The sequence below is a fragment of the Gouania willdenowi genome, chromosome 7, assembly GCF_900634775.1.
Source record: "Gouania willdenowi chromosome 7, fGouWil2.1, whole genome shotgun sequence".
Lineage (NCBI taxonomy): Eukaryota > Metazoa > Chordata > Actinopteri > Blenniiformes > Gobiesocidae > Gouania > Gouania willdenowi.
The window spans coordinates 6,259,815-6,505,944 of record NC_041050.1 but is presented as its reverse complement, the minus strand read 5'-3'; the positions used below and the strand labels follow the sequence as shown (position 1 = coordinate 6,505,944).

General features: G+C 37.9%; 5 protein-coding genes across 21 annotated transcripts; all 5 read left to right on the top strand.

Annotated features, from left to right (window-relative positions):
• The first annotated feature begins 10,553 nt into the window (after positions 1 to 10,553).
• fgd (faciogenital dysplasia) lies at positions 10,554 to 94,842 on the top strand. 2 transcript variants are annotated; one of them, XM_028454170.1, is made up of 19 exons: positions 10,554 to 10,961; positions 62,712 to 62,882; positions 67,029 to 67,233; positions 68,473 to 69,076; positions 74,854 to 74,943; positions 78,501 to 78,637; positions 80,172 to 80,328; positions 80,421 to 80,559; positions 81,375 to 81,433; positions 82,632 to 82,778; positions 82,866 to 82,958; positions 83,033 to 83,112; positions 83,778 to 83,808; positions 86,026 to 86,130; positions 87,510 to 87,560; positions 88,459 to 88,560; positions 88,637 to 88,762; positions 90,480 to 90,620; positions 94,423 to 94,842. In XM_028454170.1, the coding sequence occupies exons 1-19, from the start codon at positions 10,940 to 10,942 to the stop codon at positions 94,666 to 94,668; spliced, it is 2,706 nt and encodes a 901-aa protein (XP_028309971.1). In that variant the 5' UTR covers positions 10,554 to 10,939; the 3' UTR covers positions 94,669 to 94,842. The 2 variants fall into 2 exon arrangements, with proteins under 2 accessions (XP_028309971.1, XP_028309972.1); XM_028454171.1 differs by lacking the exon at positions 10,554 to 10,961 and adding an exon at positions 53,013 to 53,062 and having other exon boundaries at positions 94,423 to 94,668.
• A 17,506-nt stretch (positions 94,843 to 112,348) lies between these two features.
• Positions 112,349 to 120,754, top strand: susd3 (sushi domain containing 3). The gene is made up of 5 exons (XM_028454192.1): positions 112,349 to 112,524; positions 116,254 to 116,448; positions 118,757 to 118,904; positions 119,914 to 120,048; positions 120,124 to 120,754. The coding sequence occupies exons 1-5, from the start codon at positions 112,440 to 112,442 to the stop codon at positions 120,461 to 120,463; spliced, it is 903 nt and encodes a 300-aa protein (XP_028309993.1). The 5' UTR covers positions 112,349 to 112,439; the 3' UTR covers positions 120,464 to 120,754.
• Positions 120,755 to 142,194: 21,440 nt separating this feature from the next.
• On the top strand, positions 142,195 to 203,710 carry LOC114467685 (serine/threonine-protein kinase WNK2). 10 transcript variants are annotated; one of them, XM_028454154.1, is made up of 31 exons: positions 142,195 to 142,894; positions 143,764 to 144,606; positions 165,008 to 165,180; positions 165,727 to 165,947; positions 166,039 to 166,196; positions 168,984 to 169,072; positions 172,436 to 172,655; positions 173,868 to 174,147; positions 174,258 to 174,370; positions 177,388 to 178,245; positions 179,074 to 179,925; positions 180,902 to 181,036; positions 181,140 to 181,562; positions 182,655 to 182,999; positions 183,079 to 183,122; positions 183,418 to 183,577; positions 183,662 to 183,778; positions 185,363 to 185,533; positions 185,804 to 185,846; positions 186,006 to 186,086; positions 187,914 to 188,689; positions 189,584 to 189,641; positions 189,719 to 189,792; positions 190,355 to 191,019; positions 192,811 to 193,040; positions 193,203 to 193,421; positions 194,795 to 194,893; positions 198,515 to 198,559; positions 199,784 to 200,079; positions 201,171 to 201,518; positions 201,646 to 203,710. In XM_028454154.1, the coding sequence occupies exons 2-30, from the start codon at positions 143,959 to 143,961 to the stop codon at positions 201,513 to 201,515; spliced, it is 7,938 nt and encodes a 2,645-aa protein (XP_028309955.1). In that variant the 5' UTR covers positions 142,195 to 142,894; positions 143,764 to 143,958; the 3' UTR covers positions 201,516 to 201,518; positions 201,646 to 203,710. The 10 variants fall into 10 exon arrangements, with proteins under 10 accessions (XP_028309955.1, XP_028309954.1, XP_028309953.1 ...); XM_028454153.1 differs by having other exon boundaries at positions 174,255 to 174,370; positions 182,658 to 182,999; XM_028454152.1 differs by having other exon boundaries at positions 174,255 to 174,370.
• A 1,122-nt stretch (positions 203,711 to 204,832) lies between these two features.
• Positions 204,833 to 225,300, top strand: brpf1 (bromodomain and PHD finger containing, 1). Of its 5 annotated transcripts, none has more exons than XM_028454166.1 (17): positions 204,833 to 205,057; positions 205,888 to 205,947; positions 206,955 to 207,754; positions 209,680 to 209,869; positions 209,951 to 210,238; positions 211,552 to 212,069; positions 212,868 to 213,057; positions 213,132 to 213,263; positions 214,444 to 214,572; positions 215,874 to 216,276; positions 218,460 to 218,765; positions 219,694 to 219,972; positions 220,055 to 220,202; positions 220,302 to 220,435; positions 221,489 to 221,601; positions 221,703 to 221,857; positions 224,382 to 225,300. In XM_028454166.1, exons 3-17 carry the CDS (start codon positions 207,000 to 207,002, stop codon positions 224,563 to 224,565), a joined length of 3,924 nt encoding a protein of 1,307 aa, XP_028309967.1. In that variant the 5' UTR covers positions 204,833 to 205,057; positions 205,888 to 205,947; positions 206,955 to 206,999; the 3' UTR covers positions 224,566 to 225,300. The 5 variants fall into 5 exon arrangements, with proteins under 5 accessions (XP_028309967.1, XP_028309965.1, XP_028309966.1 ...); XM_028454164.1 differs by having other exon boundaries at positions 221,486 to 221,601; XM_028454165.1 differs by lacking the exon at positions 205,888 to 205,947 and having other exon boundaries at positions 221,486 to 221,601.
• Positions 225,301 to 228,271: 2,971 nt separating this feature from the next.
• Positions 228,272 to 243,257, top strand: LOC114467692 (uncharacterized). Of its 3 annotated transcripts, XM_028454177.1 has the most exons (18): positions 228,272 to 228,522; positions 228,614 to 228,635; positions 230,693 to 230,788; positions 230,872 to 230,945; positions 231,057 to 231,143; positions 231,226 to 231,328; positions 232,489 to 232,631; positions 233,408 to 233,476; positions 233,554 to 233,620; positions 238,029 to 238,207; positions 238,282 to 238,329; positions 238,410 to 238,455; positions 239,849 to 240,003; positions 240,099 to 240,167; positions 240,251 to 240,302; positions 240,429 to 240,536; positions 242,050 to 242,928; positions 242,966 to 243,257. In XM_028454177.1, the coding sequence occupies exons 1-17, from the start codon at positions 228,445 to 228,447 to the stop codon at positions 242,925 to 242,927; spliced, it is 2,274 nt and encodes a 757-aa protein (XP_028309978.1). In that variant the 5' UTR covers positions 228,272 to 228,444; the 3' UTR covers position 242,928; positions 242,966 to 243,257. The 3 variants fall into 3 exon arrangements, with proteins under 3 accessions (XP_028309978.1, XP_028309979.1, XP_028309977.1); XM_028454178.1 differs by having other exon boundaries at positions 240,429 to 240,530; positions 242,050 to 243,257; XM_028454176.1 differs by having other exon boundaries at positions 242,050 to 243,257.
• The last annotated feature ends 2,873 nt before the right edge of the window (positions 243,258 to 246,130 follow it).

The window sequence follows — 246,130 nt, the reverse complement described above, 5'->3', positions numbered from 1 at the left end:
GACCTTTGGAACCACCAGCATTTCCTCTGCAGGCTTCCTGAAGCTGCTCAGACTTCACTAAACAATGGAGCATGGATGCTGTTGGCCTTCTTTCTAATTCATTTTTACACTTGCATTCAAAAGAGAAATAACAAAACATCAGATCATCATTTATAGATATTGCATTGGTTTTCAGGATTTTAACCTTTTTTACTTTTCAGAAAAAAAGGGCGTAGCTGTAAATTTTTAGGGTTAAAATCTTTGCTTCAACCTTTCAACTCTACTGCAACTCAAACAATCCTGCTCTTCCAGGGATTCAAACCACTAACCCTCTGGTCATAAGCTTGTTAACTCCCCATTATATTCAATGAAATCCAATCCCATGTCTTCATTTAATTCAGAAATAATCAGAACAAACTATATAGACGATATAGTAGCACTAAGCAATATATCGGGAGTCAAGATATATCGCAATTTCTGTTTTGGCTTAAAACAATATATTTTTGAATTTATAGCTTATTATTAGAATACTTGTTTTAGGAGTCCAAATGAAATCTGAGGACAGTTCTGCATCCACTGAGAAAAGAATCACATTGAAAAGAAATCAATGACGAGCTAAAACACAATGAAGTTCATCTCAAGACTGAATGATTTTACATCTGGATGTGATTTACGGTCTGTATAAAGAAAATAAACCAGAGCACTGATGATAAAATCACATGCATTTTCTTTCAAATGAAAAGGTTGGGTTTTTCCTAAAAATGAGTTTGACATTTGCAATATTCCTGTGCCGTACGCCATATATGGCACGACTGCAGTCATTTATAATCACAGAGAACTAAAAAATATTCCAAACATTCTGCAATTTTTTTTTGCAAAAAATCACAAAATTGCATGAAAATTGTTCACACAGCTAAAATCTGCAGCCTGCTTAAGATCAAACTTTATTTGGCCCCTTTGCAGAAATGAGTTTGACACCAACATTACACGAAAGAGTTCAGTGTTACAGTTTGTGATTTTGTAAATTTGTAAGTAAAAGTAAACTTGTTGTATGTGTGAATGTTAAAGAAAAACATCCTGTTACACTTTCAAAAAAAAAATTAAAAGCCACATTTCAAAAACACAATATTTTCATCCAAAATTTCAAAAACACAATATTTTCAACCAAAATTTCAAAAAACACAATATTTTCATCCAAAATTTCAAAAGATGATCAGATTAAATAAACCTATTGTTATACATGTCAATTATTAACACTATTTGTACTATATTCCATAAAACAAGTTCCATTCTAAATAAAGATCATTCTATCTTTTTCTGCTAAAAAAAAAAAACCCAATACCCACATTTGGCTCCCGACCCAAGAGTTTAGAACCTCTGCTCTAAGGAGACGTAAACCTTGTTCTTAAATATCAATTCAAGTATAAAACTAGATTGTAATAAAAACTAACCCTACAAACTTAAACCATTTAAACATTTGCTTTGAGTGCCGCTGCCCGGGTGTGGATGTCAGTGTTAATGAGAGCCAGAGGGAAGAGGTCAAAGGTCAAATCCCTGACAACTCATGACATCACTGTGGACACAGTGGAACCATTGTTGGTTCCAGTTGTCTCTTATATCCTTCAGGAAATATGGGTCAGTAGCTTCATTCCACTGCTGCTCTATTAATATTCAGTGCTGTGATTGTACAGTGGATGGAGGGGGGGGGGGGGGGGTCTCATTCATGCTCCAGTGCAGCTGTTACTGGTGTACTATGAAGTCCCACCACTTGAGGTCCCTGTATGATCATCTTCAGGAGCTTCTCATGAAGTCAGTGCAGGGTTGATGTTGGGTCTCAGATTAGAGACGTAGAAGGTGCTCTGTCCACACAGAGTCCTCTTTATGTGTCATGTGATGAGTCCACGTGGAGCCTGAGGAAGTCACAGCTGAGATCAGATGGTCATGGATGATGAGCAAACCCTGATCATCCACATGGTTCATGCCTCTCATGGATTAAAACTCACATTTCTGAGCAGCTGTAGGGACAGAAGCAGCAGCAGCAGATGTTCACAGATGTTTTAGTGGAATCCAGATCAGGTTTTATCTTCACTGGATGAGTATGGAAAGATGTTTGAGCTTTAATCTGATATCAGTGACGTCATCAACCATAGATTCAAATCAACTGGTATTCAAATTTGAAGCACATGTTCTCCGTAATCCCAGCAAGTTTATTTTGTCTTCTTTTTGAATAACATGTTAAGGTTTCATCTTTTCAGGAAATTGACTTTGATCTCCTGACAGGTTTCAACTGTCAACTGCCAGTCTTCTTCAGAGGCGTCCGCCGTTCGCCTCGATGTCCTTCCACCTCTGCGTAACATGGCTCGAAAAAAAAAAAAACTGGCAGTGCCAGGAGACTAAAGCAAATCTCCCGAACAAATGAAACCCCAACACAACGGCCAAAAAAAAAGACAAAATGAAGACACTGGAACCACCACACGGAAGTCAGGAAAACATCAAAGCAACCAGCAGACACCCCTGAAGAAGATGGTTCTGACGGATTTGCTTTGGTCTCCTGACATGTTTCCACTGTCGACTGCCAGTCTTTTTCTGAACCATGCTGGAATTGTTGTAAATATCTGTATCATATTTGTACATTTTGTATAATTTTTTGTATCATATTTTTATAGAATTTTTATATTTGTATTATTATTAATCTTACTTTATTTTTTACTACTGTAATGTGTGTGTATCTGATCCATATTTTAACAGTATTTTGCTTAATTTTACACTTATTTAATGTTTATTCTTTCTTTCGTCTTTGTTAAACATTTTATTCTTTTATTTGTGATTTTTCTTCAGTGGCTGTAACGTAATAACAAAGGAATTCTGATTCTGATGCTGGAGTTTACAAAGGTTGACATGAGTGATATCAGATTAACGCTCAAACAGATTTCCAGAGATGCTGAGCGACTAAATAAAAGTGTGGATTCAATCTGTGTGTTCCCATTTGCACCTGAAAAAACAGTCCCAGGCGACAGACTCTCACTCACACCTCATTCATGTGCTACTCCAGACTCCACCTATAGTTGATTTCATTATGCATGTCTTCTGCCTTTGTCGCATTCATTCCCTCCCCCAGCTTTGCCTCCTTCCTCCTGTTTGCTGAGGGGTGTTGTTTTATTCGTCACGGTTGTATTTACAGGGGGGAACCCCAGGGAAGTGGGTCAGAGGATGCGTCCCATGGGGCTGTTTAAATGTTCTGCAGAGCAACATGCCTCATCCATGCACTTGGAGAGTTCAGTCATCCCCAAAACACCCTCAGTATGCTTTAGACCAGGGGGTTGGGCAACTTCTATCACAACGGGGGCCACAATAATGTGTTTGTTTGATCGAAGGGCCACTTTATCAACCTTCCTGTCAGCATTTAGAATAATGAGTGATCTGAGCGTTAACACAGGAAAGAACAAAGAGTTTTTATAGTAACTTTGTGTGTTTTTCTGTCATTCTGTGTATGTTCTGTTGTCCTTTTGTGCATTTTTCCTCTAAAATGTATGTTTTTTGGAATCATATTGTGCATTTCGGTTGTCATCTTGCTTTTTTTTGGAGTGATTTTTGGATATTTCCGTTGTTGTTTTGCTTGTTTGTTATAGTACTGTGGGTTTGCGGAGTCATTTCTGTGTCTTTCTGTGTAGTTTTGTTGTCATTTTCTGTAATTTTGTATTTTTTTGTCATTTTGTGTATTTTTGTTGTTGTTTTGTGTTATTCTGAGTCATTTTGTGTATTACTGTTGTTTTGGTCATTTCTGCAGTAGTTTTGAGTGCGTTTAGAGTATCCTGCAATGCTGTCTTTGTATTCTATTTTGTGTATTTTTCTGTCATTTTGTACATTTTTAATTTGTGGTCCGCATAAAATTAGACAGAGGGCCGCACGTGGCACCCGGACCGCCAGTTGCCTATGTCTGCTTTAGACTTTCATTCAAAACAGTTTCCTTGTCTCACCTTGTGTCGTCTGCTAAGAGGAATTCAGAGTTTTCCTAAAACTGGGGTCATGAGCCACTAGCGTAACATTTTATGCATTGTTCTAGTAAACTAAGGTGTTGTTAGTGATGGCCTGAGGCTGATGAAAAGAGTGGAGCAACATTTGGTACAAAAAGGTCGAATGATGTGTGACTGAAGAGACAAAAATGTCAAGGAGAAAGAAGGGAGGAGACACCAAAGACGATCCAGGGTTGATTATTTCTGGAAAATGATAAAAGAAAAACATCGTAGCTGTAGATCAGGGATGTCGAGCTCATTTTCATTTGTTTTTAAATGTATTTATCCATTTATCTTAGCATGTTTGCATATGTCATTGAAGGTTAATGCTACATTTAGTTGTTTTTTTTAAATGATTGGTTTATTCTTGCAAAAAGTCAAAAAATGCCTTTTTTAAAAAAACATTTTTCATAATTGTGAACATCTTATGCGTAAACAAATACATTTTTTCTACAATTTGTGATTAATTGTAATAAATGTTTTCCAATACAATTTTCTCTTTCTCCTGCGGGCTGAATAGGATGCTCTAAAAGGGTCGGTTTTGGCCCCCGGGCCTTGAGTTTGACACATTTGTGAAGAAGGAGAAGATATAGTAATAATAATAATAATAATAATAATAATAATAATAATAATAATAATAATAATAATATACAAATATAATATAGATATTTACAAAAAAAATACAAATGTACAAATATGATACAAATATTTACAACAATCAAGCTGTGAAGTAGGAGAAGAAGAAGAAGAAGAAGAAGAAGAAGATACATCTTTTCTTTGTTTAATGTGAGGAGTTTGACCTTTATTATTTATAAAGCATATTTCTCAGTATTTTGGCTTCCTGACTCATTTTATAGAAATTTGAACCTCCTTCACTATAATAAAAAACCTACCAATCTCCAATAACATCACTTCAATTCTACAAATGCTAACCCAAGGTTTTATTAACTAATGGGTTTAATATTTATAATATCCCTTGATTTCATGAAATTGCATTTAATAGAAAATACAAAATCCAGAGACCTGCCTCATGGTCATAAAACAATGACAAATCAGTGTTAAAAAAATAAAATAAGTGACCATCAGGGAATTATAAGCTTTGAATAAAACATTTACTAAAGCTTCTTCTGGAACTCCACACATGACCCACTGATTCTCAGAGGCAGCTGACATCAGCCTGAAGGCAGAGCCAGGATTCCTCTTTGCTGGATTGTTCTCCACAATAATAGTGGAATGTGAAGCTCACACAGCTGAGCTTTCCTTTGAGTTCAGCCTCATCCCTGTCATGACTTCACATGACATCCTTTATCGTGACCCTGTGGTGGTTAGCGATAAAAATAGAACAGACGAACAACTGAGGGAAACAAGGCTGTGGCTTCTGCTTTAGTGGAGACATTATGTGTGTTGCAAAAAAAAAAAAAAAAAAGCAATAAGGATTGTAGATAAAATGGGTTACAGAGACCACACCAATCGACTGCTCTTAAAGTCAAGAGCATTAACATTTATGGTCAAATTTAAAGCAGTGCAAGTCGTTTTCAAAGCCAGAAATAAATTATTATCTGATAACTTAAAGGTGCAGTCTGCAACTCTTATAAAAGTGACTTTTTGTCATATTTGCTAAACCTGTCACTATGTAAGGACAGCTTTACATCAAACTAGTTTGTGCAAAAAAAAAGGCTCATTGAGTCCCGCCCCCTGCTGCTCCTGCAGTCTTTGGCAAATTGCCAGAATGCACCGCAACCGAGCAAAAAAAACCAATCAGAGCCAGGATTGTGTTTGATGGGCTGTCTGACAGCTGTTGCTCATAGGCCCCGCCCCTTTCCAGGAACTAGAGCGCCGTCTTTTTTTTTACAGTGTATGGTCTGGAGGAGTAGAAGATGGAATTAACAACTTTTCTGCTTGAAAGGTAATTACTGCTGCTTGATTTACATTATGTTTGATTTGTAATTGTTACACTAGAACTCTGTAGTGCATGTGTTGTTTATGTGCGCGCAGCAGCCTCCGTGTGGGCTGCTGTGTTGTTGCTGCTGCTGCTGAGGTGTGTGCACATCGAGAGAGAGAAGCGCTGCAGTAATATGCTTTTAACAGAGCATGTTATATTACTGTGATGTTGCTGTCTGGCTAACATTAGCTTGTTAGCTCCTCTGAGGGAGGGACTTTGGAAGGCAGGGCAACAGAGCAACCGGGAGGGAGGGGGAGAGACCTTTAAATAAATTGTTTATGGTCAGAGAGGGAGAGCAAAATTTAAAACAACCCAGTGTAAGAACGACTCTCAAAAGTCTGTGGGGTGACTTTGTGGAACGGTTTACAAGAAAACATCAAAATGAGTAATGATGTCATAAAACTGAAGATGTGTTCTTAAAAAAAAGGCATTCTTGAGATGTATAGTACACAGAAAGAATGAAAATGTTCAGGATGAATGAATGAGTGAATGAATGAAAGGGGGTGAATGGATGATAAAATCATAATGGACAAAATATATTATATAGGGTGCATGGGAGTTTAGAGATTATTTTTGCATTATTGTATATTTTAGTTATTATGGTATTAAATTGTGTGTTATTCTATTGAAGGGTAAAACTAACCTGTTTTACGTTTCGTTCTCTGGAAATCTAATGGTCAAACTAACTTGATTATTAGCTACTATTTCTCCCAAGTTCAAATACGTGAGCTAACCTGGTTATTAATTTTAATTGTCATGTAATTTGTTCCCTTTTAGTGTAAATAGAAATGATACCTGGTGATTATTATTTAATTTACTATTGTAAATGTAACTGTGGTTCTGAAACCATGGCAATCTGTGATGAGCTACACCTGGGTGTGTTATACGGATTATTGTGTATATTCACGTTACAATTAGTTTTCTCTTTGTATACAGCAAATTTACCACGTCTTGTTCTGCACTACTGACCACTTTTATTTTCCTGTACAATATAATTATTGTTTTCAGCACTACAAGGAGTTGCTACTCAAATTCTAATAAACTTGTGTGTAATGACAATAAATCTATTTCTGTTTGTATTTGTACGGTAATTATTCAAAGTAACCTACCGGTACTTAGTACTTTTTTATACCATTGCAAATATGTTGTTATTATTAATGGACCTTAAAGCCTGAACATTACCCTTTTACTAGCATTTCTATTCTAACTAACATGGCTTTTAGGTTGTTGGGGTTTTTATGCTAATGCTAGGCTAATTGCTAAAAAGCTAAATAAAAAAATATCTGTGCTAGCTAATAAAACTAACCTGTTATTATATTTTAAAAGTGGTAATTGTTAGAGAGGAACTAGAAAGCATGTTAATATTTTTTTTAGATATTGAAACTTGAAACTATCTGCTTAGTATTAGTTTTTACTAGTATCTAGATAGATGAAGCTAGCTAGCTAGCTAACTTTATTGGTTTAAAACTAAGGTAGTCAGAGTTGTCTTTTTTTTTTTTTTTTTTACCATTTAAAAAAAAAACCTCAAACAAATGGAGTTAGTGTAGTTAGTGTATCCTTTATTTATTTATTTATTTATTTTTACCAGGTTAAACAATAAAACTAACATTGTTGGGGGTCATTTTTACTTGTAGCCTATAAATAGCAGAGCTAGCTTGGTGGCTACGTCTGTTATTATAAGGGGATGGGCATCCTCAGCTGCTGGGAACCTTTTGTTATCCTGCATTTTCTTGTTCTTCTTCCAAGGAAATCCTACTTCCAACGCACACAAATAATCAACACATTTTGCACAAAGGTCAGGTCCCATTAGAGACTGCCTCGGCTCCAAAACAGGACAACTGTCCTGTTGGTGGCGCTACAGTGAAAAAAAATAACTAAAAGGAGGAACAAATCAACCATATGTAACAATAATGGCACTGATTTACAAATTTATAAATTATTCATTCACAGCAGTCATTCACAGCAGTAATACAGGGGTGGTAAGCTACATTGTAGCCACAGTTACCAGTGGGCATACCAACATAAGCTTGGCTGCCATTTTGCACCTACGGCCCCACTATAAACATTTAAGGTCCCATGTCATGCTATTTTTCACCATCATCTCCATTTGTTCTAAGAACCCCAAAAACATAGTATTTGAGATTTATTTTCACAAACTCGTCTGTTTTCCAGAGTTTAAGCCTCTGAAAAGTCACTTTCTGAGTAACTCTACACAAACAGGCTGATTTGTGGCCTACTTATGCATATTCATGAGTGGGCGTGTCTATAGACAGGACACTGACTTCCTCCTCCTCGTAGGGCCAGAGGACGGCCCGCCCTCCTCCCACCCACTCCGTAGCCGAGCTCATGCTGCTTTATAAACACGAGACAGAGTGTGGGGGCGGGGCGTTCACCGGTACATACATAGACTGTAGAAAATACATACATAGCACTGCACGAACGATGCTGAAATGCTCACCTTCATGGGCGTGTCTGTTTACTTGTCAATCACAGCAGAGAGCTTCCTGGAGGCGTGGCTTCTCCAGCTCAGTGCCAAATTTGTCATCAAAGTGGGAACGCGTCATCAAATTTGAGCGAGGTGTTTGGGCTCACCCTGTAGTAAGAAACGATCAAATCACCCTCTAACTAACGATTGAGGGAATCAATGAAAAATACACTTTGGGCCTAATAACACCTTAATGATGTTTAAAACAGAAAAGCTGATTTAGCGTAACATGGGTCCTTTAATGCACAATTTATACCCATCCACAGGCAATGTGGGTAAAGGACACAACGACAATGTCTAGGATAGAGCAGGATTCGAACGCCAAGGCAAGGCAAATTTATTTGTATAGCGCATTTCATACTCAAGGCAACTCAATGTGCTTTACATGATAAAACATTCAATTGTTTAAAATCAATAAGAACATTTAAAATCATTTAATAACCCTTTGGTTATTAGACGACCCACTCTACCACTTATCCACATTTGCTCCGATATGTGCTACAGATGTGCAACTTTCACCAAAATGCTATAGCCCCAATACCAACAAAACCTTTGTACATTTAAATCTATTTCAAGTTATAAAGTCTATCACTCTGTTTTTCCAAAAACTGGCAAATTTATTAAACCTATCTTCTCTCACAAGTTTTGCTCAATTGACACCAAACCTGCTACAGCACATGTTCTGACTGTCCTACGCAAACAATTCACACAGAATTTTAATTTATTTGCTGTCTTGTTTGGCCTAAAATTGCCTGGCCCCAACCATTGCTGTGCAGCAACTATAATTCTTAACTAAACTGGTCACTGTTCATTTTACTGCATAAATTATCCTGGTTGGGTTTAATTTTACTACATGAAAACTAACCTGGTTTATAATCTTTTCTTTTCTTTAGTAAAAAGTAAGTTGTATTTTTTTTTTTTTTTTTACTGTTTGCTTAATTATCACCAAACTTGCTACAGCACATTTTCAGACTGACAATACACAAACGAGTCACACAGATTTTTTATTGAGGCATTTTTGTCTCATTAACTGAATTTTTGACAGCTGTTTGAAATCTGCCTTTAATCGCAAACAGCTGCTGTCTTGTTTTGGCTTCAATTGCCTGGCCCCAACCATTGCTGTGCAGCGGCTATAATGCTTAACTAAACTACTCGATGTTCATTATACGCTGTAAACCCAAATAAGTTACCAGAACTCAAAATAATTGAGGCAATCAATTGCATTGATTATTTATTTATTTATTTTTTTTTTTTTTAAAGTTGATTAACTTAAAAGTCAAAATTTTCCAGAACTTAAAAGGTTGGATGACTGACTACTTGTACTTTTTGATAAAAGGTAAATTAAAGTGCTAAATCTGTATCATATTTGTACATTTGTATTATTTTTGTAAATATCTGTATCATATTTGTATATTATTATTATTAATAATAATAATAATAATAATAATCTTACTTTATTTTAGTACTACTGTAATGTGTGTGTATATCTGATCCTTGTTTTTTATTAACAGTTTTTACTTAATTTTACACTTATTTAATGTTTATTCTTCCTTTCGTCTTTGTTAAACGTTTTATTTTTTTATTTGTGATTTTTTTTTCTTTTTAAGTGGCTGTAATGGCCCTGGGATTAATAAAGGATTTCTGATTCTGATTATATGAATTAAGTTTTTTTTTTTTTTATAATCCCCATTTTAAACAAAATAAATAACCTGACTTTCTTTATTAACATGTAATTACTGAATTAATTCTATTAAGTTGTACTTAAATTGTGTTTTTCAGTTATACTTACTTATAAACAAATATACAGTAGTTCCATTTACTCAAAATTATTAGTTAAAAGTTACTTGACATACTTTTTCTATAACTTTGAGCATAAACTATTAACTATTTCATTACTTTACAGGTTTTCAGTGATATACTGGTAAGTATTAATTATCCTGGCTGGATTTAATCTTACTACAATAAAACTAACCTGGTTACTGGTCGTTTTTTTGCACGTTAGTAAAAGTAAAATGGAGATTGTTTTAACTTATATTCAGCTTCAGTAGTTTCTGTGAATGAGGTTGTCGTGCTCGCGCCTCACAGCAGCGGGAGCGCGCATTTTCCCTTTTCCTCCAGCAGCGCTGAGCAGACACAGACACAGACAGACGCGCGTGCCGGAGAGAGGAGGGAGAAGGACGGCTCGGCCCTTCATTTAGTCTGTAGTCTGTAGTCTGTAGTCTACCTCCCTATAACACAGACCAGGACTGCTGCAGTCCACCACGGGACACCATGGAGCGGACACACAGCCTTTAGTCCGCCACAGGAGCGAAGAAGAAGAAGAAGACAAAAAAGAAGGAGAAGAAGAAGAAGAAGAAGAAGACAAAAAAAAAAAAGAAGGAGAAGAAGAAGAAGACAAAAAAAGAAGGAGAAGAAGAAGAAGAAGTGAGAGGAGGCGCTCCTTCGCTACACTGGAGCCACTTTCTCCCTCCGAGCCCAGGACGGTTCAGTGAAGGAAAACCAGAGGAACTTACAGCAAAAATGCAGGAGATTTCAGCCACCGGTGAGTAGCTTACATTGGTACCTAACGCTTTCCTGTTTTTTTTTTTTTTTTATTTGTTTTTTTTTAATTATTATTATTATTTTAATCAGAAACGGGTTTTTTTTTAACCTCCAAATTAGCCACGACGAGTCTTTACGCGCAGGCTTTGGATCCACAAATGTTTTTTCCAGCTGTCAGTGCAGCAGCTGTAGGGCCTGTATCAGCTTCCAAACATCACTGATATTGGGTTTATTTGTTTTCTTTGTTTGTTTGTCTCTTTACAGAGCATATATGATATAAGTTTGACTCTTTACTGTATATATATTTAAAAAAAAAAAGGAAAAAAAAAAGGTTTGAGCTGAAAAAGAGCAGGATTAGGTGCAGAAGAGGGAGCGCTGACCTCACTGTTGCCCCTATTTTACACACACACACACACACACACACACACACACACACACACACACACACACACACACACACACACACACACAGTAACTGCAGTGATTTTTTGCTCCATGGCATCAACACATTTATATTTCAAGGAATAACAACTCCTATCTTACACAAAACATGAGGGCAGACTTCAGAACACCAATCCAGTGAACTTAAACTAAAGCAGCAGGCCAAAGAGAAAAAAATATTTAAATAAAAAAGTTCAATACATTAAAAAATTATTACAAAATATACTCGTCACAGCAGAAAAAAGGAATACATCTGAAAAGTGACCCTGTCAGGGATGAGATTGAAAATTATTTGGACACGTCATCATGCGGTGATTTTTTTTTAATGATTAGAGCAGATTTCATTCATTATTCTTCTCTACTACTACTACTACTGGGTCTCTTTTAGTTCAGGGGCCACACAGGGCCCAGTTCAGTCTCAAAGGGGCCACACCAGGAAAATACACTTTATTATTTGTGACCCAACACTTCTATGTGTAAACTAGAGAAACTAGGGTCGATCCGATTAATCGACATCGGTTTATAACCTGGCCAATTAATTGGTCGGGCTCTAATATTATTATGTAACTGATATTTCACCTTTTTTACTGTGTGGAGAATCTGTGGCTCTGTGCTGACAACACTAAGAGAAGTCACTATTTCATTGTTTACAGTTACATTTAGCTTTTTTTTTGTTTTAAATGCATCTATGTTTACTATTTGTGGCTTTATTAGTGGCTTTACAGTCCTTATGTCGACAGTAGGGCTGGGCGATATATCAAGATTCAAGATATATCGAGTTTTCTATTTTAGCGATATTGAAAATTACAATATCGCCTATATCAATATATATATATATATATATATATATATATATATATATATATATATATATATATATATATATATATATATATATATATTTATAGCTTATTTTGTTTTAAAATACTTGTTTTAGGATTCACTGCTTTCACTACTTCTAAGAACAGCATTAAAAGCTCAGTTAGATGGATTACTGAGTGCATCCTGACAGTAGCTGGGTTTCCGTAACCCTTGGAAATGGGCAAAATCTAAATAGCGCAATAGAAACTAGTAATGGAAACACCCACATTTTAAAAAAAAACACTCAAATATTGCAAAATAGTTGTTACGCTCTCATGAGGAGGAATTTCAGACGTTTCGATTTTGAAGTGTGTTGCAAAAGCGCTATGGAAACACTTTTTCCACAAATACACGTCACAGGACGTGACGTACCTGGTCACATGACCACTTCTCCCATGGCGTGGTACATGTAGACAGAAGAGGGCACCGGGACATTTCTTAGTGCTATACTGTAAATTATTACTGCCACATTAGACGTGAAACAACAAAGGAATACAGAGTGTGCGTCCGTCTTTCTGCTGCGAAGTCTCGCGGAATGAGATTTTTCGGGTGCTGCGAGGCTCCTGCCCAAAACAGCCTTCAATGGAAACACGTTCAAAGCCAAATTATGCTTTGTCGACGTTTAGAAATATCACGAAAATCTGTAATGGAAACTTATTACTTACTTATTAAAGTTCCTTATTTTAATTCACTAGTGTTTTGCTTCTTTGTCTTAAAGGTGCAGTCCGCAACTCTTATAAAAGTGACTTTTTGTCATATTTGCTCAAGCTGTCACTATGTAAGGACAGCTTTACATGAAACTAGTATTTTGTGTGAAAAAAAGAGACTCATTGAGTCCCGCCCCCTGCTGCTCCTGCAGCCTTTGGCAGATTGCCAGAATGCACCGCGACCGAGCAAAAAGAACCAATCAGAGCCAGGATTGTGTTTGATGGACTGTATGACAGCTGTTGCTCACAGTCCCCACCCCCTTCCCAGGGCTGTTGCGCCGTCTTTTTTTTACAGTGTATGGTCTGGAGGAGTAGAAGATGGAATTAACAACTTTTCTGCTTGAAAGGTAATTACTGCTGCTTGATTTACATTATGTTTGATTTGTAAATGTTACACTGGAACTCTGTAGTGCATGTGTTGTTCGTGTGCGTGCAGCAGCCTCCGTGTGGGCTGCTGTAAGTGACGCTGCATTGTTGCTGCTGCTGCTGAGGTGTGTGCACATTGAGAGAGAGAAGCACTGGAGTAATATACTTTTAACGGAGCATGTCATATTACTGTGATGTTGCTTTTGGGCTAACGTTAGCTTGTTAGCTCGTCTGAGGGAGGTACTTTGGAAAGTTTGGAGGCAGGGCAAGAGAGCAGTGGGGAGGGAGGGGGAGAGAGGGATCTGCACCTTTAAATCAAATCTGGGGTATTATAAGAATTTGTGTTAATGCACAGTAACATCCTGTGTGTGTCAATATTCTTCTCCAATGCACACAGTTATAGATATTTGAAACTGAGCTGTGTGTTAATTGACCAAATGACTAATGCACACGTCAAAAATCAGGCCTGTGTTATATTTGTGACTCATCATTGCGTCTAAGTTTGAAGAAATTAGACCAATTATGAAGTCAAAGTCTGTATAGTAAAGTTTGTGCATCACTGTTGATTAAGTAGATGTTTACATTGTGGTAGAATTCTTGTTATTCCCTTTATAAAAATGTTTAGATTAATCTGGGAGGTCAAACTGGGTTGAATGTTGCCCCTGAGATAAAGTGAGTTTGACGTTTCAGGAATAATGTTTTTTGTTGTAATTTTCACTTTGAGCCAAGTCATTTTTGCTCGCCGGCGTGGGCCTGGAGTTTGACACCCGTGCTGTAATAATGTGTGAGTGAGTGTGAGTTAAAGAACTGTGTGGGACTGTGTTGTTGTTGTTTGTCCATCTGCCATTGTGATAGTAGAAGGATGACTGTGTTTGACAATGGCAGCATGCACGCTCTCTTCTCCACAGTTTTTGTTAGCCATCTTTACTTTTTAATGGTTAAATAAATACATTTTTATAGGAGCTTCTGCTGCTTTTCTTCTCCACCTCAAACCATTTTTTTCCCTTTCTGTCCTTCCTTCCTTTCACTGTATGGGTCTGAGTTTGTTTGACAGATCTGGGTCATTTAGTTTGATATTCCGTTTAAGATAATCCCATGATGAGTAGAGCTGGGCAACATATCAAGTTTTCTATTTCGGCAATATAAAAAATTACAATATAGTCTATATATATATATATATATATATATATATATAATGTTTATAGCATAGTTTCTATTAAAATACTCGTTTTAGGAGTCTCTGCTTTCACTACTTCCCAGAACAGCATGAAAAGCACAGTTAAATGTATTTCTGAGTGCGTCTTAACCCAGACCTTCCCCTAACCAAGACACACTACAGAACTCACTCACACATGCTGTCCGTCATAGAGGGTTTTCACTTACGTTACAATCAGGGCAGTAACCTGGATGCACGGCCACATTGGAGGTAAATACTGCAATGGATAAATGTCCGAAACCACAGAAAAGCTCCTCAAAATGCGTTATAGATGCAGAGGGATACAGGGAAGGACTTTGTCCACAGGAAAGGGCACGATATATGGAAAAGTTACTGTTTATTGGTGGTGCAGATCCATACGAGTCGGCTCCCTCGTCTTGGATCAGTGATGTCCCGGAGAGTCTTCCGTTTATTGCGTATCCTGATATCATCAACTACCTGGTTTTAACCCAAACCTTTTACCTCCACTATAATGAGAAATACAGCACATTTTAGCTCTACATTTTAAGAACTGTATTGCTACTGTAGCAGGCTAATAAATGTGATTATATTAAGTCAATAATGCCACACGCAGTAGCTTGATATGAATTATATTCTTATCATCACACTAGAAAATTAAGTAAGAGCAGCTGCTATCAACAATTTATTTACCAGACAAGAAAAGGGCAGAATAAATTTGGATGTTGTCCAGATTTTTGCCTCGTAGATCCTAGTTTAGTTTAACCACAAGCGCCTAATTTCCTCTGATAACTTTTGACATTGTTCTCCCTGATTTGTTATAACTTTTGGCGGTCTAAAAAACTCCAAATGTTTTTCATGCTCAGACCGATTGGTACAGCCAATCATGGTAATAACACCATTTCCTTTCATTCAACATTTGGGATCTGCTTTGTTTACCTCCTGAGTACCTCCAATATGGCGATTTCCAGTTTGATGACGCGTCGTGAAAACCCTCTATAGGAGAAAAAGCCAAAAGTGTAACGTATTGTGCAGGTGTTTGTTAATAAATCTGCCAGTGTGGCATTTTGCATCAGCAACATGAACCTCTAATTATCTTTCTGGTAAGACTTTATTGAGTTAAAAGTTTAGATTTATAATGTATATCGCCATTTAGAGAAAAAATATTGAGATATGAGTTTCAGTCCATATCGCCCAGCCCTAATGATGAGATACGTATAGATATTGTTTCAATAATGCATAGAAAACAGGGGGAAGGGTATCAAGAGAGTAAAAGAGTGATGGAGGGACGATATGGTGGTGCTGCAGAGGTGAGCTATGCAGAGGGGAAAGGCGAGTGTTTGTTGTGGGACTCTGGGGAGGAATTGATCCCTGCTCCTCCTGGCTGTCTTTCTTTCTTTTTCTGGCAGTCAGAATTTGTATCCTTTTTTTTTTAACTCCCACACACACATTCATTCCCAAGACCTTGCCCTGTTTTTTTCCCTTTTAGTTTCCCTGTTTCTCTCCCACACAGTCCCAGATCGATCTCTGCCCCCCCCTTTCGCCCCCTCCCTCCCTCCCTCCCTCCCTCCCTCCCTCCCTCCCTCCCTCCTACTGACTCCTATTTTTTTTCTTCATTTGGTGGAGATCCCTGGGCTATTCCTTCCACATGGGAACCAGCCTTGCCCGGCCGCGCTCTCTCCAATACTTAACTTTGTGTGAGTTTTTTTTTTTTTTTTTTTACGACGGGAGGTTCAAAAGGGTTTCTGCCCCCGCTTGGCTGCTTGCATCGAATCATTGGAGAATCTATTAAAGAAAACCACATCACAAATGCACTGCGGTGTCATAGATCATGTGCCTCAAGTTTGTGGTCCACCTCGGTTCTCAGAAAAAAAACTTTATAAATGTTGCAGTCAGTTTCACTAGTTTCAATCTATGCCACCAAGCATGTCATAAACTCCTCCATGTGGACAGATCCTGGCTGTCTGGTTCAGGGTATTTATTATTATGAACAATAATCTTCTGGGATGGTGTAAACATCTCCCTCCATTGTTAGATAAAGTCACACTGCACAGGAGAGCAGGATGGGATGAGTCTTATCTCTAGCAGACAAAGATGGGAACTATGTTTGGAATCTGCAACTTTTGGTCATTGTATGGTTAAGCAGCTAATGGATGTTAATAGCATGTAATGTAATGTTTATAGTAGACAAAGGTGGAAGAAGGCCAGAATAATCCAACCCTGGTGAATAGATACTTGATTGGAATGGCCTGGTATAGTCCATCTAACCGACTCACCTGCAGAATGTTTGTGTGCGCACCACAGGTGTTAGTGATGGTGTGTTTGTGTGTGCCCACAAGTGTTTGTGTGTGACTTGCGTGCGGGCGAGAGACACTTTTATTTGTTTAATCAGCTTAAGCAGAGTTTAAATGTGCTTTATAAACTGTTTTATTTTTAAATATCTGATTCATCATTTATTAACTGATGAATCGATTATGAAAATAATCGTTACCGTAGTTGCAGCTCGAGTTGTAGTCAATACAAAGAGAACCACAAAGCCATACAAACATTGTGTACATACATACACTGTGTCCTTGGAAAGGAGCAGAAGGAAATGGACTTGGCGCTCCTGTAAAGGAGCAAGTAAATGGATTCAGTTACGATCCGCCTTGAACACGTAGTATTTTATTTTGAAAATAAACCGGATGTTTTATTATGTGTCTGTGCACTACTTCCTGTCCCGCACTGGCTTATATTTGTTGAATTTATGCCGCACAGATTCGACGTCTGGCAAAAATAAAGGGCTGCGTATTTGTTGCAGTGGGCACGGGCATGGCAGATCAGTTACGCATGCGGTGGAAACTGGCACATTAACCTTAATGGACGCCTATCAGCGACATTGAGGTTCTGCAGCAGATACAGAGGTGTTACGGATCTGGATCTGGTCATATGGATTAATAGTGGCATCCAAATACATACAACTTCTTCACTTTTGATACAATACCGATATTGCTGACTTGAGTATTAACAGAAACCGATTTTTTGTTTTAAAATTTCCCATATAAAAATGCCATTTCATAGTTGATCCTTTTCCCCTTGACTTTGTGCTTTTTAGTTTCGTTTTTGTTTCATCATCTTTCCTTTCTACTAAACTTCTTGGAGTCATGGCTATCTTTGCAAGAGTGAAGTTAGCCAAGCTACTAGACCCTCAGACATTCGTTTGATGTGATAAATAATATATGTATTTTTTATTTTATTTATTTATTCAGTTTATTTCCGACATGGTTGCATTCACAGTTTTCTTTTTCTCTTTTTTTTTTTTTTTTTTGTACATGCCGAAAAAGGAGACGAGAGAAGCAGGTTGCTTATCCGAGTCCCGTCCCCTATTTTGAACACAGAAAATTTACATCAGAGCTCGTCTCTCTGGTCAAACATTCTTTCGTTCTGAACACAATTTCATTTTTTTTCATTTTTTTTTTTTTTTTTTTGTCCTTTTTTGTGTAGGATTTATTCTCATCTGTAGTCAGTGTTGTCTTCTTTTTTTTTTTAATTCTTCTTCTCCATCGTTGTTCGTGTCGTCCTTCTTCCCCGTAGATTTCATTCCCAAACGTTGTTTGTGTTCCTCCAGTTCAAAAGAAAAGTTCATCTTCTTTCTCATTGATGTGTTGATCTAGTATTCTTGCAAAAATGTCTTCCGAGTTTTTTCTTTATATCTAGCCAAGTTTGCAGCTTATTTTGTCTCTGCATCAAGGTTATTCCAGCTGGTAATAGCTCTGTTGGCAGTGCTGTATTTTCCAGTGTTAGATTTAACCCTTTCTTGTATAAACACATTATTATGTCTTAGTTCATAAGCAGTTTGTTTATATGTGAAACGTTTTTGTATTTGATATGGGAGTGTTTTTAGTGATGCCCTATATGCGAGAATTTGTGTGTTGTATTGTATTATTTCTTGCAGTATTTGGCCTTTTCAAATAGTTCATTTGTGTGTGCGTTGTGTGGTGCCTTATATAAAATCCTAATTGCTTTTTTTCGTAGTTTAAATAAAGGTTCACGATACATTTTGTAGGTGATTCCCCAGATTTCTGAGCAGTAATTTAAATGTGACCCAACAAGGGAAGAATAGATTGTCTTCAGTGATTTGGTATGTAGTACCGTATTTGTTGTAATTTCCTTAGGATGTAGGTGCTTTTAGCAACTTTGTTTTTAACTACTTGTATATATAATGAAAATGCGTGATTTGGTCCTAAAATTATTATTTGGAAAACCTTTAATTACAGCCAACCGGCCAATCACCCTCATGTTTTGCAAAAAATCCCCCACCGCCGTGTGATTGGAGGTGTTTCTGCTGTGATGTATCACCAGATAAACTCGTCAGTCTGGATTAGCCCTAAAGTATTTCCCACATTTGAAATCTGTCATTGTTGTTTAAATTATTGCTGCACACATGTTCCATATCAGTGTTTAGCTTTCTTGGTTTATGCTAATAATCAGTGTCAGTGTTAGTCACCCTCTCATCGCACAAATATTTCACTTCTTTTGTCAGTCGCTGGGTATTGGCTTTTGAATCATAATTATACTGTAACTCCCCGTGTCATCTTACCTATGTTCAATGTAGTTATGTACAGCCAATGAGGCCCATTTGAGGTCTCTATGTTTTCCTCCATCCTTATTGCCACATTAGTTAATTTTTAATCACTTGTTACATAATTTAATTTGCTAATCTATTTATTTCTAGTGGTTAATGTTCTTTAGCCGACAAGGGGGGAAAAGGCAATCGATCACTGTTCCTGCTTTTTGTCATGGACAATCCCACATTTTTACTTCTATTACACATTTTGAATCACCACTTAATCTGACATAGTGTACATTCTTTGGACTGTGGGAGAAAACCAGATCACCTGGAAAAACCATGCAAACAGACACATTCAAAAACTGTTTTTACTGTGGCTAACCTTCACACCGTTGTACGTCTGCCACAGCAAAAAACACTTTGTGATGTGTCCATTCAGCTTTTCTATGCCACAGAAATGTCGGAAGTTTCCTCAGTCAGCTTTAAAAACTGTGTTTTTTCTCTGCAGCTTACAGCTAACAGCTAACAGCACAGCAGACAGATGAATGCTTCATAGCTCAGTGCGTGAGGAATGAACGTTCAGCATCCTTTTGGTCATCGCTGATATTTCTTATCTCTCTGTTTGCATGGGTGAGAGATCAGACTGTGATTCAGGGCCGTTCCAAGCTGCAGGCTCTCTCTCTCACTCACTCAGGCCGGAAGGGAGGCCTGTTAAATCATTGATTTAATAAGGGTTGTCATGTGTGTGCCCGCCCGGCTGCTGAGAGGACTGGGTTTCAGTTTGTGTGTGTGTGGCAGTGAAGATGTCTCAATATGAACAGATCAATCTCTTCCTCTTCACACAGAATGATTTTCTTGATCTGAAGAGATTTTTTTATCTTACAGAGTAGACCCTGGGCATGAAGATTAAAAAAAATATAAAAAATCAGACATAGAACGTAGTTTTGATTATGACTGTCCCGCAGTCGATCTTTCTTCAAGACACAAATCTTGCAAGTGCAAACAAGATCCAACAACATGATCTAATGCTGCGTTCTGAGGAACTCAGAACTTTTACAACCTCCTACTTGAAAAAATGACTTGGAACATCACCTGAAGTCAGCGCCCCTTCTTGGTAAAGCCAGGGAACAAAAACTATTATTATTGGTCAGCCATGTTCAACAAGTTAATTGAGATTAATTAATTACAGAAAAACGCAGTTTCCGTTTGTTTCGAGGGTGTTAATTGAAGTTTAAAAAAAAATCCCGGGGGGAAAATAAAAGCCCAGATATGTGCAAATTGTGCAAGACAGAGTTTGCAGATCACCAGAACTTTGCAGCCTCCAGCCTTTCAGCAGAGTTCTTGCACCTTAATGCTAAACATGTAGCAGCTAGCACGAACAACGGTCCGAGTCCGAGCAGGCAGTGTCTCCAATTGTTGCGGAGCCGAGCAAACAGACCAGTCAAGTCAAAAATGTAACAGACTTTATTGAGACCAAAAATGAAGGTAGTCGCAGTCCAGGAGCCAACCGTGGAGGCAGCAGGGCAGAGTCTGGAGGTGAATCAATATCTGTGCAGATGAGAGGTAAGTATTAGCAGGTGAAACCCAAGGCTGAAACTTCAGGAGCCAGAAAGTACAAACACTAGGAACTGAGCCAAAAAACAAAGGTACCACGTGGGATAACTGACGATCTGGCGTTGAGTGGAGGAGAAGACCAGGTTATATACTGGAGCCTGTTGGTGGTGATGAGCTGCAGGTGAGTAATGAGCTCCAGCAGCAGTGCCGACTCCTCCCCACTCCACACCAACAAGGACAGACAGGAACAAGAGGGAGGGGAAAACAGAGGACACAGGAGGGAGGAGCCACCAAATCATGACACCAATCCACATCCGACAAAATGACAGGGTTCAGAGCCCAATTTAATAAGTCCATGAGTGAAAAAAGAACAAAGTCAGTGGATAAATGATTGTAGTGGACAGTCAACCACTCTCAGTGATAGAGCATGTGGGCGGTGCTAGAAGCGCTGCTACAGATAGCATCCAACTCATCAACTGCTATGTATAAAAACTATTTCAAACTGAATTCATCAACTTCATCAGTTGGTCTGTTTATTTCATGCCACAGATATTCTAAGTGTTTTGCATTGTTCAGTTTCCAATTCTCTGGAATGTTCTGGACTAAGTGTTGTTAACCTCTAATTTCAACGTGCTGCCGCTGAACTCTGTTGATCTTAGAAATCGGAAATGCAGTTCTGCGTTGCCTGAACACAGTATTACGTCAGCTGTTTCTTGATTGGCTACATTCCATTCTGCCTCACAAAACACGAAGTCATGAGTCGGGAGTTGTCTGCTTTCCTCAAACACATGAATATTTTCAGTTGAAAATATTGAACAACTTTAATATTTACAATTAAATGTTTTTTAAATTTTTTTGTGAAAAAACATGATAAACAAAATTGATTGGAAATTTTTTTGGAACAATACCATAATCATGTGGTGAAATATTGCAATATATTGCCAAATCAATATTTTTTACACCCTTAGTATCCGGTATTTTAATGCTGTATTCCAAGCAACTCGGAATTTAGGTTCATCCTACTGGAAAAAGTGACTTGGAATGCCACCTTAAGTCGGTGCTCCTACTTGGTAAAGCCAGGGGGAAAAATCTAAAATTATAGCAGTCAGCCATGTTTGATATATTTCAACGTGCTGCTGCTGAACTCTGTTGAACTTAGGGATCAGAATTTTCAACTCGGAAATGCAGAGTTCTCAGTTGCCTGTATGCAGCATTACGTGTTTCTCAGTCAGCTGCTTCTTGATTGGCCACAATCCATTCTGTGTCACAAAACAGAGTCGAGAGTCGTGGCTTTCCTCACGCACATGAAGATTTTTGGTCATAAATATTCCATCCATTTTCTGACCCGCTTCTTCCTGTTTTCAGGGTCGTGGGAGTTGTAAATATGAATATATATATATATATATAAAGTTTAATATTTACGATTGTGGGCCCTGACCCGTTTCAAAGCAGATTGTCTCGACAAAATTCACTCTTAGTGGTTACGAAAGCAGGCTTTTATTCGGAGGGTCACTGGTTCGAATCTCACCTGGGCCATGACTGTGGGATGTTGAGCAAGTCCCTTAACCCTAACTGCTCCCCAGGCACTACACTGTGGCAGCCCACTGCTACGCGTGGGTTGAATGCAGAGAAAGAGTTTCACTATGGTGATTAATGAAGGATACATTACATGATCTCATAGGACATGAAACAATCTAGCGTTTGATGTCCTTTGTCGGTAAGGGGGAAAATCTGGACAAAAACAGGTTGATTGTCTTTGTGTATACCTGAAATAATTTTCAACCCATGTACATTTGCACACACGTGTGACTTAGTTTCGTGTTAAATGGCCCTATTATATCCATCTGGTAGAAACCATGTGCTACTGAAGTATTTTTGCATATATTTGGTGTAGATTAGCATCCACGCTATATCCAGGCAAAGGTAATCAATAGTCAATACTCTGTGTCACCAGGTGGGAGCGTGGTGCATAATGCGGCTTCAGGGCCTGTGCACTTAGTAAACACCAGTTATACTCCTTCAATCTGTTATAGCAGCAATCACAATTCAATAAGTAATTTTCTAAAACAACATTGGTATCTTGTAAATTTCTCTGCTGTTTTTAAAGGATTTCACCTCTACTCTTGGGGCTTGTGCTTTTTGCTTTATTGGGTTTGCGGGTGTTACTGTTTTCTCTGATGTGGCTAAACACAGCCCATTAAAACCTGTTTTCTACCTTATTATGGCGAGACGACTCAGACCAGCAAAAAATCAGCTGGGAAGGATTAGAAACAGGTTTGTTTTTATGTTGCCTCTCGTTGCTACAGTCTCAGTGTATATTCGTACTTACATGCTGCTCAACAGGTTGTTGAGTCATTTGCAGGCATGTCGCTTAAAAGGTGTGTTTTGAAACATGTCACTACAACATGTAATTAATTGTTTAGTTGTGGAGCACTGGATACTTTGGATTTTTCTGTCCACACCTACTGTTTACTTCATGTAGAATACCAGACATTGCACATAGATTAATACATGATTGTTTATTAGAGATAGAGCTGATCTGCAAGTCATAGTTGACTGACAAATATTTGCTTTTAAGTGATGGATGTGGACAATATAGTAAAAGCATAAGGTCCCAAAACTGTGGAATGATCTCCCTCTGTACATTCGACAGACTGACTCCCTTCCTGTTCTTAATGCGCCCATGTTATGCTAAATCAACTTTTCTGTGCTTTAAACATCATAAAAGTGCTATTTGGATTTCAAACACATTGATTTCCTCAATCGTTAGTTAGAGGGTGATTTGCTCCTTTCTTACTGCAGGGTGAGCCCAAACACCTCGTTCCAATTTGATGACGCGTTCCCACTTTGATGACGAATTTGACGCGACACTGAGCTGGAGAAGCCGCGCCTCCAGGAAGCTCTCCGCCATGATTGACATGTAAACAGACACGCCCACGAAGGTGAGCATTTCAACGTCCTTAGTGCAGTGCTATGTATGTATTTTCTACAGTTTATGTATGTACCGGTGAACGCCCCGCCCCCACATTCTGTCTCGTGTTTCTAAAGCAGCATGAGCTCGGCTACGGAGTCGGTGGGAGGAGTCGGTGCGTGTCGCATGTTCTCTTTGGAGTTTAACCGGTGTTGAAGGTGACTTTTACTGTTCCAATTGTACTCTGTGTTTGCACTGTACTGTTGTATTTATAATTGTATTTTTATTGCCCTGTTGTACAGCACTTTGGTCAACTGAGTTGTTTTTAATAGTGCTTTATAAATAAATTGGATTGGGTATGAGTTTTATCAGTTTATTCAGAATTTTGTCCAAGCCAAACAAAACAGTGAGCATTCTTTAAAGATTAAACTACTGTATATACAGTAGATATTAGTGATAGACCGATACATCGGCCGATTTTTGTGTTTTCTACTTGTATCGACATTGGCCGATGCGGGCTGCTGCGTTTTCCAATCTGCATTATTTATAGAGAGCAGAAATATGCTAATATTTGCCTTGTGTATTGGATTGATCAGTGATCATGTTATCTTGTGATTCAAAATGCATGCATTTCGTCTGTAGTGTTTTTTTTTTTGATGTGATGTGATGAACAGTTTGTTTTTGTTTTGCAAAATAATTCCATTATAACTGTTACAGTATCATAACAATAAATCAATAAACACATGCAAAAAAAAAAAACACGTGGCCGTTATAGATGGTGTGTTCTAAGTTATACCCGCTGCCCATGTCCCAGTCGGAGACAATCTGTTTGTTGGGTGGGATGTGTGTGTGTGTGTGTGTGTGTGTGTGTGTGTGTGTGTGTGTGTGTGTGTGTGTGTGTGTGTGTGTGTGTGTGTGTGCGTGTGTGTGTGTGTGTGTGTGTGTGTGTGTGTGTGTGTGTGTGTGTGTGTGTGTGTGTGTGTGTCTGTGTGTGTGTGTGTGTGTGTCTGTGTGTGTGTGTGTGTGTGTCTGTGTGTGTGTGTGTGTGTGTGTGTGTGTCATAACTAAAATTAATAACAATAGTTGACTTTATTGACCATATTTAGTGTGTTTGGTACAATTTTGGGACTTGAAGTAGCCAGTAAAGTCATCTAAACAGGGAAAGATGATGAAACAGTAACAAATCGGAGCAGTGGAAATCGGAGCGGTTTTTCTGTGTCATGTGTTTAACATGACACAGAAATAGGTACACAAATTTTGAACTGGAAAATCGGGGGCCCAACCGTAGTTCGGTTCCAAACAGCAGAGAACATAGATGTAGGGCTGGGCCATATATCGATATCGTGATATACAGTATATCAAGATCTTTTCATACACAATATAGAATAGACAGACAATATTTTTATATTGATTTTGCTTTAATGAAAAGCGTATTTTGTGCTAAAATATTCGTTTTTTTTTTCCTATTTGTATTGATAAAAGTGCTTCTGTGACATTTCACATTAGTAATATTTCTATGGCCTAATAGATTGACCTTTCAGTGTAAGAATGTACATCTAATTAAACCTAAAGTTATCTCATTTCATCCAGTGAACGAACGTGACTCCATTAACTCCCACTTTATTTTGCTAGTGAGGACAGCAGTTGTGTCCACTTAAATGTTTGGTATGAGGATGTTTCTGTTTCTACACAATATGTTTATACCGGAGGTCTCTTGGCTTTGGGTCCGGCTGACACACACACACACACACACACACACACACACACACACACACACACACACACACACACACAGACGTACACACATGCAGATAAGCGGAAATGACCTAGTTTTCCTAAACACTCCCAACTGTTGAGACCTTGGAGAAACAAACTGAATTAGAGAGTGTCACCAAATAAATGAGTGGCCGGTTATATGTGGAGTCATTTCATCCTGTATCTCATCCAATGTAAACCAGACGCTAATGCATAATGGTGCAGATAAAGATGATTGAGTGGGTTTGTAAAGTTGCATTAGTATTTTTAGGCCGAGGCTATGTCTCACACCCTATAAACTCTGTCACATGCACGGAAGGTCAGTTTTGTGTCTGTATCACTGCCTGCGTCTCATGTCTGTCTGTCTGGAGCAAAGAGTGATGAGGGGGATTTTCCTGGGAAAGTCATATGGAAAAAAAAAATGGAGCCCTAATAGTAAAAACATGTTCCATTTGATTGCTATCTTTTTTTTTTATATATATATGTGCATGTGTGTGTGTGTGTGTGTGTGTGTGTGTGTGTGTGTGTGTGTGTGTGTGTGTGTGTGTGTGTGTGTGTACGTTTTATGAGTTCTTCTGTAGCACACTGAAGGCATTGTGTGTTTTTTTGTTGTTGTGATCATTTGAAATGCTGGGATCGGGGCTTCCTGTCCACACAGGGGTGAGTCAGGGCAGTCTAGAGAGGGAGGAAGGGAAGGAGGCGGGGGGAGGGTTGGGAAGGACAGCCATGTTAAGGTCACCTCTAGGAGGGATGAGGAGCATCAGCGTTTTGTAAAATAGCTGCAACGTCAGCCAGATGATCGGTCGCAAGATACTTGGCTCAGCATTATTTAATGCAGAGTTTTTTTTAGCCTTGGGGTCACTTGACATGTCTAGAAATTGATTTCACAAATTGACTGATTCAAATTATATTTTTGTGATTGAAATTTAAATTATTATTCCTTTTCAAATTAATACACCACGCACAATCTCAAACAATAGTATTATATACTTTCACTTCCTCAAATATGAATCTAGTTTAAAAAAAATACAGTATAAAAATTAAAATAATGAAATAATAATGAAAATGAAAATAATGTTTTTGTAAAGTAGTTTTATTATTATTCTGTTTCAAATTAAAACACCACACGCAATCTCAAACAACTGTATTGTATACTTTTACTTTGTCAAATATAGTTTAAAAAAATGCAGTATAAAAATTAAATCATTAAATAGTTAATTCAATAATAATGAAAATTTAAGTTATATTTTTGTAATTTTTAAAATATTATTCCTTTTCAAATTAAAACTCCACACACAATTTCAAACAACCATTTTCTATACTTTTACTTCCTCAAATATAAATCTAGTTTAAAAAAAAAATACAGTATAAAAATTAAATAATAAGAATAATAAGAATTTAATAATGAAATAATCATGAAAATTAAAATTATGTTTTTGTATTTTTTTAAAATTATCATTCCTTTCAAATTAAAACACCACACACCATGAACAAACAACGGTATTCTATACTTTCACTTCCTCAAATATAAATCTAGTAAAAAAATAAAAACAGTATAAAAATTAAATAATAAATTAATAATGAAAATTAAAATAACTTCTATTTTATTTAAAAAGATAAAAATAAATCCTTTTCAAATTAAAACACCACTGGCGCAAATCTCGTCACTATATAATGCTGCTCGTAACACTATATCACAAACATGATAAAAAACTAATAATAAAAAAAATGTCTCTCGGGTCACGACCCAAAAAAGGTTGGGAGCCACTGATTTAGTGTGTCAAACAATTTTCCACACAAATTCATCCTAGATTTCCAAAGAGAATATTTGCCATATTTAAATCTACTATTATTTAATCAATGGGTGCATCCTGATATCTTCCTGAGAACCAAAGAATAATCAGTAGCCTGCTGCAGCAGACAAAAAAAGTACCCATCATCTGATCTGAACACATGATTTGTTATTGGAAAGGCCAGGACGTTCTCTATAAAGCCCATTGGAAACAACTACGGTAGCACAAAGGAGTGAGAGACTGAGACCAAAAGCTGACGTCCTCTACAGAGGACAAAACAAGATGTTTCTCATCCATCACTGTCTACAAGCCTCAGTGTACCGCACCACACCGCAAAAATAGTCTCTTTTTTGGGCTCCTCAAAAGGTGAACCTACCCTTCTGCCATAGTGATGCAACATTATGACCTTCTGCTACGTTCAGACTGGAGGCAAATGTGGCCCAAATCGCATCATCTTGTCCATATGTTGCCTGTATGTGATCATAAAGACAGTTTGAACAGCACAAATCGTTTCATATGTGCTCCAGAATCTTAAATACGCATGTGATTTTGCAACGCGATTGAACGCCCAGGTCGCATTGATCCGACCTTTACATCATTGAAATGCGACAAACGTCAATATTCTGCATCCAAGAAGGAACTGCTGGGAAAAGAACTCTTTTTCTGTTTTGGTGCTGAGTGACTTCAGTTGGACATAAAATTGATCAGTGTCACATACACGCCGATACAAGATGCCTCCATATTTACTTCCATAAACTGCGTGGTCATGTGTTGCCTCAGGACCTTTTTTCTGCACGGGGGTCACTTCAGGGTCACATTTTTATTTTTTAGCATTTTTATTTTTCAAATTTTTGCTTCAAATATCAGCAAATACATGTTTGTTTGAAAGTTTGACACTTTCATCGATGTGGGTCACTGCCTGTTATTAAGGAACAATGGAGGGTCCCAAAGCCAGATCAGAGCAGAACCACTTATTAAAAGTACGACATCACATCAAAGTTATTAGTCCGATATCTATCCACCTATTTTGAATTTCAGTCTCTTATTTTTAAAGAGAGACCAATAAAGTCACAACAAGAAAATCACATGTAGAAAAGTAAAATAGAAACAAAAAAATTGGAAATACAGTGGGGGCCTCAAAAAATGGGTTTGTCTGATTATATATTATATTATATAGATCTTATATTATCAATATAGAATAATGATCAATCTGAGCATTATTACAAGGTTTCAAAAGGTTTTGTCTGTTTTGGGGTTTGTTTTCCTTTCATTTTTGAAGATAATTCTTGTTTGTTTTGTGCATTTTTTGAGTTATTTTGTCTATTTTTCTGACATTTTCTGTCTTTTTGTATATTGTTTGTCATTTTGTGTGTTTTTTGGAGTTGTTTCATGTGTTTTTGAAGTCATTTTGTGTGTTTGTGGATATATTTTGTGCATTTTCTTTGGTGGCCGCACAAACTTAGATAAAGAGCTGCATGTGGCCCCCGGCAAACAGTTGCCCATGTCTCGTCTATTAGTGGGGGAACAACCCAATGTGAATTCTGCTAATGAAAACCCCAAAAGTCAGAAGGATCGAGTGAAGTCTGTGTGAATTGGAAACAAACCACTTCTAAATAGAACATTCACATACATTTTTGTTATTTCAGGGATTTTAAAATGTTCAACAACTTTTCTAGTGAGGCAGTCACTTTATTGCTCTCTAATTTTTCATTTTTCTTTCTCGTCCAAGCTGTTTTTCATTTTTTTAATGTTTGAAGGGTGAGCACTTTGGTCCTTTTTTTGTAGAGTTTTATATGTTTTACCTGAACAAGTGGTTCCGATTATTATGACTGTATTCAAATGTGAAACGGCTCTCGTACAAAGACGGGTTTAGCTGACGGTGCATTAGTTGAACTGGTGGTCATTTTATCATGTGACACATCACGATAGAAGCATCTCCAACCACACACGGCTGTGCGTGGTTTCGCTGGTTGGTGGTAGTTAAAGGTTTCACAAATAATGTTTTGGGACCATATCACTGGGGCTAGGCGATATATCGATATTCAAGATATATCAAGTTTTCTGTTTTGACGATATGGAAAATTACAGTATCGCCTGTATGGATCTATTTTTCTTTTATTGCTTATTTTGTATCCAAACACTTGTTTTAGGAGTTGCTGCATTCGTGACTTCTCGGAACAGCATGAACAGCGCAGTTAGATGGATTTCTGAGTGCGTCTTAAACCAGATTTTTCCCTAAACAAGCCACACTACAGAACTCACTCACACGTGCTGTCTCATAGGAGAAAAAGCCCAAAGTGGCACATATTGTGCAGCTTTTTGTTAATAAATGTGCCTGTGTGTCATTTTGCATCAGCATATTTAACCCAGAATTCTCTTTCTGGTGAGACATTATTACGATTATTGAGATTTTTATCGTATATCGAGATATTAGTTCGCCCAGCCCAACATATCACATGTTTTAATGGTATTTCTCTCATTAAAAAGGTGGTTGAGAGTCTAACAATGTGGCTAAGCTTAAGTTCTCACTGAAAGTATTTATTTATTTAGTGCATTATTTTAAGAGCACTACGAGCTGGTCCGATGTTGGAGCGATCAAGGGACATTGATGGGAGTCATGTGAGTGCTGAGTGGACTACAGCAAACCTGTCAATATCCTGTGTTGGGTTCCATCTGGGATCAAACAGCTGCTGTCTGTCACTCACTGTAATGATCATCAGCAGAGTTCACACGTGATCTGAAACGGATCTCATTACCCGACTCAAATCTCCTCAAGTTGAATTCTATATCTCAGGGAAGTGAAAGCTGAAGGCTGCCTGGAAGGAAGGAAATCAATGGAAGCTTTGATATGAATACAGCAGAGAGCGGTCAGCAGACTGAGGCTGGATGTGGTTGGAGAACTGGGTAATGTTCCAACTGGATTTTTCCATCGGTGGTGTTACAGTATATGTGCGACCTTGTACTGAAGGATTCTCTCTCATTCCTCCACTCGTGTTCTTTCACCTGATGTTTCTGTAAACTATGTAGTTCTCTGTGTTTGCTATTCCTCGATGTCACTGAGCTGAAAGTGTAGTACTCATTGTAAGTGTCGTTGAAATTACTTTGCAGTTCTGGGATCCGACTTAGAGTTTCAAAAAGATCCTAGGCACTCAGAGAGACTGTAGTTCAAAAGCCTGATTGAAATGATTATTTTTGTTCTAAAATGATCAACTGACATTGTAAAACTACAAAAAATGAAATGACAAGACAACAATCAAAATGATCACATCATAGCCGACCAATCAGATTAAACGTAATGCACCGGAGCAAAACACCATTGAATGCAGGTTATTTTCTCCGTTTCAGAGTTAATAAATGTAGCTATACTTAGAGTTTCATTTTTAATTGAATTCCTTGGTGTTATTTTTTTGCTTTGTTTTTTTGCAACTTCCTTTTTAATTGTTTTTGAACAATCATAACATTAGAAGGAAAAACAAAAAAAAATCAATTTAAAACAAAATAAAAAATACAATAAGAATTGCACATTTTTGACAAATCTTTTAGTTTATACCTGATGCCTTTGTGGAAAATAAATAAAGTTCCAATTGTGCAAGAGTTGGTCTCTTCCTTTTTAAGTTTATACATCGTGGCAAGATTTATTACCAAAAATAAACGTGGGGGGTGAAAGTAACTAATAACTAGAGGTCGACCGATATGGGATTTTCAAAGGCTGATGCCGATATCGATTTAAAAAAAAATAAAAATAATCAGCCAATGGCCGATATTGGAAGCCGATATCTGAGGCTGATATACTTTTTTTAAAGCACATTGATTATGAAAGACAACTGAAACACTCATATGATATAAATGTATATATTAGAAATGAAATGAAATACACCAGTAGAACTCTTAATATTTATTGAACTTTAAATATACCCGTACACAACCAAGTAAAACAAAAAGTACAGGACGGGTAAGTAGCAGTAAAGCATGACACCAATATACAATATACAATGTGCAAGTAGTGGGTTTAAACTAAATACATGTTTTAGGTAGAACCACTCATTTCTTCTCTCCGTTCACAGAGCCTCACACTTGTCACCATATGCACAACTGCAACATCACATCTCACTCTCACTTTAAAATAATCAACTCTTCCCCACCCTAAACATTTCCTACCTTGAGTCTCTCCTCCCTGTTCCCTTCCCCCTCACTGAGGTGTAACACTGTCTTCTCTTTTTATATCCTCCCTATAATAAAGTGTTTCTTACCCTTCCTTAGGGAGGGCTGGTGATGGTAAAAATAAAATAAAAAATAAATAAAAATATGTATAAAAAAAAAATATATATATATATACAGTATATATATATATATATTTTTGGCCGATGGCCGATCTTGAAAAAAGTCCATATATTGACCTGATATATTGGTCGACCTCTACATAACTTTTACTTTGAGCTAATTTTTACTTGTTCAGTCACGTAACACTACTTGTACTTGAGTAGGATATATCAGTACTCTTTACACCTCCACCCTCCACAGCTTCTTCCACCCTGTGATTAACCATTGTCTTTCTCCCTCTTCACTTCCTTCCTTTAGGCTCGTGTATTTTTGTTTCCAAATAAATCCCATCAGAGCCTGAGCGATCTTGAAGTTGCCAACAAATATACAATAAAACAAACCTCCAAACATTTTCTTCCCTGGTTCTAACACTTAACACACTTCACACTTGGTGGGCCGTGCACATGCAGGCCCGAGGCTCCGTCACTCAGCAGGAAACTCTAAACATTTCCTCTCTCTCTATTCTTCTCACCATGAACTAAGTCTTAGCCTGTCACAGAGTTGCTCCCTTTTTTAAACGGTGAACAGGGCTCTCATTTAGTGCCATATAAAGCAACATCACTAGTTGAAAGAATTGAATTGTGTGAAGCTTTCTGTGCTGAATGAATGCATTTAACGACTGCGCGAGTTACTCATGTCGCCGTTTAACAGCTCTGTGGGCTCTGTGCACAGACATGTGGGTGTGTCAAGAGTTCATTTCTCTACAAATGTCTACCTTTGATTTGATATTTAGAAAATAAATGAATATAAAATAGTCCTTTTCATACTAGCCCTTCTTAGAAATCGATATATTTAACTTTGCTGCATACTGCATTTTCCCTGTAGTCAGATGCCTATGTACGACTGACATGTCACCACTAGATGTCGCTGTTATGTTATTCTTTTTCAAATATAAGTCCAAAAAAAAGATGAAGCAGTGATTTCATGTAAGAAAGACAGAGATGCAACATTTTATTATTGAATTAACTTAGCAAAGGAAGTTTATTTAGACATGGATGGATGGATGGATGGATGGATGGAATTCAGCTGCTCTCCTTCTTCTGTAAAATACTGACAAGTCATATAACTAGTCAATAGTAACCAATTCCAGCAAGTTCATTTTGTCTTCTTTTTTAAATAATATGTTAAATTTTCAACTTTTTTCAGGAAATTTACAAGTACATTTCCTGAAAAAATGTGTCTGAATAAATTGAACCTTAACATATTCACTCCTGTAACTAATGTACACAATTGTATGTTACAAGTTTGTTAGTGAAAGCTGAAATGCTCACTAGTTCAAGCCTTTTTATTGTCCTTACTATTAAACTAGGACCCAACATGTTTACTAATGAACTAGTAAAAGTAAAATATCTACTAGTTGATTAGTAAACCCAACATTGTTCTTTTTTCTTACGTTGTTCTTTATTCTTTTCTTTTTGTATTATTCTGTTTTTTAATGTGTTACACTTTTTTATCATTCTGTTTTAATTGTAACGTGTCCTTGGGTGGCCTTGCTTTTAAATAAAATGTATTATTATTATTTGCAGCTGCATTAGTGAACTAGTTGGGCTAAAAGTGTATACTAGCTTAAAAGTGTAAGAAAAAACAAGCACTACTAGTTAACTAGTTACAGAAACAAACAAGATCATGATATAAAAATAATAACAATAATAATAAGGTGGGAGGATCATGCACTGAAGCTTGCTATTGGCTGACCAGTCCAAAAGGAAACTTGACAACCAATGAAAACTCAGGATTTTGTTGTTGACCCACCCACATTTGCACTAGTTCACTAGTGAACGTGTTTCCTCAGGAAATGCAGCATGTTAATGTTAACATGTAACAGGAACAGTGTTTACTAGTTGTTAACTATGGTAGTTTGGGTCTATTGTGAGGAATTGCGTCACTAAATTGAGACAGTTATTTAAAGAGTGAGTCTTTATTATCCCCCGCCATAAAGTGTAAGGGAGATATAGGTTTGGGCTCCGTCCGTCTGTCCGTTCGAGTTAAAGGGGACAGCTTTTTTCAGAAAATGTTTAACATAGGATAACCAAATTTGGTGTGTGGCTTCAGGGTGTCAATACCTTGATGGAGTTCGAAAATGAGAAGTGGGCAATTATTTTTTCCGGAGTTATTACCCTTGTCCCGTTTTTCCTTACTCTGGGTGAGTTTGTGTGTTTTGACCTACCACTGTTGCCGTAGTAGTCGGAAGTCGCCATCTTGAAAGCCCATGGCCTACTGGTCTCTACTAACTAAGTACTTGTATTTTCGGCTTGAAAAAACATATGCTTGTGAGTATGTTTAAGTTTACTGTTTGATAACACTCCTAAGACTGTGTTTGTGAAAGTTAAGCATAAACGGGGTGTTGTATAAATCACTGCCCATCGCAGTAAATGTTAGCATGAGCATATACATGGGTTTTCCCATAGACGTTAGCATGAAGCTAGCTGACTTTTTTGTATAGTGGAATTTTTTTTCCCCCGCCACAAAGTGTAAGGAGGATATAGGTTTGGGCTCTGTCTGTGCGTCCGTCTGTCCAAGTTAAAGGGGATAGCTTTTCTCAGAAAATGTTTAAGATAGGATAACCAAATTCAGTGTGTGGCTTCAGGGTATCAATACCTTGATGGAGTTCGAAAATGAAAAGCACGCAATAATTTTTTCCGGAATTATTGCCCTTGTTCCATTTTTTTTTTTTTGTTTATGACTATATCTTCTTGTTTGGTTTAGATGTATCGGTTGGTCTAATGTGGCCGCCCAGCTTCAGCTCTCATCACAGGACAGTCATAACACCCTGAGCCTAATGAGGAGATGATAGCTACATCCACACAGATGGCTCCTCTTCCTGTGGCATCCTGCTGTGGATTATCTCCAGCAAACAGTTATTTCAGGTTTTTACATTTGCGTGTGTTGAGTTTTTTTTTTTTAGGCAAAGCCCTAATTCACTAAAACGCTCCATATTAGATTTACAACGACCCTGAAAGGTCAAAATGCAATAAAACGACAAACCTCCAGAGACTTCTTGGCATGTGCCTGTTATTGTGTCTGTGGGTGTGCAAACATATATGTCACTGTCAGCTTTTTCCCAAAACATCCTTGAAAATGGAATTGTATGAATAGTTTTTACGACCATCAATGATGTGGTTGCTATATCACAATAATTACTGAAATATGTTAAGGTTTCATTTATTCAGACAACTGTTTCTTAGGAAATCCACTTTGATCTCCTGACAGTTGTCTCAACAAAAGAAACCTTGACATATTATATTAAAAAAAAAAAAAAAACGACAAAAAGAACTTTGTTGGAATTTTAAGAGCGGCGTTAGCCACAATGCTAGACATTTAGTCACTCGTTTTCCAGAGAAAAATAGCACGTAAATACATGATATTGTCCCAAAACATGCATGTGAGGTAGAGCTGGGAGATATGGACCAAAACTCATATCTCAATATTTTTTTCTCAAAATGGCGATATACAATATAAATCTCAATAATTTCATTTCAAATGAATTCTGACCAGAAAGACAATTCTGGGATAAATTTGCTGATGCAAAATACCATACAGGCACATTTATTAACAAATGGTTGCAAAAAATGTGCCACTTTTGGCTTCTTCTCTTATATAGGACAGCATGTGTGAGTGAGTTCTGTACTGTGGCTTGTTTAGGGGAAGGTCTGTGTTAGGATGCACTCAGAAATCTATCTAACTGTGCTTTTCATACTGTTCTGAGAAGTAGTGACAGCAGCAACTCTTTTTTTTTTTTTTTTTTTTTTTCTTAAAACAACATTTTTTAAATCAAAATAAGCTATAATATATATATATATATATATATATATATATATATATATATATATATATATATATATATATATATATATATATACGATATTGTAATCTTCTACATCAGCAAAATAGAAAACTCGATATATATGGAATCTTGATATATCACCCAGTGACGCATTTCCTTGTCATGTTTGGGTCTGATTTTAAATAAAGAGTGAAAATGGTTCAAATTGCTTAATTTGTATCAGATTGAGTTTTCCATTTCAGGACGTAATTTTCTTTTTTTCCGTTCGATTCCCGTGATCACAGAACATCGGTGGCCCTACTTCTCTACCTCAGTGTCGCTGTAATTCCGTGTCTGCTCGGTTGTTTTTTAGCACCATGACACAATCACAGTGAATCTTCACTTCTTCTTCTTCCTCGTAAAGCCACACCAATAAACATGTCAACAGTTAAATAGTGTTGCCTCATTGGAGCGTCGATCATTTTTCACACCACTCCATCGGTGGGGGTGGGGGGGCATTACTGGGGCCCTTTAGTGTGATCCATCATGTCTCAACGCTACCAGTGACATACAACCCAGTGTGTATTTGACATTCCTGTTGGAACCAGACACACACGTGTATATGTTTATCTTACACACCAGGTTTAGGCATCGTGTGTAGGCCATAAGCAAAGAGGGAACAAAATGCTGGCATCTTTTATTTATTTATTGTTGTTTTTTTCCATTTCGTCTTTTTTTTTTTTTTTTTTTTTTTTAGCCGACGGCAATAGCTGCCCCACATTTTCCTGAAGTCTTTTTATTTTGTTGGTGGTGGTGTGGTGTTTTTCCTCATTTGAACTATTTATTTAAACTCTCTCTGTTTCTCTCTCTCTCTCCGAGCTTGTACGTTAATCTGTACTGAGCCATGTATAATCACAGGCCATCTGGGCTCAGTGGGATGAGATGAGCCCGCAGCGCGTCAGATGACCAAACCCAACGTGGGTGGACACACCGTGGAGCACTCATACACACATGAAAACACACACAATTGGACAATCACACCTTTAATTGCTACAAATCATTGAGGGGCCGATCACCTCCAAACTAATTTTAATTCACATTTAATGAATCCACCACTTTTCAGTGTATGTAATTTCCACACGCAGAGTGACACCAGGCTCCTGGACAGGAAATATAAACTAAAACATCATGAGCTGTTATTTGGTACAGACAATCTTTGCTATAGTTTATTTAAGAGAGGGGAAACTTCTATCACAGAAATGAGATTCTTTCATGTCACCATTTAGATTAATGACAAATTTAAGCATTAATACATGAAAGAGCAAATGGTTTCTATGTGTTTTTGTTGTCATTTTGTCCATTTTTCTGTCATTTTGTAAATATTTTTTTCCTCACATTTAGTGTGCTTTTGTTTTGTTTTTTTTATTCATCTTGTGTGTTTTTTGTGCTTTTGTTGTTTTTATTTTATTTGTATTTTTGTGTGTGTTTTTTGTAATTATGTATAATCTGTCATTTTGGGTTTGTTGTTGTTTCTGTCTTTTTGTTGTCAAATTGTGCATTTTTGTTCTTGTTTTGTATATTTTTCTGTAATTTTAAGTATTTTGTGTGTTTCGGTAGTCATTTTGTGCATTTTTGTTTTTATATTGATTCATTTAGAGTCAATCTTATGGATTTTGCAGTGGTTTTGTCTTGTCATTTTGTGTGCTTTTGTTGTTTTCTTGAATATAATTTGTGTATTTTATTTATGCTTGTGTGTGTGTGTTTTTTTGTTTTGCTTTTTTTAACACATTTTGCTTAATCTCTTATTTTGTGTTTGTTGTGGTTTTTGTGTACTTTTTGTAGTCAATTTGGGGATTTTTGTTGTTGTTGTTTTGTATATTTTTCTGTCATTTTGTGTATTTTGTATTCATTTGTTTTGAGAGTCATTTTGTGCATTTTTCTTTTCATATTGTTTTATATAGAGTCATTTACAGTTTATATTTATGCTGTGGTGTTGTGTATTTTGTGTGCCTACCTTTTTTTGGTCCTCAATTTCCTTCAAAGGAGCTCATGGAGATAATTAGTCCAATGTTTACTGTTCTTTACTTTCCCAACAACCACTTCTTTTTCAAATGCAGCTTTTTGGAAAATTGTGTAACCGAGTAGGATATTTATGGCTCCTCAAAATTTATCATCTCATCTTCACTGAGTTCTCTACAAATATCACATTGTCAAAGCAGGCACACCAAAGGAGGTAATGATGACAGTAAAAATAGCTGAGTAACACTAGACATCAACAGCACACCTCCATTGGTTTCAAATTGTCTCTCATGCTTTAGATAAGCCTTTAAACTGGTGTTTACAGTGTGGGTTGAACTGGTTTGAACAAAGGATTTTATTTTTTTTTATCTCTCAAGTGTTGAAATCTTATGTGTATATGTTTATAGATTTTAATCTTAACGAAAAGCAAATTAATCAGTTGCATAGAACGGTATATATGGAACAGCTGATCGTCTGTCATTTATAGTCTGTTGGTTTGTGTATTCCCTGTGTTTTTCCTGACTATATTTTTACTGCCCAGGGCTTACTGTTGCCACCTTTTCCCAGGGCCACACACCCTAGAAAAAGGAAACCACTGTAAAAATCGATTTTTCAGATCCCACTGCCTGCAGAGCTTAAACAGAGTACCACTTCAAATTACTTTATGCAGGCACGAACAAAGATACTGGGATTATCTGTGGTTCTTGCCTCTTTGTAATTCAGATAAGGCCCTTCAGCACCTAAAGCCAAGTTTAAATATTAATAATGATTTAAAAGACTCTACTTTGGGTGAAATATTAATGAGCCCTTTTTTTAAAGAGCGGTTTGAATCCTTAGAGAGGGCACATGATAACAGAAGGCCCATGAGAGTAGTTTAAAGCATTCCTTTTGACTTTTAGCTATTGAATGTTTGAAAGGTTAAGATGATGGTATTTTGATGGGTCATAATCATATGAGTTGATGTGCTGAAAAGTAATTTAACTCTCTTAAATCGTAGCCTGAAGCAGTCATAACAGAGGACTGAAGAGCCGTCCTTTCTTGCCCTCTGTCGTGTGCTGAGGTTTGTCTACTTGTTATGTCTTCCAGGCCCTCCGTGGCCTCACAAACACAGTTGTGTGGAGGTTCAGTCATCCCATCAGCTGACATTTGCGTGTATGTAAGAGGAAAGAATAAATCAGACCAATACATTTATTAGAAAACTGTTTGAGAAGCTGGTGACACATCAAAGGTCACATCGAGTGTACTGTATATCCTTTAATGGAGATTTAAGAAGCTTTTTGTTGAGAAAGGGAATGTGTCTCCCTTCTGAGAAAGACACTCAGGGGGGAGTTCTGTCTAGTTTACACACTCCAGTACAGTAGGTGACAATATGCACCTATTGAAGTTGGTTGCAACACGCCAATAACCTAGAAAACTGTTTCTAGAAAAACTCCTACAGTCCGTGTCACGGGTTCTGGAATGTGTTATGTCTGCATAACAACCACTTTGTGTCCTGGCTGCTTCCAGCTTTCAGTTACAAAGTGTTAAAACTACTTGGCAACAAGAGGCTGAATGATCTGAACTAAAGAAAGTCTTAAATGTTCACACTATGTTCTGCGCCAGGCCTCTTCTTACTGTTACTGGAACAAACAAATGAACTATCTAGAGAGGGACAATATTATCAGCTGATATTGGGCATAAAATGTAATAAGGGTCCACATCATCTACCTATTATTAAAACCTGATATGTCCTGTTCTTCTTAAAGCTTTTGTTACTGAATTTACTTTGTGGTGAAACAGTGTTACCTACTTGTGTAAATGAATATTGTTTGGGTTTCCCAGCCTGACCATACAATACCATTTATTTGGACAACCGTGGCTCAGGTGATAGATGGGTTGTCTTCTGATCAAGAGATTGTGGGTTTGAGCCCACGGTTCTACCTGTCTGTGTTGAAGACTCTGAACCCCGAAGTTGCTCCCAATGGTTGACTAGTGCCTCGAATGACAATATAAATCAAGTCCCTTTACCTTTTCCTGTCAGTACCAGAACATACGCCCTGCAATGTGGTCTGACTTTTTAAAAATGACTCGTTAATGTTCATTCTGTGTGCTAAAGCAATGCCTCAAAGTGTTTTTGGGAGGTCAACAGTGTTTATGATGGGTTTCAGTCCTTTTACATGGTGATATACATCGTTGTTCCTTTTTTCGTACATTTTTAACGACTGTAGCTCACGGGTTAACCGCTAAGGTAACGCTACCTTGTTAGCTATCTTAATCAATCTCCACCACATGTGCAAACTGTATGAGAAATATTACATGTTGTGTGATGTCTGTTGAACAATATTAAAAGGTAATTTTATTCTGCATTGTTAACATCAAGACTCCTTGTTTGTTGCAACCTTTTTATCTTATCTGCTTGGATAATTGGACGCACCCTGTCCAGGGTGCAGTACCGCCTTAAGCCTAATGAGAGCTGGAGATAGGCACCAGCAGACCCCCTTGTTCCTAAAAAAAAAAGGAGAAAGCGGGCCAGAAAATGGATGGATGGATAATTGGACGGTTACTAAGTTGAGAGAGCTGTTTATATTGAAAACTAACAAGGTAATTTTTCCAAGTTGAATAGTTTCTGTTGTTTTTAAATGTGGAATACATCCATTGGGCCATCACGTTCGACTTAGACTTAACGTGTTATTTCAATGAGGATGTATAAAATAAGACCTAAGATTAGTTTGGAGGGAGGTTCCATTTATATAACGGTATCAGTTAATGTCCGAAATTGGAAATTTTGTGGTGGACATATCGGATATTGTCAAAAAGCTTATATCAAACATATTTAGAGCTACTTTTTACAATCAGATGCATTGGATCAGGGTAGCATCTAAAACATGCAAGGTCTCTTTAGAACTGTCCTTGGCCACCCTGGGCTACATCATAGTACAATTTATTTAGGATTTTATACACAAAAAGAATTGTGTGTATTTGCACTTATGCATTTATGTCTGTTGTATGTTGGTGTTCCAGAATGGCAGATGTGGGACAGATGCCCCTCTCAGCTCACCAGAATGAAGAAGATTTATACTGTTGTTAGACGTCAATATCACGATGGGTTTGTGTTCATCACAGACTGTGAAAGCTCAAAGATTTGTCTTTGTGGACAGATGGTAAGGGATCACTGTTGTAATTAGAGAGGATTGATACTGAGTTATGGCGGCTTGCAAAATCTTTTCTTTCACTCGTGGTCACTAGAAACAAGTGTTCATCTTTTTTATACTTTCATAGTTTCATCTCGTCTGTTGAGAGGTAGTAGCAAGATGCAGAGGTTCAACATTCCATCCTAACCCAAAGCTCACATTCCTCTCTTTGGTGTGAAGAGAGGCACCATGGCTCATTAGATAACCCACAAAAGAAGAGCTAAAATGGTTTTTCGCCTTTTTGGGTCACCATTTCAGGATGACTGCAGTTTTTGCTCATGTGAGAAGATTTCTTCTGGTCTGATCTGCTTGGTTTGGAAAGCCAGCTTTATCACCATAAAGAGTTTCATCTCCCACATCTACCGCAATGTATAATTCACTACACTGAGAATTTCAATGGGTTTAGCGAAAGGTGGAGTAGAAAAAAAACCAGCAGGAGGTGAAGAGGATTCAGTTACTTTAAAAAAAAGAAACATAAGAAGCTCAATCAGGACCCACTTCCATACTCCTACAACTACTCTCTGATTTCCAAATCTTTGAGCTTTCTGAATCCAAATCGTACGCCACAACCAACCCATCCCCCTTCACACGCTCACTATCTCCTACGCTCTTCTACTCACACCCAGCTCCAAAAAGGCTTGTTATCAGTTTGGAAAAGAGGGGTATTCCAGCAGTGTTTCCATGGTTATCCACAGCATTCATCTGTTGGCTCAGAGTCAGCGGTGAGCAGTGTGTCACCCCATCTTTCAGGCTGATGTCATGTATTGAGTAGAGACACAGGGAGATACGGAGGCAGAGGGGGTGGTGGATGTAATTATATGTGCATATGAAGGGGTTTGGAGCAGCTTGGGCGCGTCATCCTAGCAGCTTTTGTCATCCACATGTGTTTGAGGGGAAAAATCACAACAGGACATGGATGTACTCCCTGGAGACGGCTGGAGAATTGGCCCATGGGAGATACAACATGTTTTATTTATCCACTAGAGGCACAAATTATTCCTAGGGCTGATTTGGTGCAAGGATGATCAGTTTTCTGGTCAAAGATGTTTGAGAAACCTTTGCAATGGTTGGAGACTTTCTACATGTGTCTGCTCTCAGAGGCCGAAAAATAATAGAATAGAATTTTATCTAAATGGGGACAATACAATTTTTCATAGTTTCAATTACAATGAATGCGACTGATTGTTCAAAGAATTTATAGCTGATTTTCAACTTGTGTCCCTAGTTGGGTTTTACATAATATATTATAATCAATGCTAAAACACCATACAACAGAACAAAGAATCAAAAACGCATATAATCATCACAACCAGTCAACAGTAAAACTGCATTACACAGTATACCAAAATATATAAACCAGCACTACATATCAATATTATCCATAACTCCCTGAAGTCTAAAAAGAGACATAAAGTTAATGGCAACAGTTTTGTATCTGGAGTTAATTTAATTTTAGTTGGAAATGTGTTCCACAGTTGACAGCCTTTGACAGAGAAAGCTAAATATCTCAAATGTGGTTTTACGATGTATTTTTTTTACAGTTACCATTTGCCATGGCCATGCCTCCGGTTTCTCTATTACTGTCATATTTTTGGAAGTGCCTGCCGGAAAAAGAGATTATGGGACTAGATTGTGTAAGCATTTCAAAATGAATTTGAGAAAACAAAAGATGTGTGAAGCTCTCAAAGTTGAGTTAATGATACGTTTTTTAGTATTCAACAGTGATGCCAATGGATGGGCTTCAAGTTCTTATCCATTGTTTTATAACCTGATGGAACCTGAAAACCTATGCTCAAATCTATTATTGTGATTATTATTTTGCTGCGATACTGCTCCTATCTCCTAGCGGTCTTATTTATATTGTTACATTTTGAAAGGGGACCACAGATGAAGAAAACGCGCACTTGTAAACAGACTTTTCCCATTTTTCATTAATTCCGAACAAGGTTGTGACAAAACAAGTCATGCATGTTATCTTATTTCCTCTTTGGTGAAGCAACGTGTGTCCATCAAACTCCAGCCAAAAGACTTTTCTCCCACAACCTTCAGCCCTTTTGACTTTACTCCCTTCGCCTCAATAACTGTGTTGCACACCCACCAATCCTCACGCACACACACACACACACACACACTTCCCCCATCTTTCATTCAACCACTTCTCTTCCTCTCTCCCTCCTCCACTCATCCCTTTCTCACTTAACTCTCCCCACCCTCTCCATCTAACCAGTTTCCCCTCTCTCCCTACCTCCTCCCGACCAGTCCGGGCCATCATTAGTTTCCATGGTGACAGTTGGGGAGGCATTATTGCCAGCTGAGAACTGCTCCTAGCTTCCTTTCAGAGCGGCAATGGCGAAAGCATTGTTTGGTCCACCGCTCTGAATGGTGTGGGGATCAGAACAGGGAGAGAGAGAGAGAGAGAGCGAGAGAGAGAGAGAGAGAGAGAGAGAGAGAGAGAGAGCGTAGAGCTGGAGGAACGCATCTCTCCTGGTTTTTTTGGGGCAGGGATGGTGTGTTTGTAGACGGTAAGGGGTAGGAGGGAAAAGAGGAGCAGGAGGAGGGAGAGGAAAGAGGAGGAGAGAGAGGGAAAAGGGAAGCGTGGTGGTTAGAGAGAGCTGATGAGCGAACAGCAGCAGTAGTAGTAGTAGAAGCACCAGCAGCAGCAGACTCACGCCGTCTCCCGGGAGAGCAACTAAAACATCCAGACCGCTGTGAAGATCTGGACTAAATCAGAGCCTCTTTTTCTCAAGTTCTTTTTCATGTTGCATGGAAGGAGGCAGGAACTACAAGGACTCCACGCAGAGTCAAAGCACAACCAACTGGGAGGTAGAGCCACTCAGCTGGTGAGTTGAAGATTTGCGTCTCAAGCGTGTGAAAAACGTGTTAAAGCTTTCTCTGATTTCTGGTGGACGTGAGTGAACATGCTGCAGGTGCTGAACCTAAAACCCTCAGTCTGGGTCATGTTTGGGTGTGTGTGGGCTCGTAGCCGTCTGCAGAATGTGGGCTTGCTCTCTCACTCTCGTCTGAAAAATACATGCTGGTCTGCATCTTTTATTGAAAACTTACATCGAGGCAATTTTCTGACTCTTTGAATCTTAAACTCCCTGCAGTGTTTTTTGAAGGGAATCTCTAGGAGAACGTTAGTCTCTCTTGGTTGTAAGTTGTTTGGTTTCATCTTGGAGGTAATTCGGAGTGAGAGCTGAGCCCTGTGGCATCTTGAAGACGTGTGATTCTGGGTGCAGTAGTAGTGAGAAACCAAGTGTGAAATTTGTTAGTTTTTAACCCAAAGCTCAGTGCTGCATCTCTGTATTGAGATATTATTTCCCTGACAATGTTACAACCGTCAGTCAATGCAATTGCTACAAAACCAGGCTTGAGTAACACACTGAAGGCCATCTTTATCTTCATGATGTCACTATGACAAAGCTTAACAGATTTTTAGGGTACTTACAGTAATTTACCATTCTTATCCGAGTGTTTTTTTTCCCACTTTCTCCGTTTTTCTTTTTTTTGGGCTGGTTGTAAATCAGCTGAACGGGGAGTTGTCTCAAGAAGCTGGGAGTCTGAGTGTTTCCATGACGACCAGCAGGAGCTGTGTGAACTAAGGCTGAGTGTATGGCAGACACTATGGCATCGCTTAGAGACGGCGAGACTCTGGTCTAATCAGCGACCTTGTGACCCAGATCAATGGGAGTGATGCTGAGCCAAGCAGCAACTCAGTCTGGCTAGCATACACACACACACACACTGTGCCACACAGCTGCTTTCGTTTCCTGGATAGTCACTGGCATCACTGGCCACAAAGTGGTCTAATCCTCTTATATTGAGTATTAGACGAGAAACAAGCTTCTCCTTGATAGCTAGGGGTTGGTGGAAATTAATGATGTCACAGTATAATCTATACATATATGACCTGAGAATATTTAGGTGTCTACTATAATCCGTATGTCTTTGTATAGGGTAACATCTGCATTACATTTTGTTGTTGAGTTTCTATGTATTCTGCTGCTTCGTGGGATCCGAACTATGACTCTAGCTGCATTTCCATTACCTTTGGAAATGCACAAAATCAAAATAGTGCAATCAAAACTGATAATGGAAACACCTGAATTAAAAAAAAAAACACTCAAATATCGCTAAAATGTTTTTAGGTATTTCAGGTGTTTCGATACATAAATGTATCGCAAAATCACTATGGAAATACTTTTCCGCTGTTGCATTTCACAGAACATGACGTACCTGGTCACATGACCATTTCTCTCTGAGAAAACATGGCGCGGTACGTGATATTTCTTAGCATTAGTCATTAAAATTATTACTGCCACATTAGACAGAAAACAACAAAGGAATGCAGAGTGTTATAAGGAGGTTTTGAGCGTCCATCTTCCTCTAACGAAGTCTCGCGGGATGAGATTTCACAGGATTTACGAGGCTCCAAAACAACCGTCAATGTAAACACATTCAAAGCGTGATTATACTTTGTCAACATTTCGAAATATTGCTTTTATTTTGCTAAAATTTGTGATGGAAACCCAGCCTCTCCAAGGTTTTTATCATCTTCTTTCATAGTAAAAAAGATTAACATTATACAGTAGCCAAAAATAAATGTTAATATTTAAAAGAAAAAACAAAGAGCGCAAACATCCGCCAAGCGCCAAAATATCCTCCTCTCCAGATGTTATCAAATGTTATCTGGATCAGTGACCCTAGTCATGGTAGCATGATCATTCACACTTTAAAGCATTTCTGTCCCCATGAATAAACATACATTAGGTCCTAATGTATGGACATCCCAATTTTTTACAAAGATTGCGATGAAATGCGTAATCTGGTGGGGGGATTGAGGAACCAAACTGACATGACTTAGTCAAAGTTTGTAAAGATCGGTCAACTACAAACCAAGAATTTGCCAATGATGAGAGAAGGATCTAACTGATTCAAAATCAGTATATTGATACATTTAAGGGAATATTCCATAGCTTAAAGGTCCATGTTTGGTTAAAATCCATCAAACGTACTTTTGACGTAAACCTGCTTGCAGACAAACAATTAAACACTGCTGAAAATATTAGACCTCATTATTTCCAACTCAGGGTTAGACAGACAAGGATGAGTTTGATTGCAAGGTTTTCAGTTTGAATCCAGAAATCAGCAAGGAAGGAAAAGACAATCTCATCCCAATCATCGCAAACATCACCAGATGTTGTTTGAAACGTACGTGTCACAAAAATGATTACTATTCTCACTCAAAGAATATTAGTTCATTAAAGGATGCAAATTACCATTTTACATGTGCTGCAATGGATGCTTAAGATGAGAGTTGAGCTAATGTTGTTTTAAACGTCTGGTATTGTATGTGTAAAAAGACTTCATCCATTTTGGAAAAAGCTTTAAATCCTGAGGGAGAATATGGTCAAAGATTCAAAGAAAATAACCTGAATCAGCACCTTTCTGACTAAAACTCACCTCTGGTAATATCGAGCTGTCAGACGAACCATAAACACCAGTGGCGGATATTTATGGGAGGGTGCCGTGGTGGGACCGCCCATCGTCAAGGCCGACTCACAAAGCCTCGCACTGTAACCTTGTGCGAAAGACAAAATCCCAGATCCCCTGGGCAGTGGAAAAACTGGTGAGTCATGTTTCATGTGCCTGCATGAGGGCAGGTTTACTTTTAGAAAAAAAAAAACCCAAAGGAAAGGACGTCTTTCGCCCTGTGGTTTCTACAAGTATATAATTAGGGGGTGGGTCTGTAACTCTCAGGGCAGCCATTCACTCAAAGTCATTGCTTTTGAAGTCTAATGTTGGTGCTTGTTTTTCAACCTCACTTTAGAATGAACCTGGGGTTTCCTACCATGTGCTAATTAAAACTTTGTGGTTTTATTTTCATTTTTGAGGGTAAATCTAGAAGTTGGAGGTCCTTGTTTTTGGTGGAGATGCCGGAGTACTTTTGCTAGCCTTGCAAAAACCATGTTTAATAGTCAGTGCTATTACACTGTCACACTGATGAACGTACACTAAACTTCCTCTTAGCAAAGGACACCTGGTTTTTTTCCCATTTAGATGAGTTTGAAGGTATTACAGTACCAGTGGGATTGGTCTAACACAGAGATGGGCAGCTTTGATTACAGAGGGGGCCACAAAAATGTGATTCGAGGGCCACATTATCAACATTTATGTCAGCAGTTAGAATAACAGTCAATCTAAGTATTTATACAGGAAAGAACAAAGTGGTTTGTCTTTGTTTGTGGTTGTTTTTTGTGCTTTCGTTATAGTTATTGTATAGAGTAATTCTGATGATTTTTTTTGTCAATTTGTCAGTTTTTGTAGTCAATTTGCACTTTTAATCTGTCATTTTGTCTATTTTTCCTGTCATTACATGTATTTTGTAGTAATTTTGTGTATTTATATTGTCATTTTGTCTATTTTTTTCTGTCATTTTGTCTATTTTTTTTCTGTCATTTTTGTGTTTTGTAGTAACGTTGTGCATTTATGTCAATTATTGTATTTTGTGCTTTTATATTTTCATTTTGTCAATTTTTCCTGTCATTTCTTTGTATTTTTCTGTCATTTTGTGTGTTTTTTTTAAATTTATTTTGTGCATTTACTTTCAGGGCTTCACAAACTTAGCTCAAGGTTTGCATGTGGCCCCCGGGCCACCATTGCCCATGTCTGATCTAGCCCTATAAAAGGAGTCAGCATAAAGGCATTTAGTGGTGTAAGGTGAGGTCTTAAACAGATGATTATGCCCTTAATCTCACATTATCTAAATAAAGCACAGTATGAATAAATACGTAACATTTCCCAACTTTGAAAGGACATCTGAGTGTTTTGCGAGTCTTTATGCAGGTCTTTGCGTGCACACGCCTGCGTGCGTCTATCTTTTACTTCTCTTTTTGGTCTGAGCAGTCAGTCGGAAAGTGTTAGGTGCTCTCTTGTCTCCACTGGAGCGTGTGTGTTGTCTTTGTACACGAAAGAGGAAGAAAAAAAAAGAAGAAAAAAACTCACACGCAAATACATGTTCACAAACAACATTCCAACTCTGCCAAACTCAATCAGGAACATTCAATATCTTTCATTCTGACCTCTTACTCGAGGAGAGGTTGTTTAGTACCAGATCTGGCCTCCCAAAGTGAATACTCACGGCGAACTTCAAAAGCGCAGGAGGTCTCGATGTTCAGGCTGCGGTTGTCTTTGTAGTTGTGTCCTGCTGCTGTGAAGAGGATAAGAGGCGGTTTCTGGTGCCAATAACAAGATGGTTATTTATTCCTTGCTTCAGGGCTCAGAGTGAGTGCTTGTACTGTACACCTTCATTTATGTGTCTGTATACATGAATGTGTATGGCCTACATAGTTTGTGTGTGTATATGTGTGTGTGTGCAGGTAGGTACAGTATGTGCCCTACTCTACAGTTGTTCCATCTTATTTTCATGAACGCTTTCCTGCAATATTCACATCAGGGGAGGACTTTAAAGTCTCCTTGTAAAAGAGGACCTCAGTATGTGGTGCTTGGAGTAACACAGAAGCTCAAGTTACCATAAATGGCAATTTTCTACAAAGCAAGCTGATTTTGGGATCCCGAGTTTGAAACATTACAACCTTCTGCTGTAGAAATTAGGCAAATAAAATCAATTTTATTCAAAGAAAATCCCTCCAGTGAGAAACACTTTGTACCCGGGTTATTCCATGTCATTTAAACAAATGGCCCACGCACTTTGGTCTAAAATAATTCTGAAACTAATATTTAGTGATTTGAACAGTTTATGAACATAGCTCAAAGCTGATGAAAATACAGGATGCTGAGGCATATGCAAAGTTGTTTACTGAAGGCCCAAACATGTTAGAGGAGCCCAAAACACTGACAGCATTTTTTCCAGGTTTGAGAGGCTGGCATGTCCACCAGATAGGATTTATAGCAGATATTTTTATATATTCTGAGAGAGTAGGTGGAGCTGTATTACTATACCACATTTCAGTTTCCTGTGTGATGTAGTTCTTGAGATAATGGAAGCTGAAAATGGAAGAAAAAATAGGATGCGCACAAAATTCGACACATACCCCCCTCGCTAAATTGGCCATATCTCAAAAAGTATTAATCCGATCAAACTAAAAAATATATACTGTGCCTATTGAATTACTACAGAACACGTGGTAACGTTTTTAAAATTTCTTGAGACTGAAGTGCGTGGGATTTCCTGAAAAGACTGACCCAAATATGATAGAAACTGCTCTACTTCCATAAATTCTGCATAAATTAAAACGTGAAATGTTGAGAATTTCGTCCAATTAGGGATTACGTGTTATTTCTCTGCTCAACTGTTAAACTCTCGAGCAACAAACCGATACATGTCACAAATACAGGTGACAGGTGGACAGTGGAATTCGCTGCAGGCAATTACAGTATATGTTGCTCTGCAGCTCATTCCAGAGAAGAATCACTATCATTTGTCAAGCAGTGGTTATTACAAGTCTGTCTGCCTTTAAAATAAATCAATAAATTATAGTGTGTGAGAAATTACCTTCATAGGAGATACTTATCATTAATTATATTTTTTTCAAACACTTTTTACTCGACAATACATGTCTGGATAAAGTAAAAAAATATGTTTGTTTAGTTTGGCTACCACAAACATTTAAAACTCTTCAATCTGAATTGAACATTAGTCACTATATGACCTAGGGGGTGTCCCAACTTTTTGCACTTCTGATGTGATGCCGATTCAACAATTGAGTGGAATAAATAAAATTAAAGGAGAAGACCCTGAAAAGTAACGTGAGTAAATCAAATGAAAATGATCCAGTGTCTCACCTCAGGTGCTGCGTGGCTGGCCTCTCTTCCTTTTCCCCTGTGGGTTCCAGGTCAGGGACTGTCGTGTGGTGTTGGATGATGGCTTCCTGAGGGTGTGTCCAATCTAACCCCATTTCCTGCACAGAATCTGTTTGGCTACTGACGGACTAAGTTAACAATAAATTCAAAATAGACTAAAAGTAAAAATCTAAATAAATTTAAAAGAACTAAAATAAAATAAATAAAACAGCGGTAATGAAAAGTCTGGATTGGGCTATAAAGGACAGATATTAATTTGAGTTGTTCTTTTTGTTTTGATGAATTAGAGCACACCCGTCAAACTCAAGGCCCGGGGGCCAAACATGGCCCTTTAGACCATTCAACTTAGCCTGCAGAAGAAAGGTAAAAAGACAGAAAATACATACAATATTGTCTACATTACCAAATAATTCAGTTGTAATAATGTTTTAATAATGTAACAAATGTATTGAAACTCCACAATATTTGGAGGATCATAGTTTTACCACGCTTTTATCACATGACAGTGAATTTGGTATCTCAAATTGTTCAAGGAACTCAATTTTTGTGAAATTATTTCACACAATTTCCCAAAATTAAATAGAAATTGATCACAAAATTAATACCATTTTAAAGAGAACTGATGGGACAGATATTTGTCACTCATTGCTTTGATATTGTCAGTAGGCAAGGCAAGGCAAGGCAAGGCAAATTTATTTATATAGCGCATTTCATACTCAAGGCAACTCAATGTGCTTTACATGATAAAACATTCAATTGTTTAAAATCAATAAGAACATTTAAAATCATCAGTAAAATCAGCAAAATCAATTAAAATCATCAACAAACACATTACATCAACAACATGACAAAAAGTCTCTCTCTCAATCATATGCAGTAGAGAAAAAAAGTGCCTTTAACTTTGATTTAAAAATGTTCACATTGGATGCTGACTTCAGCTCCGCTGGCAGTTTGTTCCACTTCTTTGCAGCATAACAACTAAAAGCAGCATCACCATGTTTACTGTGAACTCTGGGCTCCACTATCTGATCTGTGTCCATAGATCTGAGAGACCTGCTGGGTTCATACCTGACTAACATGTCACTGATGTGACATGCTTTATGTATAATTTATACGTCGTGTAAAGTGCAAACTTGAGGACATTAATGTTGAATTTGCTTGTTTTCCAGTTTAAACTCTGCGGTCCGCTTAAGATGAAACTACTTTGTATTTGCCCGGGAACTAAAATGAGTTTGATACCCCTGAATTATTATTAATAATAATAATAAAATAATAATAATATTATTATTATATGTTTTCATACAGTATGTGTTATATGGACATTTATTTTGTGGGTGGAGGAGCTAATAGCTGGTGGGTGAAAAAGTTGATTTGTCTGTATGAAACCAAGCATTCAGCAATACATATTCAGGGATTTTTTAATAGACTCCTTTATTATTATTATTATTTGCAAACATTGAGCAACATTTTAATTTCAGGCTTAGCTGAACATATTTATTTAAATCTTGTTCACTTCTGTGTCGTTTACCTACCTGAACACGTCCCCATGCTTCACTGTGCTGTAAGAGGAAATACCGAAGTCATTAGGGAGGAAACAGGAACCTTTATTAGTCTGTGTAGTGTACACCTGGCTTCTATAACAGAGTTATTAGTGGGGTGTTTCCTCGTGGCTTCTGGTTTCCTTTACTGTCTGAGCTCATTTTGCCCTCAGCCTGAGACACTTGGATTTATTCAGTTACTGAAATCAGCAGAAAATTAGGGATTTAAGATGGATAAAGATTACAATTAAAATAGTGTCTGTGTCCAGGGTTGCAAAGCTCTGTCTCACCTTTTACACACAATCAACTGTGATGAATCTTTTATCAAATAAATCCATAGCATACGCCTATTTTTATCAATTAATCGAAGATCATTTGATAGAAAAAACAGATGTCAAAGTAAAGGTTGAAATTTCCGCTTGAATGTTCATTTTATGATCCACCATAAATTTGTGCATTGCATTGTGGGATATGAAGTTTTACCTCATTCTGATATCATGGGGAATACCACCAACAAAATATGAACAAAAATGGTTTCAAGCAAATCGCTGTCCTGTTTGTCTGGTGAAAAACACAAGAATTCATAGAAAAAATAAAGTAAAAACACTTAAATACTTTTGTTTATGGGAATCCACATCCCACAATGCAATGTCAATGAGAGAGTGCTTCTAGTGGAGACAAAAACAGACTTTTGAGCAGCAATTTTCGACGTTTTCCCTTTAATTTTGAATAATTGATCTGTGAGTCATACACTTATTTTAATTAATGAAAAAATGATCGTGGGTTGCAGCTTTAAGCTTAAGCAAACTTTTCTGGTGTGATTTTAGAGTTTCTTCGAAAGCTTTTTGTACAGGAAATCATCAGCTGCAACCAAATCTGCTGATTCTGACATTTTGGATTAAACTGTGGTGTCACATAAGCACACAGTGTTGAGTTAATGGTGACCTTCTCATCTCTGCGTGTGTTTTGGTCAGTGTCCAGCAGACACTAGTCTATCTGCACACATGAACAGCAGCAGTAAGGAAGGAGACCCAGCCTTCACACGCTGGGCATCATGCATACCTGCACCAGGGAGGGCTTTAGTGCTTGGGGACCTTTTGCCTGTCAGCAGCTTAACGAACACTCCTCGCACTTGCTTACATCCATCCTGCCGAGAACAGATGTAGGGTGGTGCGATAGGGACTTAGTCACCTTACCTTAAAGCTGCAGTCCGCAACTCTCATCCCTCCCCGCTGTTCTCTTGCCCTGCCTCCAAACTTTCCAAAGTCCCTCCCTAAGAGGAGCTAACAAGCTAACGTTAGCCCGACAGCAACGTCACAGTAATATAACATCCACCGGTAAAAGCATATTACTGCAACGTTTCTCTCTCTCAATGTGCACACACCTCAGCAGCAGCAGCAACAACACATGCACTACAGAGTTGTAGTTTAACAGTTACACCTTTCAAGCAGAAAAGTCACCAATTCCATCTTCTACTCCTCCAGACCATACACTGTAAAAAAGACAGTGCTCTGGTTCTGGGAAAGGGGTGGGGCCTGTGAGCAGCAGCTGTCAGACAGTCCATCAAACACAGTCCTGACTCTGATTGGTTCTTTTTGCTCGGTCGCAGTGCATTCTGGCAATCTGCCAAAAGCAGCAGGAGCAGGAGGTAGTTTCAGGTAAAGCTGTCTTTACATAGTGACAGCTTTAGCAAATATGAGTGGCAGACTGCACCTTTAAAGGGCACAAAACACAATTTTTAAAAAATGTTATTCTATAAAAAAAAAATAATGCTGATATTCAATGATAAAAGTGCCAAGCTATGCTCGTTTGACCGTAATCTTTTAACGTTGTCGTCAGTGTGCGCTATTAGCTATCAGTGAAGCTGACAAAGGCTGTGCAGGTAGCTGCTACTTCTTCTTGCGTCACAACCATTTATAGGCTTCTCCGACATCAAAATACTGAATTTAACGTTAAAATGGACATAATAATGTAAAATATTTGGTCGACTCACTATTTAGGGTGTGTTCTTGCATGTACCGTAGTTTGCCTTTTAAAACTTTGATGAGAAAAGCTGAATCAGCAAACAATAGATGCCAGCCAAATAGTTAGCTAGGTTAGTGGCTTTTCAGAAATTTATCTAGTTCACGATCATGATTTATCTATCTTTATAAATGTATTATTTTTTATTTTTCATTTTTTATATAGCAACATACATACCCACATAAAACACATAAAAATACAAATTTACAATAGGTATACCAACGCAAGTTATCTATCTTTTACCACCGGGAATTATGTTTTTATGGCACAATAGACTCTGACCCATGGCATAAAACAGGCTACAACTGACCATCAACTTCACTTTCAAAATGACTGGTAGGTTTTGCTCTAATTCAATGTCACCCCCAGGAATTCCCAACTTTAAGTAAAGAAAATACCTCATTTAACGCACGCGCCTGTGTGTGTGTGTGCTGCTCTTTTGTGTTTTTTTTTGTGAGGATGGTTTTTCCCAACATGTACTTCTGTGGTGGTGTGAGATGTGCTTTTGGGTCCCAGTGAAGTGTTCTCCCAGTGTGGCTTGTGTTTTATTTGCTTGGCTATGTTTTCGGTAGCTGTTGGATGTTTTTCTGCGGCTGCTGTGGAGCACTTTGCAGCTGGCCGTTAGCTGTTAGCGGAGTGTTAGAAATGTTGACCCCTGTCTAGTGTCGCAGTAAATTTCAGCTCTGCACTGCAGATGGGGTTTTAATAAAGTCTTTAAAGACCAAAGCTTTGGTGACTGAGCAACATATGCCTGTGCATGTTTACATGTGTGTGCCTGGCTGTATTAGATTCTGCACAGGGTGGTTGCAGGCTTCGCATTGACGTGGTATTCTTCAGCATTTAATCAATTTGCGTTCATCCATTGATGTTTTTTTTTTTTTTTTTTTACATCCACAATGATTATTTAAACCCACTAATTAACATACTGTCAAATAATCAATACATTCAACCCAGGGTGAATCAAGACACTATCCAGAAGATTAACCTTGCATGCATACTATGCATCAAATTATGGTCTTGTTACAATGTGGAATGATTGGGATTTGTTTCTACCAGCGCTTATTTATTTATTTGTTTGTCTGTTAGCAGGATTACGTGAAAGGCACTTGTTGTTTATTATTATTATTGTTATTATTATTATTTTATATATATATATATATATAATTATTATTATTATACAGTTTTATATTTTTATATATTTATGTATATACTACATATATATATATATATATATTATTTTGTATTATTCTGTTTTTAATGTTTTGCACTGTTTTTATTGTGAAGTGTCCTTGGGTGGCCTGATTTTAATAAAAATAAAATAAAAAAGGAATTATATTATTATATTTTAGATTTAGATTTGAGAACATGAAAATATAGAATATAATTAATTATATAAGATTGTGTGTAGTTTTAATTTTGAACAGAATAATTTTAAAAAACATAATTAATCAGCCCTTTTTTAAAACCACTTACTAGACATTCCAGGTGACCCCACATGGGGTCACGACCCCAAGGTTGAAAAACTCTGTCTTATGCAAAGGCTGTGTTTCATAAATTCATATATTGGTTCATAATTGATTCCTCTTTATTAAATTTACTCCCTCAATTACTTCACCGAGTTTCTACATTTACAATAAGAATTTTTCATCCATATTAAATTATAAATTCCCTTTCTTGCAATTACTGACTAGAAATCTTTGGTGCAGTGATAAATCTTTAGGAAAGCATATTGTACGTGTGCCTTGATTGCTGTGCAGAAAAATCCAGTTAGCGTTTATTCTTCATGGTGAAAGGCACCATTGTAGGTTTCAGTGAAGCTTCAGTAGTTTCTGGGACAGTTGCTCAGTCATCTCCACAGGCAGGTTTCAAAACACTCTTGTTCTCCTGTGTTGCCCTAATTAAAGGGTTCGACCTTCGTTCCTATAATGCACTGCACCCAGTAAACAGAGGCTAGATTCTCTGCACCCCATAAAAGCCCCTTCATAGAAGTAATGAAGAAGATGCTCTACGATTTTAATCAGCTTTTTTGTCATGTCCTACATCACTGTGATGTTGGTGTTTACAGATGATTCAGTCATATGTTTGGTAATAGGTCAGTGAATAAATGTGTCATATCAGCCATCTGTCCTTTATTTATTATATTTAGAAAAGCTCCAAGGATCCATCACTATTTATATTTAAATACAGTAAGATACCACGAGGACTTGTAGAATTAATGAGCTCAGGATGCTTGAGATTTATTTGTAGTTCAAGTATGAAAATTATCAATATTCGCAGCACAAAAATGCTCATTTTGGTGTCAAACTAATATTAGTTCAGGGGCCAAATACGGAACAGTTTGATCTCGAGTGAGTCACAGATTTTACGCAGAGAAAACTAATAATTTCAACTTTATTGTGTCCTAGTTTGCACTTCTACGTATACATAAAATACAAAATATATAATAAACCGACAATATCCAAGCAATAAGTGACAGATATCAGTCCCAACGGGGTATTTACTTTTAATTTTCTAGATTTTGTGACCAATTTCTATTTAATTAAGGGAAATTTTATGTCATAATTTGAGGAAATTTTAAGGATTTTTGGTTTTTAAACTTTAGAAATGACTGCAATCATGCGATATAAGCACCAGGAAAACTGTGAGCACCTGTAAATATTGTTGAGTTTCATTTACACAATGATTCAGGTTTTCTGTCATTTTTACTTTCTCTTGCGGGCCGAATTGGACGCTCCAAAGGGCCGGATTTGGTCCCCGGGCCTTGAGTTTGAATACATGTTATTTTGGCTGCGGAAAAATCTGGTTATGGATGTCCAGTGCATCAATAATTATTAACTTCAGCTTTCTCCATACACTATTACAATTACTGGAAGCAGATTTATTGATGTTTTTTAGTAATTGTTCATTTTTATCCAATTATTTACATCTGATGTAGCGCTGCATCTTCCATTAGAATTGCATGCTTCTAATCAGTGGGAGCTGCTGTACTCCCCCCACCCCCTCGTCATTGTGCCTGATGTGCCCACTGACCTGAATTACAGGCAGACCACGACCCCTAACAAGATGAGTTCATATCATTTCCCAGCCCCTGGGAAACAGGGGTATAAATGTCACCTCAGGCTTTCCCAAACAGTAAACACACCATTTAATCAAATAATGCTGTCTATAATGGAAGGGTTGGAAAATGTAAATGATGAGAATTAGATGAATATAGATTTGTAAACGTGACACTGTGGTTTGTGCATGTGTGTACTTGGGTGCTATACTTGTGACGAGAATCATTAGAGAATGAGGATCTGTTCCAGCTGTCACAGCTGTTGTTTTCTGACAATATTTCCCTTTAATTTCATTTCCCAAAGTACACCCCCAGGTTTTTGCTGACCTGCCACTTGGGGCGAAATTCAAAGCTAGCCTTGATTATGGGCGTGGCTTCTAGAGTAGTTAAGGCACGCCCAGTCACAGCAGCCCCGCCCCCACAGCGCTGCACAGTTCCATATAGAGCTGTCATTCATTGCTCACTGAGGGCTGTGAGAGGAGGAAACCCGGTCCCTCCTCCCATCTTTTATAAGAGGGGGGGGGTCAACAGTGACGGCTAGTGCTGTCACTGATCTAATCTCATCCAATAGCAAAATTCAATTCTAATTGCCGCCGTTCAACCCATAGAGGGCGTCACTGTGACATTTTACTGCTAAAAACACTAAATATAATACTAAAATGTTAGACTAAAATGTTAAGAGTGGGACTGAGATCAATAAACTACATTACTTCATACCTAATCATATATGGATTCAGCAGAAATAAGTGCTTTTAGGGTGTACTTTAACTAATAAGATTACAGTTTGTTTCTGAGTCTCGTAGTTTATATATAACTAATGTTTGGCTGACTACAAACAGATTGCAACCAAAACAGAGACATATTACCCACAGGAACATAGACATACACACACATAGCTCACTGTCAGTCACCGTCAGCCCTGAGGCGACCCCCTCAGAATCATTTATTACCCATCATCCTTTGAGTGCAGTCCTCTCCCTTTGGTGCTGTGTGTCTGGGAGACGGATCACTCAGACTCAGCAGCGTTCCTTCACAGACAGACAGTCAATCAGGTGTTCTGCCCTCAAACAAACCCATGGTGAAGATAAGCTGACAACCTGCACACACTGGTATCATCAACACCCCGCCACGTGTTTTTTAGATTTTCAATTTTTTGGGATTTTCATGTGTTTTTCAGATTTTCATGTGTTTTTCAGATTTTCACATGTTTTTTTTAGATTTTTTTTTTATGTTTTTTGAGACAAATTTCTCCCAATACGTTACACTTGTAACATTTGCCCGGAGTTAGAAATTTAACATAAGATGGCCATGGTGTTGTTTTATTCCAAATAGAGAAATACAGATCGGGGGCAGACAGTAGGGTTGTGAAGCGGTGTAAATTTCCACATTAACTTAAAGTGTACACTGTAAGTACACCCTAAAACTACTTTTATTCTGCTGAATACATATATAATATTTTGATACTAGCTAATGTGAATGCACTGCATACTCATTTTGACATCAGACTTAGTATCAGTAGTACGTTAGTATATGACATGATAGTCTTTATCTAGTAAAAAAACCAAACATTAGTGACTCATGCATATGGATGATGCATTAGCTGCTTAAAAGTTGTTCAGACTCACTAAATGTTGCACTATTGCTCAGAAACTGCTCTTGTTACTGCATTGTTGCACTGAAGGTTTTTGTTGTAGTCAGACAGTCACATGACCTTCCAGGAAGCAGAGACTAGACCGTCCCTGCAGCTGCACTGTCCTTTTCAAATACCTGAAGGTCTCTGAATTGTTCTGAGTCAGGAACACAGTAGCATCTGTTTATTTATACACTGTAATGCTGTCTGTCAGGTTACAGCATGAAAAATGTGCAGTGTTCTCAGGCTGCTCTTAATTCCAATATGTGCTGGTTTGTTACATCGCAACATTTAAAGGGAAGACAACACAACTGATTTGTTTTGACTTTCTCTATTAAATGTTTTCATTTTGCTGCTATTTTAACACAAATCTGGGTTGTGATGATATAACTTAGCCTACAGGGTGCAGTGCACATAATGTTATCGGACATGCTTAAAATTATCCACCTTTAATTGTTGTTTTTCATTCATAAGCAGGCAAAATAAATGAGCTTTATTATTTTATGTTTTCAGACGTGTTAACTTGGGTCAAAGTCCATTTTTTTTTAAGGTCAGGTGAAACACAGTATGCTGGCATTTGCTCACGACGTCACTTTTTCCTCAGTAGGAGGGACTTTGATCAGGTTTAGCAGGTGAGCACGCAGGTGCTGCTGAGTCTCCAGCACAAGGAGAAAAGTGTCGGATGAACGTGTGGGAACTTTGGAGGATTCAGTGTTTTTCCTCGGGGAAAACGGTTCGGTGGATAAATGAAACTATGGATATGTGAAGCTGAGGTAAGGTGAATAATATGTTATAATATCTGTTATCTATAGTCACAGTTGAGCTTTTTGTGTTTGATTTCATTGCTGAATGCTTTGGTTGTTGGGTTTTTTACAACAACTCTCTTTGCTGAGTCATGAGATTGCTGTTTGATACTCAGCAGTTTTTTTATATAAGGGAAAGGGTTTTGCCCTCAGGTAACCAAGACTACGCTGAGTTTCCATGGGGACCCACCAGCCCCTATGTCACCGTCGTCCTTTTGCTGTTTGTTTTTCCCAGGAGAGACTTAAGCCGTTCCTATAGGTCAAAGGGTTCTCCAGTCCACAGTCATTTAGCTCAAGGATGTGTGTGTGTGTGTGTGTGTGTGTGTGTGTGTGTGTGTGTGTGTGTGTGTGTGTGTGTGTGTGTGTGTGTGTGTGTGTGTGTGTGTGTGTGTGTGTGTGTGTGTGTGTGTGTGTGTGTGCGCTCTGTTGATCATAGGTCAAGATTTTCCTCTGACTCACTCCGACAGCGATTTATGGATCAGAAGAAACCCTAATGAGACGCTCACAATATTTCTTTTGCTTATGAAGCCAATAGATATAAATCCCACCTCGACTAAATGGTGATTTGTGAGCGTCTGAATGGAAAACTGTGGCCCTGTAACTTACTGAGGAAGAAGTTGATTTACCTTCATCCTGCTCTTGTTTCCCTGTGATGCTGAGGTAGTGGGAATGATGGCCGCAGACAACATAACACTCATTAGAGGCTGAATTTTCTTCCTCCGCCGCCTGCAGCGAATCTAAAAAAAATCACCAAAAAACTAAATTAGAAGTGGCTGTTCGGGAGCTCGGCAACAGTTTAAGGCAGGGATGGGCAACTCTATCACAGCGGGGGCCACAAACATGTGATTGTATCTGATGCAAGGGCCACATGATCAACATTCATGTCAGCCTTTAGAATAAAAATTGATCTGAGCATTAACACGGGGAGAAAGGGTTTGATGTTTTGTCCGTTTTTAGTCATTTTGTGTGTATTTGTAGTCATTATGTGTGTTTTTGTTATTTTTTTGTGTTCTTGTTGTCATTTTGTGGATTTTTCTTTCATTTTTGTTGTCGATTTGTTCGCTTTGAGGTCACTTTCTTTATTTTTGTTGTTGTTTTTTTGTATTTTCTTGTCATTTAGTGTAATTTTTTAAGTTTTTGTGTCTTTAGAGCTATTTTATAATGCATTGTTGTTTTGTGTGTTTTTGTTTAAGTGGTTCTGTTTTCTGTGTATTTTTGTATTTTTTGTGTACTTTGTGCATTTTTCTGCCTATTTTTAAGTAAGTAATGTTTATTTGTAAAGCACCTTTCACAGACGGAGAAGTCACAATAAAAATACAAAGTACATTTACAGTCACAAAACATGATGGTCATAAAACAACTCTTAATCCACTGGAATTAAAATGCTATTTGTGTGTTTTGGGAGTTATTTTTTGTATTATGTCGTGCTTCATATTCCTTCTAACTTCTTGAATTGCAATTTTTGAGGCTAGTTTAGGGGATAATAATGCATTTGAGAAAGAATTGCTGTGACTTGTTTGGAAGTTAGTAGTTTGTCTGTTTTCATGTATAGTCACAAAATGAACAACAGACACATCAGTAGCAGGTATAGAAAATGACAAAGTAGCAATTATTTGCAACAAAAGCTCTGGAATTCATTCTGCAGTTGTTGTTTTTCAGTGGGTGTGCTTATATTGTCTCCCATTCAATAGAGTTGCACCAATGAAAATAGAAACTTTTTCTGCTTTTGAAATAGAATAACTTCATAAAAAAGGTCTGTGCCTATTGCTAATCTTTTCTTTAGCTCAGTGTTTCTCAAATGGGGGTATGTGCACCCCTAGGTGTACGCATTAGCACTGCTGGGGATAGTTGAAAGAGAGAAAGTGTAAAATTAACAAATGAAAACATTAAAAAAAAAGGGGGGGGTTTATAATGTTTGTTTTTAGTTAAAAATCATAATCATAATAATGATGATGAAAAACTAAAAATACAACAAGGGTCAGTCTTGGTCCCACACCAGGTGGGAGATGACTGGAAATGATAAAAACAATAGAAATATGTTCATTCAGGAGGCACTAAATACTGTTTAATTCCACTTATTTACAATGGGATTCTTTCAAATGTCTGTTATCACTCATTAATTCCATCATTACACTCTATAGTTGTTTTTTTAATAGAATTCTGAGCAAAATGTTGAAATCGGGTACTTGGATTCAGAAATAAAACACATTAATGAACATCTTTTATCACCAAAATTTGATGTCAATATGCGGGATTATGGAAAAAAAAAAAAAAAAAAAAGCTAATTTGCATCTGCAGTCCCTATTACGCAGGTGAAAAGCAAATGTAGCAATAAGAAAAAAAAAAACAAAAACTATTTGCCCCATTGATAACGATATAGGAGGTCCAAATGTATTGAATTGGCACCCCAATTTTCTTCAATAATCACATTAAATTGTGCAATCCTGATCTGTTTCAGAGGGAAATCTGTGCGGTAATTGCAGAACCAACCTGACAAAACTGATTCAAATTTCATGTGAATTGATACATTACGATCCAAGATATGAATATTAAAAACGTTGCCAATAATGAAACTGGTCCAGAATCAGTATATTGATCCAGATCCCCTCCAAATCCTAACGGAAGCTTCCGTGGCGTATGGTCTATCTTTAAATTAAAATTTATCCGTAAATCCGTAGAGTACTTTTGACGTTATCTTCCTAACAAACTATAAATAAGCCCTCGTGAGAAACGTAATCATTTGCACCTTGAGTGTTATGAGTGAGTCCTGTAAGATTCTATTGATAATGTTTGTAGGCTTGTCAAGATAAGACGAGCTAAGTTTGTAATTTATTGATTGCAAAGGTAGAAAAAAAAAAGCTTTGACGACAAATACAGTGGCTAAAAAGGAGAATAAGAGCAAACACAACAAACACACTATCCATCAGACTTGGGGTCAATTATAATTAAACTTTTAATTAGTACGAAATGTTGTGATGTACTTGTATTTACATGCATTTTACAAATTTAAAGCAAATCTCAAAGTGCGACAATGGGTGCATAAAAGTAAAAGCAGGTTTAGGAATATAAAACAGAAAGTGAGCCGTACAATATTAAAAACAAATGTTGTGATGTATTTGTATTTAACTTGTAATTGAAAAATGCCAATCACTGTAATTGTAATTTAATTATAATATACATTGGAAACTGAATTGAAAAATGTAATATACCCCAAGCCTGCAAAGCAGAATGAAATATAACAGGCGCGGCAGAAGAAGGAAATACTTATTTTTAATAAGTGTTTTATATTAAATAGTAAATCATGAGCAAATAATTTCACCATCTTTTAGGGATGTAACGATTCACTCAACTCCCGATACGATTTGATTCACAATACTGGGTTCACGATATGGTTCTCTCACAGTTTATTTTACAAAATGGGACTGTAGACATATGATGACTCAAAAATATTCTTTTATAAACTATTCAAAACAATGCAATTTAACTAAAAATAAATCTTGAATGAAATAAATAAAGGAATAATACAAATGAAGAAGAAGCCCATTAATTTAAATTCTGGTTCTATAGTAAACAATTCAAAACTGCATAATAGTTCTTTTTCTTTTTAAAAGTGCAACTGAAAATGTATTTTGTGCCTCAACAATTGAAAAAAAAAACAGTCATTGCACTGTATTTAGGTCAGATATTTGTTTGGACCAGCAGAGGGCGCTGGTAACCCAGTGGTCGGTTGAGATGCAGATATCTTACAGTGAAGAAGAGATGCTATGTGCTAGCAGACAGAGCTAATGAAAAAACGTGACTTTTACAGATATTCATGTAATATTACAAATATTCTTTCGGTGCTAAAGGGGTAAGGAATCATTTATGAACATGTTTAAGAGTAGTAGGTGGCCAGAAAGAAAGTAGTAGCAGATTCCGCCCGCCGCCTACGCCTCTGCTGTTTAAAAAAAGTACTGTGATTCAATTTTCACAGTATCGATGTGAACAGTGATACCTATGAATCGATTTTTAACTGCCTTACGATTAATCGTTACATCCCTACCATCTTTAGTTTTTACCTTCATGTCGGCTCATGTTAACTAAATATCTCATAAGATCAGAATAATGGAAACTATTTTTTGTATCCAAAAGGATTCAAATTATATATATATGTATGTATATATATATATATATGTATAGTTTGATAAGTGATTACTTACAGGGACAGTTTAAGTTACTTGGCACCAAGTCAGGAGAAAGTTTTCCTCTCCGTCGCCAAAGATCTCTGGTGGCATCTGTTCAGTCTGTGCCTGTTGTTGGTTGTAAGCGTGGGTGGTCTCTCCTCTACTTCTGTTCATCTGTTCAAGTGCTCTCTGAGTTATTAATGCACCCATATTACTGCAATGGCATCGATCTGACTTCTTCACCCTGACTTGTTGCTGTTTAATCAGATGTATCTTGTTATGCGTGATGATCAATGGTGAATCTCATGTTCCCTCATGTCTCTATTATCCACAGATCTCTCTGGCTCCTCTTTGCCGTACCAGTGTGGCCCAGTGGAATACCTTTGCTCCCCGCGCCTGCAGAAGAACGGCCCGACTCCCAGACAATGTCACAACCGGCCTGCCATAAAGCCTCGGCCCCAGTCCTCCACCTCACCCAGACCACCAGTCGCACAGAAACCTCAAGGCAAGATCCCAAAACGCAACACTTAGTAGATTTTCAGATTTAGATTTAGACAACTTTATTTATCCCGCAGGGCAATTCAGCTTTTGCATTCCATCAGACCTTACATACATTCAAAACAGCAGACAAGACAACAATAAAAATCAGTACATTGACCGAGATGCTCATTCAACATCAGTTTCTATCCACCATGTAGTTCAGCATCCACAGAAATAGGCCTTTGACTTCAAAACATGATGCAAAAGTATGGAAGTACCTTAGGGTCACATAAATACATTCATCCTAAGACACAAGTGAGATCACACTTTGTATCGGAAATAGACACATTTTAAAAATGTTTTAAAAAAGGCTGCCAATTTACCAGAAATACTCTAGAACAGCGATTCTCAACTGGTGGGTCGGGACCCAAAAGTGGGTCGCAGACCTGTACTCGGTTGACAGTTGATCCAAAATGAACAAATACTTAATGTCTCCCATGTTGGACTTGTCTTTTATTTTAAAAGAACCTTTTCTTAAATTAAATCGTGGCTTTCGCCTTTAATTGGCCATGTAATGTTATTACATTAATGGAATTTGTCCTCTGCATTTAACCCATCCCTGAGGAGCAGGGGTGAGGGTTAAGGGACTTGCTCACAGTGATGGCCCAGGTGAGGCTTGAACCGGCAACCCTCCGATTACAAGCCCAGCGTCCTTAACCACTATAGATTTATGTTTTAAAAAATACTGTATTAAATATATGTGTATGTTTTCAACAGCTATTTTTGAAAAACTAAATTTAATCGGTTGAATTCTTAAAAAAAAAAGAAAAGCGGGTTGTGATTTAATGACCGTGGAAAAATGTGTTTCCCAGGGTGAGACCAGTTGAGAACCCCTGCTCTAGAACCCTTATCTTTGCTTCTATTGTAGCTATAATGACAACCATTGAGGAGCAAATGATTTTCAACTCTGTAAGATGCAGGTCTAAGAAATGTGTTTGTGTTCCTCGGCACAAAAGAGAAGCAAAAACACTAGCTTTTCTATCCTTTTACTGATGGACTATTGGTCTTCACCACTAGATCATTATGATATATATAATTATTGTTTTCTCACTGCTTAGTTCCTCTACATCGGGGTTACCTAACTTTTTCTGCTGCGCCCCCCTTTGAAGAATGAAATATTCTTAGGGCACTCCCATCGTGATAATAATATTAAAAAAAAATGTTTTTAAAGAGTAAAAAAGTGACTTTTAAAAAATAAAAATAAAAATTGGACTATTCTTCTTCAAATCTGATAAAAAAATAACATAAAATTTGCAATCCTGAATTTAAGAATAGCAATAAAGTGCTAAATTAAGAAGTGCAAAGAAAAATTGCACTTTCATGTCATCATGCCCCCCAATTTGGGAACCATTGATCTACATCCATCAACACTTTATGTTGTTATATATTATGTATTATTACGTTGTGAAAAGACAGTGTTTTGGCATATTTTTCCTCTAATTGTCATTAAAAAGAAAGTTTAAATCTATTTTATGGTGTTCCTTGACCCCAAAAATGTACACGTTGACACCAAATGTGTCATTATAACTATAACAGAAGCAGAGATATGGACTTCTCATGTACAGTCAGTGGCCATTTTTAACAAATGTGTGTATTTTAGGCACAAAGTGTGATCTCACTTGTGTCTTAGGGCGAATTTATTTCTATTGTCTTAAGTATCTCCATACCAAAGAGGACCTTTGCATCATGATTTGAAGTCAAAAGTCACTAATCCTGCTTCTTTAGGCACTTTTGACAACATTGCTCTGAAAATTGTGAGCAGATCAAACCTGTGCCACTGTGCTGTCGTTTATTCCCACTTTGACAAACGTGGCCTCACTCTGTCACTCACTCACTCGGTCACCTCTGCACAAGCTGCTGGTGAAAAGCAGGCCAAACAGTCCCTGGAGTATTCTTTTCAGCCATCATTTATAGATGCAAAACATGAACAGCTGTGTTGGGGGAGTAGTGAAGAACCATAGCAAGACATTATACAACAGACATGGCCTCAATTTTTTAAGAGAAGGAAGCTTGAGACATACGGCAGGAAACGGCTGACATTTATCAGAAATTGATGAAAAATATGTAAAAAAAATCTAAAGACATTTTGCAGTTACAATTATGTCTTCAATTATCCATCTTCAATTACCACTAAATAAGAATACGGTGACTGGCATTTTTTCCAAAATTCTTTCCATAAAAGTCAATTACATTTACATACATTACATACATTTTTAATTACTAAAGTTCAATCTCAATTGACCTCAATTACTCAGCCTGAAATAAATAACCTCATAAAACATCAGCTTGCTCTTGTGTTAGCTTTCTTTTAGCATTTCTTATGACCCATGTTCTAAATCAGCTATAAAATACACTTACAAAATATTATCAATCATCTAATTTGTTTCTCATGTCTTGGTTACCTTGTTAGTTTTCCTAATCAATGTAAATATTGGTTTTGATATCTTTGGTGGGGGCGTCTTAAGCCTTTTTTGTGTCAGTATACCCCTCGATTTAAATTTTTTTTTATATAAAAAAATAATTATCGACAAGAGAACTGACAGCTAATGGGATAATTTGATATTAATCGTATTTTAATAATTGTTATCTAAGTTTGTGTAAGCCAGAGAAGAACAACTTCTATCACAGCGGGGGCCACAAAAATGTGATAAGTTCACATTATCAACATTCAAGTCAGCATTTAGAAAAATGACCAATCTGAGCATTAATACAAGCTTGAAAACACACATTTAAATTAATTTTGTAGATTTTCTCGTTAATATGGCACATTTTTTGTTGTCTTTTTGTGTGCTTTTAAGTCAATGTGTGTTTTTGTTTGATTTTTTTCTGTTCTTATTGTCATTTTGTGTGTTTTTCTGCCATTTTGTGTAATTTTGTGGGGGGTTTTTTAAGTCCTTTTGTATATATGTTTTTGTGGTCATTTTGTGTGTTTTACTAATAATTTTTGGTATTATTTGTTGTTACTTTTTGTACTTTTCTTGACATTTTGTGCATTTTTCTGTCTTTTTATGTGTTTCTTGAGTCTTGTGTATTAAGTTGTTCTTCCAACTTCACGAATCACAATTTTGTTTTGGGGGGGCCGCACAAAATTAGACCGAGGGCTGCATGTGGCCCCCGGGCCGCCAGTTGCCTTTGTCTGGTGTAAGCCATTGAACTGTAACATGGTTCCCCAGTTTTTGACAGTTTTTTATAGAATTAGCAACAGCAACAGATTTATGAAATTACAATTAAAATAATATTTACATCATAACTGTAATTAATTTTAGCCTAAACCCTTTCGGTCATGCTGTACAGGAAATGTTTTGTTTAATGTTTAATGGAATGAAATGACCGAATAAAAACTATTACTACTACTAAATAATCAATTAAGCGAATACAGTTATAATTGACCCCGACCCTGCATAAAATACATGCAAATACACTTAACCCTGAGTCGTGGTCAGGAGAGCACATACTGTAAGCTTGCAAATAAGATTAGGTTGTAGAGGGCAAAAAAACAACACTATCAGTGCAGATACAGTTCTTGCATATCTCTATTTCTGTCACTTACTATTTACTTAGTGATGCCATAGATAGACACTGTGTAAACGAGGAAATACATTCTTTTTTATCAGTGACACACACACACAGAGGAAGTCTCTCTAATACAACAACGTAATGTTAAAACTCCTGATTTAAAGATACATATACTAGTTTTTATTATTATGATGATGATGATGATGATGATGATGATGATAGTTAGTAGCAGTAGTGTCTGTTTGAAAAACAACTCTCTGTCATTTTGTGAAAAAAAAAAAAAAAAACATAAAAAAGTTTGGGTGTTGTGTTGTGTGACACTTGTTTCGAGTCGTTTCGGCATCCTGTTCTGAAAAGAGGAAGTTGGCAGAAAGCTGACTGTCAGAGTCCATCTGACAGCCTTTCTGTAACATCTTCCTAACATGGACGTATTTCTTTATGACATTTGGTTTTCATCTTTTATTTTCATCTGAGAGACAAAGCCTTTTTTAGCACAAAGTCTCCGTCATGGAGGTCTTCTCCCTCTGGTTTATTCGTGTCACTTGATCTTTTTCAATCGCTCTCCTTTTTTGTGTCTGGATTTATGCATGTGCAGTGCCCCCTAAACCTCCGCACCTGCTCGCCCTTGGGCAAGACAAGAAACCGAAGAGGATCCCACCGGCACCGTCAAGGCCTCTACCTGCACCCCCTCCTCCACCCAAACCAAAGCCTGCACTCACCCCTCCGGGCCTGGGAGCACAGCAGCCACCGAAGGAGGCCCAGAAAGTCGGGCTTCTAATCGAAAGGTTTGAGAATTCAAGGTCAGCTATTTCAATTCTTTTTTTTTTCATTTTTTTTCAAAATGTATTTATAGTTTTTCACATTTTACAGAGTAACACAGTGTGTAGAAACATATATACAAAACTAAACACACCCCATCCCACCCTCCATCTCGACACCCCAGGTGTCGATGAGGGGATGAAGTGTGGGATGGGGTGTGTTTTGGTGGACTGGGACAAAAATTCAGCCCTGGCATTTTCTGTCCAGACCAGACCACCATACTATTTGCGGAGACAACGTAGAAGCAGTTATTGAGTCAGTGATGCTCAACATGTGGCTTTTTATGTCTTAATTTTAATTATTATTCCCCCAAAAAACCTTAAAAGGTGGAAACTTTTTAACCTTTTTTTTATTTTTACCTATTTCCCTGGGCCATTTTGTATCTTCCTTTGTCCCATTTTTGGCCCTTTTCAAAAACTTCTGACCCTTTTTTAAGACTTTAGCTGCCTTTAGTCAGTAAAAACCCATATTTTTTTTTACAGTTTTTTGTCCATTTTTGCAAGTTCATTTTGACACTTTTATCCAATTTTTGTCCTTTCTTGAATTTTTTTCATCCAAATAAGCTTTTTTTCCCTACATATTTGCCCTTTTTCAATATTGTTTGCCACATTTTGCTCATTAAAGCTTCCCTTTGCCATTAAACACCACCTGTTTCCTCTTTATTTGCCCATTTTTTGGCCACTTTTGACTGATTTTGATGCATTCTTGTCACTTTACACTCTTTTCTTGCCACGTTTTTGCTACTTTTGGACTATTTTTGGCCACCTGTTACCATGTCTGCCTCCACTCACTCTTACAAAAAAAAAAAAAATGTAGTGTACCGGACCAGCCCACTTTGGGTCAAAAACAAACAAACATGCATACCAATAAGGACATAAAATAAACAGTAAATGTATAAATCAATTACAGAAGTACTGAAACACTTGACATGCAACTTTCAATCAAGAGGAGGGGCAACTGTTCGCATTGTAGTAGGGGCCTGGATGTACAACATTGAGAATATATTGAGGATTGAGAACACACATCGATGAAGGATTGTGCACAGGTTTATACATAAATCTGGAAGAAAATAAAGAGTGATGGTGAATTCTAGAAATGGTGACCATGTATCAATACATTTCTGTCTCCAGCTACAGTATTTCAATTCTAAGCTGGTGTTTGTCACACGATGATTTGTTTGTTTTTTTCTCATTGTGACTCATATTTGTTGGTTTTCCCAGGGTTCCCATACTGGGCGTGCTCCCACGGACCCAGCTGAGTCTGTGTTTAAGAATGGATGCTGCGTCTGACATCACTTCTTCCTCCAGCCACGACACCGCAGCAATCGTCGCAGGAGAGTCTTCCATCGTGGATAAACTTGCACTTCCCACCTCTGAACAGACCGTCGACGTGTCCACAACTTCCTGTCTGGCCTCCATGCACATCGACAGCTGTGATGACACCGCTCTGGACACAGAGGTGGACATCTCACACGGTGACGCTTGCCTCGACGAGGTGGAGGAAGCGCCATCGCACAAACTCTTGGACAATCATGACTCTTCGGAGCAGAATGGGAAGATTCCCAACAGGGACAGTGGGATCGACAGTCCGTCGTGCACAGCAGAAGGGGAAGTGTTCCCCAACGAGGACGCCATCGACGAGGAAGATCATTACGATAGCGTCACCGAGACAGAAAGCGTGTCGTGCTGCGTTACCCTGGAAAACAAGCGAGACTCCACTCAGGACGAGGACAGTGACTTAGACGAGGGGAGCAGTGGGGAGATCCACTCTCTGACAGACACACAGACTGGATATGTGACGGATATACACTCAGGGGCATCCAAAGTGAGTACCTTTGCTTCAACTTCAATCAATTATACTATATCAGTAAAATACATTGATTTGCAGTTTAAACTACAACCACTTTTACAGCTTGCGTGACGTTACAACATCCCACAGTTCTACAGTTCTACAGTATGTTAAAGGGTACTTGTAGTTGAAATTTGACAACATAAAATGTGTTTGATGTGTTTCCAATAAACAAAATATGTGCACTTTTTGTAAAACAAAAAAACACAATTAAAAAGACTTTTTAGAAAGATTTTGTACCTTGGAGCTTATGCTCCAAGGTACAAAATCTTGGAGAGCCGCCATTTTGGTCAGGATATGACACACTTTTGTTGATTCCGGCTCTGTTGGTCTACACACTCGGTGGAGTGTAAAGCCAATGGTTGCTATAGCAACAAGAGAAAAAACCCCACAGAAACATTTGTTTTGCGTCTCTAAGCCAAATAGCGACACCAAGTCAGAGTTATCCAGATGTTGGCTCCATAATATCGGGGATACACACATTACATGTTTTTCGTTGGGACAAAATTCGGTGAAATGTGAGGACGATTTCTATCCAAGCCGCTCTGAGAGGGATCTGCGAGCTAAGCTAATGGGCTAAGCTAATGAGCAAAGCTAATGGGCATGAAGCCAAAGTTACGTCAGAAACCAGACAGCAGTCCCGACTAGTGATGTAACGATTAATCGTAAGGCAGTTAAAAATCGATTCATAGGTATCACGGTTCATATTGATACTCTGAAAATTTAATCGCAGTAGTTTTTTTAAACAGGAGAGGGCGCTATCTATTTATCTATTTATCCATCTCTTGTCCAGAAGCGTAGGCGGCGGGCGGAATCGCCTACTACTCTTAAACATGTTCATAAATGATTCCTTGCCCCTTTAGCACCGAAAGAATATCTGTAAAAGTCAAGTTTTTCTATTAGCTCTAGCATAGCATCTCTTCTTCACTGCTAGAATAGCTGCATGCCAACCGACCACTGGGTTACTAGCGCCCTCTGCTGGTCCAAACAAATATCTGATGTAAATATAGTACAATGACTGTTTTTTTTAAGGCACAAAAATTTTCAGTAGAACTTGAAAAAATAAAAAGAACTACTGTGCAGTTTTGCATAGTTTACTGTAAAGCCATAATTTAAATTAATAGGCTTCTTCTTCATTTTATTAATTTCATTCAGGATTTATTTTTAGTTAAATTGCATTGTTTTAAATAGTTTATCAAGGGATTCTTTTGACAATGAAAAATAAAAGGAAAATCGTACAGTATTTTCTAGGAATATTTTTCAGTCATCATTTGTCTACAGTCTCATTTTGTAGAATAAATCGTGAGAGAATTGTATCGTGAACCCAGTATCGTGAATCGTATCGGAGTTGAGTGAATCGTTACATCCCTAGTCCCGACACAATTCTTTCACAGAAAGTCCCAATGTTGCAGCTTGTAAACGTACTTGTTCAGAGCACTACTACGTTTCTGCTTCCAGGGGATACTATGGGTGGCTGTCATGGCACTAACCGCATCCCCACCAGATTGTTCCCTTTTATTTCCTTGTGGCTAAATGATGACCTCTGTCAGCAGATTTTACCTGGTTGTTAGAATGCTGTCAGGTGCTGATCCTTGGAGGTAGTGGCACATCATTCCGTCAATGAACAGATATCCTTTCACGCAGCTTCTATCTCAGTTGCTAGCCATGTTTTTGCACTTCCAACACCTAACTACTACGTTTCTGCTTGTAACAACAACTCTGTCCGTCAGGTAGTTGCTGAGAAACTATCTTATTTATTCCTCTTGTAACCTGGATTCTGCTGCTTTGCACCAAGAGCTAACAAAACAACTACACTTCCCATAATGTAAACTCATTTTAAACACATATTTTGTTCAATGGTAATACACCAAACAGGTGCCCTTTAAGGTTTAATTTATTCAGACAAACATTTTTCAGGAAATTTACTCCGATCTCCTGACGTGTTTCAACTGTCACCTGCCAGTCTTCTTCAGAGGCGTCTGCTGATTGTTTTGATGTGTTTTTAACTTTATGTCATGCAAAGAGTAGCTTGTGTCTATTATTATCTCAGCCTGAGTGAACGCTTTCAAAGGATACTTAATGAAACACTAGACAGCTTGATAGTTTGGGTTTACATCAAGACACTGACCTTCATCTAAAAGCAGAGCTGTCCTTGTATAAAAGGAGCGAGAAGCTGTTCAAACATCTGAAACCAAAGCGTGAGCTGCGGCATCGGTGAGGATGAAAGAGTTGAAAACAGAAGCAAAGCTGAAATGTCTATTTTGTCTTGTTATCTTGGAGAAAGCGGCTAATGTTCCACTTTGTTGTTTACATCTTTGCATGTTCAGGTGGATTTTTAATGCTGATCCAAATGGAAAAGGTGTTTGGTTTCCTTAAGTTTCCTTATTTATGTTGTAACACACCCAGACTTAACACAAATGTTACACAAACATGCACACACACACACACCAGTCCCTGTCTGCCCACACCCCTGGCCTTTGGTTGAATGGTATCTGTCCTCCTTACTGTTTTGTGATGCCAACAGTGCTGCGGTCGGTGAGGAAGGGTGTGTTGTGACATGTGTTTGTGCGTCGGAGCCAGTGCACAATCTTTAACTGACACAATGATGGCTATTTAATGACAGCTTTCTCTCTCAGAGGTTATTGCTTTTGAGGAAGACTGGAAACGGGTTGTGCTGACTTGTGGGTCTCTGGTGTGTTTTCAAGGCTTGGCTTTCTTACAGAACATTACCGGTGGTGAAAGTTTCTCCATGACACCTGCACTGCCACTTCTTTAATACAGTTTTTGGGTAAATTTATTACATATTGACCTTGTTGGAGTGAAGTTACTGTGAAGTTACAGGGAGAGAAAAGAAGTCAGTGTCAAAGTGCGTCATGTTTTAAAACGGATATTGTGCAAACCACAATTTTGCAAAATCCTTGTAATTCAAGGTAAAATCACATTATTTAAAGCTGCTGAAGACATTTTTTACCAGATAAAGACTGTGAAAAGTGTAGGCATTCCTATATTAAACAAATTTAAGATTATTTGCTCGGGACCTTTAACAAAAAATTGTTGAATCTACCGCTCAAAAGTTTGTTTTGATCTCCACTGTAAAAACTCTCTTGTTGACATTTTCAAAAATGTTTTTTCGCATTGCATTGTGGGATGTGGAGTCCGTAAACGGATAATAGAAGTGTTTTTTTTGTTGATTTTTGGTAATCCCCCATGATATCACCTCACTCCTTGAGACATTAAACTTTGTATTGTTGGATGGGATTGATCGGATCTTTTAGTTTAAGCCCAAAAACAAACATCCAAACATCTGCCATTGTTTTGCTACAACTTTCAGTCCATGAAAACACCAGAAATGTGTTGGGAAGTCACTTTAGTTTTTGGAGGCAAACACTTGAAATCACAGTAAGAATGAAGTAAAAAAAAACACTTCTATGCATCTGTCTAATCTATAGGACTCCACATCCCACAATGCAATCCGTCAAACTTTTCCAAAGATATAAACAAATCAACTTTTCAAATGGCAATTTCAACTTTCTTCACATTTTTTTTGAGCAAATCATTTTTGGTGTATTGATCTATGAGGTCTACAATATGTCTTTATCTGATAAATGTTTTCGTCTCCAGCAGCTGTAACATTTACACATCTCAAAATTAAAGATTAGCTGTCTGGAAGTTACTTCAATCTTCATAGGTGTTTGTGGCAGTACATGGGGCCCCTTGATCCACTAGGGGGCCCCAAAGCCGAGTCCTCTGTATCATCTGAAGAGATTGAAATTTAAAGTTAAAATCCTTCGACTCCAAAGTGGTGTGTGAAGTCAGCCGACAGATATGATGAGAATGATTGGACAGGTACCCATCATTCAGCAGTTTGTGGACCATTTAATGGATTAACTGATGGCCCCCAAACAGCATCTTGCATACACCCCCCACAAAGCTAGGAAAAGCCTGTCAATCATACAGCTAGATTACGTTTTTGGATACATTAGAAGTATAGATAAAAAGTGAATGTTCATTTCTTCTTGAAAAATAGGTCTGTATAATTTCAATAACCCATATAAAGTATTACATTCTGCTTCTTCTCATCACGTCCCAAACACACGTTTCCATCATTAATCAGGATCCATAAATATGTGAAGTTGTTGTACCTGCATTTTGTTGACCAAAGCTGCCAATCCTAGCAGTTTAAAACAATAAAACAATAAAAACATACCCTGTGGACACTAGGGGCCTTATTTGGACAGGAAGAAACACAGTGCAGAGTAAAAAGTCAAGGTGACGCAGGTGTAAGTTTCTAGTGTATGGTTAGAAATGCTGCTTTATTGTTAAAGCTCCAAACCCAATCAGAGATTGTGTTGTTGGTGACTTGGGTCTATACAGCAATGTAAACTAAGTATGGAGCTAGGGCTGCGATCACGATTATTTTAGTTATAATTGAAATCACGATTGTTCAAACGATTATTTGTCAACCAAAAAGTTCTTTATTTTTTGTACAAAAAAACATAAAATATATTCTTTAAACATAAATAAAATCCTTCAAACACTAAAATCAAGTATGTTCACTTTTGCATAAAACAAAACACTCCTTGCACGTGATGTGTCTTTGCTCTAGGTCTTCATCATCAAACCCAAAGTGTTCCCATAGAAGAGAATTTGACTTGCCACTTGTTTACCAAGCGTTTTTGCTGCGTTTTTGCTACGTTTTTGCTGCCATGTTTCAAGACCACTAGCAACAACTTTCCTCGTGTTGGCCTGCAGGCTGGCTTTGGCGGGGTGGAGGGGAGGAGCTTGCATGTGCGTGGATTAAACAACTCAAAGTTAGTATTAATAACGTGTGTGCCAAGCTTTATTTGTAGATGTCAGAAATAGTGGGTTTGTTTTATTTAGCGAATAAAACATGTAAATGATTATTTTATTATTTTTAATAGTTTTTTCTTGATTGTTATTTTTGTAATCGTTGGGTGTGATAATCAAAATCTTAATCGAATTTTGGTTAATGGAGCAGCCCTATATGGAGGTATTCTAAGTGTACAGTGAGGCCTTTATTGGGGTTCCACTAGTGCTGGGCAATATGGTCCAAAACCTTTCATTCAAATTAAGTTTTACCAGAAAGACAATTCGGGGTTAAATTTGCTGATGAAAAATGCCACACAGGCAAATTTATCAACAAACAGCTGCACAATATGTGCCACTTTTGGCTTTTTCTCCTCTAAGGGACAGCACGTGTGAGTGAGTTCTGTAGTGTGGCTTGTTTAGAGGTAGGTCTGGGTTAGGACGCACTCAGTAATTTATCAAACTGTGCTTTTCATGCTGTTCTTAGAACTAGAGAAAGCAGTGACTCCTAAAACAGGTATTTTGATATAAAATAAGCTATACAAATATATATATTGATATAAGCGATATTGTAGTATCCTAGTTTCCAGCCTACTTTGCCACAAATACAAATGTGTTCTCAATATGGAAAATAAAGCTACTGCCATTTTTTAAAGTGATTCAAACCGTACAGGGTCACAGGAAACACCTGATCAGCTGTCATCTTTGTCAGTGCAGTTGGGTGGTGGAAAAACATAGTTATGCTTTTCACATTTTGTATTTGTTTAGCTTTGAAAACATTGAAATGAATTGGTTGTTTAAGCCTAAGGGAGTTGGTTTTATCTTACTGATGATGCGTCGATGATGCAATAGTAATCCTGACTTCTTAGTAAAGCTGGATGTCATTGCTATTGTTCATTCATGCCTCACGTGTTTGCTTTCCTCAGTGCTCGGAGGCTCAGAAGCTCCTCAACATCACCAAAGAGCTTCTCCACACTGAAGAGGCCTACGTTAAAAGACTGAACCTCCTCGACCAGGTACCGTAACTCCAGACCTCGTTCCTTTATCTGTCTGTTATTAAATGGTTCTGGGCCCCCCTTGGCTGGTGTGGCAATGGTGCAAGTGATTGAGATCAGGGCTGAGCTGGATTAAAACTGACACTGTGAACCAATGCATATTAGTTGGTATCCTCCTGCTGACTGGATTAGTTCAAGCAGAGTTGGCTTAGTTTGTGGTGTGTCTGCGTGTGTTGCTTAACGTTCACAATCATTGTTAAACAGAAGAGCAAACAGCATTTACGGCTACAGTGTTAGTGACGTATCTTAGGTTATACAGTGGTTCCCAAACTAGGGTACAGGAGTACATTGCAGGGGGTACTCTGCAAGATTTAACAATTTAAAAATAGTTCCTTTTAAAGTTCTTTTTTGGACAAATTCACCATAAACTAACAGTACCATTGCTCAATAAAATACTGTATTGTTTGTCATTTTTTGAAACATGATTATTTTATGCTGTAGAGGTCATTTTATCACCCTTCTGACAACAGGAGACAATAATAGCTACATTTTACAAAGACCGTATTAACTTACTATTGAAATAATCACATAAAAGTTGCATGAAAATTAAATTAATTAATTAATTTATTTATTTATTTATTTATTTTTTAACTTTTTTTTCTTCTCTCTTGTCTGCACATGCTGTAATCATTCATTATGATTGCAATCATTATGAGACGACAATGCATGTTTTGTTATTGCAATAAAATAAATTGATTTATTTTATTGCTTAATTGTGACCATCACCAGCCCTCCCTAAGGAAGGGTAAGAAAACTTTTATTATAGGGAGGATATAAAAAGGGAGAGCAGTGTTACACCTAAGTGGAGAGGGAGGGGGAGGGGGAGGGTAAAGGGAGCAGGGAGGAGAGACTCAAGGTAGCAAATAGAAAGGGTGGGGAAGAATAGATTGTTTTCCAGTGAGGGTGAGATGTGAAGTTGTAGAATATAATGTGCTTATTATGTTGTGTAATCAAGCCAGTATAGTGACAAGTGTGAAGCTTCGCTATAATGGTGATGGCTGTGGACAGGGGGAATGAGTGAGTGGTAGTATCTAAAGCAGGTATTTGGGATTAACGTGTCTAAAGTTAAGCCCAGTATGAGTTTTATCCCACATCCCAAGGCGTGCCAGTGCATCGTAGACCAGTATATGTGCGAAAAACCGTTACCGCAAACCCAGGAACTGCCCCGGGCCCGCAGATGCAGCCAGGCCAGCAGAAAGAGTGGGGGCCAGGGAGCCCCAGGCCACCCTCCCACGGCCGAGCAACCCCCCAGACGCCCCCAAGATCCCAGGCTGAGAGGCAGCCACCGCCCCCCACACACACATCCGAGGAAGCCCCAAGCAGCCGAGCACCCAGGGCATCCCGCCACCGACCCCAAACCCCCAACCCCAAGGCCCCTTGCCAGCATCCCACTTTCCCCACCCACCCACACCCAAGCACCCAACCCACAAGGGGAGGGCCCAGAGAGCCCCCCGCTCGAGACCCCAGCAGCGGAGCCAAGGCCCACGCCCAGCAGACGGCCAGAGCCGCGCCGAACGGGCAGCCAGCGGCCCGCGGGCAATCGCCGGCGGGCCCAGAGCCAGCAGGGACCAGACCCCAGGCCAGAAGGACCCGGAACAGAAGCAGCACCAAGAGCAGCGCCCCCAGGGACAGCGACCACACCCATAGTCGCCGAGGGCACCAAGGGGATGCTGCAAGTTGCCCCACCGGCCCCCAGGCACACCGACCAGGCACCCCAGAGCACGCCAGATCGCCTTTCCTTGATGCCCCCCGCGCGATGAGCCCTAGAAATTAAATTAAATTAAATTACACTCTTTGTTTTGAATTTGTAGATGAAGCCTTAGGGAACCAATGTTCGATACACAGTTAGGGGTTTAGGAGAGCCTGCTGTTCCACAAATTAAAAAGCATGTAAAATTATAGAAAGGGTAATGATGATATGAAGATGGGGTACACAATATTTGACAAAAATGTAAACATTGGCAACCACTGGGTTATGACAATGAAAATACTATTTTATTTATGGTGATGTTCCCACATAATTCATTCATTGTGTTTACAATTGAGTTTTGTGTTTTTGACACATTTATGTCACAGCTGTGATAGGAAGAATACATGTACAAACTTACAACAAATACTTTGAAATGAATATTATTATATTCATAATAGTGTGAACCTCTATTTGTTCATTGGGATTCTACTGAGCTGAAAGGGAATCTCCGTCTGTCAAATGTTTATGACCCAGATCTGATTTAAATGCATAGCCACCACAATGCTACACAAGGCACAGGATGCATGCAGACACGCCAAAAATGACTTTCAGTACTTCAGAATGAAGCATCACTTCCTGCTTTGGTCATAGTTTTCTGTGCAAACTTTGAGTTAGTTCGGTTCAAAACATAAGAAAGGCTAAAGAAAGCTGCATGTGTGCACAATCTTTGGTGACTCTTTAAATAAACTATTGACCAGAATCTTATATAAGCGTATTAAACAAATATATTATAATCTTCCAGTTTCCTTGATTCTTTGTTTGATCAGATTGTTTGTAAAAAAAAAAAAAAAAAAAAAAAAAGCAGTTTTTGGTTAAACAAAACTCACCTACAAATTGTAACCAACTGTTAATAAGTGAACAAGATGTATTTGCTTATGAAATGTTGAAGTATTTACATGTTTAAAGTGAAAACTTGCCTCAAATGCTTTCTTTTTTTGGTCTGATGCTCAATTTGAAATATTAAGCTTCTGGCATAAAAAACTAAGAATATTAAGTAAATAACCAGAAAGCATTTTTAAGATCTAAATTCTTCAAAATTTAAGTACCCAAGTGCCAATCCTGATTGGCAGAAACTCAAAGTCTTAATGCATTATGAGTTATTTCTTCAAATATATATTTTTATTTTTACTCATTATATTGATTAGCCAACCCAAGTATATTCCTGATTTCAATTATTTTATTTATTATGACTTCAGTTGGCTTTCTTAAACTTGTTGTTGGTTTATTTTCTAATAATAATAATAACGATGATGATGGTCATGATTTTCTGCGTAATAAAATTCAAAATTAAATCATTTTAAAAAGTAGCAAACTTTCTTTTGCTTCATTGTTGTGTTCAGTGTGAACTGTGTTGTGCTTCTATGTGGTTGAGCAGCCTCGGTAGCTCTTCTGCTACCCTCCCACTTCCTGTTGTTGGGTTTTTCACCCACACCTTGTTTCCATTGGAAACTGTAGTAGCCCATCAGTGTTGTTGTGACTGGTCCGAGGCTAAAGTGATGGGAAACGCTGTGCTGAAGAATTGTATTATAAAAATATGTCACTATCAGTTTTTTATTTATCCCAAAACCAACTTTAAATTCCAAAATAAGGCTCAAAGAGACTTTATTTCAGGTAGAAATATAAAGATACATCTTTGTATATGTGAGGCGAGACCACCAGGACAGCCTCTATAAACTTTGACTGTATTCACAAGTCCCACTTTACCAGTAAAATGTCCACGTGTGAGCACTTTTATTCATTGTTTTTGTGCACTAATGTTTTTGTTGCAGGTATTTTGCACTAAGCTCACTGAAGCTGGAATCCCTCAGGACGTCATTACCGGGATCTTCTCCAACATCTCTTCCATTTACTGCTTCCATGATAAGTTCCTGCTCCCTGAGCTCAAGACACGCATTACTGGAGAATGGTGAGGAGAATAATCAGCGTTAGTGTTAAGTTGTTCCACTTGGTTGCAATACGCTCGACAGCTGGGAGGCAATCTGCCTTTTTGTTTTTAGTTGGGATTTTTTTGTTTAGAAAATTGAACTGAAAAATTATAATTTAGTCTTACTTTTTGTCCTTGAATTTAGTTTTAGTTTTGTTTTAGTCATCAGAATTATTTTTAATTCTAGTAGGCCAAAGTAAAAACTCTTGCAGTCGACTGAATTAAAGATCTAGTCATGTGATTTTTGTCCACCAAAATGGATTCTGCTTTTATAATTCAGAGATGACTGCTAATAATAGCTTATTATTCCTCGCCACAAAGTGTGAGGGGATATAGGTTTGAGCTTCGTGCGTCCGTCTGTGTGTCCGTCCATGCTTCCATCCGTGCGTCCGGTTTAAGATACGATAACCAAATTCGGTGTGTGGCTTCAGGGTATCAATACCTTGATGGAGTTCGAAAATGAGAAGCGCACAATTATTTTTTCGTGAGTTATTGCCCCTTTTCCGATTTTTTTCTTCTTTTGAGGTATCTTCAAAGGGGACAGCTTTTTTTAGAAACAATTTAAGATACGATAACCAAATTGGCTGTGGTTTCAGGATATCAATACCCTGATGGAGTTCGAAAATGAGAAGCGTGCAATTGTTTTTTCCTGAGTTATTGCCCTTTTTCCATTTTTTTGCTCCGTGCGAGGTATCTTCAAAGGGGACAGCTTTTCTTAGAAACAATTTAAGATACGATAACCAAATTGGCTGTGGTTTCAGGATATCAATACCCTGATGGAGTTCGAACATGAGAAGCGCGCAATTGTTTTTTCCTGAGTTATTGCCCTTTTTCCGTTTTTTTGCTCCGTGCGAGGTATCGTCAACGGGGACAGCTTTTCTTAGAAACCATTTAAGATAGTCATTTTATATTCTGATGTGATATTATTTTCTTATGTATACATCTAAGTTCTTAGATTTAGGACATTTAGGAAAAGGTTGTGAGTTATAATGACAACCAATCTGGCGGAGGAAGTCGATGACTATTTCTTTTTGTTCATATTCATTTTAGTCCGTTTTTTGTGTAGTTTTTGTTTTTTTGATGAAAATGTCATGCACTTAAATCACAGCTTTAGTCCTCCTGTCTTTGTTTACATTCAGTCTTAATTATAAAATTAATAATAGTAATACATTTTATTTAAAAGCGCTTTTACATTCACTCAAAGATACTTTACTGGTAGGTTAAAATTACAACACAAATACAGTGATGAAAACATATAATATAAATCAGAAAAAAGAAAGAACATCAGTAGTTAGTTAGTGAAAGCTACACCAAAAATGAATTATTAGCAAATGAAATGATCACACACTGGCATAAGCCATGTTGGGGTTTCTTACATTTTTGTTAAGGAAAATAATACATAAAAATGTTGCATTTTCTTTATTGCAACTTTTAAACATTACTAATATTTGCAAAAACAAGGATCAATAACAAACAAGCTCCTATCTCTTTATTCTGTGTTGTATGATCAATGCAGGGAGTCCAATCCTCGCATCGGAGACATTCTGCAGAAACTCGCTCCATTTATGAAGATGTACGGTGAATATGTGAAGAACTTTGACCGAGCCATGGACCTGGTCAACACATGGACACAGCGGTCCTCCCAGTTCAAGAGTGTCGTTCAAAATATACAGGTTAGTAGTTACATTTGTAGCACTTCACTGCTCTGAGTGAGCCTTAAGGTTTAAATGCTGATTGTGTTTTTTTGGGGTGTTTGAACCATCAGAAACAGGACGTGTGTGGGAACCTGACATTGCAGCATCACATGCTGGAGCCGGTCCAAAGGATTCCTCGCTATGAACTGCTGCTTAAAGACTACCTGAAGAAGCTGGACGACGATGCTTTGGATAGAAAAGATGCAGAAAGTGAGACATGAAACATGACACACATGAAATGAGATAATCTAGTCACGTTTAGTCAGGCTTTTACACTTTTAATGAATATAAACATCTCAGATATTAGTGTTTTAAAGCGCACCTCTTTTCCTCCTTCTGATAAACATCCATCACTGGTTTCTGGCCTCATTCCTCTGCCCGTGTCTCTTTTGTGTCTGTGCAGGTTATAACAGGCTTTAATATGAGAATCTCTCCTGGTTTGAACCCAGAACAATGTGCACACCATTAAGTTTAGCTGGTGTCAAACTTCAGGCCCAGGGGCCAAATCTGGCCCTTTAGATTATCTAATGTGGCCCACCCAAGAAAGTCAAAATGACAGAGAAAACATAAATCAATAATTCACTTGTAGATATCTCAGCTCCTCCAAATACCAATATTAAATGAAACTCCACAATATTTGTGCACGCTCAAAGTTTTCCAAAGCTTTTATCACGATTGTCATCGTTCTTAATCTCAAATTGTTGAAAGAACTCTCAATTTTTCCAAAATCATCGTGCAATTTCCCTTGAATTATTTTCCAAAATTCCCTAAATTTAAATAAAAATAGTTCACAAAATCAAGGAAATTTAACTGTACTTACATACTTAGTGTTATTTACACGTGGAAGTGCGAACAAAGACACATTAATGTTCAAATTGCTTTTTTCTGCCTAAAATCTGCAGCTCACTTTAGATCAAACAGTTTAGTATTTTAGACATTCTCTAGCTTTGTCTAATCACATGACCTTTATTAGATTAATATATTCATAGTTATTCACTGCCCGTGTCTGTGATTGTGTTTTACAGAAGCACTGGAGCTAATCTCTACTGCAGCAAACCATTCCAACGCTGCAATCAGGAAAATGGTAAAGTCATTATCTGTTTCTCTCATTTGCTAAAGAAAGGTTTGCATTAGCATTAACACAAGAAAGAACAAAGACTTTGTGTATTGTTATTATTTAATTGTGTATTTTTGTTATGATTTTGCGATTTGGTGAGTCATTTTTGTGTATTTTTCTAGGCATGTTGCGTGTTTTGTGAGTCAATCTGTGTATTTAGGTGTCATTTTATATATTTCTTTGTTGTTTTGTGTATTTTGTACTCAAATTGTGCTTTTAGAGTCTTTTCATGAAGTTTTGTTTTCATTTTATATATTTTCCTGTTTTATTTCGATTTTTTTTTTTGTCCTTTCATATGTTTTTCAGTTATTTTGTGCATTTTTGTTGGGCTTTGTGTGTTTTTTGAGTAATTTTGTATATTTCTGCTGTTGTTTTCTGTATTTTTGCTGTTATTTGGCATATTTTTTTTATCATCTTGTGTGTTTTTGGAGTACTTTTATGCATTTTTGTTGCGTCTTTTGTGTTTTCTGGGAAATTTTGTGTATTTTTTCTGTTGTTTCTTAAATTTTTGTTGTTTTGTATATTTCTGCTGTTGTCTTTTGTATAATTTTTTTCTATCATTTTGTGTGTTTTTGGAGTAATTTTGTATATTTATGTTGTTGTTTTCTATATTTTTGCCATTTCCTGGCATACTTTTTATCATCTTGTGTGTTTTTGGACTCATTTTGTATATTTTTGCTGTTGTTTTCTGTATTTTTGATATTTTTTGGGCACATTTTTATATTCTTGTTTTGTTTGTTTTCGGAATAATTTTGTTAATTTTTTTGGGGGGGGGATTGCACAAAAATAGACCAAGGGCAACCATGTGACCCCCGGGGGGGCCGCCATTTGCCATGTCTGCTCCAGGCACTCGGCTACATTACATTCCTACAGACAGGATGTTGCAGTTTCCTGCCTCGATCCGACGAAAACTTCTTACTAGAACTCTTTCAGCACTTCCCTTTTCTTCTGTCTGGCCCATGATACTTCTCACATCCTCTGAGGCAGACTACAGTCTTGTTAAATCAATAATAAATTGTAATAGCTACTGTCCATGTGCTGGGAAAGTCATGAATGAATGAAACTCTGTATCAAAGTAACACCCACTGGCTCCGTTTGTCTTCCCACTGTCGCCCGTCTGCTGCTTTTTGTTTATCTCATTATACATTTGCTTTATTGATCATAGGAGAAGATGCACAAGCTGTTAGAGGTTTATGAGAGGCTGGGGGGAGAGGAGGACATCGTCAATCCAGCCAATGAGCTCATCAAAGAGGGACATATCAAAAAGATGTCAGCCAAAAACGGAACTGCACAAGACCGATACCTCTACTTGGTGAGACGAGTGAAAATAAAGCAGAAAAGCTGGAAGTGTTTCCACTTTTTTCATCTGCTCCGTTCATCATCATCATCTTCTTTCTAGTTCAACAACATGGTGCTATACTGCGTGCCCAAACTGAGGCTCATGGGGCAGAAGTTCAGCGTCAGAGAGCGGATTGACATCGCTGGGATGGAGGTACAACACATCCCAAGGCGGCTTCTCTTTATCTGTTTATTTTCTTCCTCATGTTAATGGCTTTTTGACTTCAGGTGCAGGAAAATGTCAAACAGAACCTTCCTCACACGTTTGCCATCACCGGTAAACAACGCTCACTGGAGCTGCAAGCCAGGTAACAACACTAGTGCAACAGCAAAGCTGAGTCCTAGGACTGTAACGAGATTTTAGATCAAATGTGGAGATGGATGCAGAGAAGTGTTCTTACTTACTAGTTTATAAAAAATCCACACACGTGAAATGAATTTCATGTCACAAATGATGGGAAAAAATCTGAAACTGTAGAGTTTAACTTTCAACCCCAGAAAAAATGTTCACATTTGCAGATGTTGCAACAGCACAGATTCACACGAGAAAAGCAGTTTGTGCAGATGTAGCGGCAGATTTCAGAAGTTGTAATCGCACGGGAATAAAAAAACATGAGTAAATGTTGGATTACAAGTTTTCAGCAGTCGTTTTATTTGTGTAAATATCAGTCTACACATTTGTGATTATTTTTTTCCTGTGACTTCACATTCAGATCACACAAGTGTGAATATTTTCTTGGGGTATAAAATGTTAACTTTATAGGTTCACATTTGTTCCCATCATTTGTGACATGAAATTAATTTCACGTGTGTGGATTTTTTTATACAAGTAAGTTCTCACATCACATCACTACAAGCCGTCCTATTTATATCATATTTACCTTCATTAATGAGCCTTATTTTGAGACAGAATAACCTGAAATTACGCTTGCATTTCATTGTAAAGGTTGACATACTTGGTTTGTTTTTATAGGACAGCTGACGAGAAGGAGGACTGGATCCAGGCACGTCTCACACACTCAATATCACACACACGCTTTTGCTTCTCATGCACTCACAGCATTTTATGATGGCAGCTTTGGTCCTGAGGGTTTATTAGAAAATGGAACTCAAGAGTAAAGTTGATTAAACACACTTTGTTATTTAAAGGATGTATTAAAGAGAAAACTTTGAGCTTTTTTTTATGTATCGGTATGAGAAAGGGTTAAAAAGGAGGCGATAGTGATCCAAGTAGAGCTGGATAAAGCTGCTGGAGTGGGATACTTTTAAAAATGTGGTTCTGAACTGAAGCCAGCACAGCCTGGATGACTATTGTGTTTTTTCTGAACACAGACAAATATATTTAGCAGGTCAGAGACTAACTCTACAGCCAGATGTGAAAGTAATGGATTACAAGTACTCACGTTACTGTAATTGAGTTGCTTTTATGGGTACTTGTATTTTTTTTTAACTGTATTTCTAAATCAGTAATTTTGCTTGTACTTTTTAAAAAAAAGTACGTTTTAAAAGAGGTAAAGTAATTTGTTACATTTCTACACCCAACCGTTACTGAGTAAATTTTTATTTGTTTTTTATTTAAAATGATCAACGGACATTGTGAAACTACAAAAAAATTAAATGACCAGAAAACAATCAAATGCATCACATTATAGCCGACCAATCAGATTAAACGTAATGCTCCGCGCCAAAACAGCATTGAATGCTGGTTATTTTTTCAAAGCATTTATTTTATATATTATTTTTTCATTATTATTTATTTATTTATAATTACTATTAGCATTTTTTGTTATGTTATGTTTGTCAAGTTTGTATGTGTTTGTAACACCACTGTCCAACTTGAAGGGCCAGAGAGGAAGACAGAGGACGCTGAGAACAACTCTGTGCTTGGTTGACAGTTTATTTGAACTGTTCCTTGGTTAAGCAGGTTGTTAACCTGGACAAAGGAAGAAGAGGGAAAGTTAGAATCAAAGCATAAACAATTTTCTCATGCTGGGATGTTATATTTGCAATTAAATTAAAGAATCTAAGTCTACCAGCACTGTTATTTTTAGTTAACTTGATCCATTTTCCTGATTTAAAGTAAATGTTTTTGTAATATTAAACAGTATGCTCAAATTATACTCACCTAATAAAGCAATACACAACTAAAAATCAAACCCAAAATGTACTTAATTTATAAATAGTTATTATAAATCCTTAGTTTGAAATTTATTTGATCTATGAAATATTTGAATTCTCAATTACATTTTCTCAAATTGCATTGCATTTATTTATTTATTTATTTATTTAATTTATTAATTAAACTGTAAACACACATTTCACTAAGTGTTAAGTATTAACATCAATCACTTTAAACAAACTATAATAATTTTCAACTTATGACATCACCTGGAACTTTTCTTTATCTTTAGCTAAAGACTTACTTTTAATCATTTTTACTTTAGTTATTTAACCACATAGTCCTTTTATTAACTTAAACACTACTCAAATCAAATTATTCTAATAAGAAAGGATGACGTCTCACTGATTTGACCATTAATTGCTGTTATTTAAAAAATAATTGTACAATTTGACAAACCTTTTAATTTATACAGATGCCTTTATGGAAAATAAATAAAGTTTTACAAGATTTGGTCTCTTCCTTTTTAATTTGCTCGCGGGGGACCGTGGCTCAGGTGGTAGAGGGTCGTCTTCTGATCGAGAGGTTGGGGGTTCGATCCCACTACCTGACTATGTGTCGAAGTGTCCTTGGGCAAGACACTGAACCCTAAGTTTCTCCCAGTGGTCGACTAGCGCCTTGCATGGCAGTCCTGTCCCACTGGTGTGTGAATGTGAGAGTGATTGGGTGAATGAGCTGATATGTAAAGCGCTTTGAGACTGCTTCAGTGTGGGGATAAAGCGCTATATAAAATCAAGTCCATTTACCATTCCATTTAATTTTATACATAAGATGTTAATTGTATGCAAGGAAACTGTTACATGATTTATTACTCAAAATAAATGTGGGAGGGTGAAAGTAAATAGTAACTTTTACTTTGAGCACTATTTCATTGAGCTACTTTTGACTTGTACTTGAGTATTTTATGTAGGACTTACTTCTACTTGTACTTGAGTACAATTTTAATCCAGTAACAATACTTCTACTTGAGTAGGATACATCAGTACTCGATACACCTCTGTTTAGAGCTAAAGTATCCATGTTTTTATTTTCTGTCTCTCAGGTGATCCAGGCCACGATCGAACGACACAAACAAAATAGTGAAACCTTTAATAAAGCCTTCAACAGCTCCTTCTCCAGGGACGACGACCATCTGCCAGACTCACCGGTCAGTCCCACCCCCCACCCACCCACTCTCCCTCTCTCTTAAATCACTCACTGAATTGTCCGTCCTCATGAATCATGGGACACTGAATGAATCTTATACAGTCACAGCTTTGTGGGTATGAGCTGCTGTTGGCCTTCTATGGATGTAGCGTGCCTTCCACAGAACACACACACACACACACACACACATAGAGGGGCTTTATATTTCCACTTGTTGTGTCTGTGAGGTTTTTTTTTTTTTGTCTCACAGTTCTTCTCTCATGACCTTATAGGGAGAGTCCAGGTCTAAGTGTATACACAACTATCACAGATCTGCTTTGACCCACTTTGGGCTGCCTGAAGCTGGAATTTATCCAAGTGTAACTCGACCCAAAGCACAGAGTAAATACTAAAGTACATCCTGCCACCTAGTGGTAGAAAGGATGATTACTAGAGGAAGCCGCTGTTATTAAAGCTCCTGAAGTAAATGCACAAAAATCTGAAAAAAAACATATACTCAAAAAATATATTTAAAAAAAAAAGACTTCCAAGAACGCACCAAATGATGGATAAATAAACAAAACCTAAAATGACCACAGAAATTCTCAAAAGGACTCCAAAATCCACACAAAATGACTGAGAAATCCACAAAAAGCCAACAAATATACACAAAAATGATTCCTAAAACACCAAGACAAAAATACACATCTATAAAAACCTATAAACTATCAACAAAAACACACAAAATGAGAGAAAATACGCAAAACGACATAAATGAACTTAAATTTACAAAAAAAACTCCAAAAACACACAAAATGACAGATAAATAAACAAAATGACTTCAAAAACACATCAAATAAGACAAAGATTTGTACAACAAAAATTATTCCCAAAACCCAAAATGACAACAAAATCCACCAAAGGACTTCAAAAAACCTGTAAAATTAAAGAGACATCCACAAAAAGGCAACAAATATTCAAAAAAAAAAGATTCCAAAAAGACAATAAAAAATGCACGACTATAAAAACATATAAACTGCCAACAAAAACACACAAAATGTGAAAAAAAATGATAATGCAAAAATTGCATAAATGTACAAAAATTACTCCAAAAACACACAAAATGATAGAAAAATAAACAAAAATACTTCAAAACACTTCAAATAAGAGACAAATGTATACAAACTGACAACAAAAATACAAAAAATGAAAGAAAATGTATTTAAAATGATAACAAAAATACACAAAACAATAAGAAATATATAGCCGTAAAAATCCTCACATAAAATGACAACAAAACAAACCCTTTCTTTCATGTGTTAAAACTCATATTCTTCATTATTCTAATGCTGACGTGAATGTTAATAATGTGACAAAGGTTGTCCTTTATCTTCTTTACAGTGTCCCTCATCAAACACAACCTTGGACTCAGATGTCGAGAAACACGAAAGGGTAAGATGCTGAAGGAAGTGTTTTTACACACAATGATCACAGCTTCAACATGTAAATGACGTCTACATTATATTTACAGAACATTCATTCCTGCTAAAAGTAAAAACGGAATCTTCAAGTGTGTTCAGGCTTAAAAGTTGATGACTTTAAGGTTGTTGTTTTAAACAAACTTAACCAAATGCAAGTCAAAATAAAGGTTGTCTTTCTAGGTGGAGACCCTTCACAGCTTTATTGCTGTTCTATGTAATAAATATTCCCATTAATAATGATACAGTAGGTCCAAATGTATGGACACCCCCATTTTTTTCTTTTTTTTTTTTCTAAAAACCCAACCCCACATAACTGTGTGAAATTTCATAAAAATTAGTCAATTGTGATTTTTTTTTTTAATCAAGACAATGATGAAAGTTAGGGATTTTACATTTTTTTTAAAGGGATCCAGAATCACTTTATTGATTCGATTCAATTTGATTCAACTTTATTTATACAGTGCAAATTACATCAATAGTCATCTCGTAGCGCTTATGAGCATATAATATATATATATATATATATTACATTTTAAAATGTAATGGAATCCTCCATGGTGTATAGGGTCTATCTTTGTTTAGAATTTTATCAAAATCTGTATCTGTATTTAAACAAATAAATAAACGCCGGTAAAACATGACCTTCTTGATCGAGGTAAATAATAATAGATATGTATAAAAAAGCAGGAAATACAGAGCTAATGTTATTGTTATGGTATCACAGGAGGAGACATCACCACAAAATCCATTTCAAACAAGCATGTCGTCTGTTGGTGCCTGGCTCCTAATGTGTTAAAATAAATCAGATCAAGTCCATCCGAGGACGGACACTGACGACAGCCGACTCTTATTTTCTTTTTCAATTTCAGAAAAGTTTCAAGAAAAAGGAGAAGGAGAAGCAGACGTGCAAAGGCTGCAACGAGAGCTTCAATTTCACCAAACGCAAACATCACTGCAAGTTGTGCGGAGCGGTGAGTGCGGAGGGTATAAGTGGAAATCTTTGAAGGAGCGCGGGAACAAGATGAAAACCTGTGTTTCCTTCTGCAGGCCATCTGTGCAAAGTGCTCCAAAACGTTGGACAAGACGAGTCGAGTGTGTCCTGAATGTTTCGACGCCACCGTCAATCAGGAGAGTCTCTGTGTTGGAGAGCAGAAAAAGAAAGCTGCACCTGAGGTGAGACCAGAGGCCATTCTAGTTTTCTGAAACATTATTGCTATGCTTTATCGCGCATTTAACGTTTTTCATAATGCTTTACCTAAATAAACAAAATATGCAGTTTATTATAGCTTTCAATAACTCACTGACTGCTTTACTGCTTATCCCCAGACATCTAAAGTTCCATTCAAGTTAGAGCAAAGCAGCATCTTCAATAATTCTCTTACATGTAAATTAAATTTACCATAATGACATGACACTGACTGTAAAGAGCAACTCTTTAGCTTTCAGAAACTGGTGGAATTTCTGAGATAAAGCCATTATGAGCATAGTTACAATGTTTTAAACTAACATGATACTCCAGCTTCCTCCCACGATCCAAAAACATGACTGTGAGGTCGATTGGAGTCTCTAAAATTGCCCATAGGAGTGAATGAGAGTGAATGGTTGTTTGTCTGTGTTGCCATGCGATGGACTGGCACCCTGTCCAGGGTGTACCCCCGCCCAGCGCCCAATAAGAGCCGGAGATTGGCACCGGCAGACTCCCGCGACCCTGTCAAAACAGGAATAAGTGGGTTTGAAGATGAATGGATGGATGGATGTTTGCCGAGATGCAGTCAAGGTCCCTGGTAAACCTGGACAACTTTATTAATTTGCAGAATATCCCTGAATAAATCCGGACATACAGTCACTCTAATGTTGTTGGCATCACTGATGGCGGAGAATTCAGAGTTTTTGTTGCCCTGTTGGTGGCGTAAACGAGGGGCGTTCAAGGACAGTTGTAAAGTTTGGGGATGTTTTTTTAAAAAAATCTATTCCGAGCTAGGTGAATAATATCCAGGGCTTTTGCCCTGAATAAAAAATCCTCGTGACACCACTAAGTGACACACACACACTCCCAGTATCTCCCAGTATAAAACATGTCAGTGCAATGCAGCGTTCAGCCACCAGAGGGCAGTGTGTGAGCAACTTAAATAAAGAAACTTGCACTAATGAGTTTGTTTTATTCATTAGTTTCAATTAAATTTCAATTCTGTGTATTTGGAAGGGACATGAGCATATTAATGAATAAAAGTATGCAAATATGGACAAAGCTTACAATGAAAACTAAATTAAAAAAGCATGCATACTGCGGCGTTACATGCAGAATTTAACATGATGTGCTTACGCATTAGCAGCGTGCGTATAAAGTGCATTAGAAAACAGCGGCAAACAGTGTAAAATACAGACAACAATGTATACATTTGTATGAAATAGTTTGTCATATAATGTATGTACTTCTGTTGTCACCTCGTACAGCACTGTGTCCCCCTCTTCCTGGGTTTAGTGCTTTATAAATAAAGTTGGATAAAATGTAAAATGCAGAAATAAGTACAGTTTCTTATTAGTGGGTACACTTCTGATTGTGATCATAACGTCCTTCGTGTATATATATATTTAGATTTCAAACAAAATTGCTTACTAAGCAGTCTGACTGATTTGCTCAAGCGAGAAACTTTATTTGACACAATACAAAAACTGTGTAAATTAAAAGCATGTCTACCTCGTGTCGTCACAGTGAGAATGATGAGAACACGTCTCAAATCTCCTGCTGTCATACATTTTTGTCCCGTGAAGCTGAATCCAACCTTCAAGTGTTTTAATGTTCAACTATTTTTAAACTTGTACTGTTCCATTAAACACTGTGTTCCTTCAGTCCTCACCTTTTATCCTTTATCTCTCTTTCTCTCTTTAGCGACAGACGTCCCTAACGGGGGAAAACTGCCTGCTGTGTGGTTCCCTAAACATGCAGGAGAAAGGAAAGAGCTGGACCAAGATGTGGTTGGCTGTCACCAAGGCGGAGCCACTGGTGCTGTACCTGCAGAGCAGTTGTCAGGTAAGACGTGTTCAAGTTTAATATATTAAGGTTTCATTTATTCAGACACATTTTTCAGGAAGTTTACTTTGATCTCCTGACATGTTTCGACTGATTGCTTTGATCAGAAGAGATCAAAGTAAATTTCCTGAAAAATGTGTCAGAATAAATGAAATCTCAACATATTATTCGAAAAGAAGACAAAATAAACTTGCTGGAATTATTAAGCGGAAGTGAAGGACACATCAAAGCGATCAGCAGACGCCTCTGAAGAAGACTGGCAGTTGACAGTCGAAACCTGTCAGGAGACGAAAGTAAATTTCCTGAAAAATGTGTCTGAATAAATGAAACCTATTATTTGAAAAGAAGATAACATTTACTTGCTGGAAGTGTTTAAATTTAATCTAGTATTCCAGATACACAAGCAGTCCACAACTTCAACAGGAACAGCTGCTGAGGGACAATAAATCACTGTCTCTTTTTAACTGTACCTGTATTTCATCCAAAAGTGTTTCTCATTTACCAAAAACACTGCCAAAGTGACATTTACACTGTTTGGCCGATGGCTGATATTTAGTGTTTTTACAGAAACAGTCGAGCACTCTGTCTATATCACGGTGACTGAACACGATAAACAAAAGACAAATATGACTTTAAGCGAATCACTGACTTTTCTGATGAAAAAACAGAAGAAATCACAATAAGAATGAAGTAAAAACACCTCCAAAAGAAACTTTTTCACTTTTTTCAGAAGAAATACCTTTGATTTATTGATCTATGAGGCCTTTATCTATTTTAATAACTTTAAGTTATCATCCTCAGCAGCTTTAAAATAATGTTGCATGTTTTGCATTAAAACTAAAATGTAAATAAAGTATAATGTGTGCTCGTTTATGTGCATCAGTATGTTTTGAAAGACGAGCGGTGAATTTTTATGTGCTTTTACCAACACGACCTCACAAGGAAACATGTCCCTGTCACGAAAATAATCGTTTCACTTTCCGTACGTGCAATTCACGACTTCTGCATTTTATTCATGCTGCAGACACGACTTTCAAACTTTATGTGTTTTGATTAGACTCTTCTTTCAGGTTTTTTTACTGAAAAAAATAAAATGCAGTGTAACACACTGTTGTCATAAAATAAAGTGCAACAAGCTTCTTTTCACTGAAACTACTATGTAGAAGTCTCAAAGTAACCATGACAACATAATGAGAAGTGAGAACATTAAGTATAAATCACCCTGAGTTACTGATAATGCACAAAAACAAGAAAAAATTATAGTTTATCTTATTGTGTCAGTTTAAACACTGATCTGAACAGATTATATGAAATAAAATGCTTGTGCATACATAAATATTGCAGGCATTACACACTGTCATCATAAAATCAAGTGCATCAAATAACCATTGCAACACAATGAAAGCATTGTAACCACCACTGAAATATTGCACAAATACAAGAAAAATAAATAAAAACTCCCAAAAAATTGCGATATATTGTGAAATCGATTTTTTTGTGTCAATGTCACAAACTTGGTGAGACGTGCTGCAACATACCATTTTATTTTATGTTATACTACATATAATCTACTTAAACAGTATTTTGCAAGATGATGCATATACTGATGTGTTGATGTTTGAGGCAAAACTTTAGCTAAAGTGCAAACCCTGCACACTCATTTCCTGTGTGCTTTTACCATTGCCGTGTCTGTTCCACACATCCTGTCTGCAGCAGAGTGTGTGTAGCAGAGTGCGTAGCAGGGTGTGCGTAGCAGTGTGTGTGTAGCATCACACGACAACAAGAGGAGGTGAAATTTAAACAGTTCAGAAAGATTTGTTGCTCCTTACACAGACAGAAAAGTCTTTGGTGATCCGACTCTGAGTCCTTCATTAAAGGTATTTTATTTTGAAAAATAGATGCTTCACGGCAACTTACACATAAGCAGTTCAGCAAAATATTTTTTAAGACAACATGTGACGAACAAACACCAAACCTGCTCTGATTGTAATATGGTGTTTTGGTTAAAATGGTGTTTATTTTAACTGGTGACTCACCGAAATACCAAGAACAAATTTAGGTTTTAGTTTTACAATCATATGATTTTGTAAACTTTGAATTATGCTTTTGAATGTACCTGTGTACAATACTAGAAACATAATAGATACTTAGTGATGAATTATGCTGGAGTATTTTTTTGAAGAATAAAGACCCAATGCATGAAACCAATGTGTTTTAGAAAAAGGTAGTAGACTGCTGACCTGGCTGCATGGAGTGGATGATGTAACATTTTTAATTTACCGTATTCACTTGAAATCTTGGCTCCGTTCACAGCTATAAATTATCACATATCGCCGCAAGAAATCATAAAGCAAGGCTTGTAAGATAGTTCAGAAAAGAGCTTTTAAAGAAGATAACCAAAAGGAAATATATTTCCCTTTTTTTTTACTCATAACTCGATGTTCATTTATGATATTTTGGAGAATTAAAGAAAGAAATCAGCCCAGTTCAGCCGTTTTTTTACATTGTCATTAAAAGTGGATTAAACAGATGTAAAATCAGCCTGGAAAAGCTCCTCTGAGTTTCAATTTTGAGACTAATTTCACAATCGGGATGCAGAAAGCCACAATTCCAAAGATTAGGATTAATAAGAGCTGGAGGAGCATTTCCTGATTATACAGAGAGAGAAGGAGGGGGAGGGAAAGGGGAGGGCAGGGTTTATTTTACATCAATGGTTGGATCTATTTTCCAGCATCTCAACTTACAAACTGGCGATTTAATCCGTTATAGTATTTTTCTTTTAACCAAATAGTAATTAAAGAAAGTACAACCCTGTGTTTATGATGGGCTGTGAAAATAAAAGGCAAAAATGGAGTGTAGAGTGATGTAGTGTTAGATACACACAGGTTACCATTTCTCACTGATATCTATTGTTATTGTTTCACTGCAGAAGTTCTTAGTTAAAGAAAAGCACAAATAACATTATTATTTACTTCTTTTATTTCCTCATGGAAAGTCAAAGTTTTCTACTTTTCGTACAGTTTACAGCAGATATGGTCAACTGGTGGCCCGGGGGGCCACATGCAGTCCTCAGCCTTATTTTGTATGCCCGCCCCCCCCCCCCCCCCCCCCGCCAAACGAATCCACCCAAAAATTTTAGTTCAAGGAGTCGGAAAGAAATATGAAACCCAACACAGAATACATAAAATCAATGAAAAATCTACGAAAAGACACAAAACCACAGAAAAATGCAGCAACAAAAAAAGTCAACAAGAATTTACAGAAAACCCAACAAAATCACACATCAAGGTCTAAAAAAATAAAACTCATCACAGCAAAATAGTGAGAGAGAAACAACAAAGAAATGCACAACAAAAATAACAAGAAGAATTAACAAAATAGCAACAAAAACATACATAAATGTTCCAAAAAAAAAGCATACAACAACAAAATAAAGAGAGAGAAACAAGAGAAAAATACACAACAAAAACAATAACAAGAATTTACAAAATAGCCAAAAAAAACACAAAAACATACATAAAGGTTTAAAAAAATTAAATATATACAGCATCAAAATAAAGAGAAACAAGAAAAAAAATACAAAAAAATGCTTTAAAAATCCACAAAAAACAGAAACGAAAAACACACAATCAAAAAACACACAAAACAACATGTTTTGTGTTAATGCTCACATTGGTCCTTTTTCTAAATGCTTACATGAATGTTGATAATGTGACGCTCAGATCAGATAATCACAGTTTTGTGATAGAAGTTCTCTGGTTTGAAATGTTTACTAATAATGATCTTTCCTTCTTCTCTGTAGGACTCCAAGGGCTCGAGGCCCCTCCCCCTCCCTGGGTTTGAGGTGAGCGCGTTGCAACCAGGACCGTCGGACAAATCTGAGCAGAAACACGTGATCCGGCTCAGTAACACCCAGCAGACTTTGCTCTTCAGTGCCCAGGATGCAGACGCTCAGGCCAAATGGGTGGAGGTCCTCACCAAAGCATCACGTGGAGAGACTCCATCAGAGCCTCTGAACAAACTGACTGAACACAGGAAGAGCCAGTAGTAGTAGTAGTAGTAGTAGTAGGTAGTGGTGGTGGTGGAAGAGGAGGAGGAGTGGCCTCCATGGACTCCCTTTCTCCTGTGTAGAGAGCACATGTTACTTGAATTCACTTTACCTTGGCACTTTTTGTTTATTTTCTTTGTAAAACAAAAAAAAAAAAAAAAAAAAAAGGACCCCTCAATCCTTCCCAAACCACTTCAATCTCTCTTCTGTCTCTCCAACGCTCCTGAAGACAAGGATGTTTGATCTCAGTGTTTTTAAACAGCTGCAGCCGAGCCTTGAGGAAGTTTGATTTGTATTATAGCTGAAGAAAATCTTTTTTATGATGAAGTTTCTTGTACATTATTCAAAAATGTTGTGAAGCATTAACTTATGGGAAACCGTTTGAGCATAAATTAGATATCAGCGATATCTAACGTAGTACTCACATTTTGAGTACATGTACATGTCATGGTTTTACTTGTGTGCTAGTAAAACAAAATCATCTACTGTGTTACTAGTAGTACTAGTAAAGCTTTGAGTTTTCACTAGTAACTTTTTTATGTCCAGTAGTTCTACTTGTAACACAAACTTGTCAACTCGTAGGTCATTTTGTTTTCCTATTATGGTCTACTGGTGCAATATGCTAAGAACCTTTAGTAGTGGAACTACATGTTTGTACTACTAGTACAGTCAATGGCCCTCATTTATCAACCGTTCGTACGTTTGTGGATTTGTAGTGCAGAACAGCAAAATCTGGCTGAGACTGAAAGTATGGTAATTATTAAACAAACCTCAGCTGTCATTTAAGATTATTATTATTATTACGGATTATTAAAACAAATGAAACAAAAGATCACGTTACTGATACCACTTTTTTGGTTTTCATTTTCACAGAATACCTAATAATCGTTATTTCTTTTGATATGATATTATTTATTGCCTAAAGAGTGCGGACAACGAAGGCTGATAAACGTCATATTTCCGCGTGTCTCCAGGATCTCTGTTGTGTTCTCAGCGCACACAGGGGGGCAGACGTCACCTGCTCAGTAGCTGATCCCCTTCCACCGAGCATTTAAACAAGCTGTAAGTCCACTTTTCACACTGTCAAGAAGCTCAGTTTTGTTTTGCTCCACCTCAGAGGTCAGGATGCCGATTTTCATCTTGGAGAAGTTTCTTCTCTTGTTTGACCTCAGTGGGCGGGGCCTCAGAAACATGGCGTAACATGTTAATGACGATCAAATTCAGCCGCCGAATTTATCCACACCCGGTCATTTGTACGTTGGGATTGGTCAAATAAGAGTGTTTGATAAATCACACGCCTCCATTAGCTTTCCCCGCCCCCTTATTAGCATACAATGTTTACGAGTGATACTTTTTACTTCACTAGTAGTGTACTCGTGGCTAATAAACAAGTACATGCGTTTTACTGCGGTTGATACTGATTAGATTTATGCTCAAACGGCTTTTCATATTAACTCATAGGGATGTGTGTGTGTGTGTGTGTGTGCGTGCGTGTGTGTGTGTGTGAGAGTCCCTTCTTTTCTTAAGTATTGAATGTTTAAAGTGTGTGAAACCCAAACCTGTTCTCTCCTCTCTGACTGGGAGAGTCAGCGGTGGTTCAGCGAGTTGTTGTACATTACGTGTACTATAGTTAGTGAGGAAACGAAGAAGAAAAAATATGTTTTAACTTAAAAAATATACAGAAATGTGCTTGTTTGTGGCTGGCCACCTGACGCTCCCACTGTCATCTAAAACAGTGGTTCTCAACCTTGGGGTCGGGACCCCATTTGGCATCACAAGACACTGGGAGGGGGTCGCCAGATGCCTTGAAGAAAATAAGAAGCGCCTTTTTTGCTTATTTTTCCCCTTTTTCTGCCACGACACCAAACTTGCCATATTTTAACATATTTTCATCACTTTTTATTGCCATATCTTTGCTCCTTTTAATGCATTTTTGCTACATTACTCCCATTTCTGCCACTTCTCCATCAAATTTCAATGCCTTTTGTGCACATTTTTTCCACTTTCAAGACATTTTCGGCACTTATAAAAAACCTTTCCACCACCTTTCCACCTAATGTTGCATATGTTGAATCATTATTGTCACTTTTAACCTATTTTCAACTAATGTCATGCTTTTTTTTTTTTTTTTGCCAATTTAACCACATTCACGATTTGTCATGCTCATTATTTGCCAGTTTAAACTCATTTTTAACACTTTTTCTGTCTGTTTTTGGCCACTTTAATTTGCAACGTTTAACCAATTTCAGTGGTTTTTAAAATCACATTTCACCATTGTTTCCACTATTTTGGTCACTTTTAACTCATTTTATTTCTGATTAAAACAAGGATTTACATCTTTAAGATGTAAACTTCCAAACTTCCTGGATAACAGTGGATATTATTCAGATAAATAAATAAATATGGTTTATCACAGATTCATAGAACAATGGACCATCATTTTGCTGACTTTATGGATGTGACCCCATAAAGTTCTCCCCTTTATTCCCCCTTATAGATGACCTACACATGACTGTTCTTCAATGTTCATGTCTGTGTTCAACCACCTTCAGCTACAGTGGGGGTCCCCGGTCTCTGGCATCTTTATTTAGGGGGTTGCGGGCTAAAAAGGTTGAGAACCACTGATCTAACAGACCTCTCTCTCTCTCTCTCTCTCCCTCTCCCTCTCCCTCTCTCTCTCTCTCTCTCTCTCTCTCTCTCTCTCTCTCTCTCTCTCTCTCGTACATTGGGGATAATTCCCTCTCCATCATTGTCTTTTCCTTCTTAGACCTTTAATCTAACTCTGATCCGCCACATTTCTACTCCCATCGCTGTGACTCATCCGGGACGGGATAGTGTCGCCTCAGTTCTGACCTTTTGCTGCAGGTTCAATATCTCCACATGTAGCTATCATCATCCTAAATAAATCCTCTCTGCGTTCCTTTCTGTCCCAACATTATAGCTTCTTCCATTGTCCTGCTTCTCTCCCATTTCAGTGATGTGATGGAAACCAAGTACTGTACTGTAAACTGTTTACCCAGCTCTGCTCCAATCGAGAATCGTCAGTGGATCTCTCTGTGCATGTGAACTGACTCATATTTATGTACCCACCGTGCTATATGAAATCTTGCCCCCATCTCTCTTTTTATTCCCCCAACTTTCCTTCTTATCGTACTTTAAGTGAGCAGAGTGCTTCAGACATGGATTTCGAACAGTGGAAAAGCAGTCAAGCATATCTTAAATAAACAGACGTGGTTAATTCAGCACCACACTGTCCAATACCATCGCCTCCCGACTCACTTTTCATTATGAAACTGAAGAAGAGAAAAGCCATAAAATGGGGAATATTGCTCACAAAGCAGCATATGTAGTGCAGCCTGCAGATTTAACACGCTGATCGGATTACGTCGTGCACATTCTGTATAATGCATGTGTCATTCAGGGATAGTGTATAGCAGTTTCCATTTTTTTAATATGCTCCACGCACGATTATATCACAGTTTGTGTTTGCATTTATGTGAAAGAGCAGCCAACAAAAGCATAAAACACATTAGTCTACAAACATTTTTCACATATATGAGATCTGGAAGTGGATCTGAGATTTTGCTGCAGAGAAACAGAAACTAGATATGACTCAGATCTACAATCATACACACACATGCAGATGTAGGTAACATTTTATCAAGGGAATAAAAAGCCATCGTGGGCACTGATAGGCTTTTTAAAATGTATTTATTTATTTCTTCTTTTCATGAAAATGCTTCCTTAGATGAATCAATACATACTGTAATTGATAACCCCACCACCTTTCCCCCATCCACACAACTATTATCTGACAATCCAAAAATCACAAATCAAAATTTACAAATCATCCCACGAGTCAACTTTCTAAAGCATTTCTTGCCCTGTACATTTTTATTGATTACATATTTGTACAAGCCTTCGAATCATTATCTTGAGCGTTCCACGGTTGAATCAGATGTAAAGAGTAGTTAACAGAATTATAATAATCTACCATTGACTAGAGTCAGCCCAATATGTGATTTTTGGGGCTGATGCTCACATTGCAAATACTGTAACTGTGTGACTCGCGTGATCCTTTTTCAATGTTTCAAGGTTCTACTGGTGCCTTTCTCCAGCTGTGGATAAAACAAAAAAGGCAAAATGTACAAAGCATTGCACAGAGCAACTATGCAGCAAAAAAAGTTATTATATAAGATACATATTTCATCCCGACCGATGTCGATTAATCAGTGAATCGGCTGCACCGATTATTCAAATGGGCTGTAATATTAACCAATGAAAGTATTCACTGGTGCACGATACACACTGCACAAACTCCAGTTTATCCCTGGGATAATATTCACTCTATTCACTAGATACACAAATAAAACGTTAGTGCATAGTCTAAAAACATGCATGCTGCAATGTCTGACATTTAAAGTGATTTTTTTTAATTTTGTTCTATTTATGCATCTCACTGCAAGTTATTCTGTGTTCTTTTTGGGAAAATACTTGTGTTATAAATAGTTTTTTCTTTTTTTTTTTTTTACTTTTATTTTCTTTTTTTATTTATTTTTTTGTCACAGAAATGTTTACTTTCTGAGTAACCTTGGTAACTGTAGTTTTTGAAACATCAAGCTGCTTGCAGTTGGTTTAGTAGACTCAACATTTAGCACCTTTGTCTATCATTGTTCTGATATTCTAATTTAAAATTTTCATTGTAAAAACATGTACTCGTACCATTTAAACTAGAATAAATAGTGAAATAAACCAGTTCCCTGTTTAAATAGGTAGAGAGATTAGTGGCAAGATTTAAAAAAAAAAAAAAAACTTGGTTGTGCAGAATGCCTGATAATTATTGAATAATATTGACTTGAGTTAAGCAATGTTGCTTTGCTAACAGAAGGTTTGTGTAAATCAGCTTGTTTCATGGTCTGAAGACTTGTTTTTAGGTCTTGGTTTCTCTTCCTCTGCAGGGTGTTCATCTAAAGCTATGCTAAAGAACCCCATAACTGATCATAGTAAATTGTTATTAGAAATGAACGATGTCACTGTTCTTGTATGCAGGGCGTAAACAAAGTATTGTGAACTTTTACTAAAAAAAAAAAACAGTTGTGGATGCACGAAGCATCACTTCTTTATTTGGTGAGTCAACGTGAGGTGTCAGAATGATGAATTGTGGAAGGCGTGTGGAGCTGTGAGCTGCACTGCAAAGATAGTGAAACTGCTGACTGCATCCTGTCAGAGTTTTACACGCTGAGCATCCGGAACCAAGAGAGAGAGAGAGAGAGAACTGTGGGACAAACACATGCTGAGATAGCTATAGCCGTTAGAGCATTTCATACGGGTGAAACATTCACACACTAGTAAACCTAAATACAGTACATGTGCTATAAATTGGACGTCTAGTAGAGATTAACTATGGTTGATAACTCTGATATCAAATACATGTTGAAAAAGCTTTCCAATGTCGTATTCTCGCGTCATTTCTCTTAAACCTTTGTAGAAAATCTTCCATTTTGGAAAAACAATGCAGAAAGGAACCACAATAGTTCAGGGTTTCTCAACCTTGGGGTCGTGACCCCATATGGGGACGCCTGGTGTCAGGTTCTGTTTGGTTTTAGTGTCTTTAGCTCTTGTGGTCCTTTTTTTGTTTTCCTGTTTTCAATTGTAGTTTCATGGCTGTGTTTGAAATGTCATCATAACGTACTACTCATACTAATGTACTACTCATACTAATGTACTACTCATCATAACGTACTACTCATACAAACATACTACTCATACTAACGTACTAATACTAACGTACTACTCATACTAACGTACTACTCATACTAACGTACTAATACTAACGTACTACTCATACTAACGTACTACTCATACTAACGTACTACTCATACTAACGTACTACTCATACTAACGTACTACTCATAACGTACTACTCATACTAACGTACTACTCATAACGTACTACTCATAACGTACTACTCATCATAACGTACTACTCATACTAACGTACTACTCATAACGTACTACTCATCATAACGTACTACTCATACTAACGTACTACTCATCCTAATGTACTACTCATACTAATGTACTACTCATCCTACTGTACTACTCATACTAACGTACTACTCATCCTAACGTACTACTCATACTAACGTACTACTCATACTAATGTACTACTCATCCTACTGTACTACTCATACTAACGTACTACTCATCCTAACGTACTACTCATACTAACGTACTACTCATCATAACGTACTACTCATACTAATGTACTACTCATCATAACGTACTACTCATACTAATGTACTACTCATACTAACGTACTACTCATCCTAACGTACTACTCATACTAACGTACTACTCATTCTAACGTACTACTCATCCTACTGTACTACTCATACTAACGTACTACTCATCCTAACGTACTACTCATACTAACGTACTACTCATTCTAACGTACTACTCATACTAACGTACTACTCATAACGTACTACTCATACTAATGTACTACTCATACTAACGTACTACTCATTCTAACGTACTACTCATACTAATGTACTACTCATACTAACGTACTACTCATTCTAACGTACTACTCATACTAATGTACTACTCATCATAACGTACTACTCATACTAACGTACTACTCATACTAATATACTACTCATCTAAGTACTACTCATACTAATACTACTACTCATCATAACGTACTACTCATACTAATGTACTACTCATACTAACGTACTACTCATACTAATGTACTACTATACTAACGTAGACTCATAAGACTAATGTACTACTCAATACTAACGTACTACTCATTCTAACGTACTACTCATACTAATGTACTACTCATCATAACGTACTACTCATACTAACGTACTACTCATAACGTACTACTCATCATAACGTACTACTCATACTAACGTACTACTCATCCTAATGTACTACTCATCCTACTGTACTACTCATACAAACGTACTACTCATCCTAATGTACTACTCATACTAACGTACTACTCATACTAATATACTACTCATACTAACGTACTACTCATACAAACGTACTACTCATCCTAATGTACTACTCATACTAACGTACTACTCATACTAACGTACTACTCATACTAACGTACTAATCCTAACGTACTACTCATACTAACGTACTACTCATCCTAACGTACTACTCATTATAACGTACTACTCATCCTAACGTACTACTCATTATAACGTACTACTCATACTAACGTACTAATCCTAATGTACTACTCATACTAACATACTACTCATACTAACGTACTACTCATCCTAACGTACTACTCATACTAACGTACTACTCATTATAACGTACTACTCATACTATCGTATTACTCATACTAACGTACTACTCATACTAACGTACTACTCATTATAACGTACTACTCATACTAACGTACTACTCATACTAACGTACTACTCATTATAACGTACTACTCATACTAATGTACTACTCATACTAACGTACTACTCATTATAACGTACTACTCATACTATCGTATTACTCATACTAACGTACTACTCATTATAACGTACTACTCATACTATTGTATTACTCATACTAACGTACTACTCATCCTAACGTACTACTCATACTAACGTACTACTCATCCTAACGTACTACTCATCCTAACGTACTACTCATCATAACGTACTACTCATCCTAACGTACTACTCAACCTAAACGTACTACTCATACTAATATACTACTCATCCTAACGTACTACTCATCCTAACGTACTACTCATACTAACGTACTACTCATTATAACGTACTACTCATCCTAACGTACTACTCATACTAACGTACTACTCATACTAACGTACTACTCATTATAACGTACTACTCATCCTAACGTACTACTCATCCTAACGTACTACTCATACCTAATACTATACTCATCCTAACGTACTACTCATTCCTAACGTACTACTCATACTAACGTACTACTCATCCTAACGTACTACTCATCCTAACGTACTACTCATACTAATATACTACTCATCCTACGTACTACTCATTACTAATATACTACTCATCCTAACGTACTACTCATACTAAATGTACTACTCATCCTAACGTACTACTCATCCTAACGTACTACTCATTATAAGTACTACTCATCCTACGTACTACTCATACTAATGTACTACTCAATCCTAACGTACTACTCATCATTAACGTACTACTCATACTAACGTACTATCATCCTAACGTACTACTCATCCTAACGTACTACTCATACTAAAATGAGTATGTCGTGAGTTCACATTAGATAGTAAAGGAAAGGTTGCGTACCGTATACTATAACGAGACATCGTGCATGGTGGGCACACTAGTCATACTCAACCACCCCACCCATGATGCATTGTGAGTGGAATGTAAAATCTTCCTGGGACCGGCTTCAAGCTAAAAATCAAACATCCTCTTTTCAAAACAAAAGCATCTCTCTTCTTAACTTCCATTATCACTTTTGTAAATAGGGCTCTTGTTTTGAAGTTAACCGTAAGTTTAGTCAGTTGCACAATGACGGGTCTCAGAAAATCTAACAAATGACAACATGAAATGTGTATACGTGAGTTTTATTGATGAAATGAGCACATGTTGGTCATTTTTTCACTTTAAATGTTTTCATAACTTTCAAAGGAGGAGAATCAACAGATGTTTAGCCTCAGTGTGATTCAGGTTTTTGTCGTTGTAGGTTCGAAATGCATCTTGGGAAACTTGAAAGTATACTTCAGTGGGAACAGTCCATCCTAATCACACTAATAGTACATAGTAGACAGTATGTACTCATTGTGTGTAGTACGTTAGTATGCATTTTTGAACACAGCCCATGCGTTAACTCTTGTCTTTGTGTTCCCAGTTCTTCCTCCCAGTGATGCCAGTGTCTCACTATTTAACTGAGTGTGTGGACACAGAATGACGGCTGGGTCACTGTGAATGTTACGCCCTGTTTTTCTTTGGATTTGGGGTTTTTGTTGGTTTTGATCATTAAGCAGTGACTATTATTACGCTACACCTGCCTGCTGCCTCTATCTATTCATTCAACATGGTGTGACACCTGGACATAAATGGGATTTTTCCTGACATTTCTAGTAAAAAAATAAAATGATTATTGTTCTTTTTCAAATTAAAAATACCACACACAATCCCAAACAACTGTATTCTATACTTTCAATTTTTCAAATATAAATCTAGTTCAAATTAAATGCATTATAATAATATCTGAGCTGACACACTAATACTGGCTCCTCTGTATTTGTTACCCAGTATAACTGGCTGAGTGGATGATTACCTACACCTGGGTCCTGGACTAAATGGAACATCTCTCTGCACCTATAGACTATTGAAGAGCGGTCACAACACTTTTAGGGACTCTTTTATTAATTATGTGAGTTTGGAGTTTAGTTGTGTAAAGCTTCTGCCTGTTTTTCTACTTTCAGACGGTAAGCATCTTCTGTTTTTCTGTTAACCATGTGTTGGATTTAAGGCTGGCCGATATATTGAGTTTTGTATTTTGGGATATAGAATATCACCTTTATTGATATATATATATATATATTTTTTTTTTCTAGCTTATTTTGTATCAAAATACTTGTTTTAGGAGTCGCTGTTTTCACTACTTGTCAGAACAGCACGATAAGAAAAGTTGGGTGGATTTCTCAGTGTGTCTTAACCCAGACCTTCCTTTAAACAAGCCACACTACAGAACGCACTCACACGTGCTGTCCCACATAAGAGAAAAAGCCAAAAGTGGCACATATTGTGCAGCTGTGTGGCATTTTGCATCAGACTTCATTTGAATATAAATTATCAAGATTTATATCGTATATCGCCAATTTGCGAAAAAAGATCTGTATGAGTTTTGATCCATATTGCCCAGCCCTAGGTGAATTATGTTTCCTACGTTATGGTTTGTAAATTTTTTTTCTCTAGCTGATTCGTTGGTTTATTTGATAATATAATGTTAACATGTATTGTTTGAAATGGATCTTGGTTTGTTTTTGCTTTATCCATGTAAGTGCCCATCTCTGGCCTCTACAACAATACACTTTAATGGGCATTCAACAGACTTGGTGTTTGACATTATTTTGTTTACGACTTTAGGCAGAAATTGGTGTTAAGTCTCTCTTATTCGTAATATAAACATGATTAAAAAAATATTTAAAGAATAAAGTGCTTCATTTCTGTTTTGAGGTTTGTTTGCGCTTCGACGTTTGTTAGTGCTTAATTCCTGCTAAGAGGTTGGTTTGTGCTTCAGGGTTTGTGCTTCGTTTCTGCTTCTGGGTTCGTTTGTGCTTTGGGGTTCGTTTGTGCTTCATTTCTGCTCGGAAGTTCCTTTGTGCTTCGGGGTTTGTTTATGCTTCGTTTGTGCTTTGGGGTTCGTTTGCGCTTTTCTGCTTCTGGGTTCGTTTGTGGTTCATGCTTCGTTTCTGCTTCATGGTTTGTTTGTGCTTCAGGGTTCATTTGTTTGTGCTTTGAGGTTTGTTCGGGCTTCGTTTGTGCTTTGGGGTTCGTTTCTGCTTCGAGGTTCGTTAGTGCTTTTCTGCTTCTGGGTTTGTTTGTGGTACCACGTTAGGCTTTGGAGGGATTTTAATACACTCAAACACAAAAAATTTGTAGTATGAAAATTGGGTCACGACACAAAAGGTTGGGAACTTCTGCCAAGATTGCAGTGAAAGTAAATCATGTGACCTCCACTGAAGGCCACAGACCTTGTACTACATCTGAATACCTTCATCCATCAGACTCAGGTCTGTTTACTAGGCCACAAAAGACAAGGTTGGTTGATGTGAGTCGTCCAAAGTGTAAAATCATCAAAGCAAATCCAAAGCTTTGCATCAGAGATGTTGGTTCAGTTTGTGGCTACAACTGTATGAGGCTTGTTCCTGTCCCATAACAGCTGAGGAGAATGGATTTAATGGGAAATCTGCTGTGTGCCAGTGGAGCGTAAGCCTCTTACCAGCTGTTTGTGTGTTTCTGTGCATCTGTGGGGGTGAAGCATCACACACACACACACACATTTAAAACCTTTAATTTACTTCTCCCTCTTTTCTAATTGTCCCTTTTTGTATCTCTAAATGCAGACATGTTGTTTTTCTTCTTGTTTGTCGGTCGCTGCACAGACTTCAAATCACTATCAGCAGCGACTTTGTGAAAGAGATAAGACTTGCAACTCATTCAAGAGCAACAGCTGTAATGAAAAGTGACGCAGCGACTGAAAGTGTGTTAGAGATGATAATGTTTCTACAAACATGTTTAGACGTCCTGATGGAGAATCACAGGATTCTGGCTTTTCATTCTGTGAATTGCTTGATTATGTTTGTCGGCTACTTTCTAAATGTCTGTTTGCCATCTGGTGCTGAGCTCAGTGTGTGCTGTAGGTTTTTTTGAGGCTCTATAATGTAGAGACAACACTTTGGTGGCTGCCAATGGAAATGACAGAACAAAATAATATTTTCATTTACATGTGATAAAACAAGCTTTTTTTTTTTCCAATCAAATTCTTACAAAAACCCAATTTCTGAAGTATGAAATGATCACACTCTGATATCAATTAAGCTGAAGTGCATCATTGGAGATAACTATCTGTTTCAGCCTTAATTTTGTATTCATATCAACAGCAAATTGCTCATATTTTCACTGGTGTTTGTTTATCTGTTAGCAGACAAACAACTGATTCAGACAGAATTATAACCTACTGCCATGGAACGTTCCATAAAATGCTGGAGGGGATTCAGGTTAATATAGTGATTCTGGGTCAGTTTCAAAAATTCATATCTGGGTTTGTAATCAAAGGAGAAAAATATAGCAGGTAAAAATCACAGGAACTACAACGAAGAAAATACAGAAAAGATTAAGAGCTGAAAAATCAACTCTACACAGAGTTAACTTAGTTAAAACACTAAATGGAAGCATGCCAATGAACTTTTATTCTTTCTACAGAAATGGCACTTTACTGATTACTTAACCACAACTTTGTCCCTTCTTTTCTTCTCATCCTTGTGCTCTTTAATCTTCCTTGTGTTTATACCTGTCAGCCTTGGTACGCTGCTGTTTATTCATCACTGGAAATCATCCCAGTTTACACTTTTTTCATAACCAATGAAAAACAAAGAAGTTCATGTAATCAGACTGTAGCTGAAACAACTTTAGATGTTGAACTTTCTTTTTCTTTCACTCACTTTATTCTCTTTGTATAAAATTGTTGAATCCCAATTTATTACATTGGACTCCACTGGTCTTCTCTATCCAGAGTTTATGAGGAACTGGAAACTTTCCTGCAGCCAGAAATGGGCAAAACACATCAAAGCTGAAACATATAGACTGATAAAAGGGATGACAGTGTTCCAGGTTTTCTATGAAAAACCTCATTTTGGGAAGGGATCAAAGACTTGTGTGATTTACGATTCTTTTATTATTAGTGCTTTTCTATATTTGCAAAGCGCAATGTTCTGCTTTTGTGTCGAGAAATGTACAAAGTTTCTAAAAGTTGCTGGGTGTCTGAAATCATCAACGAGGCTTATTTGAATGAAATGGAATTGACTTTATCCCCAAAATGTGAAGAAACATGAGCGCTCAGCGAGTGCCAAGTATTCTCTTTTTGCCAGATATTCACAGTTATCTGGATCAGTGATTCTGATCATGGTACCATGATCATTCACACTTTAAATTTAATAACCACAGTAGGTCCAAATGTATCAGCACCTCCTTTTGTTATTGAAAAATTGCAATAAAATGCGCAATCTGGATCCGATTCAAGTGAAACTTAGACTGTTTGAAATCTCATACTAACGTTCGGCTCATACTAAGTCTGATGTCAAAATGAGTATGTAGTGCCTTCAAATTCGATAGTATTGAAAAACTGAGCATGCAAGAAATACCCTGATCTATACTATATGGGGACATTTTGTATGCACAGTGGGCACACTAGTCATACTCAACCATCCCATGATGCATTGCGAGCAGAATGTAAAACCGTCCTGGGACCGGCTTTAAGCAAAATAATAATCATTAAACATAACATACAAATTAATGAAAATATCTGATTAAGGCTCTTCTTCAGAACTACTGTCAGAGAGTCTCTGTACTTCTGTGGCTCAGTTCTCCTCTGGTTGTGAACGTCGAGCCACCACTGAGGGAAAAAAAGCTCTATCAACTCAATTTCCTCCAAAACTCTCATTCTTCTTCCTTGCCACACTTGCCTCTCTCCTCTCCCTCCCACTTCTCTCAGCGACTGAGCCCAGATTCAGATTTATGGTGCAGCCCCAGTGGCTGATGGCCTCGGTCCAGTCCGCAAAAGTGATTTGTTCTGAGATTACAGACTCGGATGCCAGAGAGAGAGAAGCATTAATGATGCTATGGGTGATTTGTCAGGGTGTGGGTCTGTCTTTGTGTGCAAGGATGTCCTTTTGGGACGAGGAGACAGGAAAGTTCAGTCGGTCGCATCTGAGCACGGCAGAAAAAGAGTTTAATTGTGACTTTTAAATGCATATTCAGAGGTCTTCATGTACATGAACTGGGTGCTTTATTTGATGTTGCTGAATCGCAGTTTTTTTTACTTCATTTTTACGGCCTGAGGAGACATCCAAGGACAATTGGCAGGGAGAGACTTTTGGACCTTCAGCCATATGTGGCCTGTGCTGGCACTGTGAGATAGTTGGACTTAATTACCTGTCAAACAAAGTGTTGTTATTATTCCTGCAGAGTGTCACACTGTGGACACGTCGCGCTAACCTCTCACCTTTCTCTGCCAAAATCAATTATGTATTATTAAACTCATTAACTCTTTTCATCCTGACATTTGCTACTTTGCAATGATGCCACTTTGTAAGCAACATTATTTGGTAACACTTTAATTGAAGTTTTATTACATAAGGCTGACATTATTATGACATGACACCTGTCATTAGCATGAATAAGGTGTCATGAAGTGATGATTCTGACCCTAACCTTGCCAGAGCCAGGCCCCTAGAATAAACTCCTCACAATATCCCTACCTAGCCCAGATACCCCTTGAAACCCCAAAGCCTTATTTTCATTTTCACTTAGAGGGGGGGTAGAAGGTGTTCCGGTGGCCCGTGCCCATTCAATTTCTATCCCTACCTAACCCCAAAAAAGGCCAACATAGCTCCAAATGTCAGCTTTATGTATAAAACTTCAAGTAAAGTGTTACCCAACATTATTGATATTGATTCTTTTTATTAGAATCAAAGAGTTGGAGGGCAGAGAGGAAATAGCTTCAATGTGAAAGGAAGAAGGAAAGCACTCTGTGACCAAATGCTTCAAGATGACACAAGAGCACATTAACTGTTGCTGTAGCAACCACCTCCAAACATAAAGAAAAGTGGAACTCTTTGATAATATTCTCATCAGATCTCCCACCTTCTTGTTGCCAACGTCTGGCAGGAAAAATAATGTGGATTAAATTCAACTTTATTTGTATAGCGCAATTTACAACAAAGTCATCTCAATGCGCTTATCAAAAATATAAAATTCATAATAAGAAAGAAAAAAACCCAACAAGAGCCACATGAACAAGCATTTAGTGACAGTGGGAAGAAACAATTCTCTTTTAACAGGAAGAAATCTCCAGGAGAACCAGGTTCAGAGGTGGCAGCCATCTGCGTCGACTGGTTGAGGTTAGTGGACAGAAGGACCAACAGAACAGGATAGAGAGATGGAAGTGTCCCAGATTAGTTGAGCCATGAACCACAGATCAGGAACTGCCATCATCAGCTTCACGACACCTGAAACAGAGCAGAGAGAGAAGGACGAGGAGAAGACACTGACTGCAGAAAAACATGATACATTATTATCAAGTCAGCCTGTCTTGGCCTTGGGCCTCACTCCCAGTGGCTTAGTCAATACTTATTATAAAGGTGACAAATCTCTTCCCGTTTATTGGTAAACTAACAGCGACTCCAAGGACTGTAAATGCGACCGTTTATAGCCGAACCCATGGCCGCTCTAGCAGTTAGGTTATGTTATCATTCAGTCCTGTTTATGCGAACTGTAAATCAGAACCAGCGACATCACAATTAAAATCTCTTCCTGTTTATTGAACCAGTAAATGCAACCGTTTATAGACGAGCTCATGTCCGCTCTAGCGGTTAGATTATGTTGTGATTCTGTCAGGGTTCAATGAAAGCAGGTACACGTATGTGACATAAAGAGACGTGTCCTTCAACTAAAAATGTCTTAAGAAGGCACACAGTGACCAATATTCAGCACCTTGACTCTTGTAAAGGTGCATCCTAAACATCTCTGACTCTAATGCCAGCGGGTCAGGTATAATGTATTCAGGAATGACGAAGCCACCTGCAGTCAGTGTGTGAGGAGGTTTGATCAGGTGAACAGACACTTATCATCACAACTCACAGCACAGACTGTCTCAAACATGGCCAGAATTTTCAATCACAGTAGAGCGGTGTTGCACTTTGAAGACACGATGGAGTGGCTCTACTTTCAAGTGCAACTTCATTGGTATAAGAAGCGAAATCCTGGTTTGGTTTATTCATAGAGTTTGTTCATCATTACCAACATTCCAAAATTTTGGAAATCCATTTAAGCGTTACATTAATATCAGTGATATCAACCATAGTTAAGCTCTACTAATGCTCAGATTTGAAGTGCATGTACTCTATTTAGGTTTACTAGTGCTCGAGTACACTTTACTAGTGAAACAAAAAGTAATGCTACTCAAGCAATATACTGTATGCTATACTCTTGCCATTGGCTTTCAAATATAGTACAACCAATCAGGGAGCTGGATTTGGTAATAATCCCTCCTACTTAATTTGCATTAGGTCTACTAGCACTACTGGTGAATCTTTTGGCTTTACGAGTACTACTAATACAACTAGTGAGATTTTGAGTGTACTAGTAGTACGAGTAAACAATTTTTGTTCTACTAGTAAATCTTCTACTATTTTGTGTCACTAGTCGTACTAGTTGACTTAAAACATGATACTTGTTAAAACTCAAAGTTTTAATAGTACTAGTACTTTACACTCGGGCTACACCAAATGAAAATTCTTGTCCAAAATTGAAAACGAAAAAAACAAATGGCCAAAAACCGAAACGCCGAAAGAAATTATTTTGCCAATTATTAGTCCCCTGCATTTATGGCTCTGAATCATGTACTATTCTCACAAAAATTAAAACATTAAAATTGTATATATTAATGATTCAAAAACACGTAACTACAGTGTCGACGTGATACAGAAACATAAAACACACTTATGTCCTCCGTCTCAAACTCTGCTCAGAAAACATTTTAGGGCTCAGATGTATTTAAATACAGCCGCTACGTGAGTCCACGGACAAGTTGTTCCGTTTCCAGACAAGCGCGCATGCTAACCGCGGTGTTTGCTTCTGTCTTTATAACATCCTGTTTCGGTCGGTTCGGTTAGAGAAGTGTTTCCCAAATTTTCCGCGACTAGAATTTCAGTGCATCACTAGTCAAGAGATGTACTAGTAGACGACAGCTGGCCACAAGTAAATAAATGCTTGTCTCATGTCTTGGACTTGTATTTTATTTTGAAAGAAACTTTTTTTGACAGGCATGCTGTGAAATGCATGTTACACAGGAAAATATATAGATCTGTTTGTTTGTTTTTTAAAGATTATATGTGTTTTCAACAGCTAATTTTTAAAAACAAAGTTTGGTTGGTTGAATTCTTAAAAAAAAAAAAACGTGGGTCACAATTTGGGAACTTTACTTTAAAAAAGTGCTTCATTAAATTTGACGGATGTCGACAAAGTCTTCTCTCCTGGATATAACGTACACTTCACATGGACGTTCTTGCCTTTGACCATAATTAATTTAAAGTAGTGTTTGTATCTCCACCTTAAAATGCCAACTTTTCATCGGACTTCTCCACGCTCGCCATCTCTGCTGATTCATCAAATCTGTAGTGGTTGTGTGTATGGCGTGTGTAAAAACACTGGTTCTGATTGGCTACTGTGAAACATGACACCGCCTTAGCCAATCATAATCGCTCACCTTGTTTTTAACCCAAGTCCTCACTACAGCTGCGTATGAAGCCTGGGGTGCTTTCAGATAACAGTTTATTCAATCAATGCATGTAACGTTCAATAACGTTAACGGCGTTGTAACGGTGTAAAAAGTCATTAGTTAAATCACCCCATAATTGAAAGAAAAGAAAAAAAACGCTGTTACTTTAAACATTCCAAACACTGTTAATGACTGTCACAAAATGTGGGTTCCAGGGTGAAACAGGTTGAGAACCCCTGCTTTACAGTGCTGTTTACTGTTATTGTCATTTAGTGTGTTTTTCCGTCATTTTTTGTGTTTCTGGATGTATTTTGTGCTTTTTGTTTGGGGGCCGCCCAAAATTAGATGGAGGGCCACATGTGGGCCCCGCGCCACCAGTTGATTAGATGTTTAATGACTCAGACTATGTTCACAACTTATTGTTATCATCCATTCTGAGGAAACCTAAACTTATCAAACCGGATGTGAAGGGAAACTGTGACTTCTGCTTAATTCTGCCTCTGCTTCATCACCTCATCTGTGATGCGTCCATTATCGGACCTGGTGACGGTGAGGACTGAGGGCGGGACTGGACCATCGTCTGTTCTCATAGAGGAGGAGGAGGAGGAGAGACGGACACACTGACACTGACACTATACAGACCAGTGGGTGCGTGCGTGCACACAGGAAGGAAGAGCTCAGAGTAGAGCAGCTACAGACCGTCCGTCCTACTGCAACATGTCAGCGTCTCCAGCGTCAGTGGAGGATGTTTCTAGGACTGAACAAACCAACACACATGAACGTAGAGACCGCAACAACTCCGGTAGGTCTGGAACACATGAATACCTCCGCGTGCGTGCGTGCGTGCGTGCGTGGGACAGTTAACAGCTACACAATCTTCCTCTTGTGCAACATTAGTGTGAAATGATGTATTTCCATAACCTTTTCCCTTAACTTTTTTTTTTTAAATTATTCATTTATTTATTTATCTATTTATTTATTCATTTGTGACAAAACAAAGCACATTGAGTTTATGAATCAACTACTACGGACATGATTGTGTCTTTAGTTGATTCTTTAGCTGAAGACAAAAAGAAAGCGAAATGGAGGAAGAAAAATGAGGTTTTAACTTCAGACATATGTGTATATTTTTGAACATATGGACACACACACACACACACACACACACACACAGTGAGATTACATAAAACCCATGCTCTCTGCTATATATACAACTGCCTCTAAGGTATATGTTCTTATGTTACATAAATGGAAATATGCTCAAATAATGTACAATAGCTTTCCTTGATTAGATATTTGGAATTGTGCTTTGTAGGGGTGTCCTGATCTGTTATTGATATCGGATATCGATCCGATATCAGCCAGAAAACAAATGTCGGATTTTATCGGACTGCATCTAAAATCTCAGATATCATAACGATAGCGTTTATTTTTTCTTTATTTTATTCAATTGTAGAATACTGTAGGTATTATGTTGAAGGATAAAATTTATGTAACCAATTGGTTTATAATAAATGGGTCAGTTTTTGTCATACCTATACTGCGGATGTGTCACAAAATGTCCGTGCGACCAGATTACATACAAAGTCAATGGATAGATGCGTTCAGATGCGAAATCTTTCCTGTGCGGTCCGATCCGCGCTCCCAATTTTTCATATTCGCACATTTGCAAGAGTTGAAAATATTGAACTCCTGCGACTGTTTCGCCTGACGAAAGCCAATCACTGGACTGGACTAGGAAGGATTAGGCGTGGAGGAGAATCAGTGAGGAGGTGGGAGTAGCAGATAAAAGTTCTCTGTAGTTTTCATCTTTTGAAAGCGGCACCGAGCTAGGATAGCATTAGCTGCTAATCACACCGGCTTTTTTCACTGGTGGTTTATGTTTGAGAGGAGAAAAAGGAGCGTAGCGCCTTGCTTCAGCGGGCAGTGAAACTCACCGAGTTGGATGTGTCGCTGGTGGGCGAGGCTTCGCTTTAAACGCCCATATGAAGCAAATGGGACTTTTTTTTTTTTTTTTATCCTGCGGAACGTTTCGTGCGGCAGATGAGCCCGGTGCCACACTACAAAGTAATAAAAGTATTTGTGATTTGTACTGTTATCGTGTCGGATCAATATCGGTATCGGCCAATACTCAAGGCTGCAATATTGGTATCGGATCGGAAGTGAAAAAGTTGTCCCTTGTGCTTTGGGTCGACGATTTATTTATTTTAGACACCTCTTGATAACAGCCACACTTTAATTGTGCCATAAGTACAACACAGGGATATTTACCGTAGCATAGAAATACTGACGATCTCACATTTATAAAGATTTACCTGGACAGAGTAGATGTATCATACAAACTTATTATTTTTGACTGTATGTTGTTGGAATTGTGCTAATATTTGATAACATTTTCTAAACTAGGACTTGTTTTTTAATGTTGGTAACTATCTTACCGAGACTTTTTTATTTTTAACGTGACGCAACAAAGAGAAAACCCGATTGAATGGTTACTCAGCTGTGTTTAGCCTACTGTATAAATAGATGGTAAAACACTTCAGACAATAAATGAGCAGCATTAGGCTTTTTGTATAGCTTTTCTTGCCAATAATTAAAAACATTCTTATATTTATTCCTGACCTTTTTCTATTAGGGAGTCATACACTGGATTGTTAGTGCACGGTTCCTTCTTCCTGCGTCCCGCTGTGCTGTATCACAGCTACTTATTCCAGAGTTTGTTTTTTTTGTTTAATTTCTATCAAATTTGCAGACATTTTGCTTTGGTATATTCATCACTTTTCCTGTTTTTTGGTGCTGTTAGTTTGGATGCAGTGCATGCATGTGGCTTAAGTTGTGTGAAGTCCTTCAAGGTTTCAGAGCTGATTGCTGTAGGATGAATCTCATCTGCAGTGCTTTCCTGTCTCCACCCCTCCTTTCCACTTTTCAACTGTTTTTCTGTGCAGCTCATGAATTTTGAGTTTTACTGAACCGTCACTGTGAATACAAATGGACTTTTTTAAAATGCATGAATTAGTATAACAAGCAGAGGCGGAGTTTGAGATTCTTGCCAGAGGGTGCAAAGATAAAAATGGAATTAAATATATAGACCGTCTCGAGATTTGCACCAACCTCAATGTGTATGAAATAACAAAAAAAACAAAAATTATTAATAACGTAATAATTGATGATGATGTTGACTACAAAAATTTGTATGCTTATCAAATACACCAACATATCACAAATATCATATATCGTTTTAAAGCTTAGCATTTTCTGTTTCAAACCATTCTAAAACACAACTTTTTGTCAAACTTGGAACAAAAATGGCAACATAAACAAGCCAGCACTCGTCTTACTGAATGCTTATATATTCCATCAAAAGTGGCCCCAAAATATTCCTAAGGCATTAAAAAAATCCATTGAATCTCAGTATTTAGTCCAAAACAGTAAAACTGCTGTAAAAATGTTTAATGTAACATCTTATTTACAAGAAGAAAGCAGCTCAGCCCTGATTCTTCTTACTTTTCTTTTTTTTTTGTGACTGTTTCAATAAAAATCCTTATTTTTAGATTAATGTTGTAGATTCATGCTTTATTTTTGCTGCTGTACCATAACATGAACTTTTGGGTGCAGTGTCGCTTCACAGAGGAAGAACCAAGTCACATGACTCGAGCGCCCAAAATAAACTTGTATTTTTCAAAAGAACAACAAATGAATTCACATATTTTGTACAGTCACTGTGTTTTATGGCATTTATTAAAATATTTGTATATTATGTACATTATTCTATACACCAGTGTTTCTCAAATGGGGGTACGTGTACCCCTTGGGGTATGCAATGGCACTACAGGGGGTACTTGAGTGAGAGAGAGTGGAAAATTACCAAATAAAGTGTCAGTCTTTGTTCCACCCCAGGCGTGAGATGACCGTAAATGATAAAAACTATAGAAATAAATGTATTCAGGAGGCACTAAATCAGTGTTTTTCAATCTTGGGGTCGCCTGGAGTCTAAATGGGGTCAACTGAAATTTCAGAAAAATTAAAATACTCTTTTGAAATATTTTAATTATCATTCTTTTTTATTATTATTATTTTAAAAACACAATCGTAAACAACTGTATTTCTATACTTTTACTTTGTGAAATATAAATCTAGTTCAACTAAAATGCAGTAAAAAATAATAATTATCTGAGCTCAAACATGATCAAAAACTAATTCTCAAAAAAAAAAATGCCGTCTTTGGAGTCACCAGAAATTCTTTATCAAAATGGGGTCACGATCCAAAAATGGTTGGGAACCACTGCACTAAATACTATTTCTTTCCACTTATTTACTAAATGAGATTTTTTTTTTTTTAAATGTATGTTATCACTCATTCATTCCATCATTATGCTTTATAGTTGTTTTTAAGTCGTTTTTTAAGCAAAATGTTGTAGTTGGACTAAGGGGGTATTTGCATTCAGAAGCGAAAGTTTGAGAACCACTGCTGTACACTATATCAACATCTGTATCATAATTCATGGTGAATAAGTGCATCTGTCTGCTTAAGTCCATCCACAGGCTCAGTGCACACCCATGGCTCTGCCAGCTCTGGGCATCCAAAGGATCATCCGTGGTAATGGCACTAACGTGGGCAGCGTCATTTCCCTGCAGTGCCCGGCCAAACACAAACTGATTGGCAGCGATCTAACGTGCATAATGGGCCCCAACAGCCCACACTGGGTTGGAGAGACCTACTGTAAACGTAAGTAAACATAAAAATTGTCACCATGGAGAGAATTGCCAAAAATAAAATCTCATTAAGTCTAATTGTTATACTGTGCTTATATTGTTGTGTGTTTGTGTGGAGAGTAAATGCTCCCGCTTCTGGAAGAAATGCAAATGCAGCAGATCTCCCCATGAACAGTTTGTCAGCTCATTATCCTGAGAAGTTGGGACTATATATGAATCTATTACAGGCATTGTGATGAATGACGATTGCCCATTGTATTGTTCGGCATCCAATAATTATTCTTTAAGTTGTGTGAGCGAGCAGACATTTGAGAGGAAATCTGTTGGTGCTTTTGGGGAAAAAAAACCTCCACTAAATAATTGTTTTATTGCAAATACAGGAGAACAGCAATGAGTTTTAGAGCTGGAGTGTTTTTAGTGTCAAATGTAAGAGGGGATTTTAATGATTTATCCAAAACGATAATCTTTAAACAGAAAGGTAATTATGTTTGGGAAGCGATTTGAGCATAAATCTGATATCAGTGATACTAACCATAGCTAAGCATCTATAGGGGGGAAATAAAGGAGACGGCTTTTTGGGACCCATCCCTAAAGTCAGCACGTTGTTCTATGAATCTGTGATTTAAATTAGAGTGCCCAACAACAGACAGAAAAAGTGGTTAAAAAAAAGTGTTCAAAGTGTTAATATTGGCTTAAAAGTGTCAGAAATGGGGGGGGAGAAGGGTTTAAAAGTAGAAGCAATTGGTTTAAATTGGCCAAGAATGGGTAAGACAAATTGTGAATGTGGTTAAATTGGCAAAAATAAGCCTGAAATATGGTGGAAAGGGTTTGCAGTGCTGAAAATGTGTTGGAAGTGGAAAAAATTTGCAGAAAAGGCATTGAAATTTGATGGAGAAGTGACAGAAATGGGAATATTGTAGCAAAAATGCATTAAAAGGAGCAAAAATATGCCAAGAAAAAGTTATGAAAATGGGTTAAAATATGGCAAGTTTGGTGTACTGTAGTTGCAGAAAAAGGGTAAAAAATAAGCAAAAATGGGTTCAAATTGTTTGGAAAATATTCCTAGTTTCTTGAAGGTACTTGGCGACCCCCTCCCAGTGTCTCGCGGCCCCAAATGGGGTCCTGACCCCAATGTTGAGAACCCCTGTGCTAGTGCACGAGTACAATTTAGTAATGAAACAAAACCTGCTACTGATTAGCATAGTATCCACGTAATAATTTATAGGAGTAAATAATAGTTTTCATTTTTTCAGACAACTTTGATCTCCTGACATGCAAACGTCACTAGTAAAGTTTACTTACAGAAATTTAGTTTACTAGTGCGCATGTTTTCTCAAAACGTAAAGGTGCAGTCCGCAACTCTCAGAGCTCTCTCTCCCCCTCCCTCCCTGCTGCTCTCTTGCCCTGCCTCCAAACTTTCCAAAGTCCCTCCCTCAGAGGAGCTAATAAGCTAATGTTAGCCAGACAGCAACATCACAGTAATATAACATGCTCTGTTAAATTGCAGTGCTTCTCTCTCTCTCAATGTGCACACACCTCAGTAGCAACAACACAGTGTCACTTACAGCAGCGCACACGGCGGCTGCTGCGCGCACATAAACAACACATGCACTACAGAGTTCTAGTGTAACAATTACAAATCAAACATAATGTAAATCAAGCAGCAGTAATTACCTTTCAAGCAGAAAAATCACCAATTCCATCTTCTACTCCTCCAGACCATACACTGTGAAAAAGATGGCGCTACAGCCCGGAAAAGGGGCGGGACAGTCCATCAAACACAATTCTGGTTCTTTTTGCTCGGTCGCGGTGCATTCTGGCAATCTGCCAAAGGCTGCAGGAGCAGCAGGGGGCGGGACTCAATGAGGCTGTTTTTTTTCACACAAACTACTAGTTTGACGTAAAGCTGTTCTTACATAGTGACAGCTTTAGCAAATATGACAAAAAGTCACTTTTATAAAAGTTGCAGACAGCACCTTTAAGCACTAGTAAAGCTTAACTATGGTTGATGTAACTGAAAATAAATGTTTGCTCAAATAGCTTTCCATATTAATGATGTCCAGGCAAGTTGTAAACAGCCTAAATGACTGGTATTCCTATTGTCCCTCTGGGCATTAATGGTTGAAAAAGCTCCAGTCTTTAGCCAAATCAAAGCATGCTGTATCTATTACATGGTGTGACAGGGTTTCTGATGAAGAAGTGTTACAGTGCACATTTTATAGCATGATGGATGAAGTTGTCTGACATGCTGAGTGCATGATATGGAAATGAAGTAAATAAATCAGTGGACGACGCTCATCTTTGGTCCCCCCCCCCCGCAGCGCTCACCCCCTACGGGGACTATGGCTTCAGAGTGGCTGTCCTGGCGTCCATTGTGAGCTTAGCCATCATCTTCCTCATGTCTGTAGCCTTCATCACCTGCTGCTTACTGGATTGTATCAAAGAAGACAACCAAAAAGAGCAAGAGAGGTGGGTGACCAAATCACATATGTAGATTTTAATTAAACTAAGAAGTGAGAGATTGATTCCAAGTGTCATGAGCAAAATTTCATTCTGGAGTCATTTTGTCTTTTCCCAGATAGGAAAGGAAACACCTATCAGCTGTCATACTTCGCTTGTCAATGTTTTGTGGTTGGTTGATTTTTGTTAAGTCCCAACTCTCACACAGTAAAGGCCAAAAAAAATGTAATTACATTATCAATATTCATGCCAGCATTTCAGATAATGACCAATCTGAGCATTAATGCAGGAAAGAACAAAGGGTTTCTGTGTGTTTTTGTTTTCATTGCATATTTTCTCTCATGTTGTGCATGTTTTGTCATTGCTTTATGTTTTTTAGAGTCATTTGTTGTATTTTACATCTCGCAAAATTAGACTGAGCGCCACTATGGGCGACAGAAAAGGAAATAGGAGCAATAGACAAAGTACCGCAAGGAAACGATGAAAGAAAAGGGATGTGGCATTTTGTGTGTTTTTGGAGCCATTTTGTGGTTTTTTTTTTTTTTTATGACATTTTGTATATTTCTCTGTTATTGTGTTATTTGTGTTGTGATACTGTGTGTTTTGGAATCCAGTTTTGCATTTACTTTGGGGCCCACACAAAACTAGAGGCTGCCAGTTGTCAATGTCTGATCTAGATAAGATGCTACTTTATGAGTTCACAAAGTTTCTTCTTGCTGTTGTCAAACTTTTTTGGGGGGGTTTCAAATTTTTTTAAGTTTAAAAAAAAAAAAAAAAACCCCACTGTGTAAGGAATGTTAATATATTTGCCCCATTGCAATAAGATATATGTATAGTTTATTCTTCTAGCATTAAACCTCAATAGTTTTTTTAATCCCCTCAAAAAGTCATAATATGGATCAGATAGAGATGTATGAATTCTAGTTTTTAACTGAGATTGTGATCAGTCTTCTGGTGTCACTAAATATGATGTGCATTAAATGAATTCAGTCAAATATTGATTGAATTTGTCTGACAGAGAGACAGAGATGTGGCTCAGGGAGGAACAGGAACCGCAAAGGTCTCGATACGTGAATAAAGGCCGAAATAACAACAACAACGCTCATGAGAAGATGCTAAACCTGCAGGACAGTCACAAGCCTTCCCTGTGCAGGTGAGATATGTTGAAATGTCAAGCTGAGGATATAGAATACATATAAATAAATGAATAAATATTTTTCCTTCACAGATGTCAGCAGTCTGATATCGGTGCTCCTTTGTGTAACTCTGGCCAAAGTCCTTTAGTTTCTTCTCTCCCTGGAAACGACTACAATCAGCCTCTGATGGCAGATCAAAGCCAGGCTCGTGGACCTTCTCAGGGATCTGAGACTCTGTTCTCCACTCAGACTTTGAGTCCAGGCTGGATTCAGACCTCCAGAGGGTGCAGTTTGGTTCAGCAGTATGAAAGACAGCAGACGAACCTGCCTGGAGGGACTCAGTCAGTGGAATATGAACCAAACATAAGGAACATAAACATCAACAAAAACATAAACCCCAAAGAATTTTCAATCCGAGTCATATCTGTGTGAGGACACAGGGGATACGCACAGAGGAGGACTAGACTGATGTCAGGTGTGAACAATGATTGGAGGAGTGACCAACTTATGTGATGGTGATGATGTGCCTTTTCCATCTATACTGACACACTGCCCTCTGTTGGACCAAAGGAGATCATACACTTTGGAGAGCTCTCGTGGTGACACTCTGTGATAAACATTGGATATTGAGATTATTTCAAGTAAATAATCTTTGAGCGAGACCAACTGAAAAACTGTACATTTTATGAAATGTAAATAAATGAAATTGCCAATAGAAAATAAGTGAGTTATATAATATTTTCAGTAACTTTTCTTCTTCTTTTTCTTTTTGAAATTGTACTCAAGTACAAGTAGCCTATACATAAAATACTCAAGTAGAAGTAAAATGTAGCTAAAATAAATAGTACTTAAAGTAAAAGTTACTAGTTACTTTCACTCCCCATGTTTATTTTTGGTAATAAATCTTGCCACTGTTCCCTTACATACAGTAAACATCTCATGTAGGAACTTAAAGTTCCAATTGTGCAAGATTTGGTGTCTTCCTTTTTATTTATTTTCCTCAAAGGCATCTGTTATAAAATAAACGGTTTGTCAAAATGTACAATTCTTTTTTTGAATAAAATAACACCAATGAATTCAATTCAAAATTAAAAAAAAAAAAAAATATATATATATCAGTCTCTAAGTACAGTATAGTAGCTACATTGATGAACTATAAAACTAAGAAAATAACCAGCATTCAATGTTGTTTTGGCTTGGTGCATTATGTTTAATCTGATTGGTCGCCTATGATGTGATGCATTAAGTTGTTTTCAAGTCATTTAATTTTTTTTTTTAGTTTCACGATGTCTGTTGATCATTTTAAAACAAAAAATAATCATTTAATCAGTAATGATTGGGTGTAGAAATGTAACAAATTACTTTAGTTCTAAAGTACAAGTAAAATTACTGATCTAAAAATAAAAGTACCTATAAAATTAACTCCGTTACAGTAATGTAAGTACTTGTAATCCATTATTTCACCTCTGTTTTTAGCATTACATTAAAGCTACTGGTGACATTTTTATAGCATAGTCTGGGACTCATTGAGCAATAAATCAGAGGTATTCATACCAAAAAAATTGGGAAATTTACTAACAAGGAAATGTTGAAGATTAAAATTGTTGGTCACAAGTTTGTTTTTGACTCCATCATAAACAGTCACATGAAAGAGGTTTTGCACATTGCATTGTGGGATTGGCAATGCCGTAGAATGTTCTAAGTTACATTTCTGGTATTTAAGAAGTGTTTTTGTTTCTTTTTTGTTTGTTTTTTTTTTACCGTTGTGTCTTATGTTTATTCACCAGACAGGAAGAACAGTGATTACTGTAGTTTTTGTTCTGCGTGGTTTAATGGTGTTTCCTGTGATATGACGTCAATCTACACAACCTTAAATTCCCGCCATACTCTGGTGTTTCTGTAGAAGCCAAAAAACCAACAACCGACATTGTTTTGGCACAACTTTCTATTTGTGTGAAAACAGCAGAAATGTCACTTTGACAGTTTGTTTTGGGGTCACACTGGAAAAAACAACTTTTGGAGGAAATACAGGTCAAATTTAAAAAATGTTTGTTAACAAACTCAGATGCTTCAAAATAGAAGATGTTGAAAACAGGACAAACCAACAAACAAATACATAGATGAGGCCAGTTATTATATTGTGCATTTAAATTGAAAAAAAGGTTAATTTAGTAAAACAAATGGATGTCACGGTTTAAAATAAGTGTTTCATTTGCACTTCTCCAGTCACCAAACTATTGTTAGGTTTAAAACAACAGCAGCAGGTCAACAACATTTGATAATATGTTTAGGTATGAAGCAATATTGACCCAAAGATTGTTCTAACAAAACAAATTAACAACAAACTACAAAGTAAAAAATTATGAAAAAAAACATGAAACATTTTGGAAGTAATTCAGTTGAAGATATCTTAGCGTCTCCAAATACAAAAATTCTATTCAAATCCACAATATTTGCAAAGCTCTGTTTTCCAGTTCTTATATCACATGACGGCGGTCATTTTTTTTATTATCTCAAATTGTTGAAAGAACTCTCAATTTTTCCAAAATCTGGCAAATTTTTCCAAAATCATTCCACGAAATTTCACCAAATTCCCATAATCAGGGAAATTTAAGTAAAGATCCTGCAGGGACTGATATACTCACGTGCAGACCTTTTCCAAAAAATTAGAATATCATAGAAAAGTTGTTTAATTTCCATAATTCCATTCAAAAAGTTAAACTTTCATAGATTATAGATTCAAGGCCCACAATTTAAACGATTTCAAGTATTTATTTGTTTATTTTTACATAATTTGGGCTTCCAGCTCATAAAACCCACGAAAACAGGAATTCAAAAAATTAGAATATGTGACGAAATCACCATTTACTTTTCAGTTTTTTCAGAAAAAAAAAAAGAGGAAAAGAAGGACTGGACTGTTGGCCAGTGGTCCATTGTTCTCTTTTCTGATGAAGGAAAGGAATCAAAGTCCAAGGTTTTGGAGGAAGACGGGTGAGGAACAGAACCCAAGCTGCTTGAGGTCCAGTGTGAAATATCCACAGTCAGTCATGATTTGGGGTGCAATGTCCTCAAGCAGCTTGGGTTCCATTCCTCACTTCATCATGTATTTATCATGTGTATATCATTTATACGTGGAAGTGCAAACCAGAGCACATTAATGTTGAATTTGCACCTATAATCTATGGCCCATTTAAGATGAAACTGGTCCGTTTTGGCCCCTGAACTAAAATGAGTTTGACACCCCTGGTACTGTATATCACATGATCTAACCATGTGAAAGGGTGTTGTCAATATAATCAATCAACTTTATTTTTGTCCCCAATAGGGGCGATTCGGAGTGCAAAGATGTGGGGAGCATAAAAGACATATAAGTCACAATAAAACACAAGAATAATGTGGTTTCAGAAGTTTAAAATAATCTGAATGACATTTTATATTTGATTTTTATATGATGTGGTTTCTTGCTAAGGTTTTAAATTGATATGAAGCTGAAAAACCAAACATAGCACTTAGAAATGGCTGTAATTGAATGTCAGATTTAAATGTATAATCCTGTTGATCAGGGTTGCTCTGGTGCCTCAGAGTCAGGACCCCTTCAATGACTAGATGAGCCTTCAAAGCCCTACTGCCCTTTGTTCTTCAGACCCACTGCTGCATAGTCTGATGAACCGCTTGACCCCAAGCAGAAGAAAACGGGCCCCAGGGGTGTGTGAGGCTCTTCCATTCATCATCACATTGCATTCACAGCTCAGGCTTTGTGGGTCAGGTGTGCATGTGCACAGCAGCTTCCTCTGCATTCCTGTGAACAGTCAGGGATGAAACCACAGGGTCAAAGGCAGAGAAGTGGGTCAAACACAGACTCACAATCTATACATGATCACATACTAATGTTTTATCTTATTCATGATCACTCTGAAGAGATGAGCTCTTTTTTTTTGTCATAAAAGAAGCAGTTTTTAAAATCAGAAATATTAAGATGATCCACACATTTTTCCATTGTTTATTCCATCAATCAAATTCAAGGCTTGTATTTCATGCTTCACCCATTATTATCATCTCATGTCCTTGTGTCTTGTGTTTTCTGTCCATGGATAATAACACAGTAAGATGTGGCGGAAGGTCAGAAAAGATGCTTTAATTTCCTGTGCAGAGGGTGTTGAAAAAAAAAACTGCTCTGCATATAATATTAAACACATGCACCACTGCACACATGATGTTTATTCATCAAAGTAAATTAAAGATGAAGATCATTTTTAGAAAATGTTGTGTTTGTAGTGATTATCAGGAACAACTATACTGTTTATCTAAAAAAAAATAAGAAAATAACGTTTTTTGCAGTTTTTACAGCCTTTACAATTGTCACGCCCTCTGGCTCGGAAGCCAGGTAGTGCAGTCTCTGTTCTCTCTAGGTGGGTGGCAGCTTGGCAGGTGGATTGTCTACCAATCAGCTGATGAAGTGCACCTGGGTCTGATCTTCTCCACTGAATAAAGCTTCACTCTGGACTTCAGTTCCTCGTCGGACTGTAAAGCTGAATCGTCAGTGTCTGACCTCAAAAATCAGTCTGTTTGTAGATCTGTTGCCAAAGCTTACCTTTATCTTTATTTTCTCAGTTGGAACTCTGCACACTCTGGCCTCCAAACCCTCCTCTACCCTCTGTGGACAAGACAGGACAAACTCCGGATTTTCTTCCCCTCTGCACCCCTGCAAACTCCCTGGATCCCTACACCCGGACTTCCGCAGCTTCACCACTCACCCTCCATCACCCCGTCAGCAATCCACCTGCCACTGACATTTGCCGGACTTCCTTTCCCTCATACTCTGCTGCACCCCAGTTAAGCTTTTTATTCAGTTGGTACTTTTCGCTCATTGAAGTTGTTTTTTGTTAGGATATTTTTGTGTAGTATAGCATTTGTTTTGTTTCTGGTTGTTTTTGTATTTTGGCTGGTTGTTTATTAAAACTTATTGTATGCAATTTGAAGTCGTGTCTTGTTGACCTGCACCTGAGTCTCACCATTCGTAACAACAATCAACTTCAATTATGGAAATTACATACATTTCTCTACAGTTTTGCACTGGAATTATTCACACTGATTGTAAAAATACTTGAGTTAAATAACATGCTATAGGGGTTAGATATGGTAAGAAATGGTAAATGGACTTGATTTATATAGCGCTTTATCACTCTCACATTCACACACCAGTGGGACAGGACTGCCATGCAAGGCGCTAGTCGACCACTGGGAGCAACTTAGGGTTCAGTGTCTTGCCCAAGGACACTTCGACACATAGTCAGGTACTGGGATCGAACCCCCAACCTCTCGATCAGAAGACGACCCACGACCACCTGATCCACGGTCGCTCAGGTGATATTTATTTTTTAGTTGTCTGTTTACCACTGCATACTACAGCTGTTTTTCTGCACTGATAGAAATGTCATGTTTCTTGATGAAACACTAGAGGGCGCTGTTTCCCACTGAGTGCATTTTAACATTGATGCTTAATATTAATGGTTCTGTTATACACGTGACAATCACAAGTAGGAAATAGACCTCGTTATTTATTTATTAATGGTATTTAAAATAATTAAAAGAGTGAGTTTAACCTAATATATAATAGGGCATTAAGTGCTCTTCACTTAACTGTTTAAAGAGATCCTCCACTGTTTTACAAGTTTGGTTTAAAATCTTCCAAATGTACTTATTAGAAGATCTGTGCTTAAGAAAATGTCTAATTAAGCACCATAATATTCTTTTTATTGTATTTTAAATATAGTCTCTAGAGGGCAGGGAATGGATGGGCAACTTTTTATCATGGAGAGGCCACAAAATGTGATTGTCTGATCCAATCTGAGCAGTAATAGAGGAAAAAAGTGATTTGTAATTTTTTGTTGTCTTTTTGTGTGGTTTTTATTTGTGTTGTGTGAGTTTTTAGTCATCTTATGTGTTCTGGGAGTTATTTTGTCTATTTGAATGTCAGTTTGGTAATTTTTTGTGCGTTTATCCGTCATTATGTGTGTTTTAAGGTTATTTTGTGTGTCTTTGAAGTCATTTTTGTGTATTTTCACAATCTTTTGTGTATTTTTGTTATAACGTTGTGTATGATTGTTGACATTTTGTGCATTTTGTTGTGTTTTTAGGAGTATTTGTGTATCATGTCCTTCATATTCCTTCTAACTTCGTTGAATTACAATTTTTTAGGAATTACTGTTTTGGAGGCCACTTAACCATTTAACCATTTAGTTAACTCTTAAACATCCTGTTTTAAAATGATTTACATCCACTTCTAATAGCCACTCCACATTGCAGAGTGTTATAGAGGTAACTGCTGATGTAATATCTCAGTTTAAGGAAGATTATTCACTTCTGAAATAATTTTGTCACGTCACAAATAACAGCAACAACAAGTGTTAGAAGGAGAGAGGACAGGGAGGTTCTAAGGGTTCAAAGGGAGATGGAAGTGTCACTAAAGTAAGTGTTTGGTCTGAATTCAAGCATCTACAATCCAATGAGAGCTCTATTATTAGGTTTGCTTCACAGGAACCACAAACCCTCCACTGGCCATTAGCATCCTCATACCCCCATTGAGCCGATCTGTTAAACTCCACAACTGAGACACCACCAGAAAAGAAGCAACCAGAGACAGCCATTATGTATAAATACACATCAGAGTACAGATCTGCACTGAGTAGAGCTGAGCGTGTCATCAATCTGGCCCTCAGCTCTGCTGGCTGTTGCCACGGTTACCACTGATGGTTGTGGAGGAGGAAAAGAAAGACAATTGTGATGTTTCATTTGTCGCCTGAAAGGTGCTTTATGAACGTCACGTAGAAGATACTGTTGATATGGACATGAAAAACACACAGATATCAAGTTGATGATTAAATAGAACAGTGTTTTTATGTGGTTGCTTTTCTAAATCCCTGGGATAAAGATAAAGAATGAGCTAGGCCCTAATTAGGGTTTTAGAACAGAAACATTGATCAAACTGTGTAATTAAGGCCTTCACTAACAACAGTATTTCTGCTGGAGCTGTTGATTTACCAGCAGCAAAACCTAACACTACATCCATCCATACCTATAGCACCCAATTTCCATTGAAGGAGATAGCGACAAAAGACGGCATTGTATTGTACATCCAAACCAATAAATAATTAAATCACAACTTATTAAAAGGTGGGAAAATTTATTTTGAGACAAGAAGATATCGCGATATTAAAACTTCCTGATGGTATGGGTGGTATCCTGAGGGGGGTCGATCTACTCCACACCAAACTGTTTTTTAGGAAGAAAAAACACAAATTTATGCTGAAAACAAATGTATTTTGGTATAAAGTATTTCAATTTGCCATATTTTCTTGTAAAAACGTAATAGTGACTGCCATCTATGGGTTGAAACCCCGTTTTTACAATCAAATATTGCTATTGGCTAAGAATGGTGGTTTTGGTGGCTTCTTACGTCACTAACCACTGTTGGCCCCGCCCCTCCTTTGAAAACTAGCACCTGTGGTCTCTGCAATATTAGGCGAGTATTGGTTGAATTGAGAGAACTGTGAAGAGAGCGGTATAGTGAGTGTAGAGTAGCTAGTTAACATAGCATAGATTGTTCTTTAGATATTTTGTAGTATAGACTGGGCGTGGCTACTGGAGCAGTTCGGACACGCCCATAATCAAGGTATTGTTTGAATTTTCTGCATAATCAGCCAAAACTTTGGGATTTAGTTTCTGTTTAAAGTCAAATAAAAGTGTGGTTATTTTTCCAGCTGTAATTATTATTATTTTTTTGGCCTTTTTTCCTTTCTGAATCGAGTCAATATCACAAATACATTATTGTCTATCGTATCGTATGGTAAACTCACTTATATACATCATACGTGCTGACATAATCACAAGCACACACACCCAGTGATCAACAGTGTTTAACTAAAAATATACTCAGGAAGGCCATAATTTGGTCAGGAATAAACTCTATGTCATGTAGCTAAAAGCAGCTAACCTGCTCTATCAAAGAAGAATTACAAAAACACTCGAATTAGGATTTTTTTTTTTTTAACTAAACGCTGGGACAAGAAAAAGCCAAGATGGTGCACATTTTTTTTTTTTTGAATGCAACCAAGTATAGTGAAATTATGCCATTCATACAATTGAATAAAGATGGTAAATAATAATACTAAAATCCAATAAAACACAACAATTAAAATGGTGGAACAATAGAGGGGAGAAAACTAAACATTAGTAAGATAAAGGTGTAAGAAAAGATCTATTCAGCGATATATTTCACCACCCGATTATCGTATCGATCCAAAAAATATCCAAATAAAACATTTTTCTTCAGATTTTTTAGCAGAAAAATAAATTTAATTGTGTCATGTGCATAGCACGTAAACGTGAACCACATCAGACCTTTATTTTCCTAAAACATACTGGACACTTATTATAGATGTGTGTGGTTACTTTTTTTTCAAGAGTTTAAGAACTAAATAGAATTGTAATCTGTTGTAGAAGCAAAAGTTAAACTATTTTGAAAAATGTAATTTGACACTTTGAAAAACATACCACTTGTTTTTGATATTGGTTCTTGAATTACAGTTAGATCCGATTTACTTGTTCTCGTGAATTAAAAAAAAAAAAAAAAAAAACTTAAATGAATTGTATTTCACACCATTTTGTACTTGTAAAGGTGAAATTTGTATCTATTGCTATCACGATTTGATCGTATTGTTTAGTATCGGGACATATCGTATTGTGACATGGAAACCGTGAATTGTATCGTACTTTCAGATTTACAGCAATGCACACCCCTACTGTAAGATACAGTAGAAAGAAAGAAAAGGACAAAATCATGACTGTTCTATAGTGAATATTAGGACATGGAGGAGCAAGGATTTCAAAGACCAATATGTCTACATGCATGATGTCTACGCTTAGTGGTAGACGTGACCTGAAGGTAAAGTGGAAGACGCAGAAATGAGTTGAGCTGAGAAGCAGATGAGTTACACACCCTCCTCTGCAAAGATGAACTCATCTAAGCTCCTGGTCTGAGTTGTCAGGGAAAGAGATTGTCATCCTGATCTGTCATTAGTGCTTTAATAAATTGAAGCCATAATGCTGCTTCTGGCTGGTCTTCTGGGTCAGTGTTTACCAGTAGAGGACACAGACAGGGACAAGTCACATGTGGTAAAAACAATGGTGCTGTTGTTTTTGCAGCAGACTCGTTTGTCACAGTGGCTGATTCTCTCCTGTTCACCTTTGTTTTCCTGGTAAATGAATATTTGTTGGGTTTTTTTAGTTGAGGAAATTTCTTTGAAGGCCTGGAGAGGTCAGTGTGTTTGTGGGTCAGGGAGGGGGATTGTGGTGGTCTGGTTAGAAGAGAAGAGAGCTGAAAACATGCTGACATGGGGAATATCTTTATGAGCAAACTGCACAGAGAGGCAGGAGACAAAATACCAGTTTGAAAAGAGAACTGGGGGCAGTGAAAAACTGAGACAATGATGAAAGCGTGCTAGTAGCACACACACGTGTTGAGCACTACTCTGCTTTCTTGGTCAGTGGACACCGAAAGCTGTTGTCAATACATTAACCACTACAATCATAAAAACTTGGTCGACGACATTTTTATATGTGACATTACCTAGACCAGTGGTTCTCAACCTTTTCAGCCCACGTATAGTCATCTTAAAGATGTAAATCCTTGTTTTAATCAGAAACAAAATCGGTTCAAAGTTACAGAAAATCATGGAAAAGGTAATGAAATAGGAAATTGGAAATTAGAGTGGCCAAAAACAGACAGAAAAGGTAGTAAAAAGGTTTCAAAGTGTCAATATTGGCTTACAGGGGACAGAAATGGGGGGACGGGGGTTTAGGCGGGGTAATGTAATTTAGATAGGAACAATTAAAGAGGTTGAAAGTGACAATGGGTCAACATATGCAACATTAGGTGGGAAAAGTGGTGAAAGGGGTTTATAAGTGCCGAAAATGTCTTGAAAGTGGAAAAAATGTGCAGAAAAGGCATTGAAATTTGATGGAGAAGTGGGAGTAATGTAGCAAAAATGCATTAAAAGGAGCAAAAATATGGCAAAAAAAGTGATGAAAATAGGTTCAAATATAGCAAGTTTGGTGTAGTTGCAAAAAAAAGGGTAAAAATAAGTAAAAAAAAGGGCTCAAATTTCTTGTTTCTTGAAGGCATCTGACAAACCCTTCCCAGTGTCTCGCAATCCCAAATGGGGTCCTGTCCCGAAGGTTGTGAACCCCTGAACTAGACTATGACAATAGTTTTTTTTTTGTTGTTTTGTTTTTTTAAATACATGTGAACACAAACTATTTTAAAATATATTGATATTTTTATTAACTGATAAAAACGAAACTATGGCTCACCACTAGTGCATGTAGTTACTGTTCCTCAGTATAAACGTAGCCTACATAAGTTATAGATACGTATGTGCATGCATGTGTGGATCATTGGGCAGTTTCTAAAGGTGAAACTGGACTACAACCACGCCCACATGTAAATATCTGTGTCTTTGTCTGAGCCGCCCGGTGAGGGCTGGAGCAGGACTGTGATCATGGTGTTGGTATGTAGGCCCCTCACATCATGCACCACCGGCTCCATTGGATAGATTCTGATCTAGGGAAGAGGAGGATTAGATGAGGGGTATCAGTGATAGGAGAGTAGCAAGGTTTAGGGGGGGAAAAAAACAAAGAAAATGAAGGAAGAGGGGGAAAAAAGCCTTAAAAAAGTACGAGGTTGATGAGGGATATCAGAGGATTAGGTGATGGAAGAGGGTCAAAGGAGCAACAAATGACTCTCACGTGCATCTCTTTTATGCTGAAATTGATGAGAAAAATCTCAACATTTCACAAAGCTTTGGTTAACTCAACTAATTTTACTCATAATAAACAAAAATTATTAATGTAAATATACACTTTTTTCATAAGAATGTAAAAATTGACAATAAACCAAGGATTAATCTGTAAGAGCTGTAAAATAACCCACACTAAAACAAGTTTAATGTATTCTGCAAACATGTATACATTTGGAAAAATACAAAGAAATTCAATTCAATTTACTTATTATCACTTAATGCTTAAATTTTGGTTGCAAAACTTGTTTCATTTCCATTAACATGTGTAAATGTAGTAAAAAAAAATTTAGTACCACTGGCATATGTTCTTGCATTAACACTCACTCTGCATAAATTCATAGATGCACTCTTCCCTTAACTCACAAAACATAACCACTGCAGTTGCACCAAAACTTAGTTAGTGAACCCAGTGTCAGGTCCAGTTGCTATAGTAACAGCTACAGTCCTGCTGGAGGTAATGAATTGTTTGTCACAAGTTACTGGACTTGATACTGGTGACAGCTAATCCACTGTATGAATAACAAGGAATATTTAGGATTTGCTCAAACTTAGTGAAACTGCCCAATGCTCTTTGGGATGTTCTTGACGGATGGTTGGTGGAAAGTGACGTAGCCTGCCAGTGTCCCTATATATGTATATTAACAACGAAGAGTATTTTACTGAAAGGAATGCGGGGACACAGAAAACGACCTAGCAAACACTTCTCAAGTCAGAGTTATCATGAATTTAATTACCATTTTCCTCCACATTTTTACATTTTCAGGATCTCGTCTTTTGGTGGAGAACGTATACAACACAAACGGTGGATCACACGTACATCTCACAAGATGCGGCCCTGGCGTATTGACTAAAGGTGCTTTGAACACTAAAAATAGCTTCACAGTTCCCTAATCGCATGTAAACAGGTTGCAGAGAGATACGCTTGGTTATTGTGAACTTTGACGCTAAATTCTCGCATATGCAAAATTACAATGTCAATTCCGTTAATCGGGCATTTTATGATCAAAGATCAGGGCACACTCTGTTATGTCTGAGTACATGATGTAAAACCTTCTTCACATTTGAAAGAACTCCTAAACATCCAACAAGGTGTGGCTCACCAATACACAAACGTAATTATGGCATGAGTGAAAATAGAAATGACAAGCCCTTAGATTGGACCACTAGAAAGGAACAGAGAACAGTGGTGGGCAAGGGACTAGCTTAACAATTTTGGTCAGTTGTGTAAATTCAATTGGTAAGAAAATGTCTTGAAGTAATGGACAAATAAAATGAGTTGGACCCACTACCAACTCCCATACACTGGGTTTGCGCATTACAGTTTATACAAAGTCATTATATATATATATATAATTGTTTTCTGCTGCTTTGATTCTAACATGTTACTGTTAGTCTCATTTCACATATGTTAGTTCTACCTCAGGTGTGTAGTATAATACAGTATTTCAGTGAAATGGTCCCAAACTTTTGAGACTTTAGGTTGGTTCTTCTTCTGTTGCACAATACTTCTTCAACTGTAAATGGTGAAGCGACACTGCACCCAGCAGTTCATGTTTAGTACTGCAGCAAAAATGAAGCAGAAAGCTGATTAGCTGACATTAAGCAACGCGTCGACGCAAATTTTTCTATGTTATGTTACTAATCATTTTTCCATTATTGTTTATGTTACACACATTGTGGTTGGCGTAAATCTCAATACTGTCTATATATTTGTTTCATTTTTTTCTTATGCCCACCCCTGGCAAGAATCTCAAACTCTGCCTACGCCAACTCCATGACTTTTAAAATTGTTGCTCTACCCTGGTCGTCATTGAATGTCTTCATGTGTTCTGCATTGGACTGGTGACCTGTCTAGGGTGTAACTTCCTAAAAAAGTTTTTGATGGTTAAGATAGGTGTGCCCATGAATAGAATAAGACAACATCTGCGAAGTTGATGGAGTGGGTGGAGAGTTAAGAGCTTTGTGGATGTTTTGAGTTCTAAATCCTTGAGATCAGACAACAAACGGATAGCTGGAATGTAGAAAGAGCGCCGCCATTGTTGATTTTCTTACCTATGAAGATAAGCAGGACCCCAACTGTGACCTGTAAACAAAGGGAGATGCTTATTAGGGTGATTTAACAGTGGAGGTGTAAAAGGAGAAGTTTGGCTCCTGATCCAGCACCGCCTTTAGCTGACAGGCGTTGGCCATCATCAGGAGAGTCAAATCCAGAGAAGAGGTTTTGTTTATGTCTCCAGGATGCAATCAGAGAATATTAGAAATAATAAGGCTCAGTGGAGCGTTGTGTTACCAAACAGAGCAATGAGGTAAGACATTGATGTGGATCTGGTTGATCGCAATTAGTTCAATGAGCAGCCTGGTTCAGAAAAACCATCATCATTGAAAACACACTGTTTAGTGCAGCAAAGAGATAGAACAAAAACACTTAAAGGTCAGATATTGCTAGCACCCTTTTCTGTTTTTGTTTTGTTTATTGTTAGTGTCATGTTACTGTATTATGAGCAGATTATTCTGTTAGTGGGGGTATGGAGCACACATTAAGCTCAGTGTTTCAGTATTTGTTGACTTTTCAGGTCAAAGTGCTGATGATTAGGTTTCTGGTATCCGTAAACATTTTGATGGAGAATTGCAGAGACTTCAGTCTTATTCTGTTCTGCTCACACTGAAGCTCTCAACGCCTGGGGATTGAGCTAAAAACAAAATTCAACTCAATAAATAATGATACGTTAACAATCAATAAGAAGTGGCTAAAAGGCTAAACCAAAACTAACATTTCAATGAGTTATCAGGAAAGAATTAATAATACAAATATAATGTATAATCATCATTAACAAATTTCCACATTGCCAGATATTCTTATCTGGATCAACTGGAAGAAATGTATATGCCTATCAATAACCATACAGTGGGTCCTAATGTATGGACGCTCCCATTTTTTGTAAAAATTGTGATGAAGTGTGCAATCCAGATCTGATCTTGATGAAATTTGGTGGGGCAATTGAGGAACCAACCCAACATAACTGATTCAAATTTCATACAAATCGGTCTATTACGAACCAAGATATTAATTTTTTAAATTTCACCAATAATGAGAGATTGGGATTATTAAATATTTTATCTGATCCAGATTCAGTATATTTACCTGGATCCATTACAAAATTTTAGGTACCGGTAATCTTCCATGGCATATGGTCTTTCTTTGGTTAATTGAAAATGAACAAATAAATAAACACTAGTAAAAATATTACCTCCTTGGCAGAGTTACTACAATGTATAATCATCATTAACTATTACATTTATAAACAATTTATAATAAAGCTGCTTTAATGGATGAATTGTACTTATTTGCTCAATTGCACTGGAAGAACTGAGTGAAATGGCTTAATAATGGTATTTCAGAAGCATTTTTTTTGTTTGTTGACTGGTTTTTTTTATGTTTGTTTATCAGATTCACCACCTTCCCTGAGGACTCTATGCTTTAAAGAGAAAAACATGCTTGAGGCCACTAGGTGCTAAATGTGCTGGATCGTCCTCATCTTTTCCTTGAAGCACTGCTGTTGAGGCTGATACGTACCTGCGTCCTCTTCCTGAAGCCTCTGTGCCAAGGCCAACCAAAGCCTGGATCTTTGGACACACTGCAAATACAAAATAATCTGAACTCACATCTTTTTTCTCACAACACACTCCAGCAGCTGCTTTGTTTCTCAGAGATTACCCAAACCACAGATCTGGTACGAACTGTCTTTCCTCCACATCCAGGGTAAAGACAAAAAACAAAGATATATTGTGCAGCACACTTTCATTTACTGGAGGGAAGACTTCAGCCTATTTATTATGTCTTCAATCTGTTGGCTTGGATTTGGATAAGATATGTGGGAGAAGTACAAGCTGTACATAACAAGTGATTCCAAGTGTTAATGAATGATATTTCCACAAGCCAATGCTTTATGAGAAATGGTTCACATCATGCCATTGTCAGGAAGGAGTATTGATTGGATATTTTCCCATTGTGCCTGGATTTTAGATTTAAATTCAGATTTTACAGCCTCATTTTAAGTCACTTACACTATGAACTGCATATTCAGATGACACGTGTTCACACCTTCACGCAGGTGGTTTGACTGCTCTATGGTTTTTTTACTCATTTAGTTTGTGAACACACAACCTAAGTCAAAATTCTACTTTTATTGAAGAATAAAACATTTTTTTCAAAACTCAAATGCTGACAATCAGTAAAGACAAGAAGGCCCGTGTGGATTTTAATTATGTTTCAGGGAATATGTTTATTTATTTATTTTTAAACAACTATTATTAATTGTGTATTATTACCAAAGTGTATAAAAACATATGTGTACTAATGCACCAATAAAACATACATACTTTATACTGGATACTGGACATGATGCACTGCTATGTCACTGTCAAATGTGATGGTTGTTTTAATGGCTATATCTACCTATAAAAGCAAGGGAATGTCTGCGTGTGTGTGTGCGTGCGTGCGTGCGTCTCCCCGACGCGGTGCAAGTTCAACCTGAAACTTGGTCAACGGGTTCCAAATACCCCAAGTGTGTGTATCTGTACATTACAGAAAAATACACCAAACAACAACAAACATATGAAAATGACTCGAAATACACAAAATTAAATATTTATACAAAAATATACAAAATAACAACAGAAATGCACAAAACTACACTAAAAAAGATACAAAAATACACAAAAAGATTCCAGAGTCACACTGCAATGGCAACAAAAAAACAATAATTATACAAACAATCCACAAAAAGACAACAGAAAGATACAAAAATACACATAATGACTCCAAAAACATACAATACAGAAAAATACATTAAACAAAAAATATATAAAAATTAGTAACAAAAACAATAATTATACAAAAAATGCACAAAAACACAACAGAAAGATACAAAAATACAAAAATATGCACATATTTTGTTAATTGGTAATACCGGTACATTAAACCAGGAATTCTCATCTGGTGGGTCTGTCGCGGCTCTGTACTGGGTGGGTTGCGGACAGCTGGTCAAAGATAAATAAATTCTTAATGTCTCTCGTGTTGGACTTGCCTTTTATTTTGAAAAAAACTTTTCTTTTGACAGGCATGCAGTGAAATGCATGTTGCACAGGAACATATATAGATTTATGTTTCAAAAACAGATTATGTATGTGTGTTTTCAACAGCTATTTAAAACAAAAAAAAAAAGTGGGTCATGATTTAAAGACCGTGGCAAAATCCATTAAACACATTTTATGTTACATACAAGACTAGTACAGGTACTCTTTAAGTTAATTTCTACTACAAAGATCTTAAAATATTTAAGTGAAACATTCAAAGAACATTCATCTGGCATTTATTGCTACATGGCAGTAAATTGTGCTTTATTGAAATGTTTTCCCCTGCAACTGGTCCCTGGATCCACAAAGTTTGAGAACCCCTGATTTAACAGATTTAGGTGACAGAAGCAAGTCACTGACTTTTCTTGTTCACTGTACTGCTTTTTTTATAGTGCATCAAAAACAAGCTGCTGACATGGTTTTACTGTCAGTTTGGAGCGATTCCAAAAGTGCAGCATGAACACAAACCAAGCTAAATGAAGTCCCGCCTCGGGGAACTATCCCTATGTGAACGCATAAAACATCATTTTAAAATGCAACAACACTCCTCATTGCTCCCAAATGGAATGTGATGTAATGGAGTGCACATGTGACTGTGATTTACAACCAACACCACAAATGGTCCGACACCGTCATGACGTGTCAGGGTCAGCCAACACTAACACAGGCTTTTCAGAGACTGCTCTTTATCCCCAACAGTCAACAGACCACAGTGAGATAATGCTTGTTTTCAGGTCCTTGCATGTTTTTAACATGGAGTCTCACAGTCTAGAAACACAGATGATGAATTTTCTCCAAAAATCTGTATTATGCAGTCGTTTGTTGTCTTGACACACATAGTTGTTGTGTTGTTTTGGACCTAAAAGGTCAAACTGCCTAATGAAGCAAAACTTTTTGTCAGAAAATACACTAGCCTCTATTAACTTGCTAAAAACTATATTACACAGTTTCTCTTATTCAAGTTTTCTGTCAAACAAACTTTGGGATAGAAAAAGATGGAAAACCTTCTGCATTGACATCATCGTTTGTCTTTCAGAGATCAGAAAACCTATGTTTTTACATCCACTTTATCTTGAATGAAGGAGATCTTCACATCGTTGTTGAGTTACACAATGAATCATGTTTTCGTTTTCATTTTTACTTTTTCCAGCGGACTGAATTAAGAGTTTAAAGGGCCGGATTTGGCCTCTGGGCCTTGAATTTGACACATATGAATTAGAAAGTAAAATAGATATTAAGAACTTTGTTTGTCTATTGAGGGATCCTGTTAAAGGCAGAGTAGGTAATTTTCAAAATTTAGCATGATTGTGAATGTAGCATCCTCCGAGGGCTCCAATAGCAGACCTAAACTCATTGCTTGTATTGTATTGTCGTCTCATGTCTCATTCAGCGGTAAGTAAACACTAAACTTTATCATTGTATATGTTAAAAAACATGACCTTTAACTCTGTCACCGGTGACGCGCTTTTTAGTGTGGGCTCGTGCACACGAGGGGTCGAGAACGAGCAGAGAGACAGGGAAACGTGATTGGTTAAAAAAAATGAACCGTATTTTTTCAATGATCTAAGTTTTTACAGGTTTACAGCTGCACATAAGGTCTTAATTTTGTGTCAGGAAAAAAAAAAATCCAACCAAAAACTTAAAAAATGTATATGGAGAAAATTACTTACCTTACCATTAAGGTTAGAATGCTTCATGATTTGAGTCAAGTAGAAATTTATGTCCAACTACTCAGACTGCCAAGAAATCTTGGTTCAATGAGCAGTATTTCAGTCGAGGTAATGAATATTGGAGAAGGTCAAGGCCACTTAGCTTGAGACACACCCAGAGGCATAGAGTTCAAATCCAGACATGGGTGAGTTGAATTTGATTTAAGCTAAATTGTTTTTTTTTTTCTTTGTTCTTGTTTTTAGGTCAGCCTCTGCTCCAACTCATTAGAATTTAACGATTGTTAAAGTGAAATTTAAATTTCACAAGACAAGCTTAGTTTGGACAGCCTCGATTTACACATTTATTGATTGTTTAATCATTTATTTATACATTTATATTGTGCTTGTATGAAAATAAATCAAACGACAACACAGGGAAAAGAGTAAAGCAGAAAGTACCATAAGTATTTGGTGGAATAACAGGAAAATAAAAAAATAAATAAAAGAAAGAAAAAGTAGAAAGCTGTATTTTCCCTCCTCGTGCAAATATTTATAACAATGCATCAATGCTTCAGTGTTTCCCTTCACATGTCCGGCTGGTTTTTATGCATTTTCTCAAACAGAATTAAACTTTTAACAAGGGGGAAAAAACATATTGCGTAATCAAAGGCCTTGTAGTGTTTTGGCTTACTTCCCAGCAAAAGGAAAGGAATTCATCTAATTCATCTTGTGCACCTAATCTGAAACTTTGCCCCTTTTCCCACGTCATCACCTTGACTGATTGTGGTTAGATGAGCTGAGACGGCCTGTCACTGCGATTCCTGTGTCCTGTTTTGCTTTCCATCTGACACGTGGACGGATCTTTGCACGACAGCACCGTAACGTGGGTTTATATTTCACCCAATCCAATGCATTGTTATTGAACTAAAAGCCAACAAAAGATGTTCACCCTTTAACTCAGTGGTTTCAAACTCATTTTAGTTCAGGGGCTAAATACGGAGCAGTTTATCTTAAGTGGGCTGCAGATTTTAGGCAGGAAAATGAGTAATTTAATCAGCATTGTGCCTTGGTTTGCGCTTCCACGTGTAAATAAATGATCAAATATGTACTGGACTGATAATATCAAGTGCAACAAGTGACAGATATCAGGCTCTGCAGGATCTTCACTTTCATTTTATTTGATTTTGCGGCCAATCTTTATGTAATTTGGGGACATTTTGTGAAATAATTTGAAGAAAATTGAAGGATTTTGGAAAAAAAATTTGGAAAGGTTTTTTTTTTTTTTAACAATTTGAGATTAAAAATGACTGCCATCATGTGATATAGATTTCAACAACTATAATTGGGCAAAAATTGGACCAAGTTGGACGATCCAATGACAACTAAATTTCAACAACTATAGTGGGGCTAAATTTGGACCAATTTGGACGGTAAAAAATCCCCATATTTCAATGACTAAATAAGGACTAAAATTAGACTACGAAGGACGGTCCAATAATAACAACAATTATAGTGGGTCTAGATTTGGACTAAATAAACCCCAATTTCAACAAATATAATTGGGCTAAAATTGGACGAAGTTGGACGATCCATTGACAACTAAGTTAATAATAATTAATGGTTTCTCAGGCTTTTTTGCTTTTTCCTGAGGGCCGAATTTGATGCTCTAAAGGGCCGGATTTGGCCCCCAGGCCTTGAGTTAGACACATCTGCTTTAACTGAATGAATGTGCTCTTCTCACCATGCTCATACCTCAGCACTTCTTCTCTGCTTCTTGTCCTATCAGCAGCCCCCCTCTCTCTCTGTCTCTCTCTCTCTCTCACCTCCAGCTCTGGCCCTCCTCCAGTTGGGGATCGACCCAATTGTAAATCTAATTTCCATGATTCTCTGTAGAGCTTTTAGTTTTACAGCCTTTACAGTGCAAAGCAAACATGACTGTTTCGGAGCCGCTGTCCATCCAAATCATTGGTGGCACTTACAAAGAAGCACAGAAAAGCATTAAATCTCTTTTAATATCTCAAATTAGTACATTTAATTTTTAATGTAGAACAGTTGCAGACGTGAAGTGCAAGCCAATGCTCATCTCTTCGCAGGAATGAATTCATACCTGTCTAAATGATTTAGTCTGGTTGGAAAAACATTATAAATTAGATCAATTGCTCATTTTATTGACCATAAGGCTATTTCATTTCGTATTCTCTGGTTAAGTATTTAAGTGTCTCTGCTGGGCTGCCATGTGCTCTCCTCTAATGTTTTCCAATTACATAATCTCCCACACACACACACACACACACACACACACACACACACACACGCACACACACACGGAAATTAAACAGCATTGTTGAGACCATGTCGATGAAGATTCAAAAGCAGAGTTCATTTCCTTGTCCTTTAAAACAATAAAGCATAAATATTTGAATGACTGCACATTTCAATTAGTTGAGAAATGGCAACTTTAATTGCAACATAAAGCATATAGCAAACACTTGGCATGGCTATACAATTCAAACAATGTCTTTGTGGCGTAAAGCAGGACATAGTTGCAAGAAGGTGAAAGTATGTGCATGTGTGCCTCTGTATTATGTGTGCAACTCTGCAAGCCAGCTAGAGGAAATAAAGGAAGACATTTATTTTTAATAGGGGCACTCAGGTGCCAACATTACTTCATGCAACAGCTCAGACTGTCATCTGACTCACCACACACAACGCTGTTGGAATATTTCCTTGTTTTGGATCATTCTGTCAGCACTGCTGCAAAAAGATTGCAACACAACACGAGGCATAAAGTTCCATGACAACCTTTTTAAATAAAGAGGAAACGTGTGGAATTTAGCTTTTGATCAACGTGTTGTTGTTTTTTTTTTTTTGGTTTTTTTTACATTTTAATCTTGATGCACTGTTCACCTTTCCAGAATGAACCCTATATCATCTATCCTGAGTAAGTGGGAAAAGCTCTCACGCCTCATGACCCTGAACAGGATGGATGCAGGAAAAAGACAGAATGATGGATAGAGGGATGGACGGATAATGTTTTCATGATTTTCCAAAGCCTGCACAAAATATTTATGTGACGTAGCATCACAATGGGCTTTTAGATATTTTACTCTATAGTTTCCTCTAAGGTGTTTGCAGCTTACTCTGATGTAGCATTTAAACCTAGTGTATCATTGGCCTACTTTACAAAATGGAATACTTTTTACAAACACAACATGTACTGGTATTACAGCAACAAAAATATATAGGACTTATAGGTAGAGATGGGATGATACACTGAGTTCATGATACAATCGATAATAATGGGTTCGCAATAACGATACTGTATTTTTGAGAAGGAAAAAGACCAAAAAAAACCCAAACTTTTATTTGACTTTAAGTCTGGACAAACTTAACCATACCAATCTGGTTTTATGTAGGGGTGTGAAATGCATTTCCATTATTCTGATGATACGATACGATATATCCCGATCCTAAACAATACAATATACATCGCAATTGCCATAATTACAAATTTCATCTTTACAAGTACATAATGGTATGAAATACAATTTATTTCCTTTTTATTATACTTGCGAGAACAAGTAAATGGTAACTAACTGTAATTCAAGTTTTTTTTAAAGTTTAACTTTTGCTTCTACAACAGATAATGTTAAGTTCTTAAATCCTTAAAAAAGTAACCACATACGTCTATAAAAGTGTCCAGTATGTTTTATGAAAATAAAGTGCAATCAACTTCCAACCTAAAATGCATTGAGGGTGACTGGGTGTTTACGAGCTATGCATGTTAGCGCAAATAAATGTTTCATTTATTTTTCTTTTCTTTTTTTTTTTTTTTTAACATTAAAAACATGATTAAAAAAATTTTTTGGATTTTTTTTTTTTTTTGGATCAATACGATAATCTGATATTGAAATATTGTGATATATCACCACTTTTAGTTTGTAAGGCAAGGCAAGGCAAATGTATTTAACTAGTGCATTTCATATACAAGACAACTCAATGTGCTTTACATGATAAAAAAAAAGTGCAACAGAAAAGATTCAACAGTAAAATCATCAGTGAAAACATTTAAAATCATCAGTAAAAACATTACATCAACAACAACAACATGACCAAAAATCTCCTTCTCAATCATACGCAGTAGAGAAAAAAAGTGCGTTTAACTTTGACTTAAAAATGTTCACATGTGATGCTGACTTCGGTTTGTCCCACTTTCTTTGCAGCATAACAACTAAAAGCAGCATCACCATGTTTGCTGTGGACTCTGGGCTCCACTATGTGACCTGTGTCCATAGATCTGAGAGACCTGCTGGGTTCATACCTGACTAATTATGTGACATATAATGTATTATATATATATATATAGAGAGAGAGCAACAGATTGGATTTCAAAGCTTTAGCCTGGTGAAATGATTAAAAAAGAATAGGAGCATTTTTTGGTGTGAATGTAATTTTCTGCAGCATCCACTGGGATGAGTCAGGCGTGAGAGAATTCCTCACACGTGATAGGAAGCTTTTACAGGGAGTAGCCCTTTATCAGTAGCCTAGTCATATCCTCACACTGGGTCTTCTTCTTCTTTATTGGTCTTTACGTGTCTGTGTGCTACTCTTTGGTCTGTAGACGCAGACAGGTGTTAGAGGGATGAGTGTCCCCCTGTCCGTGGCTACAGCGGTGCGGTGTGATTGGTTCGAGTCCCTCCGCTCGTTACCAGGGGCGTGGAGCCGGAGCTGGAGCCAGAGCCTTATCCAGCTGAATGGGAAGCACATTTCTCCACCTCGATGATGTACAGAGCTGCTGTGCGGAGAAAACAGCTGTCCGGAGGACTTAATTACCGAGGTCAGCGTGGGGGAAAGTGACCATTTCCGTTGGCTATTTAACGTTTAAGTTTAGAGGACGTAGAAGAAGAAGAATAAAAAGAAGAAACGACACGAAGAAGAAGAAGAGCCTTGGAGGCAGATTGATATAAACTGCCGTGTTATCCGTCAGTATGGACCATGTGGTTAGCTAACCAAGCCTGCACTCAGTCGTGTCTTATTTACTGCGGTTGGAAGAAGGAGCTCTCGGACGTGGAAATGGGGATAGTTTGCAGATAGGGCGTTTTTTTAAAGTACACCTCATGTCGTGGACAGTCGTTTAAAGGTTTACGAGGTCTCGTCGTTGGCTGGACCCAGCGGGCTGCCCTCAAGTCTGAACCCTTTCTTTTCGCTTTTTAAGCTAGGTGGGTACATGCTTATTTATGTATCAATGTTGTGATTTCATAAGCAGTTACGGTTAGTATTAAAGCTTAAAGCAGGGCTTCGGTTTAAACGCACGCCAGTAATGGCCCTTGTATTCCTGGTTAGCTTGTGAGTCCCCCTTTAGGAATATATACATTTTAACAGTTTGTTTTATTTATTTATTTTAAACGTGTGTATATATTGTCATTTCATGTTAGTATTTGCAGCTTTTAATTATCATATCCGAGTGCGCATGCGTGCACACATCTATGCACAAAGTAGCAACTTTTTTCCTGTTGACTATTGGGTGTAAATTTCTAAGCATTTGTTTAATTTTAAACGCTGTTTTGGGAAATTTTAGGCAAAATGACAGACTTTTTTTTTTTTTTTTTTTTTTTTTTTTTTAACTTAAATATTTGTTTAAAGCTATTTGCTCACTTTTAATTAGAGCTCGACCGATTTGTGATTTTTAGGGCCGATGCCGATATTGGGATAAATTGGAAAAGGCAAATGTGCAAATAATTTTCCGGAACACAATGTTAAAAAAAAAAAAAGAAAAACTTAAAATTGTAGTTGCTGAAATCTCAAACAGTAAACTTGGAACTTGTAATTTTGTAATCATTACTGCCGGTTCCAAAGTGCCAGCTAATAGTGCAGAAAGCACAGCTTTGAACTTTTGAATTTTGCTTGTAGTTATTCACTGCTAAATAATAAGCCAATAAAACAAAATAGAATTTGGTAAACTGATGCAGAAATTAAACAGAAAATTCGAGGCTCTACTCATGCCAATTTTTTCTTACCTGCTTTTTCCACATGTTGAGAAACATTATTGGACCTTTTATAACGGCACTAATCGACCTCTCTTTTGCAGCTCATCTTATGCCGTTCCATTGCTGCAGAACATCTGTTCTGGCAAACTGAAACCTCTGGCACCCAGCGTGTGCTGCTGGCAGTGATTTGTTAATCTTTGTGTTGGGAATCTAGAGCCATGACACAAATCACCTGGAAACCAAAGTAAAAACTAAACTCTATTTAAAAAAAAAAAAAAAAAAAAGAAAAACCCGTCATGGAACCACAGGCCAGTTCAAACTCTGGAGTCCACGGGGGAGCAAAATACCCACCTGTGCCAAACTCTCAATGTGAAATGTCTATTAATGTGTACGAGGCCATGGGTGATGAAAATGTCAACCATGTGGACCCGGTTGTGAGAGGCGGGAGTGAACCCAATGCGTACCCTTCCTCCAGTTATCAGAGGAATGTGCATCAGAGATTCATCAGGAGGAGCCTGTGGTTCACGGACTTGGAGGAGCAGTCCTTTGAAGTTCCAGAGTGTGACAACAGGAGTACAATCCTCAACATAAATATCAGGACGATCGTGGACAGGACACTGGGTACGAGCTGTGGGCTACAGGAGAGTTCCAGCACAGAGAGCCAAGGTGGGCAGAAAGACAGCGCCACAGAAAGCGCCAGTGCCGACGAGGAAAAGGGGAAAAGTCGAGGTGCCTTAAATGCGATATTTAGTACTGGTGGAAAAGCTGCTGTTAAGGCAGCAAGTGAGGAGACGGAGGAGGAGGCTGAGATGAAGGCCGTTTCTACGTCTCCAGGAGGAAGGTTTCTCAAATTTGACATAGAGCTCGGGAGAGGATCTTTCAAGACCGTCTACAAAGGCCTGGATACTGAGACCTGGGTGGAGGTGGCCTGGTGTGAGCTGCAGGTAAACAAATGTAACTGTGCTGATTTGCAAGTCATCTGTCATGCAAGTAGGGCTGGGCAATATATCAAGATTCAAGATCTATCCAGTTTTCTATTTTGGCGATATAGAAAATTACAATAACGATATACATGTATTTTTACAGCTCAATTTGTCTTAAAATACTCGTTTTGGGATTCGCTGCTTAAACGGCATTAAAAGCGTTTTGATTTGAGTGCCTTCTTGCCCATAAATAAGCCACACTAGGGGGAAAAAAAGCCAAAAGTGGCACATATTGTGCAGCTGTTTGTTAGTAAATGTGGCATTTTACATCAGCAGATTGAACCCAGAATTGTTTTTCTGGTCTGACTTTATTTGAATTGGGAATATCAAGATTTATATCGTACAGTACCGCCATTTTGAGAAAAAATATTGAGATATGAGTTTTGGTCCATATCATCCAAGCTGTTTATATAGAGAAGTTGGTGCTTCTGGTGTTCAAATGCAATAATGGTTTTCCATGTTACGTCAGTGATTAATCTCAGGTGAGGAACGCCTGACTCCCATTGAAAGTCCTTTTTGCCCTCCTTTTTTTCTTCAATGCGGTAATGGTATAACGCCTAGGTCATCGGGGAGCTGTCCGTCAGCCTGTGTCTCATGAAGGAGTCTTAAGTTGCAAATGGGTTACCACCGCTAAACTCTAAAAGGTTTACACAGGTTAAGTGATTGACATGCATGAGCTGCTGAAGTGCACTGATGGGCTGTTATGGCTAATACGCTTTAAGGGCTGTGTTTGAAATGGCACTACAAACTCAATGAGTATATACTGTCTACTATATATTGCTTGTACAGTGCCCATCGAAAGTATGTATTCATATAGTGGGAGCTTAAAGCTGATATCCAGAGTTTCTGAGAAATCTGTATGATTCTTTTGAAATATGAAAAAAATATCTAACTACTCTTTTACTATGATTTTCTGCCCGTGGTCATTCATATAAATTAATGTATATAAGTCCCTCCTTTGTCCTATAGACCCTTATACAAATGGAAACGATAGGTTTTGACTTACCGTTTTTGAGACCGTCAATCAAAGTGAATGCAGAACTGCACGGAAACAAGGCCGCGCGTCACAACAGCAAACAGGTAAATATGATTTTTAGCTCTTACCTGACCCATAGACCTATATCGATGCGACCTTGTTATGCTTTGCGATGCACGTGCAGAAAAGTAGAGGCGTGGCTTCTGGTAGTAGGAGGAAGTGAGGCTGTTGAGGGCGGGACATCGAGACGTTTCTCAGAAACTCCATATAGCAGCTTTAAGTATAGTTGTCAATTATGGGCAAATGAGTTGAAGGTTGGATGTACAAAGAGGTGTACATACTCTGTACTGTGTAGTGTTATAAAGGGGTATATTTGCGGGTGCAAAGTAAAATAGCGTGTGCGATTTCCTTGGTGTAATTTTATGGGACATGTGCATGATAAATTGATAAAGTTCGCACCAATGTTTGCTGGACTTAAGCAAATGGATAATAAATGTCATCCCCTGTCCTTAGACCCTCCTTTGGTTAGGAAAAACTAAAAAAAACCCAATGGGAAAATTAATTACACACAAACGTCATGTACATCCAAGGTGCACGTTAGGTTATGAACATGTGGTGAAAATATCAGCATTTATAATGATGTGTTCGTGGAGAAATGTGCATGTTTATGCGGGCATGTGTTCACAGTACAGAGCCAAGCCAGAGGATATCCGGACGCCCCTCCCTCCTCTCATGTCACGTCTAACCCGTGTTCAAAATAAAATTAAAATGAATTTAATTTAAACACCAAATAAGTCCAAAATAAGATACATACACTCGGGCGATGCGCAAGCTGTTAAAATTTTCAGCTAAATCAGACGCCGCGTAAGGGAGATATGCGCTCCACACACACGCACACAGAACTTTCTTGTATTATAGATAGATAAGTATGATTAGGATGATGACCGTTCTGACTGAAGTATACTTCCAAGTTTCCCACAATGAATTTTGAACCTACGGCAAAAACCTGAAGTACACTGAGGCCAAATATCTCCGTTGATTCTCCACCTTTGAAAGTTCTGAAAGCATTTTGGAAATAAACTGAATAAATAAATAAATAAAATAAAAAATTTTAAGTGAGAAAGTGACCAAGTTGAATATCAACATGTGGTCATTTTATCCATAAAATTCACTTAAACACATTTCATGCTGACTTTTTGGAGACCCTCCATTGTGCTACTTACAAAACTTCCGGTTAACTTCAAAACAAGAGCCCTATTTACAAAAGCGTTAAAAAATAATGGAAGAGATGCTTTTTGTTTTGAAAAGAGGATGTTTGATTTTTAGCTTGAAGCCAGTCCCAGGACGATTTTACATTCTGCTTGCAATGCATCATGGGTGGGGTGGTTGAGTATGACTATTGTGTCCACCATGTATACTAAAAAATGTCCTGGCATAGTATACATCCGGGTATTTCTTGCATACTCATTCTTTCCATACTATCTAGTGAACGCACTACATACTAATTCTGACGTCAGAGTTAGTATGAGTAGTACGTTGGTATGCTATTTTAAACACAGCCCCTATATTTCTACAGTAAACGGCCATAAGAAAATCACAAGCTTAGTCTTTGCAATAGTATTAACTAAATATTTCCCTCTATTGTAGACTATAGTAAGGATTATCTCTCTTACTTTCTCATTCCCTCTAACAGGAGGCTTAAGGGGGGTCTTGAGTAAGGATGATGGACCCCTTGATTGGAAATTAACATTACCCTGCTTTATTTCTTCAGCATTTAGCTAATCCAAGGTTTTTTGGTATTATTTTTATGGATTTAGAAATGCAATAAAAACTTTAATTCAAACAATCCATGCAGGAATCCCTTGAAAATAGCCCAATTTGTCATGACGTGGTGCATCCCTCCCTCCGTGCAACAAGAGGCAGGCAGACAGGAAGCAGCTGAGGTGCGTTGCAGCCCGCTGGGATCAGTGTGGCGGTCAGCAGCCTCATTGAAAACCTGCCGGGGGTGCTGAAAACAAGCCGTGTCAGCAAACTATGAGAGACGAAAGAATGCCAACAGCTTGAGGCATTGAAAATAACTAAACCCGTTTTTGCGTGACTCAGACTTCACAGTTTGTAGTCCCGTCTTATTCCCTGTCAGGTCTTTCACAGGCTACATGCCATTATTACGGTATAGCGGAAGATGCAGTCACTTGACGATGGATCAGTTAAATTATGTTGTCATGCAGACTGATGACAGCAGTCCTTGTGTCTTCATCAACTTGACACCACGGAGCGCAGTCAAGATGACTGACTATGGAGCAGGAATTTCCTCCGTTATATTTGCTTACGTATCCTTCATACAGCTTTGCAATCTCCTTGTGGTTTAAATAGAAACTCTAAAACTAAATTCACTGCATGTATAATCACTGAGCAATCTTTGGTATAGATCAGGGACAAAAATGACTACATTTATGTTGTGAATAACTGATGCCTCTTATTGGAAACTCTTAATTTCATCCCTGTATTATCTCGGGCAGGAGATGAATATAATAAACATTCATTTAAATACTTGTATTTGATGCTTAACAATTTAGATTTTTTTTTTTTTGCAGCACGCACTCACAGAGAGCTGTTGCTGGACATAGAATTAGGTTTAGGCATTAAATATCTTGTATAATCCTTAACACCTATATGAGTGTGTTGCATTTTTAATTTAATTTAATTTTTTCACGGTATTTAAACTGATATGATTGCTGGTCGACCACGACGGCATCGACCAATTAGTCGACTAAATGACCAAAGTTGGCAACCGTGGCTCAGGTGGTAGTGGGTCGTCTTCTGATCGAGAGGTTGGGGGTTCGATCCCAGTACCTGACTATGTGTCGAAGTGTCCTTGGGCAAGACACTGAACCCTAAGTTGCTCCCAGTGGTCGACTAGCGCCTTGCATGGCAGTCCTGTCCCAGTGGTGTGTGAATGTGAGAGTGATTGGGTGAATGAGCTGATATGTAAAGCGCTTTGAGACTGCTTCAATGTGGGGATAAAGCGCTATATACTGTAAATCTAGTCCATTTACCATTTTACCATTTACTTAAATCTGAGTATTATCTTTAGAGCGCAATATCTCGTGGCAGCAGAAAAGTAATTACGGGCAGAAAATTTTTTTTCTCCATTGAGGTTTATTAGCAGGGTTTATTGAGTAGTTTTGTGTTTGAAGTCATGTTGTTTTGTGTTTCATACAAAAACACTCAACACCACCGATCGGACAAAGTTGATTTCAATGGGTTTTAAGTTTGCGACCGGAGTCGGAAAGAAAAATATTTCTTTGTTGCATTTTTCCCTGTTTATTGTTGCATATACTTTATGTCCGCTTTGCTTTTTTTAATCATGGTACCCATGGCAGAAAACGGGAAATCAAGAAATCTCTGAGGACATACCCCACCCCTTCATTTCTTCCATATTTCAGTAACATTGCTCTGTAGCTGATCAATTATCCTTGTGATGTTTTCTTTATTTATTCCCTCCTCCACTCATTTTTTTCCCCTTTTTATCCCATCTCACATCTAATATTTCCATGCCAGGCTGTCGTCACAACACAGATGGTCCTGGCTAAAGCGATGATGATCTGAGAGAAGGAGAGTTTTTCATTGTTTAAAGAGAACCCTTACTGTTCTTTTCTTTCTTTTTTGTTTGCGTCTTTCCGTAAACAGTCGCAGATTCACTGTTGTGCATTTGTCCTGTTTAATCCTCCACTTGTGCACACCTTCAAACGCAGTTAAATTAATCGGTTTTGCATTTGTTTCTTTGTTTTGCCGAAAGATTGTTCTGTAGCCTCAATCTGACTCTTGGTTTGTTCATTCTGAACTGACATCGCCTCTGGTAGTTAAGCTGCGTGTCTTTGCTAGAGATTTGGCTCCTGAAGCCAAATGAGCACATTGGAGGATCTGATTAATCACTAGCACAGAATCTCATATGCAAACAATAGCTTTTGTTGTAATCACAGATTAGATTGTACTTTCATATGGGAGCGTAATGTGCTTTTTAATGTGCTTCATGTCTTGTGTTTCTGGCTAGCAACAACTATTATGCTACTAGGAAATAAAAAGATAGAAACTCCCATTTGGGTCATTGGTTACAGCCCCTTTGGCGCTGAGAGTCCTGGGGTAGTAGTGTAGGGAGAGCCAGACTGCATGGCTGGAGCTTATCAATGCCTCCATCTTCAGGAATGGAGATCCTCCTGTTCCTTTCAAGCAAAGGATAAACCTGTTGGAGCCGCAACTGTGGCTTGTAATATCACTCCTCCGTCAGGTGCTTACTCAATGGAAATGAGCTTTTTTAGTCAAGTTTTTTTTTTTTACTATGTATAAATATCACATTTAACAGAATAAGTACACTTTGACAAGTCTGTCATCTCTAAAACGTTAATTTCCCATCTTCTTCAAGCAAATTATGCCGACATATAAAGACTGCAAAGGTACTGCCTTATCCATTTTTTTTCTGCATCGTCATGCTAACGAGATAACCGTAAATGCATGCTGCCACTCTGAATCAAAATGACTTGATAATCAACAGTGTTGTCTTGTTTTTTTTTAATTTTTTTTTTATTCTGAAGCACTGATGAAAACTTATAAACATTACTATTCTTCAATAATAACATTAAATGTGCAATCACATATTTTAAAATAGTAATAAAGTTCTTTGAAAGAAATCAATATTTTTCATGCTCAATGTTCAGCAAAGCCCCATGCCCCCCCGTCATGATATCACGCATCCTCTCTAGTTTTTAATGACTGCACTAGCCACTCCGTGCCATTTCAAAGCATAAAGTCCCAATCTTTTCCTGCTAGCACGGTCCTTCCAACACATATGTCATTACGTTTGTATACCATTACATAGCACAACAATAATAGACTTTTGTTTGTATGTAGGGCTGGGCGATATATCGAATATACTCGATATATCGCAGCTTGTAGTCTGTGCGGTGTTGAAAATGACCATACCGTTAAACTCGCGGACTTTTTTTTTTTTTTTTTTTTTTTTTTTAAAAATATCTTAGTGGCATTATGCACAAAAGGTGCACTTAAATTTAGTGTTGTTTTGAAATGTCATCTTAATGACAACATGCACAAAAGGGCACTATTTGTTTTAAAATATTGTAGTGGCATTATGTACAAAAAGTGCACTTTAATTTTGTGTTTTGAAATGCCATGTGAGTTGCATCCTGCACTAATGTCTTGTTTTGAAATGTCTCTGTGACAATTTTGCACAGAACGTGTTGACAATTTTATGTTTGAGCCACTCACTGTTTCATAAATACAGTTATGTCAACTTTGACTTAGTTGTGATATCCCCTTTTTTGCATGAATGTTTAAAATTGGCATATATTAATGCAGTATGATCAAGAATGTTTTAATGTAGACATATAGAATCATCATACTGGTGTGATTTTGTGCATCAAAGTGTTAATTCAAGGGTAATGCAAAATATCGAGATATATATCGTGTATCGTGACATGGCCTAAAAATATCGCGGTATTTATAAAAGGCCATATCGCCCAGCCCTATTTGTATGTGTGATTGCAGCAATGATGATCAAGCCTAAAAACATAACTAACACTAATAACTCTGTTGTTTTTTAAATTTTATCCCTTTTTTTTTGTAATTAAAGTTTTTTTTCTTGAACATTTTCTTGGTACATTACAAAATCACAATCCACACTCAATAAGGCGGCTGTACATATGCATAGATACATTCATGGATGGGGGTTTTCTACAAGGTAAAAACTAATAAAATAATAATAAATCACTATGTTATGGGCGGAATTAGGCAGATATGGAATCACGTCTCATCCTGACTTGTGTTTATAGAAATGTAGGACCAAAATGTGTCCCAAGCTGATGTGCTGTCCTTTATTTTTAATCTATTTAGCATGCATTCATATGAGGCCATTTTTGTTATGTTTGCCCATTCCTTAATATGTGGGGCGATTGGAGTTTTCCAATGTTTAAGGATAACCCTGGCTGCCACTGAAACCCCAACCATAATAATTGAAAATTTCCCTATTGATATATTAGTTATCCTCCCTTTATCACCCAGCAAACACAATCCAGGACAAAGTGGTACAGGCTTTCCCAACCATTCACTAAGGACATGGATGACCTCCACCCAAAAGCGTTGATTAATTGGGCATTCCCACAAACAGTGCATAAGGGTAACAGCATCATTCTGACATTTCCAACACAATGCATTGTTCATATGACCTGTCCCATGTAATCTAACTGGAGTCCAATAATACCTTTGCATTATCTTATATTGTGTAAGTTTACTTTTACATTCTCTCACAAATTTTCCATTTTCTGATAGAATCCTTAGCCATTCATTATCCCCAAATGTAACCCCCATATCCTTTTCCCATAAATCCTTCAGTGCTTTACAGTCATCACTAATTACTTCACTGATTCTTCGGTAGAATACCAAAGCTCGATGATGGTGAGATGGTAGGCTCAAATAGTCCAGAATGTGGTTCACTCCTGCATGCTGGGGCAATGACATAACACAACTCCTTATCTGAAGATATTTCCAAAAATGTCCCTTCCCACACAGGGAAGGGACATTTCCCTGTTCATTATATCCTTATATGACATAAATATATCGTCCTTATAAAGATCATCCAATGAACATATTTTATGATCATACCAACTTTTCCAGTAGACCAGTGCTTTTCCAACACAAATAGCAGGGTTCTGCCACAAAGAGGAGTAAGATTGTTTACAATGTGGTAATTTAAACATCTTGCGGACCTTCATCCAGATTTCCTTTGAATGCAATATAATAGGATTGGAATTTTTATTCGAAATCTGGGAGAGACACTCTATAGGTGTGAAGGGGTGGGATAACGATTTCTCAATAATTTCCCAGTCGAATTGATCATGTCCTGTCCAATGTTTGGCAATTTTTGCCATTTCAAAGGAGATGTAATATAATTTGGGGTCCGGTAAACTCAATCCTCCTTTTTCCCTAGGTAAACAGAGTTTAGATAACTTGATTCTTGGCCTTTTTCCTTCCCAAAGAAAATGTTTAACCATCAGTGAAACACAAATTTTCCCGTTACCTTTCCACTATAAATTCCTGATATAGGCATTGCCTCTGATTTGGCCCAATTGATTTTGTATCCTGAGACTTTGGAATAAGATTGTATTACATCCATTAAATGAGGTATTGAGTGACTTGGGTCCTCCACTAGGACTAAAATATCATCTGCGTAAAGCAGCAGCTTGTGTTGTTTACCACCTCCTTCTAATCCCTTTATATCTAAATTTCCTCTTATGGCGATAGCCAGTGGTTCCAGCGAGACATTAAACAATAAAGGTGAAAGAGGGCACCCCTGTCTCGTAGCTCTCCTTAAAGCAAAGAATGGTGACACAATGCCATTAGTTATAATTGATGCTTTAGGACTTTTATACAACATTTTGACCCAAGTGATGAATGAAGTTGAGAATCCAAAATTGAGCAAGGCAGCAAATAAAAAGTCCCACTGAATACAGTCAAAAGCCTTCTCCGCATCAAGGGAGAGGTCGACTATCGGACTACTTTTCTCACGATTGAGACTTATTAAATGCAGTAGTCTTCTCATATTTTCTGTTGAAGATATGTTTTTCATGAATCCTACTTGATCTATGTGTATGATATTTGCTAAAACTTTCTCCAAACGAGTTGCTAATATTTTGGTCAGGATCTTAAAATCTACATTTAGTAGGCTAATAGGCCGATAATTGGAGGGCTGTAACGGGTCTCTATCCTTCTTTGGTATAACTGTAATTAAAGCCTCATCAAAAGTTGGGGGAAGACATTGCAATCCAAAGGCTTCATTAAATACCTCTTTCAATACTGGAGCTAAGACATCTATAAATCTTTTATAGTAATTTTTTCCCTTTTTAAGAATAAACACTGACAAATGTCTACATATTATTGAGGGATGCTTGCACAGCGTTTACATAACCATTAAGTTTCGCGAGTTGTATTATGTTTCTGACTTTAGGTGTGAAACGTGGCCTGGCCTGGGTGCCAGTGGGAACTTGTCTTTAGAGTCAGACTGTTAAGCTATTTTTGCTACTTTTCATCTTGGCTGTAAAAAATGTAAAGCCCGAATGTTTGCAGCTCACGATTGATGTTCTCACACTGTACGGACCGACACTCTGACACGATCTGACTGCTCACACTGTACTTCCATACACGACACGTCAGGGTCTTGTTTCTGGAAATGCGACGTATAAATTATTAGAAGAACTCTGAAGCATCAAAATTAAAACGGACGAAAGAAAAACCCGGAAGTGGAGAAACACTCGTAAATCTTAGCAAAAAGAGCTTTAGAAAAAGAAAAGACGGCATTGTGATGGACCAGGAACTGGCAGGACAGACGTGGGCATTACAGTCCGTCAATCTTACAGCGGTCCTACGGTGTTCGCGCATGCAATCGCTTTTCATGACCCCATGTATACTACACGATGCACGACACACAGCAGAGACTTGCACAATCCCACAAAAATGGTCTCAAAATAAGCCAAAATTGCACAGTGTATGCCTGCCTTTTGTGTTTATCACTTGTGATTAATACATGATAAATCATTAATTGGCATTAAGACTTTGAAAAATGTTTTCACCAGTTTCCTTCATGCCATTTAACTCTTGTTTGCATGAGTGGATGTTCTTCAAAGAATCGTACTTTGCCAGGTAAGATGAGCTAAAAATTAAAATACAGTAGATTTACTAGTTGCAGCTTTACTTTATAAAAGGAATACCACAGTTGTAACAAGAATGCTGTTCTGAATCTCTGTGCCACCTTGTTTTCCTTCATACGTGGAGGTTTTTAGATCTGACTCATGTTTTTAGTTTATATTGACCAGATTACCAAACTACTTGCGATGCTCGTCGAACCTTTGCCTTGTGTTGCTGTCACAGATTCATACCTGGACTGGGAACAAGCACTTTGAGAGGTTTAAAATTACATTGGATGTAATCAAGTGACCTTTGACCTTCTTTTCACCTCGGCCAACATTATGAAGTGAAACAACAGCTCATTAGGACCTGTAATCCCCTTTGGAATTCAAAAAGATTGTTTTGTATGACTAAACCTGCAGCTCTCTGATATCCTGCTTAGGCTCGCTGTGCTATGAAGGTTCTCCATTGAATCCACACTCCTGTTGACCTTTGTGGCTCTAACATGTTTATGTAATAGTGACTTGGGGACAAACAACTTTCCTTTAGCATTTACGACTTTGGTCGCATTACAGTAAACTGTTAATCGCATTTGTCTGACGGGTAATTTAACATACAAAAACAAAAATTAAGACGTGGGTACATTTTAATTGCTAAATTAATTATTAAGGATGAGAATTGGCAGGGTGGTATTTAGCAATATAGGTCATCACTTAGGCAGGGGTATGTTTACTTTAGTTTTTTAAATGCTCAAAGGAAATGGTTTTATGAATGTCTAGTGTTGAATGTAGTAAATCCATTGTAGAAATAATTGAGCAGAGCTTATAATAAAGTCTTCGAGCTGGAAATGGTTTTGCCTGTAGGTGTTGAGTCTGGTACTGGCTATTTATTCTGAATCAAGGCTATCTTCTCCCACGCTGCAGCAGCTGATAAAGTGCTCAGGTCAGAGATGGGATGTCTGCCAGGTGATCCAGTTCCACTAGGGTCATCTCTACCCTTTTATCACTTCTTACTTAATCCTATAAATGTCGTCATAACCGGTCACCTCATATTTAAGAGGAGAAAAATTCATCCTGAACTATCAAAACACTATTTGTAGTTCATTACATTAGCCAGCACTTACTTTCCTTTTTTCCACCCAGCAAATGTGTTTATCCATGTTATCAGTAAGCCAGAGTCTGTATGTGAATGTTGCAAGCATCTCTTGTGTGTCATGTTCTGCTGTACAGTATTTGAATGCTGCTTTGAAACAGAATGGGATTGGATAGATGATCAGACCTTAAACTTTGAGGAAAAATGCTTTTTTTTTTTTTTTTTTTTTTAAGCTCGTGAGTATTAAGAATATTTGGCTCTTCAGTGATGTTCAGACAAAGAAAAGTAGTCAGCTAAAACTCGTGGCGAGAAATCACTGCGGCAACGCCGTTGCTGTGTGACAACTAGTCGGGTCTGGGGGCATGCCCCCCCTGGAATAGTTTGCAAAAATTATGCTGTATGGTGGCTTTTGGTGCATTATATTAGTTTAATTGTGACTTTTCTTCTTTTGTAGCACTTTTAAGGAATACATTTATGACCTACTTAATGTGTTGAGTAATAAAATGGCCGAATTTGTCCTTAAAACAAACACATATTCAAATCCATGAAGAAGAGTTAAAAACATATTCTAAATCTGCTTTTACCAAATTTGGTCTGTGAATTATTCTTAACAATAAATAAAAAATAAAAATATTCTTTCCTGTGACTCTTTTCTTCGTTAAAAAGCCCAGTATTGATGGCTGGCTTGTAGTGTGACGTTTGGGTGGCATGTTCACTGATCATTCATCTTCTCCCTGCCACTATCAGACTTTTGCTTGCTTCGGGAGAGGGATTTGACCCGCTGATGGAGCGTGAGATGAACTCTCATGAGACTTTGCGTGAGATTTAGAAAATGGTCACTGAAACAGCATTTAAAAGTTGTTCAAATTGTGGAAAACTTCAATCTTTCATAGATTTTAACGATTCCTTCGGTGCTAAAAGGGTACGGAATAATTTATGAACATGTTAAGAGTAGAAGGCGGCCATAACGAGAGTAGTAGGCGATTCCGCCTGCCGCCTACGCTTCTGGACATCACAGCTCTTACATTTCACATATTTATTTTATTAAACCCAATATTTGTTTTGTTTGATTCTCATGTGAATAACTTGGTTTTTGTTCAGTTTGTTCTGTTTGCATTAAAGTAGATCACTTTTTGCTCTTGAAGGTTAGTGTAAAATAGTTTTCTTTTTTTTTTTTTTAAATGAGCGGTAAGCCTGGTCTCTTAATGAGCTGAACGATTAAAAACGAGTCTCTGTTGACCACGTCTAATAAGAATTAAAAGACATGCTGAACTTGGATAATTTAGTTGTCTTTTAATAATCGGGGTCAGTATTGTTTGGCTGATGTAAGACAATAAATCCGTTTAGCGAAAGTTAATTTTCTACATAAACTACTTCAAAGTTAAGTTCACAAATTTTATGCTTCTTGAAACTCAGTGGACAAGTTAACACAAAGACAACTATTTTTAAATGTTCTTTCAAGTGATCATACAGAGATGCCATATTAATTTTTGAGACAGAATCTGCTGGTGTCTGCTGACTCTGGTAGTGTGACTGTGTTGGCTTGGGTTGCCAGATTTGGTGCTTTTCCTCTACCTAATTAAGGCCCATTACAGCATGTTTTAGCCAAGTTATTGTCTGGAAGACTCTATAGAAATCTGGCACTCCTGAACAAAGTTGAGTTCACAAACACCAGAATGAATGCGCTCACAATAACGTTAATCTGGCAGAAATACTGTACATCCAGTTCACATTCACCTAAAATATAATTGGGTTCATAAACAATCATTCACTCAACGTGTTCAGGCACAACACAGTGGAAATGCAGGAAAAGGCTACAAATAGAAATACACCCTTGGATTCCTTGCAACAAAATGTGTATGTAGTAAAATGGACAAGTAGTCACTTGGTTATGGTTTGACCATAAAACCTTTAGCATCTTTGTTCCTAATGTCAGTTGGTGGCTGTTTTTCAAACTCTTTTACTTTTAATTTAAAACCTTAAGTTCCACATCCTGTTGATGTCTAGTGGGGATGTGCCACAGCTGCGTTGCATGGTTTTGTGAAATCTGAAATGGGGTAATTGTGAAATGTGACTGGCATTGCTGTTGGTCAAATCCCTCTGCAGCCATGACTGATGGGACACAATTCAGCACTAGTGGAAAGTTTGCTGGCTCAGAACTCATCCTGCACCAGCTTCTGTCACAGCTGCAAGAGCACTGCAATTGTTAACTGCAGTGACAAGTTAGTTATCATACCTCCTTCAGCACAGGATCCAGGCTTTATTTCTTGGGATTTTTGAGCATCTTTAATTGGAAAACTTTTAGGTTGAGATAGGGGTGTCCTGGAAAAACTTTTTCACATTTCCATTCCAATACAATGCTGATAGTGCAGCCTTGTTAAAGCCCATATGGCTTTTATTACAGCGCCCAGTCTTTTTTGGGTAAGAGTCTATCAGCGTGGTACATCTTGATGAGGCAATATTTGCCCACTCTTCTTTACAAAACCGCTCCAAATCTGACATATTGCAAGGGCATCTCTTGTGCACAGCCCTCTTCAGATCACCCCACAGATGTGGGATTCAGGTCTGGAATCTGGCTGGGCCATTCCAAAACCTCAATGTCATTCTTTTGTTGATTTGGCTGGGCTTAGGGTCATTGTCGTGTTGAAAGATAAAGTTCCTCTTCATCTTCAGCTTTCTAACAGAAGCCCGAAGGTTTTGTGCCAGCACTGCCTGGTATTTGGAACTGTTCATATTTCCCACAACCCTGACTAATACCCCAGTTCCAGCTGAGGAAAAACAGCCCCAAAGCATGATGTTGCCACCACCATGCTTCACTGTGGGTATGGTGTTCTTTTGGTGATGAGCAGTGTTGTTTTTGCTCCAAATATACCTTTTGGAATTGTGGCCAAAAAGTTGAACCTCGGTTTGATCAGTCCATAACACATTTTCCCACATGCGTTTAGGAAACTTCAAATGTGTTTTTGCAAAATGAAGCCGGGCTTGGATGTTTTTCTTTGTAAGATAAAGCTTTCGTCTTGCCACCCTACCCCATAGCCCGGACATATGAAGAAGTCGGCAGATTGTTGTCACATGTAATACGCAGCCAGTACTTGCCAGAAATTCCAGCAGCTCCTTCAATGTTGCGGTCGGCTTCTTGGCAGCCTCCCAGTCACCACTTTTCTTCGTCTTGTCATAAATTTTGGACGGACGTCTTGTTCTTGGTAAAGTGACTGTGCCATATTTACTCCACTTGATGACTGTCTTCACTGTGTTCCATATTATATTTAATTCCTTGGAAATTCTTTTGCACCCTTGACCTGACAGATATCTTTGAACAATGAGATTCCTCTGATGCTTTGGAAGATGTTTTGCAACATCATTCTCTTTTTTATTTTTACTTAAGCTCCTTAAAAGGTTTGTTTTTCAGTTGCATTGTACAGGTTATAGGTCACATTAAAGGTGGAAAAAGTTGTGAATTTATTTATCTTGGTGTCATTTTTTTACATTACAAAAACCTGGCATTTGAACAGGGGTGTGTAGACTTTTTATATCCACTGTACATGTATATATGAAGGTACGAAAAGTTACCAAAAATGCATGCATACACATATTTACACATACGCATTTGTGTGTGATACTACTCTCTACACTGAAGCAGTAAGCTATGATTTAATTAAATTTTTAGGGGAAAAGTGTTTGCCTGCCCCATAATGTAATAATGCAAACAGTTTTTACATTCTGGACTCAGTATCTTGTTACATTATTGACCAGTTGTAACATTTTATGTTTTATTACATTTTTTTTTTTTTGTATTACATTCTGGGCTCAGCACTTTTGTTACATTATTGACCAGTAATTTCATTTCAGGTTTTATTACATTTTTTTTTAATATATATATAACAATTCGGGTCTTGTTACATATCGGGCTCTAACAAGCCTTAAGTGTTGGCCATTGCCGATAACTATACAATATTGTCACAAATAATACATACTTTTATTACTTATTTTGCAGTGTGGAATGTTAGAAAAAGGCTTAATCAAGTGATATTACTCAGAATAATAGTCAATAAGAAAAACTGACCCATTTTTTAACCAATGGTTACATAAATACGTTTTAACCTTAAACAAAAGAATATTCTACAACTGAATGACCTGAAAAATAACCTATATACATCTAATAAAAACAATAAATTATGGATTGAGGTGCTGGAACAGAATCTGGAATTGACTGCTTATATCAGAGATTCTAGAAGCCGGGTGATCTAATTTGATACCAATAGCAGTGTGATATTGGGACACCCTTAGTTCTAAACAAAACTATTCAGTTGTTGTTGGTCTAATTTTTTATAGATAATCATATGAAACATTTTCCTGGTCATGTGTTTTGTAGCATTTTAGCTTCACTGTTATCGTGTGCATGACTCTACTCTAAGTATTAAGATCAAATTGTTTCCTACTTTGTATTATTTCCCCCCCCAAAAAAGCTTCTTCTTAGCTGAGTATTGTGACACATTGAGATTGCTTGTTTTAGCACTCCAGGCTTTAGCAAAGGACTTGTTGACAAATTGTGTGAATACCAATGTTACTAATCTGCCTCTTGTTAAAAGGCATCAAAATGAGGCCAAGGTAATGAGTGGAAAGGGGAGTTTATTAGAAACACAAAGTTTATGTGAGGATGAGGGACTAAAAATATAAATCATATAAATTGGCCGGCTATTATTTAGGGATTACACATGATTTAACAAAAGGTTTTTGTAGCACTAATTTTGACTACTGAAATGCTTCTCCTTACATTAAAGGTCCCACATCATGCATTTTTCACCCATCTCCATTTGTTCTACGAACCCCAAAAACATAGTATTTGACATTTATTTTCCTAAACTTGCCTGTTTTCCAGAATTTTAGTCCTCTGAAAAGTAACTTTCTGAGCAACAGGCAGTTTTGGTGACTACTTATGCATATTCATGAGTGGATGTGTCTGACTTGCCTGCATGCCTCGCTCTGAGGGAGATCAGTGATCACCAAAGCAATTTTATTTTGCTATCTACAATGTTATTGTTTTCAGCCAAAAAAATGCACATTACAAAAAAACACATGGCTATTTAAGCGGCTGGATAAGTGTGTGGATAGCAAAAGAAAATCGCTATTGATCAGCTTTGGCATGAAGTCAGTCTACAGACACGCCCACTCATGCATCTGCCTGAAGGCCCCAAAAGAGCCTGTTTTTAGAAGCGTCATGAAGTTGACTTTTCAGAACTCTGGAAAACAGGCAAGTTTGGGAGAACAAACCTCATACTATGTTGTTGGGGTTCTTAGAACAAATGGAGATGAGTGAAAAACAGCATAATACTGGACCTTTAAACCAGTAAAACTATGAGGGAATTATGTAGATTTTTATTTTGGGTGACCTCAGTGCATCGCAAACTCTAAACTAAGACACTATTCATGCTGTGCGTTTCTGTATTAAGCACAGTTTGGTATTCCACTCTCATTTGGAATTACATTAAAGTCATTTAAACTTCCTCAACTACAAACAGTAACTTTGATCCTCTGAAGCAGCATTCCCCTCACAGTGACTTTTTTAAACTGACAGTTTGCAGGTAAATCAGCATGTGACTTGTTACCAGGAACATATTTCAACGCATAGTTCTGCAATTTACTGCTACGTTAACTTCACTGGTTCCCAGGACTAATGTTTTAATGTATTACCTGGTCCCATTAGTGTCTTCAGAGATTATTTTACTTTGTGTAAATGTGTCCAGAGAGTAATGAAAATTTCAGTTCAGGAATTGTTTAACTAAAGCTTGATGCTAATTTAACACTATTTTAAATTGACTGCTTACTCTGCTATGGCTAGTTAGCGTTTGTTTACCACTGCTTCTCAGTGATTCTAAAAAAACAAGCTCTAAACTATTGGCATTAATGTGATTCACTTTACTGAATGTATATTTGTGTTTTTAATAGAAGGGAAATCATGCGTTTATTTTCTCAAATGTCTGATGTGGTTAATATTGAGTGATGCAGAAGCTACTATGTTTGCTACGGGAGGGGCAGGGTGAGTTTTGATTGGACTATGGTCAAAACAAAAAACATTTCAATGGGAATTATTTATTGAAATTAATTGAAAATTGGGAGTAAAATGTTAATGACTGATTCTGATATAAAATATATTTTCCCAACTGCATTTAACATCCATGTTAAAGGACAACTTCCATTTTTGTAAATTCCTACTCTAGTTGAAATGTTTTTTTTAATTGTATTGTTTTGAATGGATGTTAGTATTTATTTGGACTAAGTAAGTAATGTTTATTTATATAGCAAATTTCACAGACAGAGGTCACAAAGTGCTTTACATATCTGCTCATTGACACTTACATTAACATACCGATGAGGTTTCAAAGGGGTGGAAAATTTACCGTAAATTTAAGCCTTGGAATATTCAAAATGAAAAACTGTCTATGAAAATTATTTATTGCAATTAATAAAAAATGTAGAGTAAAAGTTAAATAATGGATTCTGAAATCTTAGATGATGCTAAAATACAGTACATTTCCTAACAACTACATTTAACGACCTCTTAAAGGCCAACTTCCAATTTTGTAGATTGCTTAGTTTTTGCCATTCATTCTAATGTAAAATTTTCCTAATCTAGTTGAAATGTTGTTTTGTTTCATTGTATTATTTTGAATGGATGCTAGTATTTGTTTTGATTTGAGAGTTATTTAAAATTACTTGCAATTTCTGCTTAATTCCAATAAATAATTTCCGTTAAATTTATATTTTTGAATTCGAGCTTAAGTCCACAAGGAAATTTACCTCAAATAGTTTTTTTTAATTGTTATTTTGAATGGATAATCATTTTGGTTTTTAATTTAAAGTTACTCCCAATTTTCAGTTAATTTTTCCTGTAAATAATTTCTAAAAAAGTTTGTTTTTGAATATTCCCGAGCTGAAGTTCACAAGGAAATTTACTGAAAAATGTTCCGCCCCTTTGCAACCCAAGATAGGATGTGGAGACTCTCCTAGTAGAGGCTTAAAAAAAAAACCTGAAAAAATATGGTATTGAGCAGTAAGCAGAGTGCATTGCTCAAAGGTTGAGGCTTGAATATGTTCATTGGTTGAAAACGTATACTAGCTTCTTGGCTCATCTCTCTCTGCTGCTTCTTTTAGGACTGATGATTCAGGTAAAGCTCTGACCACGTGCTGCTTGTGCAGCTGGGGGGTAACCCAGCCCAGCACAGGCAGCCCTAGCCTTCTGTTGCTTCCACTCGCCTCAGTAGAAAGAGTTCTCTGCAGAATTGAATTATTCATGTGACTTCAGATGAGTGCAGTGAAAATCCCCACCCCCACATACTCGCACTGAGAACCCGATATGCCACATTCTCACGCATGCCTCTCTTTTATCATTTTATCTCCAGTCGTCTCATAGCATTGCATCACAGCACGTACTGGTTCTTTGTCAAAATTTAGGCACGAAGGCTCATTCTGTGTAAGCAGTTTTATTTCAGACAGATCAACCTTGGATTAAAAAAAATAAGTAGAAATGATCCAGCTGGGTGGTATATGATGCATTTTACTAACTTGGTATGATCCGCCTCAATCTCTGCAAGGGGTGGGGTTTTTTCTTTATCTACTAGTAAGTGCTCCATGCTTGTTTGTGCTGTTTCACGGATGTGCTTTAAATTACATTGTGTGACAACTTCCATTTCCCCTTGTTTTAAAGTGCAGCCTCAGTACACTCAGGTTGATGGAGAGCCATGGAGGGGATGGGGTTGACAGAGATGTTAATAAGGGAACAGTTGGTGCGAGGATGCAGAGAGGGAGATGGATTGCAGATGTCTGGGAGGAGGGGGCAAAAGACGCATAAGGTGGCGAGCAAGAACCTGAGCAAGCAAGGGAAGTAGATTGAGAACGATGGAGGAGATCAATGACGTACAACCTTTAGCCGCAGTGGAGTGTGGGTGTGATCATGTTGATGACTGGTCGTCTTGTGCGCCGTGCAGCTCCCTTGTGGGGGGGTCACGCCCAATGCTTTGCAAAGGCTATTCTCCTTAAAAATGTACATGAATGCTCATGCATTATTGACATGATTTGCTCAGCATTAACACTTGTTTTGTTGAAAGCATTTTATTGTCTTAAGTTTTTGTTTAGTGCATTAAAAACGATCTCTAACTAAAGAGGGCTAATCTTGTTAAAACAAAAAACTTTGACTAAAGTCCACATGGTATACAGATTTGTTGGAGTTTTGACATTTCTGCAGATACATATGATGATTTATTAATGTTCTGTTCTCACTTTATCCTGCGAAAACTTGCTGTACGTTAGGAAATATTTTGATTTTGGAAGGAAATGCGTGATTAGAGCCTAACTGATTAATGGGTGTGGCCGATTTGAGCTGTCACCCATTATTAGTCATGATTATTGAATAACAATAACTGGAAGAAGTGCACTAGTTAATTGCTTACAGTTAAATTTTGCCTTCTTTTAAAATGTATTCATGTTTACCGTTTGCAATTTGAGCAACTTTATTTTTTACAGTCCTTATGTTGAAAGTGTTACTAATTAAAGTCCCTTATTTTAATTTAGTAGATTTGTTTGCTTCTTTGTGCGGATTCATATTTGGGATATTTTAAGAATTTGTGTTCACACAGAATTTGCTTATTTCGTATTTTGGATATCGGCTTTTTAAATACCCCAATATAGGCATCTGCCAGAAAAAAACTATCTGTCGGGTTCTGTGCTATATGTTTATTGTTGTATTTTTCGGAATACCTTTGCCTTGCTGTTTCTTTGCTTGTACAACCTTCTTTAGTTCTGTATTACTGTTCAAGAAATGTCATAATACATCATGTAGCCCTTGTCTGATCTGACTGGGGGAGACTTTGCAATTGCAGAGATGTCGATACTTTGAGGCTTGCTGTGCTTATTCTCATCATGGTGTGTCCAACTTTTGACATGACGTGGTTTCCACAACTGTACTCAGGCAATTGCCGTAGCATTTTCAAGCTCACTTAAAACGATTCCACAGAGCTGGTTTAGTGTCGGATATTAAGAGGCAGACTTGGAAGGGTGAACTTGGATTGCTTTTATATTTCAATTTATAGATGGATATCTGCTCTGCTAAACTGAGGTGGGAAGTCGCTGAATATTGTTCCCATCCAGCAATATTCTTAGCATCTCAACTCCTAAGCTACTTTTTAATGTTAAAGGTTTATGAAATATTAATTGATGAATGTATGAATGGTTGTCTGTCTTTATTTGTGTCCACTGTGTATCCTGCCTTGTGTTTTTTGTGAGCTGGAATAGGAACGAGTGGACACCTGCACTCTAACATGATTAAGTGGTTATAGAAAAATAATAATCAATACAACAATAACCTTGTGATCACAGCTGTCAGACTTTCCTGAGAAAGCATAACTTGGAAATATATGAACTGGCTTGAGCTTTTTCTTTTATTACTTTTGAACTTCGCTTCCTGTTAAAATATATTAGATGCAATAAATTCAACATTTACTTGGAACAGAAATGCTGCTGTATCTGGTAGTTCAAGAGAAGCCAGTGTGTTTCTAATGGGCATTATGAAACTCACGTGTTTATTATTTATTTATTTTTATTCAGGACCGCAAGCTTTCAAAAGTGGAACGTCAGCGCTTTAAGGAAGAGGCCGAAATGCTCAAAGGTCTCCAACATCCCAACATCGTCCGATTCTACGACTTTTGGGAGTCGCCTTTGAAAGGAAAAAAATGCATAGTTCTAGTTACAGAACTCATGACCTCTGGTACACTGAAAACGTAAGTATTGGTTTAGCCAAATCATACATTTACTATCTCTCAAAGGTGCTATAATATTTTTTATCAGATGAAGACATAGTTTAGGCCTCATGATCAATAAATTGAAGATCATTTGCTTGAAATGAAATTGAAAATGAATGAAATTGCTGCTTGAAAAGTTTCATGTATTGTATTGTGGGATGTGGAGTCCTTTAGATAGATGCATAGAAGTGTTATAACATAATTCTTGTGATATTATCTGCTTGCGCCCAAAAACTCTGCCAAAGTGACTTTCAACCACACATTTATGCAACTGAAAGTTAAGGCAAAACAATTGTGGATGTTTATTTTAGGGTTTGCACGAAAAGATCTGATTGCAGTAGAAATATAAAGTCTCGCAGTGTGAGGTGATATGGGAAATGCCGGGGAAAAAAAAGGGGGACCGTTCCCACTGAAGTATGCTTAAGTTTTCCAAGATGCATTTTTAACCTACGAGGACAAAAACCTGAAGCACACTCAGGTTAAATAATGCTTTATTTTGTTTCTTTATTCCTTTTCCTCCTACAGTTATTTGAAACGTTTCAAGGTGATGAAGCCAAAGGTGCTGAGAAGCTGGTGCAGACAGATCTTGAAAGGCCTCTACTTTCTCCACACCAGGACACCACCTATTATTCACAGAGACCTCAAATGTGACAACATCTTTATTACTGGACCTACTGGGTCAGTAAAAATAGGGGATTTAGGACTCGCAACCCTCAAGGCAGCTTCTTTTGCCAAGAGTGTCATTGGTAGGAAAACTTTACCATTCATCTTGTCACATTTATGGCTAATAGAGTTTGCTGAGTAATGCAGTGACTGGGTCGTTGGGCTCTTCTGCAGGCACTCCAGAGTTTATGGCTCCAGAGATGTACGAGGAACACTACGACGAGGCGGTGGACGTCTACGCCTTTGGCATGTGCATGCTGGAGATGTCCACCTCTGAGTATCCCTACTCTGAGTGTCAGAACGCCGCTCAGATTTATCGCAAAGTCACAAGCGTGAGTTTTGCTCTTTTACAATATTTATCTAATATCCTGGGATGGTGTGTGGGTACATTTGGAACTGTTTGTGTCTGAGGTCACAGGATACTTCCTTTGTATTAATTCAAGTTCTGAAGGTGTTCCTTGTTTATAATAGTTTGACAGTTTTCTCTTCACTCAATTTATAGAAAGAACTACACACAAAAGGAAGTTGTAATAATCTCTCCCCCTTCCTCCTACTCATTTTGAATTCTAATAAACTACATATTTTTTAGTTAATTTACTTGTACATTTCAAAAAATGTAATGCTCTTACTTTGGAAAGGATCCTCAGAACTCCTTTTGTGTAATTATTCAAAGTCATGTTCTTGAAGTTGTTCAATGGGGCTTAAAAAGGTTAGGAATGTTTCAGCCCTTTCTCTTCTTAATAAGCCCAAGGATTAAAAAAAAAAATCTTCTTTGTTCTCAGTTAGATGAATCTTATGTTTGTGATTCTTTACTGGAGGAAGTCCAAATCTATTTTTCAGCCTAAAGGCAGTTTTCTTTCATATATGAGCATGTGTCCCTATGCCACCAAAAGCGTACTGCCAACGTTTTCCTAAATCGTAGTTTGCTTAAAGCCATTATATGCTTCCTGATTTTATTAAAACCATTGATTTTTCTGACTTGAGACTTGGCAGGGATGTTTGCACATGACTTATTCACCCATTGTTAACACACAGAAGCTTTCTGTCTGTTCACATGGTTGAGCATCATAAGTGCATCTGACGTTTAGCATTGCACAGATATGATTCTCCTGAAGGGATCATTTCTGATAATGAGATTTATTAAAGTACTTTCATGTATGACGTGACAGATTTTGCTTCATGTTTGTAGTTGCTCCTATTTTTTATGTCTGATTTAGAAATATATACCATATTTTCTGGCGTTTTTTTTTCATTAAAAGTTGAGGGTGCGGCAATGTGCTTTGTGTGGATTTTGAAGTCAGTCGTGTGTCCAGTGAAAGCAGGAGTTGGGAGGCAGAATATTACTGACAGTCACCCCTACAGTGAAATGAAGGAACTTTAACAGCCACTAAACATCACGGTGAACTGAACGTTCAAAAACGAGCTTCAGATAATGTAGGAAAAGGGAAAGCACTTTAATAACAGGATGGATGCGTCGTGGTCCATGTGCTGGACTGCGTCCGAGTGGAGGGAAATTGCACGGGAGCGAGTGACAGCAGAACGCGTACTTTACATCTGTTGAATATTTGTTTTTATTTTATGTGCCTAAAATAATATTTTTGCTTAAATAAAAATCAAATACCTGTAATAATTTGAAGTTCCTGGACTGGGGAACAGTGCGCACGTATGCATTTACGGTGGAACAAGCGTTTAAAAAGTACAATGAAGTTTAAAATGTAAGATATCTCAGCCAGTTTTTAATAGTAAGAAGTAATAAACAGCATAAAGTTGTCAAATCACTGCGTTAGGTTTGTTCAGGAGCGATCGCAGCTGCGGACTCCAAAGCTGGCAGGGAAGCTTACATAAAGAGATCGCTGCAACACTCTGAATACAGTAAAAATCTGCCAGTTTGTAATATAAGGAAACAAACAGCATAAAGTTGCCAAAACCACGACGTTGGTTTTTACCCGTAGTGATTGCGTCCGGATTCCTATCAGTTGAAACTGAGCAAAATACACGTAAATTTCTGTCAAACCAAACGGAAGTACAGCAGCCCGCCTACCTGCTCGTTCTGATTGGCATTTGTGGTGCGGCCTATGTGACGATGCGGCCCTTACATTAAGTTTTTTTGGAAAATGGCTAAATTCTTGGAGGGCTGCTCAATTAATCGAAATTCGATACATTTTTTTAAATGTTTTTTTTTAATTTGTTTTATTCGCTAAATAAAACAAACCCACGATTTCGGACATCTACAAATAATAAAGCTTGGCACACACATGTTAATAATACTAACTTTGAGTTGTTTAATCCATGCACATGCAAGCTCCTCCCCTCCGCCCCGCCCCGCTCGAAGCCAAATTTAGCACTCAGGCCAACACGAGTTGTTGCTAGTGGTCTTGAAACATGGCAGCAAAAACGCTTGGTGAACAAGTGGCAAAACAAGTTCTCACACTTTGGGTTTGATAATGAAGACCTAGAGCAAAGATGCATCACGTGCAAGAAGTGTTTTGTGCAAAAGTGAACATTTACTTATGTTTAAAGAATATATTTTATGTTTTTTTGTACAAAAAATAAATAACTTTTGGTTGACAAGTACTCGTTTGAATAATCCTGATTTCAATTAGGACTAATGTCATTGTGATTATTATTTTTTCTATAATCGAGCAGCCCTACTTCTTGGAATGCAGCCAATACGCGCTCTATAGCTCGAAAAATATGGTACTTTAATCATTGTGATTTGACAAAATGGAAACTCGCTTAATTAATTAATTTAATTAACTCATTTTGGGACTGCATAGGTAGTATGAATGTTCAAACTATAATCATACAGGCATCCATGTAACAGGAAAAACTTTGCTTGTATGTTTTTGACATTCCTGTACCTCCACCGAGGTCATTTAAGGCTTAGGAGTTGAAACAAAAGCTCTTGGACACAAATTGAAAAGCTGCAAGAGTGCTTTAAGAGGTCTCTTGTATTTTTCTCTTAATGCTTCTTGCATCCTGAGATGGACTCAATTTGACCGCTGCTGCTGTGCTCACATGGCAGAGTATCATCCTCACATGCTCCTTCCTGTTTTTCCTTTTGTTTTAATTTTTTAGCTGTTCCACTTCCTCTGCATTCTTTGTGTTTATTTCCTCAGGGGGTCAAGCCCGCCAGCTACAACAAGGTCATGGATCCTGAAATCAAGGAGATCATTGGAGAGTGCATCTGCCAAAAGAAAGAGGAACGGTAAGTGAAAGACCACAGCGTTGCCCAGTGTCTGCCAGAGCCACAAGGTGCCCTCCTTGTTGCTGTGATGGTTGGGTTCTCAGTGGCCCTGTGGCCTTTTCTCAGTTCATTTATGTAATGACTTTTTGTGCTGAGGAGGAAAACAATCGCTAATTAGCTTCCGCAGCCTTTTTCTTTCACACTGAAGCATGATCCAGTGGAGTGAGTGGACACCTGGGCAACAAAATAAGCACTGTATGATGTAATTTCTGTGCTAAACTGGGCCATTGCCTCTAGTAGGTGGGTGGTGTATAGATTCAGCTGAAACAATGTTGAATGACCTCAGCTTGTTTGTGAAGTAGTAACTATTTACGGTTGTTACGTCTTCATTAGGGTGGTCCATCAAAGCATGGTGAAAAATAAAGTTTCAGATAACCTCAATTAGTACCCTATCCAGAAGATGATGTAGGAAGAAATTTGGAAGAAAAAGGAGATAATTTAGAGCAGGAGTTCTCAACTGGTCTCACCCTGGCACCCACATTTTGCCACGGTCATTAAATCGCGACCCACTTTTTTTTTTTAGAATTCAACCAAACAAATTTAGTTCTTAAAAAATAGCTGTAGAAAGGACACACACATATATATATATATATATATATATATATATATATATATATATATATATATATATATATATATATATATATATATATATATATAATCTTTTCTAAAACATAAATGTATATATTTTCCTGTGCAACATGCATTTCGCAGCATTTCTGTCAAAAGAAAAGTTTCTTTCAAAATAAAAGACAAGTCCAACATGAGAGACATTAGGTATTTATTTATTTTTGACCAGCTGTCCACGACCCACCAAGTACAGTTAGAAAGTCCAGCATTCTTAAGAATGTTTGTGGCAGATCCAGAGTTTCAAAGTAACATTTTTATGGAATGTTAAGTCAGTTTTTGCGGAACAAGACCACAAATTACTCCAATATGCATTTTTTTATTTGGCTTGCTGTTTTAGTATGGAGCAATTTTTAAGTGTCTTGTCCAATAAAATTTGGACCCAAATAATTTGGCCAGATATGGAACTAAATGCAGTGTTCTAATGAAGATAATCTAAAAAAAAAATTATTTTGGACAACCCAAGTGTTCATAGTGGTATATCAGTTGTTTTCTCTAAGTTTGCTTTGTGCATTTTCTAAACCCAGTGCATTGATGCAACTTATAGGGAAATATGGGGAATTAAATATTTCTTCAAACTTATTAAGATTTATTTAGTAAATTTTGTTTCCTGCAAAATGTCTGTTGAACCATCTATCTTTGTTGTATTGGTTTGTTTCAAATTGATAACATTCCAGCAAAGCAGATTTACTTGTAGACATAGTAGTTAGTAACCATAATTGACTATATCTCACACAAGCAGGCACTTTTATGTTGTTGAGCAGGGACAGATGCTCAAATATTTAGATCCTTTTTTCCCCCAATGGATGATGTAGGCAAACTCTTTTTAAATATTAACGAGTGAATATGTGTCGGTCTGGTTGTCCGGTCTGGTGGCTTTATAAAGAGGCAATGCTAGGGTAGTCCAATGTATTTTGAAATCTTTTCATTCTGTAAGATTATACTAAAAACTGAAAACAATGTTTACAATATTTGATTTTAATGAACCAGGTTCAGAGGTGGCCTCCATCGGCTTCGACTGGTTGGGGTTAGTGGACAGAAGGAGGAGAACAGAACAGGATAGAGAGATAGAACCAGGGCTCTAAATTAACACCCGCCAATTGCCGGTAAAAATTAACTTTGGCTGGTGACATTGTAGCGTTACTAGCCAATTTGGCTGGTGAAAAACGAAACAAATACCACTGCGACTGTTTGAATCGGCAGGCTGCAGAAATGATACAACAAGTCATTGTTGCCAGATTGGGCTGTGTTCCACCAAGAAAGTTGAGTTTTTGTGTTTACATTTTAAAACGTACTGTGTATCTGGAAACACTGCTGGTTGTATTAATCCTACATTTCCCATGAACGCTATGTTGTAACGTGTCATAAAACAATTGACTACATGTTTTCGTTAGCGGGATTGTTGTGGTTTGGTATCAGAAGACAAACAGAACGGCGCAAAACAAACAATAGGAGCTGAAATAAAGTTGTAAAATTAGTTGGGGAAAAAACAAACAAACGTGGAGATATTTATCGGGTGTTAAAAAACCTGAACTGCAAAAAAGGAAGGCTGCTGCCGACACCGAAAGAGGATCTGAAAAGTAGAAGAAATTGAGGAGTTTTAATACTAAATGGATGTCGGGTCGTGAGTGGCTGGTGTTCGACCATTTGTTCGCCTTTAAAATGTGCACTATACAGTTTGTGGGAGTGGGATTTGTTTACATTTGAGCAGCATGCATGTTTAGTAAAACATTTTTTCTCTACAGTACATGTAATTCTTAGTACCGATTACTTCTATTCTTTCTAACTTCAGTGTTCCAGGGATTCATTATTCATCTGAGTTAAGTTTGTTTATTAAGTTATGAAAATATACTTAATAAAAGGTTCACTTCTCTGACACACCCAAAGTTCTATATTGCACCTTTTAGGCATTTTTACAACATTGTTTTTAAACTATATGTTTATATTTTTGCCATTTTAATGTATTTCTGCAATAAACTAAAATAAAAACTATTTAAAGAAACATGAACACTTAAATCTATTCTGTGGCACTCATAATGTAGTTAAATTTTGCTGGAAAAAAAATTGGTTGGTGGAAAATCTGGTTGGCTGGTAACTTTGAAAATCTACTGGCCATGCTGGCTGGTGATCTAAAAAGTGAATTTAAAGCCCTGGATATAACATCAGAGTGTCTCAGACTAGTTGAGCCGTGAACCACAGATTAGGAACTGTCAGCTCCAGCTTCAAGACACCTGAAACAGAAAAGAGATAGAAGGGCGAGGAGAAGGCACAGACTGCAGAAAAACATTATATAGTATTAGCAGGTCTGACTGCATGGTTTTGGGCTTTATTCTTAGTGGTTAGGTTAACGCTTGTTAGAAAGATGTTGAATCTCTTCTCGTAGATTGGTAAGCTATGGGACGCCACAAACATGCATAAGTGAATGCATGTTTGTGATTGTGTCATGTGGCCATTATTATATTGTGGCTCTTTTAAAACATTAAAACTGTGACAGAAATTTTAATACAATATTACAATGAGTTATGGAGAGAAAGTAATGCAATTACTTTGATTAACAGTTTAAGCACAGTCTCTAACACATTCATCTGAGACTCAAGACAACTACAGTTCTTCAGCCGTTAACTACAGCGATGACATTAATGCCATATTATTCTTTTTGGTTTCAGGATTCTAAGCTGTTGCTGTTTTCTTTCTTAGGTACACCATCAAGGACCTGTTAAACCATGCTTTCTTTGCTGAGGACACTGGTGTGAGGGTGGAGCTGGCTGAGGAGGACAATGGGAAAAAGGCATCCATTGCCCTCAAACTGTGGGTGGAGGACCACAAGAAGTTAAAAGGAAAATATAAGGAAAGTGGAGCCATCGAGTTCACGTTCGACCTCGAGAAAGAAGTGCCAGAGGTTGTGGCTCAAGAAATGGTGAGTTAAAGTGTATAGGTTTCTGAATAAAGCAGGAAATATTTGGAAAATAAATTAGATGTGTTCAAATGTACTTCTGACTGTGCAGAGACTTGTGTGTAGTTGACTGAAGCTTTTCCAAGATGACATTCATCTGAACTTTCCCAAAGAATCCAGACTTTCATACTGGCTTGTATCTTGTAGCTCGGTATCTTTATTTTGTTTGTGGTGCTTATATCTCCATATCTAGGAACGTACCTCAACATGGATTGCTGCTGATACTTGTTTTTGCTTTTTTCTATCAGATAAGGTTGTCATAGGAACACTGTTCATTGATAAAAGCCAGTTACTCAATGTTGGCACTTTATTTCTTTTTTTTTTTTTTTAACTGAGCAAAACTATTATTGTGGAAGTTAATTGTTTTTATTGAGTACCTGCTGTATGAGTTACTGCCTCAGACAAAACAAATATTTTTCAGTGGATTTATAGATTTGTCTTTTTATGTAAAAATGGGCTGTTGGCTTATTTGTGCTCAAACTTGATGATTTGAATACTTTTTTGAATATTTTCTTTACATCACATTTTGTTGTCACTTTTTTTCTTTTTTTTTGCTTTGTTTTGTTTTTGTGTGTTTTGTCCTTTGATTTCTTATTAGTCACTGAGTGTAACAATGTTTTTTTGTAAAAACAGCCCAACATTATTGCAATGTTGCAAATGTGTTACTGAGCTTCCCAACACTCCTTTGTTAATGCATACTCATTATTTTATTTCATAAATGAATTTAAATTCAATAGCTTTGTACGAGTTTTGCTGTGCAGCTTGTATTAACAATGCACATTAATGTTGACACACTATTGTAAATATTTGCACATTAAAAAAATAAATTAAGGCCACAGCATAGGAAGGTTATAATGAATCTATTATGTTCACAGTGAGCTTGATAAGTTTCATTAATAGCAGGTTAAACTAAGATTTTAAAAAATGTGATAGATAACCGAAATAAAAGGGCAATAATTTTTGGTGCTTTTATAACAAATTTAACAGTTTGGATAGATCTGTGATCAATGAGACATTTCATTTGACATTACAACAGTTTTCCACTGCGTTAAGTTACTATCTCGTCTTTTTGTTGATCTTTCCCTCAGCCTCCCACAGTCTTCATTTTAACTCCGCCCTCTCTCACATGCTCAATGCTATAAATAACTGTGATCTCACACTTCTTTTCCTTGTCAGGTGGACTCTGGCTTCTTCCAGGAGAGTGATGCTAAGACTGTGGGAAAGTCCATCAGGGACCGTGTGGCACTGATCAAATGGAGAAGGGAGAGAATGGTTTCCGCTGGAGCTCTAGTGGATCCAAGTGAACGCGTTCACAGGATGCAGACGATGTCCTCTCAGGGGACTTCTGCTGGGGCTCCAAACAGAGGGCAGCCTTTTTTACCAGAACCAGAGGAGCTGGAAGCAGACCAGCATAAAAGGCTGCAGAACCTTCCCACCAGTACCACCTCAGTGATGTGTAAGAGCCACTGTTTTATGGTCTCGTCCACCCAGAAACACACACAGCCCAATCTCTGCATCATTCATGAGCCGCTGATTTGTGTGTGTGTGTGTGTGTGTCTGCAGCAGACAGCACGCTCGACAGTGGCCTGGGCTCCACTGTGTATTCGGACTCCCACAGCAGCCAGCAGAGTGTCCTCTACCAGTCCCTGCTGGAGCCTATTACTATGGCAACGCAGCAGGTCTGTATCAGGGGCGTACACACACACACACACCCCCTGCGGGACCGTACACTTTTTTTAAAATATATTTATTTTTATTTGGAAATGTTTATAGACATGAGTACAAGAAATATGTACAGTCACTGATACAAACACAAATTAAAGAAACTACCCACCTATCAAAAAAAAGACTTGCCGAGATTAATAATAATAATAATAATTTGGACTGTCACTTGATTGCATTAATTGCGATTAATTAATTACAGGAAAAAAATAACGCGCTAAAAAAAAAATGCTGTTAGTCACTTCTTTTTTTTTTTTGCACTCCAAACAGCGCAGAACCATTGCCATTTCAAGAGTTCCCAGTATACCCATAATACTGATGCACAGACCCCAACACAAGGTGGGAGATTGCCGAGCTGCTCAGCTTTGTTTGCGTTAATTTTGGCTACGTCTGCATCTGTTCAAGTCTGTTAAGAACAATAAGAGACTTTATAAAGCCACTTTGTTATATATCAATGTTTTGATTTGCCACAATAATGTAATTTGAATGAAAATACCTCAAGTTGAGGGCAATTTTGAGGTGCGATTAAAAAAAGACAATAATTAGATTAATTACAGAGCATAAGTAATTAATTACACAATTTTTTTAAATCTTTTGACAGCACTAATAATAATACATTTAATTTAAAATCACTTCTCTAGAAAGTCAGACACTTTACAGGTTAAAACAACAACAGCAAATACAGTGATGAAAACAAATGAGAAAAAAGAAAACAGTAAAGAAAAAAGGCAGGAAACTGGCATGAGTGGATGTAGGGCTGGGCGATATGGCCTTTTATAAATACCGCGATATTTTTAGGCCATGTCACGATACACGATATATATCTCGATATTTTGCATTACCCTTGAATTAACACTTTGATGCACAAAATCACACCAGTATGATGATTCTATATGTCTACATTAAAACATTCTTGATCATACTGCATTAATATATGCCAATTTTAAACTTTCATGCAAAAAAGGGGATATCACAACTAAGTCAAAGTTGACATAACTGTATTTATTAAACAGTGAGAGGCTCAAACATAAAATTGTCAACAGAAAGTGCACGTTCTGTGCAAAATTGTCACAGAGACATTTCAAAACAAGACATTAGTGCAGGATGCAACTCACATGGCATTTCAAAACACAAAATTAAAGTGCACTTTTTGTACATAATGCCACTACAATATTTTAAAACAAATAGTGCCCTTTTGTGCATGTTGTCATTAAGATGATGTAGCCAATTGTACATTTACTGTTGGTTAATAAATTTTTTCTCTGAGATTAGTTTCTAGGTTCAAGTGAGTTGGGAATGATTACTAAGATGTGCAGAGAATAGACAGACAATTTGTTGTTTATAGAAAATAAGTACCATGGATTTATTATATTACAGAAAATAATAATAAACAAAAGTGGTCTCAAAACAGACTCCAGTTCACCCGCTGGGATTTAGCTCAGTTCATAAGGCGTCACAGCCTGGGGAAAAAAAATAGTTTCACTCAAACGAAAAATGAAGTCAGTCCTACCACCCTGGTAGGACTGAAGTTCGTTGGGTTGGTCCACTGGAAGAGAACCTAATTAAATAAAGTTGATCCTACCACCCTGGTAGGATTGAAGTTCATGCGTTCCTGGTAAGAGGATCGGTGCAGCGGTCCTACCGCTCTGGTAGACCTGCAGTTCACCGTCCACTACGTCATCTCCGTGGGTAGTTCACCATCTTTAGATCCATGGGGGGTTTAAAAAACCTGGCCGATGCAATCTGAGTCGCCTATACAAAGTCCTCCGTTCTGCTGCCGATCGCTCCTTTTGTCAGGTGCAAGGCACAACCGCTGGTCTGCACAGTTAGTAAAGTGCTGTCTGCTGAGCACCGGGTGTGCGTGCTACCGTTCATATGCTGCGTTTTCAGCTGCTGCTTGATCGTTTCCCGTATTCAAGCCTTCTCCTCCCGTATCTCATGCTTCCTGTTTATACTAGGATACTGGTCTGTGATTGGCTGGCGTGTGTGCGTGTGGATGAGTGACGTCAGTGCAGTCTATTAGTGCGGTGAAATAATATTGTATATAAATAACTGAAGAGTAGATGTTATAATAAATTTACTTCTGCTAAATATAATATAATTAAATAATATAAATATAATACATTTCTTTATGACGTGGGTTACAAAGACATTTCAAAAAAAAAAAAAAAAAAAAAAGTCCGAGTTTAACGGTATGGTCATTTTCAACACCGCACAGACTACAAGCTGCGATATATCGAGTATATTCGATATATCGCCCAGCTCTAAGTGGATGGTTAAATGTTCAATTATGAGTGAAACAGGTGGGTTCTTAGAAGTGATTTAAAAGATGGGGAATCTTTAACAATACAGATTAAACAAATATACAATCCACAAAAGTGAGGAAATAAATACAGACTCAAAGAAGAAAAATACGTTTTTTGTAATATACCCAGAGTTGGTTTTGAGCTGACATACTGTTAGCATGAAAAAAAGAATAGAAATGACTAAATATGTTATAATAAAGACACAAAATTGTAAAATATGCAGCATTTGCTACTAAATGGTGAAAAACTTATCTCTTGAACCTCTGAGTTAGTATTTCATTTTTTCCCAACAGTATAAACTGCATGACGTCCGGACCACACTTTATATATTTTATAATAAACAGTCTTTGTAATTAGCCATTGCTTTTATAAAGATAGAGAAGCAATGTAACTAGCTTTGTGAATAAAGGGGTAGGATTAAATAAATGTGAATTCAGAGGTTTAAGTGTTTGTGGATCAAATCAGTGGTTTATTTCTGCTATAATTCTTTATTTTTTTAACTATTGTTCTGTTATCATTTTACATGTTATAAATAAAGACATAAATCAATTGTAATGTCAGTCCTGTACACAGGCCCAGTCGTCCCTTACATTAACTCTCATCATGTGTCCATGCATATTTCATCGTTTTGAGTAACATGTTGTGCTTGTGGGTTGTTCCTCAACCAGTGCCAGGGCAGTGTGTCAGGCCGGCCTCGTTCCTGTGACAAGGGTGAAGTGTGGGGGGCAACTCTAAATCCTGAGCTCAGGACTTGGCTGGGAGCTGCTGGCCGAAGGGGGAGTGCTCCTGTTTTTGAGTTTCATATGGCAAACCACAGTGATGCCTTGACCCAGTCCCGGATACCTGTTAGTCCCAGTCCCACAGTGTCAGAGAACCAGTCTGAGCTCAGCTCCACTGAGCTGCATTCAGAGGCAGAGGATGGGCTCCCTTCTCCTCAAAGGGCTCTGCCCCTCGTTCCTTCACCCCCAGAGTACCGTCGACTCAGCGACACGAGTATCCAACTGACATCAGAGACCAGTGAGAATTCAAGGATTCCTGGTCTCGGAGGACGCCGACATTCCGATCTAAGTAGTCTCATTAGCCTGTCAACTCATCATAGCCAGCGGAGCTCAGTGTGTCAGGCCTGCCTCGCGTTGGTTCTGTTGAAGACACAGGATGGGAGTCACCACCACTCTGCTTGTGGAAGGCCACGTCTACATATCCCATGTGATTCCAGACATCAACCATTGTCCAACAGAACAATGAGCGCTCTCGGTCATGGGCAGCCCAAACTTTCAAGTGATTATGTTAATTTCTCACTGCTGCAGCAGTCATTGTACAATATTATCAGCCGTAAAGGAGTTCCATGTCATACCCTGAATGCCCAAGGCTCGGTGATGCATTCATTTACTGCCCACAAGTCTGCTTGCAGAGAGGAAGACTGTAGCGTTAAGAATCATCAGCTTGTGGATCAGGAATCTCTTCAGGAATGTGAAGATGGATACTTTCCCGAAGAGAAACACATTCCAATGGGAGTACTGGGAGTGGTAGGTTCCAGTGCCAAACGTCTTTCTTGCATTTGCTGGGCTCAGCTTATGCTTAGCAGACCTCTAGGAAATATTGCATTAATTTGCACTGGGCTGATTTCCTGTCCTGCTAGCCTCCAGAGCATAACAGAATTTTCAAAAGTTCTAATGCTATGCCTCTGACGACATTGCGGCTTTTCTCCCTGCCTATTAACCTTAATCAATCCTCTCAACAACTGATGCAGGGAGTTCATGCTTTACTTGTCCTGTGTAACACCTGTTTTTCTTCTAATCCAATCATATTGAGATGACATTTGATTGAAGCACAATAGCCAACTATCGGATTTCTGTCATTTTTCTTTGTCCCACAATTTCTTCCCGTCATCATTTTAACTCACTCTTGTCATTGCATGCCCAAGTACTGAAGTAATATTTTAGAATTATTTGTTGTCTTCATCCTCAAATCACATTTGCTCCTGGATTAGCGTTATGTAGGGTTGGGGTCAATTACGGTTACTTCTTTAATTATCCATGTTCAATTACAACTCAATTATGATTATGGTGACATTTTTTCCATTTAAATTTATTGTAGTTTTTCCCTTGAAAGTCAATTATTTTCGTTCTCAATTATGGAAGTTCAAATTACAATTACAAAGTAAATTCTCTAAACTCAATTACATTTCAATTACGATTGCAACAGCAACATATTTCTCCAATTATGATTACGCTATAATTGTAATTATAAATTACATAATTACAATTATATTTGACCCCAAACCTGGCATCATGTATTTGTAATGACCTAAGCTTAAGAGATTTATTGATTTTCAAATTTTTATTATTTTTCAGCCCAGTTCTGGAGGTCATCAAAACCAACCACCTTTACACGGCTTATACGCGGGTCAACCAAGTGCTGCTGCACCATCAGCCCATTTCCAGCATACAAGTGTGCCACCAGTTCAAGCTGCAGCAGGTATTTGCGTGTCTGCTGTCCCCGTATCGGTTGCACCAGGCCAACAACCACAACCAGCTGCAGCAGCGTGCTCTGTGAACTTTCCCGCACAAATCCTGCAAACTCCAAACTCTTTGGCTGATCTTCAGTCTGCAACGGTTCAAAGACAGACTGCAACCACACAGTCGGTGCACCACACAGCACAAACTTTCCCTCTTTCATCTGTAGCCACCAACCATTGTCAGCCTGCACAAGCTTCCAGTGTACCACAGCAGGTCCAGGCCTCAGTCAGTCTGCCCTGTCAGCAGCCTGGTCAGAGCTCCTCCACGCCAGCACTTTATAGTCAGCAAAAATCTATTCAGCAAGAGCACCTTCAGCCTTCATCACAGAACACTCATCAAATGCAGAGTGTTGGGCAGGCCTACACGCAGCCTCTGCTTCAGCATAGCCAAGAACCTGTGCGTACTATACAGCAACAAATAGCACAACACTCCAGCAGCCAGTGTCAGAGTCATGAAGCAACGTTACCTCATCAGTGTCAGGATCTATTTCAGACTCGGACAAATCCTGCCGCTGCCCCAGTGAGTCACCAAGGATGCTCAGCTGCAGGGTATCCAGATGCTCACAGCTATGCCTCCTCTGCAAATCAACAAACATCTGCACAGTCTGCTGCAGCACCACAAAACTACAGAGGCACTAACTGGACAGTGACCTCTGAGCAAGGCACTGCTGCACAAATGAACCAACAGGTTAGTGCGAGGGTGTTGATTACTATACAGTACACCAGTGGTTCTCAAACTTTGTTGAGTGTTCCCCATGTTTCCAAATTTATTGGAACAGGGAACAAGTAACATCATATTTCATAATAAATCCACAACCAAATAAACAAATCACCTGCATAAAAAACAAAAGTAAAAGTCTATCATAACGAAACATTGTTTGCAATCTGTGCCAAAAAGCTCAAGGAAAAAAAAAAGGAAATTCAGTGCACGTATGAAATGAAGTAATGGGGAACAAGTAACATGTTTCATAAGTAAATAAAATCTTGAAAACTAAAACTAATTGCCTGCTTTTAAAACAAATGTAAAAGTGATTAAATATATATTTTAAGTCAGCTAATGAAAGTTTGTTTATTGTTCCACCCCATGTGAAGTACATGCCTACATAAATCATTATTTTTACACTTTAGTTCCACATTACATTTTGTTCCCGGTCCATATCTAATGCAGCCTAATAGTTTAATACTTTTTTTTTTTTTTTAGAATTCTCATTATTACTGTATTTGTGAAATGAAGAAATCCATTTTAGAAGATCGGCATGAAAATCAATATTTCCTCCTGTTTGTCACGTCCCACCTGTCATACCTCCATTCCCCACCAGGGGGAATGCCACTTTGAGAGCTTCGGTTTTACTATATTTTAATTTTAGATCAGTTTGACCTTCGTGGGTTTTATTTGATGAGTTGGAAACTGTTCAGGTGGTTCAAAGCAAAGGAATGGACAACCCAACAAATAAGAGTTCAGAAGATAAATTATGTAAATTATGATTTAAAAAAAATAAAAGACATTAGTGGTAACCCTAACCCTTTTACCAAGGCCTTCAATTGTGTGTGAATAGTGTCTTAGTTAAATGAGTCGATTCAAAGAAATGCATATATTTACAAATGGATTTCATGTTTAATACGACTGCCTGAAATTCTTTCCTATTTTTAATTTTCCTGCTCAGAGCTTTTCTCAGCTCGTACCCGACCAGCAGAGTCTCAACCTTGTGATGGCACAGGCTCCTCAAACATCTGTCCCTCAAAATCTCCAACCTCCACAGATTCTGACCTCCCTCCCTCTGTCACATTCATCTCCACAGGTACTGAACATTTTCGATCGGTGATCTTTATTTTCTGTTTGAGCTTTTCCCCTTCTCTTCTCTTCTATTGATTTGTTTCCCTTTTCTTTTTCTTCTGCTTCAGTTTACTTCACAGTATCCCTCAGTGGAGGTGATACCCGCTGTGACAGACAGTGACCCCTCCCACCTTCACCCCTGCTCTGCTCCCCACTCCTCAATATCCTCCTCTTTGAATCGAATCTTCCTCTCCCCTGGACAGGCTTTCCCCACTACGCCGTCTGTCTCACCACTTTCACCTCTACTCATTGAAAACGCTTTAGCGCCCCCTGTCCCGGTCTCCCTCATACCGTCCCCTTCACCTGTGATGGGTCCGGTGGCTCCTACTTTACAGCAGCTCCAACCCATCGCTGCCAGTTTACAGCATAGTGCCACATCTGAGGCTTCTCCTTTTCAGTCTGTCTTACCACCTCACCCTGAGTTTGCATACTGTGCTCCTAGCGTGAACACACACCTGTCCACCAATGACAGCCCCCAGCGTCTGATACAGGTAATGCTGTCAGCTGCATTGGTGCTCAGATGTTTGACAGAAAGCTGTGAAAATGTTTAATGTGGTTTTATTTACATGAAGCTTGGGTTGGACTGTTTAAAAACAAGTTGTTTTGCATTCTCTTTTGTAAGACCTTTACAATAATTATGCATTAAATGCATTATTTTAAAAGAAAATGGAATTTGTAGTTTAGGAATGGGGAGTTTTTACCACAGCGGGTTCACAAAAATATGATTGTCTGAGCCGAGGACCACATGATCACCATTCAGTTCAGCATTTAGAATAATGACTAATCTGAACATTAATGCAAGAAAGAACAAATAGAGTTTGTGCTTTTTACTGTTGTGTGTGTTTCTGGAGTCATTGTTTGTATTTTTATTGTTTTGTATATGTGTTTTTGTATTCATCTTGTGTCCTTTGAATTAATTTTGATTATATTAGTTGTCTTGTGTATTTTATTTTTTTGTATTTTTGTAGTTTTATATAGTCATTTTGTGTGTTTTTGATGTATATGTTATTGTTACGTTTGTATATTGCTGTGTCTATGTGTTTGTAATTTGTTGTCGTCTTTTGTCTTTTTGTGTATTTTTGGAGTCATTGAGTGTATTTTTTTTGTTTTATATATTTTTATTTTGTTGTGTGTTTTTGTAGTAGACTTGTGTCCTTTGGAGTAATTTTGATGATATTACCTGTAGTTGTCTCATGTATTTTTGTTTTGTGTATTTTATTTTTTTGTATTCTGTAATTTTGCATGTTTTTATCATCATTTTGTGTTTTTGATGTTGTTGTTTTTGTTTTTTTTCCCTTGTGTGTGTATTGTTTTGTAGTACTGTTTGTTTTTCAAGTTTTCTATTGTGTATTTTGTTGTCATTTTGTGTATTTTTGGAGTTATTGTATATGTTTACTTTAGGAGCCAGGCAAGGGCTGCATTTGGCCCATGTGCCGCCAGTTGCCAGTGTCTGTTTCAGCTTATAATAATGTATTTCAAATGTTTATTGTTTGGGTATGATGCTAAAGAAAAAAATCAGATTACATGTTTCATAACTTCATTACAAACCCTAATGTTAATAGTTTCATCATTTTGTTTTCCAGCAGCTTCCACAGCAAAACCAGGCCAGGCCCGCTGATGATGTGCCCTGTTCCCAGATGGCGCTGCCTGCAGCAGAACCTCCAGTCTTCCCAGCATCTGTACCTGTGCAGAACGGACTTGATTTGAGTGTAGCCTCATCAATGCCCGGCCAGCTGGACATTATCAGCCCATGCCACTATCAGCAACCTCTGAGTCAGGTTCAAAGCCACACTTCTCTGCATCAATCCTCTGACTCTCAGAAAGCTTTGTCTGAGAGCACTAGTTCCAGTGTGACTCAGCAGAAAACAACCACTGCTGTCACAGCAGCTCCACCTCCAGCTCAGGATCCAGCAGAAGGAAACGCAGAGGTCTGGAATCAAAATGTACCTTATTTTGGCATAAAAAGTATTGTTGGTTCACAATCATCTGTGTGTTGTATGTTTACAGGATCAAGCTGCAGAGAAACGCACTGGAGGGCACAGTTATGACAGGTATGAAACTTATTTCCTCTGAATTTCTTCAAAGGTGAGAAGTCAGTGTTTTGTTTTGTTTTGTTTTTTAATGGTTTAGTATTCATTACCTATTATTAACAGCATTAGTTATTCCCTGGTGCAATACATTGTGTGAACATTAGGCTTATTTTGTTATTTTAGTGTATTAAAAACAGTTTCTCTGGTTCAGTAATACATTTAAAGATTAAATGCCTTTGTTTGTAGAAACTTGGTGGTTTTTAATTTGGCGGGTTTGTATTAATCACATTTTTTATGCGTTTCCTTTCCTAAACAGTGTTAATTCAGATGCTACATCAGGAAAGGAGATGAGTGATGGTTATGAGGGGACACATGGAAGTAAAGGTGACGCGAAAATCCGCAAACACCATCGCCGGTCAATGCGAACTCGTTCCCGCCAAGAGAAGATCAGCCGACCAAAGCTTAGCATGTTAAATGTATGTAATCATCACATATCATAACAAGGGGCATCTTCATTTAATGTCCTATTGTAATGTATGTAACATGTGCTATTGTTGCAGGTATGCAACACGGGAGATAAGATGGTTGAGTGCCAGCTAGAAACTCACAACCATAAAATGGTCACTTTCAAGTTTGATCTTGATGGAGATGCACCTGAGGAGATTGCCACCTATATGGTATGTCAGGACGTAGCTAGCTGCTCTGGCAGTTGAGTTATTACAAAGATACCTGAAGTATCCTGAAGGCTTCTCTGTCCCGTTGTATTAATGTTGCCAATTATTCTAAAGCACTATAGGACTGATTAGTAGTAGTTAAAGCTCAGTATAAATTGAGAACCATTTAGCATGTTTACAAAAAGTGTTTCTTCTTCCTTATTTACTTTCTTTAGTCCCAAGGTTTTCAACGTCTAAAGTGGGTTGATTTTTTTTTGTTAGAAATTAATTTTCTTGAGGAAAAATGTAATTTTTTTTAATTGGGAAGTTTTAATTTAATCTGATCAAGTTACATTATATTTCTGACAATAGGAAACAGTCATTTGTTACCTAAGGTCACACTAGAACGGTGAAGCAAACCTTTTTTGATGATATACAAATTTAAAGGCAAGGCAAATGCATTTGTGGAGCACATTTCATACACAAGGTAATTCAATGTGTTTTAATGATTGAAAAGTGCAACAGAAAACATGCAACAGTTTAAAAATCAATGAGAACATTGAAATCAGCAGTAAAACATTGAAATCAGCAGTAAAACATTGAAATCAGCAGTAAAACATTGAAACAATAATATGATTTAAAAATCTTCCTCTGTCATACGCAGTAGAGAAAAAGAGTGCCTTTAACTTGGATTTAAAAATGTTCACATTGGATACTGACTTCAGCTCTGCTGGCACTTTAAAGTCATGTTTCTGCCAAAGACTTTGGCTAAGCCTTGTTTACTTATTAGAACATATCTTTGTTTTTTTGATGGTCATTTTCTAGGGATGTAACGATTAATCGTAAGGCAGTTAAAAATCGATTCATAGGTATCACGGTTGATATCGATTTTCTGAAAATTGAATTGCAGTACTTTTTATCCACAAGTGTAGGCGGCGGGCGGAGTCTGCTAATACTTTCTTTCTGGCCGCCTTCTACTCTTAAATATGTTAATAAATGATTCATTACCCCTTTAGCACCGAAAGAATATCTGTAATATTACTTGAATATCTGTAAAAGTCACATTTTTCTATTAGCTCTGTCTGCTACCATAGCTTCTCTTCTTCACTGAAAGATATCTGCATGCCAACCGACCACTGTGTTACCAGCGCCCTCTGCTGGTCTAAACAAATATGACGTAAATCTAAATCATTGCAATCACGGTTTTTTTTTTTTTTTAAAGTCCAGTTGTTAAGGCACAAAATACATTTTCAGTTGCACTTTTAAAAAGAAAAATAACTATTATGCAGTTTTGCATTGTTTATTATCGAACCAGAATTTAAATTAATAGGCTTCATTTTCATTTGTATTATTCCTTTATTTATTTCATTCAAGATTTATTTTTAGTTAAATTACATTGTTTTGAATAGATTATCAAGGAATTATTTTGACAATGAAAAATAAAAGGAAAATAGTACAGTATTTTCTAGTTTTTTTCCCAAAAAAAAAAATTTGCCTACAGTCCCATTTTGTAAAATAAATCGTGAGAGAATCGTATCGTGAATCGAATCGTATCGGGAGTTGAGTGAATCATTACATCCCTGTCATTTTCTCTTTTATACTCTTTAGGCGGAGAATGATTTCATCCTACTTTTGGAGAAAGAGGTGTTCATTGAGCAGCTGAAGGAAATTGTGGACAAGGCTGAGGACCTGCTGAGTGAGGACACAGAGGGTGAAAGAAACTCTGACCAGGCTCTCAGTCCCAAAACCAATGAGCGAGTGGACAAGTCGTTGACAGAGGTGAGAATAAAGGGTGTTGTCAGGTTATGGACACAACAGCGTGATCCCAATGTGCCTCTTCCCAGTGGGCATCATTGTGACAGCGATCTCACTATGACTTTGCATCCAGGACTGCCAAAAATAGCAAGTGTTTGCTGAGAGGACAATGAAATGTAATTGAATTAGTTTGAGAGGTTTAACTCATGAGCCACCAGGGGAAGCTTTTTCACTTCTTGCTGAAATTGTGCACATACATCAAAAAAATTTTTTTTTTTTTTTTTTTTTTTAAAGGGTTCAGAACCAAGCACACCACAACTTGTGTACCAACAGAATGGTAAGTTTTAGTGGGTTTCTTTTTTCTGAATTCACATTTTTACATGTAAATAATGAGTCATTTATGGGGAAGTGCATTATAATGAATTTATCTCCACCTTTATTTATTTCTCCTAAATGTGTTTGGATCTATTCATTTTTTTTTATCTCTTCTAAACAGTCCTCCACACTGGCAAGCGCTGGTTTATCATCTGTCCTGTTGCTGAGACCCCAACGCTGGACAGTGAACCCACAGCTCACGGTAATCAATCAATCAGAACTACAGTGGTCATTATTCTACTCCCAAAATTTAGGATTTGGATATTAATAGATTAAAAAAATGTGTGGATTGAAACGCTTGTAAAATGACTTCCATTGTCATTGAAGGTCAGTTGATTTATTCAGGTCAGGCCGTTTAATTTTTTCCCAAATTCCGTTTTTTCCACATACATTTTTAAAGGGAACATATTAAACAATTTTTTTCTAAACTGTTCTCAACCTGGGACTTACATTTTGCCAAGGTCATTAAATCGTGACCCACTTTCTTTTTTTTTTTTTTTAGAATTCAACCAACAAAATTTTTCAAAAATAGCTGTTGAAAAAACACGTACGGTATATAATCTTTTTTGAAACATAAATCTATTGCATTTCACAGCATGCCTGTCAAAATAAATGTTTCTTTACAAATAAAAGACAGGTCCAACATGAGAGACATTAAGTATTTACTTATTTTTGACCAGCTGCCCATGACCCACCCAGTACAGGCCCGTGACCCACTTTTGGGTCCCGAACCACCAGTTGAGAATCACGGGTCTAAATGACATATCTGTGCTGGTATTTGGTCAAAACATAACATGAATTAAGCAACAGAAGAGGTTTAATACCCTACAAAAATGAGCCCTCTCTTTTAGGGGGTGTGTCCCTGGATTTGCATAGACCTCCCCCTTCCCCGCCCCTCTCTTCCGCGGGGTGCCACCATACGGTGGCACACACTAAACTGAAGCCACTTGATTACATTCAAAATCAATGTAAATGACGTGACTTCAAGAGGTCCTTCTGAACATAGTCGCTCAAATTTAAAAAATATGAACTCTTCAAGCGACAACTCCCTCGTCATTCACTGTCTGTAGAGCTGAGACTGCAGCCCCTCCCTCCTGCTACAGTGAGACGGCTGCAGCGGGAGTCAACCTCAATTTACTGGGGCAAAACTAAAGCGGCTAACTTCTTGAATAAGCCTACATTCTGAGTGAACTCATCCTTTAATAACTCAGTAAGTTGATCATTTAAATCGTATAAGCGGCACCGTAAACTATACGTGCTGGAGAAGATAGCCCTCTCTCTCCCCTGATACCCTGCTTTGCACACACACACACACAGGCACACACTGTTCACTGGAGCGATGGAGTGTCCAAAAAGCACCACTATGTTCAAGCGACTCATCACAGGCGATTGAAGTGACTGCAGTTGCTACAGTCGTGCTCTTTGTGAAAAACAATGGCGGACTTTCGCAAAAGTTTTCATCAGGTTGGAGGTGGAGTTACCAGGGGAGGGGAGGCTTTTTCTGTCCCGATTTTGCTTGTGACGTCACAAACTTAAAAAATTTGAAACAGACTTACACAGACCACAAACAAACGACTGGATGGTTTTGTTTCACATTTTGTGTGCCCATGGACGCTCAAGTTACCTCATGTGATGATTTTGAAAACTGCAAAAGTGGATTTTTCATATGTCCCCTTTAAGCAATATTTATAAAACATTTTTTAGAAAATATTCGTTTTTAACTCCTGTGAGGAAACACAATAAATAATAATAAAAAGAAAACCATAATTAAAGAAAAATGTCTGTCAAAAATAAAATTGTAATTTAACTGAACTGTTCGGCTCTGTATTTTGGAATGAGTGAGTGGCGTAGTTTTTGGGCAGTTTAAACATTTGGAAATTATAGGGCCCTACTTCTGCAATGGTTTTATGTAGAAATAAAGGGCAGGATTTTGATATAAAACGTTGTTGCTTTTTTCCTTCAAGGCGTTGTATATGAAACTCCCAATCATTTCTTTTTCTAATGAGTACTGACCTCTGTGTTTCTTAAGCATCTGAACTGCATGGATCACCATCATTCAGGCCCAGCACCTGCACCGCTCCAGAGACTACTCCAGTTGCATCTTTTTCCTCTTCCTCTCTGTCCACCGCTGCTCAGACTTCAGTGCAAAAACCAGACCAACCCAGCACGGACCAGGTCACACAGACCCAGCCCAATCTGACCAAACATCCTCACGCTGCAGGTGACATTGGTCTGTATAAACCAAAGCTAGTGGACGAACCCTGCATCTCTGCTATCTCCATGGTAGCAGATATGCCATGCTGTGCGATCGTACCCCCCCTCTCTCTGGACGTGAAAGCCATTGATAAAGGACCAGCTGATGTTACGGCCTTGTTTCAAAACGAGCCGATGCATCAGAACCTGAGCCCGACTGGAGAGCCCCCCCCTCAGCTGGGCTCTCAGCAGCCTGTGGTCCTACAGCAGCCGTACGCCACGCCCATGCAGCCTGGGACAGTGACATCCCAGCCCCAAAGTCCAGCTCATCACGTCTCCCAGTGCTCCCAGTCGTCTAGCCAGCAGCATCAGCCTGTGGTGCCAGGGGAGTCTGACGGTGAGGGGCCCCGCAGAGTGGGGTTTGTTGATCGGACAATCAAGACTTTGGATGAAAAACTGCGAAACCTGTTGTACCAGGAGCACTCCCCAGCCCAGCCCTCCGGGGCCACGTCAGACCCTCAGACCTCCAGCACAGACGGGGTCAGTTCTCCTCCTGTTTCAGACGGACAGAGCTCTGAGGGAGCTCCCACAAAGAAGAGGGGGGAACCTCTGGTAAAGCACAGTGTGTGTGTGAGAGTGAGATATGTTGAGAAACCATTAGTGAATCATTTTTCTGTACTGGGGTATTGATTGATTTGGATGAGGGCTATAAACAATGAGTGGATAACAAAATTACTGCTGCCCTCCAGTCCTTCGTCCTGACTTCTTCTTCCCATAGCATCACTGATATTAAAACACATTTGAAAAGCTGAGACATTCAAATAATTATGGCTTGCGGCAAATCACTGAGGAAATTGATTATTTTGGGTCAGTGTATGTTTTAGTCAATGGATTTTCCATTCAGAAAAGGTTATAAAACATAAAACAAAGAAATGAGTGGTTTTTCAATTAAAATGTAGTAATTCAGAAATTAAAATTGAAATTAAATGGGTTTTTCCTTATCAGGGCCAAGAAGGAATAAACAAAACATTCAAAACCAGAAGTTGCCGTTTTCAAAGTAAGAGCTGTGAGGGTTTTGGCGCTGCTGTGTAACAGAAGTTGATGACATGATCAATACATTGCTTTTCAAAATTATAAGAGAATGTCTCAGTGAAGAGGACATGATTGCAGAAAAGTTTTACTCCACCAACCCTACTTTGGTGTGATATACATGCAGAGATTTTTGCAGAAGACAGCCTTGTTTTGCTATGTCTTATTTTGGGGCTCTTGCCAGAAAAACAACACCTTCCAAGTACATGCTGTTATTTTTAAAATGACAACTTCTGGTTTCTGCCTTCTAATATTTCATATTTTGTTTTTAGAAACAGAAAATGAAAATCAACCGTTTTTTAAAGTTTTGTTTATCCCTTCTCACCCGCGATAAAGGAAAATTCCTTCAATCTCGTGACCAAAACATCCACTGACCAACCTGTCACTGTTGGATTAAATTTTCTCTTTCTATTTTAGCCTCAGATTCCTGAGCGTGACAACGGTGTGGTTGCGTCAAGTGACTCAGCAGTGCCGGGTAAATAACATTGTATTGAAATAAGCAGATGTGTATAAATGTGTGTCAAATTTTTATTTAATTTTTTTGTCTTTTAGCCACTAGCAAAGCTGCAAATGCAAAAGATGCCACGGCCAGTTCCAGTTCAAATGGCTCAAAAAGTCGTTTTCAAGTAAGATTTGATTATATTAGTTGTCTTGTGTCTTTAGGTTTTGTGAATTTTATTTTTCTGTTTTCTGTAAATTCTGTATGGTTTTAAGTCATTTTGTGTTTCTGATGTTGTATATTTTTTGTTATGTAGTAATGTGTTTCTTGAGTAATTTTGTTGTCATTTTGTGTATTTTTTGTCATTTTATGCATCAACTTTGTGGGCTAGTGCTGCTCGATTATAGAAAAAAATTACAATCATGGTTATTTTAGTCATAATTGATTGAAATCACAAATATTTAAATGATTGTCAACCAAAAAGTTTTTTTTTTTTTTTTAAACAGTGCTATATAATTTTTTCCTCAATTTTATTTTTGTAATTGTTAAGCGTAATAATCAAAATCGTAATTGAATTTTGATTATTGCACAGCCTTATTGGGGGTTATTCTAAATTAGTCCTTTTTAAACTCCAGATGAGCGTCTATGTTTTTAGGGTCTAAACTTTTGTTGCCTAAATATTGTATTTAATGTTCGTGTTTAGGAAACAAACTTTATTGTTAACCAAAAAGTTTTTCTCATTCCTAAAGATCATCCCAACTCCATCAGATGTGTGCCATTTGGAGAAAAGTAAGAAGACGACCAACAGCTGCAAGTCAGTGTCGCCCTCTAGTGGCTCGGGAGAGTCTCACAGTAAGACTCGGTGCACCAACAGAAACCAAGAGGACAACAAAGCATTGTCTGCATCCTCTGTGACGGCTCCAGCTGATGATGACGAGAAAGCAGGAACATCCAGACTTCATTGTAACAATCGCTTCTCTGCACCTCCAAACTTCTATCCAGCCGCCCTGTCTTCCAGTCCTGACTCCACCCCGTGCCATCTTCCCCGAGCCCAGACCATAGATTCCTCCTCCCACCACCACTATCACAGACTGTCCCATGCCTACTCTGGCTCGGCTGAGGAAGAGAACAGCATCGCAACTCTTCCTCCTGCTCAGCCCTCTCCTTCACTTCACGCTCTGTCTGAGCACAGCGGCAGTGACATCATGAAGAGGGCCGTGGCATTCCTGAGGCGCTCCGGGCGCAGCAAAAGTGAGCAGAGCTCGGACTCCGTAAACAGACTGCCATTGGCCATGAACGGTCACGCGTCTTCCACTTCTGCAGGACACGCCCACTCTGCCTACATCAGCAGTGACAATGACTCTGAATTTGAAGATGCAGATATGAAGAAAGAACTACAGAAACTCAGAGAAAAGTAAAGTGACCCACACATTTACACACTCACAACGTACAGTACTTGACGTTTACCTCAGTTTGGTGGCTCTTGATATCCAAAAATAATATTTCAAGTTTTTTCAATTCAGAAGAAGTTATCACTGTCATTCATATGAAATGTAGTGCTCATCTGATTTGTACTAGTTTTTAGGGTCTTATGATAGCCTTATTTCAAAAAAACAAAATTCCATTTTTTTCCATTTTAATGCCTTACTATATATAGCCTTATGTCAGAAAAAGAATCTATTTTTTTCCCCCATTTTTTATGCCTTACTATACGCCTTATCTCAGCAAAAATGCATTTTTTCCATTTTTATGCCTTACCCTTATCTGAAGAAAAAAATCCAAGATGTTTCCATTTTCATGCCTTACTATAACCTTATCTGAAAAAACGTACCAAATTTTTCCATTTTTAAAAAAATGAATACATTTTTTTTTGCCCTAAGATGATTTTGAACAGGTAAAGACTAAAATTTCTCTATTAAGCCACATTAGCAATTTCACATTGTTACTACAATTTTAAGAATGACTTAGCCAGCATTAATGTAATAATTATTATAATATTTTAAGCCTTTGGTTCTTGTGATTTTGATTATACATTATATATACTGTAACTCCACCCAGTGTCTTGGAAAATTACTGTATAAACTCTCTTTTGGTACCTTTGGCAATGTGGGCAGGTGCCAAGTCAACCAGCATCTCCTTAAAGCTCGTCAGCAGAAGGATGCATGAAGTGCTCTTTCTGGTAGATGCGTTGACTGTGGGCTTCAGAAAACACAGTGGACCAACATCAGCAGACGAGTCCAGTGTGAAGTTTCCACAGTCAGTGCCAAGCTGCATTGATGCAGTAATTCTTACTAAAGGATTCCCAAGAATTGAGTGCATGGATAGGAAAATACTTTTCAGAAGCCTGGCATTTGTGTTTAAAACCTCAATGTTTTTTTTTTTTGTTTTATTAAGCTTATGTAATATTTAAATTTTCTGAGACACTGTAAGCCATAATTAAATTAAATCAAAAACACAAGAATTAAAGGCTTGAAATATTTCACTCTATGAGCAATGAATCTGAGTTTACTCTCTGAAATTATTGAGAAAAAATATTAAACTTGTTCATGATATTCACACTTTTGAGCTGTACCTGTCATTAAGGTATTCTTTTAGACAATGTCAGAAAGGCTTTGTGCATTGCATTGTGGGATTTGGAGTCCCGTAGATGGATGCATTTCATTATTACCGTAATTTCTTGTTTTTTCGTCAGACAAGGAGGACAGTGATTGGCACTTAACACCATTTTTGTTCTAGTTTGTTCCCAGTATTCCCTATGATATCACCTCATTCTGTGAGACTTTAAATTTCATTTGGATTGTATCTTTCTATGTAAATTCCAAAATAAACATCTGCCATTGTTTTGCCACAACTTTCAATCTCTGAAGATCCCAGAAATGTGTTGGGAAGTCACTTTGGCAGAGTTTTTTTTGGGGCGAACACAAGAAATTGCGGGAAAAATTAAGGAAAAACACTTCTATGCATCCATATACGGGACTTCACATCCCACAATGCAATGCACAAAACATTTCTGTGTTTACAGTGGAGATAAAAACAAACTTTCGAGCAGCGATTTCAACCCTTTTACAGCTTTTTTTTTGGAGCAAATGATCGTTAATTTATTGATCTATGAGGCCGTGTCTTGATTGTAAATCACATAATACAAAATAATCTTCCTCAAAAAGTGTTTCCAGCTCAAAAAGTTTTTTTCAACCTCTTCATTCAGACACATGAAGGAGATCTCAGAGTTGCAGGCGTTCCAGAGGAGTGAGATAGAACATCTGTATAAGGAGCTGGGTAAAAACCTGCCGCCCAATGTCAGCCTCCTTCACGCCGTCCCTCCGACTGGCCGGCGGCGCAGGACCAGCAAACACAAGCTCAAAGCTGGAAAACTGCTCAATCCCATGGTGCAGCAGCTCAGAAATAACATAAACACCAGCAGTGCTGAGAGGAAAGGTGAGTGGGAGGAGATGGCAGGCGATAAGTGAGATTTCTGTAGAAAGGAGCTAATTTTAGCTAGCAGAGAACACATTTTCTGTGCTCCTCTCTAGGAGTTTGTGAATCAAACACAAACTTTTATTTTTTCTAATCATCTTTGTCTAATTTTTTTACATCAAGGTGAGAGCCCTGCCAGTTCTTCCAGCTCCCCGGCTAAAAGCTCTGTACTGTCGGATGGTTCAACACACTCTAGTATCGGCTCGAGCAATCAGCACCTAACCATGACTCAGCAAGTCCTCACCCAGCAGCCATGTTCGTTAAAGGGCTCCATCTCCTCAGACAACATCTACACTGGGCTTCACAATGACGGATCAGCATACCATGCTGGTTCAGGCCAAGGTACACATAGTAACTTCACCTGCAGGATGGATGCTCTGTGCTAAACTACAGTTTTAGGACTGATGGGAAAAATGCTTCACACAGGCTTATTATTCACAATATCCAACAATATATATTTTCTCATGTTATATATACAAACTTGTGACATGCTTTTCAGATAAGTATGTTACAAAAGTATTGATAGTTGTTCTGCAGCATTTAAAAAAATCTAAACAATCAAAAAGGACCAATTAAAATGAATGGAAAAGATGATAGGTGTGGTTACCATTACTCAGGGAAACTAAGCCAATTTCTATTATTGTTCTACAAGCTAAATTGTTAGCATTAGCATCAATCCATCATGATAAAACAGTCAGCGAAAGTAAGACTAGGGCTACATTCACACTGCAGGTCTCAATGCTCAATTAAACTATTATTTAAAAATCTGATTTTTTTTTTTTTTTTTTTTTTTGGTGTGTACTCGTTTATATTTACACATTAAAAGCGTCTTTTATCAGTTTGGAGTATGAAGTGACCCGCATGCGTAAAAGAGGTCCTGAGGTGCTCCGTGCACATGCAGTTAAATATGGAGGCGTGTGTGGCACTGATAATATGAATTAATTTTAAGAACTCACTCTCCTTCTACTATCTACTTTTCTACTTGCATCCTCCACCGGGGCTTCCCCCCTCCCCTACCACTCCGTCTGGGATGCAGAATTATGATCATGTCAATAACGTAAAGGTCGGATAGAATGTAATCTGGCCTTTCAGACAGCAGTCTCATCGCAAAATATCAGATATGTTTCGGATTTGTATCCATATATGAAAGTAGCTTGGGTTGGATTTGAAAAATTGGAATTGTACTGTTCACATTGACATGGAAAATTCAGATACGGGCAAAAAATCGGAATTGACCTGCAGTTGAACATAGCCTAGAAGTGGAAAAATTGGAAATCCAACTATTTGAGAAGCACAACATTTGGACAATCCAACATTATTGAGAATCAGAAAGGTTTTTTGAAAAGCAATAATTTGTGATGGTAAGATGAATTAGAGCGTTTCACAAACTCTAGCTAAGCTAATGTGGATCGTTCAGGTCTGCAGTGTTCCATGTTTATCCAAAGCAGTCCAAGGATGGACAAACTGTGGAACTGGTCAAGAGGTCATTTGCAGCTAAATTTCCTTGATGCTGGTTTATGTAGTGATTCCCAATGTCTCACTCATTGAGTTAAAATGATCCCACACGATATCGGGACGTCCTACATATCTATCATGTTCTCACTGTTCTGTTCTGGTGCTTTTGTTGGTGGGGTTTCTCATCCCAGTCTCTATGCACTTTTACAAAGTGTTTCTCTTGTTTCTTCTCTTCTTCCCTCTTATATTCATTTTCACAGGATGGACGGTTTACCACCAAACGACAGAGAGAGTCACCTATAAATCTAGTAGCAAACCACGCACTAGATTCCTCAGTGGACCTGTGTCTCTGTCCATCTGTTTGTATCTGTTCTTTTCTATTTCCTCACACTCATTCCCATAGCCTCTTTATTTACCCACCCTCTCTCTCTGCATTCCTCAGATATTTTCATATAAATGTAATATGTCAGACTGCTCACCTTAGATACAGTACTGTGTAAAAGTTTTAGGCACGTATGGGGAAAATGCCACAAAATAAATATATCAAGATGAATACATTTCCAGAACATGAAAAGCCAAACATTCATTTCATTACATCATCAATTGTGGTTTATAAACCATGGATAAATGTAAAAACAACTAACGTTTAACAATAATGCACATGGCTTTAACTTCTAAACATTTTGGATTAGAAATGAAGATCATCCATGGAAGCAGACCTCAATAGGAATCAGGCTACACTTCCTGGACTTCTTGGATTTGTTGTTCTTCTGTAAAATAAGATTGGTGCCAATCAGATTGTTTGTTCTGTATGTTGGTGTTGCATCCACATGTACATTCCAGCACTGAAGACATCAGTAATGCTGATGACATTTCAAACACCTGAACTCCACCAGGCTTGACTATTGTTCGGTGTACGATGTCCAGCCCTTCAGAACACAACCTGCCTTCAGCTACACTGAAATCAGTCAGAAGCACTTGCTGCCATTTCCTTGCACTTTTTCTATTCCTCATTTCGTTCCTCATTTCGTTGCATTTTTGATGCAAATCTTCGATGAGGAACACTCGCTCTTGCCAGATCCGGGATGACGGAGCTGTTTTTTTCTTGCCTTGCCACTGAATCTACAGTCCTCAACATCAATCGTCTTTGTTTCTTCAAATGAGTTTGAATTGCACATTGAAGAATCTTACTCGTAATTTCCTTGGCTCCTGCTGATGCGTCTTATCTTGCTATGGTGACAAAATTAAACATCACATTGGCTCTATAGTTTAGTCTGTTTGTCCATGTAACTTTAAGCTAACTATACAGTTATTTACCTGAATTTAATGACTAATAATTGATCATACACCCAATCTTTAAAGATGCAAGTGTACAAATAACATTTTGTAGATGGATTAAAACTTCTACACAGCCCTGTTTATACTATACTATACTATACTATACTATACTATACTATACTATACTATACTATACTATACTATATTTGAAAGTTAAACATAAAACAATCAACTTCAATCTTTTAAAGCTGCGGGAGACGTTAAATCCCTATCATGAAAAGACGTGTAAACATCATAGAGATCATTTGCTTTAGAAAAAGATATAAAAGGTTGACATTTCTGCTTGAAAGTTTGTTTTGATCGTCACTCAGTTTATAGACATTGTTGGAATAGTTTTGCACATTGCATTGTGCATTTAAGTATTTTTACTTTATTCTGTGATTTTTTTTCTGTTTTTTAGTCAGACATGGAGGACATTAGTTGACTTGACACCGTTTTTGTTCTAGTTTATTCCCAGTATTCCCCATAATATCACCTCACTTCGCAAGATGGATCCTTCCGTGTTAACCCCAAAATAAACATCTGTCTTTTTTTTTTATACAACTTTCGGTCCATGACACTAGAAATGTGTTGAGAAATTTTGGGGGGCGAAAATACTTCTACGGGACTTCACATCCCACAATGCAAAGCGCAAAACTCTTTCAACACTGTCGATGAACCGTGTTTACAGTGGAGATCAAAACAAACTTTTGAGCGGCAATTTCAACCTTCTACATCTTTGTTTTTTTCGAGCCAATGATTTTTGTCTTTATCTGATCAATAATTCACATCTCCAGCAGCTTTGACTACATAAAAAGAAGTGATTCCCTTTCCTATTACATAAGTAAGGCTCTTTGACATTAACCCAAATGCTGATGTCGTCTGAATACATTAGTTTGACGGCACTCGTTCACAAGGTGCAGAGTCATGGTTACATTTGAAACCATTATGTATTGGTGCATTCTCCTCCAGCTCTTCATGCATTTGCATAATGCAGAGCTTGTGGCTTTGAAAGCAGAGCCCACCAGCACACTGGGGCTTGTGAATGGCTTGCCCTGTCCACACATGGGCCTGAGGTCACACTTGAAGTTAAAGTCAATTTATTTGTGTGCGAGCAAAATAATGCCAAAAGTTTTTTTTTTTTTTGTTTTTTTTGTTTTGTTTTTTTGCCTATTTTATGTTTTAATTAACTGTTTTAATGACAAAATAATAACCTGTGGACTCTTGCACAGTGAACAGCCTATAGCAGGGTTGGTGTTAATTATAGTTGTAATTGTGTATCATAATTTATTACAAATATGACATAATTATAATTGCATTTGAAAAAAACTTTTGCTGTTTTAATCATAATTAAGTTTGTGATTGTAATTGACAAGGAAATTCGATAAAAATTGAAATTAAACAAAAAATTGTGAAACCATGTTACAGTTCTATGTCTTACACATATGTAGTTAACAATTCCTATGTTATGTTTTATATCAACTTTTCCCACTACCTGACAGTTCTCTTCAGGATCATTTTACATTTTTGTTAGTGTATTTTACAGCTGATTTTAGACACGGCTCAAAACTGACCCGTTATCATAAGAGATGCTAACAAAAGAGAGATGTTAAGTTTGATAAGATTATTTATTAAAGGCTCAGTAATTGTACTTAAGTAATCAAGAATGTAATTGTAATTGACTTCCAGGGGAAAATTATCATTTCAATTTTAGTTGTAATTGGAAAAATTGCAGGTCAACGTAATGTAATTGACTTGTAATTGAACATGAATAATTAAAGATGTAATTGACCCCAACCCTGGCCCATAGCGTATCAGGGACACCAGATAAAAACTAGCCTCTTTTGGCTAAGTCTGGCTTATTTACAGCATGTCTGTTTATTAATGTGCATTGTCCCTTTTAAATAATCAACACCATGAAATTCTAATCTTTGCTTTGGTAGATGAGATCTCCCACATGTTTGGATGGAGGAGTCGTGCATGAAGCAAACACCAGGCAGGGCACTAATAGAGACTTGCTCTGCTATATAAAGGGCTGTGTTATCAATTTTACTATTTTCTTTCCCTCCCTCTGGCTCACATGCATGTGTTTATTAAGCACTGATGCCTGATTAATCGCTGCTAGTTTAGGCGCGCACGTTTTGGAGGGTCGTCTCTTTACTATTATGTTTTGTTTCACAGGCATCCTCACAACAACTGAAGGATTGCTTTTTATTTAGAAAAAAATAAAATCCAGGATTCAACTTCCCTGTCAGGAAATTTACCATTTTAAACACTTTCTCACCCCCTGTACTGTAGTGCCATTTATTCTCACACATCACATCATCTCTACGTTAACAGTTGTAGTCACTGTGTGTAGAACAAAGTGGCCTCTTTAGTTTTCACCACATGTTTGGCAGTGATGTTGGAGTGGATAATAACACTAACTGATGAACACACAACAACACAAACTTTGTTTTTGTGATTTGACTCCTAGGCTCCTTCCTCGTGTCTTCCTCACTTACGAACCCAGTGTCTTCTTTCTCCTTCTCCTCCTCTTCCTCCCTAACTGTTCCACTACAGTAGTTGAATGTGCTCTTTGAAGCAGCTTGTCCACATTCCTGTGGCGTGCAGTGTGTCCTGGCCTAACTGTTTCTGTCTTGTGCTGTTCTGCCTTTTTTTAGGGTCCACTCTGAAACGACTTTGTCTAGGCAAAGAGCGCAGTAGTCGTAACTATCTCATTTACCTTCCTACTCTATGTTTTTCTTCCTGTTTTCACTGGTTTCTTTTAAAAATGTTGTTTTTCTTCTTTTACTTTAGTATTTATTCCCTGGTGAAGATATGTGTACAACAAATTGTTGCCTTTGTTTGTTTTCTAGTTGCATGGCAGCGTGCCTGCATGTGTATTGATGATTGATCATTGCTTGCCCTATCAAACATTTTGTTGTTTACATTTTTGTGACACCTGTGTATATTGTAATCCTTTGGCTGCTCTGCTGGCAAAAATCTGTGACAAATTACATCCATTGATAAAAGCACTGGGATTAACAATGGGTCTAGGGCAGTGGTTGTCAAACTTTTTTGGGTGTTGCCCATTGCCCCCCAAATAATCCTGACAAATAACACATTTGTCAAATCTCATAAGTCCCAAAAATAAATTAAAGCACCAGTAATCACCTGCATGAAAAACAAATTTAAAAGTGCAGTAGCCAGAAATACAGGAAATAGCAAAACTTTGTTTGCAATCTGTGCCAAAAAATGCTTAAGAAAACAAGACAGTACACGAATGAAATGAACTTACAGGGAAAAATCATGTTTCATAATGCACGTAACAAATTTCATAAATAAATCAAAACTCAAAAACTAAATTAAATTAATTATCTGCATAAAAAAGTGCAGTAGTCAAAAATACAGAAAATTTGAGACAATTTTTGCAATATCTGCCAAAATGTTTAAGAAAACAAAAAAGGAAATTATTTAAGTCAGCTATTGAAAGTTTGTTTTTTGTTTCACTCCATGTGAAGTTCATGCTGACGTAAATCATTATTTCTGTACTTAAGTTCCACGTTACATTTTGTTCCTGGTCGTATATCTACTGCGGTCTAATAATTTAATGTTCTTTTAGTTTCTGCTACATTTTTAGGTTCTCATTATTACTTTCTTTGTGTGTAGGCATTTTGTTCAGTGTTAATGATCTTTATTGGCAATGAAGGACCACATTTATGAAGATTGGAATGAAATAGAAAATGTCCTCCTGTTTATCGCGCCCCACCTGTCATACCTCTAATCCCCACTAGAGGGCCGCACCACACACTTTGAAAAGCACTAGTCTAAGATGACATATATGCATCAAATTGTGTATGATTTGTGCCAATACAGCAGTCAATTTATTCCCCAGTCTTGTTTCTGATGTAAAATAAAAACTTTTTTTTTTTTTTAACATTTTTTTTAAGGGTCTTCTATGAACTCTGCTACTGCTCAGGCAGCTTCCAATCAGATGCCGGCTTCCCACCCTGCAGCCACACCCTCCCCTTCTTCTCAGCCAATCCCACGCCTCGCTCAGGTCCAGACCAACAACAGCAACAACAAAAGAGGCACGTTTACAGATGATCTCCACAAGCTGGTGGACGACTGGACAAAGGAGACCATAGCAGCGGCCAATCAGCCACGGCCCTCCCTCAACCAGATGAAACAGCAGCGACGCCAGCACGGCTCACAAGGCAGAGCGCCACCTACAGGACACAAAGAGGTATATTGAACTAAGATCTACAGCCAGATTATGTATTTTTATTTTTATTTATTTATTTTGACTCTATTCTCCCATGTGCGTAAGTCCAAAAAGCAGCTCATCAGCGCTGTGTTTGGCTCTGCGCCATTCTCCCCCTGTACTTAAGTAAGTCGCTGCGCGCCTTAATTCCAGTTACGCACTGTGGGTGGAGCAGCCCTGGAATGTGGGTGCTCCCATTCAAATCTGGCATTACGCGCATTCTCCGGTGTGCGTAAGTCATTTTCCTCTACACGCTTCTAACCCTGAAATAAGTGCAGCACCCCGATAAGGTGAAACATTATATTGCACTAGAAATATGGACTTGGTTGCATTTGAAGCCACACGGACTTGTGCGTCACGCAGCTGTGATCACTCAGCTGCTGCTGTGCGATTAATTAAAACTTTGACAGGCGCAGATTTTTGTCCACGTTGGTCATAGTGATTCAACTATCCTGGGAGCGTGGCTTCTCCAGCTCTGTGCCACGTCAAATTCGTCATCAAATTGGAGTGAGGTGTTTGGGCTCGCCCTGCAGTAAGAAAGGAGCAAATCACCCTCTAACTAACAATTGAGAGAATCAATGAAAAAAAACACTTTGGGCCTGTGTATGAAGCCCTAATAGCACTTTATGATGTTTAAAGCACAGAAAAGTTGATTTAGCGTAACATGGGCCCTTTAAGTACTTATGTGTGAACCATAGAACTGTAATATGGTTCATCAGTTTTAAATTTTAATTAAATTGTAAATGAGATTTTTTATAGAATTTCCATGCCAATTACAATTATATGAAGTTAATTACAATTCAATTACGATTACTACATATTTTTTTAATTACAATTACAACTATATTACATCATAAATATTTACCAACTAAGCGATTACAATTAGAATTTACCCCAACCCTGATTTAATAATATATTATGGTACTTTTAAAATATATTTGCCTAATAAACCGACAAACCACTAGGGGTCACTCGAGGATCACCAGTGGTCCGCAGACCACTCTTTGAGAATCACTGATTTATTAGAATACAGTATGTTTTGTGTTGTGTAAATCAAAGACTTCCTTTTCCAGATGAATTGTCCTGTTGGTCCCAGCCAGTTCCAGCTGCCTCTGTCCTGCCCACTGACTGCTTCGTTAGGCCCCAGAATGCCCTCAGCACCAGCTCCAAACACCTCCACTTCTCTGCCCCCTGGTTACCTTGTGCCACGAGCAGGCTCCTATGGGGGAATGGTTCCCAGTCCTTTTTACCACCACCAGTGGCCAGGCACGACTGGTCCCGTCAGCTCTGCGCTTCCTGTGGGCGCGGCAGGAAAGATGCCCTACGCCACAATGACAAACCCTGGGATAAACACATACCCTGTGGTACCACACCTCTCTGACACTGGGACCTGTCCTAAATCTACCAGAACTACTTGATTTGTGTGTGTGTGTGTGTGTGTGTGTGTGTGTGTGTGTGTGTGTGTGTGTGTGTGTGTGTGTGTGTGTGTGTGTGTGTGTGTGTGTGTGTGTGTGTGTGTGTGTGTGTGTGTGTGTGTGTGTGTGTGTGTGTGTGTGTGTGTGTGTGTGTGTGTGTGTGTGTGTGTGTGTGTGTGTGTGTGTGTGTGTGTGTGTGTGTGAATAATCAGTTGTTGTAAATACCATGACATAAGTCTTGAAATCCTTCAGATGAGATGTATATCTATAGTGTGTGTGTGCGTACGTGTGGGTGTGTGTCTGTACAACACACTCCCCACATGTTCAGTGTGCATGTGACATGTGGTGGTGACTGAGCTCTTCTTCTGTTCTCACTAAAATGTATTTCAACTGCGTGTTTTTTTCACTCAACAGTGTTCACATTGCTTTTCTGTCTTACATTTACATCCACATTAAACACTACATTGGACTCCATGTGGCAGTGGTGTGAGACACGCTCAGAGGACGGTATGAATGAATATTCTGGAAGGAAGGAATGTAGTGCCTTAAACATTGATTTCTATGTTACGGTTTTTGTTTTGTTTTTTTTTTACTTTGGGGAGATTTCACTCTTGTTTTTTTATGGTTTCTTGAGTGCAGTCTTTTTTTTCTTCTTTTTTATGCATTACACACTTTTTTTTTGGTTTACATATGAATGCCCTTGTAGTACTGCACTATTAATACCACATAGATTCTTATTTAATGAATAAAACTTGTTTTAACACTTGTTTACTTTCCACCCCTGTGACTGAAGGAATGCCATAGTGGTGAGATTTACTGATGCCTTGCTGAAAGGAATGGGGTAATGTATGACTGATGATGAGGGAAGAGGGAAAAAAAACTACCGTATTCAGCAGCCAAAATCCGCTCATTCAGGTCGAAATGGTGAAGTTGGACAAGACCTCTGCATGTGAGCTAGTGTTTGTAGCCTCGTGTGTGCGCGCGCAGAGGTAAAAGTGTCCCGAGCCATACGATGTGTGTATATTTCTTAATATAGTACGGTACATGCCTCTGATAGTTTTCTGGGTGGAATGTAGCGACTTCTATTTGGCTCAAAAAGTGCAATTTTAACATTTCCGTAAAGCTTTGATCGTGGCCTTTGTTTGCCACAAGCCTTATTTCTGAGGTGTGCAACAGGAGCCAAGCTGCCAAAAGAAACAAAGTTACAAATCAACAGCCCTGAACTCATTACTGCTATTATACTTTCAACTAATCATACATTTTGTGCATTAACCACTTCTTATATTATTTAACGTCTAAAGCCTGGTTATTTTAACGCTGCTATCCAATAAAATGATCCCAATTTATTGTTATTTAGTTAATATCTGTTTTGAATTTTTAATTTCTAGTGTTTAATTTCAGCTCTGGCTTCTAATTAGCCTTTTTTTTTTTTTTTTTGATTTTTCAGAGTCAAACACTACTTGATGATGGGAGATTTGCACAACATATAGTCTCCCTTTCTTTTATGTAAGCAGTCCCTATATATCTACGTATATAGGGTGTGTGTGGGTGTCAACCAGCTGCTCTTTTTATTAAAAATAAATAAATATTGATGAGCATGGCGAACCGTACAGCTATGAGTTAAAAATCAAATACCCAAAACATCCCGGATCCTACCAAGCTGTGAACTGTACAGTTTTTCTCATGGTTTGTATCCACACGTTTAGTTTGACTAATTATGGGGCGTGTCGTAATGGGTACAGATCGATTGCTTTTAGTGTATATTATTATTCCATCAATTCAGTTTGAATTGGACTTTTCTATAGGATATTATGCAGAGTCCTCTGCTTTGGTGAATTAATTCTTGTAAGAGATTTCTGTTCTCTGTCAAAAGTATTTGACGTGTTTTCTCCCCTACTCACCCCCCCCCCCCTAACGTTCAAAAGCAGACTGCAGAGGGTTAGGGTTACTACTGCTGTCATGTTCATTTTGCAGAAATTAAAGGAGATGTTCTGTGGAGGGGGATTGTTAGGTTTTTTTCCACTTTGCTCCACTGGACAACGTTGCCCTCTAGTGAACATGCTGCACATTGTTAAAGGCTTGTATTAAAGTGTGTGGGATTGCTTTGGCCTGCTGTGTGTCCCACTGCATTACCCTGCCCTCATGCACTCTAATCACCAACTGTTTGTTGAGAGAGAAATAAATATTTTGTGCTTGAACCGTTTGTCTTGATCTTCATTATATTTTACCAATACATTTCTATATCTGATTTTTTTTTTTTTTTAATAGTACAGAAGCGACTGACAACAAAAGACAGTGTAAACTTCTCAGCCCATCTTAAAACTGAAATATAACTTTTTGCATTTCATTTTAGTTAATTTCTTGGCAGTTGATTGAAATAGTTTAGAAATGCAGTTATCAAGTGCAATTTTGTAAGTATAATCATTGTCTTGGTCTCCGTTCACTTTAATTGAGTGTATCTTTTATTTTTGTATACTTTGACTTCTACTTTGAGTAACTAATTACTAATTAATTTCCCCCTAGGGTTATTAAAGTCCCACCAGTAAAAACAATAAATAGGAAAAGTAGAATAATATGAGCTAGTATCTCACTTATGACTTAGTATCTCATAATTATGACTTAGATTTTTTTTAATTTGAAATCAGAAGTAAGAACATTCACAATTACTAGTTGTATTTTTTCTTTCCATTTTTACAATTTAAGATTTTTGAAACAAATGCAAATAAATTGTCAGACTTATCCACTGTGGCATAAAAAAATGTTTATTGTGGTTCAGCCATACCAAGGTCAGCCCTACAATTGTTTAATATGTATTCCTATAATTGTTGGCTGAAACCATATTTTCTTACATACGCGTTATTGTTGTAAAAAAATTACATTTAAATATATATATATATATTAAAAAATGATGCATGCACTGTATATAAAAAAAATATGAATTTATGAACTGAGCTGTTATTTTGTTGCAAACATAATCAGAATTGTAATACTTATAATGTAACTATTAGTACCTTTTATTTTAAATGTTGATGTATTTTGTTTAATCTTCCGTGGGCGGATTTGAAGGCGTGTCCACAAGAAGCCCGTATACCAAGATTTTCGTAACTAATCCGCAGATTCGCAACAGTCAAACTGCATTTGTGTGATGTAAAATATTCTCACACAACGCTTGGTGAGAGGCTTTCAAAAGTATACACAATCACTGTGAACACTACTGCTTGGGTGAGCTGTGCCCTTTGTCCGCGCTAAAGCGACTTCTCCCCCTCCTCCTTTTGCGTCTGCTTTTTGTGGCGAAAGTGTCAAACCGCGTCTGAGGCGCAGCGTTACAGCAATGGTTGTCCCTTTTGTTCCGCCGAGTTCCTGAATAATTCCCAGCAACAATGAAACGATCTGGATATTACTCCGTCCCTTAAAACACATCCCAGTGATCCCAATGTGACCGGGGCCTGCTCTGGGATCATTTAATGCATTTAACACTCGGTCTGAGACCCTTTCTGAGCTGCTGTGAGGTTTCCGTGGCACGCAGTCTGGAGGAACGTGGAGTAGTAAGTGTTTATAACGTACTCTGTGGTCTTCAAAACCAGCCTGGTTTTACGTAAAACATGTTCCCATTTTGATTATGTGAGGTTATTTATTACTGTGTGGTTTTCCTGGTGTGTATTTGTTCTCTCAGACTGACGTCCGTGGAGCTCTAACTGCCACAAGGCTGCTTGTTTTCCCTCACAGTGCGAAACATTTCACAGATTTTTTTGGCTGCAAACAGAAAAATCAGACGAGTTGGACTCAGAGAAAGCACCGCACACCTATGTTTATAGCCATAGCATCAATTTAGACGTTTAAGCTGCGTTTTTTTGCTGTGCATCGTTGTATTCACAGGGGTTAGGTCATTGTGGAGGGAAACGCTGAGGAGCTAATCGGTGTTGCGGATCAGTCGGAAACCATGTTATTTGGTGATGGACTTCCGGCTGTGTTTGTGGTTGTCACTCGTTGTGCTTGTGCAGAAAATTAGTAGTTAACTCGAACTTTAGGAAAATTCTAATATATTTCTAGTGTTGTGAGTCTTGTTGATAATAGTTTAATTAGTGTCCAACCGCGGCCATGATACAAAGGCCTGTTAATAGACTGTGTATAAGAGTTTGGTATATTTCTGATGAACACAGTCAGTTGACAATTGAAACATGTCAGTTGATAAAAGTGGATTTCCATAGTAACAGTTGTTTGAATCAATGAAACCTCACTCAACTCAACTTTATTTATCTCAGTGTGCTACTGTGCTTAATGAAATAGAGTCCATAGTAAGAAAAAGAACCCAACAAGATCCACATGAACAAGCATTTAGCGACAGTGGGAAGAAAAAACTCCCTCTATTTTATAGGAAGAAATCTCCAGCGGAACCAGGTCCAGAGGTGGCAGCCATCCGCTTCGACTGGTTGAGGTTAGTGAACAGAAGGGCAAAATCCTTATACGTTGTCGTAATTGACCAATTTACAAACCTTAAAGGTGCAGTCCGCAACTCTCAGATCTCTCTCTCCCCCTCCCTCCCCACTGCTCTCTTGCCCTGCCTCCAAACTTTCCAAAGTCCCTCCCTCAGAGCAGCTAACATGCTAATGTTAGTCCAACAGCAACATCACAGTAATATAACATGCACTGTTAAAAGCCCATTACTGCAGCGCTTCTCTCTCTCAATGTGCACACGCCTCAGCAACAGCAGCAACAACACGTGTCACTTACAGCAGCCCACATGGAGGCTGCTGTGCATACACAAACAACACATGCACTACAGAGTTCTAGTTTAACAATTACACCTTTCAAGCAGAAAACTCACCAATTCCATCTTCTACTCCTCCAGACCATACACTGCAAAAAAGACGGCGCTTTAGCTCCGGGAAAGGGGTGGGGCCTGTAAGCAACAACTGTCAGACAGCCCATCAAACACAATCCTGGCACTGATTGGTTCTTTTTGCTCGGTCGCCGGTGCATTCTGGCAATCTGCCAAAGGCTGCAGGAGCAGCAGGGGGCGGGACTTAATGAGTCTCTTTTTTTCACACAAACTACTAGTTTGATGTAAAGCTGTCCTTACATAGTGACAGCTTGAGCAAATATGACAAAAAGTCACTTTTATAAGAGTTGCAGACTGCACCTTTAATACTGTCCCATATCAGGTTGATAAATGGTAAATAATTGAACCCTTTGACAGTTTTTGTTTTAGTTTTAATCATAGTCCTCTGACTTAAATGCAACTTAGTTTTAATCAAATTATAAATGGTTTTTTTAGTTAACACTGTACAAAAGCCCATTTTAGTGACACTTTTCACTGGGATCCTGCACAACTTTGCAAAGACATAAAGCTCTAACCTCCTATTTTATAAGAGTCTCATCAACATGATGTTATCTGTGCACGTATCACTGTTTTTAATCTTCCTCTGTGTCTCTTTTTTGCAGATGTAAACTTGACCTCTGTCTGTCCCAGCAGTGGCTGTCGGCACAATGGGACTGGACTTTGACGTGAAAACCTTCTGCCACAATCTGCGGGCCACCAAGCCGCCCTACGAGTGCCCCGTGGAGACGTGCCGTAAAGTTTACAAAAGCTACAGCGGTATCGAGTATCACCTCTATCACTACGACCACGAAAACCCCACTCCTGCCCCGGCCGTGCCCCAGAAGAAGAGGAAAGGACGGCCTCCTCGGGCGTCGCTGCCCGGTTCAGGTGATACAGACGATGGGGGGGGTGGTGGCGGTGGAGGAGGAGGAGGGGGGTCTGGTCATGGGGGGAACACACCAGGCAGCCCCAACCAGTCCGAGCACTCCAACTCCCCGGGCAGAGAGACCATGACGTACGCACAGGCCCAGCGCATGGTGGAGCTGGAGATCCAGGGACGCGTTCACCGCATCAGCATCTTTGAGAACATTGACGTGGTGTCCGAGGACGACAGCGACGCCGAAGACGCCCCTCGTTCAGGGACTGGGGGTGGCGGAGGGGTGTGTAATGGTAGTGATGGTGGGGTCGGAGGCAGCGAGATGGGAGGCGGAGGAGGAAAGGACCGGTCGGATATGTCCTCGTCCAACGGCGGCAAATCAACGCCCAAGTCTGGGAAGCACAAGAGTAAAGAGAAGAAGAAGGAGGGCTCGTCTCATCACCACAGCTCCCAGTCTGGGCCCGCCGTCAAGCTTCCAGAGGCTGTGTTTAGAGAGCTGGACCAGGACCGGCTAGACGCTCCACCTCGACCCTCGTCCTACTACAGGTCTGTGGATCCAGTTCTTTAACGCCTCACAGAACATCAACACGAAGCTTCATAATGAAACGACTGCAAAACAAATGTTTACACAGCTTTTTAAGCACTTACAATCAGGGCTGGGTTCAATTACATTTTTAAACTACAATTACATCTTCAATTATCCATGTTCAATTACATCTCAATTACGATCAAGTTGACTGACATCTTTTCCAATTACAATTAAAATTACAATTATTATTTTTCTCCTGAAAGTCAATTATAATTATGTTCTCAATTACTAAAGTTCAATTACAAATGATCACAATTAATGATCCATTAATAAATAAGCCCATAAAAGTTAACCATTCCTCTTGTGTTAGCTTCCTGTTAGCATCTCTTATGATAACAGGTCAGTTTTGACCCATGTCTTAAATCAACTGTAAAATACACTAGTTTGTTTCTCATTTCTTTGTTACCTTGTTAGGCTTCTTTATACAGGAAAATATTTGTATTAATATTTTTGGTGTGGCGTCTGAGACTTTTTTCTGTCAGTAATTATAGTATAATTACATCTTAATTGTAATTAACAATTATAATTGACCCCGACCCTGCTCACAATAGTTTGTATTTTAAAGCACCGAACAGTCTGTTATCCTACAGAATGTCATCATCATCATCATCATCATCATCATCACTCTCCTTCAGACTGTCTGCCTCTATTTAAAAAACAATAGAAGAATTGGCCTCTGTGTTTTGTTTCATTGTAGCTTACATTAATTATGTAGGAAGTAAAACAAATAATTTAAAAACTCAGAAATTAGACGGCGAACATTTAGTTATATTCTAACTTAAGCATAATAACTCAACGCATTAGTTGATTTATTATAGTGATTATAAAATTTTAGGATTCAGTTCAAGATACTGTTGATGGTTTTTAAATGTCTGAATGGGTTGGCTCCATCCTACCTTTCGGAGCTTTTGTTGTTTCGTGATCCAGGTCGAACACTGAGATCCTCCAATCAAATGACTTTGGTGGTGCCTATAGCTAAGCGCAAAACCAGAGGAGACCGGGCTTTTGCTGTAGCGGCTCCGAGTCTCTGGAACAGCCTTCCTCTGAATGTCAAAATGGCCCAGTCCATTCATGTTTTTAAGTCATTGTTGAAAACCCATCTTTTTGCTTTGGCTTTCAACACAAGTTGAGCAGATCCAATGTATTTTATTATTATTGTTTTATGCTGTACATTTTGTGACTATTTTTACATTGTATTTTATAATGTTTGCTGTACAGAACTTTGGGCAGTTGTAGCTGTTTTGAAATGTGCTATTTAAATAAAGTTGACATTGACATTGACATAAAATAATCTTAAGAACATTTAAACTAATGAAATGAGTGCGACTTACCCATTTACTTTATAAACCTTTGTCTTTGTAGTCAAATTAATTATAAATCTTTGAAAATAAAAAAAGAATAACTCTTGATAAACATTATATGAGGTTATTTCACCTGTTTTGTTTTTTTATTTCAAGACAATTCAAATGTATTTGGTAGATTATAATAAATTTAGCATTCTGCATTGAAAGAAACTAAATGTTAAAGCTGCTGGAGATGATAATTTTTTTAATCTGATAAAGATAGAATGTGCTAGGCCTCATTGATCAATAAATCCAAGATCATTTGCTCAAAAAGAATAAAAAAAACAAGATGTAAAAGACTGAAATTGCCGCTCGAAAGTTTGTTTTGATTTCCACCGTAAACAATTTCTATTTACATAATCAGAAAAGTTACATGCGTTATTTTGAGACTATAAGAATGAAGTCAAAACGTCAACTGGACTCCACATCCCACAATGCAATGCGCACATTCTCTGAGCAGTTGACTTTGCAGTATCACCTTTTGAAATTGTTAAAACGACTATTTCAACGTTTACTTTTGTCCTCTCACTGAACTCCAGATACATCGATAAGTCTGTAGAGGAGCTGGATGAGGAGGTAGAGTACGACATCGATGAAGAAGATTACATCTGGCTCGACATCATGAACGACAAACGGCGGCGAGACGGCGTCACCCCCATCCCACAGGAAGTGTTTGAGTATCTGATGGACCGCTTAGAGAAGGAGTCCTACTTTGAGAGCCACAATAAGGTATTGTGACGGCGACAGTGAGTAAAAGAACATTGACCGCTTCACCACATGGATGTGACCACCACGCGTTCCTCTCCTCAGGCCGACCCCAGCACGCTCATCGACGAAGACGCCGTCTGCTGCATCTGTAATGACGGTGAGTGTCAGAACAGCAACGTGATCCTGTTCTGTGACATGTGCAACCTGGCCGTGCACCAGGAATGCTACGGCGTGCCTTACATCCCCGAGGGCCAGTGGTTGTGTCGGCGCTGCCTGCAGTCGCCCAGCCGGGCCGTGGACTGTGCTCTGTGTCCCAATAAAGGAGGAGCTTTCAAACAGACGGACGACTCACGCTGGGCTCACGTAGTGTGTGCGCTGTGGATCCCAGAGGTAAACTGAACACAGGACATGTTTTATGTAGGACGAGCATGTAGCTAGGGATGTGCAATATTAGCTTTTTGCCTATATTCCAAAATTAACCGATACCGATGTAAACGACTCCAAAGAACGGCAAAAACGCAAAAAATCACACCTAAAGTACACAAAATTACACTGAAAACACAAAATGTAAACCAATATACATAAAAAATAATTAAAGACAAGAAACCATAACAAAAATATACAATATGACTCCAAAAGCATGCAAAAGGATGGAAAAATACAAATAAGAACAACAAAAATACATTCATTGATGACAAAAATACATTAAATCAGTGTTTTTCAAACTTGGGGTCGCCTGGAATTAAAATGAGGTAACCTGAAATGTCTAGTAATTGGTAAAAAAAAAAAAAAAAAAAAAAACTTAGCTACAAACTGATTGAAAGTCTATTTATTTTTCGAATACACATCACACACAATAAATATCAAATAACTGTGAATTCTTTAATGGCGTGCCATGTCTCATAACATTTTGAAAAACCCTCCTGAAAAGGGATGTATAATATTAGCTCTCTGCTGATATCTGCTGTGCCAATATTGTTCAAAACTAAATTCCAGATTTCCGTAATTAACCAATTCCAAAATAAACGACTCGAAAGACTCACGAAAGAACAGCAAAAATACAAAAAAATCACTCCAAAAACACAAAAATAATCAAAAAACAAGAAATATAATAAAATATACAATATGACTCCAAAAGGACGCAAAATGAAAATACAACAAACACAATACACAAAATGAATTCAATAACACAAGAATAATAAAACTGACGAAACCCTTTTTACCCCCTCGTGTTACAGTCCACAACATGATGTTAAAAGTACATATAAATTAAAAAAACGACTCCGAAAACACAAAAAAATGTCTGAAAACACAAAATGAAAACTGATATACATAAAAAAATTATCAGAAGGCAAGAAACCAGAACAAAACTATACGATACGACTCCAAAAGCACTCTAAAGGACAGAAAAATTAAATAAGGAGAACAAAAGTACATTAAATGATGATGGAAATACACAAATATCCCACACAATAGCAAAACTACAGGCAAAACCCTTTGGACTTTGCGGTGTTAATGCTCTGAATGGTCATTGCTGACATGATGTTTAATAATGTGGCCCTGAGATCAGACGATCACATTTCTGTGGCCTCGCCGTGGGAACAGTTGTGTATCTCTGGGTTGAATACTTCTATATGTCTACAGGTGTTAGTAATGAGCATGTGTAAATTCTTTAATGAAACTGTGCCTTGTCGTCCCTTCAGGTCTGCTTCGCTAACACCGTGTTCCTGGAGCCGATCGACAGTATCGAACACATTCCTCCTGCTCGCTGGAAGCTAACCTGCTACATCTGTAAACAACGAGGCTCTGGCGCCTGCATCCAGTGCCACAAAGCCAACTGTTACACAGCATTCCACGTCACCTGTGCCCAGCAGGCCGGACTCTACATGAAAATGGAACCAGTCAGAGAAACCGGCGCCAACGGCACCTCATTCAGCGTCCGTAAGACGGCGTACTGCGACATCCACACGCCACCAGGGTCGGCCAGGCCTTTAGGGGGGGTGGGCGGTGCCAGCATGGGCTCGTCCAATAGCGAAGGAGACCTGGAGGAGGACGATGAGCCCAGCATCGTCCACGATGAGGATTCTAAGGGGTGGAGCTCTGAAAGGGCAAAGAGGGCGAAGGCCAAATCCAGGCTGAAGATGAAACGAGCGAGAAAGATCCTGGCTGAGAGGAGAGCAGCTGCTCCTGTGGTATCTGTGCCCTGCATACCCCCACACAGGTACCCAGTATATCACCTCAGAGGAAGACCAATGCAAAAATCAGATTGTGCTTAACTGTTGAATCCTATCGCTAAAATTATTTACACCTGCACTATCGTTGTAGGATTTTTACCCGATATATTATACGCAATAAAAAGTAATTATAATCAAAATATATAAAAAATATGACAATACATGACAAATTACAGTTGTGTTCTTTTATTTTCAACTATGCCATGCATTACGTAATGACAGAAAAAAAAAAAACTAGCGTAGGTGGACTCTAAAAATATTAACCAAAATTACTGAAAAGGAATCTATGGAGTTAGAAATGCGCTCTTTGAAAACGACAATTTCCTGTTGCACAATATTCAAAATTGTGCTTTTATTATTTTTTGTTTCTCTCTTCTAGCATTAAATATATATTTTTTCTAGTATCCCTTCTCTACCCTGATGAAGAAAAATCCCTTAATTTTCAATCTTAATTTTTTGGAATTTTAAAATAAAAATCTAATTACTACTCCTTAATTTTTTTAAATCCTTTTCTGAATAGAAAGTCCAATGACCAAACTATGGACTGACCAAAATGGCATACATATTTAGAATAATGAAAACAAACCATTCATTTCATAATTTATTTTCCTGATACACGTCATTTGTTAAAATGTTACAAATTATAAATTCTAATTTGTTATCCTCTGATAATTAGGCCCCGTCTGTAAAAAGTATGGAATTTTGACCTTTCAAATGTGTAGGAACCCTGGTTTCTTGTCTTGAACTGTTGTCTTCATGTTTTCTTTGCCCCTGTCTTTCTCCAGGCTCAGCAAAATCACCAGTAACCTGACTGTACCCAGGAAAAGCCAGTTCATGCAGCGGCTCCACAGCTACTGGACCCTGAAGAGGCAAAGTCGTAACGGCGTTCCTCTGCTGCGCCGCCTTCAAACACACCTGCAGTCACAGCGACACGCCGAGCCGTTGCCACCACAGCCTGTCACGCCGCTTCCCTTGGTACAGCCACGCCCACACACCCCCGTGACCCCAAGTTAGTGTCGTTCAGTTTGTTCATGGCGTCTGTCCCGCAGAGCGGCGGTGAGGAGAAAACGTCGGCGTTGAAGGAGCAGCTGAAGGCCTGGCAGAGGTTGAGACACGACCTGGAGCGAGCGAGGCTGCTGGTGGAGCTGATCCGTAAGAGGGAGAAACTCAAGAGGGAGACGGTGAGACTCCATCACACACAAAGTCTGGGTTGGGGTCAGTTACATTTTTCAAATAGAATTACGTCTTCAATTATCCATGTTCAATTATAACTCAATTATTATTACGGTGACAGACATGTTTTCCAATTACAATTACAAATATTAGTTTAAGACCCTGTATTATCGAGGTCTTTGAGAGTGCTCTGTTTTAGAAGGGGCTGTCCCTGGATTTGCATAGACCTCCCCCTTCCCCGCCTCTCCCTTCCGCGGGGTGGCACGCACTAAAGGTGTGTTCACACCGAACGCAGCTGAAGTGACTAGATTACATTAAAAATCAATATAAATTATGTGACTTTAAGAGGTCACAAAAATTTGAACTTTTCATGCGACAACTCCTCCTGCTGCAGATGGAGGCTTTCTCAATTTACTGGGCAAAATTAAAGCGGTTAACTTCTTGAATAAGCCTACATTCTGAGTGAACTTATCCTTTAGTAACTCCATAAGTTAATGATTTAAACCGTAAAAACAGCGCTGTAAATTACAGGTGCTGGAGAAGATCAGCCCTCTCTCTCCCCTGTCATCCTTCTGTACACACACACACACACACACACACACACACACACACACACACACACACACACACACACACACAGTTCACTGGAGCGATGGAGTGTTCAAAAAGCACCACTATGTTTAAGCGACTCATCACGGGCGATTGAAGCGACTGCAGTCGCTACAGTCGCGTTCTGTGTAAAAAACAATGGCGGACTTTCATCAGGTTGGGGGTGGAGTCCATGGGTGGAGTTACCAGCGGTGGGGTGGGTATTTTCTTTCTTGGTTTAGCTTTTGACGTCACAAACTTTTCAATTTTCTCTGTTATAAGACTTACACAGACCACAAACAAACGACTAGATGGTTTTATTTCATATTTTGTGTGCCGGTGGACACACAACTTACCTCATATGTGATTTAAAAAAAAACTGCAAAAGTGGATTTTTCATAATATGTCCCCTTTAAGTCATAATTGTAATTAATGATCAATTACATGATTATTGTATTGTAATTGGCCCCAACCCTGCACGACGTTCACATGAGTTATTCACGTCAAGTTGCGCATAACTGTGCATCTATTTGGTTTTGTGTTTTCTCACACATTGTGTTGTTTGTACTGTAAGTTGACATTAAAGTGTGTTATCATCAGATTAAAGTGCAGCAGGTGGCGCTGGAGATGCAGCTGACTCCATTCCTGGTGCTGCTCAGGAGCACACTGGAGCAGCTGCAGGAAAGAGACACCAACAACTTCTTCACTGAGCCTGTACCACTGGCCGAGGTGATGATCTGATACACACACACACGCGGGAGCTTCTGTTAGTTCTGCAATAATTGTTGAAAACGTCTCAAACTTTCTGGCTTTATTTTTGTTACTTGAACTTTTGGGCCAATGTTAGACTCTATCTCTGTTCTAGGGATGCACAATATTGAATTCATGGCCGATATCTGATATGCCGATATTTCGGTAAATTCAGTGAAGTAGGGTGTCCATATTTTGATTTCCAAAAAGATGATACTTGGGCCGACCTCAGCAAAGTACTCAACATTTTCTTGAATATACCAAAATAAAATAAATAAATATGTTGTTATTGTCCATACGGTGCAAAAAATGATTTCTCTCTTTATAACAAAGACTTCAAAAAATCTGAAATCAGTGGTGACTCAAGTCAGTCACCTTTATTATGCATTATAACAATCTGTCATTGGAAAATCTCATATACCTTATTAAAATTTCTCAGTCAGAAACATTGCCTCCTAGAAATTAAAAATATAACAAAAAACTTTAGGCTTACTGAACAGTAAATAATCATTAAATACACTTCAATAAATCAACTTTTCAATTAAATCCACTGTTATTTGGTCTCTATTAATCTCTTTTTTTCTTAGACTTTGGTCCTCTTTCTCTTTTGTGTAACGATTTTGTAACAACAAAGTGGCATTTTTAATTCATATGTCAGGTGTGTGTAAAATTACCCTAATGATACCATAAAAACCATTTAAAGACCAACTTCAGAAACTGGTGGTATATGTTCCCGAGATGCATCAAAGGTCCCTGGGAAATCCGGATGACTTCATTAATTTGTAAAATATCCCCGGACTGTCCAGAGAAGACAAGTCTGTGTAAAACCGGACATACGATCACCCTCAGTGAATAATTCTACCTCTGTTACGCATTAGTAACTCCTCTCCACGGGCGATAAAGCGTCTAGTACTGTACATGAGGCCGATACCGTGCCAATAATATCATGCATCACTACTTTATAAATCAAAGTGTAAAGTAAAATAATCTTTACCTAATTCAGGATTACTAGGATTGTGTTAACAGTAGTTCTTAACTTGATTTCAAATTCTTCCTGTGATGCTTGTTCACGTGGATTTGTTGGGTTTTTCTTACAAATGTTATATTTTGATAAGCGCGACAAGATAACGATTGTTGTAATTTGCGCTATATAGATAGAAGTGTTGTTGACTCGTCTGATGAGTGAAGCGATGGTGTGATAATGATTATAGATTTTTGTGTCCAAACCCACCTCCTTTGTTCAAAGATGATGATCCCCTCTCTGTCTGATTCCCTCCCAGGTGCCGGATTATTTGGACCACATTGACACGCCAATGGACTTTCAGACCATGTGGAACCTGCTGGAATCCCATCGCTACCTCACCTTTGAGTCTTTCGAGTCCGACTTTGGCCTCATCGTCAACAACTGCCTCAAGTACAACGCCAAGGACACCGTCTTCTACCGCGCTGCCCTGCGGTTGAGAGAAATGGGCGCCGTGGTTTTAAGAACGGCGAGGCGCCAAGCGGAACGGATCGGCTTCGATTACGAGGCGGGGTTGCACCTTCCACGAGAGCAGAGCCCGGAGACTCAGCACGAGGAGAGGGAGAGGGAGCGAGAGAGGGAGCGAGAGAGAGAGCGGGAGAGAGAGAGGGAGCGAGAAAGAGAGAGAGAAAGAGAGCACCCCATGTCTTCTAATGAGGAAGGTCAGTGTTCGTTTTTTCCTGCAACTAGAAAAATCATTCAAAGACCTATTTATAGATGTAATGTATGGGATGTTAACTGTAAATCAAGGTCACTAAAATTAATATAATCATGTAATTTAGGGCAACAAAGAAAATAGATTTAATTGAGAAAAGATTTAATGATAGATATGTAATGACTTTAACCGTAGTTAAATGAATGGAAAAGTTAATCTGTTTTGATCAAATTAAGTTCTACATAATGTACAGCAGGGGTTCTCAACCTTGGGATTGCGAGACACTGGGAGTCGGTCGGCAGATGCTTTTAAGAAACTAGGAATATTTTTTTAACAATTTGAGCAAATTCTTGCTAATTTTTTAAAAACTTTTTAGCAACTACACAAAACTTGCCATGTTTTAACCTATTTTTGTCACTTTTTGTCCTTTTAATGCATTTTTGCTACATTACTTGAAATTCCTGCCACTTCTCCATCAAATGTCAATGCCTTTTCTGCACATTATTTCCACTTTCAAGGCATGTTTGGCAATTTTCATCTCTTGCCACCACTTTTGCCACCTATTGTTGCATATGTTGACCCATTATTGTCATTTTAACCTAATTTTCAACATATTTCATGCTTATTTTAGCCAATTTAACCACATTCAGGATTTGCCAGTTTAAACTAATTGTTCCTACTTTTTAAATTACAGTACATTACCCCAACAACCCCCATTTCTGCCACTTTTAAGTCAATCCTTTTTACCACTTTTTATGGTAGATTTTGGCCACTCTAATTTGCAACTTTTAAACATTTTCTGTAGTTTTTAAAATCCCATTTTTCCACCTTTTCCAACATTTTTAGTCACTTTTAACCAATTTTATTTCAGATTAAAATAATAATTTACATTTTTAAGATGTGGAGCAAATAATAATAAATTTGCAGTGGATATTATTCAGATAAATAGATAAATGTGGTTATCACAGACCGGCTGGTGTCCTGGTGCAGCCAGAACAACCTGGAGCTCAATGCTTTAAAGACAGTGGAGATGATAGCAGACTTCAGGAAGAACCCAGCCCCCCTCACCCTGGGAGACTCTACAGTGAGCTCTGTAGAGTACTTCTGCTTCCTGGGGACCATCATCACTCAGGACCTCAAGTGGGAGCTGAACATCAGCTCCCTTATCAAAAAAGCTCAGCAGAGGATGTACTTTTTGCGGCAGCTGAAGAAGTTCAGTCTGCCAACAAAGATGATGGTGAACTTCTACAGCTCCATCATCCAGTCCATCCTCTGCTCCTCCATCACCATCTGGTACGCTGCAGCTACGGCCAAGGACAAGGCCAGACTGCAGCGTATCATCCACTCTGCAGAGAAGGTCATCGGCTGCAATCTGCCCTCCCTCCAGGACCTGTACGCCTCCAGGATTTTGAGGCGTGCAGGAAAGATTGTGGCCGACCCCTCCCACCCCGGTCATAAACTGTTTCAATCTCTCCCTTCTGGTAGGAGGTTTCGGTCCATCAGGACCAGAACCTCCAGACACAAAAACAGCTTCTTTCCCTCTGCCACCATCCACATGAACACACCCCAAGTCACCCACTGAACCCCCCCCCCCCCCCCACCCGATCACCACCTCCACCAGCTTGATACCTGCTGCACTGTATATATATATTTATATTTATATTTATCCTATTTATCCTTTATTCTCTATCTATCCTTTATTTATCCCTCATCCTTTATATTTATCATTATTATTATTATTATTGTTGCTGGGTTGTTCTTTGTTGTTTTGTTTTTATTTCTTTTATTTCTTTTTGTTGCTTGTTTTGTGCACCAACCACCAAGTCAAATTCCTTGTACTGTCCTCAAAACTGTACATGGCAAATAAAACATTTCTGATTCTGATTCTGATTCTGAATACTATAACAATGGACCTACATTTTGCTGACTCTATGGATGGACCCCAAAAAGCTGTCCGCTTTATTTCCCTTATAGATGGCAACGTTGATTTTTTTTTTTTTAATTCATCGATTGAATGTAGGGAACAGTTTTTTTTATTTAGTAACAGCTAAAGAGCAGCAGGTAGGCCATTGTTCACATGCAACTCAGTATGTGCATCTCCCATCAACTGGATGATTGTCTGCTCGTGTTTTAACTGTCCGTTAGATACATTACAGCTTGTGCCACTGATACACATCCTCTGCCTCTCAGACCTGCTGCTGCCTGAGAACAGGCGCCGCCTGCCGCTGGAGGAGCAGCTGCATTACCTGCTGACGCGTCTGGATGAGGCCAGCTCAGGAAAACACAGCATCGGGCAGTCGCGACGAGCCAAAGCTCTCAGGAAAGAGATCAGTGTGATCAAGAGGAAGCTGGCTCACCATCGAGAGGGCGGTCCTGGGTTAGGAGGTCGGGACTGTGTGGGGTCGGACCGAGGGTCGTCCCTCCCTCACCACGGCTCGTCTGCGGGTCATCACGACGAGGGGGGAGAGAGCAGCAGCCAGGAGATTGGTGGAAAAGGTGGGGTGCTTTGCACTTGTGTGTGGCAGGGTTCTCGCCAGCGCCAACGGTGTTATTTTGATCCCTACGGTGTGATGACGCCCCCTACAGTGTGTTTCAACCAGCGTAGGGGGCTTTTTTAATCGGTACCGTCTTAGTAATTGTTGCACACTTGAACACAAGAGGGACTTCGAGGTGTGCACGTGTTGTTTTAACTCTCTTTTTAATCTGCATAACCTAGAAACACATACATCAGCCTCACTGTCTATTTAACACAAGCGATTTGCTCAGATGCTCCTGTCTTTACCTGAGGACCCCTGCAGCCACTAAGCTGTCCCCGATGTTGCCTGAGTGCATTCTCCGCTTTTTAACCCATAGTTACTGTCCAATATAAACAGTGTTGCTTCAACCAGACGTAGCGTGTCGTGTACATGAAGCTGCTCGTCATGTTTATAACTCATCATTCTACATGCATGCGCACGGATGTGAATACTGTTGAAACGGGTTTATAGAGACGTCAGGTCTGACGTTCAGGTCTGACAGGTTCGGGCCGTGTTCTGTCGGGCTCAGGCCGGGTCAGGGATCTGCCGTTTGGTAATCCATAATCACCGGTCAATATAGACTGCTTCATAATCTCAAAATTATTGAGGTTGGGGGGTGGGTGGGGGGGCGCATATCCAGACCATAACGGTCCTAATATTATTGCGGGTCCCACATAATAACTAATTTATATTTGAAAAGCGCATCTTCGAATCAGTCTTTTGAATAAAATGGTTTTTCTTGTCTATACAGTGTCTGTGAGTATTTATTAGCGGCGGCGCTCGCTCGTGCACCTCGCGACCCCCCTACGCTGTGAACAATTCCTGGTGAGAACCCTGGGTGGAGTCGAGTGGTTAATGATGGTGGTTAATCTTTGTTTTATGGTCTAATGCTCTCTCTTCCCTCCAAGATCTGAGCATCTCCCCGTCTGTCCTGGCTCCAGAGGTGGGCCGTCGGACATCCGTCCTCTTCTCAAAGAAGAACCAGAAAATGGCTGGACCGCCCAAGAGACCAGGACGACCCCCCAAGAACAGGGACCCCGGCTATGGCGGCGCAGGAGTGAGCCAAAGCCCCATCGGCCCCCCACAGCTGCCGCTGCTGTCCTCCAGCAGGCAGAGGAAACGGCCCCGCAGCCCCCACAGCAGCTCCAGCTCAGACAGCGACAGCGACAATGACGACCTGCTGCCAGGTTCACATCCTCAGCACACGCTAAAGCCCACTCCTCAGAAAGCTACAACCCCTCACTTACCGCTTATCCTTCATTTCCTCAGGGTTGCCAAGCAACGGCTTTGATCCTGGAAACCAACCGGTCACGGAAAGTTTTCGAGTTTACAGAAGCGAGTCTCGTCTTCCTCGTTCAAGCTCAGACTCGGAATCCACAACGAGCAGCAGCAGCAGCGCGGCCTCGGACCGAACCAGGTGATTCGTGAGGTTTTTTTAAATGATTCCATTGGCTTTTTTTCTGTATTTCACATCTTAGAATCTGTGTTTAACAGACTCGTTTGTTCTTGTTTTCAGTACGACGCCGTCTAAACAGGGCAGAGGGAAAACCTCCTTCTCCCGCGCCGCCTTCCAGGAGGACAGCAGCGAAGAAACGTCCGGCACGGAAAACGATTCTTACTCAGTGGGAGGATCCAGAAGCGTTTCACACTGTAAGCTCATACAGCAACCGTTATAAATACATAAACCACGACTTTAGAACGTCATGCTGTAATAGTAGTGACTTTTGATGCACTTTTAATGGTGGTTTCTTTATTAATTGGATAAGACAATTATCTTTTGCCAGAAAGACCTTTTCCATTTTTATTAAACTGTAAGGACTTAAAACAATGTTTGAAATTCTATGAAATCGTCAAACTATCATTTGCTGTGACAAATTATTTTCAGGGTGTTTGTTGTGTCTTAAAATGTAATAAAAGATAATCAATCAAATGTTGGAAAATTAAGGCCCCTTAAAAGTATTAAAAAGTCGGTTTTATTTTCCTGAGTCGGGGGGTTGATTGTGGTACTGCCCGCTACTCATCTTCCCAGTCTGTTCTCACTGAGCACATGTTGGTCAACGTTCGCGTGCGTCTCTTTACTCGTGCGCCGGTGATGTGTCGGCCATTAATGAACCAGATCTTTAAATTGAACAATGGGAGCTCGCTCCATTGTTAAAGCGGCACATAGTGGCTGTCTTTTTTTTTACAATTTGTATTTCACACCCCTGACCACTTGGTGGCATATTAAAGTCCCCGTGTTCCAATATTTCATGTTGATACAAAAGGCAAAAATCAAACCCTAAATTGTGCATTTACAAAATATTGGACAGTATTATGTCTATCCTAATCTTAATTTTTTGCATTTTACGATTTAATATTGCTTTTTGCCCCATCATTTTTATTATTACACAAACTACTCTCAAAGATGCCTCAATACTGTGTAGCAGCTACTGGAAGAAAACTTCCCGATTAAATACTCCAGTAAAGTCATAAAGTGTTTTAATAAAGATCAAAGAAAACATATCAACCATAGATAATATGATAAATTGTAGGTTTTTTTTCAGCTCTTTTCATTCAAAATACATTGTTGACCCTATAATTTTAGAGATCAGGGGAGTCCGCTGACTTGTATAAACAGTCCAACACGTATTAGGGTTGGGAAGGAAGAAGTATGTAGTGTGAAACCAGGTCACCTGACAGCGTGTGTCTGCGTTCTGTCAGTAGGGCGAGGTCGGGATCGGTCCGGATGCTGGATGACCTCAGACGACTACTCCTCTCTGGATGCCCTGGACCTGGTGTGGGCCAAATGCAGAGGCTATCCGTCCTATCCCGCACTGGTGAGACGTTCAAGGACTGTTGGAGAAATACAGACTTCATTCACTGTGGGTCGATCTGGACTCCGAGTCAGTGTCCTCATCTTTTCCTGCTTCACCTTCAGATAATCGACCCAAAGATGCCGAGAGAGGGCGTGTTTCACCGCGGAGTGCCCATCCCCGTCCCGCCATTGGATGTGCTCAAGCTGGGCGAGCAGATGACCCAGGAGGCCAGGGAGCACCTGTTCCTGGTCCTTTTCTTTGATAACAAGAGAACCTGGTCAGTGTTTTGGCTCCTAACTTTAGTATCCTCTCAAATCATCACATTTTTCACACACTGTAAATGGGTGACGAAAATATGATTCTTTTTTTTATTTTTGAAGCAGCGTGCTGTAATGCAGGGCTTCTCAACCTTGGGGTCAGGACCCCAAGGACTTTTATTCTTGTCATATTTTTGCTCCTTTTAATGCATTTTTGCTACAGTACTCCCATTTCTGCCACTTCTCCATCAAATTTCAATGGCTTTTCTACACATTTCTTCCATTTTGAAGACATATTCCGCACTTATAAACCCTTTCCACCACTTTTCCCAGTTAATGTTGCACATGTTGACCCATTATTGTCACTTTTAACCTCTTTTCACATATTTAATCACATTCACGATTTGTCTTGCCCATTATTTGCCAGTTTATACTGATTGTTCCTACTTTTTAAATGACAATTTCTGTAGTTTTTAAAATCCCATTTTACCACATTTTCCACCATTTTTGGTCACTTTTAACCCATTTTACATATGTTTAAAACAAGGATTTACATCTTTAATATGACTACATACTATGGTGCAAACAATAATAAACTTCCTGGATAACAGTGGATTTTATTCAGATAAATAAATGTGGTTATCACAGATTCATTGAACAATAGATCATCATTTTGTTGACTTTATGGATGTGACCCCTAAAAGTTATCCCTTTTATTCCCACTAATAGATGGCCCCTGACCTTTAATTTGGGGGTCGTTGAGAACCACTGCTGTAATGGATATTTTTGTCAAGACACAGGCAGCGTAGATTTCACACTGAACCTTGAGACAACAGAGGACTTCAAGGAAATAGGGCACGTGTGGTTTTTAAGCGAATTAGTAGAAAAACAACACTTTTTTAGGCCATGGTTTGCTGTGTCGGCACTTTCGATGAAGGTGGGAGGAAAACCAAAGTTGATCAGAGGACTAGATATTGGTTTTGTCGAAGAGATAAATCTCAGAAAAGAAGTTCATTTTGAACATGAAGTTAATGAGCCTGTCACACATTAACAAGACACTAACCTGCCTCTAAATTATTAACATATGCACCTGTTTCATTCCCTTTTATGCTTGGAAGGAGGTTTATTGGACCTAAATATATATTCAGACTGAAAAATTAAGGAAAAGAAAAAAACTCTTTATTTTATTTTTTAATTAATTTGATTAATTCTACACCATACACAGCTTTATTTTAATGGAAAGGCTTGTAAGATGAAAAATATGATCATCTTGAGGAAAATATTGTTGAATATTTCTTAGTAACCCATGCTCCTCCCACCGATGGAACAAGAAACCAGTCCTTCCTTTTGTAGAGCCTTGCCTTGCAGCTTCATCCAATATTTGCTCATTTCTTAGTTCTTCGACTTTCGGGCCAATCATTGCATCCCTTTAAAACTCCTTGAGACGATCATTTAAAGACTTAGTGTAGGCCTCGTAAATCAATAAATCGTAGATCATTTGCTCAAAAACAGATGTAAAAGGTTCAAATCGCCGTTCAAAAGTTTGTTTTGATCTTCACTATAAACACTCAGTTTATTGACATTGTCGGAAAAGCATTTGCGCATTGCATTGTGGGATGTGAAGTCCCGTAGACCAGTGTTTCTCAATCTTTTCTGCTCACGACCCCAAAATAAAGGTGCCAGAGACCAGGGACCCCCACTGTACTCAAGAAAATGATGGTGCATTATTTTATGAATCTGTGGTAACCACATTTATTTATTTATTTATCTGAATATTATCCACTGTTATCCAGGAAGTTTATTATTATTTGCGTCATAGTATCTAGTCATCTTAAAGATGTGAATCATTGTTTTAATCAGAAATAAAATGGGTTAAAAGTGATCAAAAATGGTGCAAAGGGTGGTGAAATGGGATTTTAAAAACCACAGAAATTGGTTAAAAGTTGCAAATTGTTGGTAATGGAATTTAAAAATGTAGGGAAAGTTAGTTTAAACTGGCAAATAATGGCCATTGCAAATAGTCAATGTGGATTAATTGGGAAAAATTATCATGAATTGTGGCAAAAAGAGGCCAAAGGTGACAATAATGGGTCAACATTTGCAACATTAGGTGGGAAACGTGATGAAAAGGGTTTATAAGTGTCAAAAATGTCTTTAAAGTGAAAAAATGTCCAGAAGTGGCATTGAAATTTGATAAAGAAGTGGCATAAATGTGAGTAATGTAGCAAAAATGTATTAAAAAGAGCAAAAATATGGCAAGAAAAAGTGATGAAAATAGGTTAAATGTGGCAAGTTTGGTGTAGTAATAAACAAAAATGGGCTCAAATTGTTAAAAAAAATTATTCTTAGTTTCTTGAAGGTATCTGGCGACCCCCTCCCAGTGTCTCTCTACCCCAGAAAAAGTTATTGTCGTAACACTGGGCTCCGTGTGAGACAGTGACACACTCTGTATAATAATGTAGTTGAACACAGGCAAAACCTGCATTGAGTGCCTTCAGAGATGTTTTTCTTCACTTGTGTGTTCGCGCGCGTGTGTGTGTGCAGGCAGTGGCTGCCGCGTTCCAAACTGGTACCCCTCGGTGTGGACCAGGAACTGGACAAAGAGAAGATGCTGGAAGGAAGGAAATCCAACATCCGTAAGTCTGTGCAGGTGGCGTATCACCGCGCCATGCAGCACCGCAGCAAGGTGCAGGGAGACCCCAGCAGCGAAACCAGCGACAGCGACTGAACACAAACACACCCTTTACCCCATTAATAATTTCACACCCTGAGAACCGGGCTCTGCATCACACAAGGAAACAAACAATCCCAGAGGGAAATGAAAGTGCAGAGGAACCCCAGCCACTACTTCGGCAATCATGCACACTAAGCTGTATTTAATCTGACGTGTAACATATTGTATTTAAGAGAGTTTGGAAAATGGTAAATTATGTTCAAAAGTATAAAATCAAAGTATTCCTTGTATGTGGTTGATGTATGTTTGTTAACGATGGTTTACAGAGTCGGAAAGTTGATCTCGTGGGACGGAATTATGCATACTTAACCATTGGCTCACAGCTCAACAGGGAAAATGCATTTGGATAATGTTGAAGAAACACACCACAATTGATCATCAGCCGCCTTCCACTTCCTGGCCCATCATTGGATCATGAGGACACACTGTCCCAAACCCACGTATACTGTAATTTATTCTGCTGGTACTGTACTTTGAAAAAGCAGGTCCACCATGGAGTGTTTCTCACTTGGTGATCTCTTCAGTCTGTGCTCATTCATTCTCCTTTTTGTAGCCTTTTGTTAACATGTGTATTTGTTACTTAGGCTGTCAGCCAATGAACAATGAGACTGAACTGAAACACAACCGTCTCTCTTTTAGGCTCCAGCTGATGGTTTTAGAACTTTTATACATACAGATTGCATAAAGATAGAAGTTTAATAATAATAATTAAAAAACAATAGAAAATGATGAGTGTGAGATGTTTTATTTGTGTCTATCGCTTCCTCTTAGTTTTTTTGGGATCTTAAACTTAATAAATGTCACTGTGACAACAGCAATACAATGTTTGTTCAAACATTACCTCCACCAGGTTAACTGGTCGGCAGGATTATGTCAGAAATACAAAAATTAATTTTGCCAAAACTTTAACCCCCATTACATTTTGGGGGGGATCCAGATCAATATACTGATTCTAGATTAGTTTCACACACGCAAAAAAAAAAATCCTATCTCATAATTAGCAAAATAAAAAACTTGGTGCAACTGCAGAAATGGACTCCACCAACCACAGAAAACTTCAAAGGAGCAGATCAAAGAGCAAACAGCTCCTAGGAAGAAAAAGATCAAAGGTCACAGACCGAGTGTGAAATGGCCCAAAGCTGTAGATAGGAGAGAGTGGGAAACAGTTATAGGACGCACAAAGGATATTCAGTTTCAAAACTAAACAAAAATATTTTTTTATCTCGATCTTTCCCTTTTTTCAATAACTTTCAACCATTTCAGGTCAATGACAAACCTGCACCTTACTTCTCTACATTGTCTTATTTCTTCAGCCTCTAGTGCATGTCGTCCAATTTGGGGCCCGTGGACCAAAGTTGGCTCGCAAGCGATTCGTTTTGGGCTGCTGCCCATGTTTGAAATAGTTTTGTTTTTTTTATTACAAAAGATTAAGTAATACCGTACAGTGATTTATAAGAAAAAAATCTAAAGCTTCCTGTAAAGCGTCTGAGTTTTCTTTGAAAATCGCAATATAAAACAGATTTATTATTATTATTAATAAAGCTGAGGTCCAATTACATTATTTTTCTTAAGTTTTTAAGGATTTTTAATGGCAGGGAAAGGAAAATGTAGTGTTTTAATTGTATAGGCGGAGTATGTTGTGTCCCATTTTGTTGAATTTGTATTGCACTAAAGGTCTTTGAAGACATCTAGATGTTTCATAATTTTCTGCCATAAAACACCAAAAATAAGTGTTATTCAGTTTCAAAACTACTTTTAAGTGTTTATTTTACACAGTGATGTTATTGGCATATTTAAGTTCATGCACTGGAACATGAATGTTTAGTTTTTGGCCCACGCCCACCACTGCGTTAATTGTTAATACGCAACTTTTTTTGAGGCGCAGCGCACACTTCCAACATATATATAAAAAAACATTTGATTTGATTTCTATGAATTACTATACAGCATGTCCTTTGTGATTGTTTCACGTAAATGTATGAACAAACCTGGAAAAGTAAATCTTCAAAGAAGCATCATCACATTCCTGCAGGCTTATATTAGAAGAGTATCTACTGTATCTGAGGAGTGTCACCGCCTGACAGGAGGATTATACAGTATGTGGGATGTGTTTCTGTTTTGAACAACCAGAAACTCCTTCCTTCTCCATTTTTCCAGTGAAAAAATAACCCACTGTAGTGCATGAAATGCATTGTCCCCCTTCAGTGAAAATCAGTTTTCAGACAGAAACTGAATAAATTAAGCACTTCCTGTTTTTTCAGAATTTCTGCACTCTTGCACTATTTTGAGTGCATGATATTTCAAGTGGCTTTTCTGCAGTGACTATGACACATTAACCTGTCATTTTGTATTACTTTTTTCAGACACTAACTTGTGTTTTTGTTTTTTAACTTAATGATATTTAATAGAATGAGTAAAAACCGCTCAGACTGGTCTGTCAGCACATGCTCACCTACCAGCAGAAAGACTATTTATTGGAATTCTTTTGATCAAGGTCATTCGGCTCTAGATTTTACTATTAATATCCTAACTGTTGTTAAATAAAAGTGTCTCCTAGCAACAGTCAATATTCTTAGATTATAGGAAATTATTTGCAGCGGAAAGCTTGAATTTAGCTGAGTTAGTCTTAAAAAAAAAAAAAACTCCCTTAAGGCCTTCATGAATTACTTTTTAAATGGGGCCACTTATACTGTACACCCCCATTTGCAATTATAATAAGTAATATTATTTTAGAAAGTAGCAACACAAAGTAACTATTTCTAAAGTAAGATACTGACTGACTGTGAGGCATGAAACCCTGACCTGTTTTATCTAGAAAAAAGTAAAGACTAGTTTATATACTGGATGCATTTTAAAATACTGAGGAGTTTTTCTGTTTTAATAAAGTTATCCATTCACCTAAATTCTGTGTAATAATGGTTTCAACTTCTGTGGAATAGCAGTGATCGGGTGGCAAATGATTAACAATGACAAGTCGTAGGAGTTCATGAGTGTTTTGCTCGTTTAATGTGGAGAGGTCAGTGTGCACACATGGACATTTCAGGAAGTTCAACTGGAGGCAGGTGGACTTCTCTGTCTGCTGCATAAACATTTAAAAATGTAGAAAACTAAATAAACAAATACAAATATTCATTTTTGAAAAACAACAACTTAAAATCCTAATTATCTCACATTGTATATCTAGTTAAAATAAAATGCAGTATAAAATATCTGTGGTGCTGCACTAATCCTGGCTACTCTGTATTTGTAACACACACGATTAAAAACAAATTCTAGAAAGAAAAAAAAAAAAAATGTTTCTGGGATCGCCTGATATATATTGTGATGTCAAAATGGGTTCATGACCCAAAAAAGCTTGGGGAGCTCTGAGTTAGTTTGATATACTGTATATCAAATAAAATGTTGAAATGTGATTTCTTTAAATAAATATTTAGTCAGTTAGTCTCGTTATGGAGGTAGATTAAAAGAAAACTTTTTAATAAAAAAAAAGTTTACTTCAATCAAAGAAAAAATAGTTAAAATTACTAATAATAATAATAATAATAATAATAATAATTATTATTATTATTATTATTATTATTATTATTATTATTTGATTGAATAATAAAGGTACAAATCTCTTTTTTTCTTACGCACACGTGCCTTTATTTGGAGGCGGGGCGTTTACGCACTGGTGAATACATAACGTCCTCCTGGTGTGTGAGTGATCCAGCACCGTAGACAGTCTGCATGGACAAAAGTTCCGAGGACCAGCGGCCTCCGGGGGACAGGGTGCCGGAACTTCGGGCGTTTAGAGGCGGACACTGACCGCATGGACAGGGCTCGGTGCGGGAACTGTGAGCGACTTTCCTGGGGTTTGTGTGTGTGTTTAAGATGCGTGTGTGCTCCGTGCTGAGTGTCCTGTGTCCACTACTGTCTGCTCTACTGCTGGAGGCCACAACAACATGTCAGGTACCTGAATAAACTGGACCACAACCGGTTTACATTTATTTATTTTCACACAATCCATTCAATCTGTGTGTTTTTCTTTTCTTTACTTCAGAGGGCAAATCTTACACAAAGTGGTGAGTTATTGTGTACTTTCTTTACTTGTCAGATATTACAGCATATACAGGTGCTGGTCATATAATTAGAATATCATGAAAAAGTTGATTTATTTAAGTAATTCCATTCAAAAAGTGAATCATTACACACAGACTGATATATTTCGAATGTTTATTTCTTTTAATTTTGATAATTATAACTGACGAATGAAAAACCCAAATTCAGTATCTCAGAAAATTAGAATATTACTTAAGACAGGTACAAAAAAAAAAAAAGATTTCTAGGAATGTTGGCCAACTGAAAAGTATGATCATGTACAGTACTTAGTTGGGGCTCCTTTTGCCTGAATTACTGCAGCGTGGCATGGAGTGGATCAGTCTGTGGCACTGCTCAGGTGTTATGAGAGCCCAGGTTGCTCTAATAGTGGCCTTCAGCTCTTCTGCATTTGTTGGGTCTGGCATCTTGCATCTTCCTCATAGATTTTCTATGGGCTTAAGATCAGATGAGTTTGCTGACCAATCAAGAACAGGGATACTATGGTCCTTAAACCAGGTACTGGTAGCTTTGGCACTATGTGCAGGTGCCAAGTCCTTTTGGAAAATGAAATCTGCATCTCCATAAAGTTGGTCAGCAGCAGGAAGCATGAAGTGCTCTAAAACTTCCTGGTAGATGGCTGCATTGACCTTTGACCTAAGGAAACACAGTGGACCAACACCAGCACATGACATGGCACCCCAAACCATCACTGACTGTGGAAACTTTACACTCGACCTCAAGCAACTTGGATTCTGTGCCTCTCCTCTCTTCCTCCAGACTCTGGGACCTTGATTTCCAAAGGACGTGCAACACTTACCTTCATCAGAGAACATCACTTTGGACCACTCAGCAGCAGTCCAGTCCTTTTTGTCTTTAACCCAGGCGAGACGCTTCTGACGCTGTCTCTTGTTCAAGAGTGGTTTGACACAAGGAATGGGACAGCTGAAACCCATGTCTTACATACGTCTGTGCGTGGTGGTTGTTGAAGCACTGACTCCAGCTACAGTCCACTCTTTGTGAATCTCCTCCACATTTTTGAATGGGTTTTGTTTCACACTCCTCTCCAGGGCGTGGTTATCCCTATTGCTTGTACACTTTTTTTCTACCACATATTTTCCTTCCCTTCGCCTTTCTATTCATGTGCTTGGACACAGAACTCTGTGAACAACCAGCCTCTTTAGCCATGACCTTTTGTGTCTTGTCGTCCTTGTGAAAGGTGTCAGTGGTCGTCTTTTGGACAGCTGTCAGGTCAGCAGTCTTCTCCATGATTGTGTAGACCTATAGAACTAGACTGGAGACCATTTAAAGGCCTTTGCAGGTGTTTTGAGTTAATTAGCTGTCTTCAATATTGAACTTCTCCACAATATTGTAATTTTCCGAGATACTCAATTTGGGATTTTCATTAGTTGTCAGTTATAATCATCAACATTAAAATAAATATGTCAGTCTGAGTGAAATGAATGTATACATTATACAAGTTTAACTTTTTGAATGGAATTACTGAAATAAATTAACTTTTTCATGATATTCTAATTATATGACCAGCACCTGTATATAGCATATATATATTATGGCAAGCCTTTAAGGAAATTAAATATGTATTTATTGACTCTGGGAATATATGGAATGAATGAAAGTCTAAATATATATACACTTTCATATATATATTTTATATACACTCATATATTCAAACTTTCATAAATATATATATATATATTTCAGATTTGTATATATAACTATATATTTATAGTAAAAAAAACAGAAATGTCAATTAATTTTTTTATTTTGAATTTTTGTTTATGCACATTTACCTGGATTTTAGATCTTATCCTTTTACAAAAAACCTGTATGACGTATCTATTAATAAATTATACTTTATTTTAATTCACTAAGTATGGTAATCAGTTACATAAAAATAAATGAAAAACTGCCATAAATGTTTAGTATTTTTTATATTTCTTTCATATGAGATTACGAGGTGTATTTTTCCACAATGTTAAATGGAGTTACTGGACTTCAAACATGACTTCTTTTTGCACAGATTATGGAGACGATGTCTGTCCTGTGAAACTGACCTCACACCTGGAAGGGAATGGATTTTACTCAGTCCGGGCTGATGTTTGGATAAAAGCTGTTGGTAGGAGTTCTAAAACTCTCTGTTTATCCATTTTCACTTCTTTCCTCTGTGAAAAAAGAGTTTGTGTGCATTTTTTCCCACAGATTTTCATAACTCTGTAAAGGTCGATGTAGAAAATCAAACCCTGTGGCCAAAGCTCAGGAAAAAGAAAGGAAAGGTTGGATGATTCTCGCCTGACGTGCTGTAAATTGCACTTTTTCTAAAGTTGCGTCATGCTAACAGATTGGAAGATCTCAGATTTGTATTTTATTTTGTTTTCTTCATATAGCTTAACAATACAAAATATGCAGTTGAATGTTGCATAAGTTGCAAGCGCAGCCGCTCACATGGCATTAACACCAGTTTAGCTCCAGTGGTGAGTGAAATTTGAAACCGTCTGGATTTTTTTTTTTTTTTTGGAGTTTCTACGTCTGATTGTGTGCGTTTTGTGTTCGCAGTGGAAGATTGAGCATGAAATTAAACATGTTGAAGCTGGGAAACGGATTCATGTGTCCTACAGTGCGACATCAACAAACTGCAGCGCCACTCACACAGTGCCAGGTATTATTACACAAATATTAGGTTTCAGTTCATCTAATTGTTTCTTTGGAAACTTCTTGTAAACCTGCTATTACGTGAACAATACGTCATGAAATGAAGGCGTGCCTTGATCTATGGGTAAAGAAACATGTAATTATACACTAAGAATGAATAAATAGTTGGACCAGCTTAGTTGATTTGTTGGCGACTAAAACAATTTAATTGAGTTCATTGAAATCAACACAATGTATTTAATTGACATGGACATAATAATGTATTTGTTCTCAAATTAATGTTTGGATTAGTTCAATTTAAAATGAAGTCAACTTAAAGTTTTCAGCTTGAGGTTGCAGGACTGAGGATTGGTTAGGGTAAAGGGCCTTGCTCAAGAGCCCATACAGTATAAGGATAACCCAGTGGTTCTCAACCCACGACCCCCGAAGTAAAGGTGCCAGAAACTGGGGACGTCCACTGTACCTGAAGGTGGTGGAACACAGACATGAACATTGAAGAACAGTCATGTAGAGACAGGGTCGTCTATAAGGTGAATAAAGGGGAGAGATTTTTGGGGTCCATCCATGAATCTGTGATAACCACATTTATTTATTTATTTATCTGAATAATATCCACTGTTATCCAGGAAGTTTATTATTTGTGCCATAGTATATACTCATATTAAAGATGTAAATTATTGTTTTACTCAGAAATAAAATGGGTTAAAAGTGACCAAAAACAGTAGAAAAGATGTTGGAAAAGTGATGGAAAGGCTTTATAAATGCCGAAAATGTCTTAAAAGTGGAAAAAAATGTGCAGAAAAGGCAATGAAATTTGACGGAAAAGTGGCAAAAATGGGAGTAATGTAGCAAAAATGCATTTAAAGGATCAAAAATATAAGAAAGAGGGATGAAAGATAAGCAAAAATTGGCTACAATTGTTCCAAAAATATTCTTAATATCTTGAAGGCCACAAATGAGGTCCCCACCGCAAGGTTGAGAACCACTGGGATAACCAACAGTGGGGTTCATAAATAATGTCTTCTATACAGACCATGATTATCATGATCCTGAGCAGAAATGGCTACAACAAAACATCTCACCTGAGACCTTCATTTATTCATATTAATTAATAATGATTTTTTTTCTCTAATGCTGAAGCTCATCATCCTTTGTTCTGTGACCCAGACCCCGTTCCAGAGTTTGATCTGAGTGTGGATCATTTGTCTCGATCCATCACTGTCACCGTGGAGCGTGGTGAGAAGGTCCTTGTACAATGGTGCTACCAGAGTCCTGGGATCTGTCAGGGAAATGATTCCCCACTGAAAGCTGTGAGTATCCACTTCACCTAAGTTAAACCCCTAAGGATGATTAATTAGGAGAACTCAATTAATAATCTAATGAGTTCTACTGCTATCCTGCATGTCACTTTTTTCTTCCTCTGGGAAAATGTATAAAATTCACAACAAATCAACCATATGTGCTACAGGTTTGCAACTTTCACCAGAATGAAGCCCCAATACTAAAGCAACCTTTCCACATTTAAACCTATCACAAATTATGAAGTCCATCACTCCGTTCTCTTCAAAAACTCACAAATTTTGCTTAATTGTCACCAAGCTTGCTACAGCTCATCTTTAGACCGTCCTACACAAACACTCCACACAGATTTTTGATTTATAGAAAATTGAGCCTACAGTGCATCAAAATGTTTGACCGTAAAAATGGTCATGTAAACAGACACTTGCAAATTCTTGCTAAATATGTTTTCAATGTTCATTAAAAATGAATTTTTACAGCATTTTAATTTTTTTTCTCATGTGAACAATTGGAGCAAATGCAAGAATGGCATTTTTAAACATCAGTTTCTCACTTCAGGAGCCAATAAATCCTTGTTAAAAACAAATTGCTAACATCTTCAATTCATGCCATCTAGATGCAATATGTGTATTTTTGGAGATTTTTCTTAATAACTGAATTTTTGACAGTCATTTGAATTCTGCCTTTAAACGCTCACAGCTGCTGTCTTGTTTTGCCTAAAATTGTCTGGCCCCGACCATTGCTGCGTAGCAGCTATAATTGAACCTTGATTTTGTGTTATTACTAGATTGACCCATCTATCAATCCCACAGATCATTTCAACCTTCCCCACCTGCTACCTTGTATTTGTGTTCAGGTAAGCCTTATTCTGTATTCTGAGCATTATTTCTAGCATTTTATGACTTTTAATGCTGGTTTGTTTTGTGATTTCAGGCTTATTACACTTATACAGATGCAAGGCGGCTTGAGAAGTGTCCTTTCAAAAATGGCAACCTTAAAGGTAAGTGTGAGTGTCTATGACAGCTTTTCCCAACCTTTTTGTTGTCGTGACCCCGTTTTTATATCACAAATTTCTGGTGACCCTGTCATGTTTGTTATAGTACAGTATTAGTGCACAATGTAACAATATACACCGGCTCAGATATTTTTAAGCCGCATTTTATTTTGACTAGATTTAAATTTGAGAAGGTGATGGTGTAGAATACAGTTGTACTGTATGTGGTTGTGTGGTGTTTTCATAATGAAAAAAATAATAATTATTTAAGCTCTTTGAGTTTTCTGCCTTTTTCTGCTCTGTATATCTTATATATTATGTATTGTTTTTTTAATGGTGCAAAATAGATAAATGTAAATAAATAACATTTAAAAAATGTACATTTAAAAAATAAATAACATAAAAAAATAGAATTTTAAAAATAAATACTTTAAAATACAAAAAAATCAATACAATTAAAATAAATTTTAAAATATCTTTTTAATAATTTTTCAAAATTTTGTTATTACTAGACACATTTCAGGCGAATCCATTTTATTTCCAGACGACCCCATATGTGCACATGACCCCAATGTGGAAAAACCCTGGTCTATGAGAATTTACAAAAAAAACATGCTTCATCAGCTCAAGTTCAGGCCAGATATTTCTTTAGAAAAGATACATTTGACATTTGTTGACATTTGCCCTATTGTCACTACTCATTGTTTCTATGGAAAGCAAAAATGTGGCCCAGGCTGCAGTCTAGTTTCTAGGATTGTGTCAGAGTGAGTTTTTTACCTCCTTCCTGCACTCAAAGGGTTGCATACAAGCCTTCCGTTGTTGAGGTGTCACAGGAAACCCGAGGAAGGCATTATTCACCATTGTGACCGAACATTTCCCGTGACACGCTTACCTGTTTTTTCCAGCCGTAAGGGGATGGTCATATTTAAATAAAAAACGTCATAGGCACACACATTTGAAAATTCTTCTTTAATGTGCAAGATCAAAGGTATCACATTTCTATTGAAGCTTTTATCTTTCCTGGAATCTTTAAGAAAATAAAAAGTCCTCAGCACAAAACACGTATGACATATCACTAACGGACTAAATAAGTGTTTAATAGATCCTAATCTCATTAGGATTTTGTCCCATCCTAATGAGACGAAACTGGAATAAAATCTAAAACACGTGAGAGGAAATGTGTGCAAATTGTTATCTCTCATTTTATAGGTTAATAATTTCTCAGGAAGGAAATATCTTTCAGCAGTCACTTTCACATAGTGTCAGCTTTAGATAACAAGTGCAGTTTATCTGCTTAATCAAAATGTTTTGACAAAATCCCTGATTAGGCAAGGCAAGCAAATGTATTTGTGCATTTCATACACAAGGCAACTCAATGATCAAAAAGTGCAACAGGAAACATTCAGCTGCTTAAGCAAAAACCATTTAAATTCATCAGTAAAATCATTTAAAATCATAAACAAACAGATAAACATCATCAACAACATGACCAAAAATCTCTCTCTCAATCATACACAGTAGAGAAAAAAAGAGTTCCTTTAACTTTGATTTTAAAATGTTCACATTAGATACTGACTTCAGCTCTGCTGCAGTTTGTTCCACTTCTTTGCAGCATAACAACTAAAAGCAGCATCACCATGTTTACTGTGAGCTCTGGGCTCCACTATCTGACCTGTGTCCATAGATCTGAGAGACCTGCTGGGTTCATGAGTCATTAAACCTTTCACTCTGGAGATGTTCTTTAGGTGGTAGAAGCTGTTTTTGTGATAAATTGGATCTGACTGCTGAATGTCAGATCTGAGTCAATCAGAACACCAAGGTTTTTGACTTGGTATTTAGCTTTTAAAGGTCGAGACTCAAGGTACTTGCTGACAGCAGTCCTCTTTTCCTTTTTACCAAAGACAATCACCTCCATCTTGTCATGATTTTGGTGAAGGAAGTTTTCACTCATCCAGCAGTTTACTTTTTCTAAGCAGTCACACAACACCTCAGTGGGCCCACAGTCATCTGGGTTCAGTGATAGATATAGTTGTGTGTCATCTGCGTAGTTCCGATAATCAGTCTTACAGTTCTGTAAAATTTGTCCTAAAGGAAGCATATAAAGAGAAGGGGTCCAAGAACAGAGCCCTGAGGAACCCCACAGGACATTGGTAATCTGTCAGATTCAAAGTTTACTCCTCCAAGTAGGACTTTTCCTGAATCAGTGTTCAAACTTACGTCATTGATCACTTTGATCAGAGCAATTTCTGTTCTGTGATGAGAACGAAAGCCTAACTGAAATTTATCAAATATTTTGTTGAACGTTAAGAATTGACTAAGTTGGTTGAAGACCACCTTCTCAATGATCTTGGCCATGAATGGAAGGTTCTGATTGGTCTGTAGTTACCCACCAGTATAGAGGCATTCAGTGTTTTTTTTTTTTTAACAGAAGTTTCACAGCAATTACTTTCAGGGATTTTGGTACGGTGCCTGATTGGAATGAGCAGTTAATTAAACAATAAAGAAAAATGTATACACAGAGTTTTTTGGGAATTTCAAACAATCTTATGATATAAAAAAAATGTTTCCTACACACAATGTGCCACTGTGTCACATTTAGACTTTATTACCTGTACACACTGTACACTGTTCTGGGCAGTTTGGAGCCAAACTCCACAGAGAGGTTGTAGTAGCTGTCAGGGTTATTTTATAGTCAGTGAAAGAGTACATTGTTGTAAGAACACTTCTCACTCACAGAGCAGTGTTTCAAAGTCATGGCCTAAACACTGTTTGTTTGGGATGTTCATGGTAGCAGGAACAAAGGAGCATTTGTATCAGTTCATTCTGCAACGTGACAGCTTGTATCTCCGTCCAGAGGCAGCACCATCAATTCTTCTCACAGAGGTTGCTATAGACCTTGTTTTTAGGGATCTGTCCCTTTAAAATGTATGTAAATCCTTGTTTCAATCAAAAATAAAATGGGTTAAAAGTGACCAAAAATAGTGGAAAAGGTGGTGAAATGGGATTTTAAAAACCACAGAAATTGGTTTAAAGGTAAATGGACTTGATTTTATATAGCGCTTTATCACCACTGAAGCAGTCTCAAAGCGCTTTACATATCAGCTCATTCACCCAATCACTCTCACATTCACACACCAGTGGGACAGGACTGCCATGCAAGGCACTAGTAGACCACTGGGAGCAACTTAGGGTTCAGTGTCTTGCCCAAGGACACTTCGACACATAGTCAGGTACTAGGATTGAACCCCCAACCTCTCGATCAGAAGACGACCCTCTACCACCTGAGCCACGGTCGCCCTAAGTTACAAATTAGTGGCCAAAAAAGGGACAGAAATAGTGGTAAAAAGGGTTCAAAGTGTCAATATTGGTAGAAATGGGAGTGTGGGTGGCTAGTGTAATTTAAAAAGTAGAAACAATTAGTTTAAACTTGCAAATAAAGGTATGACAAATCGTGAATGGATCACTTTGACCTGAAAAAATACTGTAGATATCCGTTTGAACATGGTTGTGCAAACAAAAAAAAAGGGCAAAAAAGAGGTAACTAGTGGTATGTGACAAAACGATAGCTTAAATTAGCTAAATGTGGCAAACAGTAGTGAAAAAGGGCAAAAATGTTGAACAAAAGAGGCAAAATAGGAAACAAGTGGTATGTATTGGGCAAAAGATAGCTTATTTGGATGAAAAATGGTTAAAGAATGGACAAATATTTGATTAAAGTGTCTAAAAGAACTCGCAAAAATGGACAAAAATAGGAATAAAAGGATATTTATTGGCAAAAGGTAGCTTAAATCTGAAAGTGCCAAAAATGGGACAAAGGAAGTTTCAAATGGCCAAAGAAATAGGTTAAAAAGCGGGTAAAAACTTTTTACACTGGTATCATTCAATATTAATCCCAACGTTGGTATCGATAATATCAATATTTTTGGATCGATCCGTACACCTGTAGTGAGCACCCACCAGCAAAAACATGAATTGTTGCCCCTGCATGACAGCAGCCATTTTTTATTTGAAATTGTTGAAACAACTGTACATTTTTTCAAAATTTGGCAAATTTTCCTCAAAATATAATCCACGAAATATTCCCAAAATCAGGGAAATTAAAGTGAAGATACTGCAGGGACTGTTATACTTTATCATTTATATATTATTTATATGTGGAAGAGCAAACTTGACACATTATTGTTGAATTTGCTCTTTTTTCCACCTAAAATCAGTGGCCCACTTATGCTCAAACTATTTGGCCCCAGAACTAAAATGAGTTAAACACTCCTGGTTTAGGACTTTTAATGTGGAATATCACCATGATTTTATTTTCATAGAAGATGGTGTTAAAAGCACATGATTAAAACAGTTTTAATGTATGTATTGGTGCACCTGGGATGTAAAAACATCTGGCTCCTGGTTGTTCCAGCAGATGTCAGTGATGTGTTGCGGACCTCTAAAGTCACAACATATGAATCCAGAGTGACGTGGAGCTCAAAGTGTCCGTCCAGTGAGCTGAACGTCTCTGCCTCCCTCTGCTGGATGCACCACCATCACACCTGCACACATCTGCCCAACTCCAGTCTGCAGAAGGACGACGGAACACCTCTGGTAGGCTCTGCCGCTCTGATGATGGATCCCTGTTTGAAGTTTTCATTAATAACTGCAGGGTTTTTTATCAACAGGCGTTCAACACGTCGGCGGTGGACAAACACCCACAAATGTGTATTCAGGTGAGAATTCAGATGTGTTCACAACCATCGTTTATGCTCTGTTGTCTTCATTTATGTAACGAAATTGTATCTTTTTGCAGTTTTCTGTTCAGGACAACCATAATATTTCTTGTCCATACAAAAATGGTGAGTTTTATACATATGAATACACTTTATGGTGTGTGTCAAACTCAAGGCCCGGGGGCCAAATCAGGACTTTCAGAACATCGAATTTGGCCCGCAGAAGAAAGTGGAAATGACAGAGAATACATGAATCGTGTAAATTACTGACTAACTCGGTTCCTCAAAACACACAAATTTTATAAAACTCCATAATTTTGGCAAGGTTCACAGTTTTCCTGTGTTTATATCACATGATGGTCGTTAGTTTTAATCTCACAATTTGGAAAAGAACTCTAAATTAGTCCAAAATCCAGCAATTTGTCCTCAAATGATTCCACCAAGTTCAATAAAATTTGGTCACAAATTCAAGAAAATTTAAGTGAAGATCCTGCTGGGACCAGGGTTGGAATCAATTCTAATTCTAATTGCGTAATTGATAATTAATTGCAATTATGGCTTAATTATTATATATGTTGCTGTCGGAATCGTAGTTAAATGAGCTAATCTAATTGACTTTGTAATTGTAATTGCCATAAAAATTGTCAATTATAATTTAACGAAAAACTACACATATGTAGTTAACAATTATTAAAATGTTTTTCATATCAAGCTTTTCCACATTTTACAATTAAAAGAAAAATTAGGCGTTAAGCTTCCTTATCCATGAAAATATTGGTATTAATATTTTTGGTGTGTGCATCTGAGCTTTTTTTTGTGTCAGCATAACCCTCAATTTCATTTTTATTCTTAAATCTTAAAATTGTCCTCAAGAGACCTGACAGATAGTGGGAAAAGTTTATATACATATTTTATTATTTGTTAACTACATCAGACGCCCACATCAAAAATATTAAAACCTATATGTTCATTAATTAGGAAGCCTAAAAAGGTAACCAATAGATAGGAAAGAAATTAGATGTTAGACATTTTTTTTAGTGTATTTTACAGCTGATTTAGGAGCCGTTATGATTAGAGATGCTAACAGGAAGCTAACACAAGCTTTTATGTGGTTGTTTATTTCAGGCTCAGTAATTGTGGTTAACTGTAATTGAACTTTAGTAATTGTGAACTAAATTGTTATTGACTTTCTAAGGATAAAAAATAATTGTAATTTAATTGTAATTGGAAAAATGCTGGTCACTGTAATCGTCATTGAATTATAATTGCGCATGGGTAATTGAAAAAGTAATTGTAACTGAAAAAATGTAATTGACCCCAACCCTGGCTGGGACTGATATCAGTCACCTGTTGCTTGGATATCGTTGGTGCCATACATGCTGTATTTATCTAAACTTAGTGGCCTACTTTAGATCTAAGTAGTCCGTATTTGGTCCCTGAACTAAAATGAGTTTGACACCCCTGTTTTATGATGCATGTGTGCTTTGTGAATCACTTCTCCTGTTGCTGCCCCTCACAGACACACCTTTATGGGAAGCGTATGTTGGACCAGGAAGACAGAGCCTGTTGGTGTACATCACGTCTTCTGTCCAAGCAAAGTTCTCAGCCCAGCTCTGTGAACTGTCTGAGAGGGCGTGCACACCCATAGGGCTGCCCCCCCACTCCATTGCACTGGTAATCAATGCATATCATCTTCATAATAGAGCAGAAGCTTGTACATTTAACATGAATTTAAGCCAAAATGTCTCAGAATAATTTTCCTTTTACAGAAGGGAAACAGTGCTGAGATGAGAATAAGTGTTCCTCCCGCTTCTCTGTCTGAGAAAACCTGTGTGGAGGTGAAGTTATTGATTTCTTTGGAAACCTGAGAGCAATTTTCCCACATTCAGCTACTAATTAGCTTTTGGATTCATTCCAGCAGGTGTGGCAGTCGGATCCTCCTCTGCAGGGAAGAAGAGTTATCTGTTCATACTGTGAGTTTATTTAACATCCTGCCTCGTATTTTCACAAGTGTCCCAACACAGACAGTCATCTTAATATTGCGTTATTCAAATGAGACTGACAGCAACAACCAAACCACTGTTTGTTCCTTCCATTAGACGCACACAACAGAAGAGGAATATATGCAGCGGTGACTTTGATCATTGTCCTGGGAGCTGCATTGTTGTCAGTGTTTCTGTACCGTTTCATCACGAGTAGAGGTGCAGGTTGGTTCACGTTTCTTCAGTCACTAATTTTCCTAACATCAGAGGGGGTTTCAAATTCAAATCCTGCCCACCAAAGCATCCAGTTCAGCCCAAAGGGGGGATTTCACTTGAATTGTAAATAGCAAGAAAAACACTGTCTTTAAAACTGAATGAATAATCAATATACAATAATTTACAATGCTAAATCATTGGAAATAAACGTTTTTACTTAAAATAATATTTGATGCTCTAAAGCAGTGGTTCTCAAACTTCTTTAGCTCAAGTACCCCTTTTCTCTTTCTTAGTTCCCCATTTGTGCGACTATAACATTTTACTCAGAGTACTGTGAAAAATCAACTGTAGATCATAATGATGGAATGAGTGAGTGATAACACACATTTTAAATAATCTCATTGTGTAAATAACTGGAATGTTACTGTATTTAGTGCCTCCTGAATACATTTATTTCTGTAGTTTTTATCATTTCAGGTCATCCCCCACCTGGTGTGAGACCAAGACTGACTTTAGTATTTTTAGTTCATGTGATCATTTCCATCACCATAATGATTAGAATTTTTAACCCAAAAAAATGTACATTATGAAACCCCATATTTTTAATGCTTTCATTTAATTTTCCACTCTCTCAAGTACCCTCTGTAGTGCTAATCCGTACCCTCAGAGGTACACATACCCCTATTCAGGGGTGGAATGACCATCTGGTGTACTGTTGACCCAAACTGGGCCGGTCCGGTCCACTACATTTTTTTTTTGTTTTTGTTTGTTCGAGTGGAGGCAGACTTGGTAACAGGTGGCCAAAAATAGTCCAATAGTGGCATAAACGTGGCAAGAAAAGAGTGTAAAGTGATTAAAATGGGCCAAAAGCAGTCACGAGTGGCAAAATGTAGTGAAAAATGGGAAGCGAGTGGTATTTATTGGGCAAAAGTTTGCTCATTGGGATGAAAAGTGGCAAAAATAATTGAAGAAAGGACAAAAATTTTATTAAAGTGTCAAAAAGAAGCAAAAATGGACAAGGAAAAAGGGGTATTTATTAGAAGCTAAAGTCTGAAAAAAAAAGTCAAAACTTTTTGGAAAGGGAAAGGAAGTTGCAAAGTTGCCATGGAAAATAGGTAAAAAGGGGTTGAAAAGTTTCCCCCTTTTAAGGTTTTCTGGGGGAATAATAATTCAAATTAAGGCATAAAGCGCCACATGTTGAGCATCTAACAGCTTCCACATGGTGTCTCTGATAATGTAGTGAGCTGGGCTGGAAACAAAATGCCAGGGCTGAATTTTTGTCCCAGTCATCCCTACCCTTATTTGAGAAACGCTGCTCTAAAGGGCCGGATTTGGCCCCCAGGCCTTGAGTTTGACACGTGTGGTCTATATTGTCTAGATTTGTACAGGCCTTTAATTCATTATGTTGAGCTTTCCAAAGTTTTAACCCGACAACAGAAACACACATTTGTTTTAAAGTAGCAATTTATTGGTCATCAAGTTCACATGTTATAGTTGCATCATTTAGTTTCTTGTTTTCCAGGTCCCCTTTATTTCCAGAAGCCGCTGTTGCTGGTGTGCTCATCTGATCAGTCCCCTCATCTCACAGCTGTGTGTGCATTAGCCTCCGTGCTCCAGGAGCAGCTCGGCGTCAGTGTGCACACGTCCCTGTGGGCTCAAAGCTCACCAAAGCGGCCTGATGCTGTGGTGGGAGTGGCAGACGTGGGGCCACTTCCCTGGCTGTACGGGCAGTGGGAATCCATCTGTAAGGCCCAGGGAAAGATGCTGATGGTTTGGAGTCCTGATGCCAGGAGGATCTACGAGAAGTGTTGGGATGGAGGAGCGAGCGTGAACAAAAAGGAAAAAGCAAAGCACAATCACATCAAAGCAGGCTCCAGATATAAAAAGACTGAAGTGGAGAATGCTAGAAATGCATGTGAAGAGTTATTGAAGCACAGAGAAGCAGAAGACAGCAACGACTGTTGTCCTCCTCAGAGGGAAACGTCCACAGTGATAGAACCAGTGTTTACAGCAGCCTTGGCATGCCTGAAGGGGGCGCTGCAGACATGCAAAGGCCAAGGAGTTGCCATCGTGTACTTCCGTGGTCTGGGGCACAACCAAGACATCCCAAAGGCCCTCAAATGTGTCCCTCATTACTGTTTACCACAGGACTTCAGGGGTCTAATACAAGAGTTGGGAGAATGTAACAACACGACAGGAAGACACCAGTGCCACTGCTGGCCCAGGCTCCTCTTTAAAGTGCTGTCTTTGTGGCTCGCCCAGCAGCTGGCCAAACGACTGCAGACACTGCTGCATCAGATACCAGGTGTCACACCAGATCAGAGACCCAAAAAGTTTCTGCTGCCCACACGGACTACGAAGGACGTAGGGGAAACCAATGAGGTACGGGGAAACCAATGAGGTACGGGGAAACCAATGAGGAAGAGGAAACCAATGAGGTACGGGGAAACCAATGAGGTACGGGCAAACCAATGAGGTACGGGCAAACCAATGAGGAAGAGGAAACCAATGAGGAAGAGGAAACCAATGAGGAAGAGCCGCTCCACAGGTGACTGTGGTGAGCTCAGGTTTGGGGTCATTTGCATTTTTCAGTGTCAGTTACGTTTTCAACTACACATGTTCAATTACAATTAAATTACGATTACAGTGACCAGAATTTTTTTCAACGACAATTAAATTAAAATTACGTTCTCAATTACTAAAGTTCAATTACAATGAATCACATTTACTGAGCCTGAAATAAATAACCTAATAAAAGTTAACCTTCCTCTTGTGTTAGCTTTCTGTTAGCATCTCTTATGATAACAGCTCCTAAATTAGCTGTAAAATACATTAAAAACAAATATATATCATCTAATTACTTTCCTATCTATTGGTTACCTTGTTAGTTAGGCTTCCTAATGAATGAAAAAATAGGTTTTAATTTTTTGGTGTGGGTATCTGAGCCTTTTTTGTGTCAATATACCCCTAGATTTATTTATATATATATATATACACACATTTTTATTTATTTTTATTTTTTTAAAGGTAAAATGTGTGACAGCTTGTAATCACAATTGAATTGTAATTGAGTTTAGATAATTGACTTTGTAATTGTAATTGGCATGAAAACTCAATTAAAAACTGACAGTTACAGTTTAATTAAACTCAAACCTGGGGAACCATGTTACAGTTCTATTGCTTACACATACAGTATGTAGTTAATTATTAAAATATGATTCATATAAACTTTTCCCACTGTCTGTCAGGTCTCTTGAGGACATTTTTACTATTTAAAAATATAAATGAAATTGAGGGTTATGCTGACACAAAAAAAGGCTCAGACGCTCACACCAAAAATATTAATACCAATATTTTCATGGATATGGAAGCTTAACGAGGAAACCAAGAGATGAAAAACAAATTGGCTGTAGTATTTTACAGCTGATTTAAGACATGAGTCAAAACTGACCCATTAGCATAAGAAATGCTAACAGAAAGCTAGCACAAGAGGAAAATTAAGTTTTATTAAAAGCTCAGTAATTGTGATAAATTATAATTGAATTCCAGTAATTAAGACATAATTGTAACTAGCTTTCGGGGGTGAAATAATAATTGTATTGTAAAAAATGCTGGTCATCGTAATCATAATTGAGTTTTAATTTTACATGGATAATTGAAAGACATAATTGTGATTGAAAAATGTAGTTGATCCCAACCGTACCTGACAGACTTCATGAGGAAATAAACCCCAAAACAAGTGTATTGATGAAGTAGTGTTGATGATTGATTCTCATCCAACTCTTGGCGTTTTAGTCAAAGCTTTTCATAGAGTGACAGTAAGTAATACTTTATTTATAAAGCGCTTTTTGCAGATAAAATCACAAAGTGCTGTACAGAGCTGTGGTGAAAATACAAGTGCAACATCATAATAGAATAATAAAACATGGGTGCATATACATCATAGGAGCAGCAACATAAATGGATAATAAAAAATTTAAATCCAGTTAACTAAAAGCTTTTCTGAAAAGCAAAGTTTTTTAAAAGTGTCCACACAGTTAAGCTCACGTAGAGCCTGGTGCAGGTTATTCCAGAGTCTGGGGGCCACAGCCTGGAGCGCCAGGTCTCCTCGGGTTTTAAATTTAGTTTTTGGGCTCTTTAGGAGACCCTGACCTGAAGGCCGAAGACTTCACCCTGAAGTGTAGGGGCACAACAAGTCTGTGATATATTGAGGGGCCTGACCATGTGACACTTGGAACGTAAGAACTAAGATTTTGTATTCTATTGAAACTTAACTGGAAGCCAGTGCAGAGTAGAAAGAATGGGGGTAATGTGAGATGTTCTGGCAGCAGCGTTGTGTACAATCTGGAGTCTGTTTAGGGTCGACTTATTAAAACAAGTAAAAACAGAACTACAATAGTCAATGCGTGATGATAAAAATGCGTGTATGACCACTTCGAGATCTAATTTTGATAACAGATGCCTCACTTTAGAGATATTTCTCAGATGGTAAAAACCTGCCCTTTATTGGTTAAAATCTGGGTGTTAAAATGGCATTTTGCTATTGGCTGATAATGGTGGCTTCTTTAACTGACCAACTCTGTGTATGTGGAAGTGAACTGCTTTTCTCTCCCCTGTCTTTCCCTATCCTGTCTATTCCCTAGATCAGAGGTCTGCAACCTGCGGCTCTGGAGCCTAATGTGGCTCTTTGACTCTTATGCAATGGCTCCCTAAAGCTTTAAAAGAAACTGTTGAAATAAAGAGTTATTTTTTTTTAACAGATATTAATGATTAATGACAATGATATAACAATATGTTAACCTAAAATAAATCAGGTTGTGCAATGACTCAGCACCTTCCTACTTCACCTCCTGCAACATCTACAGGCCATCAACTTTCCTTGAACCTGTGATTAACCTTAAGTTTTAAATCCCTGGTAAGATAATTAAACCAGCAAAAACACTATTCTGGAAGAAAATAGAGATTTGAATTGTGTGGGAACAGATTCATTTAACCACCAATGTGCCAGTTAAATATGCATGCTTTATGTGTGACAAGAAATTAGCGACTAGCATGTGTTGACCACATGATCATTCAAGTTACTTTTTGTAGCCTTTCAAATACATTAACTAAAAAAAAATCTTCTTTATATAACATTGTGTTCATGTAAACTGAGATGTGTAAGAATTTGAAGATGCAAGATACTGTTTTAATTCTTGATGTCAATTTAATAGATTTTATTTTAAACCGTTTTTAAGTTGCCATTTACATGATCAATATAAATCAAACATTATTCTATATAATTTTATCTGTATAGAATTTAATACGCTGTATTGTCTTCATTGAGAAGGTATTTTTTCAGCTCCAGGAGGACTTTAATCCAGGTGAGATGAGGTTAAATGGTTCCTTTGAGAGTAAAGGTTGCAGACCTCTGTTCTAGATAGTGTAGTTGTTCTGATCCCAGTGTTCCATTTCAATAAGTTGCTGTATTTTATGATCCCTATTTTCCTTGTCTTGTATGTAATCCTGTTGTATATTTTGTGACTCGTCTTGTTTTATTGTTAAGTGTGAATTTTTTTTTCCATCAGCCTGTCTCGGGACAATGGATGGAAATTAGCTTATGG

Bases quoted from the DNA above. Each gene is read 5' to 3' on its own strand.
- susd3 (XM_028454192.1), top strand. From the start codon at position 112,440: ATGTCAGCGTCTCCAGCGTCAGTGGAGGATGTTTCTAGGACTGAACAA. The intron at 118,905-119,913 runs GTGGGTGACCAA...TTTGTCTGACAG, and splicing joins AACCAAAAAGAGCAAGAGAG to AGAGACAGAGATGTGGCTCA. The intron at 120,049-120,123 runs GTGAGATATGTT...TTTCCTTCACAG, and splicing joins CACAAGCCTTCCCTGTGCAG to ATGTCAGCAGTCTGATATCG.
- LOC114467692 (XM_028454177.1), top strand. From the start codon at position 228,445: ATGCGTGTGTGCTCCGTGCTGAGTGTCCTGTGTCCACTACTGTCTGCT. The intron at 240,168-240,250 runs GTGAAGTTATTG...TCATTCCAGCAG, and splicing joins CTGAGAAAACCTGTGTGGAG to GTGTGGCAGTCGGATCCTCC. The intron at 240,303-240,428 runs GTGAGTTTATTT...TCCTTCCATTAG, and splicing joins AAGAGTTATCTGTTCATACT to ACGCACACAACAGAAGAGGA.
- LOC114467685 (XM_028454152.1), top strand. From the start codon at position 143,959: ATGGAACCACAGGCCAGTTCAAACTCTGGAGTCCACGGGGGAGCAAAA. The intron at 183,123-183,417 runs GTATGAAACTTA...TTTCCTAAACAG, and splicing joins GGAGGGCACAGTTATGACAG to TGTTAATTCAGATGCTACAT. The intron at 189,793-190,354 runs GTAAGATTTGAT...TCATTCCTAAAG, and splicing joins GCTCAAAAAGTCGTTTTCAA to ATCATCCCAACTCCATCAGA.
- fgd (XM_028454170.1), top strand. From the start codon at position 10,940: ATGCAGGAGATTTCAGCCACCG. The intron at 62,883-67,028 runs GCAAGATCCCAA...ATGCATGTGCAG, and splicing joins AGTCGCACAGAAACCTCAAG to TGCCCCCTAAACCTCCGCAC. The intron at 78,638-80,171 runs GTGAGGAGAATA...TGATCAATGCAG, and splicing joins ACACGCATTACTGGAGAATG to GGAGTCCAATCCTCGCATCG.
- brpf1 (XM_028454165.1), top strand. From the start codon at position 207,000: ATGGGACTGGACTTTGACGTGAAAACCTTCTGCCACAATCTGCGGGCC. The intron at 207,755-209,679 runs GTCTGTGGATCC...ACTGAACTCCAG, and splicing joins CGACCCTCGTCCTACTACAG to ATACATCGATAAGTCTGTAG. The intron at 209,870-209,950 runs GTATTGTGACGG...TCCTCTCCTCAG, and splicing joins ACTTTGAGAGCCACAATAAG to GCCGACCCCAGCACGCTCAT.